This window comes from Chiroxiphia lanceolata, chromosome 11 (assembly GCF_009829145.1).
Source record: "Chiroxiphia lanceolata isolate bChiLan1 chromosome 11, bChiLan1.pri, whole genome shotgun sequence".
NCBI classification, from domain to species: Eukaryota; Metazoa; Chordata; class Aves; order Passeriformes; family Pipridae; genus Chiroxiphia; species Chiroxiphia lanceolata.
In genome coordinates, this window is record NC_045647.1 from 11,479,291 (window position 1) to 11,721,354 (window position 242,064).

A 242,064-nucleotide genomic window follows, 5' to 3' on the forward strand; every position below is an offset into this window, starting at 1 on the left:
AGAAAATGGCACAATTAAGATTGGGTGAGGCATCAGCCAGACTAAACTCCAGGCCACAGTTGCCCCCACTTCTTGGTGCCAGACTCCATCCCCAGGATGGGTGTTCTCCCCATGACTCAAGTCAGTGGAAAGATTAACACCAAATCCTTTGGTGGCTCAGAAATTCATCTCCATCACATGGAACGAGTGGGTGGCCACGAGACACCAAAGAGTCCCTTCCCTTTCTCCAGTACCCATGTAAAATTAAAATGGACAAGGAAGAAGCTGCTGTAAATAATGCATTCATGGTGCACTACACGGCTTCGGGAGCACGTATTCATTGTCTAGTCTTATTTAAAGAAACCCAGCCCTGCCTGAGTCATTAAAAATGTATCCTGGTTTCAGCTTCATCCCATATACACTCACCACTGTGAAGCAGGTGGCTCGGTGGCTGTTTTCATGCCTTCCCTCTCTCAGCTGGTCCTGGGCAGCCCCATGCTGTTATGAGTGAGGCCTTCAGGTCATATGAAAAATTCACGCGCTTGGCATCAGGCGTTTTCCATCCCCGTGCTCCCTGCTCCTCCTTCACACCTGGGCTCAAAGACCCTCTCTCTGCCACTGCCTCCCAGACCCCGGTAGCATTCTCTAAGCTAATAAAGGACTCTAACAAGAACTGCTAAGTCCCAGTCTGGCCACAGCATCAATCCCACCGCTTTTCCACCCCACTGCCTTCTCCCCACCTCCCTTTGGCCAGTCTTCATTTTCCACCACATGTTCCCCTTGCTCACACCCTGCATCTCCTCCCACCCACAGTCCAACTTGCTGGTGGGGTTCACCAGCTCTTGGCTGGGTGCTAACAGTTTGTGGGAGCCAAGCCCACAGTGAGGCATTTTCCCGCACAGCATCCTCCTGCCTTGCGGGAGACGACACCGAGGAGTCAGCCCGCTCAGCATCCACAGGTTGCAGCACCGTGTTTGCTTTTTGTTTTCATTGCAGGGATGCAGTGCCCAAAGTTGGCATCTTGCATAGCTCCAGGCAAGGACCAGAGGGAATTTAATTTACCCTTGGTGCCCTGGAAACAGTGGCTGGGGGTGAGGAGGAGGGGCTAGACCCAAAGGTGGGAGTGAGAAGAAGGTGAAGTTTCCCAATGTCTGGCTGATAATCACCACGTGCCGTTCAACAACCAGGTGGCCACAAGTCCAAACACCTCATTACAGGGCAGTGCTTCAAATACCTCAGCCTTTGCTGGGCCATGACTAAAGTGTCTAGACCCACTCTTACAAGGACAGAGGGGCACCCCAGGGTGCTCCCGCTCAACCAAAGGCAAAGCCACAAACCGTGCTCAGCCCATCTCTGCCTGTCAGAGGGAGCTCGTGGGTGACCACAAGCACATGTGTGACCACAGGAAAGCCTGGGGCAGAGGCATTATCCACAGCTTATAACATCCATCCCTGTTTGCTGCTCGCTGCCTCCTCCTGTCTGGGAAGCACTGGAGGCAAACCCCAGGGTGGGATAAAGCTGGCAGCATCACTCAGATATGTGGACACCCACCCGCATGCACACACAGCCCTGGCACCCTCCTGGATCCTTCACATCCCTCCCCGTGGAGCAGCTCCTCCAGAGGCACTGCAGGAAAACCTGGGAGATAACATGCCTGCGACATTAGCAATTAAGGAACATTAATTATAATAATAATAATTATCACAAAATAGCATTTTTATGGCACAATATTATGCTGAAAGATTTACAACATACTGAATCATGAAGTTCGCAATTAAAGTTATTTTAAGTTTCTAATTTCGCTTTAATTCTATTCCAATAAAAGATAGGATAAATATACCTTAAGAAAATCTGCAGAAACCATTACTTAAGGCAATTTCCCTATATAGGGATGTTATATTGCAGCACAGAGATCCCTTGAGGAGCATCACAAACCTCAGTGAGGAAGAAGTGTCCGACCCTGAGAAATACCAAGCTCCACAAGCCTTGTCTCAGGGCAGCAGGGCACTGCAGCTTGAAGGCACCAGTGGCCTCTTGGCTTGAGCTTCCCAGCCACAAGCTCTCCTGAAGTGGTTCTGTACCTCATGGTGTTTCATCGAGACAGGAGGAACTAGAGAGCCTGGAACTCACCAGGCAGCCACAGGAAGAGCTGAGCTGAGTTTATTCCTCACACTGCCAGAGGAGTCCTGGCATCACCACTACGTGCATAACGCTGGTGGGGTGGAGCGAGGATGTTTCTCTCCGGCTCTGACTTCAGTCTGTGCACCTGTAACAGTCTGTAGGAGAGAGGGGGGCAAATAAAGGACCCAAATCCCAGTCTTCCATGGGAAAATTATTATTGACTATTGTGGTTTTACAGAATCAAAACCCAACCTGCAATTGTTTTGATGAAAGTTCATCACTACAGTAAGAAAAGAAAAAAAGGGAGAGGAAAATTCTTTAGACATAGTCAAAGCTCTGTGTCTTAGAAGAGATATCACCATTGTGAAAGGATTTTTCAGTTCCATTTTGTGAATAAACCCCATAACATTAACAAAGCCAAAATCAGAATACAAAGCCTGATGCTTCCCACAGCACAGGAATTTTGAGTAACAATTGTATCATCCCAGTACCTGAGATACATTTTGGAACCTCAAGTTCTCTGCCCAAGCAAACAAGTCCAGACTTCACTTTGCTGGACTGTTACTGTAACGCTGCTGGGCTGGTGCTGGTTCAGCCATCCCAGCCTTGATGCCCCACTGCATTAGGAGACCTGGAGCCACCATCTGCTGGGCCGAGCGCCCCTCGCCTGAGAGCTGCGCCCTACTGTCACTGTCAACACCAAATGGCACAAGAGGGGGGAAGGGAAAAGGATCAGCTGTTGGTCTTGGGAAGCCATTTACCTCCAACACCATACCCATGTACCAGGTAGCCCTGTTTGTGCCCCAGAAAAAGCCACCATGGGGCGCAAGCAGCGGAAGGTCCATCACATCCACCCCTCAAGAGCCAGAATGCACCAGCCAGCACATCGCAGTCCCATGGTGGCCACACCCATTTGATTGCCAGAGTATGTGCCACATCCTTTTGCCCACAATGACACCCCCACTTGCTGCCTTTAAGGAGCCCCCTCCACCTGTGATCTAACACTGGGGCAACTCATCACACCAACGGAGCAGCCGCAGGGCAGGCTGGAGGACCCTCCACCCCCTTAGCTGTGCCCCATCCCAAAGCACTCAGCACAGCCGACTGCCTCTGAGCTCAGCCTGAGCCCCACTCCCGCGGGAGCTCCCCTGGGACTTAACTTCTTCATAATTAATTTAAGTGCCTCCGTGCTTCGCGCTGCCCACCAGCGCTTCCCGAGCACAGATTACTCACCTCGCTGCGGACGCAGGGAACATTACAAGCGGGTCCGGAAGACAAGAGGTCTTGGCTCCCTGACAGCCCATAACTGATGGCTGGTTTGGGAGGCAGCTGAAGCAATGCCAGTTCTCAGAAAAGCAGCAGGTCTGCCAGCGGGTGATCCCGGCACCCACGCTCCCAGATGGCTGGGAGGGAGACGGGAACTCCCCAAAAGCTGAGCAGGGGTAGTGGGGTGTGCGTTTGAGGGAAGGGTGAAGGCTTTAACAAGAAGAGGTGCCTATATTGCCAGCAAAGTCTTTAATTGATTCTGGGAGAGTGATTTCTAAATTATATCCTGATGTGTACACTGCAATCAATAAATGCATTAAAGAAAGGAGCCTGGGTTGAGCTGCTCCAGTCCATCCCCACAGCCTGTTCCCAGCTCAATGCCCTGCAGGGCTGCAGAGGAATCCCTGTGAGCAGCAGGGCTGGGAGCTGCAGCAGCTGGGGATGAGCCCCAAGGAGCATCCCTCTCCAAGCAGGTTCCCCTCACCTGGGAAGGACGCAGGCATCCTGAAATACTGACTTCTGCAAGGATTGGTGCCACAGTTTGGCATCAGACACAGCAATAAGCCTCCCTGTGCCACAGTGGGATGGTGCTTCCACTGCAGCCTTGAGCAGCTCCTCTTACCCTGCTGCTCCCCATCTCCTGGGTACTTCTAACAAACTGATTTGATCTGGAAAACCAAGAGTGAGGCAGAGTGGTCCTTTGCATAAGGACGTGCCAGAAATCCCGAAGAGCTTGGCTGCCTGCCTATTCTAGGATGACAGATTTAGGAAGGGGTTTACCATCTTTAGGAAAGGTTTAGTGATTTGGAGAATCTGCCTGGAAGTTCCTGCTCTCCCTGCGCACTCCCCTGGCACATCCCTGCTGCCCAAAGAGAGAGCTAGGAGCTAGGAAAACAAAGGCAAATACAAACACTTCAGCCTATTTATTAAAAAAGTTTACAAAATGATGAGTGAAAGACAGCTAATGATGCATCGTATGGTTTGTGCCAAGGAAAACGCTCTAAATTGAAGTCCTCAAATATGAAAAGAATCAACATTTAATAAGACAGTTAATGTATGTTATTTAAATGTCACTTCATTATTAAAAGTGTATATTTTTTGAGGTTTAATAACCATGTAATTGAGGCATCTTTTCTATAGTTAAACCTTGGCAAATATGTTTTTCATAATTAGCCAGTATTTATTTAACATGTAATAACCATCCCATTAAATTTAATGACTTCAATTAATAGGTACAAAGGGGCCTTTTTTAATGTCAATACGTATTCCTAAAGACAGTTCCCAACGTGGGGCCACAAGGAAGCTCAGCTACCTGGGGGGTGACTGAGGAGGGCAGGTGTCTGAGCCAATCCACAGGGCTCTGCTGGTGCCCCATTGCAGGAATGGGGATCCCTGGAGTGCTGCATGTCCCAGCCAGAGCTTGGGGGTCACAAAGAGGGTGATGCCAGCGGGCACCCCATGGGGACCCCAGCCCATCCTTGTTGGGCTCTTCCTCACCCCTCCAGCCCTACTGCCAGGTATGAGGAGTGAGGCCACAGGGCAAATTCTGTTGGGGCAGTGGGACAGCAGAGGCTCAGCCCAATGTGGCCACAGCTGAGCCTTGTAGCCCACATTAGAGAACAGCCTAGGGTAAATTAACTCCTTTAACAAACTATCCAGTACAGAGTTATTAACTGCCTCCTAATAAACTCTAGCACAACACTGTGCCTGCTGCAATCCCACCAGGCTCTGGGCTACGGAACTCCACTCTACTAGCAAGAAAACCCCCATCCTGCAAGTGTGCACCACCTCCAGTACCCCAGCACCTCCCTGGCCCCAGGCAGGGGCTTGGCTGCGACCTCCCAAGACCCCTGCACACAGGGGAACTCTCCGTTCTCCCTCAACCCTGGCAGGACCCCCACATGCCTCTTCTCCATCTTTCAGGCCCCTGCTTTCCCCATGAACCTCAACCCACATGCTGAGGGACTGGAATTTGTCTGATGGCAGAAGCACCTGAGGAATTGAGCAGCAAAGAGCACACATTTCCACATGTAGCAAACAGCGAAGCACACTCAGGAACACAGAGCCAACCACTCAGAAAGCAAATCGCTGCTTGTGGGAAGCAGCACACTAGAAACACATCACCTTTCTGCTCTGCCAAAGGTGCTAGAGCAGAAGAGTAATGGTAGCAAGTCCCAGGCAGGTGAGGTGCTCCCCCAGGGACCCCAAAATGCCAATGGCCAAGGCCAGCAGCCAGCACGACCCCTGGCTTGCAGCAGTGGGAACCCTAATGCTCCACAGTGCCACATGGTCACCTACCCTTCCCTGAGACCTCCTCATGTAGGGGCGTGATGCTGGCTGTAGGCACCAGGTCAGGTCACATCCTCTGGAGATGCAAACTGCTGAAATGATGCTGGAAGTGCTCACCACAGCCAGGGGACCATGGGGAGGCTGTTGGAAGCTCTGTCCCACTTTTCAAACTCTTGTGAGGAAGAACAAGGCTTAAAAGACAGTAAATCCCTGAAGGCAAAGGATGATAGGTTGAGTTATACCTCTGTCTGGGCTGACCTCTGTTCAGGATGACTTGGTTCACCCTAGAACAGAGACCCAACCGTAGCAGAGCCCACGTTCCCAAAAATACCCAGCACATGGGACTTTTCTTGCACTCCCACTTTCTCCCTGCCCCTTTCAGCCTTTTCCATTCAGACATGACAGAGGCTGCAGGGCAGCCACTATCTCACTGCCTCGGTGTCCCTGGCACCTCCTCCTTCAGCTAAAATCCTCTGAGACCACTTTGCAGGGAATGGCCAAAATGCACCAAGGCTTGAGCAGATTGGGGAAGCATATGTCTCCCTGCATTTCCCAGGGCACAGAGCGAGGTGCCAGCAGTGCTGCCAGCCTCTGCTGGGCAACACACCGGCTGCCTGCGCTTGCCTGCCCCACGTGTGGTGAAGTAGCAAGATTTAACAATGATCAGTGAATCCCAATTAATTGTGGTATCGGTATTTAAGGGACCCTATTGTGACAAGGCTGCCATGAGCTGGCTGCAGCCATCTGCTCCCCTGGCCCGGGGACCCTGATGCCTGTGGGGATGGATTGGTGATTTCTGGCACTGGGACTGTGCAGGAGGACTCCCATCCCGGTGCCCTCCCACCTGCAGCTCAGCTAGGGTAGCCTGGCTAGGATGGGGAGCAAAGTCGGTGGGGTTATTTAGTACCTCAAAACAGGCACAGGTTCCTGGTGGCAGTGCTGCCAACCTGCGAACAGCTGCCTGCACCGATGTGGCCATAAATTACCCACGGAGCCATCGGGGACCCGCACCGGAGGGCAGGCGGCAGCGGCGTGCAGCCCCGCACGGGAGCCCAGCACAGGCAATTAATCCTCGTTAGCAGCCTGACGGGGAGATGGGCTTGCTGGGCATGCGGCACGGGGCGGCTGTTCCTGCAGAGAGACTCTCTCCTGCATTTGTACCCCTCTTTCCCCAGTGCCCTCCACTGCGCGACTCCTCCTTTGCCTATCCCTCCCCTGCTCCCTCTCCTTCATCTCCTCTATTATCCTTGTTTCCTTCTGCCTCTCTCCGCTCTTTCTTCCCACCTGTCCTGCCAGCATTGCACTCCAAAGGTGCTCTGTGGTGCTGTCCCATCCCCAAAGCAAGGATGAGGCTGTTCCCTGTCTGCCCTGCTCAGCTCCCAGCAGGTGACCAAGAGCCCCAAGAATGAGCTGCTGGGACTTGGGCATTTCATGACCAACCTCCTGGCTTTCCAGGGAATAAGATAGAACCCAGATGTGCCAAACCACAAGGCCATCCCCAGAGCCCAAACCCGCACTACTCCACCCAAGCCCTCAGGGACACGAGGCTTACACAGCCCAGCCAGGACAGCCCAGCAATGCTGAGCAGGGACGTGTCATCCCCAGTGTGACATCCCTGAAGCGAGCAAATGCTGCTTCTCACACAGCAGATGGCAAATCCTACAGCAGGGAGGGGAAGAGGGGTGCCCATTAGCACCCCCAGCTATCGCCTTAACTCTGCATCTCCCTTTTCAGGGCTGGGAGCCAGCACCAAGCTCCCAGGCTCTCCCCTCCACCACCATCTTCTCCCCAGTTCTAGACATCCCCATAGATACCCTCCAGGACCAGGGACCAATCTCTGACTCCTGCTTCCAGCCCTCTGCACTCAGGTCCATCAGTCACTGCTCCAAGAGGAAGCACAGAGCTGCAGCCAAAAAGGACCCTTATTTGAAAGAAAATAATAATTCTAGAATAAATAAATAAATAACAAGCCCAAGCACAAGTCTGCTTTTAAATTCAAATGTGCAATATGGCCCAGAGCCTCAGAGCCAGAAGGAAACTACAGATTTGGGCAAGGAAACAGGGAATATTTCACTTTGGCTTAGTCCAAGCCATCATGATTTACCCAGCAGCGAGGGAGGTGGGGAGAGCCGCTCCCCGGGGGCTCTGCAGCTCCAGCAGTCACCCCCCTGCCCACCACTCCCAGGCTGCTGCCCCTGGACCTAAGTTTCTCCAGATTCTCATGTCCCATATCAGCTGCCCATCACATCCCACCAGCTCCACTTCAGGGTCACAGCTGTGCCAGGGTGAAGGGGCTCTCCCTGGGGCTCCTGTTGGATCCTCCAGCACCCATGGGCACCACATGTCCTGCTGGGACCCAGGACCTTCTAGCCCCAGCAGGGCACCAAGCAGGATCCAAAACCCAGCCCTGCATAGGGGGTCTCTGGGGTGACCAGCCAGCTGGGGCTGGGCACTTGCACTGGGCAGCAATGCCATGACCTCATCCCTCTACACCTACCTGGAAAGGAGGGCGTAGCCAGGTGGGGGTCAGTCTCTTCTCCCAAGCAACAAGTGACAGGACAAGAGGAAATGGCCTCAAGTTGCATCAGGGGAGGTTTAGACTGAATATTAGGGAAAATATCTTCACTGGAAGGGCTGTCAAGCATTGGAACAGGCTGCCCATGGAAGTGACGGAGTTGTCATCCCTGGATCTGTTCAAAAACCACATAAATGTGCATAGCAACATAGTTCAGTGGTGGGCTTGGCAGTGCTGAGTTAACAGTTGTACTCGATGATCTTATAGGTCTTTTCCAGCCTTAATGATTCTATGACCGTGGTCCTGTCCTGCCAGGGAGGCTCCTGCTGCTGTTGGGAGAGTCAGAGCCCCACCCTGTCCCGGGGCAAGGGACGTTCTCTTGAACACTTGGGCATCACCCAGCCAGTGGCGGGGGCTGCTTCCTGCCCCTCGGCACACTCGGTTAATGCTCAGAATCGCGGAGCCATAACCAGGATTCTTGCCCACTGTGAGTCACAAGTGCCACGAGTTTGGACCGGCTTCAGTCCAGGTCCCGCAGCCGGCACAGCCGGGCTGTTACCTGTCCCGCACTGGGGCTCGGCCGGGACCCTCAAGGAGATGCCCCTCGGTCAGCGCAGATCCGCGCCCAGAGCATCCCCGGGCGATCCCGGCCGAGCCGAGCGGAGCCGAGCCGAGCGGAGCGGCGGCAGCGCGGACCGACAGTGCCACCTGCTGCTGCTGCCGCTGCCGGGAGGGACGGACGGACGGACGGGCGGAGGGACGGACCGCGGCCCACGACGCGGGTCCAGCCCCATGGGCAGGCACTGGGCGCTCCGCACCCTCGGCAGCGCGGGACGATGGGGTCCGGCGCGGGATGCCCCGTGTGAGGGAGGTGACAGGAGGTGACAGCGAGCCCGGAGTGGGGGCGAAAGTCAGCATAAATCCCTAGACCTGTTTCCCACCGTCAGCAGGTGTCTGAACCCCAGCACCACACCCCAGCACCCTGCACCTACACCAAGTGCGAGAACAAGGTGGGAAGGGGCACGAGGGAAGGCTGCCTGGGGGAGCTGCAGGACCCTGTGTCCAAAGCCCAGACACTCCGCTGAAGATGCATTACCCAGACAGACACGAGCCACGCGCCTTCCCACAGCCACAACCCGAAAATAACTCTTTGTGTTCCACGCGGGGAGGCTGAGGGCAGCTGCTCCCAGTCCTGTTGGGACCAGGAATGCTGGTGGAACTGGGGATCAGAGCTCTCCTGAAAACAGCGGGTACCAAGTCAGCACAAGCCACCTTCCCCTAAAACCATGGGGACAACACGATACGGCATCACCCCCATGCAAAAAAGCAAAGAGGAGGTGAAGAGTCAGCTCCTGAAGGGTGTGAAGGCACAAGGGAGGTGTCAGGCACAGCATGTCGCCATGTCACCCCTTTTCCATGCACGGATTACAGGGCATTGAGGCCCTGACGCAGCGATCCAGCTGCAAAATGCTGTGACATCGCCACACCCCCGTGGCACACACACATTGTCCACAAGCATGGAGAGCAAGGTGGGGACTGACCACAGGGTGCGGGGAAATCTGCTTCACAAATTACCATTAGTACCAAATGTCCCTTCTTATCAAGACTGGACGGGTATTCAATTTTCTCTTCAAACGCCTGCCTTCTGAAATGGTAATAGAATTTCAAATCTAGGGGAAAAGGGAGGGGAAAAACTGAATATGCAAGGATTAACAATGAGAGAGAGAGACAAAGGAAGAAATTATACCAAAAAAATATAGTCAGAGCTTTTGCAGGAATTAATTAAATACAAATATAAAGAGAAAATTAAGTCTCATGCTTAGGAGGGGGGAGAAAAGCGATATTTTCTGAGTTTAATTAACCTTTTTTTGCCAAGAACAATGAAGAGGAAGGCGTAAGGGAGGGAAAGGAGAGCAAAGACTCCTAATTGTTTTGCCTTGCAGGAGATAATTATCGGAGCTGGCCAGGTCAAGGTCTGCCCACGCGGGTTTGGGGTGCATGGGTCTGGCTCACGCATGTGCTGGGATTGTGTGCACATAATAGCTCATTTATTGGCTCTAATTGGGAGGTAGATTGGGAGGAGCAAAGGCAGAGCTGGGGAGAGCCATGGTTCCCCAGATACCAGGGGGCTTGAGGAGGGGATGTCCCTTCCTGGTAGGACCATGGGGAGGGGAAGAACACTGAGCATCAGTGGGAGTTGGCTGGCAGGTCTGTGAGACGACCTCCATCCCCACTCTCCCAAATATCTTGTTTGCAGGTTTAGTATCTGTGGTGTTTAAAGGCATCAGTCACAGGGCAACAGCTTGGAGATTGAATGGCATTTTGGAGCAGCTGGATGCAAAATTAATGTTTTTTGTCACCACTGGCCCCTCCTGGGGAATGTGGGGGAGCCAGGCAGTGGTAGCAGGATGAAAAGTGACATGACAAGGAAAGGAAAAGTGATGCTGATGCTAACAGGAGTGCCTGCCTGCCTGCCAGGTCTGTGCCCTGGTGCCTCTGATTTGCTGCCCAAGTGGGAGCTGCTTGGTCACAGCCAAAAGAGGGGAAGGGACCTGGAAAAGCCAGACCTGGGGAGCAGGAGCTCTGGCAGCTTTTAGCAGCAGGTCAACATTGTGCCCAGCTGTAAGGAGCAGCGTTGCCTTTGGGCTACAGGAAGTGCCAGACACCCAGGCTCACACCTACAAGCCCCACAATAATATTTATGGCAACTCACATGACACCAGTGACCAGGAGTGATGGAAATGGGCCAGTCGATGCCCCACGGGCCACTCGAGCAAGGAGCGATGAACATCCTCCTCCTGTGGGTCCCAGTGCTGGGGTTGCTTGCTGGGAGCTGCTCCTGAAGGCAAGCAAGGAGCTTCGGGGCTGAGGTGATGCCTGCAAGATGCCTGGAGGTGCTGTCACAAACAGGGTGAGCGATGCCTTTCCCTACATCCTTTTGAGACCTTGGTGCCATGAGGTTTGGAACAGGACCTGTCTTCTTCTAACACCAGCTGGGTGAAGCAGAGACTTCCCAAGGACTTGTCACACATAACTTCGTTGGGCCACTACCCATGGAGGTGTCCTCTACCCCTGCACCACAAGCTGTCCCAGATCCATGCAAAGCCCCCTCCTCACCATGATCACACCACCACCCATCACATATGTGCTCGGGTGGGTGATAGAGAAGCCAGGTCTGCACTCCTGGATGAGGCTGGAGGAAGCAGAGCTGGCTTTCCAGGCAGGACCAGCTGCATTGAAGCCAGGTTTCCACTGGATCACAGAGGGTGAAATTCATCATTCCCAGGCAAGCAGCTCCTGAAAGGCAGAAGCTGAAGACATGGACCTCTGCACAGGTCTGACCCTGCCAGCACAGCATCACCCAGGAGGACGCACACACAGGCTCTGGATTATCTAGGAAGTGGGACGGGGTGATTAACAAGTTAAAATCAACACTGGTAAGCATTTATTTAACAAACATGACTCCTTATCTGTCCAGGAATAGATTGCAAAATTATTCAAGAGTCTTCAGCGTAAATTATTCTCAGTATAAAGATTGTTTAAATTGCAAGCTGGGAATATTACTGTGAAGTGTACAAGGTATGTGGTAAATTATGTAACCAATTTATGTAATTTATAAATTGAGTTACATAAATTAGCTACACCAGGTACAGCATGAATGTCAAATTGTATACTCAATTGTCACAATAATGGCTCAGCATCAGATTAGCTCGAGGATTAATCCAGACAGTACAAAGTCTGGATGTTACAAATAAATAAATATAAATATCAAACTGTATACTAACAGCTCAAACTAGAAAGTTATTAGCATTAATAAAGTGCAATCACTCAATTACTTGTCAGGGGAAGTAAAATGAGGCAGAGCCAGCAGGATCAGTTAGCTTTTCAGTTTGCACAGATGTCCCCACAGTCAGTGCCCTGCAGAGTGCTTTAGGGAGGGTAGAAAGTATCTAAATCTTTTCCAAAAGTCCATGTCTCACTCCTGGGGTAAGGAATATCTCCCTTAACAGTAAGGGGCTATAAAATCACTTATGACTTTAAATTAAGAAGTTTAGACTACAGGCACCATTGCACTACTTAATTCACTGTGCCCAGGGCCACAGAAAAGTCTATGGATTTGTTGTACAGCTCTGAGACTCACCTGCCTTTTCAGGACTTGAAGGACCCTTAGAAAACCAGAACCAAGGCTATTAGTTTTCCCCAAGTTAACATTCAAAGGTACATTTTCAACCACTCCTTTTCCATGACCACTTCTCCTCTACTCTCATAAACTACTCAGTCCCCAGGTTAAACATAGAGGGGACAACCCTGGGCCAGGCACAGCCTTCTTGGACATACAGACACCATGACAGGGAAGGTGCTTCTCCCAGTCCACAGATTTGATAAAGCTTGGAAACCTGGAAAGGGCTTTTGGAAGAATACGTGGGGATATGGAGCAACAAGAAGAAATATTACTTAAATTTATAAATCACTTAATCTAAAATCTACGGCTGGATGAAAGTGATCTAATTACTCTGAAACAGATGGAGCAAGGAGAGCGAGGAGCTCTCCCCAGGGAGCCTCACTCACAGGGTGGCCCTGTGGGTACAATGGGCAGGAGCAGGGCTGAGCCACATTTCATGCTTTTTGCTCCACTGTCCACATGCTTCCGAGTTTCAGAACTTTTCACCTTGTACTCCTCATTAAAATCCAATTTTCTTTCCAGTTGAGAATGGCAGAATTCTGCCCTCCTGGGAACAGCTGTAATTATGTTGTCATCTGCTTGCTTGAGAGTGCTGCAAGGTCTGTAGCAGTGTTAGAGCTCCCAGTCTCAGGGGTGATTGCAAAGCAACCTGGAGCACAATTCTCTGGAGTACAACTTAGTAAAACTTCCCTGTAATGGGTGTGCTTGGTTTTTCCAGAGACCTGAGTTTGGACCTCCCAAGCAACCCCATGAGGAAGCAACGGTTGGCAGTGACCAAGTTCACAGTCAGAAGAATGATACAGATCACCTTAAAGTTATGACCTGCACATTTTTCTATGCAATTCCTTGCAGTGTTGAATGCAGTTTTTCACTCAGCAGAAGAACCACACTTCGAAACATCTGCCCATCAGTCACAAAGGAAAAGCAAATGTACCTCTTTGTCCTGATGCCACCCTTGGACATTGTCACCTTGACACAAGATTCCTATAACCTATAGGAGATCTAACCACATCCATTGACTGAAAATAGCCTCAAAAATTATTTGAGTTTCGTATCAGCAATGAGCAATACAGGACCACCTGCAGCCTCCAAAGAGGACATCTGCTTTGTTTTTTGGAGAGCTGAAGAGCCAGACCCTGCTGTCTGAGGGTACTTCCAAGAAGATAATCAGCTTAGACTCTGAAGCATGAATTCTCTTCTTTGTCTGTTTGGCCACAGACTAAATGGCAACCCTTTCCTTCAGACAGTGGAGTTCATTTTTCCTGGCACAGGGGAGGTCAGGCCAACCAGCGGCTGGGTGGAACCGACAGCTGGCACTGAGGTTTCACAGCTGGATTTCATTAGGATGTTAGGGAAAGCAGCCATGAAGTATATTAAATATATTACTGTGGATATTCCATTTTGTAAACCGCCCTCCAGTTTGGGAATGTATACTCCAGGGAAGGCACTACACAAAAACAACCAGAATGTAGTTTTAAAATAAATGGATGAATATTTTCTCTTTTTGTAACCTCTTTAACTTAAAGACCCCACAGCACTGCACAAGCACCTGATCTAAGTTTGGAACAAGCCTAGTACACAGATAATTCCACTGTTCTCAGCTTACATTCTGTTTGGACACCCCTGTGTGCATTCCCACTGCAGAGCCCTGAGATGCAGTGGCAGAGCCTTGCTTGGGAGCAGGCACAAACCTCATGGCAAAAGGTGCTTTTGGACACCTGCAATGCACGTGGATGCCAGACTCAGCCCATGTGGTCACCACAGATGCATGTGATCCGCTTAATCCGGTAAATTCCAATCCAAGGAAGTTGGCAAGAACACTTCAGAAGGTAGGGAGTAGAAGGGAAAAGTCCCAACACAAAACCTACTTATTTTCCTTTGCAAAAGAAAAATAAGTAAGTAAGGATTAAAGGGACTATGAAGGCCGTTTCAGTGAGGAAGCCCATAAAGAACAATTTCTCTGCCTTTTGTAAGCTTTTATTTTGGCTGATATGATTTAAGCTAAATCCTGAACTGGCATTTCCCCTCCATCTCATTAAGAGCTGTGAAGCTTCGCTGCAGTCACCGGCCAGGCTTTTTCAGCAGTTGAAAGGCTACTGAAGGAAAAGTAAAGAATTAATTTTTAAAAAGCCATCCTCACACATGGCTTTATCAAATGGCAAAAATTCAAATCTCTCCCTTGGTTCAGCCGCTCAAAGGAAGAATGTAGGCAGCTCTGGCAGAGTTCCTGTTTACTTGTTTTATGATGGTTGTAACGAGAAACCCATTAAATTAATAGGCGTGCTTTATTTTTAATGTTATGTTTAGCTAATCCTGACTTACAGTGGTACTCCCCATTCATAGAAAATAAAAATCAAACTCCATGATGATGGACTCCATCACCAAGAAAATGTATATAGAGGGATGTTCAAGAGGTCACAGGGGGAAAAAATAACACCCTTCTCACTCCTCCCGAGGGAGTGTCACTCATGTCCTCTGCTGATGTCCATTTGAGAGAATAAATCAGGCAGTTCAAGGACTAAATAACACAAAACTGATCCAAAGCCATAAGGGAAAAAAAATTGCCAGAGAGACCCATTCCAACTCCACTAGCACCTCAGCACAAGGCACTGAAACATGGAGAGTATCTCCTGTCCTGCCCCCGTGAGAAATCAGCTCTTTGGATGGCTCAACAGTCAGAGGCTGAAAGCTGGTGATATCCTCCTTGCCTGTAAGGTCTAAATTACCCATTCACACATTTCAGACTACATACCCAGGTTAATGATGCAACTAGGTCAGAATGAGATGCCCACCCAGAGACTCCAGCAGAGCTGCTCATGCACAGACACACACACACAGGGCATGGCTGGAGTATCTGGGTGACTTACAACTCTTTCCTGATCTTAAACAGTGAAAATATATTTTTTAATTAATTCTTTAAAGAAAGCAGCAGGAAGTGTACAGCACTGACCTGCAGGCACCAGTTTGCCAAAAATGTTAACAGTAGATGGGTACAAAACCAACTTGCTCCGCAGCTGTCACCCCAATGTCAACTCTGTATTCAAAAAGGATTTTGAAACTAAAGCTTTAAGGGGTCCATAAAGAGGTGAGCAGATCCTAACTCTTCAAAAAGAGCCAAGTGAGCCTAAGGGCTTTGTTTGGACTCCTGCCAATTAGTAAACCTGCTCCAAAGATATAAGAGATTATTTCTAAACAAACTTTCTGAAAACAAAGGAGGAAGCAAAGTAGGAATCAAAATGAGATTCAAGGTCCTTATTGCCCCTTCTCCTATACACCCTGGGATAGCAGGCCTTCCATGCAATAGCTCCCACAGAGAATAATACAGGGCAGCAGGAACCAGACACAAGTGTCACCAACATCTCATAGCACACTGCACAAATGAAATGGCTGGATAAAGCACAAGCTATTTCACTGAGGGCAAGCAGGGAGAGCATCTAATTTAGGCCATTCACAAGGGGAAACCAGTTTCAGGAGCAGTTTGTTACATAGCCCTGAGGGAGCAGTTGATTTCAACTTGGAAACAAAAGTTTGTGTGCTGCTCTCCCTAGGAAGACAACAAAGAAAAGTTTCCTGCCATGCGCTGACCTCTATAAAAAGTCTGAAAGAGCACGTGTCACTAAATCCAAGACACACTTTTGACAGGGAGCCCTCCTGAGAGACCAGTGGCTGCTCCACTTGCTCCCTCCGGCTTTGCCCCAGGCTGCACAACTACCACTCTGCCAGCACAATTACACAGCAGAGTTGGAGATGGAGGGGCGGCATTACTGGCCTGAGCAGCCCCAGCACAAAGGTGATGCAGGCTAATCACTTCAGTCCACATCACCCTTCATCATCCCAAGGCATCAGCCCAGGAGAAGCAGGGAATTGAGGAGAATTCAACACATACCAAGAGCAGTTATAGGGCTGACAAGGCAGGTGAATCAGTTCAGGAATATCCATCTTCTACAAGAACAAAAAAATGTGAATGGGAGCAGGTGTAGGATTACACACTGCAGGACACTGAATGGCCCTTCAGGCTCCAAAAGAGTACTTGGTGCAACAGCCCACTGGGAGGGCATAAGACAAGGGAAGAAAAAGGTGGTCCTGAGACATGTACAAGACTGGCAATGAAGCATTTTAGGGAGTTAGGCATAAACAATTTATCGACAAGTTACAGACAAACACTTTTAACCAGTTTGGAAATAAAAAATAATAACAACTTGAAAAACAAATTGAAAAATTCTGCTTGGAAAAGGAGCACACAGCATGAGATCACAGGATTCAGCAGACTATAAAATAGGAAATGAGACTTACTCTTCTACCCCTACAGCTACACAAAACCCTCCTACATAGATTACAGACACACTTGGCAATTGCTTTTCTCCTCCCGCCTCTCCTGTTATGGACAAGGCAAAGCAGGTAGAAGCCTGAATGCAGAGAGGATATTAGATAAAGCATCTTGCAAAGTCAAGTGTGAAATATTAACAACAGGAGGCAACGGGTTGTGTTTTTATGCAAGATCACAAATTTGGTGCTTAGAGTGCCGGTGATGTTCCTGCACACTGGAATCTCAAAGTTGAATGTTTCATTAAAAAAGCTATTGAGGCCTACTGGAAAATTTGTATCAGTTATTTCCTGTATCTTCTCTAACTTGGCTGGTTTTGTTCTTTTCCCTTCCTGCAACACTAAGAAATTATGCATGAATAAAAAGGTTGTTCTTTCCATTCATCTGACAAGTTTTAAAACAATTCATACTCTTAAAGCAAGCACTCTGCAAGCTGCATTTTCACATGAAATTACCACAATTGTGCACACGGCATCCAAATCACCGGATGCATTTGTACACAGAATTACCCAGTTTGCAGAGAGAACTGCAATAACCGGGCAGGCAAAATGGACATGCACTGCTCAGCTGAATGGAGCACTGCACCTGAACTGCACCTGGTCTTGGGCAGGTTTAGTTGGTGAAACAGATATTCCTGGACACAAAAGAGCTCCTTTTTATCCAACACATGCAGCACAGACAGCAGCATGGCTGGCTGCCTCTACCCCACCTCAAACTTGCCTCTGGAGGAAACTGCCTCTAATTTCAGCTTCCACAATAGACTCGGACCTTGTTTATCCTGCTATCCTAGTTGCCCATTAATGCCGACTGTGACGGTAGCGGTGTGGTAAGGACATCTATTCAACACCCTACCCAAGCTCCAGGAATAATCATCTCTGCCATTCTGGAGCATAACTGACATCTGCTGTCACAATCTTGCATGGAAAAAAAAATTGCTCCCAGTATCCAGCAAGCAGTCGAGGAGAAACATAAGGAGGGGGAGCCTAGGAGAAGGTACAGGGCTTCTTCCCTCTTTGCAAGGGTCTCAGTACTATAGGAACAGCAAAGATGAGGGGGAAGAGAAAACACTCAAGAAGCTTTGTTACCTGCATATTTTTTACTTGGATAGCAGCTGGGACTCTGCAAACTGAACTTCATCTTCAGCAGTTTCCTACTGACTTCTCCACTCATCATATTTTCCCCCAGGCTCAGATATCTGTGCTGGTCATTAGGGCAACAGCAGCAACAAAATTTCTCCTGGGTACTAGGAAACACCAAAGGAAAGGGACTGCCTGAAAGGCAGATGGGATCACAGCCCCTATGGACAAGGTGTTTGTAGACATTCAGCACAGAGTAAACTAAAGCCAAACTCAACCTGGCAGGACAGAGGAATTTCTCATTTCAAGGCTGTGCAATGAACAACTGTCTGTCCTCAGAGGCTACCAGAGACAGAGTCAGGCAAGCCAGTGTTGAAGTGCAATGACAGGTCAGAGGTATATTTTCAGCTAATAATCAAGCAGTCCTTCATCTGGAGGTACTGGATAGCCTTAGAGTGCCATTTTGTCCTTGTTGGGCTGCAAACAACTGCAGTGCACCTGGCCAACATTAGCTGTAGCTGTTACATTTATGATTTTAAGGCTGATTTTTCCCCCCACTACCCTCTATCGAGCTCACTGTCTGAATGATCACATCTGTTTATGTTCCACAGACACCTGCATATCTTGAGATGACAGCAACTCCCTGAATGCTGTAATCAGTTATTTCTCAACAGAGGAATTGCCAATTTGGTAAATAAAGCTCATTATAAAAGAACATGAAAATGTATTACAGTTGCCTAACAGAGAAAATTGCCCAGTGCCGCCAAATAATCAGCCCTGGCATCATAGTCCCCCCCAATTTAGGGCAGTTGAAATAATGACATGCAAATTACTCATGCCAAGGCAATGCTGGATAGGGGCAAGAGGAAAATGAGAAGAGACAAAATAGGTATTTTTCTCTTCAGACCAACAATAATTTCAAACCTAGCCAGGGATAGACCTTGCTGCTCTAAATCTCTGCATGTAGAATCACAGGTTCTGTGGCTCTGTAGAACCTGGTTATCCAAAGCAGATCCACAAGCTGGCATGGCAGCAGCAGCAAAAGCCTACCCAGTCCTGCTAAAACAAATTTGAGGGCACTAAGAATCCTACTTTGGTTTGGAAAAACTTGCCCTTCCTTCCTTGGGGATGGCAAGTTTGACCTACACAATGATGAAAACCTGGAATTTTTGCAAGATCTGAGACTAACAGAGATGAGCCACGGGTAAGCAAACATCACTTCTGAGGAGGAAGAGGATTGTGGCATCAGCTTTCCACAAGGAAAAGCATTTTGTTGCCTTAATGAAGATGTAAAGCACTAAGTTGCTGTCTAAAGAAAAAAAGAGACAAAGCACAATATAACACAGAAAACAATTCTCAGCCCCCTTCATCCATTTTCATAAACACTGACATGACCTCCAAAAATCCATGTTCACATTCTTCAGAAACTGTCAGACACAGTCAGAAAGGACAGAGGCAGCTAATGCTGCCAGAGAAAAGGAATCAAGTTACCAAGCTAGACTTGCTCCCCTGGTTTGCTGACAGGCCTTTTGCAAACCTTGCCATACCTACCTCTAGGAGAATCAGATTCCAGATGTACCCAGCTTCCTCCATCCCTCACTCAGCAAGGAGAGGGCTCAACAGAGAGCACAAGCCTGAAAGGGACAGTGGTTTATGGCAGACAAAGCAGGAACTGCAAACAAGAGCTGGTGAACAGAAAGATAACTTGGGTTCTGCATCCAGCAGGCAAAGGTTTTTTCAGCATGATTCTCCAACACCAGTTCCCTCCAGCCAGGACTTTGCACTCTTCCAAATACTTTCAAATAGGCCAAAGTCATTCAGCCCGGGACCAAAATGAACAAGTTTTGTGATTTATAAACTGTGACTTGAAATATTTCTATTCCTCACACTTGTTTGAAATTTTTGTTGGCATGGGCAGTAGGCAGAAAACAGCAATTTACAAACTCATGGGACTAAAAGTATCTCACAGCACACAGCGACCATTAAACACTTTATTGTTTAGAAGGGAACCCTGGAAGGGAAGGAACACGCCTGCTGGTGTGACCAAAGGGAGCATGCTAGGAACAGTTAATCCTAACAAGCTAGTCAGGGTTACTTCCAAATACTTTGGACCCTTTTCCCCAGAGCAAACAGACAGGTAACAGCTCTTGAAACTCAGATGTAGGTCGGTGAAACCAAAATAGAACAGGGTGAACCAGGCTCATGGCAGGCAAGATCCCAAGCTACAGACTGTACTGGAAGCCCCTGGGGTCAACACGATTCTTTACATTGCAAAACAATAAAAAGAAATTATAGCATCCCCCTCTCCTGGGACTCTTCTCCCAACTCCAGGAATGTCCAGCGAGACTGATACATGCAGGCAATTAGAAGAGGAATCATGTCACTGTCTTGGATCATGAAGGGCAGAAGGCACCGGTTTTGGTCAGTGTCTGTCCAGAAGGATGCTGGGGCTTCCAAGGGCATCTGTGGTCCCTGTCCTCTGCTCTTTGGTGGCTGATGTTTATCCAGAATTAACTAACAGCTCCTGGAGAAAAAAGGAGACAAAAGAAAGAGGCAGCAAGCTAGTTATGCAGCTGTTGACATTGGAATGTTCCCCTCAGAAATGAAAGAGTAGCACTGGCAGGGTGAAAATCCTACAGAAAAATCATCAGGTTTCACCTGCTGTAAAATGCAAGACACTCAAGGGGAGAGGACTGTAGAAGCAAGAAAGCAGCTCATGATATCAAAGGCGAGACTGATTCTATGAACAAGAATATATGGTCAGTTGCAACGATTAGGATTGTAAAACCAGTGGCCAACAGCAGGAGAGAACAGCCACAGTTCCAGGTAAGCCTTGGAGCAGCTAGGTTGCAGGAGTAAATGTAGCTCCACACTCAGTCCTGCCCAGCAGGACACAGGAGCACTTTGATCAGCTGCCATCAAACATGCACACAGCACTCGCTCATTCTGGAATAGGATCAACATAAGAGTGAGGACTAGAGAGGGGAGAAGAAGAAAGATGAGGACTCAGACTGACCTAACTCCTGACAGGTCTGACAGTCTTTATCCTATTAAGACCCAAGACCTCCCAAAATTCAAAGCAAAATCATGTCTGCTTTGTCCCCACAGAAACCTCCTAAGTGATACCTCTTCAGATCCTGCAGGTATCTGCATACGAGCTGTGAACTTCTGAGGGGTAGAAAAAAGAGGAGGCTTTCAGTATTTTTAGGATGGAGATTGGAAAGCCTGCTGTGGACTCTTCCTGTTTTTATCTTATCACTTCCATAAAGTCAAAGAAGTAAAAGCAACAATGCCATCAGCAGTGGATGAGAACACACCCGACACCAGCTACAACACCTCCAAGGATCTGAGATATCCTCAGTTGGATCCTACTTCAAAACCTGGGTAATCAGCTCTCCCACACCAGCAATGGCATCGCTCTGTCAGCCAAGTCCTGCTACACAGAAACACAGAGGGGGAGCCCAGCAACATGCTGCTTTTTTCTCATGCTCTGGATATGTGCAGGTCTATTTGCAGAGCAGACACTACTGATCCATGCTTACAGGACCCAGCAAATGCCAACTAGAGAAAGGCAACTGATCGGTTCACTGCATATGGTCTCACCACCCATTTTCACTAGGGCTGTATTTGAGCTCAGTTCTACTCTCCAGATATTTGCCTTTCTGAGGAGAAAAGCTGCGCTTTCTTCAATGCAAATCAGAATGGAGAACATCATAAAATAATGGTGCTGGCACACTTGGCACTGTCTGTCAGAGGGTGAGCATGTCCTTTGGGTTACTTCTGCATAGTAGGCTGGTATTGACTGATACATGGCCAATGTAGACTGAATATGCTGGCCTTGCATCTCCAAAGACAGCTCCATCTCTGACAACAACGAACTGGAAAAGCTTCAAAGGACTCAAGAAAAAAGACAAAACTGTTTGCCACATTATTTAGACTAAGGTTAATCAGAAATCTGACAAATGAACCATCAATATTACTCCACTGACTCTAATTTCCCAGGTAATTTTTCTCATCACCAGTGGCTTAAAAGTCATGCACAGAGCAATACATTTTAAAAACTCCAGTAGCACTCACAGAAATTGTAACGAGTGAAGCAGTAACAACTCCCGATCAATTTTGCAATAAAGTAATTTGTTATATTCACACTGTAACACTTCAGTGAAGTATCCAGGAATGCTACATTTTGTGAAAAAACCCCCACTCCTGTGGTCGCTCTGTGGTTAACCCTTATGGAAGACAGCAAAACCTTTTTTTTTTAAAGTAATTTTAAAGAATATCATAGTTAGGCAATTTCGTGCTCAAAATCATAACTACACATTTCAACCTGGTCTAGTGGAAGGTGCCCCTGCCCGTGGCAGGGGGGTTGGAACTAGATGGTCTTTAGTGTCCCTTCCAATCCAAGCCATTTTATGATCCTTTGATATTTTGAATTTCAGAAGAAAATGCAAACAGCCAGCTTTTAACCTCAATCAATTCCTTCCAGCCTAACCTACCCACATACCAGGGATGCACTGAGCTGGAGGGTCACAAACATTCCTTGTGCAAAAACATCAGGGTCCATCTTGCTCTGGATGACTAAACTTCCTCAAAATCTTTTGCACAGTGAGCACTGGACCCAGAACTGATGGGCTGCCAAGCAGGCCAGACACCAATTTCCTGCAGTGCAGCTCTCACCAAGGGAAGCTTCCGTGAACAGAGGATGCAGGTAATGACACCGTCAATCAGCCCACACTGCTCCCAGCAGAGGCCTAAGACAATTATATCTAAGAGCAGCCTGTGGTGGATGGAGCAACTAATTAATGTCCTCTCCCTCATCAGGGACACAAACTGCTTGTGATGGTTATAGAGTTGGCAATTTTTGGGAGCTGAAGCGCTCCCAGTACACAACAGCCTGCGCAGAGGAACAACTTCCCCAGCCGTTTCAGACATTCCTGCTCAGATGCCAGTCCAGATCTGGCATCATCTGCCACACCAGTGCAGGCCTCTACCATCCCGAACCCTCTGACATGGCTAAGGTTGAACTTACCATGAAAGTGAGACCAGAGTTGGTCACTGTGAATCTGTTCTCCTCTGGATCCCCTGCAGCACGTGCCGTGCAGTATAGACCCCATTAACAGTGAACAGTTCTGGAAGTCTCCTGACAGCTCCTGCACTGTCACACACCCACTGCACACTGCACAGTGGAAGCTCTGCAGGCCCTGTGGTCTGTTAGCCCATCATGTCTACGCTAGTCAGAATACACACAGAATTGTTCCCAGGCCATCAGTTTATAAACCTATGGCTAACTACTTTACAGCACACAGTTCCGTGCCTCACACGCTGTGCAGCAGCATGGAAGGACACTTTAACACTAAACCCTCTCTTTGCTAAGCTAACTATTTATCCTCACATTTAAATTCCACCTAGCGTTGCAACCATGCCAGTATAGATTTGGCACTTCTTCATTTTCTTCCAACGTGGAACCCTCCCTGCAAGATGCTACCAGGTTAGTACAACACTTACCTTGAGCAGAAGGAGCCAGGAAAGGGAAGGAGAAACCTTACCTCTCCTCCGTGCCCTTATCAGTGCATATGCACCAGTCAAGTCGTATATGCAACATATTCAGGCAGTTTGCAATCACAAGCTCTTCTCAAATGGCAAGATACTTCCAACAAACGGAGTTGAGGCTCAGCCTGAAAAAGTTTGGTGACTCCTCACAAAATAACTGCCCCACAGCTGGCATTAGCTGGTCTCTGCTGCAGTCTTAGCAGAACAAGTCAGGAGATATCAGCCTTGGAGACTGCACTGCACACTCACTAACAAGAGGGGACAGTGCCCTTCTTGCATGAGGAGGGTAGGTTATTTTTAATGCCACTACCAATGCAGTGCAGACAGACACCAGGTTCCAGTCTTGACAGGCTCCAGACCAGCACCTCTACATGTGAATACAGTGTCCATATCAAGGTAAATTCCTCGGTAGCAGAAATAGGAATGGGAATCTGTTCAGTCCTGACAGCAAGTCCAGCTGGAGGGCATGCAGCACTTGTTTTCCTCCATGCCTCTCCCGGCAAACGGGACCTTGAGCCACTAACTCATGCTCTTCCACCACTGTGAGATTCTGCTTGGGAACTAACAGTGGCCAAAATCGCTGGCTGCTCAGCTGACAGAGCCTGCCACTTCACAGTCCCTGTGGGGAAGCCAGTAGCTTTCCAGTTCTCGTTCCAGTTGAGTGAGGAGAAAGGGCTGAGCTCTGCAAATAGATTTGCTCCACAGATCTCACCCCTGCCGAGAAGGGAGTCCAGTCAATGCCCAACACGGTCCTTGTCCTCTAACAGAGAGAAGTTTCAGCAAGATTTTCTAAGGCACAGCTCTCTCCTCTTTCTCCTGTTCCTTTTTTCCCAGTCTGCATCCCAGTGCAGAAGCTCAGGGCTGCCTGGAGAGTCCACAGCATCTTTTCTGCCTCCCCCAGTCACTGGCCAGCTCTGTGCCTCAGCTCTTGGTCTCACCGGAGGCTCACAGCCAGTGGAGGAATCTCCCTCTTGAAAGGCCAGACCCCGAAGAACTTCCTCCCTCAGTGTTTGCCAGAGACGCTGTCTGCCAAGCCTCAGCTGTGTTAAGACATATTTATTTAACCAGCCTTTAGTCTCACAGGGCAAATCCTGCAAGTTTCCTCCAGTATGTGCCTTACCTTTGTTCTAACATCCCTTTAAGCAGTTGCACCACGGCGCTCACACATATGGGCGCTGTATACCTATGAAGAAATCAGAAAGCAGATCCCCATGATAAATGACTCGGTGCATTTGAAGTGTCAGTGACAAAGTAGAAAATAATCTCCATAGTTCCTAGTTCTCTGCCGTGTGCAGGCAGCTCTCAACACCAGAATACCTGTTGGTGCACAGCAGATCTCAGCAGTGGGACTGCACAACTTTTTCATCTCAGTTAGTGTGGAAACAGGCACTAATGAAACACAAAAATCCTGACCTGTCCTAAGATGGGTGTTCAAGGCCTTTGTGCTGGATGAGGCATTTGTTGTGGGGCTATTAGCTCCCCAAACCGCTGCAAGGGACATTTGAGTCACTTCGGTTTGATGTATGCTGTAGGTATTTTTTGGTTATGTGCAATTTGTTCTGTTACACTCAGGGTATTGGCTATTTTGTGGAGCAGCTGAGCTGACTAATGGATCACAGCACTTCTGTGCCATATAGTTATTGCACAGAAAAGCCTCTCTGTCTCTCTCATCCTTCAGGAGTCCAACGGTTACTGTCCTTGGGACTGGAATAAGGAGGGGCAGGAGCATGCCTGGCAGCAACAAAAAGCATGAATTCAAAAAGCTATGAAGAGAGTTTTGTTTTCCCTCTTCCCTGTACTGGTGTTAATAGATTTGCAAAGCAGAGAAGTTCACCCAATGACTTCTTGGCTACTTCCCCAGATGGTGTCTTCAAAGCTGCCTTGACAACAGAAAAGACGCCTTTCAAAAAACTCACCAGACGCATTGTCAGAACACCCCGGAAAGTGCTTTCACGTGGAAGTCCTCTGGTCTACATACCCCAACAACAGAGTGCAAGGAACAGAAACAGTCTTTCTGGTTTCCTCCTCCCTTTTCTTCCACTCACAAGAGCCGACACTGTTTGCTTTGCCCTGCCTTGACACCTCCCCATAGCTCTGCATCACCCGAATACGAAGTTATTTACCAGCACAACTAATCTCCAGCTGTTCTGAGACTCACCTGTTTGTTCATGCATTATAACATTGATTTCCTCCAGACAATTGTTCTGATCATTGTTCTAACTCGCAGAGAGCTCCTGTCATTAGCCTTGCTTAACAGGAAATATTTTGCCACTGACTGAGCAGCTCTGCAGTTACAAGACCGCAGGAAAAATCATCCCGGCTGGGGGGCTGCATCTCCCTGCTGAGTCGGTAGCCCCAGACGTCACAGTGGGCTCAGTGCTTTTGATTTTGGACATGCACTAAAAAATACCGGGGCCAGGAGGAACAAACACGGCTCTACAAAGGGCCACTGCTGAAAGGATGGCTGTTAATTAATCCACATACAAAGCGAGGGCGGCCGTTTTTGTTCAATCAATATTAATTGCATTTAATCTCATGCTTACCATTAAGAAAAGCCACCAGGCCAGGCTGATGTTGCTACTGCTTGACATGTAGATTCCACCCACGTTTGGGAGGCAAGGCAGGAGGAGGAAAGTAATGGAAAGAAAGGAAATAACCCTTCCTCATCCCTTCTGCATCACTGCACAATTTCATCGGGTCTGTTCCATTATTTAAACAATTTTTGTTTTCCAATACATTACAGAAGAGCTCAAAGGATGAAAATCAGACATGGAGCATTTCACTACTAGTTATTCTTGCTCTCCTGGGTATCAGCTTGCAGCTTGGCTAACCTGCACAGCCTGGGCTATTGTGCTTCTGTATATATAACTGAAATACAGAAAATCGCTTATGTGAAGTGGTGTTTGCTTTTTAGTCCTGGGCTCATCCCAACAGACCTGCCAGTGCCCCTCAATATGACCTACAACTGCTGACTGCCACCTTCCATCAGCTCTGACGAAGCCTTTCTCCTCACCTCACTACTGAGCACAACCCCAGCACACGTCAAAGCATGCTGGTCTGTCTTTCTCTGACATCTTATAACACAAAGTAGCATTTGCTATTAAACAACCTCTGACCAAATCTGCCTTGTAAGACAGTATGTTTTTGAAGCCTGAACTTCCCAGGACCACTAGTACATCCACCAGTGATCTGGGGACTGTGCCACTATCTGCCCAGCCACCTGCTTGGGAAATGGGAACAATTCTCTTGCTTCTGCAGGAATCAAGCCTGGGGGCAGAGGGGCAGCTCTTGTAGCACTGGAAGCCCAAGGTGGCAGACTTCACAACTTCTGGCTTATTGCTTCTGCAAGTGCATTGCGTTTTTCCAAATCAGTATCAAGAACAATAATAATCAAGACCGGGCTCTGTCGGTGCCTTTCCCCTGTGGCAACACACAACACTTGCCCAAAGCCAGTGCTGCAGTTTATCATAGATTTTCCTTATCCCTTGACAAGCGTTAGTCCCATTGCCTCTCACCACATAAAATGGACATATCACAAGTGCCATGAAGGACTGGCTGAGTTTTAAGTGCTCTGAAATGGCTCCACTAGACTTGGTCAAGATTGCTTTAAAATCATTTCCCATTAGGACTGTGACCCTCTCTCTTTACAGCCAGCATAATGACTCTACCTCAGGGGAAGATAATTACATCCCACTATCTATACACATCAGGAAGTGTATGCTACAAACACTACCATGCCTTTCTGGAACAAGAGAGAGAAAGCAATGCAGGAGGAGAAAGGGGTAACACTGAATGCCCCTCCATCCTGCAACTGGAGTCACCCTGAGTGTTTTGCAAGCTCGTGAATTAGCCCCTGGGAGGGATAAAGGGATCCAGAAGGCACAGAGTGTTTCTAAAGCAGAACAATGACAACTTGTACAAATCCAGCTCTGGTCTTGTGAGGATTAAAATGAACTTCACCCAACTGTGAATATCCGTTTCCAGAGCCAAAAGGAATGGAAAACCACTTACTGATGCAACAGCATTTCATTATTTCCAACCCTAAGCCCAACGCTTCCAAAAATTAAGGACAGGCAACAGTAGTATTATTGCTGGGGGACAGTGGTTGCAGGAGTTTAACTGCTACACTGCCAAGCCATGCTCTGGGCACAACACAATGAAATGCCAGACACAAATACATGCAACTTCTCCGTACTGTCATTCCTGCTCTTGCTACCAGCCTCCAGGATAATCAGCGGGAAAATAAAAGGAAAAAAATAACCCCAGAAGCCAAGAGACTTTGGATTAAGTTGTATAAATGACCTGTTACCTCCTTACACGAGGAAGAAAGAAATGCAATAAATACCTGCAAAGCCATTTCAGTATCTTGGATTAAATGGATTACAGAAATGGAAAGTACATGATGCAAGATGTTATAAAACAAGATGCCAGGGAAGTGCAAGAATTTGAATCAGGCTGGCAAATGATCCCTGCAGACTATTGAGGAAAATTAATAGAGAGAAGGGGTAGAGAAAGGACATAGTAAGAAGACTGACTGATGAACACTGTTGTTAGGACATATAAATTCAAGATGTCAGACTTCCTCTTAAATCTACTTCAGTCCTGGAATAAAAATAGCAAATCCTATAGTGCTAAAAAGCACTGGAAGTAGAAAATGCCAAGCCTCATTTCAGGATAGGTTTCCCCTGTGCATCCCTCAAGATTGAAGTTTGTGACTTTAATTATTCCTGGAACATTGTGTATATAGGGATTCAATGCAGGGATTACTAGCGGGATCCTTGTTATAAGTGCCACTTCTCAAACAAATTACACTTCACTGGATGTCAGTTACATACACAAGAAAACAAATTAGATAAAGGCAGCAGGATGGCAAGATACAGGCCCGGTGCAAGGGAATTTCACAAGGTCACCCAGAAAAATAAAGGTGCTTTAGAGTATAAACTCCGAGAACATTTCTAATTCCACAGCACATTAAAGCTTCACGTGACCCAGACACAAAACATCTCCAATACACCAGTGACTCCACACAACCTGAGACCAAACCTAGCTGAGACATGGTTTGTTGTGAAGAAATGCCATCAGGGTGGGGGTGGAGGAAACAAGAGACAGGAGATAGAAGGAGCAACTCCAGTTGTCCTCCCAACTCCAAGGGATCATCGCATCCATTGACTGTTCACAGCCACACATAGACAGATGGCAGAAGCCAGGGAGAGAGGATGTAATTTTGTTTGGAAGCAAATACAGCAGCTCCTTGGCTGCAGGGCTTCTTCACAAGCTGATTCCAGCTTTACATACTGCATTTTGCCTTTCCAGATCTCATCCTGGAATGTATTACTAACCTGCACTAGTCTTAAAGAGCACGTCTTTAACTCCAGAAATTTTCATGAAGATAGAAACAAAGTAAAGTCCAGTCCTTGGGTAAAGTATAAAGAACTGTTGAAAATGCTTCACAACACCTCAGCTATGGCACTGTGCTCTGAGATGGGACCTCAGCAGTGGTTGTTAAACTCTCATCCTGCAGATTTTACCAGCTGCTTGCCAGTGTTACTAAACCCTCAGTTTTCCCATGCTACAGGAAGGTCACCACTGCCTGGAGGGCATGAGACAATTCTAGGCTCCGTTGTCAGTCACTTCCCAAATTCTTCCAGCAGCTGTAGATAAACCCTCATCTCAGTTTCCCTTTCTGTACCTAAGAGTAATACTACTTACCAACCACACAGAGGTATGATAATTATTCACCAGGAGAAGATGCTAAAGAAATGCAAAAATTCATTCTCATCCATTCCTCTGTACAATTTGCATTTAGGCTTCAGTGGAAATCTATTGCTTTATCTTGTCCCTTTCTGTCTTGCTTTAGCAGGCTCCTGCTCTGGATAAAGAGAATTCTTCTTCAGGTCAGCATATCATGTCCACATTTAAGGTATGGCTCACCCCTGTTTAGTCCAGCTTTATACATCAAGCACAGAGGCAGGCAGAGACTTCTCCAGATATCCTTTTTCTATGCCTAATTCTATTTTTGCTCAGTGATTCAGTGAAATTTTGCTCAGTGAAATTCCACGCAGAAGTATTATGAGCTTGACTGGCTTTATTTGTTTAACACTTCACATTTTCATTAAGCTGTTGCTACTCGGCAGCCAGTAATTTTATTTGTGTGATAGCTGTATTCATCTCGCCCGTATGGGTGTAGATGTCGCTCTCCTTTTCTTCTGGCTGAAGAGGCAAAAATCAGCAATGATAGAGCCAAGAGAAAACTGGAAATTCTCAGGTCTGTTTGCAGATAGATATGGGATATAACTTCTACCTGTTTTCGTGAAACACCTCCCAAAGACTACAGGCACCTACAAGTAAAACTAAAAAGAGAAAGAAAAAATTGTTTTGGGAGACTATCTCCACTGCCCAGGTAACAAGCCAGAAACTGAAATCTATTTCAGCAGAGTCAGCCCGTTTGACTCAGCACTGAACTCTTCTGCACCACAAGCTTATTGCTGACTGAGCATTTACAGTATTTGAGTATCAGATTTTAAAGAATTAATTATATGTCTAACTTTTCCAATCTTTGAGTATCTTGAAATATCTGGTCCCAGGAGCTGCAAGATCCGATTAGATCACAAGGAAAAGAAGTCTGGTTGGCTGGCCCCCACCAAGCCCCAATTAGACAATCCTGTATCAAGTTCAGGCAACCAGACAGAGAACTAACAGCCCTTTTGAAATGTTAATGACCTGAACCGAGACAGTCAAATGACTCAGCCGCACCTCTTGGATAGAGGTTTCAGAAGTCACCCAAGAAATCCCAAACATTTCACTGTGCCACTCCCCTTTTACAAGATCAAGGAGAATGGGAAGCACTGGGTAGGGAATCTGCAGTCTGGGTTGGAGAATGTTGGGTGCCCGCCGGGCACGACACACGGACCGGAACGGAGAGGCTGCGGACAGATTGGGAGGCCACGGAGACATTGGGTTATGTGATTAGATGGGGCTGCCCAACCACAGGCACACCCAGCAGCGCCTCTGTGAAGCTGCAAGCTCAGGTATCATCGAAGTCAGCCCCTCAGCAAGAGGGATCTGTTCTGAGCAGCTGCCCACCAGCGCCCAACACAGGCAGATAAGATGCTCTACAACCTGAAACGTGGATCTGAGCAAACAAAGGGAGAATGGTGAGCACTAGGAGACGCATCTTGATTTCTCAGTGTCTCCTCCTTCATAAATTCCAAATCCTTCTTTCAAGATTAAAAACCTTTACCAAGTGAAAAACAAGCTCAGCATTTCTCTAGCTCAGTCCTGTCCCTTTCCATCCTCAGAGGACGCACTGGTAGAATACCAGATGCTGGAATAAGACACAAAAGCCTTCTAAATAATTATCTCCTATCGCCTCCTCCGCAAATTTATAGTTCTGCATCTGTGTCAGGACAGAGTCCTGCTTCCATCTGTCTAAAACACATTCTTTACAGAGGACCTAAAGGTGGAATGTTTAATAGGAGCATTTGAAAACATATTAAGAGACTGGAAAAGAAAACGACAGTTTTTAAGTGTGCTGTTCACTTTTCTTGTGGATGCTGCTCAAGTAGAGGGAGAGCTTTTATATTTTTTTATAATATGACAAATGATGCTGGTCCCATGTCGTAATTTCCCTCACTGTGCAGCATGTCTGTTCATGATAGATACCAGTGCAGCTGCTTAGGTGTCCGTTTATCTGCTTGAAAAGTATTGTCTATTTGGAACCAACTCATCCTAAAACAGCAGCCCCAGAGGGTGAGAGAGAAAAAAAGGGAGGGGGGAAGAGACGAGGGAGCTCTGGACTGGGAACACATTCATGCTTCTCCTACAAAGGTTCTAGTAAAAAGCAAGCATCATATTTAGTTTCAGCTACATCCTCTCTTCCTCCCTCCTCGACCATTCTTTTCTACTGTCACTCAACAGCTCTTACACTCTCTTCCCACAAAGACCTTACCACTAACACACATTTCATTTCACATTTGCAACCTGTGGAAACAAAGCAAGCCCACAGCTGCCTCCTGCAAATCTGTGCCAGCACAGAGGAGCCTTCAGGTCCCAACCTGAACAATGTGCAGTTTAAGACAGGTAACATTTAAAATAAAAACAAAACACATAAAGGAAGGAAAAAGAGAGAGAGAAGGGAAGGGAGAAAGAGAAGGACAAAAAAAAAAAAAATCAAAGGGTATTTATATTTTGTGTTTAAAGCGACTTTAAGCAGGAACTTGCCAATTTTCTGTAACCAGGATTAGAACAGAACAAACTTAAATACTTCGTCCTTCTGCAAAGCCCTCTGAGCTGAATTTCACTCTACCAAAATGGCCAATATAGAAAGAAGCTCATAAATCCCTCTGACGTAAGTAACTTCACATTACTCTTGGGGAAACAGAGGCAGAGACAGATTCATTAATCCAAGTAAATGAATCTGTGAAGCAGTCTAAATTTCTGAATCCCCATAATGTCCCACACAAGAAACAGCACCCAGGGCCCAGCAATTTCCATGCCATGCTGCCTGGCGGAAGCAAAGCAAGAGACCTGAGCAGATGAGAATGTTTTCAGAAAGGAAAAGTACCTGCCCTAGCCATGTAGCAAAAACCATGTTTTACTACTATAAAATATCTCCCACCATTTCACTCATTGCATCTTTAATGCAGAAGACCGAGGTCACATCTGTAAGATGCTGCCTCAGAAACTTGCTGAGTAGCAGAGAGCTGCACAACCTGTCTGAACAGGTGGGTACATATTCCTGTGTTTCAGCACTGCCAGGGTTAGCCTGATGGTAATACTCAAGGCTAGCAAGGTTAGGGCTGGTTTGATATGTCATCATTATTCTGCAGCCTGGGCATATCCTGAGAGGATCTTGCTACAAGCTGGTACTCTGCCTCCAGCTTATCAAATACAACTTCCATCTGTGTGCAGGGAAAACCTGGGTCTTATACAGCTGTTTAGGTAGTTGGATGTACAAAAGAACTTTATAAGACATTTATGTTAAAGATTCGATAGAACCAGCACTGAATTGAAGACTTGATTTTTAAGATAAGGAACTGTTCATTAAAAAATCTGGGGTTTTGTGGGGTGGGGTTTTCTTTGTTTTGAAAATAATAAAATTCCACATGTAAGATGGTGTCAGTAGAGCTTAAATTGTGTAAGGTAGTTGTCATTACTGTGACTTAAAATTGAGACTTGCATTCAGGAAGCTCAATACTTATTGTCTCCCAAAATTTAATTTCACAGAAAGACTGGCTGCTTCCGGAAGGCAGAAGGCTAATCCCACCCTCTCTTTTCCACAGTCAGTTCCCAGCTACCTTCTCACAGGTAAATGGTCCCAAGTCAATCTGCTGACAGCTACCAAAGCACCATCCCAGATGATGCTGACCAAAGGCCTCCAAGCTCAGAATTATGCAAACCAAGCCTGCCCCCACCGATGCCAGCCTGGGAAGAAAACAGGTGTGCAAGCACACACACATACCCCCCAGCTCACCCAGCACGGGGAGGGGCAGGCTGGTCACTTGATTTGCAGGCAGCTTTTCCATTTGTGCCTCTTTACTTACTGCAGCATTTGAGCAGCCAACCTGCTCCCCTTTCATCTGCTCTGTGGTGGCCATTTCTCCAGAGCTGCCCATCATTTCCTTATCAGGCAGTAAAAATGTAGGATCACTAGAGACACAGCTCAGATTGCTGAGATTTCACTCTCTCAGCGGGTTGTAAATGCCCCTATAATGTTGGCTTTTTAAATCTTGTGTTATTATTACCCGCGGCTGCCATTCAGTCTGCAGAGAATAAAGCGCCCAGGCTTTCAGGACCCACACAATGGCTCTGTGCATTTGCCAGTGGTTGGACAAACAATACCTCTGTGTTTCAGCTTTATTGGAAACCTTTCTGTTGTGGGAGTCTGACTGCATGTGTCCCTCCGCTCAGGCGACGCAGAGGTGCGAGCGGGTGCCTACAAATTCATCGGTGATTTCAGGAGCACGTGCCTCGGCTACTGCCTTTAGAACCAACATGAAAGCGTGCAGGCAGCTGCATGTTGCTGTGAGCCTATGAAAGACAGAGATAGAGACCTGCAGAGCCAGTTGGCCTCCTCTATACATCAGCCAAGGAGTCTGAAGCTCCAACAGGGCCCCTCTGTGAATAATTACGTTCATCTCTGCGTAAACGGTGTTGCCGGCTCCGAGGGAAGTGTGATGATATATGACATAATTGTGAAAATGCCAAAGCAACACTACCCTGAATCACGTACTTACAGAAAATCTTGGCTTCCACTTGAAGCCTGAGATTGCCCTGTTTTAAAGAAAGGTTTTAAAAGCAGAACAACTGGAAAAGCACAAATGCGAATGCAAACAAAATTTGAAAAAAGCAGGGTTCTTCTAATTTGGGGGGACTGATTGTTTTGGTCAGTTCATTATTGCTTGCAGGGGATACTGCAGATGTGTGAACTCTTACAGAGCTGCAAATATCCCTTCACTCAAGAAAACAAGCCATGCTGCACACTCTTCACATATTGAAAACCCAAGAGAAAAGTCAGAAACTCCCCCAAAACCACAAGGTTGACTTGTAAAACTGTTTAGAAATGCATGGGGGTCATTTCATTTGTCTTCTGGTTTTAAGCAACTGAGTCACGTTCTCATACAACTGCTGTCTAGGCAGGAGGGTTAGATTATTTTACTTTATTCCTTCCGTTTTTATTTTTTCAGTAAAAACACAGAACTAAGATTCTCATGTACTTGTAAAACTTCAGGTACAACTCCACAAAACTAGGGCAATAGAAAACATGCCAGATATTTCAAGGCTTGGCAACAGTGAGCCTGCCTGTCTCTCTGTGGCAGGAGGAATGTCTGTCTGTCTAAGCCAATGTTTCTGAGTAAGAATGTCTCATCCCGATAGCCCGTGTACATATAAAACACCTATGCTGTCAGCATTCCAGGAAGAGACCTTGACATTTTGCAGAAAACCACAAGCCCCCCCCGTCTCCCCTGAATAGCAGCAGAAGGCAGAAAAACCTGGTAGATCTGAAAATGTAAGAATCAGGTGCTGCCTTCAGCAAGGATTAAAGTTAAAATGGAAGAGGCAGTGGAGAAATGAGCCCAGCCAAGTCACTGGAATTGGTGTGCCAAGAAACCGACTTCCAGGTTTCCCAGTCCCATGTCCACAGCTGGCCTGTCCCACTCCCTCTCCTGTGAGCCAAGAGAAGAGATACTTTGAAGGGGAGGAAATTGAGGCTCTGCTATCTTAAAAGGAACAAAAAGAAGGTGAATGGTTTCAGCAGATATTGTGTTATTGTTGTGATATTATGTGCCTAATGTACCTGGAGAGATAAACTGCAACCCACACTGAGCTCTAACCTTACAGCAACCAGGCTGGCACTGGCAGATGAGCTCTGCTCTCTGTGGACCGAGTAACGGGATTGTAATGCTCTCTTCCCAAAGAGTAATGAGGTGCCCAGAGAGCCTGCCCAGGTGTCAGAGAAATGGATGCTGACAGACCCTTTGCAGGCCAAAGACAGATTAAGAATAACACAATACCAGCATAACAGCACCTTATCAACAGCTTTGCGAGTGCTAAGAAGTGAAGCTGAGAGAAGGCTGTGACACCTGTCTGCATCACAGCCCTGCTATTACTGCCTCCCGACTTCCCGCACAATCCAAGTGTCCAAATGGCTTTGAAGCAAGGAACAGAAAGACAGGAAGGTGAATCCGAACTCCAATCAGATGTCTGAAGAGACGGTATGAATACCTTACATTTCAGTAACACTTCTCATCCATAACGAATCCGAGACATCCATTCAACCTCAACACTCCAAACCACAGAAGTAATATCTGCCCAGGTAGAGATGGGCAAACAAACACAAGTTAAATGACTGTTCAAGGTCGCCCAAGGACTACAAGAGACACACACGTCTAGCAAGTAGATTACTCTTCCCTTTTGAAAGGTACACAGACACACACACGCACGCACAGGGGATTGAAACTGCTTAGCCAGGTGTGGAGCCTGCTGTGATCAACACGGCTTCACTGAGCAGTGACTCCTCTCACTGCTGTTTCACCGGTGCTAAAATGTAAAAAAGCAAACCTTTATAACAAAATTCATTCAAACAGATGCAAATAGGGATGGGGATTTTGCATCTGGGCTAAGTTGCTACAATCTACACATCTTATTTGTTTGCTAGTTATTAAATTACCCACAAGCCATCAACAATTCATGTCTCTCTCTGAGAGGCAGAGATTAACTAGGAATTGCTATGCAGAAATGCTGCTCATCTCTCTCTCTAGCGAGATCAGCCTCATGATGAGTTGCGGACATTTGGGAACAAAGGTGAGCTTTCCTGCAATAAATGAGAGGCACAGAAAGATGGGAAAATGCTGCTACAGGGAGAAGAGGATTTGCAAGGCAAGAATCTATCAGGAATGGCTTCACACACACACGGCAAGCCACGGACTGAGATCAAACACACCCGTGTATCTGGAGCACAGGAAGCCCCGCTTCTGTCCAAGAACTAATGCAAATGAGATTTTTCAGTGAAAGACAATGAAGACAGTATGTAAATATTAATTTAACAATCTAGTTGACAAAGCCTCAGCTGATCTATAAATAGCTGGTTTATTAGCAGGTGATGCTGAAGGCAGCTATCCTGGCTCCATTTCCCACAATCCCCTGTGCCATCTTGTTTTTATTGACCCTGGAGACACAAGGACTCTTAACCGTATGCAGCTCGCTCCTCCACCACTACCTGCAGAGTAGCTACAAACACTTGACAACACAATACATATTTATCAAGGCCCTTACACAACAAGGATCCTGCAGCACTATGCACACAATGGCTCCCAGTGCTCAATTAAAGAGAGTAAATGGTTTAGAAAAATAGAAAATTCGTGCAGCCTTGCTTTTAAACAGGAGGAACTGGTCAACTCAGGTGCCATCAGGCATTTAGGGAATGACTGACATGGAGCCAGAGCAAAGCATTGCCTGTCTGCATTTACACTGTGCACTTGGCAAACTGAGAAGCCAGGATAGTCACCTTTAGTAACTCTAGGCCACCAAAGAAACATTTTGCCATGTCAAAACAAGATGTCGAAATCCTGATTTCTTTATGCAGTTTCATTTCATCAAGAATTATTATTTTATAGTACATAATAAATCTTACAACTCTTTCCCACCTCTTCAAGCCGCACACGCAGGAATCCCTTCTTTCACACAGGCATGAGACAGCTATTTAACAGCAGACAGCAACACCACCAGAGTTTAGGGCCAGCAAGCAAGAATATTGCCTCCTGGTAAAATTGCTGTGGCATTTGGAGCAACATACCAAAACCTTCCTGACTGCAGTATGGTCAGCATCCATGGAAACCACATGAATTATGTTTTAGGCTATTCATGTGGATTTATATATTCTCCAGAAGTATTTTAAAGCTTCAGTCTTCCTCTTGCTGCAAAGAACAGTGACAACCTACTTGACAAGTTGGGCTTGATTGAATTAGAGGCAGATTGAATTAGAGGAACAGAATAGACTTTGTTATCCCCCTTCCCACTTGCTTCAAGTTTCTAAAGAAACCTTCTGAACACAAGAAGTTACTATGTCTCTCCCAGCCATATGATAAGCAGAAATAAATAATTAAAACTACACAATCAACACTTTTTTTCCCATAAGGTCCATCATATTCTTACAGCTTGTACAGCGCAGGCTCCAGAGTTTTATCCTGACAGGGAACCCACTGTGCTGGGCACGGCACCAACCCCGGCAAAGGCAGAGCCTGCTCGTGACTGGGAAGCCTACGCTGCAGTCGGAGCGTGCATGGAGGCAAACTGGAGCTTTGCCAGCAAAGAGCCCTGGTACATACCCTGCCCCACTCTTGCACTCTCACTTCTCAATGCTGCCCACTTGATGAGGTGATAAGAGCTTCCAGAATGCAGACTTGTTCTGCCACAGCTCAGAAGGTACCTTCCAAACAATCACAGTGATCTGCACTAACAGCAGTAAGGTTCCCTATGGAGCCGGGTTTCGACAAAGGACTGCTCCTTCATTTGCTGTAGCAATAAACCTTAAAAATTTCTTTTTTTAAAGGCTTTAAACAAAAGAATTAAACTGATATTTATATGATTGCAATTCTGTGATGGTCTTGCAGTCTACTTTTAAGACCACCAGGGACCGTGGGAAGGAAACTTTTGTACTGAAGTTCACTTACTAACCTGTCTTTTGTGAGTGAACGTGCTTCTGTTTTCCAGTATTTACAGAAATTCTGCTTGACTTGGCAGAATAGAAACTTAAAACCACGCTCAGAAACCCTGCAGAATTTAGCAAGGGAAGTGATACATGTTTCCAAATTGATTACAAATAAAGAAATCAGTAATTCTCACTAATCAACTAGAAAAAAATAGTATAATAATAGATTTGCAATCATCTTCACTAAATTATTTACTCCAGTAAAACTGTCATAAATCTAATCACAATAGACACATGCAGCACCGAGGAAACACTGAAACATTTTACACAGTTCAGTAAATGTAAGAAGCTGCAACAAGGTGTCAAAACAGCGTTCCCAAGAGAAATTCACACACTTGCTGTCGCCTTTGCCTTTGATGTAAAGCTACAAGTAAACCTTCAGTGCCAAATGACTCAAAAGCAGCTTGTTCTGTTCCCCAAACCTCTGCATGCGCTATTTCCTGTAGCTCCAGCAAAGTTTCTGCTTCCTTTGGCTGCTCTCTCCTTTTCCTATCACCATATCCATTGCCCAAGATCCTTGATTTCGCAGCCCAGTCAGTTGTATTCCAGGAGCGCTTCCCAGCCAGAACCCAAAGAAATGTTTAACTAAGTTTGGCTCTCTCTGAAGTAAATTTTGAGCAACTAGAGCACAGATGAAATCCAACTTAACCAGAGTAATTCATTCTTCACGCTTGTTTAAGCATGGTCACTCACCGAGGACAGACTGGCAGCCTTCTCCATGGGCTGTGGATTCCACTGCACTGCCAGGAACTGTGTTGAGACAAGTCCACATCACATGTCAGTGGAGATGGACTGTACCCTTCAGCTCTGGGATGGAAAAATCAAACTGCTAGATAGGTTCTCTTCCTTGCCAGATATACTGATTTTTATCAACGGGAAAAGCCAATTAAAGTTGATAAAGACACATTCTCTGCTGATTTTTCCTTACTGCCCACTGCTCAGTGCTAGTATAATGGATAATGTTCTGCCTGTGGGTGTATTTTCTACGATCTGTCAGTTCTGACAGCATTTTGGCACCTGGATAACTCAAGATCTATACCGAGGGTCCAGGAATGCACCATTTCTCAGTAGCTGATGGGTACATTTTTCAGCTGGGCTTCCCTAATTAAAGGGCTGGAAAGAGATGGGATCAGATTGATAGGTTTTGCAGTCAGATGTTTTACGCTTAGTTTGATGAATTATAAATCACCTTTTGCAACTTCTGGAACACGTGAGAAGAACACGCAAGAGAAACTACAGCAATGTGTCCAAAGTATCACAATATAATTACTTATTTTCAAATTCCACTTCTGTCTCTATGGTAAGACCATTAAAGACATACTCAAGAAAAGCTATGTTCATTGAGGATAAAATAAAATATATATATATATATATATATAAAAACAAACTGAAGCTATGAAAATGAGACACCACTGCTCTGGAGGTACTCCCACATGGAAGTGTTTTGCCCCAGATAGGACACAAGATGCATCCCTCCTCCTTTGAACATCACCCTAGGCTGGGAATACCACACTGGCAGTGAGTGCCTCAGCTCAATTAGCCACCTCCTCTGCCAGACCAGCAGGAAGCTTTGCCTTGTCCTCAGCTGTCACAGCCTTGCCTCCAGGCTAGAGGAACCACTATCATATTTAATGCTTTGACTTGAATACCTGTAAAACTACAGGAAGACAATGTATTCTGTGTTGGTTTCATTGTCTCTGTCAGAGCCCCTTCCGTATATACAGTGAAATGCAACCCCAGAGAAGCCACTGGCAAGACCTTTTCAGAATAACCACTTTGCTCTGGTTTTAATGGGATCTTTAAGTCCTCTTGGGGGTGCGGGGAGAGCAGCAACTACAAAAAAACCACCCAAAATAGGATGTGAGAGCCCAATATCACAAAGTGAAAGTCCACAATTGTCTTGCTGTCAGTGTTGTTCAGACCAATGCAGACTTAAAGCTATAGAGAAAAAAGTCACAGAGTAACCATTTGGAATAGGGAAAAAACTGTTTGTAATTTAAAACATGAAACAGAAGAAATACAGTGCAGAGCAACCAGAATGTGAAAAGCACATCCAGGCACTGAGAGGTTAAAACAATTATTTGAACAGCTGGGAAAATTAAAATGGTAAAATAATAGCTACCCTTCAAAATTCTACAGATGCAAAGAGACTCTTCAATGAATAACTGATAAAGGGGAAAACACATTTTAAAAGAGAAACTGTTTCACACATGAAGGTCATACAAGTAACAGTTCCTCTTAAGAACCTGGATTTTCAGACTTGGCAAGAGATGAAGAGGTGGGGTTAACACAGCAGCCTTTTACCTCGAGGGACTGAGGGTCAAATCCTGAATACTCTAAGTTACACATGAAAGCAACTTTGGGCATATCCTTTCTACCGCCCTTCTGGAAACTGTTCCCTACCATAGCAAAAGCAAGGTCACACAGGATCATGCCAGAATTGTTGTAGCAGTTTGTTTGCTTTCCCAAGGAATTCTCCCAGCACTGACACCACAGCCTCAATGGCTGCAGGAACTGGTGCAATCAGAGCAGCCAGTCCCGGTGGTTTTACTACTCTGTTACCGAGGGCTCCCTCATACACACAACCTTGCTCTGGTGACAATGTGGTGATATGTAATTTTCTGGAGAAAAAAAGTCTGTAATGAGTGGCTTTATTATACGGGAAAGGTCTAACTGGAATAATAAAGCCAGTCAGGACTGCAGTGAGTAAGCCATGGTGTACACAATGCTGCTTATCAGGACTGGGTACACAGACATATCCAGGGGACCCACAACTCCAGCAGAGTCATCTCCAGGACAGGGAGGAGATGAAAGAGCACAGCCAGGGAAGATTTATCTGCCACTTGGCTCCAGCAATCCTTGTAGGCAATGGATCCTCTTCCTCTACTAGCTATTTTAAAACAAGAAGTAAAAAATTTTCAAAAAGTAGAGAAAAATTGACAACTGAATATGCAGCACTGCAGAGAAGAAATCAGCTGTAGAATGCCAGCTCTTGTTTCCATTCCTCACCCACTTCAAATGCACAACCTCTTCCACACAAATACTGCACAAACTGTTACAAGGACAGCAACTGAACATACCTCATCAGAGTCCAAAAACATGGATTCTTTGGCAAAAAAAGGCAGAATCAGAACAGAAGGCCAAATCCATCCACCCCAGCAGTCAATTCTTCTATCATTCACACATATTTCACCAGTCTGCAACTAGAAACTCTTAACTCCTCCTTTTTTCTTTAAGTCAGAAAAAGAAATTAGACAGCATAAACACTGAGATCCTCCTAACAGGAGGACTTTTCTCCAATCAAAAAGAATTTGGTTTTCTGGGATGATTAGAGCATTCCTGAAGAACTAAGATGTAGCCACCTTAAACTGTATGTTTCTTCTCTGTTCAGAGTAGAGCCTACTTCAACCTACTCCAGACACCGTCAATATACTGGCATTGGGTCCTCATGTGGGTGGGTGATGGGTTAGGCTGCTCACTAGTCAATGATACTAAAAGAAAACATGAAGAAGATGAGTCTGCAGCCTCCCCCATACTACTTGCTGCAACCATTTTGTACTCTTAGCTAATTAGACCAGGTTTGACCACTTAAAGGATCAGAGATGTCCAACATATTGCAGAAAGGAATAGTTCTTACCTTGTGCCCACGCCAAACCAAAGCAGCCTGTGCCACAGAAAGTAACACAGTTAACAGAAGGTTTTCAATAGAGATCTTGACCTTCTCAAGATCCCAAAGGACCCTGTGACACATTTTTACAAGAGTCAGGACCCTGGTATTCTGCCAAACTACATACATTTTGTCAAAACTAAAATTATGACTGCAGCTTTAATTCAATATGCTCTCCTTCACTTCCGATCCTTATCTGCTGGCAGGAGCTGTTGGACCAGTAAGCACCTGCCTTTTTTTTTGCCCTTTAGGTGACTACATCACTGTGCTGCCTGAACAGATGCCAGCAGCCAGAGCTGCACAGCAAAACCATTTAGGAAATTCACCGGCTGGGTACATAACTTGCCTTAGCAGAGCTGCTACTCATACTGAGAAACCTGCAGATCCATCTCTGGTACCTTTTCATGGCACTAGTTGTGGTAAGAACGTGGAATTGGGATATCCCACCTTATCCCCTCACCATACCAACTTGATGATCAGTCATCAGTCTTATACTTGCCCAAGGCAAACAGATCCTGCAAGGTTGACATACAGCTGGGTAATGTACGCTGGGATCCTTCAGGGCTAAAAAAAGTGCATAAATCTGACAGGATGAAAAAGAACCTGAAGCAGAAAAACAAGGTGTGAGGCTTACAAAGCACCCACACCTTTCTACCTTCCTTCCATGGAGTCTCTGAATCTTAGCCATCTTTTCTGCAGTCAAACAACCCTGTGCTAAGCAGCTTTCATGTTCAGTGAGTGCAAGGGGATGCAGAAGATTGCACTATGTCCTTATGAGCTTCCAGTGCTCAGAACCCAAAGATTTCTTTTGCTCCTCTGATCAGCCGTGTTCAGATGCATATTTAAAAATAAGACAGACACTGAACTCTGCCTTGCCCCTTGAGGGAACTGAAGCCTCCTCTTTCCAAACCGCCAGTTCAGTGCTGCAGGGAATAGGCAGCCTGGTGTCAGCTCCAATATAGGTTGTAAAATGAGAGGAATGCAAACCAAAGGGACAGAAGAGAGGAGAGGAGGGAGGGAGAGGCTGCAGAAACACTGGAAGGAAGCAGGTGAAAAAAATGAAGACAGAGGGGAAAAGAAAAATCTGAGCCCAGATTAGAAAGAGGTGAGTAAAAGAGATGAGAAGAGGAGCATGAGAGGGTAGCAAACCTGGGTAATAGCATATCTCTAGCTCGCTTGTTCACACTGCAAGAAAAATCCTACACATGGCCAGAACTGCTCGTGCTAGGTGGTGAGGAGGATATCATGCACTCACAGTGATAGCACTGAGCCACACAAAGTTTAAAATACATGTGAAATACCCACAGCTTGAGTTTTAATCACAGAACATCACAGAAAAGTACTTGAACAATTTACCCTTCCCTACAGCTCAAATATTTGCTATTCACTGTCCTGACTTAATGGGGACTCACCTCAGTGCTAGCAATGATCTGGAATTCAGCACACCACAACAAAAACAAAACAAAACACAGTGGGGAAAACTTGGCAGTGCTATACAGCACTCAATTCTGGTGCCAGTGGGACAAAATGGGGATTCCATAACCTTCACATTTCTAGATCCCGCACAAGAGGGTTGGCAAATTTCTAGTGTTTTTAAGCTTAAGAGAAGGATTCCAGAGAGTAAACCTCAGGGAAAGAGGTTTAAAAAAAAAAAAAAAAAAGATATAATCAAGTGCATACCTAGACATAAACTTGCAAATAAGAAATGCCAAGTCAGGAATCAGGAGGGCAGGTTCTTACAACTCTACAACATGCAATTCCAGAAGCTCATCAGAACTTCAGTGGTACTTGAGAAATCTGCACCAAGATCAAGAAACGCTTCCAACTGTTGATTCTGAGGCAATTATCAGGAAGAACATAAGCTTGCCTGGGGTAAAACACACAGTATGGTGTGAACATACAATCCTGCTGTCAGGATGGACCAGGTACCACAGCAAGTACAAACAAAAACTGATGAAGCCAAGGAAAATACCAACAGAGAAAGCAAAGCAAGAACAAAGATGGAGCAAGAACCAAGGATCACAAGGAAGAGCAGGCAGGACCCAGACGAACAATTACAACCTAGAGGCTTGTGGAGCAGTTCAGAGCCACTGAAGAAATTTCCTTGCATACCTGGCTGATGGGTCCAAACATCAGTTGGATCCAAGCCTGCTGGGGAGATTAACTGCAGACAGCTACAGATTAACACACAATCCTTATAACCTTTTATCCACAGGACAATGTACCAGACGTCTGTGTTAGAACACTCTTCTGAAAGGTAGATGCCTACTTCAGCCTTCAAGCACCACAACACTCCTGCTTTATGCTGTCCCTTAAGAAAAGCTTTTCATAGCAGCAATGAAAGCTTTTTGCACTGAACAGCTGGAACCAAAGTCAAAGCACAACCTGGCAGTTTTCTTGGCTGAACAGAGATGCCATTGAAGCTGAGCATCACAGGAAACAAGTCTGTATTGACAAAGATTTGAGACAGTGGTTCAAGAGATTAAGGGAGTCAGAATTGCAATTTACAGGATTTACAAGAAGAGTATTTTGAACCTTATCCTTCTGATACAGCTAGCCTCCAGGGATTATCTCCCTTACTTCTCTTCTTTTAATATTTTTTTTTCCATAACACCTATCAAAGCCACCATCTTCTCAGCAGGAGCAGCCAGGACTTGTTGTCAGGTCTCCCTAGATGCTCAGATTAGCTAGCTCTCTTCTCCATGTGCAAACTCGCAGATCCCACAACTTAGTGAAGCAAGGATTTGGACCTGGGGTTCAAGTTTTCCTGAAGGGATTTCTGTCATTATAACAGCTCTAGTTCCAGACACATCCATTGTGAACTACGTGGCAAGATATGATTCCTTCTAAATATTCCTTCCATATATTTCTTCACAACCCCCTTTTCTCTGTAGTACTGCAGCACTTCATTGACTCAACACAATCGACAAGAGAGCATGAAGGCATAGGCAGCTCTCAGATTGGAACAGCTGGTTTTCTTGATGGCATCATGTCCCAAAGAGAGGTAAGGAATCACAAGAAAAGAGACTGCTTATTCTCAACAGCAAACAACTCCAGACTGGAGAAGAAAGCCCAACCCTGCTGACTGTGAGAAAAAGGCAGCAGTGGGATTTTGAATATATTTCACACTCCTTGATGGATCATGCCTGAAGATTTTGTGGGAAAGCAGAGCTCAGAGGAAACCACGCTTCAAAGCCTATCACTGCACTCACGGGGCCTGTGAAAACTTCCTAAACACAAACCCCTGCTATACTGTCCAAAGCCCACCTGCACACCTGCTGACACAACCAGTTCCTCAATGGGCACATTCCACAACCACTACACCTCGCTTCCATCAGGCTTTGGAATAAGCTCCTGCCAGTCATGCCAAAGTGGGCTCAATAACAGATGGGCAAGGATGACCAGTGGGGACTGAGAAAAATGGTCAGTAGCCATTGATTCTGCACAACCAATGTCCGAACAAGGACCGCTGGACATCACAGCCACATCACAGACAGCAACCACACTGAGCTGACAGACCTCAGGCTGTTTCATTCACACACAGTTGTCTGTCACACGAGTCCATGGACATAGGAGCAAAGTTTCCTCTTCCCCCATCTCAAACACTGTCCTGCCTCAACACGCAGCAGCAAAAACAAGCTACCAAGGAGCTGACAAGCACCTGCTGATGATGAGCAGGAGAATGTCCTGAGGGCAGTGAGGATCAGCAGTTGCCCTGGTCCCCAGAGTTCAAGTTTTCCAAGCATGAAACATTTGTCTGAACAACACAGAAAGAGGTACAGGAAGCAAGACCACAGGCTACCTTAAATCCATGAGTTCTTTTCTTTTTCCAGGTTGCTCACACCTAATACTGTACCTTTTATCTCATCCTAAAATAAGAGAACAGGCATTAAAGGATCAAACTATAAACTTCTGAAAGCTTTCTGTAGCCCTCTCTTGCAACAAGGGGTTTGTTTCCCTTTCTCAAAAGCAAAGAAAGAAATCAATACTTGGACAGAGAAGGCATATTCCAAAGGACTATCCCTAAAAACCAGGCTGCTTTCTTCTCAGTTGCTGCAGTGCCCCCCTTGTTGAATCTCTCCAAGGAAGCTGATCACAGTGGTAAGCAGAAGTCAGCCTCTCAAACGTTCAGGCAAGCCAGAGGCTTCATGAGGAAACAGGTCATTTCATGAGCAGCAGAAATGAAGTCACTTGGATTCCTCCAGATTCACGTCTCCAAGTTCCTCTGTGCCCAAGCTCACGTCTAATAAAGAGTGAGTCAATATCATTCCCCCCTGCACGAGCACCGCTGGGGTTCCTTCCCTGCACCTTATTGCCTGCTTTCACAAGGTATACAGGAACTTATTACTTCAGAGCCTTTGTGCCTTCTGAGGAACATCACTGCAACTCACCAGCGAGTTCAGAGGGAGCAGAGAGTGGGACAGAAACCAAGCTCATGGATGCACAACATGGTTATGTGAGTCCCATCTCCTTAATCAGGGTAAAACTCCAGACAAGGATCGGGGGGAGCCTGATTCAGGGGAAGTGCTGGCATGAACCCAGAACAGTGTTACTCACAACACCTGGGCAGGCTCTGCCCTGCTCTCCAGGGTCTGCTCTGTATATGGCAAAGCTCCCAACCTACCAACATCTGTTCAGTTTTTACAAAGCAAGTCAGGGCCCTGTAAAGCAGCACAACATCTTTGTTGACATTTCAGTTCCTGGGAGAGAAGCTCTTCTTCAGCTTTGTGTCAGCCACCTTTGGCAGTGTCAGAAAATAGTGCACAGCCTGTTCTCTCAAGCAAAGCCGTTTGCCTGTGCAAAGGTTCCCAGCAAACAGAGAGGAGGCGGCAGCTGGAGAAAGGAGACCTGGGATCACTGCACACAATCTCACCTTTTATTATTTATCCACATTTACTGAACACAGCCTGGCTCTAATCCATCAGTGCAAGAAACCTTCTAATACACCTACCTGATTGGAGAGACTTTCCTGCATTTTATGGGGCTCTACTGCAGCAAATGTCAAGGTTCAGCAAAACAAGGAAGCGCTAGGAACTGTCTCACACAGCCTGGGCTCTCTCCTGCTCATCTCCCAGAGGGCATACATTTGATACTGGATTAAACAAGGAACTTAGAGCATTCTGTTGTTTCCAGCCCACATCATAGCTTTGTGTGCACATAAGCCCCCTCATCAGTCCCAGCAAGAACAAAGTATGACTTTCACATTTAATAGCTTCTAAAGTGCTCGTTCTTCTTCAACAAAGTGGCAGCCCATGTGTCTCAAGCTATTTGCTAAAGCTGGAAAGAGGGGAATTCATTAGAACATTACACCTGGTCTATCCTCAGCAATGAACCTGCTTCTGCTCCAGAGAGGTCAATCTGGAGTCTGCACACAAGATTTAAGGTTGGTTTTTGCAGAACATTAAGGTGATGACTGGTGCCCCCCAAGCTCTGCACAAAAATTTCTCTAGTGTCTTCCAGCTCTATCACAGAGCCTTTGTTATGTCAGCTCGAGGTACACACAGCTGGGAAGAATCCTACCTGGATCACAGCATTCAAAACATTTTTCAGTGCCTGCCTACTTTTACAAGATTTGAGATTTCCTGAGTATCAAAATACTCATGAACACATTTAGGCTTCATACTAAGAGACAAAATACAACCTTGATGTGCCACAGGAAGTTCAATAGTACTGACAACATCCTAGGGACCAGAAATACTATAGAGCTTGTTAAATGATGATAATCCTATGTAGGCTACCTTCAGAACTACTGAAGACAAAAGCTTTGAACAGCTCCTGCTGATATGGCCAGAGGGAAACTCTTGTGTTCAGAGTCACCAACTGGTGTACACCTGAATCCATGAGAAGACAGTGTCAGAGAGCCTGGAGGGTCATTGAAAGTATCCATAACTTCCCACCACACTGTATTTAGCTGCACCCAGTGCCCCGAAAGAAGGATACATTTTCTCCCGTCTTCCACCCATGAAAAAGAAAATAACAGAAGTGCTCAAACATGGAACTAAGATGGCACTGAGATGGATAAACAGTAATTCAGCCTCCTTTCCAACTCCTTTGGAGAGATCAACCAACCTCCATATCATATCTATAACCAGAAACTCTCCTATTCTGCCAAAGGACTTCTTTCATAAAGTTATCAAGTACATAACTGAACTTGCCCTGCTGCCTCACCCAGAAGATAAAAACCTCAATTCTTTCATATTTAGAAACTTTTGGATTTTTTTAAATCTTATGCCAATATTGTCCTCTAAATTGCACAGGTTTTCCTGAAGTTTATACTGCAAAGATGTGTTTATTTATATCTTTCTTCTGAACCTCTCTCTGATCCTGAAGAATGTCAATAATCACTCTGTCAACTATAGTTTCAACCCTTAATCCCAAGGTTTACAGTCCTATCAGCAAAGAGAGTCCTGTGTAAGTGTTTTTTAAACAGTAGCTGAGCAGGGACCCATCATATAGCTGGGCACTGCTTTCTGAGCCCCTACAGGCAGCCATACAGAACCCACAAATGAGTTCAGTCCTGTATCACTTATCTCTTTCCATGACAGGCAGGAGAGCACTGCATAGAAAAATCTCAACAACAGAAAAAATATGATGTTAATACAACATCTGAAAAAGAAATGTGTCCTAGACAGAAACTGAAGTGCTTAAGTAGCTGGGTCAGGGCACTGCACAGTACTAAAGAAGAGAATAAACTCAGAACAACTGCACGTCATGAGTAGGAAACATCCTTCAGAAAATAAGACAAAATGTCAAAGTTTCACAGCAGCTTGGTCTAAGTGCAAGAAAAACAAATGTTGCAGCTGTTATAAACTCCCTAAATTTTAAGCTTGCTTTTTGTCCAGTTATCTGATTTCCTGAGGATATATATTGTGAGTGAAACTTCAAACAAGCAGAAAGAAGATTTGAAGATCCAGGAGACCGTACAGCTGCAAGTAGCTGTAATGGCAAGGCACCATCTCAAACCTGGCAGAAGGACACTGCCCCTGCTAAAGGCTTACATGACCTCCTTTCAGTGTCCACAACACATAAGTCACCAGAATATTTGAAATTATCCTCACTGGCAAACTCAAAGAAGAAACCAGGGAAGAAGCAAATGAAGAAAAACATTTTCCATTTTCATATGAAACACTTAGATCGGGTCAGAATTGAAGTACACACTCTATAGAGAGGAAACTGGAATAATCACTGTGCATGCTTCAACCTGTTCAGGACTTAAAGAAAAAAAAAATCTCATGATCTTCTTTCACTAATGTTAAATCCGTCCTGAGAAGGGAACTAGCTATGTGAAAAGACACAGAAATGCTGCCAATGTAGCAGTGATTGTTCAGAGCTCCCAGTTCCCCAATAAAAGAACAGTGTAATAATGCTTTACTAACAGCCCAAACCAAGGAACCCTTAGCTTTCTGTTCCACAGCTCAGAGAAGTAACCCAACAGATGAGCTCCTCAGAAAAATGAACCCAGTCCTTGTGGGCAGTAAACATGGACTGAAACTGAATGGGAGGTAATGCAGGGGCAAACGGGCAGAGGTAATTGGAAATGACAGAAAGATGAGCAGGCAGAGGGCAAGCAGAGCACTTGAAGGACAGAGGCAGAAGAGCTGAAATTTTATAGCACACAGGTATTTGAGAAGTTAAATCAACAGCTTTCCAACATCATTATTTAAAAAATCGTTCCCTCCATAATATATGCAGAGAACCAGCTGCTTGCAAAACGACCTTTAAACCCTACCTACCATGCCTTATTAGACTAATTCAGAGCTGAAGGTTGGCTGATCCTGAAATCCATTTATACAGGACAAACAGGCATTCAACAGGGACAAAGAGCGAACACATTGTCAAAATAATTTTGTCTGCATTTCTGCGTGTACACTCAGGCTCAACACAGTACAGCAGAAACAGCTTCAGAAACAAGAAGACACACCAGACATTGGAGCACCACCCTAAATCAAAGCTTCACTATCTGCTTCCCTCACATTACAAAGGTAAAACACTTTAATTATAACAAGTGTTGGCTTCTGTGACTGCAGAGGTCTTTAAGAACCTTTCACCAGCTCTTAAAGGCCCCCAACAAAGGTCTCTAACCAGAAAACATGTCATAACCAAAAGAAAGTTTCTTACCAACAGAACAAAGTATAAGCAGCAGAGCTAACTCTAGCACTGTATTCAGGTCACTGTAACGCTGTCTTCAACATATCTTGTTCCTATATTTGAAGCACTGATGTCCAGAAAGGTTTCTTCCACTGGTTTGCGAAGGTCTAGCTAGGACTGAAAGCTTTAAATTGCTTTGGAAGCATCACAAGTATACCAGGAAATATCTTCAGACAAGGAGGCCTATTGGGCAAACAGTGTCACAGGGGGGTGAAGATCACAAACAATTACTGCAGGCAGGATGCAGAAAGAAACCTTCCCTCAAAGTTTGGATTTTGTGACAGATGAATTCTCTGCAGCCTTAGACAGGGAGGCTCTGTGCAGAGAACAAACACTAGCAAGCAGCATCAGGGCAACTTCTGCAACCATTCTCCTCCAGCACACCATAGCTCTGATTAGAAAAGGATTGGCTTCCCACTAATAGGGCTCACCCACTATTCACTTAATTCCCAAGTTCTCTTTGGCTCTGCAAAGAAGGGGCTAGTTAGGGCAGTCTTGCTTGCCCTGGGAGCAACTCTTCCACTGGATTGGGACCAGTGCCACCAGGATAACCCCTGCACAGGTTGCCTACACAGACACATTTTGCTGAGTGGTGAAGGCTTTAAATCCTACTAGTTCTCAAGTTATTCAGCCCCAAGACCTGCTACAAAAAACCCTGATGGATGGTGCGTGGAGACTGCAAACTGCACGTAGCAGGAAACCACCCTGTGCAGACTACGGCCAACAAGGAGCACAACAAATCTCTGGTTTCCCCAGTTTGTCATGAAGACTTTGGCATCACTGATACAATTTCCCAAGTTATAGCCGAGTTGTCAGAGGATGGATCTAACGTACACACGGAAGTTATGGAAGTCAGGGCTACTTTGGAACTTCCTGAGAGTCTGAAAGCATTTGACCACTGACCTTGTGCTTCTAACCAGCAGTTGCTATCGACAGCAATTTTTGTGGATCTGTTTCAATCTAAGTTCAGCAGCGAAACACATAGTTTAAAAATTGGAAATAAACTTCTTTGTGTCTAAGACTGCTTGGTCATCAGACTCCTGGAATTAATCTGAGTAAGAATTTCCACTTCCCACTTGCCAACACAGTGCTACAAATCTTTTGTGAAAAAATCTGGCATTAAAACAGCATGATGCATCACAACACTCTCTCACTATTTCCCATACTAGATAAGCCCAACCAAATACAGGCTCCAGTTCTCAGGAAAATGCTGCCGAATACACAGAGAGCACAGTACTAGAGAAACCTGTTTGATCCATGTGGGTCCAATTAAGCCTAAAGGGAAAAAATAATTTCTGAAAAGAGAGAAAAAAAAGAGTGACATTTTGATGCCCAAGTTCTGACGAGACTTTTCAGATACACCCACTCAAACACCACATCAGAGTATCAAGTCAGCTATGATGTCTCATTCCTGACCAGCTAGCTCTTATAGTATTTTTACTACAGGGGTTTTTTTAAACTGTTTTAAAACACTTTCAGGCAAACTAAGTCTTAAAACAAGAACTGTAGCAAGACCACATTTCAGAAGTAAAAAAATGCCAAATAATTCATTTTCAGAAATTGTAATGGCATACTGTCTTCTTTCCCTTTTTGAACAACGCTGCCCTCAAAACCATCTGTAAAACATATATTTAGATTAAATTTACCTGTAAGTACATCTGAGATGAGAATCATCAAGTGAGAAATTAGACCCAAAGGCAATTCTGCCTCAGTGTATCAATGTCAAAAAACCCAAACAATCAAAAACCAGAAAACCAAAAATAAATGCACATGGACTGGGCTTTGAACCATTAGACAACAGACTGTTTATGAGAAGAGAAATGTGGTCAAAAGTCCTCCTTCCAGATCAGGCAATGGATACAAGAGCTTGAGAGAAAAACATGATGCAGAGTATGGACTAAGGAAAGAGAAGCCTTGAAGCACAGCCAAGTGAGAACAGTTTTAAACTTATTTTTGCTCATTTTCTTTGAAAATGACAAACTTCAGGAGGTTTGGGCTTTATGTGGACTGCAAACAGCAGACAGAGAGAGGAATTTGTTCATGTGGGTTAATAAGTGCTGACAACACACTAGGCTGTGGGGAACATCAGAGCTTTGTGAAGTGCTGAAATACAGAACAAATAAAGAACTTATGCCTCCGGTTTCATAAATACCAGGTACAAGCAGCAGACATTTCCATTTTAAGTAGGCCAGCATTTTACTCTGGAACATGCCTCATATACTAAGATGGTGGTTTATGTCCTTTCAGGCAGCTCTATATTTTTAGTTTATCCACCAGTGAACTCTTGAGGATATGATGTGTTGTGTACAGACCCAAGACCCGCCAGAACCTAGAGCTGCTGCCTTGAAAAATCAAAACAATAACTGTTCCCATCCTTCATAATTAGAAGCAAAATATGGATCTTTTTCACCTCTGCAAATATCAGGTCAGGGTATGCCTGGGTGCAGTTAATCCACTGCTGCTCTCCTCTGTGTTAACGACTTAACAACAGCAGCTGCCTGCAGCTTGTGGCCTCTCCCCCGACTCCCTTGTGGGGACCATTTACTGAGTCATAAACCCCTCCAACAGTGTTATCACCACAGCATTTGCACAAATAAAGGTTGAAAGAGAAAGATTAAAAAAAAAAAAAAAGAAAGAAAAGAGAATTGCCTTTACAGAGAAGGCAAAAACCCCCCCCACTTTCAGAGATATGTTTGCTTTGAGCAAGGACCAACTGACAAAAGGCAGGCAGGGCAGGCTCATACCCAGCTGAGGATGGCTGGGTACAGCATCCTCTAGATAGGGAATACACAGATTTATCTGAAACTACAAACTGAAATCCAGAAAGCTCAAACAACCCTAAAGCCTTCCAAGTTAGGTATACTGCCATTTCAAGTAGCACTGTGTGAGAGCTCTCAATGAGACTTCAACAGCTAAGATCTACCTCTGCAGAGTTCCAAGAAGAAGAGAAATTCTGCCATTTCTCAAGTACAGATACAGGCCTTACCATACCTGGTCCAAATTTTCTTTCCCCAGCCACACACACTGACTGCTCCTCTCTGCCCCAATAAGTACCCAACCTATCTATAAAGTACTTTGTGATCCATCAGAATGGACACAACACTGTAACAAAAGCCTGATGATCCAGAATGATCTGATACCTGCAGTGCAGCCCATGGCATCCAATGCATCCCAAAGCTGTTTTTCTTAAGCAGAGAGAGATCCAGGTTGCAGAAATGAAAGCTCCCAGCAGACCATACTTCAGCAGGATCCAAAGTGCTTGAGCAAAACTGCTCCGTCAGGATAGGACACTGCAGGACCACCTAAGGCATCTTCTCAGTAATCAAGGTCCCTGTCCCGATTAGAGACAAACTTCCAGCAGAGTTGCAATGCTTTGCTGTGTGTGCCAAAAGGGAACTAGGCTCTTACAAGGATCACTTGGAAATGTAAGTGCAATAAATTGACCACATTCCTTTTTATTATAGTCAAGGGCAAAGCGGAATGCAGATAACTCAAGGTTATGTTAAAAGTGGCCCTCTGCTGGAATCCAGTCAATCAGTGTTTTGCAAGGGCTTGTTTGCACGTAGCAGAGTGATTCACAGCAAACGTGTATGAATTTTCCCTGCACTTCCATTACAAATTCAGAATGTTCACATACAGAGAAGTTGCTGTACCATAAACTCATTCACCAGTTTATTGCATTGTAATTTCCTTATGTAGACAAGCCCTAAAGCCTTGACAGAAGTAGGTTTACCTTTGTCTATTATGAATAGCAGATTTTTGAGAAGCTGGACACAGAATAGGGAGAAAGAGTGCAGAATTATGAATGGCTCCTAGCTCAATGTATACAGCTTCTATTGACAAGGGAATACACATGTCTGAGTACACAGCTCTTGATAGCTTGGTTTGGCCAGGAGCTAGAGCACAAAAAATTTCACCTTGGTCCTTCTGTGAAAGATAGGCACCTAGAGACAGTAAGGAAACACCTGAAAAGGGATACATGCTCTTCCCTAACAGACTTTTTTCTGCACACAGTTGAAGGAAGCAGGTTCTGTTTGAAATCTCAAATCATGTTAATATATGGTCACTGGAGGACTCATTTTCCAAGCGATAGCTGGTTGGAGATTCTCTGGTATAAGCACCAATTACATAACAAATTAACCAACTAAAATTCTGCGTAAATTCAGATTAGCCTATTGGTGTGAACAGAACACAAGGGAAGCAGAATGGGTCACAAATGCTCTGAAAAGCTTGCATGTGAGTGCATATTTGCATGGGGGAGGGAAGCAATTCACTAATAGGACTCAGACTTTTTAAAACAAAATCACTTGTTTTACCCTTCCATCTGAACTCAAACTAAGAAATTACGCAGATTTCCACTGCCCACTCCCCTTTTCCTTCCACACCCTCTTCTCACTGGCACAAGATAAAGCCTTGGGGAAACTGCAGCAGCAATTTTCAATTCTCATTATCTAACGGCAGCAGTAGCTCTTGGTGAAACTTGCGGTCAATAAACTACAGGCAATTTTAAAAGACACAATGGGAACTGCCCCTCCTACAGCTGTCCCATTATCCCAGCTTTTATTAGATTTAAAGCCAGCAATTTTTATGCTGTAGCTGAAGTTCTGCAGAGCCATGGAAACAGACCACCAGAAAAGATAAAACACTCCTAAATTAAACAGGAGATATCACAGTAACACACTCTGAAGTCAAGAGAGCTTCCACATAAGCGAAGCACAGGATACAGCAAGGAACCCAGCGCCTAAGGGGGCTGACGCTGCTGCGGTGAGCCTACAGCAACGGGACCAAAACTCCACACTCAGGATGGAATAAATGGAAAAGCCAGAGAGCAGGTTAGGCAGGGCAAGCTGAAAGCATACTAGCTACAAAGGCAGACAACCAGAGCAGGATCCTGCTCCCATAACTATGAAATCCCAGTACAGGCACCAACTTCGTAGTTCATACTCTGGATGTGCCTCCCAAGTGGCAGAGAGAAATACTCGTGGCTGGCAATTCAGCTGGCCCATTTCAGATGACCGTTTTAGAGCCAGATACACCATGCTCTAAAGGTGCCTATTGCCCTCTGTTGACTACAGAAGATGGTCCAATGGCCAGAAAAAAACCAAACCAGGTAACATTAGCTATAACCCTACCGTACACTATAATAAAGTAACCTGTTCCAGGAAGAGGGGCCGTACAGGAAATGAGTATAAAATAAATTTTAAAACTCATTAAATGATTACCTGATATATTTGTTCATGGGGGAGAAATAACTGAGGGTGGATCTCAGCTCCTGGCTCAGAGATGTGCACAGCAACAGGCAAAGGGAAACGGGTGCCCAAAGGAACACTCTCAAACCAACACAGTAAGGGGGAAGATGCAAAGAATTATTCTCATCCACTGTAACCTGTAATTTTCAGTCTAGAAATCTAGAGCTTGCTTTCTCTGAGTCTAATGTATACCATGCCCTGGAGACATTTTTACCAGCCATCAAAAGGAACTTGCAGAGCACCAGATGCTTCATTAGAGAATATTCACCAAGCCTTATAAAATCTTTAGTAAAAAGCAGCAGAACAAATCACCAGCATGCAAGTGAGCTGAAGTCACACATCCAGCTCTGATTACAACCTCCTCTACTGGAAAACAAATTGTGGTTTTGGGGTTTTTTTAAAAGTGTAAAAAAATACCCAAGAAATTAAGAGATTCTGGCCTTTCTTTCCCACATTCCTCCAACCTGAATTTCCTGAATGAGGAATGCGTGAGACAAAGCCATTTGGTAGAAGATGCTAATTTAAACTTAAGGAAAAATAACAGCTTAAAAAGGGGAAGGGAGGAGGGTTTTAATGCTATATGATAAAACACAACAGCTTGTGATCGCTACATATATCTCAGAAGTCAGTAAGAGCAGTGAAGAAAACTGTCAGGGCTTGAGCTGTCCTGGGACAAAAGGAAACCACAGAATACATACTGCCTTACACAAGTTTTATTTGAATTTGTACTTGCAGGACCCTCTGGTGCCTATATCTAGCTGAAAGGTTTAGTTACCTTTAGTCTCTCTCACCCATTCTTAAAACACAGCAAGATTTTCTGCTATGCTGTCATCATCCACAACAAATTAATGTCCTACACACTGCTCTGCTCCTTCCAGGTAGTTTCTAATAACAGCGGGGAAAAAATTCCTGAAGTTCACTGAAGACTCTGGGAACGAAGACAACCAGACAACCCCCAGTTTTTGGTTTCTAAAGAAAGCCTACCAGAAACTCCACCACCACACAATCCAAAAAAGATCCAAGTTAATAGGATCTTTCACTGCCCTCTGCTGTTACCAGTCATTTAGCTTCCAATTTACTCTTTAATAATGTCGGGCTGGGGCTCAGGGCTGGCAGCATCCCAGCCCCTCTCTCAGGCGAGTTGGAGCCGCAGCTTGCAAATATGCTGAAGTTTAATGCAATCTGTCTTCTTTGGTAATCACATTCCGCCCGCACTGCATGCAATAAAGATGTATTGGTAAATGCATTTGCTAAAGATATACTCCACTGAAAAGGCTACAAGCCTGATTTAGAGGAGGCAAGGAGGATAAGAGAGGCTGGCAATAGATGCACCAATGCTCCGCTCGCAGCAAGCGGGGGCACGGATTGTGCAGCGGCAGCACAGGCACCGCTTTACTTTAAAGCTGAGGAAGAAAAAGAAACCACATGTTTTGGGAGCTGGGGACTTTAAAGATATCAGAGAAAAGCCCTTTCCCTGGCAGCTTTAACCTTGCTGATTTGCAGACATACAAAGACCTTCTTTGTAAACAGGAAGGAAAAAAATTCCACTAGGACTAGCAACAACATTTGGTCTAATATATCCTGACAATTTTCCCATCTCCTTCTGTCGGGCTTCTTCTGGGAGCCGGCTGGCAGCTTGTTTCATGTTATACTTAAATCAGGCATACAGCTTCCCCTCACAATGCTAATGCGACAGAGAAAGACTGCTTCCATGAAATATCCACCTCTCTCCCACCCTTTGCTTTAGTAATCCCATGAGAGAATTTCTATTTTCTATTCAATTTTCTATTACCATCCTTTTCCCCAAATCCACCTTACTATAGTCTCAGCACCTTTTGGAGAATTTTCTACCCTTCAATAACAAAACCAAAACAGAAAAGCTTGCCCTTGAGGGACACCTGACCCACTGAATTCTCACGTGGGAAACAGCATCCTTCACACTTCACTTTTCCCAGGACCATGCCCTAGTTGCAATGTCCAAATACTTCACTTTCTTTTCCCCTTCACTTGTTTTAATAGCCAGAAATTTTTCCAAGGTACTGAGCAGCCACTGTCCTAAGGCATCAACAGAACCTACCAGGACTCTGCATCTAAGAAGGAAAAGCCATAAGGTTTCCTGGCCTTCTGCACAAGATGAACAGTTTTTAGGATTGTGCAGCTTTCCTAACATACAGCAGCTTTGCCCATAGAGAACCTTTCCTCGTGCAGCAACAAAAGGAAGCGAGACCTTCAACTGCAAAGTCCCGTAACGGGAGGATATTTAGAGCCTATTCAAAACATTCCAGACATTGGCAAAACGGATTTTCCAGCGTCCAAGAAGGTAAAACTTGGAAAAATCCTTGTGACTGACTTTGAAACCTGGGAGCATCAGTGCTACTGTTTTGGTGACAGCTCTGTACAACAGGACTCACCGTTCACAGGGAGTGAAGTTGGGACATACCACAGTGTGACTGGGAAATGTAGAACGAATGTGGGAAAATGGATCCCAAGGAGAATTTGTCTCCTATGAAGACTGTGATTTGACTAACAGATACCACAGCTCTCAAAAGCACTTCCCAGAAGAAAACACCATGCAAAACAAGCCAGCAAAGCCAGCCAGTACAACAGAGCAGCTTTTGTTACCTTCTGAGCTGCGCTAACACAGCGCTGATATTCCTTAGCCAGCTCTGAGCATTTGAGCACTTCATGTTTATTTTCTTGGTAGCACTTCAGGATTTCATACTGCAGGTTTGCACAGACAGGATCGGTGTTCTTCCTCCTGCAGGGAAAACAAGCACAGAAAGATGTGTGAAGAGGAGTTTTCAGTCACTTACTACCACTTTACCAGTAACACACATACTAATCTTGTGCTGGAGTCATGTAGTCCTAATAGAGAAACCAGTGGGAGCAGCTATCACCAAAGTGGGTCAAATGACCAACAGTTTTCCAGCTGAAAAATCCAAGGTACTTAGCAGAAACAAGAAACATGATCTTTAAGTTGATGTAGAAGGCCGCTTTACCCTTAGATAAAACATATCTCTCCTCTGCAGTCAGGAGGGGGAAAAAAAAAAATCAAATCCAAGAGTTTCAATGATTTTCCCAACTCACACTGGAAATTTCTGGCAAAACTCAGGAATCCTGGCTGGGCCTGTACTAGATCTGTAATGGTCTGACAAGGAACTGAACAGACTTGTTGAATAAGGTGCTTCAATTTATTGAATTCTCATCTATTTAAACACTTCAAAAAATCCAGCATAGTTGGAAGCAGAGCAATCCTCCCAGTGACTAGAAGAAAAAAAAGGGAATAACAGCAAGACCAGATATCTGTTTCTTTGTATTTCTGCAGCAATTAGTACATTTACTCTGTAAATGGCATTGACAGCTACCCAAGCACAATTAAGGATGATGTTCTTATACTCTAATGTGCATGTGTACATATGGCACATCATCAGCGACAGCACCAATAAAGGGGAAGGTCGTTGTAAAACAATACCAGCAACAATGGCACAAACACAGTAACAACAGTGACATCAGTTGCACAGACAGGCAGACAAAAATTGCAGGAATTTGCAGCACAATTGCCATGGTATGTTTTACCAAAGAATAAGAGAACATATGCTTAGGTGTAGCAATCCTCAGATGTCATCTCCTAAACCGTAAATCTGTTTAACTCCTTGCATTTTCTGCCCCAATGTGCTTAGAGGCCTGTGCCCAAATATCAAATGCACCTCTTCCTTCCAAAGCATTTGATGCTACAGGCAGGCATTAATGCCATGCTATGATGTATTCATTTCCACAGTAACTACAGGCACTCATTCACAGCGAGGCAGAGAGAAAACATGACCTGTTCCTGGGCATGTCACATTCTCTCAGGTGGAACAGATTTCTAAGAAACAGGAAATGTTAAACCAAAGTCTCCTAAAAGCTTTTAGAGAGTTCAGATATGAGTTTCCAAATCACGCACATCTGTGTAAGGTGCTCAGGAAAGCAAGTAGAAGGAGAAAAAGAAGAAAAACAACTCTGTCTTTTCTGTATCAGCAACCTGGTTGCTCTCTAAAAATAGTTTGGCTGAGACATACTCTAATTGATACTTCTTCAGTCTTCAGTCTGACTGCCAACATAGATGAACAGACTAGGAATTTATCAGTAACATTATGACAGCCACACTCTACAACACCGAGATTTGGATCAGAAACCACCAAAGATACTGTACAGACTTCTACCTCTTCAGTAATCTTACAGTTTTAAAAGAAACTTATTCCATGCATGGTCCCTAGAGGCTAGTGTGCATTTCTAATTTCTATGTTATATAGTAAATCACCTTTAAAGCCTCTGAAATCCATATTCTAAAAAAAAAAAAAAAAAAAAAATCTTCAAATTTTAGGATAGAAAAGAACCCAGAGAGAGCTTCAGAAACTCATAATGTTGGCATTTTGCTTTGTCACTAACTTTAATATCACTCTAATCAAATCAGTGAGTCTGTGGAAACGATACCAAACAATACCAGGTCAGGAAATACCACCAAATCCCTCAATTCATTGAAAAAGTTAAGACTTTTAAAATTAGGTTTTCTAAACTCGGCGATGTTAAACTGAAGGGCATTTTGCAATTTTCATACAGAGACCTGGAGGAGCAAAAAAGGTACAGCACACCACAAACCAGCCTGTATTCATCTGAACTGAACAACATGGTAATCAGAAATATCTAGAAATATGCTTGGGGTTGCCCTTGTCAGTAGGGAGAGATTTAGGAATTGTGCCTTGCTTTTGATCTGTTCCTTCACTGTCCCTCCTATGGCATCAGTCTTCACTGCCTAGAGTAAATATGAAGTTAGGACAGTACTGCAAAGTCCATGGGCCTCTTCTTTAGGAGACCCCTTGGTGCTCAGCCCACAGGGCTATTTACAAGCCACAGTGGTGAGTAAGAAGCCACAGAGTGTTGCTGCCTAAAGCTGCCAGAGGTAAGGGATCAATCAGCATGGACAGGCACTGCCCAGAGAGAATCTAAATCAGCATTCATACATATCACACTTCCCACAATGCAGGGAGGATTTACTTGCTACCACGTACCCAAAATCATAGCAAGAATATTCTCCTTTGTTTCTTAAAAATAAGACCTCAAACTGGGGTTATGCATCAATTGCACCAGCTTCTCAAAACAGGTGTAGAGAAAGTAATCAACCAATTGCGAAGTTGGTTAAGGTAATTATCAGTGCAAGTTACGGCAGAGTCTGGGAGTACACAAGTTACCCATGTCCAGCAGACTAGTTCTGGTACCCGTCTGGACTGGAAAGGGGTATCTGAACTGCTCTGGTAAACAGTTGCTTGAGGTGCTTTCCTCCTGGCACAGCAGTCACAACTCCTGCCCTGTCTGACTCACGGGGATGCCACCCTCCTGCTCACTTCAAGTCTCTTAACTTCAGGTTGGGACATTTCCACACAGGGGAAAGTGCAGCCCTATATACACACCCCAGTTGTACCTTACAGGTCTCTGTCTGGCTTTACTCGAAGATACCTGAAAGAAAAAAGAATTAAACCAGCAGTGTCCAACCAGCAATATCTCTGTTGAGTACAACGACAGACATATTGACTTCCAAAGGAGCTGGACCTTAGTCAGCTGTCTCCCTTCACCCTCAGCCCAATCTTTAGAAATTCTAAATTCATCTTCTGGACATTCCATCACACTGCTGTTGATATCTCATTGTTTGAGGGGTTTTATTATTTTTGAAAGAAAATGGTGAGGAAGAAATAAGGTTTGTACACAAGAAGAGCAGAAGACTTGTATGCTTTGACCTAGCATCTAAAGTGGGTCACAGTTTTAAGCATAATATGCCACCACCAAATGAGGTAGACAATTAGCTTCTGTCTAGAATAAAACAGGTTTGACTGCTACCACTACAACAGGTCCAAGAGGCTCATTGACACCAGCTAGAAAAAAGGCAAGAGAGAAAGGCTGGGGTGGGAGGGGCAATATCTGCAGACAGGAAAGTATGGGAGAAGAGCTCTGACAATACCATGGAAATAAATAAATGGAGGACATACAGAATATGAAAGATTAAACCAAAAAGACACACACTCATCTGTTTAAAGGAGGAGGAAAGGAGAAAGGATGACAGGTCAGAAAAAGGAAAAGATGACTCTAGAAATGAAACTCATTAGCAGTGCCTCCCCCATCACAGAGAGGAAAGAAACCTTTGCCTCGCCACAGTTCAGTGCTACATACACATGAAATCTATGAAATTCATAACTTCTTCTCCCCCTCCCATGGAGGGATTTAAATCAGGTCTTTGTCTGGAAAAGAAGAGAGAGGTTTCCTTAAAATTAAACAAAGGGCATCCTTCTCTCCGCTATCCCTCGAGGTAAGACAGAACGAGCACGATCTTGCTGCATTTTGACACCGAGAGTTACCAAATCCTCTCTATCACTGCGTATTCCCTTTACTTTATTTAATAAATGAAATCTCATCAACTTATCCTTCTTCTATTATCACTGCTGACATCAATCTGATAATATTGGCTTGGCGTGGAATCGTGCTATTATATGTCCTCTTGATATTTAATTTAAGAGAAACGTCTGCAGTGGGGTGAATATGTGAAGCAAGCTTTTTATTACTGGCAGCAGTAAGGACGCTGGGAGTGAATTAGACATTCATCTTAGTCAGGGCCAATCTAGTGGCTCAGAAGAGGTTTTCTTCTTAACCCTCTCCTAACTGTTCAACAGCGGCAGGTAACGGCTGCTTCAGTCAATAACTGCAGTCATTTGTCTTGGTAAATTCATTCCTACACAGATATAAACCCCATGAAGAAGTCCTAAGCATCTGGGAGGTTAAAGCAAGGTTCTTTGACAATTTCCATCATAAGCACTGTGCTAGTAGGAAAAGTGCTGGTCTAAATGTCCATCCATTAATCAAGAAGCAACACAGCTTCCAAAGACAAACACCCAAAGTCATTGCAAAAAGCGATTAAGGGCATATCATCAGGATACAGACCCACAGACAGAAGGTTTCAAACACAGCACAATGGCTACTAGTTAGTTGCTGCTGACAGGTTCTCTTTTGGGAAGAATTATGGACTCAGTATTGGAAAGCAAGAGAAAGCTGGAAGATGTCTATATATTTGCTGGTCCTTTCACCCAGCTGAAAAATCAGAGTAGCCAAGCAGAGATACAACCCTAATGCTTTAGGACTTGGGAGCTCTTTAGACTAGTGCAAAATCAGTAACTCCACAGTAACACACCGTCACTTGGCTCTACCGGGGAGAACAGCAATTCCAGATGGAGTCTAAGAGCAGGATCTTCTTTTTTACATTTTACTCTGGGAAACCATTTAAGCTGAGAAAAAACCTGAGATAGAGACTGATGGTATCTAAAACTAGACAGTTTGATACCTCTGCTCAGAAACTGAAAAACAAAGACATGCAGGGTCCCTCATATAAGCCAACCTAGTAGCTGGCTCCAGTACACAGCTGCAAGCAGCAACCTAAATGGGGCAGAAACCTGGAATTTCCTGTGGGCTATCAAATCCAAAGACTAGATTAGCTTTCTGCTGCATTATTTTACTAAGACCAGTGTCAGAGCTAACTTGAGCAAACCACATTAGTCACCACTGTTACTACAGTGCAGACAGGCCCAGAGATCAGCAATGAGGTACATGGGCAGCGCTGTGAGCAAAACCCAGGGCACACAGCAGCACTTTCTGCATGTTGGGAAGGAATCAGAGACGTGTCATATAGTTGGTTGGTACGTTTATACATCCAGGATCCATTACACACACTTCAGACTAAGCTCAGTGATGCTTTGGTCACATAAATGTGGTGTGCTGCCATGCTGCACTGTACATATATAAAACCCAATAAGTGGTTAACTGACCTGTAAAACTGCATCCTCCCTTGGGTAACAGTTGGCTCTGATGGCTTCTCTAACATGTCAGAAAAATAACTCCAGACAGTCACAATACACAGCGCATAGAAAGGTTTCATTCTCTCTCATTATTGCATCCTTGACATTTACAGCAGAAAATTAAACACAATTGAAGCATTTCATTCAGATATAACAAACTCATCACTACAGAACAAACAGCCAGGCAAGCTAACTTTCAGCATAGGCTGCAGGATGCTGCACTATCACAAAGCAAACACTGTGGCCTCACTACAACCTATGGGATTCCCTGATGCTGCATGTCAGTTTGATAACATGGTTTGAATGGAAGAGGAGAGAGTCATGTTGCAACTGTTTGGCAAGAGAAATAAGGATGGAAGAAGCTTAATAGATTATTCAAACGTCTACAAAAAAAATCAGTAATGTTTAAGCTACATAACCTAGCACAGTGTAAACAAACTGCATGTCTCATGAGGCTAAAGTAATGTGATCAGAAAGAAAATATTTCTGATCAGCCTCAAGTATTCGTAACACTGCTCATCAAGCTTTGCCACTGATCTGAGTGGAATAAAAGGCTCGTAGAAGTAACATACTGTCTAGAGCAAGAGGAGGCAGACCAAAAGAAAAGGTGAAACCTCATAACAATTTTCACAAGAATAGGACCACTACCTCCAAATTTCAACTGAAGCCATTGTATTCCTGTCTTTCTAAATCCTTCCCATATGCCTTGTCACACTGTCAGCATCACGGTCCTGCACACCTGCAGTATTTCCCCTCTCTCTCCCTCTTGACAGCTGCATTTCAAAAACAGGTCACCCGAATCTTTTCTTCTTTCCCTTGTTCATGGGAGTGCCTAATGAATGCATATTTTAAAGTACTGTGAGTTTCAGGGTGACTCTGTGATCCTACAAAATTTGTCACTCAAGTACTTCCCAATCTCCCTTCCTGTTTTGACAGCTTGTTTGAAGCTGCCACCCAATTCCCCACTGCAGTTCACACACTCACTGCACCCCTGTCCTTCCCAGGACAGATACCTCCTCCTTTCCTTCCAAACACAGATACACAGATGCTGTTCTGAAATCTTCTTCTGTGTAAGTAATTAGATTCTATCACTGAGAACAAAAGTTAACACAAATGTCCAAATCTCACGTGTCAGCCACTTGCTGTGTCACTGCATTCAGCAAAAACAGCCTGCCCTAACCACAAACAAAAAAACCCCAGAAAATCCAAACTCTAAAACATACAGATTGTCATGAAAATGACTAAAATCCAGCAGTTTTCTGTAACAACCTCCAATTTTGGAAATCAATGACAACTTCTCCATTTTGGTGATGAAATTGATGCAAAGAGATTGTGTGACCCATCCAGTGCTGGTTTCAGCTCTCCATCTTACTTACGCCAACGCACAACAAACTCTCCTCTCCTCACACACAAGTGGTCATTTCCCATTTGACCAATGGGTCATGCTACAAGAATTTGACTTATACTTCTTGTGTTTTGCCAAGTGCAGTTTCAAACAAATTTAACTGGCTTCCTTAGCACTCCAGGCACTGGGAGTGAGGTGGTGGGCTGTGGGGTCTCCAGGGGAGCAGAAGGGTAGCAACATGCAAAAAAACTGTACCAAACCACATAAAATTAAATGGTCCTTATCCTACTGAACCTGCAAATGCAATAACTAATCAACCCTATTAGCATTCTACATGGCAGATGGCAAGTGGTTTGGAATAATGAGAGACTTTTCCCCACAAGTGGGTAATTCCAATGTACATTTGGATGTAAATTCTTTACAGATTATGATGGTAGAATACTGAGTTATGAGAAACTGCCAGTTTGGAAGACGTAAGGAAAACTACTGCCTCTTCCTTCACTTGCCAAGAGATACAGAAGTTAACAGAACTGGATCTCCTGCCCACAGAGCCATGCACCATTTTTTTCTGAAGATGCCAAGCTCCTAAAAGTTGACTAGCAAAGATGAAGAACCTAAAGTTAGCAGCAAAACGGCCTCTGGAAGCCAAGCAGGAATGAGTCAGAATCTTCTTGCTGGAAGGAGTTCTCTGATTCAGAAAGGAAGCTGGCTCAGCTCCCACAAGGCAGAAAAGCAATATAGCAAGCAATAACTGAATCTGAAAACAACACACAGCCCAACAAGTGACCCGAACAGGGATTTTCTTTCTTCAGATAAAAAACATCATCTAAAAACTGGTTAAGATCTCAGGTTAGGAGGGGAAGGCCTGTAGCCTATAGAAGATATGTAGCACAGGCCCTAGGAATATATGGGTTGTGGCAGGGCTATAAGGTCTGGGAGTTAGCCGGGGAACTGTTGGTCTATTAAACTCCTCCCCAAAAAGTATTCTAAAGAAAGTAATTGAAGATGTGATATGTTGATTTCATATAACCACAAGACATAAGGGACAGCAGGTTCAGTAAATTTCTCCTATGTGAGATGATCTCGTAATGATGTCAGACTGCTAACAAAATGTTCTTTTTAAAAGAAAACCCTGACCACTCATTTGAACTGCAGTTACTTTTTTCAAAATGCCACTAAACACTGCATTAGGTTCCCACAGTTTACTCCATGCTACACAAAGGGCTACCAGTGATGGACAGAAATATGAGTCCATTAGTATATTCTGCACTGACAGAGTGGCATATCCTGCTAAAGACATCAAAACAACTTTTGAGAGGAGAATAAAGCTGCCAGTGCTAAAGTTCAGGTGGGATCTGAAGCTAAGCATTCACCTTATTAAAAAAAATCCCCTTGCTTCTACCCACATGCTCTAATCTTCAAAACCACAGTGCCCCTTTTTACCGTGCTGAGCAATTTGCTGAGCACTGACTCAGCAAAGATCCCCATTAAGCAGCTACTCATCCCTCAGAGAACATCAATAATGGTGCTTTCAAAAACACACACACGGACTCTTTATTTGCAGGGGGAAGTTGGAATTTTTTTGGTTTGTTTGTTTTTATATACTGTAATTTCAAGAAGTCCTCAGAAAATTGAAAGCATCCTTATAGAAAATAATTCAGATGACATGGTTTTAAGTTTGGAGATGAGCACATGAAACGTCTCAGGTGAAGTGAGCCCATGCCTTCAGAGGCTGCCTCATCGTGCTGTTGGTGGCATTCACAGGCAGCACAACACTGACTCATTCTCTCCGAAGAAATAATGTTCATCCCTGAACAAGGAGCTCCTGCCTTCCAAATGCCAGGTTTTTGGGTCAAATTAGTTACAGTTGTAGTTGGTATGGTATGTGTATGTCCCAGATGTGCAAGCAAGAGACACTTCCAGGACTAACAAGAAAAATAAAAAGTGGAGAAAGAATCAAACTCAGCAAGGTTCTGTCACAATAGGTTGAGTACTCCATAACCTATTTTATCAGAGTAACTTCATGAACTATCAAAATCACACCAAAGAAATAATAAAATCAAGTCATCAAAGCCTGATCCGATGGCAGAGATGTTTTTTCTCTCCCTTTATAAGAGAGAAAAGGACTTCAGTCTCTCATCAGCTCAACATCAAACACCACCAACTTCCTCTGTGCAGATGGATCACCATGATGGAAGGTGCCACAGTTGTTCTGCCAAAGTCCTTATTTCCTCAGAAGACAGAAATTCATAATTTCTGACCTACATAACAAACTATTTCCCCAAATTTTCCCCACTGGTACTTGCTTTTGGTGTCTTCTAACATCCTTCCATCTCTTCAGGAGGAGACTCTGACTCAACAGTAAGGACACAGTGTGTATAATCCAGAATCAGGAATACAATTACTGTTCAAAATAGCAACATTGCCCTTGAAATCAGTTGCTACTGAATTAATGACCAGATTGTTAGAGTGTTACCTCAACTTTGCCTTAGGCTGCTAATTAGCAAACAAGTCATTAATTCACTGGTAACAAGTGGTTTCTCAGGCATTATTGCTTCTGACATCTTTAATTCACCACTCTTCTTGGAAAGCTTCCCCAGACAACTTTATCCTCAGTTCTTTTCAAGTCAACCCCATGCCATTACCACCAGCACACTATACAACAACACACACACTGAAGACAGAGGGAGAAAAACACAACAGAAATAGGGTAAGTTGGGTCATTAATATTCATGATACCTTGCCCAACTAAAGCCAAGTGGAAGGGAGTCCAAAGGCACAAGAAGTTCTGGATTTTGGTGTGGGTCTTTCATTACATGTAAATACACAATAAAATACCATGAAAACTGGAGAAACCTTGCTTCCAGCATGGTACACATTGGAATATGCAATTCCCAATCTGAGGGCAGAGATCTGCTTTTATTTTCACTGCATTCTCCACGATAAAGAACTCCGAGTCGAAATATTTCATGTCCTCTGATGCACGAAGTATGTCTGAGGTTTGTTTTAACAGCTGCACAAATATCCATGCTTTTGAAAACAATCTGAATTTGGCCTGCCAACAAACCCTGATCTAAGGGCTTTATAAAAGCAACATTACTACAGAAAACAAGTGCTTTCCATGTAAAAATCGATAGCAAGAGAAACATCCTTAACAGACTACATGGAGTCTTTGGCACCTCTTCCTTTGCTATTCCAGTCTTTACTATTCAGGTCTTATTCTATAAATGCCCAAGTTCTACCAACATACCGTTGAAAAAATGCTCCTGCAGTTTTGAAGAGACACCAGTTTTTCAGCGCTAACAGAACTGCAATTTCAGTTCACTGGACTCATTTATTAGTCATGTCTCATCATGCATGAGAAGAAAGACAATACTGTGAACACTAGATTAGAACATCATTTTACTAACTGGGCAAAATGAAAATCTTATTTAGAAGCAGAATCTTAGTAACTGAACTTCAGAAAAAAGATTTAACAGCTTGAATAAAGTATACAATCTAATAAATTCTCAAAATTTAAAATTTGGCTCAAAAAAGAATAATCTGGTCCAACTGGAACATTCACCCAAATCCATTGCACACATTCAACTTCTATTACCACATATCATATTCCTAAACCAGCAGGAGAATATACCTTGCTAGGAAATCAATGCACTCATGTAATCAGATGCTTAACAATAGGCCTTCGAGAATTCACAAGGAAAATGTTTACATGCTAAGGTAACGAGTGAAAAACTTTGTGAAGCAGAACTGAAAACGATCAGAAACTTTTTCTTCCAGTAAAATGCACACCATGTAAAATGAGACAAAGTTTAAATTCACCCATATACTTTTACGCTCTTTTGAAGTACCTTTGAGGAAACTCACGCATTATAATCTCTTGCAGCAATATTCCAATTTCCTACTAAGAGCAACTTTATAAAAGTGAGAAACAGAAAAGCTTTTACTAATAACTCATCTCTTTGTTTAAAGATTATGGAACAGACTCAGTGCAGACAGAAGAAGGAACAGGACAAACCAAGCACTAAGGGGAGAACAGGACTGGGATGGAGCCAAATAATTTTGGTGAAGGTAACATCATTGCAGGGCACAAAAGCACTGTCTTGAGATAAGGCTGTGGATGAGCTTCCAGCAATAATCAATCTCTCATTTCCTAAAACTCTTAAATCCCTATTGCAAAGGCTCTGAATTTCAACACTAAATTAATCATTTATTTAATCTAATGGTAGGAGAAATCCCAGAGCAATTTTGTTTGAAAACTATGTCTTTACCCTTCTCCTTGGGCTTTACAATTGTCCATATAACTCCTGAGCACAGTCTTTTGTTGAAATACCCAAGGTCTCATGATAGATTTCAAGATTAACAAACTCAAGTATCACCACATAACTATTTTATAAACTTTCCAGATCTACATAAACAAAAAGTTAGTTTCTCTAGGTCCCAGTTAGTGTTGCCATGCTAATTAAGAGCCATCAACCTCAAAATCTTGTGCAATTCAATAAAACCTTCATTTCCATGAGTACTGAAAGCAAGCCATAAATTCCCCACTCCCAGCAGATGATGCATCTATGAACTTTCTTCCCCTACCCTCACTGAGTCTGTGTGGTTTCTACTCCACAGTTTAGCCCAGGAGGATACTTACTACTTACTGGTTTCTCTAACATAATCACCTTAAATACTCATGTCCATTAAGTTTAAAGATCTTAGGACCATCAAATGAAACTCTTAGATAGTAAGTCCCATATGGAGTAAATCTCTTTGGCAGTTCCTCCATTGGAAAGCTGCCTTGGATTCAAGGCTGATCTCCATCAAGATAAGATACCAACATTCTTTATGCAGTCCTCTCAGCACAACATGCAAAGCAACACAGCCATCAGCAAGCAGCTTCAGAAACACTTCTGCAAACTATAAGGAGATCTCAGAGGGAAACTCAGCTTCAGAACAATTTTATCTTTTAACAGCTTCCTAATCCCCTCACCCCATTCCTGCAGCTTTACCTTTCAGAAACACACCCCCACCCAGGCCAATTCTTGCATCCAAAATTAACAACTACAAAAATAATAATAAAAAAAAAGTGATAAGACAACCTTCACAAAGGAAAAGAAATAATATTTTTTTTTTAAGAAAACAGCATTCTGGGGGTAAATCTGAAGTGCTGCACTAAGCCATAACCTCTTTACTGATGGTTTTTTCCTTTCCCTTAACAGATTCAGGGACTGTAATAACATTTAATCCTCAGAAGCTAATCTAAATGTAACACTCAGAAGAAGACAAAGGCAACGCAACAGAAAAAAAATTTGGCCACTGCCTTTTGGGAGTGCTGCTTTATCCCTGGAGCGAGCGCATTAATAGAGCTTGGAATGAAATGCCATTTTATTCTCTGTAGCAGGGAGGGGATTAGCAAGTTGTCTTCTCTAAACCCAGTCTGAGTCATGGCTCTATGAACACTGAGAAAAGGATGTGGAACGAAGGGAAGGGCAGGGAGCACTGGCTTTTTATTTACACGTTGCTTCCTTTGTGGGTGGTTACTGATGTGCACAGTTTGCTAAACAGGGAAAGAAGGGAGAAAAAAGTTCTAGGTCCCCTGACTTTAATTCTGCTGGTTAACAAAAGAGAAAAATAATAATGCACCAATTATAACAACATCATTGAGACAACATGTCCGTGGCAACTGTCCAATTCATCACAGCATGTAAGCAACAAGGGCAAGTTGCTTAAGGTGCTGAAAGCTGTGCTCAGTGGTATCTTGTTGCTAGGATCTCCTTCCTGGGAGAAAAAAACAGGTTGGGCAGAGCCCAGAACAAAGGAGAAGGAGATACTGTGGTAGGAGAAATGTGGAGACGGGAGTAGCCTGGGTTCAGGTGAAGAGATGAGGAACAAGGTCCATTGCACAAGTCAGGCCACACAGGCACCAAGTCTTGAAGTGGAAACCAAGAGCTAATGACTGTGTCAGTGACTTAATATGAAGCTCAGCACTAAGTACTTCACTTCTGTTTCTATAGAAAGGGAGATAGGAAGGTTTACTCACCTACCTCACAGGCATGCTGTGAAGGGTCACTGGCAGAAAGCTTGTACAATATTCCTAAATCCTGCAATGCTTGACAATCACTAAGGAGAGGACATGGTCCTTGGAACACGTGACCACTTGTGCAGAGTTGTAAGTGTTGATAAAAGAATTACAAAAGTCACTAAATGCCAAGAAAATACTGGGGATTTGTTTCAGATGTTTCTTCTCTTTGCTTCGACATGGACTCTGAAAAACAGGGCACTCTCTGTGGAAACAGTCCCAGCCCTATTTCCCTCCTCCTTCATCAGCTCCACTGACACACAATAGCAGAAGAGAACAAATACAGGGTAGATTGGTCTCACAAGGCACAAATGCCAGGTCTTCACAGTGGAACAGGGATAATACAAGCTAGGGAAGAGACACTGTGCGAAGGAGATGGACTCTCCTCTGCAGATGGAGAAAGTGCCACTCCTGATTTCCTTTCTTTAAGAAGCTGTCGTAGTCCAGTACTAGAAACAGGCAGACCTGTACTTCATTCATACTCTGGCTATATTCCTGTTCATGTAATTTTGCTGGAGTGTCAGTTTATTCCTGCCAACCAAACTACTAGATCTGCATAAATCAGTCTAACCTATCTTAACACCTACTGTGCTTGTATGTCTACTACAAAAGCACAAAACAGGATGAGCAAAACTTCCACTGAAATCACAGGATCTTGTCATTTATTACCATAAACAGGCTGCAGAAAGACTTGAATGTACGGTGCCAAACAAGAGAACCTCACAACACACAGACTGCAAGTCCTACCAAATGAGCATGGATGGCAATGTAGGAAGGAAGCTTCCCTGACCCTGACCCTGTCCCTTATCATGACCCCCACGTGAGGTACACATCCTGAAAAGGGTCACTGCATGCTGCTCTAAGAGACACACACACTGCAGGCTGATGGGGTAAAGCAATGATGATTCTTCCTGCATGTACAGTTATCAAAGGGCATTATCAATCCCAGATCGTGCACTCCAATGCCCAGCTCAGCGCAATCCTGGCTACTGCTGGCAACTTCTGCTGTAAACAAATAGAATGTATGATGTTCACCTTCACCCTCAGTTTCACTGCTGCCACACAGTTTGTCCCTTCAAGACACCCCAACCACATTTTCTTTTCACAAAAAATTCACATTAGGGTAGATGCCTCTTTTTGCTCAAAGAAGAAGCCCAAGGAATCTGCCCCTTTCTGATGAATCAAGTTCATATTGCCATCAAATAGAAGAGCATTGTACAGTAAGGCCAGAAGCCAGGGACTGTCAAATGATAAAGGCTCAAAGAAAAGGGGAAGAAACCCCTAAGAGACCATAAACACATTCTCTGAATCTTAAAAGAATTCATTAGCATTTGTGCTGGTCTCAGCTACTAACCCTAATGAGAAATGGCTGCATTCCTGAGTTTGCTACATTACCAGTCTTCATCTCCACAAGAAACAGAAAAGACCAAATGAAACCAAAACATCATGAACCCAACTTAAGACTACTATAAAAAATAGGTTAGTTACAGTCTGTAATAGTAAGTAAAGAACATAATCCCAGGTCTCAGTTGCTTCCTTTACCAAGTCACAAAGATAAATCCCCACTACACATACTTCCAACAATTGATCACACATCTGAAGAAGCAAGTCCAAGAAAAGATCGAACTGATCAAAGGTTGTCAGAATTTTCTGTGCTATGAATTTTCTAAATTTTATTTAAAAAGAGAATTTAGAATTCTACTATGGAAAACAGCATGGAAATGCAGGCAATGTGTTAGCTGCCTTGTTTTGGCTTCTTTAGCAACTTATTGCTTGACTGTCCAAACAAAAATGTGAAATTACAACAGGTTATGTGATGCTTTGGCTGCCAAACATAATTTTAAATAAAGACAGCACAATATAGTGCACATCTCACTAACATATTCATCACTACTATATTATCTATTTATGCAATTAAGTATTGTACAGTCTGGATTGGACCCAACCGGACTACATATGCTGCTGCTCCAGTTTACTGCATGTTGGCCAACTGTTTACCCAACTGAGATCTGAGTGCTGCTCTTCACAGGGTAATTGCTTTAGTCTCATTAATATTAAAGAATTATAGAAAATATTTTTTCTTGGACAGCTGTTATATAGCTTATTGTTCCACATGCACTGACAGTACTGGCAAATACAAAAACGGAATTTAACACTAAATATGCTCATGGCAAAAAGACAACATTAAAGGTCCACTAATTGTGCCAAGGCCAATAGAAAAGGCCAGAAAAATCACTGCACACGTTCTAAGAAAGCACTAATGATAATTACAACTCTAGTTTGATTGAAATTTCCAGGGCTGATTTAGACTGTTTATGCTTTCTTCCCTGGACAGTGAAAGCTTTAGAAGTGGTGTCATTCTTCCTACTCCCACACATCTGCCCAATGGGGTAACGTGTAGGTTAAATCCACCGGGTCAAAGTTTAAACAGATTAGACATGTTCCATTGCCATTCTGAAAACCCTATTGAATATTCCTATTTAATATTCATTTTCAAAGTCCATTTCTTGCCCCTAATTCTTCCTTGCAAGATCTAATAACTTCATACTAAACTCTGTCGAGCTTGGCACAGAAAGAGAAGATGGTAGCTTATACTTCCTCAGCCCTCTAAATACATGACAGGAGGTAACTTCACACTCTGTTTATGGGAATATCCAGAGGTTACACACAAAGCATTATGAAATGCAATTGGAACTGCTGAAAAGAACAAAAATGGCTCCTCACTTTATCCACTCCTCTGCCTTGGCAGCTGCCTCCTGGTACTGCTCGGATGTCAGCTTGTAGATCTCCGCATTCTGAAACAAAGAATAGAATGTTCAGCTCTAAAAATTAAAGGCATCTCAGATCTTATCCCGTCACAAAGTTATCTTCTATAATTAATAATGACTTCCAACAACAAACAGCATATTCAGTTCAAAGAACACAAAAAAAAAATGCTTAAGAGTCGATTTTATTTTCAGCAAAATGCATCACAGCCACAACACATCCATTCCAAGCTTCAACTTTGTGAAAGGAAAGAGAGGGAAAAGGTCACAACCAACCAACCAGCACCTTTGGTTATTCCATGCAACCACAAAAACAAGGTGTTTCCAGCACCGAGTTATTTTGTGTTCGGTAGTGTTTTGTTCTCTTCTTTCATTAATTGCTGTGAAGGATCTTGTAAGTTACTGACATGCAAGTATCAAAATTGGCTGCTAGCACTGGAAAATCCATTTTACATTTCAGTGCTTCTACTTACATTACTTATTCTTTAAAAGAAAATTATGCAGCCTGTTTCCCTTTTAACAACACAGGGAGGCGTATCAGGTATCAGTTAAGGCGCTGCCAAACAGAGTCTTGAGTGTCTTGCTGCAGGGCTTAAGAGGTTTGCATTAAATTCTCCTGAACTTGCACAGAAAGAGTTTTAGCTCACAACTCCTCAGTCGGAGGATGAATTCCTCCCCTTGGCTGCACTTAGGAGCCTCCCAAGCATGAACAGCAGGAGGGAATGGCTGCACACCTCCACTGACTGCACTACAAGGTCTTGTGTCACTAAACGATTGGCAAAGCTGCTTTAAGCAAAGCCTCTGGACTCCATAGGCAATTGCCTCACTCAAAGCTCATCTGCAAGGCTCTCGGTCTGAAAAGGCAGAGCAGAAAATATGCAATAATCAATCAAAAAACCTGACAAAATGGTATTGAAAGCAAGGACAGCTATTCATTTAGGGCCAGTTCTAGCTGCTACCTCGTCTCTCCCCAAATTTGGTCATTTTATATAGAATACTATTCTTGCCCTTCTTCATTTATTTTCCCATAAATGCAGCTGTGGTCCTGTGCATGATGAGACGACACATACTGTTCAGTGGCTGGAAAAAGGAAAGGACAGATATAATTCAAGTTCTATTAGTGGTTCTGCCACTTGTGCAATCTTGGGCAAGTCACCATTTTCCATCTGCAAGTGAGGGATAACAGCTGCCTGTATCTCTGAAGTTGTGTGAAGCTCAGCTAATTGGAAGGTTTATACAGGTTTTCAGAGCTTGGGCTTCAAGGTGCTATATTTAAGCTCTTTATCTCTGGTGCCTGAATTTATGTCATATACCAAAAAAAACCACAGAACAGATTTTGCTCTTCCAAACTTTGACCTAGGAAACAAATTTAAACTGAGAAATAACGGACGACTAACCACTTCAAAATGCATTTTGCCAGTAAATTATCATTAATGTTTTTGTTTACTTGTTACATAATGGTTAAATTTCTACACTATTAAATCCATTTTTCTCTTTCCTATATTGAAAAGTTCAGCTTTTAGTGATGCCTTTTTCTCTGGCCTGTAAACAGACCTCATGACTTTCAGCTCCCTGCTGTTACTCATTCACACATGAAACCACAAGACCTGTGCTTCATTAATTAAATTTGCCATTAAAAATTAAATAATGTGAATAAGTAGATGTAAGCGTTATCTCCACTGGGCTTCATAGGTCTCACCGTTTCTCCAATTACTACCCAAGCAATTTTCATATTTCATACTATCTGATTTCTCAAAGGGATTGGATCTGAAAGATCAAAATGAGAGAAACTAGGAAAAAGAGAAAGAAAGGTAGCAAAATTAAACATTTTTCAGCAATAGGAAGTAGCCCCCGTCAGATACTATTAGCCTGCAGCACTCTGCAGTGAAACAGCAGCAGGAGAGGAAAACAGGAACAAATATGTTGTATGTGAGACCCAGCATGAGGTTGTGTTTAACCCACCTAAAGAAAGGAAAAATAGCCAACAGAATCATTTGCTGGTTGTACTGTCAATTAAAGTGGTTGTGATACAACCTTGCCTAGTTTATTAGAGAGAGTTCAACTGCCCAGCATTGCAGTCAAGCTCATCTTCAACAACATCAACTACAAACACAGACAAAAATAGCCAGGAAAGAAACCCATGGTTTAGTTCTGGATCCTAAAGCTGCTAAAAGCAGGAAAGTGAGAGTCTGAATGGAGAGGCAAGAACCTCAGTGAGGGAAAGGAGGAAAGGCTTGGCATCAAAGCAATCACAAGGCACATGGCACCATGCAAAGATTGAGGAGGGGCACAGAAAACCTTCAACCTGCAGCTAAAGCTGCTGCGTTTAAAAAATGAAAAGGAAAACATCTCTGCATGTGGTTCAACTGGGCCTCTTGCCTTTGGATTACACCTCTCTGCCACCTTCTTTCCCTCCCTCTCGTCAAAAACCTAAAAACCAATGAAATAGTATTTCCAATGCTATAAATCAGCACCTTTAAATTCTTCCCCAAGTAATAAAAACAGGGGTTTACTATTTAAATCTGAGTTTGTTCAACAAGCAGGCTTTAATTAAACAGGTTTTCCTTGGTCTTTAGGCCCTTTCCTACCTTAGGAAAGCCAATTCCCTTTTGTCCTAAACACTAAACGAGCAAAAAAAGGGCTAACTGGGCAAGAGAAGGGACTATCAGCATGGGCACAGTCACAGCAGCATTGTGATTTGGGGTTTCTACTTACAGAGGATAATTTTCCAAGTATCCTCATCTATACGACTTCGGAGGCAAGATCTGCTTCATTGTCACGATTTTACCTAAAACACTATGGCAGGAGACAAGGTTCCAGTGGCCTACAACAATCTAGGCCTTTATAATGAGGTTGCAAACGAGAAACCAAGCCAGGAACCACCTGAGCAGTTCCCCAGACTTCAGCAGAGCTGCCCCCATACAAGGGCTATTCAGCAGGATCAAGGTGTGGTATTTGCACTTGAAACAAAGTCTGAGCTGCCCGTAGTCTTAGTGAAGTCCTTTATCTTCATAAAACGATATTCAGTGGCACAGTAAAAGAGAGAACATTCCACACAAAATTACAAGACATCAATGCTGCTTTTAATTTACTTTCACAATATTTGATGCTTGAGATAAAATGGCAACTCACAAAGAAAAAGTTGAACATGAGACCTCAACTATTATTAAATAAAGCTCCTGGCAGTCTTAGTTGCAGAAATAAGTTTAAAAACATGACCAAAGGACACCATAAGGGCTCAAATAACAAAAGACACAGAAAGAATGAATGAACCACCTAAAATGTTTCACTTCTCTCAATAAAGCTGAGCCTTAGGGGAGTCAACTTCAGAACATCACAGCTTTGTCATATGGGGAGAGAGCTCTCCAGAGAGGACAAACAAACTAAACAAAGAAATGTTAGTTTGAAAGATTTTTCCCTGCTATTAAATGATGGTTCGTAGCAAATAATAAAAACACCAAGAAGTTATAAAAATACATAACTAGAGCCTAAAGTGCAACAGAACCATTTATCATTACCCTACTGCTTTTCTACAACAGATTTGCTGCTATAGCCTTGCTCTCCGCTCTTCCCAAAACACCCCTGCGCTAAAAATTCCCCTTCCAAAGGGAATCAATTTTAAAACTCAGAGCTAAATTTGGAGTAATTTTAATTCAGCATTCCTCCTTGGCTGCAAACATGCAGAGAAACCTCAACACTCACTACTACACCCTCGCTACACTGCCCAGGCCCTTTCCAGAACATATAGCAAAGAAACTAAGAAAACAATATAGCAGAAGACTGAGTTCTCAGGGTTATTTCAGGAGGGGAAGTAATTGAAGCATAAAGAAAAAACCCTGCCAGCTCATTCTCACATTGACATTAAACCACATTCCTTACAACTTCAGTGAAACACACACTACTTGCAGTAACATGTAAAGCAGAAAACCAAGAAACTCATGCATGAGGAACTAGAAATTAATCAGGTTTTAGGTGAAATTCTTTGTGAACATCAAGCAGCAGCATTAAAAACTTGACACTGGGACAAAGATTTCTCCATCAGGTTCAGTCTGGGTCAACAGATCAGAAGGTGTCTGGATTAAAAAACAACAAAACTCAACCACCATCACCACAGCTATCTTGAGATATTTTGACACCTCAGAGTATAGAAGCTTGTCAGTGGTCACAGTGTTTAAAGATACAAAGAGGATTAACAGCTGTTGAAATGCTGCCAGCCTAGATGAATGCCAGTGATAGCTCTGATGAATCGGAGCAGGGCAGTGGAGGCCTTGACAAATGCTGCAGACGACAGCCGGGGGATTAGATGGTACAATCTGCCTCACACCTGACAGACGTGTTGCTTCGATCCCCTCTCCTGACATCCACGCTCGCCAGCTTCCAGCAAACCTCCCTCTGCAAGCCCCACTGGAGCCAAAAGCAGCACGAGAGGCAGTGCTGTGAGTGGGAGAATCCACGGCATGCCCCACAAGGAGGAAACACCACAAGTTTGGGAAAGAGGTAACAAAGGCAGAGATTACTTCTCATGTATCAAATGTCAGCTGGGAGACATTCAAATTCCTGCTTCCAGCTGCTTCTGAAGCCAGAAATAAGACCTCATGCCATCCTGATAAAGCAGCACAACTGTCGCCTGCCCACACAAGCCTGGGGACGGGGAACACGCATGTGCCCTGGATGCAGCTGCTGCCACGAGGAACAGGGGGAAGCTACAGAGAAACATTGGTCAGTGACGGCCTCGGGAACTGCCTTTGTCCCCAGCAGTGCCCAAGGGAAACAGAGGTACACCGGGTTCCCCACACCTCACCGGGTCGCTGGTTTGCACACGCCATAAATCAGGCTGTTCGTTCTCATCACTCACAAGTCTCATGCAAATGGCTCCTAACACGTTTGAAAAATTACCCCATCCACCTGCATCCCTCCCGCAGGTACAGAGGCAGATGAGCTGAACCGATCTGTTCACTGGACGACCCTTTGGATCTGTTAAAATCAACCCACACAATCAATCACTGCTATCAACTTTGGTCCAAAACAGGGAGTTTGGGAATTTCACAACACACTGCAGGAAACAATCTCTTCACCTCCTGAGCTCGCTCCTCTGGAGTTCCTGCTCAGCCCATTTGTTGGTATCAGCCAGCATTTAGCTCAAAGAGATGGTTCACATTCCCTCCCTCCTATCAAGTGCACATACACATAGAAGCCAATTAACAAGGAAGAGAAACATGCACATAAAGCATACTACAAGAGCATAGAAGTTAAGGGTTAAACTGCTGTTTGAAATTTCATATGCCTTTTTTCTCAAAAGATAACAGAGGAAAAGATGCAAGCAACTACAAATAGCTTGCTGATACAGAAAAAAATAAGATTTTTTTTCAGCCAAAGCCAACTTCTAAACACAGCTCTGTTGTTTGCTGTTCATGTGTGGGTTCATCTACTCCTCCTGCAGAGACCAATAATGAAATGAGAGCATTGAATTTGTGTCATTCTATTCTTTCCTTCGGCAATAAGCTGTGAGATCATAAATTTTGGATTAAGATTCAGAAAAAGCATAAAGAGAACAGTGTCCACAGTAACAACACAGGCAAGTTAAACTAGTCATGGGCAGAAGTACATTCCTCTTTGAACAGATCTTCTCATGACTGCAATATTATCCTGAGTTGAAAGTAAAATATTAATTCTGTAGCATATCTAGAAAGCTCCTCAAAGATAAAATCCCACTGAATACCACTCTCCATAAAGCTTGAGGAAGGCAGAGCTGAGGAGAAGGACCATGGCTGAGTTTATCCTGCAGGTAACAAACTAGGCACAAAAAGGTTAAGCTAAAGCCTCTAAAGCACACAGTGACTCAAACAAAGCTACGCATCCCAGGACTTCCCAGAACCAGATCCCACACCGAGATGTTCCAACTAGATGAAAAAGGGGTTTACAGACCCAGACTGATATCCCACACCAGAGTCAGACTGTCTTAATGAAGGTACCCCGGGAAGAGCCCAATTAAAACAGGTACCCCACAGCAAGATGGTATTTGGGACTTTTCCCAAAAGCTTCATGTGCCTCACTGGAAACATGCAGAAAAGCCTCGTGTTATCTTCAAGTCAGAAAATAGCCAGCAAAAAAGAAATTATTTCTACAGAAGCATTTAAAAGGGGAAGAAAGAGAAAAAAGAAAAACCATTTATAGGAGGTTGCTTTAAAGCACACCGTTCTGAAAGACTACAAATAAAGCATTAGTAATTCTTTAAACACAAACTCTAGAAAGTAAAAGCACCTTCAAAGAGAAAGGCCATAAAATGCCAGCAGGCAATTTGGGCTTTCTGACAAGGACAGCAACAGCATCGTGAAAGGCCCAGATTAATGCCAAAACTGTTGTAGGAGAGTATCACCCCGCTCTGCTCCTAGCTGGAAGTTTAAGATAGGAGAGAGAAATCTAAGGTGAGGAATTCACAGTAAATGCCCAAATCAATTATACCTGACAAGTGCAGGTAAACAGGCTTCCTAGGCATTGATTAAACATCAAGAGTTTTCAGCATCTGCTTCAGAGAAGCCCCACACCTGGTTGACCTGCACGGATTACGTGGTGCCCGTGGCATTAAGGGCATGGCACCACCTGCTAAACCCCTGTGCCCGTGCTGGGCAGCTGCACAACTAGTCCTGCACTGATACCTGGGCCCTACCAGCAGATCCACCACACAACCAGGACAAACTCTGAGATCACAGGACACTGCTTCTAACAACTGGCCACTGTCCAAGAGAGAGCAATGGGAGCGCAGAGAATCAACGCTAAGGGAAGGGAGGGAACAGAGAAAGAAGGGAATTGCCGGAATATCACGAGTGCTAAGCAATGCAGCTGAAAGTTTCACTCAAAGGATGACCAGCACTTCCAAGGGGAAAAAACCACCAAACAAAACTGGCAGCCATCAAGTACTTGTCATACATTAAAAAAGATACTAAGTACATTCCCCTGTCAGGCCTGTCACAGCAGCTTATTTTGGGAAGGGAGAAACATTATAGCTAAGGTTTGATGCCGTCATGCCAAAGCTGGTATTTGACAGAGCCTCCAACAAAACTCCCACCACCTCGGACAAGCATGCTGCAGCTAAAACCCGGTTTTCTCTGCTGAGAATATCCCTAAGTCCCATTTATAAACTGCAGCAGCTGGCCCAGTTAACAGTTCCTGTCTCAATTAAAAAAAAAAAAAAAAGTTAAATTAATGATCCCATCCTTTCACATAACAGGTAGCTAAGGAATGCAATACACTGGATTCCCAGAGGAAGACAGAACAGGAGGGAGCCAAGGCAGCAGCATGTGTAAGAGGACTGGAGAACACTGAAGAAAATGCATCACACGTCCATATACTTGCATGGGTAAAGGAACTGCAAGGAAGAGAGTCGCTGTAAGAAACAAACAAAAAACCACTGAAAACCAGAAGTAAGCCAAAGCCTGGAAGTTCCACCCCCTCCCGGAGTTTTTCCTCTACTCCCTACTACAAATTATTCTCCATGTGCAGTTTCCAGTAAATCAAGCTTTGTGAAATAACCCCGACATGTGCAGGGCTGAGAACCAGCCAACAAGCAATGATGAGATGTCCCTGGAATGATTAAGGAAAACGCAGACATCTCTCAGGTTACAAGGAAGCCTGTTGTACTCTCCCCTTGGTGCATATGCAATGCTGCAAGCGCTGTTCTGAAACCTCTGATATTCAAAGGCTCATTTGGTTGACAAGGAGCCTGTGGATTCGTGGACAGATTGTCACACAAACTGTCAGGTTTTTAGAGAGACTATCAGACCTTTCTTTGCCTACGTTATGGAGCACATCAAAGACACAGAAGATGAACCAGACGCAGACTGCACAGATCTGACAGAATGGTGGGTGTACATATTCAGAATACTGTACTGCTGGGGGGGGGAGGCTTAATGTGAATAATCAGGGGCTGAAAGTTCCAGAAATGTGACAGTTTTTGGCAGCGATTCCCATCTTTGCATTTATTTATCGAAGGGAGAAAAACTGCCATACTAGAGGCAAGCTTGGAAGAGGAAGAAAAATTGTACCAGCAGCAATTTATTTTGCCACTATACTTTTTCTTTATTATTATTACTCCCAGAGCATTTTCTGAAGATATTTGTATTTTCAGTCAAAGTTCTCTCACTATGCTTGCAGGCTCTCTTCTCATTTTCTCCTGTAGGAGAGGCTGGTTTAATGATTACAGCCAAAAAGACCACTAGGACTTCACAGGTCACTGTACACAGTTAATGACACAGACAAATCCGTACTTTCAGAAGTGCCTGCTGGCTCAGGGCTCTGTCTGGAGATGCTCAGGAGCTCATTATTCAAAACTTCAAGCTTAAGTTATGGGTAATCAGCACATCTGAAGAAATACACCATACCCGGACAACCAAAAAGTGAAAAAACAAAAGCTATTACAGAAAATACTAACCTTAAGCATTAAGGTTTCACTTCTAAAATGGGGACATTGTTCACTTATCTTCCAGTGAGGTAGAAACCTTAGTTAATGAATACCTGGAAAAAGTTCCTAGCTCCACAGATGAAAAATAGTATTACAAAGGATAACTTTATATAATTCCTCTTTATTAGTAATACTTGGACAAACATTATAAAGCAATGCTATATTTATTTTACAGGTGGCAAAAAAAAAAAGTTATTAGGCTATTTCTACCAAGAAGTATTGATTATTACTTAAAAAGGAAAATAAAATGCAAAATGAAACATTGATAACAAGAAAAAGAAAGTGAATTAATACAGATTCCTTTGGCCTGCCTTTACAATACCAACATCACATAACCTCCAGCTCTCCCTGCAAGGCATCAGTTATTCCCCAGAAAGGAACACTCGTATCTTTTTATATTTATTTTGCTATTTAAAAGATTGAAATTCTCCCCACAGTAAACGGAAAATAAATATAATGCTTATCCTAAGATAAAAAAAACCAAGGAGGACAAAGGAGAAAGGATGGTAAAAGGGATAAGAAAGAAATCAGAAAATATTTGCAAACAATTTCCTTTCCATCATTTGACAGTCTCATTCTCTCTGCTTTTAGTGATCTTCTTTTTCACATGTTTTTAAATGGAGCTATTTTGCCTCCTCTGAAGAGGACAGTGCATTGAAGAGACATTTCTGTAGCTGGCAAAGAGCTTGTGAACTCTCTAGAGAAGCCCAGAAAGGCCGCAGAGGAATAATCAGGTGGAGAGGCATTTTCGCAGCAGAGTTATTGAGCTGTAAATATTAACATGAAAATCAAACACCCCAAGAGAGCAGGGGCAGCCACACGATTGCTTCATTCCCATACTCTGACAAAGACCACTGCTTTGGTCACAACCCTGGGGCATGATGTCACCCATGGCCTTCGACAGCTTTTGGCCACCACCAGCTCAGTATCATACTTTCTTTACAAAATCCAGGCAGAGGAAAAAGAACAAGGCATGTCTCACTTTTAACCCATTGAAGAATAATAGGAATAATTACTTATTAACATTAACCCTGAAAAATCTCATAATGCCTTGCTGCCAAGGAACATAAATGGAAGAATGTCACATGCATGGTGTACCATACACTCTTAGATACAAGCTAAATCTACTCTCAAAATTTAAATTCTAAGCACAGTCTCTGACAGTAAGGAGTATTACATGCAAGCAACAAGAGACACTGACCTTAGCACTAAATAAGAAAAATAAAACTAGGCTTAAAGTTCCAGAAGAAACACTTTGGCATGAGCATCCTAATTATCTGGAGTTTGTTACTACAGCCGATAAACTCTGTAACAAGAAAATTCTTAGGAAACAGCATTACAGTGGATTTTCTCAGGCTTGTGGAAATATTACCAGTATTTCACCCATATCCACTGGATAAGACCAAACAAAAAATCCAAGTCCTTCAACCGGGGACAGCTTGAGCTTAGACAACAGGAACACAAAGAAGAGACAGAACTACGCTTTTGCTGGGGAACCAGAGGAGAGAATAAAACCAAGCACTACAAACACTGCAGACCAGGAGCCAATTCCTCTCTCCACAAAACAAATGAACAAACTTAAAACCCAGCACTGTCCTGTTTTCAGCCAGCAAGGACAAACACTGTGTTCTTCGCCAGGACATCCCGTGCCTATTACAGAAATCAACAGCTAGGACACTGTTATGGGGGATTTTTATTGTTCTTCCTGTGACAAACCCTTGTATCTAACTGGAAGAAGAGTTATCTCAGTGCCACATGAATGAGGGATCAGCCATCAGGCAGTAATGGCTTTTTGCTGCTGCGAACGGAAGCTGCATCTCAAAAAAATTACCTAAAGGTGAAAGGTCTCATATACTACATTTAATTCCCTGAAGAGTCAAAGGAAATTTTGTGGTATACATAATTATTGTGCAAAATTAAGTTAAAAAATGCATATATGCCTGCCTGGGCAGACACACAATACAGCATTTTTACACACCCATCCAAGTCATCTTCTCTGATCAAGAACCACAGTCCAGCCAGCTCAAAGCTTGCTGCATGTCAGGGCAAATTAGATGATTTGTGTAGAGTGTCCAGTACATCATGAGACATCTCTAGGGGAAAAAAAAATTCCACAACCCAAGCACTCCTCAGTTGACCCAGGCGGGCAAGCTCACAGCAACCTTGCAGCTTGAAATTACGTAAGACAAAATTTGGCTTCTGTTCAGAACAATGGGGAGGGAGAAGGAAGGAGAAGGAATTAAGCCTTTTTCCTCATTAGAAGACTTGAAATGCAATAATTGGGAAGGAGAAGAAAAGCTAGCTCTTCTCGTAAAATAACCTAGTTATTACAAGTCTTCTCAGACCAGAGGCTTACACTTTTATCTCAGCTCCCGTGTTTCCTTCTCTTGCTCCTCTGTGGCCTCTTGGGACCTGCACAGATTCAGTGGACTCTCCTGGCACTCACTGTCACTGCCCTCTGTGCAGGGCAGCATCTTTTATCTGATGGCCATTCCACTGGTCAACACCCACCAGGGCAACCTGCTCTCCACATTTGCAAAGGTTCAACTCCCAGGCAGTTCCAGTGCATATGAGATGTATCTTTACTATTTTTATTAGCAACAAAACAAAATTTAGTCATTATTTCGTATTTTTTTTTACAATGGGGTTGGAATGCAAACGGATGAGCTAGGAAATCTTCATTTGAGTCAAGGTGTTTAATGGTAAACTGCAACTGGGATCATTTCAATGTATGGGCAAACCACCAGCTAAACCCAAAACCAACCAAACAAAAACCCCACCCCTCGTCATCCCAGAATCAGGAGATTCTGCAGCAGGCAAAGCAAATACCATTTGCAGTGGCTGAAGACCTCATGGCGAGCCTGATGGTACACATCTATTTAAAAACATTAAACATGTTATTTACAAGCTTCTTCTGAGTCACCCTGGTCTCTTGGGAATGTGCATTATATGTTCAAGAAATTGGAGTAGCTCTTTTATTTGTGTTTCTTTAAAATGACTGGCAGATGGGGAAAAACCTTCAGAGAAGTGGCCCCAGGCTGTCATGAAACATGTATTTAACACACCCACAGTAAACTACTAAACACACTTCAGAAGGTACAGCCTCTGTAAATATGGAGTAGTTCCTTTTTAAAGTCTGATCTCTGGACTACTTAATTCAGCACAAATGCGAGATGTTCTGTGGAGTCTGCCCAATTTAAAGAGTAATTATTAGCTATATTTTCCATTAACATGATGACAGTAAATTCTATAAGGGTAGAGCCATAATTTTAAGGACATTTTCAAAACATTGGTTTTACTTTTAAGTCACAATAGTAATGCCTTTTTCCTGCCACATGTGGAAGAACCACTGTGGGTTGAAATAGAAATCTCAGATTCCTCAAAGTCAGGGTCTTACACAAGTGGATTCCACACACACAGGAAAGTTTGGTCTACCTGAAACAATTTCCAAGACTAAGTCTAAATCCGGAATATCCCAAGAGAAGCACAAGCTTCAATCATCCAAATCCCAGCAGACATACAGACTCCAGCCTAAGGTCTGGAACATATTTAATCAATTCACTCTGCTAACTCTCTACAGTTTCATAAAATAGCCAATACTGCAATAACAGGGCCAGAAATTAATTGTACACTGGTTGGTGAATTACAGGGAAATAACAGGCAGCGCAGGGTGATGTAGTTGCTGTTGAGGTGCAACTGCACCACAGCAAAAACAGATGAGAGACAGACAGTGCATGTGTGTGCACACATGAGTACTTGTGTGTGTGTGTGCATGTGAGTGCTGCTTTCCATCAGAAAAGTAGTACTGATTCTATTGGTGACAGTGCTATCTATATATACACACATTTATAAATACCAATTCTGCTTATAAACAAGCATGTAAACAGCACAAAGAGGGAGGAAACAGAAATTTAAACTGTTAGGCAATAAGAAAGTGAATGAAATGAAGGGAAAATTGGGTTGGATAAAAAATGGCAAGGGAAGGTATCAAATATTAGATAATGAGGAAAGCTCTCAGAAGTGAGACAAAAGCACCTCTTGTTTTGCTCTTTTTGGACTAGACTTGACAAATACTCCGGTGTTCAGTTCTAACAAAGAGACAAGATCACATTCGAGGTCTTTTTGTTCTGCCTTTAACAAGTCTTCATAGTGATACACTGATGAGACCAGATACCAGATTGTTATCTAAATTCAGCTGCTAAATTCAGTGTTAAGACACTAAGTTCAAACCACACATTGCCACATTTATTTCACAAGTCGAGCCTGAGGATGGATTCCTCCAAGATGAAGCAGCCCATAAGCATCATTCTCTCCCTCTGCAAAGGTACTCTAAATGCCAGGGAAACAAAATCACCGTACGGCTCTGACAGTTCACCCTTCAGCACACAGACTGCAAACGCATCTCTGCACTAATCGTGCAGGCTGAAGAGGCAGCAAACACTTAACTGCTGTTTGCATAGAGGCTGCTTGTAATTTGATGTAATGTACTGTACATCAGTCAACACATACTGAAGAGAGAACAAACACACTGCAGAGAAGGTAGAGAGGCAGTGCCGACATCGAACACATTTTAGTTACCCTATTATGGATGTTCTTTGAGTTCATCGAATCAACAATCAATTTATCTGATCTCTAAAAGCTGCTGTACTGAGGTGTATTAACTACTAAACTTCACCCAGGCATTAAATGGCTGAATTGAGCACGGGTACTGGAAGTCAGTTTGTGTGTTGGCCAACGGCAACAAGGAACGAACCTCTCCCTGCAGACGGTGAGACGGCAGAGGAGCATCAGCCTCCTCGAGACACCGTTCAGCCGCAACGGATACCCGCGGAAAGCAGAAATCAGGGATGCTGTCCTCCCTCCTCCACCCCCAGCATGACATTTAATGTCTGAGAATAACTGAAAAGAGGAAGAAGATGGGGGGTTGGAACCAGTTCAGATGACAATTTCAGGTTCGTTCCCTTTTCATTTTGTTCCCGTTCACAAATTTAACACACACACAGGACAGGATCTTCCGTTCTCTAAATATCAAAGGCTGTGCCCTGAGAGACTGATAGAGCCACTGCCACCTGAAAGGCAGTGTCCATACAGCCCTAGACAGGTAGCCTGAGTGACTGGGAAGCGATCTGGTTGATTAGGATGGATCTTATCACCCTATTTCAGAAAACTACACTGGGAATTATTCTTCTTGTGTTCACAAGATTAAATCAACAGTTTGATGAACTGAGTACTTTGCTGTACTGCTCCACTGGCCTGAAAGGCAAACTGATTTTTTGGATCATAGCTGTAGGTTCACAGAAAGCACTGGTGGGTTTGTGAGAGGAAGGGTTTGCAGAAGGGGCAGGAGATGAGAACTGAACAAAATAGATAAGAAAAAAAATTGAAATTTTAAAGAATATTGTAAGGTTCAATTATGGTGAGGGGTATAAGAAATTCTTCTGAAAGAGAAACACATTTTTTTAGACCAGAACTTCATTTCACACTAGTTCCTCCAAGTACACAGAGCACTGGCTAGAGCAATAAGCTGGTGGCTGGCAAGACAGTGACTGGAGGCAAACAAAGTAGCCCTTACACACACAGCAATAGCTCACATGCAGCCCCAAGACATTACAGGTCATTTTATTGAGGAAGCAAATGGTGTCAGTGACACCTGCCAGGACACATCAACTCATTTAGAAAAGGGCACTGAATCTTTAACTCCCCCACTGAGAGGGCAGAGGGTTCAATTGAAGACAACACCTCAACATAACTTGCTTTTTCAAAGGTAGGTGGGTGCTTCCCAGGTCTCATGGGTACAGACAAGCCTGGGATCCCAACTCAAGGAAAGCATTCCTCATCCCCTTCAACAGAAATCCCCTGACACCTTTTCCAGGTGACATCAGTTTACGCAACCCTCCAGAGCCTGCTTCAAGCTGATGATGAAGACCCAACATGAACATATTGCTCTGGAAGGTTTTTCTTTTTCCCCTCCAGGTTTCTATCACTTTTTTCTGCAGAATTTTTTATTGAGACAAGTTACTAGCCAAAAAATACAGAAATGACAGTGGACTTGCATGTAGGGGTGACCTTGGTGCACCAGAAGTGGGAGACAGTTCCAAGAAGAAGGATCAAGGCCAAGAAGAATAACAAACAAAAGTTTTCCTCCCATTCTTTACACATCCTAAATGCTTTACAAACATGAATTAAACGATAAGTACAAGGGCAAAAAGAGATTAATTCAAACAAACCAAACTCGGTGAATGCCACGCACGAAACTACAAGATTTGTGAAGCTAAGCAGAGAAAAAGGTACAGTCAACCTTATTAATAAAAAAAAAAAAGGTATGTATTCAATACATTCCTTTCCCACTTGCACAAATGCTCTACAACTTATGAATACCTCTTGTGCTGCTTACTGCTCTGAAAAACTACAAGCAGAAAAACGTTGCATGTTAATGCACCCACTGCTCACAGTAGTCCACAGCCACATAATAAAAGATAACGTGGGAGCCAGAGCTTAGGAAAATCCAAACAAAGAAGAGGCATCATCTATAGCAAGGAGTTTCACTTCATCTTCTGAGATTACCTTCAGCCTTTCTCTGCTGTTTTACACTTCTCCAAAGAGCTGTCTGTGTTTTTGCTGTACTGTAGCACTGCCCTGGGCTTTTGTCAGGTTAAACCCAGCAAGAGGCCAAATAGCACAAAGAGTCAAATAAATATTTACTTGGGAGAAAGTATACAACTAATATGCTAAGTGAAATCTCCTGGCATCTGAAGGGTTCCAGGAGAGACTCCATTTCTCTCTTATCATACTTTTCAAAGGTTGTTTCTACCACTTGGAAAAAGCAGGACAAAGCACACACAGAATCCTTAATAAAAATCCCAGTTCAGAGCAGTACATATATTAACTATTTACAACAAGCTCCCTCCATCTCCCTCCCTGCTTCTCAGTAACAAATAAATGCATGAAAGAACATCAGTTTAATCTTCTCAAATTGAGTGTTTCTAAGGTTTTCCTTACAGATTATCAGGTCTAACTCTCATCCTTTCTACCCAGAGAAACACTACAGTACAAAAACTTCCTTCAAAACAGTTGAGAGAAGACCCACATTTTGTGAAACAATTTAAATTACATGGATGAGATGTAAAATTACTGTAAGAAGCCAGAGTTAGAAGATTAACCATTTATAACAAATTACCCAGGTCTCATTACTGGATTACTTATTGGAGATTAGACAGTCACATTGGAAACGCAGGTGTGGAATGGAATGTGTACCACCAGCTCCAAACCCTGCAATTACACACAGTCACATAAGCAGGCAGTTCAAAGGAGCTATTCCCTCTAATTTTTCTGATTACCAAAATATTTCAGGCACTCCAAAACAAAAACACACAAGCGACCCAAGGGACTGAAACACACAGCTACAACAAGTTATCAGAGTTAAAGGGAGGAAGACCAGGGGCATTACCAGTGTAACGATCCTCTGCAAGGAATTTGTTCAATAAAATTTGATTTTTAAAAAAGTCAAAAAGCATGCACTGCACTGCAGGCAGAAAAAAGCCTACCATCCATTCCCACACACAGTCCCCGACAAACTGAAGGGTGCAGTGGGAAGAATACTCCCAACAATGAATCCCAGCATTGGTTTCATCCCAGTACAGCTATGTCATGCATTCAAGCCTGCACTCAGAACAGCTGAATGCTGCCAGTAGCAGCAGTGCATGGCATTTGCTCAACACAAGTCAGAAGTGCAAATCAAGTGTCAGGCACTACAAAGAAACAGAGAACCAAACAGTGTTTCTGACACAACTGCCATATTACACTCGGGGACCACCCACATCCCGAGCACTGTGCACGCAGTCCTGGTTCACAGCTCTCAGAGAGGATTAAATAGGTGTGGAAAAGTTCCAAAGATGATCAGCCAGGATGATCAAAGTATGTGGGGCAAGTACCCCATAACCTTGCTCTGATCTCAGAACCACAGAAAGAATCAGGTTGGAAAGGACCACAATAGGTCATCTGGTCCCACCTCCCTGCTCAAGCAGGGTCATCCCAGAGCATATTGCACAGGATTGCATCCAGACAATTCTGGAATATCTCCAGTTAGGGAGACTCCACAACCTCTCTGGGCAATCCAGCGATCTTACAGTTGTCCTTGGACATTCACATTTGGGCACAGTCAGGACCAGCATAACGAACTCGATGGATCTTTAGCGTGACAGCACCCGTTGTCTCGCTTCTTCCAGTGCTTTAGTAGAAGATGTAGGGAAAACCCCAAAAGCTGAAACACTGAAATGATTTTTTCATACGTGCCTTTTCCTCTGAAAATTTTAATAAGACTGTCTGGAGAAACTGAGTTTCTCAAGATCTATTTGAAATAAGGTAGACCCACAGTTCATCTCATGCAAAACTAAAGGCAAAGCCTTTTTAGCATTTTTATAGCTTTACTGTTTCACAACACTTTGCCCTCCCATTATAAGCTATTCCATCATATAGATGGAATAACTGAGATAGATGGACTAAATAATTGTTTCAAACTCCCAAAAGAGAAATGGCTATTAGAAAATGAGCAGGTTTTTCCTTCCAATTGTGTGCTCTGTCCAGTAGATTACTGTACTCTTTCAGAGATTACAAAATAAAAGGATAATGTATTCACACAATCTGCTGCATTCAAGGGAACTACTGAGTTCAGTTCTGGTCAATACATCTCAAAGACAGAGCTGCAAGGGGGAAAGTGCCAAAAGACAACAAGTAGAATGAGAAACCTGGAAAAAATCATTCACACAAGCAGATGCTGAAAAGGTAAGGACTGCTCAACTTAATGGGAAGGTAAAAGAGGGAAGAGAAGTCTACAAACAGTGAGTAATTAGAATTCCTTTTATCTCTTTCAAATAAAGGATATTAAATGAGAAAAAAAAGTATTTGCAACTGGTAACAGAACTTATGAAGTATATAAGTTAACCTGTGGCCCACGCTGCCACACGATGTTGGAGGCACAGAGCTGAACAGGGCTTCAGGAACAATGCCTGAGTCGCACAGAAGAATGGATGGCACTAATCCAAGTTCCAGAGAATAAAAATACTGAATGAAAATAAAACTCTTGAGCAGGGCATGTGTCAGCCTCCAACTGACAACAGTTAGGAAGACTATTCTCAAAGCTACTCTCGCAGAAGTTTTCTTTGTGGTTTTGTTTTGGTGAGGGGTTTTTTTTTTGCTTCTTCCTTCAAAGCCTTTACAAACTGACCACTGTCAGAAGAAACAGGACAGTCTCCGTGTTTGATTCACTGCAGCAGCTCTTATGTTGTAAGGAGTATGTAACACAATTGCTCTTAGAATCCTACCGGGAAGGTACTTGGTTTTTAACATCAATAGCTCAAAACATTCTTCAAAAACAAATCTTTAAGTCTCTTACTGTTGAATTTTGTTATCATGCAGAAGTGGGGACAAAGCCAACATGGACACAGCAGGGGATGAGAGAGGGGAATTCCTGACAGCTTGATCCTCAGAAGGAGAAATTTCAGCTTGCTAACTCCACGCTGAGCCATCACATCCATTCACCCACAGCCAATAGTTCCAAACTACCAGCAACCACATTCCAAGTGACCATCCCCTCTTAAAACAGCCAACTTCTATTTCAGAGCTCTTTCCCACCTCATCCCCTTATTGACAGCTTTTTTCTAATATAGACACACATATACACAGATATATAAAAATATATCTAAGCCTGAGTTGGAAAGCTTTAGCACAGTGGAAGGAAAAATAAATAAATAAGTGTCAAGGTCTGCGTGTATTCAACAAATAAAAGCAGAATTATATAAAAGCAACAGCTAATAAAAAAGATTGTTCTGCACTGCATTTTCCATCTTTCCAGCCATTATAGGAATAAAATTATCCACAGAGAAGATCAAAAACCTTTTTCAAAACTAATACAATTAAGCTTTATTACACTGTTTCAAGTACATTTCTCTCCTCTCCCTTCTAGCCCCCACCACCTCCCACTCCAATCCAGACTAACGGTTGGAGGCATTCTTCTGTTTCATTACCAGCAAAACACTAGTGTTTAAGGGTCAGAAACTATCTAATGTTTCAAGAGAGGAAAGAAAAAACCTGTTCTTTTTATCTACTTGCTTTTGTACACATAACAACTAGAAGATAGCTCCTCTGCAGCTCTGCAGTTTGAATAGGACTGCGGGCAAGCCACCTTACTCCCCCCGAGAAGATCCTGCACTAGAATATCCCTCTCATTGTTTAAAAGGGTGTCCCTGTAGCAAGGGACATGGACTTGAAAACACAAACCACAACAAAAGATTTCAAAAAGAGGACAATGAAGCCCAGACACAAACTTCTCCCCACTCCACTGTCCATAAAGGACAGACACACACACACAGGTTTTTCCCGCAATTTCCGCTTCATGAAACCAGATCCGGAGAGAAGAATATAATAGGAGCACACAGCATGGGACCAAGAAATTGCAAAAATCCCCTTTGCGTATGAACATATGGACAACTGTGATAATTAGAACGATAGCTGCTAGATTGTTTGCAATTTCACTGAACAATCCCCATTATCTAGAAATAGAATTTAAAATCCGAATGCAACACTGAGTGGTAGTTTTAATAGTTTATTTTTAATGAACTGCGTGGATTAAAAGTGTTGCTAAACTGTATCATATGAAATTGCTCGTGGGCATGTTTTACCATCGATGGCTTAAAAAAAATGCTGCATGGACAATCACGGAGTAGCAGGGAATGAGAACAGGAATAGATATGCCAACAGTTTCCTACCATCTCTATAATCTGCAATTTTCCCATGTTCCATACTCACCATCATGCTACATGTTGGTAGTAAAGCTGATTGATTTCTCTATCTTTTTACAAGCTCCCTTTTTCAGAATTGTTTGCATTTCTTTTTAGTCACACAACACAACTACAAGTCGAATGTATGCAACTCCCTGTCAGGAGGTCTAATTGCTTCAAATTGGAGAAGATTATTCTCCACATTTATTAAAAAATAAAGACTACTTATAACATTATTTCATTTTGCCAGGAAGTGAAGAACACATTAGTTCATAAGGAACAGCATGGCTGCTCCTATTTTTATGGCATCAATTTTTAAAAACTCATCATGGTAAACAATTAAACAGAGAAGCAAATCCCACGTTTAGGGGAGAGATTCAAATCCCTAAATGGATTTTCAAAGGTCATTTCAGGCTTAAAAGATGCTTGACAGTGTCTCTTTAAATCACGTTCATTTCGAAGGCTTATCCAGCAAGAAGCAGGCAGTGCACTGCAGCACCATTCTTTGAACTGTGGGGCTCCCCAGAGAAAAATTAATATTACAACTTTAATTTGTATTTATAGCAAGATTTATATTGTGGTGTTATGGGTTTGGTTTTTTTTTAATTTAGGAAAGGATTTTTTAACAAAAGGAATAAAAACCAGGGCACTTGTTTTGCTTCAATTTAGCTTTCACCTAAACCCCATGGTGAAAAAGAAAACAGAGTTTGAACTACTAGAAATCTTCTTAAAAAAATCATCCAGTTAAAAAAAACCTTTATCTTTCAAATGCAAGTTGCTCAAAAGATTCATACAGCTTTTCCAGCACATATATAAGGGGTGGGGGGCAGACAAGACAGTGGGAGCTGAGATTTCCAGGTCTCAGCACAACCCTTCTTGGTTCTCTGCTCTTTGGATCCACACAGTTCCATGTCCTACCCCATCAGTGTGCAGAGGGCACAAATACAGACAATTTAAGCCTACCTTCCTCTCAATGCGGGCCAACTGCTCCTTATAGAAGGCCTCTTGTCGCTTCAACTCTGCCTCCCTGCCTTGCAGCTCCACAGCCTGGGAAGAACAACAAAAACAGCATCAGCAGAAGAAGAAATTAAAAATAAACAATGTGAGTGCAAGGAAAGCACGCAGGATGCAGACTGGAAAGAACTTTAAAAAAAAGAAAAAAAAATCACTGCTCAGGACTGGTGCAAGGCATCCCTCATGGTGGAACTACAAACCTTGAGTATTTGCAGCTCATTTTGGGTTATCCCCAGAAGTTTGAAATGCTCTTATTAGTATCATACTCAAACTCATAACCTTGATTTTACTACTTCTTATTAATTGGAAACATATGATTGTAACAAGGTGACACCTTCCTATTGCCTTTTTCAGAACTCCATCTTATCCATGTCTTTGTTTTTCTGTGAGTCATGACAGTCATTACTCCAGTGTTCTTCACCTTACCTTACAAAAATAAACTCAAATCCTCCACTTTATAAACTCTTGCCCCTTGGAGTGTCAGAAAGCTTCTATAGATTTAATACTTCCCCACAGCAGACATACATAGGACTACTCTGGTAATTAAGCACTCCTTTCACACACCCTCTGTGCATTCCCCATCAGCACCCTCAGAGTTCCTCTGGCTGGGTGCTGCAGACTCAGAGGGGAGATGGGTGTCAGAGAATTTCTCTTCCATCTTTCAAAGTACAAATGTGACACTCCAAAACAGCAAAGCTGGTATATAAGCTCTTGCTTCAGAATAACCTGGTCACCAACTAAAGAGTGCTCAATTTAAAAAGTCTGTGTGGGTACAGCAATAAACTGTAGCCCTCTGGTTCTTTACACCCAGCACCACTTCATTGCATTCCCACCCCAAAACTGCACTAGCATTAAGGAAACATGGCATTGATGGAATTGAATCAAAAACTTTTAAAGTTTAAAAATAACAAGCAGCAATAGCAAGATGAATAGCACTTGTTCTTCACTGCCCATCACACCCCAAAATCTCTGGGGCCACACAAGTCATCACCAGGCAGAAGACCTTTCAAAAACAGAATGAGTAGCCTGTTTAACATGGACATAAACCCTGCCAATCCATAACACCCCAGCAGCATTGCTCTTAATTTCTAATGATGGTACAACCACAGAAAATGCTGGTCCAATATGATTAAGCAGCTGGGACAGAAACATCCCTGTGGGCTTAGACCTGTCATTTTATGGCCAAAAGCCATTGCTAACGAGAAAAATTACATCTGAAAGCAAGTTACTGTGCATGTCCTTCTTTCTGCTCCCCTGCTGATGGAAATACAGTGGTATAATAGGGTTTAGAAGAGATTTTAATTTAGGCAATGAGGGTGGTTGATAAGCAAGCAAGAAAAGGAGTACATAAAATAGGAGGGCTGTAGTGGTGTGGTGTGTGTTTCTGTTTGTTTTTAAAGAAAAATAAATATTTTGGGTTCTGTGTTTGCCATCCCAGACCAGGGAAACACACAAGCAGTACAGATTCATGTCTATTTCCTCTTGCTCTCGAAGACATTCAATTAAAAGCAAAATCTCTAGCTTTGCTTTAACCAGAGCTGCTACATAACTTCTCACCTGCAAACCAGCTGGAACAGGATGGGGAGAGGGATGAGAATGAGGTGCCCCATACATGTAGCCTGACAAAAGAGATATCATAGCAACAATAGGGGCAGTGATGCGTAGTTTCTAAGTGCCAAAATTATGACCATTTTCTGGTAAGAGAACCGTAGCTGTCCCTCTCAACCAATATCCATCTTCTCCACAGAGAAGGACTAAGCAACTTAAAATAAAATGAAACAGATGTAGGAAGGTGGGGTGGTCTGGTGGGTGACCAAAGGACCCCGATTCTCCTGTGGATTTTCTGCATAACACCCATAAAATCAGATTACTAAGCCAGTGACTTCTATTTCCTCTAAGGAGAAAATAAATAAGGGAAAGAAAAAAGAATAAGACAGTACTGACCCCTCTGCATGATTCAGATGGAAGGTGCTTTTCATGTGAAGGAAGGAACAAAGAAAAAAAAAAATCAAATGATGAATTCTTAAAAACTCAAGAAAGCTTCCTTTCAATCTAAATAACTTCATTATGTGGTAGTGCTAGTCACTTTGGGATAACAGACTATTCTGGAAGCTCAAAACTGATATTGCAACAATACAGGTGGGCAAGAGGCTTCATTCTGTATCCACACACTCACTCATGTTTTCAACCCATGAGCTTGCCTGACCTTGTTCACCAAGAAATTCGGGATATTTATCCATATGACACCTCTGGAAGGAACACCACCCAAATACCTAATCTCTCGAGTAAGGTGCTGAACTACATGATGACAAAACCCATGGACTCTCAAGCAAACCTCACTGGAGCTGGCATGCCCCCAGTGAATAATTTCTCCATACCAATGCACCCTGCAGCAGACAGACATTCTGTGTGCCACTTCCCTTGGGTCTCACAAAATTGATGCCAAAGAACCAAATCTGGATCTCCCAACTGCAGACTACAAGGTTAGAATTCTGCCTATTCTTCCCCCTAAGTAATTTCTCCCATATTATCCTCCACTATGTTCTACTTGTCGCCCATAATGTGTGATGAACCAGCGGTTGCAGAGAAAACTTGTACTTGCAACACAAACATATTTTCGATGCCTTGCTTGTTTTCAAGAGCTGCTGATGTTTCAGTGCATTGAAGTACACTGAGCAATATTCCATTTGTGACAGATCTGCTTCAAAGTTGCTTTTTGTTTCCCTCTAGCCCCAGCTGTTATTACTAGAAACTTTAGTACACTTTACGATGGCTTTTGAAGTATGAACGGTACAGTCAGAGCATGTGTCATTTGAAATATTCACTGTTCCAAACTGGGTTAGGCAACCAGGGACATTCTGAATGAATATAGGATATTTATTAAGAGCTCCCCTAGTCCTGCTGCTTATTCCCTACCTAAAGTCAGAAGCCTGTGATGTCCCAGACAGAACTGTCTGCTATGGAGATGATTACAATTCCACAGGGGATTGAGATTGCAGGTGCCAAACAAAGCATTAGATACACTTTTCACAAAGAGGCCTTTAGAACTAAAGGAGGAAGGAGAAGGGAAGACATGCATGATAACACACTGGTTTGAAAATCAGATATCAGAAAGCTGCATTTCAACTTCCACACTGCAGAAACACCATCGGAGTTTGAACACATTAAGCAAGAGCTGACCAAAGCCCAGAGACAACATCTAAGCTGTGTAGAACACAGTAGGAGTGGGATGTCCAAGAAGTATGAACACAGAAACAAAAGAGAGAGAGGGAAAGAAGAATGTACTCAGCTATAAAACACAGAAATGCAGCCAAAACTTAAAAAAGTACCCTGGGACATATTTGCAATTGGCCACTGTTCTCTGTACAAAAGCAAGGTATAAGATATATTCAAGAAATGCTCAAAAAGCCCCTGTGATGGTGTCAGAAGTTACAAGCACTCTTACAAAGCATTCTTACAAAAGGACAGTGAAGGCATACTACTGACATGCTACTAGAGCTTCCATGGGCATGGATCCATGGACTGGTTGGAGGCTCTTTCAGATTCTTCCTCTGCTTTATCTTTATACCTTTTCCACAGCCCAAAGTTACGCAGGTTATCTCAGTGCTGCTTTGAACAGAGACAAAGAACCAGGGCAGAGTCACATGCAATTCTCTGCCTCCTTCTCTCCCTTTATCAAGTAATTCTTTTAGAAATAAACTGTGCAAGCACATTCTAAAGCTATGCATTACATACTGACTCAACTGAAGAATTCAAGCACTGGCCTGCTCGCTGACAAACAGGCCAAAAGAAATATTTTACAAGCCTCCTAATTGAGGTAATGAAATAATATTGGTTCATTCTCTATGAACAAAGCCAGACACTCTTAGCCTTGTTCTGAACTGACACCAACATGCCACAAATGAGACTGTGCAACCAATCTTCTAGACCTGGGCTTCACTCTAGCTACAGCCATTCCTAGATTAGCTTTGGCTTTGCCCTCCACAAAATATCACCAGATTTTTATTATTTTTAATAAAATAATAAAATAAATAAATAATAATAATAAAACTAGGAAGGAAATCTGTGGGGAAAAAAAAAGGCTTCTTGGCAGGGTCAGATGACAGTAGGGAATGTGGCACCCAGGAATAAAGTGCAGCAATAGCACAGCCCACAGCTGACTGCTACCATCAGGTTGTCTCTCTCCACAACACTGTCGGGATTCTGGGATTTGGGGAGAGGGCATGGAGAAGACTCTACTGGAGGACAAAAAAAAAAAAACAAAAAAAAAAAACACAACCAACCCTCTCTCCGCAAAGGGCAGCTCAAGCTAGAAGGAAAGATCCAAACCTCAACCTATAAAGAACTTCCTCAAAGGTAAGTCACAGAATTTGACAAGATTACTGCAAAAATATTTATCATCCTGGTAAAATGCTTCCACCACTCACAGACAAGCTAGTGAGAGGATGCCTAGACAATAAGTCAGAAGCAGAGAAATAAGCTACAAGGATAAAGGAAAGGTCCTTAAATCTATCAAATGCCTAGCTTCTACATCATCCTGGTTTTGCTGAGAGGAGTTATCAGCTTCCCCAAAAGGTACCCAGTAACATCCCTGCAGCAGCACAGCAGAGATGTTTTGGCTGGGCACCTCACCTTGCCCCACTTCACAACTGCAGCTTCTAATACCTCATGCTTTCCCAAGTCTCTTCCAGTCCTGGTAGCAGCCCAGGTGGCAGGGGAAAAACACAGATGTTATTAAAGATCTCAAGATGAGAAGAAGGAATTTACAGCAATTCACTGAAGAACAGAGCTAACTCCAAAATTAGCTAGCTGGCATGTTCCTGACCAAGTCTAAAGGGAATGGCAGAGCTGAAAGGGCAACACTGAAATAGTAAGAGGCAGTTTGTGCACTTCGTGCCTGAGACTAGAGCAGAACTTTACAGTGAAGCTTGTAACGGGCAAGTAACCATAGAGGAGCCTTGATTCAAGCTCCACTGGCACCAGCAGAAATATTACCATTACTGTGGAGCTGTCTGCAATTGTTACTCCAGACACACGAGGCCTACAAAATCACTGGTTTTTTGTCCTACCTCTCATTCTCTTGAAGGCAGGTGACTGGGTTTTGTTTTAGAATGCAGATGCAACCCAGTGCCTTAAAAAGCAGTACCGGTGTAACCCTCATTTCCTCCTGTTTCTGCTGCTCCCTTAGCCAACAACACACATCACCAGATCAAGTTCGGTTTCAGCAGCTGTAAGCTACACAAAAGGAGCCAGTGAAAATCTTTATGGAGGAAATAATATGCAATTTTCTAGCTGAACACCTTTTAAAATGTAATGACAGAAAATAAAATCCTGCATCTGTGCTCAGCAATAACAATCTGTACGCGTGCAGTAACAACATGACACTTGGAATAAGCAAGATCCAGACAAAAAAAAAAGAGAGCTTACCCAGGCGTCCAAATCCGCAGGCTTGGAATAAAGAGAGCGCAAAAGGGAAAGGAAGGGAAAGAGAAGAAAAAGAGAAATCAGTGATTTATGGAGGCCGCCTGCTGCTGTGCAATATAGCTTTTAGGATGACAAGTTTAGAAAAGTCCCTTAAAAATGACAAGCATCTTAGGCAATGCAGTGCTGTCCCCTGTTGGGAACCGTGCTGTTAAAACAAAACAAAAGCACACGCGCCCCCAAAACCAAAGCTAAGTCCCCACAGCCTACTTCAGGATCCCCATGTAGGGTGGGAGCTAAGCAAAGGCAGCTGGAAAATAGCCAGTTCCAAGGAGCCATACAAGGTGCTGTACAATGACAGAGATGTCGATATACACAACATGTAACATGGCAGTGCTCAGCAGACTCAAAAGGAGGTTGTCACCAACTGTGCTGCTTCCAATTATGTGCAAAAAAACAAGTATCCTTTCGCAAGTGCATTTTTAAATGCACAAGCTGACCTACATAGCAAGTCATCTTCTTCCATGGACAATTTCAAAGACTGCTTCCTAACAGAAAGCCAGCTGCTGATCAGATTTCCAATCAAATCCCCCTTCATAGGCAACTGAACACATCTTTAGTGCACAGTTCAAACCTCTGTCAAATCCGAGCTGCCTCCACCTGCTCCTTCTTTGTCCACAAGTCTACTTAATTGTAGAAACAAGCAGAAAAAGCAGGCTGCAGCATTGCCTCTTCTTTACTTATTACTACTTTTTACTTTCACAGTTAACCCAGCAGCAGCAAAGCAAGTACAAGATGATAAACATTTCACGCCCATAACCACCTCCTTCTGAAGCCAAGGCATTTATGAGGCAGGTACAGCTCTCATTTGCTGTCAAGGGCTGCAAGCCTTCTCTGCCTCTCAGGACTGCCTTCAATCAGAGCCCATTTGCTAAGCAGGAACTTCAGAAAGACTGGCCTTCTTTATTATGATTATTTATTTGAGGGGAGTTGACAGGGCACGAGGAACTTTCCTCTTGGTCATAGTTCAGTGCCAGAGGGAGCAGATGGTGGAGGGTAATATGTTTATGGAATCTGCCATCATTTTAATGGCACAGAGGAACTACTTCAGGAAACCGAGGGGTGATGTGTCATCAGCTATGGGTGTCATCCATCCTCATCCTTTGCAACAGTTCAGAGGGCTGGAACTCACCATCTACAGTTCAGCTGGGGGAAGCCAATTCCCCCCTTTCTGCAGACAGGTTTGATATAGCAGCAAGTCCATGGCCAAACAAACCAGTACACAACAGGTGTTCACTGGTAATCACTGAACAATCTTGACAAAAGCCTGATTTGAATAATATTTTTCTTCCTGATGATTTTTACAGTCAGGACAGATGTACTTAGTTTTGTTTTTACATTTTAGCAATTGCAAGCCTGTCCATCCTCAGCAGATGGACAGGAGGAACACAGCACTCTTTATGGTGCCTGTTATTATTTCAGCAGGTAGGTCATGCACACCACTAACTCTTTACTGGATGTACATCTGTCATCCCTGGGTGCCCAAGCCACGAACTGACATTCCTGGTGGACAAACACTTGCATGACAAAATGAACCCAAGGTACTAAGCGATACTGGATATTTGCTGAGAAGAGAGCAAGGAGAAGGAATCAGGTGCCCCATAAGATACAATGCACAGCTGCAGATTTGGGGTTTTAGAGGAATACAAAAGTGTTAATAACCACAGGGCATCTCTTCTGCAGGTACTGCCAAAGGCTTTAATTTTGTCAGCTTTCAGGAGGGGGGAAAATTATTACTCCAAGAATAGACAGATACACTCCACTGAATGAAAATAAGAAAATTAAAATGTGTACATGCAGTAGGACACATTGCTGCATTGGGAAAAAAATAACTACATTTGGAGAGAAGCACAGACTAAATAAAATACAGTAATAAAATAATACAAAAACGAAAACTCTAGAGGGTTCCTGGTTTAAGTTTTGCTACCTTCTAAGCATGTGCCAAGATCTCTTTGCAGACCTGAATTACCAGCTTTGACTGACAACAAAAGACACAGTTTGCTCACTAATATTTTTGAAGTTTAAGCAATCTGTTTAAGAAATGAGCAATATCTGGTTTCTTTGCTTCCTGACCAAGTGAGCTTCACTTCTAGTTCACAGATGGCAGCTTATGAGTTTTACAAGGGACACAAGTCATCTTTCAGCACCCTCGGTCAATACTTTTGAACTCTTCTGCTGAAAAAGAGAAGTCTTCCAGGTAACTCACTGGGTAGCACAGGAAGATGAATAAATACAGGACTTAATCACTTGAGGTCAAAATCGGATCAAGATATTTCTCTTAACTGTATCAGAGGCAAAAGGTTACTGAAAGAGGATCTCAGGCCAAACCAGCAACCCCATGTCCAAAGTATTCATACAAGGGGGAAAGATGACAGAGTCCACCCAGAGAAGACTCTGACTGAATATGGGAACTATGCAAGTAATGCATCTGTGCTTCCAAAAATTTCACATCTGAGTATTGATTACTCAGGCAGGGGATGTTTTCCCATATAGATATCAACAGTCCAACCTCCAATGGAATCAAGACTACAGCGCTAAATTAGTGTTTCACTCATATGGACAATTCTCAGCATCTTTTCCCAAACCTATACACAACATCAACCCTACACATCAGGCACAGCACTCAGGTCCGTCATAGTCTGGGCAAATGTAAGAATGGCAGTGAGAAATCAAAACAGTTCTGGGATTGGTGGGGATGGAGGAAGGGATCAGTAGGATAAAATAGCAGCCTTAGCAAGGGCAATGCCTTTGTAACCTGACTGGAACCAGCTTCCCCCTTATGTCCATTGCCTTGCCAAAGTCAGTAACTCTGTCATATAACTCATTTCATTGCAGCAGGACCGATGACTTGGGAATCCAGACTACCAGCTTGGTGGAGATCTTCTACTTAAGAACTCAAAACAGAGTATTTTTAGGGGCACTGCCAACTTTAGGAGTGGAAGATAGAGTGGGAGATGCAAGAAATGAGAGGCAGCAGGTGCCCAAAACCCAAGACAGCTGCTGGTGACAACTTTAGCACTCATGTCAGTATCTGAAGAGCTCTGCAGCACATATTCTAGCATCTTGATGACCAGACTTCATCACTGAATGAGCAAAGAGTCATTTCTTCTTAAAGCAATAATCCACTACTAAACTTGTCCACAATGATAGGAATTAAAGCATTTAAAGAATATCTAGACCTTCAGTATCCACTCCAGACCCTTAAACTCTTCTAGTTTAGTGAAAAAGTGAAGCAGTATCAATATTAAATGTAATGAGAATCTGAGATGTAACCAGCTGACAAGGGAGAGAAGCAGGAAGAGACACTGAACAGCAATCAATTTTGAGGAAAGGCTGTGATGAAATTGTTCAACTCTAATGTGTACAGAGCATACACAATTCTATAAACATGAAGATGGGAAGCAGCCAAAAAACCCTTTGCCCTTTTATGATTCAGGGACAACTGCACTCCTAATACTTATGGTACTGCTACAAATAGGTTTGCAATGCCGACAGTTGATGGTTTTCATTTAAAACAAAATAAAGAGAAAGCTATTTTATAAAATCCAAAGTAAACCATCTGCTTTCATTGCTTGCTTTAATACTTCAGCCCATTTCCACATTCTCCTTTTCCCATCACCACTTCTATACATGCATACATACAGTTTTCATTTTGTACGCTGCCAACAGACAAGGCATTCAATGTCTATAGAAATCTTGCAGAGCAGAGCCTCTCTAGAGATGTATGCTCAAGATGCTTATTTCTGATAGCAGGTGAGTCAATGACTCCCTTTAAATTTTTACCTCCTTGCTTAAATTCCTACTCTGCCTGTTAGACTTAAAAATCTCCAAGTCCCTGACCAATTTAGCACAAAAAAAACCCCCAAAACAACCAACCCTCAAGTGAGGGCATCATGAAATTCTGTATTAATTATGACTTCCTATCCCAGAACATATTTCAGACCCTACTGAGTCAAGGAGGTATTTCTCAGAAAGCTAGAAACAAAGGCCACTCAACTCTTCTTGGATTATTTCTAGCTCATAATCATTAATACAGACTCCCATTACGTTAGCCTAAGGGTGGCATATGGCTTTCTAGGGATAGGACAGACGGGGGAAAATAACAGTTATGCATGCCTACATCCCAATCCCATTGCTGTGCATGCATATGGGGACGGAGCTTTCTCTTGCCAGATTCTTAAATACCAAATATATTAGCTTCCGAGTCAAACATAGTATTTCAAACACAACCACTGCTTTGAAAAAAAGTCAAGATGACATGCATAATCAACCCACATGCCTTCAAGCAGTAAAAATGATGAATCCTGTGAGTTGGGAAGGAATTCCCTTTCCACATTTGCTCCCAGACATTACATGCAACTTTTACCTGCCTCTGACCAAAAGAGATATTTATAGGCACCAGCCAATGGACACAGGTTAGCACAGTACAGTGAATACAAATTTCCTGCCAGGAGATTAGAAATCTATTTTTTTAATTTAAAAAGATACCTCAAATACTATACAGTTTAAGAGAAATGCAGCTGACTTTGGATCTGCTTTTTAATACAGGTAAAGACTATCTTAATTATACAGCTGAGTAAGAAAATTCTTGAAAGCCTTCAGCCATGGTCATGCATCCTCTGTCTGTCTCTATGAATACCTCTGCAGGTGGAGAGTCAGGTGCACTTTCAAACATCATATTTTATGGTTTTACCCCCTTTGATAACCTTGTAAATTTTCCTGTTCTCCCTGTTCTTTCATCCCAGACATACACAAAACACACTTCACACAGCCTTACGGGGTTGGTATCGTTCCAAGGGCAGAATCCAAGCTACCAGTTGGCCAAGATGTATGTGGGAAAGACATATAGGAATCAACATTTAGTATAAATCACATGGATTCCAAAGCCATACTGAAAGGACCACAAAAAGCACGGGGGACTCAAGGTAAAATAAATGGTCCGTGCAAGTACACATACACAATCATGCTTGCATTAAGGTGTTACCCATGGAGTGAAAACACGTGGAAAGAATAATCAGAGACTTCCCAAGGAATTAAAAAACACAGAAATGAGAAACTTGACTACTACCTCCCTCATTTCTGTGATCACTTAAGACACACAGTCAGTCAACACCAAATTTCCCTACAACCAATTCTGAAACCTCAGCCTTTGCTTGCAGCATCCCCCATGTTCTAGGTTATGAAAAGGCTGCCAATTAAGTTGCGGTTTTGAGCTACAGACAAAATGTCCACTAGAGACTCTGATTCTTGCTTCCAAAGCACTTGCAAACCACTGTGTGTTTTAGGGAGAGAATATACTGGCTCTCAAATACATGCAAGCCTCAGCTCCTTTCAAGGCTGTGATCAGAGGAAATGCTGCAAGGTTGCATCTTTTAATGAAGTCTGAGTATATCATAACAAAATCATCTGCAAAAGGAGGAGTGTAGATGCAGCAACAACAAGGATTTCAGGCTATTGTAAAACTGCATTCTTCATTTTTACATTGCAATCTCCGGGGAATGATCGTATCAAGAGCAACTTGCAAATCTATGTCACTGCCAGCAAAATGTTGATTTCCGTTTGATAGGACAATTTGCAAAGAGCAGTTTTTATATTGTGGAAATGCTTAACGCTTGTAAGAACTACAAGAACTCAAAGCTGATTCAATGACCATTTACTGGGCAATGCAACACACTCTTGCTCAAGGCAGATGGCCTGGAAAAAAATCAGGAGTGGGTGGAGATCATTCTCTCTTTCTATGAAGGAGCAGTACCTGGTAGTCTTATCAACAAGGACCACAAACCAGGTCTTGCTGCTGTCGAGAAGAGGAAGGCATAGACTGGGTGCAGCAGGAAGAGTCAAGCAGTTTGAGGAACTTTCCTTAGGAAAAGAAAACAACATTTTGCTCTCAGTGAAGCTTCTGAAGCTCAAAAAAATGATGCCACATGCTAAGGAACCAGAGAAGTATTTACTGCTGGACTTTTTAATCAAAAGCAAGAAGCTTGAAATTTAGCTTTAAAATAGTGTATGCTCTAAATATAGCTCTCTCAGGTCATCTGACTGCTAAGACTCATGCTTCATGAGTCTGCAAATTGAAAGAGTCAATCCAGCACAGAGTATCACAGAAGCCCAAAGACAGATTGCTATATTTATGGTAGTAGATACTATTTACAAACATATCTCCACTCTGTTTGGTCTGTAATTATAGTTGGGGCATATACAATCATTTACTTTCTGTAGACTCCTTTGGTATGCCACACCTCCAAAGTCAATCAAAGTAATTTTAAGAACCTGTTGATTGATTTATTGATCAAATAAGTTTACCAGTGCAATAGACTGGAAATAACCAGACAGGCAAGTGATCTGATAAATATTCCTGGAGACTAGTTGCTATAGGCACTGAAAGTCAGCAGAAAAGAAACCCCTGAAGGTAGGTCCAGGCTTTTTTTAGAATCTCTATTAACTGTTGGCCCTAAAGCTTCATTCCTTATGCAGACTGGCTTGGTCAAGTGCACTCCCCAAACAAATATTTGAGATAACTCTGTAGAATCCAGTGTTAGCTATCAAATTCAACAGAAGCAATCAGTTAAAGTTCAGCTCCTATTGCCAGAAACAATGTGACAAGAAAGGGAGAGTGCAGGGTGTTATATGTGGTTTGAGTCAGGAAGCAAATACTTCCATCTGATCAAGGGCATGAGATGGAAGAAATGCATGAGGAGGATCATCATCCACAGGCAGCTTCCAGTGCTTGGGGCTGTTTTCTGGTGCTCCTGTGGTGAGACTTCACCAAAGCTTTCACCAAGCTCCAACTGCAAGAAGCAGATTATGCCCCTGGCCAGCACTGAAAACCATAAACTCATCTATCAAGCATTCACTGAGATGGCCTATTTTTTTTTTCCTGTGGATTTAATTGCGATTTAATGAGGCTTCCAATGAAACATGTTGGCAGCTTATCATAAAAATAAGCTGAACATAACTTGTACTCCTTTTACACTGTCCATTTAGTTGTGTGAAGAACTGTCATCCAATTCAAGCGAGTGGCAAATTAGGCTTCAACTCTGTTGCACAGGTGTGGTTTCCTAAGAGGCAGAGGACAGGTGCACTAACAAATCAGGAGGCAAAAGAAAAGCTTGTATTACTATTATCATTTGTACAATATTTTAGTAATCTTTTGGCACTGTGGTTTTGGAAAGTTTACATTTATCCCCAGAACAAAAGAATTAAATGTCCATGGATGTCAATAGCTTCTTCCACAAGAATAAAATTACAGCAGGAAAAACACAAGTTCAGGTTCAGACAGAATAAATTAGCCAGATCAAATTCACAACCTCTCATAACCTCTCAACATTTCTGAAAATAAATGCCTCACTTAGCAAAACAACCTTTGAAATAAACACCTTTAAATGCTTATTTATCTCATAACATTATCCTTGCTGCCTGTCATATATTATATATTGCATCCATATAAAAATCGAAAGAAAAATCCACTCAAAGAAACCGACGCTCCAGTGCTCCCTTTTCCATTTAAGGTTGGTTATACATGCACAGAGATCTTAAAACATTTTAAGGGATGAAGCTCTCCTTCTCATTAGTACCACCATCACGTTGTTCTGATCTGTGGTCATATAACCTTTTGCACCTTTTCACTCTATTGAATCAATCTCCCCTGGCAACTTCTGGTGTGGCACTCCGCTCCCCCTGCCTCCGGCTCTTCTTCCCTCACTAATTCTGTGTTCAGAACTGTGAAGCACAAAATTAGACGTTTCAAATTAAGCAAGGAGAGAGAATGAGAGAACCTTATTAAATCAACATTAGCATCAGAGTGTCTTTAAAAGAGAAACTCAATTGCAAAATATTACTTGTCTCTGTAAAGCTCTTTACATTGACAGAAATGAGACAGGCGGCCGCTGAGATCATGTTCTCCGTTCCCCACCGTCCTCCTCACGCCGGTCACAGTGCCCGAGCAGTAAGCACAGGATCCTTTTCAGACCACAACCCCCAAGGAAGCAAAGTCTACCCTGAACTCACAAGCACTGGAATTGCCAAGTAAAAAAGGACCAGATCTACTAGTACGATGTTGGGGAAGAAACACACAACAAATAGGACACTAACACACCAAAGCAGACTCCCTTCTCCTCCCAGGCTTTCCACAACACTGGTTGTTCTCTCAACTCACATTACAAGTTACCATAAATTCTTTCTTACAAGGCAAAGAGCCATTGCAAGCTTTAGTTTCCATTCTCAGTCTCCAAAAATCAGAATTACTGACATGATGGTGATGATCAGCATATTTTGTTCCAAAACACCTTAACTTCCAGAATGCAAACCTCCACTTACTGGCCTGATATCCTTAAACTCCTTTCCAAGATAAATCACTGGAGTATCATACCATTCCCACTTGCTGGATAATTAGATGTGTTGTTAAAGACAGAAATCATCTCTGAGCCTGCACAGTCTTTAAACATGACTGTCCCTTGGCATTTCTTGACTAAGAGTTGATTACTTGTACCTTGTGCCAACAGGAGTGTACACACCTTACACCGTTGTACAGCAGGCTCCAGACTTGTCTGTCGAGTGCTACCTAAACCAGGGAGTGTCTCAGCAGTATCCTGTAGGAAGGGTTTGCAATGTGTGCTGCTACAGAGTCCTACAGAAACAAATCCTACTGAAAGAGTTTAAGTACAAAAATACATATTTCAAAACTACTTCAATTAATTAAAATTAATGTTTAGAGTACCCATTCAGCTCGAGAATATTATCCTAAGGAAAAGTGACATGAAACTAAAGCTCAGTTGCTGATGACAAAACAAAGTTTTCAAAGCATTTTGGGGAAAACAGACACTACCCAAACAGAAATGGAGGTTGAAGCTTTTGATCTCTCTAGTCTTACCATGCAATGGAAACTTATGTATCAGCCAGACACTACTGAAAACTTTGCATTTTGCAGGCAGGTTTCTAAGTGCAGATTCTCCATATCAATAAATGGTATTTTGGGAAGCCAGGGGTGCTGGCAGCTCCAATACCTCTTCAGAGCTGTAACAAAAGTGACCACTTCCCCCCACATGCCTAAATGCCATTAACTGAACAAAGTAGTTCCTACACCAAAGTTAAGACAAAGTGCACCAGGGAAACAGGAGGAGGAAGATACAAATAATACCCCCAGGAACTAGCAACAAAAAGCTAACTTGATTGTTAGAGCGCTGTCTATTCAACACCCTTGTTTTATAAAATGAAATGCTTCATTTTCACCTCAAAGGGCAACAGCAGCAATACAAGACTGCTTGGAGCTTTCCAAAATGAAAGGGTCAGATGAAAACAAGCAATTTACCATTCAATTATAAAAGCTGAAAAATGGGGAAAACAGAAAAGCCGGAATGAATCAGTGAACTTGCTGTCCCGGGGTTGCTCTCGCTGCCTCTCCAGACTGGTAAAATGTCTTTACCAAAACATACCCAAGTGTCAACTAGATGCCTTTCTTCCAGGAAAAGACCACACTAAGCAAAAACTGGAAACATCTTTTTTCCTGTTCTCTGCTGCATCTAATTTTCTTCGAGCCTTTCCCTGGCAGTCTGACACAGAACTACAAGTGGCTCCCCGTTGCCTTCAAGTCACATCCCTTGCTTTTGTAGGGGTTATCACATCACACCTTTAATACAGTAGGACAGTAACTATAGTAATCAAAGTAATTAGTTTGCATTCACATGCCAAACACTTTCAGCTCTTTAATGTCTCCATTCTGAAAAATTTTCAGGAAACAATCAACTTGTACAAACCACACAAAGCGTAGAACTAAAAGAGCAAGCAGGGCAGACAATTTCTGTGCAACTTCCACCATCTAATTCTGTTTCTTATAAATCATAAGTCAGTTTGATAGCTTAGCATATACCAACCCCACAAGCAAACAATGAAATACATAGATATTTAAAGTCAATTATAACTGAAAACTGAGAAAAGCTTTAAAAGAAAAACAAATATTTGAAAATGGAAAAAAGGATAAAGAACTAAACTACCAGAGGGTTCTGAGGGATTTTATTTTTGTTTGCTAAAAATGCACCACACTATTCACCTTCAACAATCCCAGTGAATATCAACACATCATGACAACACTTTTTGAGATAACTACTATTCCAAGAAAACTGAAGCACAAGCAAGATGCAATAATTTGTCCTGATTCATGCAGAAAATACTAGACAGGATCAGGGCTGATAAGAGAGACCCAAACCACAGAAGAAACCAAGATTTTCATCATCCATGTATTTGAACAGATTACTGGAAGGAAAACAGTCACAGTGTACTGATGCTTGCCTGTTAATATCCTTCCAAGAGGGCACAATCAGAAAATTATCTCAAAAGATCTAAGTATAATGGAATGAATGGTTACACACATTTGAGATGAAGGGAAAGAGCTGGAGCAGCAAAAAAAGCAATCCCTATTTCATTCTGAAGTCTCTAAGGGACTCAGGAAGCAGCAGTGAATGGTGGAAAGCCATCCACCAAATCCAGGTAACTTATATTGCTTGCAGTGATTAACTCACCCCAAGTGTCAGCCTGCCACCTACTACTGTCAGATTGGAAAATCCACTGTAAGCACTGAGAGGATTCTGAAAAAGGGAACAGAAACACTGGAAAAGAAGGGGCAAGAAAGACACAAAACAAAGCAAAGAGTCACAGCAACCCTTTCTTTCAGTAGTAACTACTGGCTGCAGCACTTATCCCACTTCTGAGACATCAGTAAAATAAACCTGTCTCATCAGCACCCACTTTCAAGCAGCAAATCCAGAATTAATATTCACAGGCTTTGTGACTGACATAATTGCAATTTAAAGAGGGCAATTAATCATCAGCCACGCTGGCGGCTGACTTGCCAGGGTGGGATCCTTCCTCTCCACACCTGTCAACAAACTCACAGGAGGCAAAAGCATCCCATGCACACAGAGCCAGGAAGTGATGTTCTCCCTCTGACCCCCAGCCTCAGACTTTATAGTATATGCTATGGGGTTTGGTATTGTTTTTTCTCCCACACATGGCCCATCGGGATGATTGACCCACCCTTTCCTGCAGCAGCTCCCCCACAATGCCCAATCTTCCTTGCCACATGGATAAGGAATGCTTTCTCCATGTTGTGTCTCACTCATGTCAGCCAAGAGAACTGAGGAGGCAATGGAGCTCCATCACCTCCATCATGAAGCCCTTCTCATCTCCCATTTTTCTTTGTGACTTTGCATGAACTAATTTTTTTTTTTTAAGAGTAACATCTCATCCCATTCTTAAATGGAAACAAAGGTGAGAGTACAGCTCCAGAGAATCAGCTAACATAGGTAGATGATGGAAACATCAAACTTGCCAAGTGGGTTTTATAAGATGAGTCAAAAAACCACTAAGTCAGTGTTTACTTCTGTGCTCCTATGGGAAAGTTTTCAGACATATTGCAAACGAAACCAAAACCCCAAGCAACTTCTCTAGATATCTGTTCTGCCACTGTAAATTCTCTCTACGTGAGCACCCTTCGCTAGATGTGAAAGGTATTTCAACCAATAGCATTTAGAGAAAATTTGGAAATTTGTCAATGGTGTTCAGGTCCCCAGAAAGAATTAAGTTACTGTAGGGTGAATATATAACCCCTTGTAAGAGGTACAGTTCTTTCTGAGAGAAAGAAAGCCATCAAACTTACCACCATCTTATGCCAGTCTACTTATGTGGGAAGTACATAAACTACTATGGTGATAAATACCATAGAAAACAAGTATGAGATTGATGGGAAGACTTAGAGCTTAGCAAGCCGTGAGGTCTTCAAGTGACACACTTAAGACTATGTCCTTGGGCCAAAGAAAATATACGAGGTACTTCTAGGTCAAAGGAATCTTGCTCAAACAGGTGCCACTGCTGCCAGCCAAGCACAGTAGGGACTGAGGATACATGTTGTAACACAAGCTTTACAGTCCTCCCTTCCTCAGTCCTGCCAGTCAGCAAGCAAAAATTGCCTTCATCATAACAATACAGGAGAAGAATTCAATGCTTTCCTATGTGAAAAAAGTGCAATTTCAATCCTAAGAATTCAGTCAGGATAGAAGCTGGAGCACAATCACATATTGCATGTCTTGGTCAGAGTTCCAAACAAAGGTAGTTGACAGAAGCTCTCTTCCAGCAGACAACAAGAATAAATGACCTCATTTCCATCAGTTATAAGAAAATACACAAATTTTGCTTCCTCACACCATCCTCATTTCTGTGAGGTCCCTCTCAAGATTTGCTCTCTTTTTGACACATGCTCCAGGTGTTCTTCATCCACAAACTTCAGCGCATCATTGCAAGTTAAATGAGGTGTCTGTAACCTACTTCTCTCAGTTTTGTGAAACTAGAGAAGCGCAAAGCCCCCCTCAAGCTTTTTCTGCCTTCATTTTCAAAGGTTTTAGAAATATTTTATAAAGCATTCTATTCACAAACAGACCTTTACCTTTCAATGACACGGGTATTATGTTGCCCACATGCCCTCTGTTCTGACAGGGTTGACCTTGTCCTCTCCTTTAACAAAATCACTCCTTAACAAATGAGTGTGTGGTGTTAAAAAATAGCAGGTATTTCAGTCAAGTATGCATCTTCTCCCAGTGCAGGAGTAAATATAACAGAGATTCAGGGTATTTCCTCATAATGACTGGCTGGATCAATAATTTTTACTGGGCTCTTCTGCAACCCAAGAGGGTGTTTACCAAAAAGTCAGTAACAAAGCAGGGAGGGGGAGGAAAAGAAAAGATAAATACAAAGAATCTTCCTCATACACAAACAGGGCTCCTGGGCTCCTGCCCAGGATCACTGATGCTTCATTTCTTCCATTTCTTCAAAAGAAAAAGAAATACTTGTGCTTCCAGATTTTCCTAGCATCTCTATGCTTAATGCCTCCAATCAGCACTTGCTCACATCTTTATCTTCAAGCCCATACTATGAAGTTTTGATAAGCTTTTTCCTTCCCAACATCTCTCACTCCATACGGATAAAAGCCACTAATAGAAGACAGAGACCAAAATCCTTGCCTCTTCTATTGCCTACATTCAGCAATCAGCAACTGTCTGAGTATTGTGAGACCCAAAGCACTGCCGTGTATTACACACTTATCTCTGCAAAACCACACTGCACAAGTGACAACTTCCAGGCAGGGGGGAGGGGGAGTTGTGCAGCTTTGCGATAATTAAAGCATAGACAAGTGTCACTGCTGTAGATAATTATGCATTAGCAGTGAAATTACTTAATGGAATGAAATAAACTAAGCCAAATGCTTTGTTTTAAAGCAAATTTAGGGTCTGCGAAAGGTGTCCAACTGACAGCCCAGGGGAGCGAGAACGACAGTCCTCATCATTCATGAAAGCCACATAACCCCACAGCAGCCTGGCAGGCTTTCACCTCCACCCAGGAAAAGGGAAGCAAAGGAGAAGCTAACCAAAACTCCAGCCCCCCTGGTCAGTCAGGCTCTGATCCATCTGATCAGCACCCACACAGGGACCAGGTAGTCACCACGCAGAGAGGAACAACTGGCTGAGATAATTTCCTACATAAAGACACCAGCTCTGATGAAATGGATTAGTTCAACCCACAGGTCTTCCATAGCCCTTCCCCACAAGCAGCCATCAGAAAAAAAATTAACCTGTGTCAGCACAGACAACACTCCAACCACCAAGAGAAACAACAGGATAAGTAGGTACATGGTGCACAATGAAACCACCTCCTCCCACCAAGCCAACAAGGTCTTTCCCCATCCTCTCCTCTTGCCTCACCAATTGCTCACCTACACACACTCCCACCACTGCTCTTGTCTACATGGCTTCAACAGCATCATCCTGCTTGTTAAAACAAGGACTCTCAAGGTCAGTCAGAATTTATAAGGCAGCCATTTCATCTTTTGTGCTTCTCTGGCTACATTCCTTCCTAAAAGATGCTGAACAGGGGAGATTCTGCTGGGCCTGAAAGCCCTGCCAACACCAGGGCCAATTAGGAGTTTCAGGATGATGCATATTAAAGTTATTATGGGAGGCAGTTATGCAGCCAGAATAAATCTTAACTGAACCTTTAAGTGGTTTTTATAACTCTTGTTTCTCCTTCTTGAAAACAGATGAAAAGATACAAATCTCCTGCCTAAAAATCTGCAGGAATTCCAGTCAACCACCAACTTCACTCTCAAGAGAAGATTCTGCCCTCAAAGTAATGATTCATTTCATCCAAGGCCAGCTAGATCATCTTTATGTTTTAAACTCCAAATTACTCAAATCAGCCAGAAACTTAAAATATCAGTGAAGACTGACCTGAAATACTGCCTTTACAAAAGCACTGCAGATAAATTTCAAACTTCTGCTGAGAGAAACTCCTTTTTTTTTTTTTTTCAGTACAGGCCTTCTTAGTCTACGTAGTCTGATTGCAGACAGTCAAAGTAACACAGATATTATAGTCAACTTTTACAGAGCAGGTTTCATAGGCAGTCTAATTGGAAGGCTGAGGTGTAAGTCAAATCAGTGAATCCTAAAGAGGATCTGAGGAATGAAGGTAGTGGCTTCTGTTTTGATAGCAAGCACGAGATGTCACTAGGACAGCATCTGCCATCCTCTCCCACCATTTCCAAAACCAAACTTGCTCTCATCTGCAGTTATCTAACCCTCCCAGAAGCACTACGAGAAACCAACTACAGAGCTGAAGACCAAAGAGAAATCTGAAGTGGCTGAGAACACAACACATTTGTGGAGAAACCTGCACTGTCTTCAAAACAACCTTGTCCCCCCCTCTGCAGCCTGAACATGCAGCAACATCACAACTTGCCAGATCCCTGCATTGAGCATGAAAATGCCCCCAGAAGCATGGTCAGAAATGAAAGACAGAAAATGATCCAACGTACACCTCCAGTTTGTAAACTATGTCAACACATAGTGGCCTCACAACTCCAAACGATGACAGGACAATGGCAATGGTTTTAAACTGAAAGATGGCAAGTTTAGATTAGATATTAGGAGGAAATTCGGTACTCAGAGGGTGGTGACACACTGGCTCAGGTTGCCCAAAGCTGTGGCTGCCCCATCCCTGAAAGTGTTCAAATCCAGGTCGGCTGGAGCCCTGAGCAACCCGATCTCCTGAATGGCATTCCTGCCCATGGCAGAGGGCTTGGAACTAGATGATCTTTAAGGTCCCTTCCAACCCAAACCATTCTGTGATTCTACAATTTCTATAGAAATCAAAGAACTTCAAAAACTTAGGATAAACTAATCCTGAAAAATATTATGCTAACTCCTGGAGAACCCGGAGTCAGAATGAAAACAAATAAACAAAAACTTCGAGACATTTCATTGGTATGCAAGCAATTTGAGGGCTCAGCACTTCCCGGTCCACCCCTGGAAAGGAGCCTTCATGGGTGTCCCATCAGTGCCACCTTCAGGAAACACTCATGGCTGCTTTTCAAGAGCTCTCGACACTGCAGGAAAAAAGCATGAACTCAGAGAAGGCATCATCACTGGCATGCAACTGAGACGCACAGAAAAAACCTTTAGCTCCAAAATAAGAGTATGACAATGAGAATCATGTCCCAAAGAACCGTGGAGCAGAACACAGAGTCTGCAAGATCAATACACAGAGCAGCTGCTGCAACGAGCAGTGGTTTTGACCCCAAATAAGCTACATAATTCATCTCCCAGATTCTGCATGAGGTAGGTGATAGATTTTCCCCAGATCCTAAATTCAAAGGGATATTAATGAGGATATGCTGTTTATGGATTGTTTATCAGACTCCATTTGCACCATCGCCTTTTAAAGGCACACTTGAAATGCCAGCAAACTCCTTCCCTCAAAAATTATTTAAAAAAAAAATAGGCTATGAAAACTGCTATGAAAGAGGAAAGTTTCATAAGGATTCAGAGTCAGTAATGAAGTGAAAAACATATTGCACGGGTCAAAAAAGACATTCTAATATCATTTATTTATTTACACACACGCCCGCACAAGATGTACCTTAAGCCTCTGGACAGTATATTGACTTACCAGGGGATGACATGAATTATCAAGGAGGAAACTTAGCTCCAAATCAGTCTGCATCATAGTTCTTAAAATAGGCAGATGACTTGCTGAACTGCACAGTGAAGCCTAACCAAGCTCAACAGCAGCATCTGCTGGGCAATGAGCAGCTATAGGAAATTAGTTCAATTATATGATAGTTTACTACTTCTTCTTACAAAGATGTGGGTTTTTTACTGCAGTTTCAGAATGCCCAGCAAGACATATTTCTTGTGCAGAAAGCAGATGTAACTTCTAAACAGGTGTGCAAACAAGGTAAAATTTTGCCTGCGCTTGCACACAAACATTGTCAGAAAAATCTGTCATCTACCATTACCTGCTCACCAAGATACTTCACAGCAAAACACTGAAATTAAGGGGGATTAAAATTCCTCATATGCTGGAGCAAATTTCTTCTGTCTAACTGTTTCAATCCCATCTGAAGAACACCCATGGTACTCCTTGAGCTACTTCCTTTCCTAAGGGAACAGCCTTGCATTTGCAAGGCCTGAGGCAGCAAAGTATTTATCAACCACATTAGTCCCATCTACACAGAGGAGAATGGCAGCTAAGACCATTAGAGCTCCTTTCCCTCCAGGTGCCTCACCACATTCCCCATCAACCTCAGAAAATAAGCCTGCTAGGGCAGGATGACATTATTGGAGTAGGAGCACAGCTAATGGTCCCCACTTAATTTGGGCACAAACTGATACTCCATCCAGATTAAATATAATGAAAACTCTTATTTTTACCCCAGATACATGAAATTTGATTAACTACTTCTAAACTATTCTAAAGAAAAGAAAATGCAAGTGGTTGGCAACAGCTTCAAGATTGCATTTAGATGTTCAGCACTACTGGAACAAGGGCAGAGTGACCCAAGGAGTGGCTTCTGAACAACCATCAGATGGGAAAGGGCACCGATGTATCCCACTTCTGTTCCCAGCAAAAGAACAGTGTCAAATTCTTATTTGACCAGAGAACCATCTCTTTTTGCAGATTGCCGTTTAACAGGAAATCACAGGCAAGCAGGCTTTTAACAGAACTCTATGATAACCTTCAGTAGCACAAAGCTTAGAAAAATTACACTGCAAAATGCTGAGTCTTGAACAGGAAACAGCACAGTAGATGGGGGGACAACTTTTTAAATGACAGAAAACCATAGGCTGGACTGACATTCATTATCTTTAAAATTGTAGTTGGCTCTGCAGTTTAAAGCTCTCATACTTTTTCAAGTTTTGTACTTGGAACAAAATTCTTTTACCCTGAAAAATTGGGGAAAAGGGTTTAAGAGACATAGAAGCTTATTTTGAGTTGACATAAGCTATTGTTGTTATTGTTGTTGCTTTGGGGGAGGGTTTTTTGTTTGTTTGGGTTTTTTTTCAGGGTGCTGTTCTATTTTGTATGGTTTATTGATTTTGAGGGTTTGGTTGTTTTGGTTTGGGGTTTTTTTAACATACCTTTATTCCCAAAACCCCTTTTTCCACATCTAGCTGCTAAACTAGGAGAGCATATCATATGAAAATATAAAAAGGACTGCTCAGGTCCTCAGCTGGAAAGAGAACATCTTTTGTAAGGAGCCTTTTGTGTATTGGAAGTTTGGAAGCTGGGGGGTAGCCAAGAGTTTCAGCCTGACAGTGCCAATTACAGCTACAGCAAGATGAACCAAGGAATAAATCCATTCTGCTCAGAGGATGGAGAGAAGGGAAAAGAAGAGACATGAACCCATGTATTTGGGAAAAGAAAGGGGCTTGAAATCATCTGCTAGACAGGGAACCACTTTTTCCATAGCAAAAGCATTAGGCTGAAGATGCAGAGAATGTACATGGCAAGCTCTCAGTCCTAATTGGAAGAGCACTGGTTATTTAACAAATGTATCCTTAGTCTAATGTTCTATTCAAGAAAGTATTAAACTATAGAGCTTTTTTCTTTTGGACTGTAATTATACATAGCCCTGCTCTATCTGTCTGTTTGATCAATTTTTAGTCTTGACTCCTACTGCATCATCCTTCAAGTTTGCCCATTATCACAAAGTCTTCCAGGCTAATAAGGCTCTAAACCCCCAATGTAACACACAGACAGGAAAAAGAAATCCAGCTAACTCTAATTCCTTCCCTCCTTCATAAGCTTGCAGGTGTTCTATTTTCATAACTAAAAATCAAAGTCATCAGCTCATTTCCTTTCCCTTAGTACAGTCCCTTTCAAGAAGCTACTTTCCATCGTGTTTTACTCAGCACTCATAAATAATATAGATAATTGGAGATGGTCATAACAAACAAGCAGAGAAAGTATACAGATATAGCACAAAGGAAACAAAAATTCTGGTGTGCTATAAAAGCAGAAGGAATTCCTGGCAAATAGAAGCAGCTGCATCCAGGTCATTTTTTTAGTCAATGTAAGGCAATCACAGAGCCAGAAATAATACAGGGACAGACTGTAGACAAAGCTAAACAAGGGTGCTGGCAGCTCAGTTCCCTCTGCAGCAACACATTTCCTACATTCTCCCCGTGTGCAATGTGCAGCTATTTCTTTGCTGAAAATTTGCATTGGGAAGGAGGAATACCGGTCATAGTAAGATAAGATTTAAAACTGCTGAAACTCCAAAACATATAAGCAGCATGCAATTAGGAGGATATTGTGCTGACTGTAATAAGAAACTAAGAGTCCATCCAGTTCCCCAAGAGTTAACATCATGCACTTCTCATCAAAACCTCTTCCAAGAGGTTAAGCACACAATAGACTATCTAAAGCACAGCTAGGAAGGCTGCTTGAAATTCCACACATGTGCCTCAGCAATGTATTTCTATTAATGTCCAGTGTGTGTCAGCGTGAAGATAAGGTACCAACATCATGTCCAACCAGCCAGCTAGAGAATGGGACGCCGTGTAAAACATTGTCTGATGCTTAGAATCCCGGAGAACAGCAGCGTTTGCAATCTCACCCGCTGCACACGTGCCTGATAACACCACCAACGAGGAGAGGAGGCAGGAGCAAACCCTCCCGCAGCTTTGGGAAAGTGGAAAGATGGAGAGAGAAAGAGGGAAGCAAGCAAGAATTAGAATAAACATCATCAGCAAACAGAGGCAGGTTTGAGGATGCCCAACTGTTACAGAAGGTATAAGCAAATTGGAAAAAGCCTCGGAGAAATTTAATCTTCGCATCAGTTCGCTTTTAACTGCTCTTTAAGGTGAGAAATAAGGAAATAACATCAGTGCTTATTTTGATTACTCGGTTTCATCTACTAGTACAATCCAACAAAGCTTGGGACTTTGGAAGACATTGTATTTTTGAGGAAACATGATTTTGATTAGGACACACCCCCTCTGTTGGGCCTTCAGAAGCCCATGTGTTAAAACAGCTATTTTATTAATCCACCTGACAGCCTTTCTTGTTGAGACCCAAGAAGCTCCCTGAACTGTTTCTCTGTCACACTGCCACGCAGTGCAGATGCCTCTGTCCATCTCATGCAGCTTCTTTACCACCCTTTGGCCATAAGCAAGGATCACATCAAGACCCATGGTCAAGTTCCAAGAAAATGTGGCAGAAGCACCAAAGCCAGTTTTCATGGTATTTAGGGAATATGACAGAAGTGATAACCAGTGGCAGGTCACCTACCTCACATCCCCATCAGCTGACAGTGCAAGAGCAATCAAAGTGTTTCACTGAGGGCAAACTTATTTCCTAGCTATTATAGTGGCCTTTTAAATTCACAATCTTACTCTCTTTCAAAAAAAACAAACAAACAAACACCAGAACAACAAACAATCTTTCTAGTCAGAAACATCAAGGGAATTTTCAGTGATCAAGGATCACTGATTCAAGATTCAAACAATGTCATTTTTTAGATAGAATACAATGACTACTGTAAAGCTAGCACAAAATACTAAATTAAATATATGTATTATACTCAAAACACAGACAAGCAAATTCATAATCCAAAAATACAATTTAACCAAGTTGGTAGGAACTACCTTCTTCCAAAACTCTCAAATCTTTATACCTATGACAATTTCATACCACAAACCATATCCCATTTGACTAGTACTGGCTCATAGGAAAGGAAAGCCTACTGAAACATCCTGGTGCATTACCAAATCTCTGTTGCTTATACCCCACAAATTAGCTAGAAATTAGAGCAGAATTCTACTACTCCACAATAGTTCAGCAGTAAAACAAAAAGATGCAGTACCAGCTTTGTTGAACCATTCACAGAAAAATATCAACATATTATTTCCTGTTTCTTTATTAATTGAATATTTTGTAGTTATGGACAGAGGAAAAGGAAGGGTAACCTTATCTTACTTTTTAAGCAATGAAATAGCTTTACAGTAACCCTAAGTCAGAACAAAGGAATCTTGAACAAGTTTCTGTGGGGTATATGAACTCGGTAGACAAAAAAAAAAAAGTGTGAAATACAGGCACAGGAGAGTCAAAGACAAGACAGGGAAAGTAGGTAGCACCACAGACAACTTCAATTTGTTGCAGCTGTAGGATTTAAAAAGAGGCCAACCTTGTGATAAGGTCCCTTAGCCCAAGAGACTACAAAAACGAGAAGCTCAGACGACCATCAGCTGCTGAAATCTGCAAAAACTCTCCAAACACAAATTAACCTTCAGTCAGGAGATAAAAGACTAGCTGTAGAAATTGGAAGTTGTTAAAAAAACGCTATAAATGTCTGACAAATCATAGCAGCAGTAGCAGGAAAATATGCAGCACACACACAGCATCTTACCCGCAGTCAGATAACACCTTCGCCTTCCCTCAAGAGAAGAGGAGGTTTTCTTTTGGGTTGGCTGTGTTTTCACTTTCTGCCTTTATTGTAGTGCACATTCTCCAAAATTGCTTTAGTTAAATTTAGACCTCACTGATGCTCCAGAGATCAGAAGTTATTAGCTTGCTGGAGGTAGAAGACATGTAGATCCTCACCACGCCAAGCTTAAATTTAATGCAAACCTTTCCAAAGTCCACTATTTAATACTCAAAGATTATTTTCCATAGGGATCCCTTAAATGTTTAATGTTTTAATTGAAAAAAAAACGTAACTCTTTCACTGCAGAAATATACTCCCTTTTATAGTAGAGGGCAGCAGACAAAGATGAACCCAATTGTGGGGAAAAGGGGGATGTTCTGGCCCAAGACTAGATAATAACAGACCACTAACAAGTCTCCACACAACACACTTGTTACAGGAGAAAGTCTAGAAAAATATCTCAAGCTCTCGAGGCAAGAAGGAGAGGGATACAAAGGACAAAGACTGAAGCTATTTAAATCCCCTTGTCAATAGCTTGCAACATTTCATTATGGATCAAACCTAAAAATACATGTTTCCATTTGTATCAAAATATTTAAAAGGCAGCCTTACTCAATCAGAGAGAGCAATCAAAGACAACTTCCAGGCAAAGATCCTGCACCTCCTGCTAACCTAGTCAGGACCCCACCTGGTTCTGCAAGCACTGAGGGCAGGTCTGGGTGTTGGACACACAGCACACAAATGCTCTGCAAAGAGCCAAACTGCAGGGAACCACATTCATCCAGAGGTCCTGCCCCCAAAACTGGTGGTACTCACACTGCAGGTAGGAACGAAGGCTCTAATAACTAAATGCACCACTCATTTTCTAAGAAAACAAAAATTAATCTGAGAAAAAAAAAAGGTACATTTTCTTTGGCAAACAGATGTAGATACTTGTTGCTAATCACTGTAACATCAATGAAAATTGAACTTCGGAAAAAGATAACTTAATGGGCTTTTACTTCATTTTGCACTATTATTTAAAAACAAGCCTCCATACTTTTCAATTTAAATCAATGTTTTCTGTCTCACCCATAAAAAATTTCAATCAAGAAATATTTACAGAAATTAAAGAGCCAGCAAACGCTAAACCCCAATATGTGTTAGCAACATCTCCTCCCAGAACCAACCTATTTCCTATACATAGCTTTACAAATTCTGTGATTCTGTAACTTCACAAAGAGAAGGGTTCAGCTCAATGTGTGCTGCATTTCAGCTGCAGAGCCCCCGGGACCAAATAAACTGTCCCTGATATGAGCAGTTTCCAAACCATAATGCAAAGCTCACAGAGACAATACCTTTCATTACATCAACTCAAATAATCAGGGAGCTAAAAATGGCAAGTTTTGACAACAGTGGCCTGACCTCAAAAGCTGCAGTGTCACTTCACTGACGGCCCCACACTATCACAGCTCCAACAAACACCGTGCTACTGCTGGACCTCATCCGACCACTCCAGCTTGTCACAATGATAGGAGATTACACACAACAAAAACCCAGGTAATCTAGAGATGCTTACCTATGGCTAATTAGCCAGGATGAAGCTGATCCCCAGCTTATCACAAAGTAAATGAAAGCCTTAACAAACTAAATCACGTTCAGCACCGTTTCTAAAACCATCTTCAGTACCAGCTCAGCTGCATCTGCAGCTGACACTGATCAATAGTAGCAAATTCACAGGAAAAAAAACCTCAAGATCGGCTTGAAGGAAATATAAAGGAAATTTTCCACAAATGGGCCAACTGGATCATTCCTCCACCCCTACAGAATGAAAAAGAAAACACAACTCCACCTGATCACTCCCCAGCTAATACCAAAATTAACAAAATGACCAATTACAATCAGCTACTGGAGCAACCAGAAACAAACCCAAATCCTTGTATTTCCTCCATGCCTATATTCTGAGCCAGCACAGTCACAACAGTGCAATGCTGGAACCACAAGAAAGCAAAGGTTGCCATCCAGCAAGCCAGTGAGCAGGGCACGATCAGAAACATTGGGAATAGTAAGCCCTCCATCATGGACAGCTGGAGAAACTTTCCCAGTAATTTAGGAATCCTGTGCCCAGTCACACAGCAACCAGTGCCCGTCAGTCTGGTCTCATGGTGCAAAGTTTGTCCTACTGTCACCCCATTTCTGAATTCATTCTTTCAAAGTGAGAAGGAAGATGACGACTTTTGGTCAATAACTCTGACAAAGCCATTATCCTAGGGGTATTAAATGGGGAGATAAGAACTTCAGGGCTTTGCACAAATCATATTAGTTCAATTCTCAAATCCGGGTAATGCTTCTTTTCAAAGTATTAATTTCATTTATTCTATTTGCTCTCCCTCTGTCCTGATAACACAAGTGCACATGGCCCCTAAATGAGATCCTCCTATTTTATAACTTATAATCCTCCCTTTCTAGAGTAGTAATGAGATGTCTTCGCTTAATCGCGTTTATTTCCCCCCCCCAGCTTCTGCTTTTATCCATTCCCATTCCACATTGATTTGTCTCAAAGGTTTCAGTGAAAACCATCAGGCAGGGAGTCACTGGCTCCAAGAGGCTCCTGATGCATATGCTGCACAGCCTTCAGAGATTACAAAAGCAGAGAGGAGGAAAAAGAGCAGCTTTGCTTGCAAAGTTTCCTTTGTCAGTAAGAAGGAATAAAAAAAAAAATAGAAACGCAAAAGAACTGTGAAGTTAAGAGAAGACATTTTGATTAATTGGAATGGAAAAAGGGAAGACTTCTGGTATAGGGGAACGGTGAAATTATTCACAACATAGTGAAGCAGTTAAATAACTTGACTTGACAACTTTGCAAGTTCCTCATGCTAGAAACAGAAAAGGATTTAAAGATAGCTGTATTAATTCTTGGGTATTTCACATGAGACTTAAGGCACGTCACCAGCATTAGTTGAATACCCTGGGCCTTGCTCTGAAGTACCATACATATAATCCTTGTTGTGTAGTAAGTACCCACAGCATTAAATTATTCAGAGAGTCCAGTCAGCACCATGATCCTGCAGTGCTGTACAAACAAACAAAACATTTTATCTCTAATACAAATTGGGGAAGAGTTCTTCTGCAGCAGCTTAGAAGATTATTTCCATTTGAGCCAGCCCCCAGGGTTAATCAAAAAGCCATATTCAGTCAAAGAGGAAAGTAAATGCTGCACTATTACTTAAAGAGCTGGTTTGCCTCTTGAACTAAAGCTTTAAGGAGTTTTACTCAAAACCTAAGGCATCTAGAAGGTAAGTGCCTTGTTCAAAGTCATTAAAAGAAACAGAAAGACCAAGACAAAAATGTAGAACAGGACCCAGGTACTTAACCCTAAATCCCTCTTGAAACCAGTGCACCACTTCAAGGACTAAAAATGACCGAAACCGCACAAACCACAGTAAAATAACAATGAGTTTTAATCTGTACCCTGCCCCATAAACAACAGAGTAACTAACTGGCCCCAGAAGCTGTCAGCAAGTTCCTCATCAAAGGTTAATTCTAATCGACGCTCTCTTCAGCAATGTGCAATATATAAAAAGACTGAAGTGCTTCATAGCAATATTGCTAATAATAAAAGTCAGTGAGTGAAAATCATAAAGAACAGATTAAATGACAAGCAACGTTCAGCACAACCAAAATGAAATCATTTCAAAATACAGCTATCATACTTGGATTTATGGTCTACAAGTGGTAACATTAAAAGAAAATGTTCCAGTACTGCTGGAGACAACAGTACAAGAGAGGGCTGCTAATCGCCAAACTATTGATATGTTAAAGGCACAAGGCAGCTCAAGATCTTACTGCAAATATTAAAAAAAATAATAAAACAAAACTTTTTAATTATACACAGCATGATTCTCAATTTTTACTAAATTAAGTGCTGCTAGAAGCAAATTATTCCTTATTTCTTTCATGGGAGTTGCCTCATTTTTCTCTGGCTTCCATAGTAGGTCATAATAACAATAAAAACAAGTTTTTCCCTTATAAATGTAAGCAGATAATTTCCAGTGCCATCTGCACCTGGACTACCACTAGGTATTTTGAGTTCCAACACTATCTTCTACCTGAAAGAGAAGACTGACACAGAAGAGATGACAAGCAGCTCATACCCAGTATTTGCCCCATATGCTGGGGCTAAAAAACAGAAGAACAAGAAACACTCAAGCCCTGTTCCTAATAAAGGAAGGTAACAATACTGGAAGATAAAGGACAGATATGATATGAGTACAACTGAGTCAATACAGTAAGGTAGCCATGCCCAAAAGGAAATCATAGATGAGATAAAGCAAGTCTGATAGGGATCTCAATAATTTAAAGGTCTAGCCAAAACAGTTCCTGCTTAGAAGCTGACAGACAATAGTTTTGACCTCATCTTTGCAAGGACAGACCAGACAACTCCATTTTTTAAGGATCTTAAATTTATGACTGATCAAGAGATGGTTAAAGAGCAATGAAATTTAACAGTTTCTCATTCTTGCACCATGTTCTGGGCTAACACACACCATGGTAACTATTTATCACAAGGGGAGCCTGATCAGATTTTTGCAGAGCATCAAGTATGCAATATCTGGGTATGCAACACTGCAGAATTAAAAGCTAATTCAGATAACAGAACAGCTTTTTTATGAAAGCAGTCAGGTCCCAACTCACTTTAGAGGTGCCATCTTTACACTTCATAAATATCACTTGACTCTGTTACTCACATTTCTCCAGGATTACCCTGCACCCCACTGTGGAGGGCAGGGCTCTACTTTGAGCCTGGCCACATCTTCAGATTGGACAATAAATCCACCAGCTTCTTCCCCTTGCTCTTACAGAAGCCAGTTAATTACATTCATAGAGAGAATATTCTCCTTCTAATGGTCTGCAGTCACCTGCCTCAGACATCACTCCTCCAAAGCTCAGCAATGATGCAAGATCCCATGGTCAGGATAAAACCTGGATACAAGGTCAGGATACAAGAGGAAATTTCCTATGACACAGCTATTCACAAGCTTTATTCCTAGAGCAATACAGCTACACACTTGCTCTATTCTCATGCTCTCCACAAGCAGCTTCTAGGGATCACTATCAGGGATGGGCTATAGCTAGAAAGATCTTTTCTTTGAACTACTGTGACCATTTTTATATAAATTTTATTTATTCAGTCCCCAAACTACCCTTATATTACAGTCTTAAAATGCTTCACAGCCAAGCCACGTGCCTGGGTAAGCCATGCCTATTAGCATTCAACATATAGAAAAAACATGCTCATAGAAGCATTCTTCATCTAAATCAAGCACAGACTGATAAAGCTACAGATCAGTAGCACGGAAGAACAACAACAAAGACCATCACCACTTCACTCTGTCCTCTCCTAAACCATCCTTTCATTATGTATCAGGTAAGGTGAATTAGTCTAGTTCTCAACATCACAGTCTAAATGAACAGGCAGTTTGACCTCACACCCCAACTCCTCATACCACTGCAGGGTAGGAAAAAGGGGCAGTTCCACTAAGACTCTGCACTGTTTAGAGGCAGTACACCATTACCATAGTAATGCTAGCATTTATTAAAAAACAATATGAAATAGTATGATGTCAATATTAAGCACCAATGACAATCCAAATGTACTTCACTGTACTTCTGCCTCCAGCACTGCTATGACAACAAGCCAATGGGTCATCTCAGCAACATCAAGGTGCCTAACTAGTAGTAAAGGCTGCAGCAAGAAGTCTCCAAAAGTAAGTCTGCCTGCTGGGCAAGAACAAATTGGTTTGAGAGTAAGTGGTGAGCACAAAAAGGGTTTATGCTTCCTGGTCTCTAAAAATCAATCTTAGACCTTCTTCAAAATGTTACAATACTTGACAGTTTTATAACAGTTCTGTTACCAGCCCCATAAAAGACTCGAACAGAAGATGACATTATTGCTTTTTATTAATTTGTGCATATGCTCAATCATATTCTAGAAAAAACAGACCAAAGTCTCAGGATACATCAGGTCAGCAGAATGTGATGCTGTATATATCGAAACATTAACTTCATACACTTGAGAGTTCAAAAGAGTTCTCACTAGCTAGAGGCCATATCCACACACCACACTCCCTGCCACAGGTCAAGCTGTCCCCAGCACAGCCATTGCTTGTGCCTTCCCCTGCAAGTCTGGCCTTAGCAGCACTGCATGACACGCTGCAAACGGAGCCTGCAGCTACACTGTGAGCCAAACGTTAAGTGATGAGTGGGGGTGAGGAGTGTTTCAGCCTAAATCAAAGTTTCTAAGCTCATCACACAAGTGATATTAAATGAATCCCCCCAAGCAGAGGTATTTTAGCCTGTCCTGCACGGAAACATAGCGGGGGCCTTGTTACTCACCAGCTGGGCTGCTCTCTGCTTCTCCTCATTAACGCTGTTCCTTTCCCTGGCCTCACTGGCTGCTTCCCTTTCCCTTTTGGCCAGACGGAGCAACTCCTCTTGGACCAGAGCCTGTTCTTGCTCATACCTGTGTGAGCACCAAAGGCAGAGAGAAGGTGATCAAAGGACTTCTGGCAACAAGGTCATGGCTTAACATGGACTGTCCCTGCCCAGAGCCAAAACACAAATCCATAATCTATTTGGCACAAAGTCTGCTCACAATCCCTCTATTATCAGCAGGAATTCAAAAGCCTAACAAACTTTAAACATGACCTGAAACTCCAGTGATGTTAAACTTTGGCACCAACAGTAGACATAGCACCATGTGAACTTATACTTCAGTTACATTTAGATCTATTAAGTACTTCATTATGATCTGAAAACAGTGAGAACAGGAAGTAGTTAGCTAGACAAATACATGCTGCATTGGAAAAGATCAAGGGACATACAACAATGGACATTTCCTCTCATCCTGTCACTTGTTACCTGGGAGAAGAGAATGAACCTCACCTGGCTACAATCTCCTTTCAGGTAGGTGTAGAGAGCAATAAGGTCTCTCCAACCCTACTTTTCTCCAGGCTGAGCCCCCACAGCTCGTCCTCATCAGACTTGTGCTCCAGCCCCTTTTCCAGCTCTGTTGCCCTTCTCTGGACATACTCCAGCACCTCAATGTGTGTCTTGTCATGTAGGGCCCAAAACTGAATCCATGATTTAAGGTGTGGCCTCACCAGCGCTGAGTGCAGGGGACAATCACTGCCCTGGTCCTGCTGGTCACACTATTTCTGGTACAAGCCAGAATGCCAATGGCCTTCTTGGCCACCTGGGCACCCACTGGCTCGTGTTCAGCTGCTGTCAAACATACACTCATCATGCTCAGACTGAATAAACCACATATGTATACACATAGATATTCCAAAAGGAGCTAAACTATTGTCTTTTTCAAAACTTCACCTCACCTCCTGTACAGTTCCTGCTCTGCAGCAGAGTCACTTGACATTGGTGGATGGATTCCTATAAAGAAGACCAGAAATCTGTGACTACTACAGTACAAAACAATCCTTCATCACATCATAAATTATTTTAAGAGAATTTAATATTGTTCATCAATAGAAAAAAAAGTCAAGAAAAATTAAGCTTGATGGATAAGAGTTTGAATTTATGAAACAGAGACACCAACAGCATCATCTTCAAACAGGCACATGGAACAAGATGTGCTACAGAAACTTTTAGGTAAGGATGTTAACTCCTCAGACCCTGATATATACTGAAACACAAGCATGGTTTTAGTCCTACTTTCCATTTCCTTCCTCTAGTTCCATTAAGTCTTCCCCTTGACCTCCTGCTTTCCATGTAATTACAAGGGATCCCACAACTGGAGATGAAATAATCTGACAGAGTTCAGGCCGTCCATAAGGCTAATCTACATTCAGGAAAGATGTAGGCTTACAGCAAACAAATCCCTAACAGCAAAGGTCAGGTTCTCTAACTGCATGTTACTCTGGATGCCTTAAACAAAACCACCCTGCTAATATATATCCAGAAAGCATATTTGAGAACCAATAGAAATCAAATTGTTTTCTGACCTGTAAAGAAAGACAAATTCAGAAACCAAGTTCCCATCATCCACTTAACCAGCTGTACTTAGACTACCCTTCCCTATCAGTTTCTTTCCAAAGAATAAAAAGCAGCATTTCCCCCACCCATCCACAATACACTCCTGGTGCATGCAGCGCATCCAAAGAAGACAAGGTAGCTTACCAGGAATGAAAGATAAACTTCTGCCTTGCTTATTGCATGTTCATCTGAAATCCTAGAAGAGTTTACAACGTGATACAGGCCAATCAAAAAGCTCCTCTCATAATGAGATAGTACTGAAAAATACAGGCATACTCTGTAACACGCAGTGGCAGCACTACTGAGAGGTGTGTCCAAACAGCCAACTGACCCAACAGTACCTGCAGATTTGGGTTTCCCTTCTGCAGCCAGTGAAGATGGAGCTGTGCCATTGGATGCACGGGGAGATCTCTGGCTGTCCCTTTTACTCGGAGAAGATTCTTTCATTCGTGTCACTACATCTTCAGTGAGCTGAAACATATGTAGGTGGGTAAGATGTTAACCAGGTCAGCTGTTGGTGTACATTTCACCGTGAACACTTCCTCTTTTTTAGTTTCCAGGCTACTACAAAAGTATTGCATTTTTAAAGAATATACCCTATCAGCAAGTGATAAAACCTTCAATCTACTGCCTGACCCTAAAGACTTGACTAGACAATAACAACCTTCCACAAATACTATCAAAGGTGGAAAGAACACTAAACAAGTCAACCCTGTGCACAGGGACAAATTTACCAGAAATGGAAGGAAAGGAACTAAATAGGTTCTAAGTCCATCCATCTTTCTTTCTCCTCCCCCATGCTTGCTAACCCAGCTAAGCATGGCAGAAGAAGTGCAAACCATATGGTAGAGAATAGCTGCACAGCCCTCCCACTCACATAAGGCTGCAAACAATTTTGCAATCTCAACTTCATTCTCATTTACTGACTTGGGTTCAAACGCATGAAAAAGAAAGAAAAGTTGACTTGGAAGTTTTCTGGCAATTCAGAGGGCTTCTCACAGCACTGTTATGATTGACCCCTTCCTCCTCCCAAGTGCAAAGGTTCTGGCTCTAGAACACAATGAAATGGGGCTGCCTCCCTCACTAGGCTGGTCACAGTAGAAGACATTTTCAGCTATGCTACTGCTATCCACCTTAACAGCATTTTTAACATCTTCATTCTACATTGTTATCATGCCCAATGCCTGATTTTAAAGGCACAAATCCCTGCCTATATCGTATAAAGAAAAATCAGGCAAAACCAACTTTACCTCCATCAAACACTTTAACAAGGAAATTAGCACACTCTTAACTAACTTTAGTCAAGTGATTAGTCAAAACGGGATAAAAAATAAGTAGCCACAGCAAAACACATTCTGCCAGTTCATTTTGGGCAGATCTTAGGGGGAAAAACACATAAAAGCATCAAGAAACAACAGCAGTGAAAATTATGATAATATTAAAAAAAAACCAAACAAACACCCAACCAATCAAAGAAAAGTCTTAATGGGGAAAGAAAACATTCCTCAATGACAACACCACCGCTCTCCCGGGTTTGTTTCCACAACACACACGTCAATTTCCGATCAACATTCAAGAAGCAGCTTCCCGCTGTCCCTCCTAGAAACACCTCCCTATTCCCACAGTCTCCCATCTTCCTGCCTGTTCAGCCAGCGCTGCTCTGCCAAGACTCTTGGTACCATTACAAGGGTAGAGCTGTGTCCTCTCGGATGCCCTCAGAGCCGCGCAGCATCTTTAGCATCAAACTGCTTGCAAAGCACAAGGCAGGGGCAAAACGGGGTCACTGAGCTGCGAGAAGGCAAAGAGGGCTAAGAGCAAAGTTGGGAAGGGGAGGTGAAGGGCGGGGGTGTCCCCGCTCAACAACAGCCGTGCCCAGGCCCCCAGCCCTCTATCCCATCACTCTCCAGTCGGCCCATCATCTCTCCAACCCTCTACTCATCCAGTCTTCCAAGGTTTTCCTCGCCTCCTCCTTGCTGGTTTCCCCCGCTCGTCCCTCCCAGCCCTGCACCTGCTCCCTTGACCCCGCGGACGGACCCTCCCCATCCCACCTCCCTGCCCTCCATCACCCGGCCGGGTCGCCTCACCCTGATGCCCTGCAGCACCCGGACTTGGTCCCGCTCGTCCAGACCGAAGGTGACCCTCCTGCCGCCGTGGCTGCTCTCGCTGCCGCCCATGCCGCCCGGGGTCTCCTCTCCCCGTCGCACCCCCGCTCGCACCGGCTGCCAGGAGCGCCTCTGCCCCGGCGCCGCCTGCCAACATCCCCGCGCTCCATTGGCGGCGGCCGCGGGGTGGCCAATGGCGCGCCGCGGTGCTGGCGGCCACGCGCGGTGCACGCTGGGGGCTGTAGTCCGTGCCGGGGACGGGCGGCCCGCCCGGCGCAGGGGGAAGCGCAGGGAAGCAGCGCGCTCCCGGGGTCGCGGGGATTCCAGTTCCCATCCCGGTGTGCCCGCCCTCTGCACCGCCCTTGGAGTGAACACGGCATCAAACTGCCCCGTAAAACTTCTACTGCCACACGGTCAACTCGCGGGGTTTCTTTACTGGGTCCAAATCGTGGGAGGATGGGAACCAGACCACGTGTAGCCACATGGAAGATAAGCTTCGACCCTTCCTGGGTTATCTTCTGGCTCCATGACTGAGGAACCACGCAGATGTCATCCATCGGGGAGGGGTCACGGGCTGATGAGCCCCTGTAGATCTCCAAGGCAATTCCCCCTCGGAGGCACTGGAACAAGGCATCCCCCAACACAACCAGGGGAGGGTATCTCCCCTCACCACACCAGGAATCCCTCATCCACCTCCACACATGCCGTTTCTCTCCAAAGCCCTCGAGGGAGCTCACCACCACATCTTACCTCACGTTTCTCTGGTGAAAAAAACAAAATTACAGTCTAAAACCTCTCGTCAGTTTTACAGAGGCTGCTCTGGGGGCAGAATTCGCCTCTGCTCCTTTCAGCCACCCTGTTCCAGCAAGACCTACCGACTGTGCTGCTACCTGCTGTGACAGGCTCATGTGTGGGTCCTGCAGAGGTCAGGCCATTGCCAATAGTCCCTGTGGCCAGGCATGGCCAATCCCCAGCCTAAACCAAAGGAATGAGGAGATAATGTAACACACAAGCAGCTGGAACAAGAAATAACAGCTTTGGAGCACCTTTTTCAGACAAGCTTTCTGCGTTCCCAGAAATACAGACCAGTCAACAAAGCCTTGGTATCAACACACTACTTATCTACTCAGCACACTACTTATCTACTCCCCTAGTAGTGCATGGCAGCAGTTTTAACTGTTTAATGTTTATTCTTCACTGCAGTTTATGTAGCAACCATAGCTTTGCCTCAGCACAGGACTCTGGCCAGAGTCAAGGGAGTAGTTGGGACTCTACCCCCCCAGATATCCAGGCCTCTTCTAGAGCAGGTTCCTGGAAGCAGGGGATGTTTGTATTATTTGTGCAGCACCTTGTGTGCTGAGGACTCGGCCCATTGCTCGAGTTCTTGATTCAAGGACACCGTGTCAGCTGTTTGCACAACAGAAGCACCACACACAGCCAGTGAAGAGCAAAGGTCTGGCTAAAGCTCCCTCCCAGAACACACTCACCTGCCTCCTGTTCATTTCTCATCTGCCACCTGCTCACTCCACTTGATGGCACTCAGCTTCTGTACCGGAAAAGCAGTCATTCCTTATTCACCTCCTCTGTCCTCTAAGGGTTTCACAGACCTGCACCACTGCTCTTCCAGGCTGGTGAGTTTTTACCAGTAATACTCCTCCACAAGTCTTTTCACGACTTGTCACCCTGTCACCCTTCCTTAGGCCCTTTTCAGGTGTAACTCCAGCCAGGTGGCAAAGATCCAGGAGGGAGAGTAGGCAAAGGCAAACAAAACTGCACATCGCACCTGCAGCCATGCCTTCCAGCCATCTCCAAGAGCCCAAGGATGCCCAGCAGGGCCCATGAGCTGTGGGACCTGACATGGAAGCAGCTGTGATAATGGCAGAGGAGCTGTACTGTACAAACACTTTCCACCTGCCAGGAGCAGAGGATCCCATCCAAGTTAACTCCAGCAGTAGCACCTCCTAAGGCAGCTCTCCCCACAGCTTTCTCCGTGGAGCCTGGAAGGAGATCCAAAAGGTCTTATTGCACAAGGGCATGACCCAATCCCAAGGCAGAGATGAAGCTCACCTGGCCATCAAAGAGAACCTGAGGGGTACTGACCCCTGCCAGCACACGGAGCTGTTACTCAGCTGTCATGACACCACAGAATCACATTCTCCCAGCAGCCAGACAATGTCCTGACACACAGGGTTTATTTCAAAGCCCAGAATAAGAAATAAGCAAGAGTCATTTCCAACTTCCACATAAGGCTTTACCCAAGCAACAGAGAAAAATATCCTATAGCAAAGGCCCCAGTGCTAGACATGCCCAGAACAGCAACACCTAGTTACTGAGGAGTCAAAGGTTTCACTGACAGTTACTTAAATCTGGAGACCACTCTCTGCACAGTCATCACCTGGCCTAGTAATAGCCTTCCAAGAAGGAAAAATCCATCTCTGACAAAAGGACATCATGTTATTCCATTATTATCTGCAATATTTGTTCAGAATTTTTTTTTAAATCTGCAAGTTATTTTTTCTCCACAATATGTCTCATTTCAGAAATAAAGTATGACCAATTATGCCAAACTTAATTTTATTTTACAAACAAAAATATACATTTATTCTATATTTTCTCTCTTTTACCACCCCCCCCACACATAACACTCTTCTGCTCAGAACTTTGAAATGGCCCAAAGCATTATATACATAAATATACAACAGGGGGAAGGTCAGTCCATGACCTAGTGCAGAACTCCTCAGCAGCAGAATATGGGACACTCTAGAAATACTGAAGTCCTGCCAGCAAAGGACAGGATGGATGTGTAGACCACCAGCACAGGTGATCCTTCAGCACTGAATTCAGCTGGTAAAATGACAAATTCATAACCTGTTTTCATATCACATCGCCAAGGAGGGCAGATAAGTCCTCAGACAGGATGCTGAAAGTCAGCAAAAACTCCTTGGGATGAAAAAGCCATTGCTCCTTTGTTTCCCAACTGCTTTGAGACCTTCGTATCTCAGCTCTGTCCAAGGCCCACCAACTCCAGGGAAGCTTTACAGGTTTCCCCACCCTTTCTAAGGAACAGCAGCTTGGGATCAGTGTTGTAAAGCAGCAGTAGGAGCAGCAGCAGGACAATTCAGGCACCATGTCATCCATCCCTTTCAGAGCAAGCAGTCCAGCGTGGCTCAGGCCAACTGACAGCAGTGACAGAGGAGCCTGGAACACTTCTCTAACATGCCAAGGGCTGACTTGGCCAGTGTTTGTCCAGCCCTTACACACTCATTGCATGGAAGGGAAACGTGAAAGGCTGTGACCTATAGGAGACAACTCCACTCTCAGACACAGACAAATGGAAGCCTTTTTTCATCAAAAATGAAATAAAACAAAAAAGTGGTGAGGGGGAAGCATTGTTTGTTTTCAAGGTGCTAGTGCTACTTAGAGGCCTGCAGGCAAAGTCCACAGGCAGACAGAGAGGCTGCATTGCTCATTAACAAATAAGATAAGAAAAGGGCCTGCATAGTTTAGCAACCAATATGAGCTTCGTGTTCTTACCCATGTTTTCTTTCCCTATGGTGGGAACACCTGGTAGCAAATGCTTTCCACAACCTGCTCATGATCCAAACTAACACCTCCATGCTGCACCCTGCATGACAATTTCCCAGCAACTCTTACCTCAATATTCTTCAAGAACAGCAGTAAGTTGGGCAAGAGATTCACACGGTCCCCAGTATTTCAAATTCCCTCTTTCTACCACCTCTAGAGAAAAGTTGCTATTGCTTATAGCAGATCTCCACCTACCAAGAGGACTCAAGTAGGAAAGCACCTCCAAAACTAGAGAATACACATCTTCATCCTTGGAGAGCACAGCACACCCGAGAAACCAAACTGATGCAGCTTTCAGATGAACAGTCCCTGGATTGGAACACACGTCTTGAAACCGCATGCTCAGATGATAGTCCCTTTTCCAGCATGGAAGAGGTTAATAAGAAGTTCAAAACAGTCTTTAAATTAACTGCTTTCCACATGCATGTAAGTGTTTTCAACATATTGAGCCATAAACTTTCTCAGATCAGCAAAAATCTGGGGACCTGAACAGCAACATCAGAGGACACTCTCAAAGAAACACATCCATCTCCCACTTGTCTCCCACCATAGCACACCAGCCAGTTCGATTCTAGCACACCTAAGGTGTTTGAGAGTTCCTAGTCACTAAATACTGACAGCTCGGACTAATCATGGGCTTCTGCTCTGCCTCAAGCACCTGAACATCTCTGGAGCCTTCATCTGCAGAGTCAGCTTCCTCCTTCCTAGCAATCTCCAAGCCCCTGCCAGAGCCATGAAGCAGGGTACAAATGCACTTACGTCACAGATTTTATTCTTGAAACTCAGCCCTGACTCAATGTTGTTAATTAGATTTTCCTGTGAGCTCAAAAGCACAGCACTACAGCCTCCACAGACTGTTTCACAGCTCCTTCAGCTCAGCTAGACAGCAGCACTGTCTGTCCTTCTGTCTCCCTACTGTTCAGTCACTTCACATCCATGCTGTGAGCTACCAGCCTCCCCCAAATGCTCCCCAGGCACAGGGAACAGTTCATTCCTCTTCATGCTTCTTTTTGCCCACACACTCAGAACACTCCTTTCAACCACTAGCAACTTCAATTCACGATTTCCACCAGCATTAGCTGCAACCAGGGATGAGCCCCAGTGACCAGTTTCCCTCTTCAGACACTGCTATCATCACCTATGCTGTTGCATTATGGCAGGACACAGGCAGCCATGCTGCCTGAAAAAGCCCAGGAAGACCATCTTTGGTTTCAACCATCAAATTCTTTCTATATATGTACAATACAGCAGTCAAATCAACACCCTCATCCCTAAACAACATTCCCCTTATTGGCAGACAAGTGCTTTCAGCCACTGAAAAGGAAGAGGTGCCAGCCAGGGCTGTCTTCTGAATCATATTCACATCTGGAACACAGAGGATCAGGGAAGTTCAGTGTTTACAGGAATATGAACAAAACTGTTCTCAGGTAGCAAGAGAAAACGTTCTTTCCAAAAGGGTTTGGGCTGCCAACTTAGTTCCACAATAGGTTTTGGAAATCCTAAGGAAAAGAAGAAAGCCACGGCAGATAGCCAAGGACAGATTTCCAGTGGACAGCTGTGGTATCAGGGAGTTTGGAAGGAAAGGAATGAGACAATCATGTGAAGCAGGTGCCCTGCCTCAGGCATTGATGGCTTTCCAGCGGTCACTGTCTATGCTGTTGATGCTGCCCACGTGGTATGGCATGGAGGCCACGTCATCCAGGTAGGCTGTGGTGTCAATCTGAGTGCTCGAGTAGAATGCAGAATCCATTCCTTCCTTCTTGGCAACAGCATAAGGGTGGGGTAGGTGCACATCCACATCCTCAGGTTCATCCACCTGACATTTGTAGGAGAAAAGGATCTTCGGTTCAGACCTGGAGAGATTAAAGATTTAAAATGCATGTTTAAGCAATGTGGTATCAAAGCCACCTATCCTTAACTGAAACTCAGCAGCATTAAGAAATTTTGCATTCAGACCCTAAACACTCTTCACATGAGCTTTCAGCATAGAAATTTATGGCAGAGCAACTGCCATAGAGCACTGCTAAACAAAGCTTTGGATGAAGACCTAAGTGAAATAAAAATGGCAGAATCCTGACTCTACTGTGGAAAAAGTGTCCTCATCTTTGGGAGTTTTCAATTACTGAGGGCAAAAGCATTGAAACACTACTGGACTCAACAGCAGCTTGGCTACTGACACTAAAAGGAGTCAGAACAGGAGTCTACTTCAAGTTCCGTCTCTGCACATCAGGAAAATCAAAATACAAACACTTGTGGATCACCAGTTTCCACCTCTAACTCCAGACAGTGTTCCCTTCTAATTTCAAAAGGAAGCAGAGGTTCATTTTTAGATTTTAAAAGTACTTTACGTTCTCAGTTATTTCTAAAGCCTGCTGTTTTGTGCTTATGGACAAGCCTGCGCTAAACCACTCGGGTTTTCTGACCAAGGTGCATTTCCTGTGAGTGGCCACAAGGCGGCAACCCCGGCCCAGGAATCGCCCTTCCCAGGGCTTCTCACTGGTGATTCTCGGGCCCATCAGAGAGACCTTGCAGCCAGAGTTACCTGACCCCCAGATCCTTCCTACAAAACTATCCCAAACCCAACCGGAAGCCCATTTAACCTTCCAGGACTTAATCCGTCACTAACCATTCAGCTACCGACTTCAGCAGAAAAACTTCGTACTACAGGGGATGCCAGGGCTGAAGAAGTGATCCTCAGAAATCTTCAAGGGCAGAAATTAAAACTGCTTCTCCAACTGGCATTCTAGTTGCTGTCTTTATTGTACAGATGGAGAAAACTTGTGCAAAACAATTAAGTGACAGTATATACTCTCTAAACTCCTGTTCCTGGCTACTTACCCAAAGAAGCCTTTCAGGAATGCCACATAGATGAGAGGTGCAAAAAAGCTGAAGTAAAGGAACGTGGTAGCATCAACACAGCTGTCAACAGTAAAAGGGAACATGAAGGGATTTAGCATTCAAGCATAATACAGCTGGTTAACACCAGCCACATTCCCCTAGAATGATCCAATTTCCCTCTAGAGTGTCCAGAGAACATAAAAAGTCTTGTGTGAAACAAATTTAAACTGATGCAAAGTATCAGATATTGTCATCAGAATCTGTCACTGCTCCTAAACACTCAGAGGGAACCATGACAAACCCAAAGTCTGACAAGAGCAGTCTCAAGTGCTCCCAATTTTGACCTGCAGACATGACACTGACCCCTGCAGAACAAGACCCCAGGTATGAATAAGGGTGTCTCCATATTTCTAGCAGACTATTTCCTCCCTTATTACCTATTAAATGTGAGCCAATGGCCAGACATCAGTGGATATAAGCTATTACTGTCACTCACCACCTCGAAACCACTGCAGCACATGAAGCTTCACAACCTCTCTACTCTGAGTTTCCTGACCACTTAAGGGTTTTGGCACAAACAGAACCAACAGGTTTATTCCTTCTTAGGAACACAGCACAGCTTTGTTTTCTTGGGAGAGGCAGTGCAGAAGGACACTCAAAAGCAACACAAGATACAGGGATGCAGACCTCCTCCCCCAGCATACATACCACAGTCCTTCTATGATATCCACACAGAGCAGGGCACTGCCCAGGCCCTGCACCAGGTTCAGCAGTGCCAGGATGGTAGCATAAATATAAAAACTCTTCCGGGCTGTGGGAAAGACATGGACACAGATGAAGCTCAACCTCAAACACCAGCCCAATGCAAATCTGTTTGACGGAGATGCCAAACCCAACACAAGCATCTCACCACCTTGTCTCTTTAAGAAACTCCTGAAGAATTAAGGACTGTATTTCCCTGTCCTGTGCCAGCAGGATTGATGGTGGTTTAATGGACTAAACCACAGCCTCCTGCACATGTATACATCCATAAGATGGCTTTTGAAAACATACGGTTATTGGCAACACATGCAAAGATTAATTGGCAAGCATCTGGAACCAGTGTCAGTCACATAATTAAATGCAAGAAAAAACAAACATAAAACCCAGCTGAGTCAGAAACTGTGCCCTTCCAACATAAAACACTAATAAATTGCTCAGGAGACCCCAGCAGGAGCAGCAGGGCATTCTGGACACTAGGTAGATCAGGCCCAGAAACCTGTGCCTGTGCCATGTGACATACATACCCCCTCCCTCAGGGTACCCACACATAGATGCCAAGACTTGTAGAGAGAGAAGAGCTCAATGCAAACACCTACTAACAGCTCTGTTCAAAGACTGCAGATATTCTGCAACCATAACAAAAGGAAAAAAAAAAAAGAAGTATCATAATAAAGTAAAAGCCCGGATAAAGATTACTGAGTAGTTCCCATTAGCCTTTCCTTCCCAGGGAATGACCAGCATGCACACTTTATATCATGTATGCATTTCAAAGGAAGTTGTTATTAAGAAGTCCTTTCTTAGGTCTCTCAGAAGATTATATATTTACATTACACCTGTTTCATTAACTGAGCAGTAGGTCTTGTTTTCTTAATGTAATTGTTCAGCTACTGAAGCAGTAGTGTAATTGCTCTTACTCTGCTCTCCAAAAGGCACAACATACTATTTTTTCCAGGGATAAGTTATCGGTCCTTTGCTACGTTATCTGTACCCTGAGACAGTGGAATGCATCTGCAGCACAAACACATACAGGAACCTCTTACTCCCACCTATCCTTTATCCTGGCGCTGTCTCCATCTATACTATGGAAAACACTACAGTTACTTACAGGGCAAAGAAATCCGGTCTTTCAGAGGAGTTTTTGGAAGAATCACCACCAAGGAATAGACCTGTTGAGACAAAGAACTAACAGTTCCAAGGCTGTCTGGCAAGTGAACTCAGAATCTTTGCAGGGATGGTGTACGGTATCACACACTCCCTAGATGTCTTGGGGCAGAGGCACAAACCCCCCTGATATTTAACCCCATGCAGATGTGAAGGCCCCACAACTCACCCTCATCAGCACAAAACTGCTGGTCACTGACAAACAAGGGAGGGAAGAACATCTAAGCTGTAATTTAACTGCCCCAGCTTATAAGCACTCTCACTGCACCTTTATTGCCTCAGCTTTTCCTATCACATGAGAAGCATCAGTGCTGCGCTGCATGAGGCAGGAGGGGGAGCAGGGCATTACTGTACACAAATCGCCCTTCCTTGCTCCATTTAGAAAACACAAAGCAGCTGTCACAGTGCATAACACATTCCCAGTACCAGAAAGAAGAAACAGGAGCTGGCAAGCCAAAAGTGTCTCCCTCCATGGCCATAGATGTTGAAGTCTTCTGCCTGAGAGGTGGGCATCAGGGTACAGGATTTCCAGGGTGCCCTAGGAGAGAAGTGGCACCAAATGATTCTGTTACAGTATCTTCACTGAAATGCATGTCTGGACAAGGGACATTGTGTTTAAAGAAGTTCAGACGACAGCTGGCCTGCCCCCCAAGACCCAACCATTGCCCAGCTTAGATCAAGTTAAGCACACACAGAAGAGGAAGAAAACTGAAGACAAGAAGTGAGGGGGGGAATGGCAGGAATCTGCATCTGAAGGGAAACGGTATCAATGACATTCCAGGAGACTGAGTGGATGGGGGCTGCAAGCAGTTGTCCATCTGAAATAGGCTGGAGAGCTCCATTTCTATCTTGAGAGTAGACCCTTCTATTGAAATATCCAGAACACAGACAACTTGGGAAAGGATACTGTCTCACTCACCTCAATTTCTGAAAATGGTATGATAGAAGCTACCAGAAAGCTTTTCACTCAGAAAGTGAAAAGTGCTTGTAAGCACTACTGAACCCAGATATAGCTCGAACACTTGATATTTAATGAGGCTCTTCCAGCTTTATCATGTGTAATGATCAGCTCACGGCCTGCACAGGCAAGAGCCTCGTCACAGAACAAAGATCTGTGTGTTATTCTGGCGCTGCCTCGAGCACAGAGACACAGGGCTGACCATGCCAAAGGGAGGAGAATAAACCCAGACACAGATTGCATTGTTCAGAGACATGAAGACACGACTAATAGACTGAGCTAGCAAGCCAGCTGCTACTTTGAAGAGTAGCAAGAGCTCTCAGCTCTCAAAGAGTCAGCAGACAAGAGGCTACTGCAGTGCCCTTACCTGGCAAGCACACCTCAGGTTCCTCCATCTAGTTTTCATGGCCCTTGAGGGCAGATTCAGAACTTGTGGCTCAGATGTGGAAAACCTCACTCCTGTTCCAAGGGTCACTAAACAAGGCAATCCATGTAAACCTCATCTTATTTCTTCACCTTGGCTGAACTATTCATGCAGTAAAGAGGACAAGCAGATATCATCTGCTTATACATTGCCACAAGCATGCCATTTTCCTCCAAAACCTCATCCAGAGAGCAAAGCTGCCACTTCCAGATAGGAGTCACACACTTAACTGCTTACTCTTCAAGGAAAGTCCCCTCTTTGCAAAGACTAATCCTTCTGCTCCAACATACTCACCTGGGTGACAGAATATGCCAGAGACAGCACAGTAGTGATTGCCAGTACACGTTTCACACTTGACTTGCTCTCCAGGTGACCTGTAATTAAGGAGTACAGAAGTGACTCAGGATGTAACCCCAACACTGGTTAAAATCAGGGTTTTTTCAGAACCAATACTTGTATTTGCAGAGGCCTTCAAGGGAATGTTAAAGCTCACTTAACCCTGTTTGGAGAGTTGAGCCTTTTACAGACTAAATAATATTTATAAAACAAGAGATTTTAACTTGCTTTCTCTCCTGTCCACAATAACATAGAGAAAAGGACTAAGTCCTTCTGCTGGGGTTAGAAAAAAAAATTCAGGAATGACTACAGTATACACTGAGATATTGTAAAGCTTCTTCTCAGGAAAAGAGTTGATGGGAGTCTGAGTTAGAGAAACTCTGTACTGGAATATGCTGGAGCAGGTAATCTCCAGAAGTTCCTTAAAAGATGAAAAAGTTACTGCTCAGGTGTCCCACTGGCAGTAACCCACATTCCAATCCCTCTCCTCTACCTCTGATGCACAGGAAGAGGCATTTTTAGTTGCACAACTGAAAGAAGTAGAATTACAGATTGTAGGTACAGTTAAAGCATTTGAATGAAGCCAGGATGGAATCAAACCAACCAAGGATGCAATAGAGGGGATAGATAGGACCCCAAAGGAACCACCTTAACTAAAATGGGGTTGAAGTAAAGATCAGACTGTTGATCTTGGCATAAGACTTATTTACCTAAGCTATGCACTCCCTCAGCATATGCATGCAGGACAAACAAAGCACATATAAATCTTTCAATCACACAAGCCATAGATCTGTAAATATAATCAGGCTCTCAACCACTTCTAACTGTAACTCCCCACTCTGTCCTTTGTATTCTAAAGTTTCTTCACTTTATAAAATCAGCATCTCCATGAACTTACAGATGCAGCCTCTGTGAAAAGAAAAGGAATAGAAAACATTCAAGCACTCGAAAACCTCCTGACACGTACCAAAGGCAAGGCCTAGAATCACCACACTCAGCTCAATCGCCAGAAGGAAGAACCTTGTGATCTCCACAGGATCTGATGGATGACAGAAACCAGACAAACATGATTAGATGGAGCCAGGAACCATTCAGAAGTTAATACAGCAAAACTCCAAGGGATGGCAGCCTCTGAATGGAGCAGGTCACTTCCACAAGCCCTCCTCACGCTTTGTAGGGACACTGATCACATGCTTGTTGCAAGTCCTGTTCATGCCTGTGAAACAGAAACACTTGGGTGGGAGCAAGCAAGAGCACGTCAACAGAGAGAGGAAGTGGCCACAGTTTGCCCCAGCTGAGGATCTGTCACTTGTCTCAGATGTGTTTCTTTCTGCTGTGCTCCCAAGGAGCACAAACGCATGACGACCTCAGAAGGTCTTAAAGTAGCAAATATGCCTGGACAAACTCTGTATTCTTCCTCTTAAAAAGCTACTAATTCTTAAATCTAAAGCATATTCAATCCTATCCCTCCCTTTTCCACCTTGTTATTTGCAAGTCTCATGTTTTATTTGGTGAAACAAGACTAATAAAACAGCAGGTGAGGCAACTTTCCAGGGAGTCATGCAATAAATCAGTGTCAATCTAGAACAAGAATGCAGATTCTGGCTTGTTAATCCTTTCCTCTGAATGCTGAACAGTACTCTCTCTTGAAGATACATAATATTTTAAGAGGCATTTGATGAGACACTTCTAATCTCAGCAAATACACTGTGTGTGTATATATATGTGAGAACACACAATGGACAGGACAAACACATGTTTACAGGAAAAACTGACAGAGTATCTGTCTTGCTATATGACTTCCCAGCAAGGTGCAGTTATCAGCAGCACCAGAGCTGAAGAAAGCACTTGCCCACCTCTTCTTCATTATTCAAGTCCTGGACCTACATCTGTTTAATGGAGGTGAATGAAATGCTACAAACATCCAGCCACTCACCACAAGCAGCACTTCAAAATGCTTTGACAGATAACATTAAAGGGAAAAGTGAGAGAATGACAGTGACTCCAGAGAATAAAGCCAGATGACCTGTATTGTGCAGATGGCTCCTCTTTCTCTAACAGCTCAAGAACTGCAGAGCTTTATGGTTTAAGCACTATTTTCCTACAAGTCAAATGACTACAAAGTAAAAGCACATACAAAGCTATTTCCTGTTTGCTAAGGGTTCATCCTGTGCTCAGCATCTGCAAGGACATTCAGGTGTCACTGTCAAAAGGGAATTTAGTTTTATTTGCATTCAATACAAAAAAATTAAACATTTTCAAAGAGTCACTTGAATAATGTAAGAGTAACAAAGGCCAGGTCTTGCCTATTCACTAATGTATCTGAATATTTACCTCTTGCAAAGCAGAATCATTTCACCCCTGCAACAGGAAACTTTGGCTGCCACTATTTGTGCACCTATTTTAGGAAATCCATTGTTTTAGGTGCAGTTATTAGAACAGGATTCCATAGTACACATAGCTATGAATACTGCAAAAAAACACATTCTTCTTTGTATGCACATAAGAGGGAAGCCAAAGCAGACTGCTGTGATTAGAACAGTGCAAAGCAGAGCCTCTAAAGTCAGTGTGGCACCTACCTTGTCAGCAACTGTGGCAGCATCAGAGGCACTCACGGTCATGGAGACAACAGCACGGGCAATACCAACTAAAGCCACCACAAATACCTGCAAAAAAAAGATAACAAAAGTGAGCTCATGTCAAAAGGCACATATGTAGTAGTGACCAGAAACCCTTCTGGAATACCATTTGCAGGTCAGCTTTTGAACCTGATAATGTGTACTAAGAGAGACTACAGCTAATTTCCTGAAAAAGATTCCTGAGACTTGTTAGATACAGGAGTGCTGACTTAGAATTTAGGAAGGAACAAATTGCCTCAACTGTCAGACTAACCTCTGAATTGTTCTCACCCAGTCCTTAAAACCATATCTTTACAAACAGTCTTCCCACTCTTCATTCCACCGGGGCAGGGAAGATCAAATGGTTGGTATGTCTGACTAATTCAATCACATCAGATAACAGAAGCCACTCAACACCAGCTACCACACATCAGATCTGTGACCAAACTAAAACCTGCAGCTCTCTCACTCCACACTGACAATGCTCAGGAATGCAGAGGAAAGGTCACCTGCAGCCAATAGCTTAAAAACATCTTACCCTGCTGCACTGTGCAACAGAGATATCCAAGTCACCTCATATAACATTTAAGCACGACAGCTCAGCAAGGCTCATTTACCAACCCCTGTGCTGTCACAGTCATACTACGCAATTAAAAGCTCAGTTGGATACATCCACCCTCTGCTGTGCAGACTTATCCTCCAAAAAATCAGATTTTTCTAGATAAAATTCTCTGAGCCGCAGGTTGATCCTAACAATGCAGATATAAGACAGCTAAATCTATCAGGGAACCAAGAGTCCAAGCTGATTCCAAGGTGGCTAGAGAATGGAAATGACCAATAAGTTACCTACAGCTGAGTATCTCTGCCTTAATGGAAGAGGGGATGGAAAAGGCATGAAAGAAGAGCACAACAACAATCCCTCCTACAGTGGAAAACACTGTGACAAGAGACTGACAACAAAGAAGGATCCCTGAATATAATGGTGTTCTAGAGCAGCAACAACTCATTAGAGAGGAACACACCCTTTTTGTTTCCTCTTTAAGCAGGTAGAGACCCTTCCCAATCTGTTAACATTAATCACTGACTTCACAGGAAAGCATTCCTTCAGGACACGCCAAACAGCCAACCGAAAGGAAACCCTCACAGAACACACTTCCATCCTCATTTCCCAATAACATGCTCCAGAAGATCAAACTGAATGAAAGCACTTTCCTCTCACACTGTGTGCTGGGTTTGGCTGGGAGAAAGTGAATTGCCTTCCCAGTATCTGGTATGGGGACTGCGTTTTGGATTTGTGCTGGAGACTGTGTTGATAACACAGGGATGTTTTTGTTACTGTTGAGCAGCAATTACACAGAGTCTGCCTCTCAACCCACCCCACCAGCAAGTTGGCTGGGGGTGCACAAGAAGTTAAGAGAGGACAGCTGGGACAGGTGACCCCAACTGACCCAAGGGATATCCCACACCACATGGCATCATGTTCAGCACATAAAGTCAGGAAGAAGGAGGAAGGAAGGGATTTTCAGAGTCATGGTGTTTGTCTTTCCCAGTAACCACTACATGTGATGGACCCCAGCTTTCCTGGGAAGGCTGAACACCTGCCTGCCCATGGAAGGGGTGAATTAATGCTTTTTTTGCTTTCCCTGTGTACGTGGCATTTGCTTTACTTATTAAACTGTCTTTATTTCAACCCATGAAATTCCACTTCTCACTTCTACTCTTCTGATTCCCTCCCCTGTCCCACCAGAGGGGAGTGAGCAAGTGGCTGCCTGGGGCTGAGTTGCTGGCTGAGGTTAAAACACAACCAGCTGTTTCAGCACTTTGTTTCTCATTCATTTTGAAAAGGCAACAGTATTAAGTCAGTTCTCTTTTCTTCCCTTTGGTTTATCAAGAGTTTTACTTTTCAAAGCCTTTGGCACAAACTCCTACTGACCATGTGTATTACTGGAAACATGACAGAAGACTTAAATTCAGACTGGAAAGGCTGGTAATATTTTAAAAGGTTGAAACATTTGTGTGTGTACCTGGTTATCCAAAACTGTGCACAAGCCCAGTACCCATACTTCTGGCCTGAAAGAGCTAACAAGACTTCCCACCAAAGATTCAGTTGAGGCTACTAGCTCAGATTTGGTTTTGAGCTTCTTAGGTTTTGCCATGCCAGTCCCTGTACCCAGAGAAAGATGCCTCTATCTAACCCAATTCAAACACACATTCACTTCTACAATGTGCTAAAGTCACTGAGGAAGAGCAAGCACACTGAGCCAAGCCAGGATGACAAAAGGCACCTGTGATAAAGCTTCTGAATTGCATTTTTTAATACATTCAGTAGGTTCTCGTTGCATTTATGACTAAGCATAAGACACTGGATTCCAAGACATGAAAGCAACAAAGGAAGAAAAAAGGAAAGAAAAAATTAAGTCACCATGGGAGAACAAAATCCACTCCAATCCAGCAGATATGGTCCCACAATCTATTAAAAGCTGAATTCAAACAGCGAAAAAAAAAAATCTGTGTGTACTTCTTGTAGTAGACCTTCAACAAAAACAAGATTTTATCCTTGCAAGAGCTAGTCTAGGTTCTCTCCACTAGTTTGTGATATTGTTCATGAGTGGTAATAAAAAAAAACACTCATCAATTCAAAGGCACAGAATTGTACTCACTAGTATGTAGAATGTAGTGAAGATTGGGCTGGAAGTGACCCGGATTTTGGCCCTGGCAGAGGGCAGCTTCCAGAGAAGAAACATAAAGAAAAGCACATTGGGAACCAGGAGCAGAAGATCCCAGTAGCGGACTCTGCAAAAAGTAAATAAAATAGGTTTCTTCCTGTTCTTCAGCCTCTAGAAGGGAAGGCACCAGCCCCAGCTCCTTCTCATCCGAACTCCGAGAAAGAAAGCTCCTTCCCTTAGGCCAGGGTCAGACTGTATTCCCATTTCCTCCGACTCACCTGGACTTCCCAATGTCCTCATAGAGCAACAACAGGCACTTGTGTGGCACAGTGATGTTCGTGTCGTTGACCGCCTGCGTTGCCATCGGGGACAGAGTTGTCACATTATCCGGTGCTGTCACGGGGGAAGTCGAATGTGTGATGTTGTCAGACATGGAGAATCTCATCACAGACATCATGGACTGGAACATCCTGTCTTCCCTCTGGTCCAGTTCAAACACAGGCAAGACAACCACAGCAAAGACAAAAAGAAACATTAAATCAGTTGTGAGTCAGAGGTAAAAAAACACATCCTTGACATTAGGCCCCTGCACAACTGCTTCCTGCTTGGTACAGGAAATTATCATCATCTGGAAGACTATTACACAATAAAAAGGCCACCTGCCCTTACCCTGCACACAGCCATTAGGGTGGAAAGTACAAAACCACTGTCTTGTATCAGAGTAACAAGCACATTCAAATGGTGTAATGATACATTGGATTAAGTTTGTGATTCTTTGAGCTTTGGCAGATTCCTAGAAGAAATCAAGACTCAGAAGCAATACATGGCATCATCAGATGGAGACAGAAACCCTGCTTTACCAGGATAGTCATTATTGTTCTAGCTCCCAAGATCAAGAAGTTACAGTCAATTATTTGAATTCAACTACTACATAGAAAGGATGAAGGTCCTTACCAAAAACCTGTTGCTGTCACCAACCCTGCAGTCTGAGAGCAGGGAGAGCCTCTCATGCTTCTACCTAAAGGGACTGTACAGAGTCTTTATCTTTCAAACCCAACACTGGTAGAAGCCAAGATTCAGCATTTTTTTCCTAACCCTCTGCAAGACACCAGAACTACTCTGGTTTTGAGCAGAGCAGTTAAGGCTGGGAAAAGACAGCACCTGTTAGCATAAAGTTCTTCAGCTTCTTTACATCCACCAGTCTCAATTACATTGCCCTTCTCAGACACAATCAGCATTGTCATCAGCAGTTTACAAACCCAGATGCAGATGCAGCCCTACCTAAATGGGTTTCCTAAGCTCAGACCCTCAGGCAGCAGAGCACTATGGTTGGGATCAGAAGATTCTGATGTCAAGGTACTCTGTTCTTTTGCCTGCCCTACCTTCCACCTCTCCCTCCTCTCAGAAAGGTGACACAACAGAACTTCCTATTCCCCTGATAAAACATTTTTGCATGGCCTACCCAAGAGAATATTCACAACTTTTCCACCATCTGTCCATCCCCCAAGGCCCTGCACTGCTGTGACATTAACTGTCCCTCCAGAAGTTAAAGGGACACTCTGCTCTGCCATCCATAAAACTCCATGGGCTTCATGGCTTTGTTGGTGGCATTGGCAGAAATCACCCCAGCAGCAGTTCATCCCTCTATTGGTTCTACAATTGCCTTGGAAGCTTAGGTGGACTATGGCACACAACACTTTAGATTAGGAGTTAGTATATACTAGAGTTTTGGCCTGATTGACCTTACTAAGCCTGCTCCTGATTTAAGGTACCACCTGGTGCAAATCTCTCCTTTTCCCACCCTAAAGCAGCAATCCTCACTGTGAAGATACTTGAGTAGCTACCAGCTGAATATAAACACAGGGGCCAATCACCTCTCCTGGCAATCCCTAAGTGATCACAGACAACACAGATTCAAAAAAGATAAATCTCTGTCAGCCAACATCTTAGATGCACATTGCCAGGGACAGTACTCAAGCAGTCTGTGCTATAACTAATCCAGGACTTATCCCAAAAAAATTCTCCCTGTTTGACTTCAGCCCTGGTGAAAACTGACAGCCTCCATGACAGGGCTCAGAAGGTGTTTTCCCTTAGAGGTTCTGTGTGACTCACAAGTTGGAAGGAATCAGCAGAGCCCCGTGTCATCTGCTGAGCTTTGGGAGTTCAGTAGCACCTTCCCCACAAATTGCTCAAGATTGTCAGTCACGGGCTCTTATTTCTCTTCAGAGGCTGAGACTCTTCCCAGGTTTTCTAAGAGGCAAGGAGATCATACCACCCTCAGCCAACAAACCCTCCCTTCAATTCGTCCTTGCTGACAGAGACTCCCTGAGCTGGGATTTCCTTTCGTGACTGTGGTGTGCTCTGCTGCACGAGAGACATCACTGTAAATAAACACACAGACCTGGAAGGATCAGCTTTGCCTTTGGCAAATCCTGGGCCAAAAAATCCTAGTTCAAGTAGAGGTTCCAGTAAACAACCTTCACATTCCAGACTTATTTCTACAAGTGTCCTCTCTTCCCTCCAGCTTCTCACTCCTCTGAATTGACACTGCTGAGAAGGATTTTCTCTTCATAATTCTGCTCCATTCTCTTCCTCTGAAACACCACTATATCTCAGTAGCAGTGAGGGCAAAGAATTCCATCTAGTTGTCACACTGAAAAGAGCTCGAGTATAAAGCTGTAAGAAATTTATGTTAGAACAACTTCTTATGAAAAGAACAAACAGTCTGCATTATTTTCACTAGAAGCCACGACTATCACACCACAGCAGAGAGCTGCTGATAAAGAGAGGAGTTGGCCACACGTAACAGAAGTCCAGTCACGAGGTTTCACAGGGCAAAGAGGAATCAAGCTCACCTCTCAGCCAGGCTGCTCACTACAGCCTGGTACTTGTATTCTTCCTCCCCAGATGAAGTGTACACAAAGCAGAGCAACAGAACATCCAACATGATAAGACAGGGCAGCCAAGGTCATCAGCCAGACAGCACAGTGGTCATGCTTTTCTAATAGCTAGGGCCTACAGCAAAATGTGGAGAACTGGCCCATTCCTGGTCCAAATCACCAGAAAAAATCCCACAGCAACAGGACCAGGAGTGGATGGCAAGGATTCAGCTACGGTTCATCATGCCCAGCCACACTGCTCCTTACAGCACACTGTCCTTGCTCTGTCCAGTCCTAAACAAATCCAGCCAGCTAAGCATATCCAAGAGCTCTCTCACCACACCCTGTCCCCACAGAATTGTCACCCCCAGCCAGCCCAGCCCCTCAACGGGGGCAAAATCATCCAGAGCTGCACAAAAAGAAATCAGTGCTGCAGTTGTGGTCTCCCCTTTTCATCCAGCAGGCAGATCTATACACCAGAAAACAAAATAAAATGGTTTTCTACACTCCAGCCAAAGTCAGGCTGACTTGGCCAGGGCTGATCCCTCAGTTCAAGCCCTGGACAGGCTGCATTTAGACCAAGAACACCCTCATGGGCTGCAGTGACAGAGCACTAGGGAAGGATCCACTGCACCTTCAGGGAAATGTTATCTCACCAATGGATTTTGCTCCTTGATTCATGGCACCATAACAGTATCAGAGTATGGTGAAATTCAGAGCTTACATCGGTGGCAATTCTCTTGTGCTCTCAAAGCCCACCCACAAAAAGGTGAATTACCACACTGCCAGAGTTTCAGCTCAAAAAAAAAATTGAAACTCTTCTTCCTCTCTGCAAACAGTATCAGAAAGTCCTGTAAATACAGACCATGCCAGGGTTAAGATTGTCCTTTACAACACTCTATTTGTGCAATAAAAACGACACTGACCAGATCCCTGCTTAAACACAACTGTTACTTCAATAACGTAAAATGCTTTAAAAAAAAAACCCAAACACTAAAAATAAAAATAAAATAAAAGGGGGTTTTTTTTCTTCTCTTCTTGTTTTTATACGGCTCTCAACTCTCATTCTTGGTCACAACAGCTGCATTTTGCATCTCATCCTCAGAACTCACAGGAGAGGGATTTCCCCCCAGTGGCCCAGTATCTCTTTTTCTCCCAGTTTCATTCTCACATCCCGTTCTGAGCTAAGGTTAAAGAGAAAGCTACTGCAACACTAAAAACCGACCAAAGCAAAACACCAAAAGCAGAAGTACCAACAATAAGCCAAAAGGCTCACGCAGAGAACCCCGGTCCAGGGGGCGGATTTCAGAAACGCGCCTCCTGAGAATTCTTGTTGTTTTGGTTTTGATTCCCCTGGAAGGCGGGAGCCCAAGCAGCAAGAAAAGTAACAGCGCGCGGCCAGCTCGTTCCAGGCAGGCGGGGAAGCGCTGCCCGTTCCCCCGGGAAGCAGAGCCGGGGCACAGCCGCAGTCACATCGCACCCTCAGCCGGGCAGAGCTGCCCCGCGGCTCCTGCCGTAGGGCGGCACGGGGAGGCCCCGGGAGGGCCGCGGTCCTGGGATGAGGCGCCCCAGTGTCTGTCCCTCCCCGTTACCCCCCTCCCGCCGGCCCCGCTCCCCCAGCCCTGGCCCCGCCAGCCCCGCTCGTACCCGGCCGGCGCCGCCGCCCCGCTCAGCCCCGGGGCCCCGGCCCCGCCATCCGAGCCCCGGCCCTGCCGCTCCCCTCAGCCGGGGACCGTCGCTTAAGAGCGGCCCGAGCGCGGCGCGCAGGGACCGGGCGGAGACGCGACCGCCGAGACGGGGCTCGTCGGCCGAACCCGACGCGACAATTGAGAGACGATCCCCGAGAGCGCGCCAGGAGAGTCAATCAGAGGCCAAAGAGGCCGAGAGAAATAGAGACGAGAGCCAATGGGAAGAGGCGAGAGGCGGGACTAAGGGGCGCTTCCCGCCGCTCTTTAAAGGCGCCCCGTCCCTGCCCCCGGGTCCCCAGGTGACCGCGGGGTTGGAATCAGATCTGTACCGTGCAATCTCTGTTATCTACAGCCCGATCCCACCTCCCAGGCCAGCCCGCACAGCCCAACATCCCACCCAACGGTGAGTGCTACCACCGTCACACACTTCTGGGTGTGTGAAAACAAGATACACCCGCGCAGGAATTCTGCAGGTGCAAGTCAGGGGAGTTAATAATTCAGGGAGATCCGATAATGAGTCCCTGCAGAGGAGAATGATTAACAACCCGGGAGCTTGGCTTTTAAGGGAAGTTTAAAGCTGACTGAAGTAACTCGGCATGGCTGGGACAAAAACTGCTAAAGAAAAATACAATCAGTAATTAGCGGGAATTGAAGGTGCAAATACCGAGGAAACAGACGTTTAAATATTGTAAACAAGGAAGTAACTGTGATAAATGAGCCAAGATTTATAAAGGAAATTAAAGGAAATAACCAGCTAACCACCAGCACGTTATTCTCAGCAGTAACAGCTGTCTGACAGGGAACAGAGTTTCAGGGAGAATTATTGTTATCTGAGGACTGGAGGATACACTCTGGCATTGTTTTCTTCTACCAGTGGCTCACCTGTGGCTGCAGGGATTGCTTCTATAGGAAGCTGAAATTTGTTGTACAGAGCTTAAACCTTTTCAGAAGATCCCTACGTTGGTCAAGTTTGCATGCCCTGCTCTAGCCAACAGCACACACAGAGGGTTCCAGGCCCACTTCCACATACATCTTTCTCAGCTTAAATCTGCTTGATACCTCTTCTCAGATTAAATTTTCCAGCTACACCTCAGCAAACCTCATGGAAGGGATGTACTCAGAGACTGTGTTACCTGCCTCAGCCCTATTCCTCTGATTTTCCACTGAGTGGAAACAGGTTTTCGTGCTGGTGTCATGCCTTTGGAATGACATCTGGAGAAGCTAGTTCTTAGCTTGTCTCATCTCACAGTGTTGTTCAGGTTAATGATATGTTGCAATATTTTGACATGTTCTATTTATGGATCCAAGCTCAAAGGCTTCTGATCTCTGTGTTATAGAAGGGACACTTCTGTTTAAAGAGAGGTGGGGTGCTTCTGCTTAAAAAGTGCCTTGGTAACAGAGACAAGTGAAATCCATGTCTTCTCACTTGTAGCCTCAGGCACTAACTAATTGAAGTGTTACCTCCCACATAGCTGTGTCAGAAGGAGAGATTTTGCTTTCCAATCCACCTGCTTTTTCCATCTGATTCACTCTGAGGCTAGAGCCCAGCACTTGGGACACCAGATCCAAAAGCTTTTCTTGGACAGAAGACTGCTGGTGCCACTGCAAGGACCATGACACTTTAGCTCCTGCCTTCCTCACTGCTTATGTGAAACAGAGGAGGTGGGGGATCCACACTTATGATCCCTTTGTATTAACAAGCCTTGCCTTTCAGCCTCAACATGGTGTGTGCAAACATAACTCTACTCTTCCCACCGCCAAGGACTGTTCCACATCCTTTCAGTCTCTGCGTCATCTCCCCCGACCAGGGCATAAAGATGGCAGGACTGACTCCCTCTGTCCTTGCTGCGTCACTTGGTGTTGCCAGGCTGAAGCAGGACAAGGAGTGATACTCAGCAGCCTTGGTATAACCTTGAGGGCCCAAGGGAAGCTGGCACTGGGTGCTGTACCTGCTGCAGTCTGCTGACACCTGCTCTCACCTGACTGGCAGGCGTCAGAGGCGGAAGGTGCAGACATGGTTTCCAGGACAGCATTACACCCTCGTATCATCACCAAATTCCCCTCTTCTGGGACATTTTATCTCTCTTCAGTACTCTTTCAGCTTTTATTATATCAGTCTCCTGGACAGGATATTACTTCTCATCTAAAACTGCTCTTCTGTTCAGGTGCAGGGACAGATGTGCCTGTCTTGTTTCAGAGCTGCTCTACCAACCTATTGATTTCTAGTATTGGGCATAAATTTGCACCACAGGATACCATCTTGGCTGCACTCCTGTGTCTCTGCCCTTCTTTTTCAAGGGGAATTCAGTCCTCAGGGCTCCTCTTGTGCTGTAGGAAGCCACCAGTCTGCAAAATCCTAGTGGCTTCGTTGATATTCAGGAGTTTGGTGCTCAGCCGAGGTCACCCCCCTGAGCAGCCTGGGCCCTGTCTGCATCTCAGCCCTCTCACATGCCCCAGTGCATCGTCTCTAGTGCAGCAGAAGGAAGCCTGTCCCATGCATGGCAGCAGCCTGATTTTGGGGATGGTTTTATCTGCCCAAGCTCACTTCTTCTCAGAGAGACTGAGTGCCCCAGCTCAAGCACAGGACCACTTGTAGCTGGCACACAAAGAGAGCAGTGAAAACAAGGGCGTGGTGCGTGGTCTTCTGGGAAGGACAGCAGAATAGCTGTCTGTCCATCCAGCTGTTCAGTGCCTGGAGAGACAGTGGCACCCTGTGGTGACACCAGTTCATCACAGCGTGTCACCTGGGCCTTGTCAGGCGACACCTTACCCAGGCCCTGGGCTGCCTTCCCTCAAGCCGTGGAATCATAGAATTGTTAAGGCTGGAAAATTTTGGATATTTGGAAAAGATTCTTCACTGAAAGGGTGCTCAAGCATTGAACAGGCACCCCAAGGAGGTGGTGGAATCACTGTCCCTGAAAGTGTTCAAAAAATGTGTAGATATATTGCTTAGAGACATAGTTTAGTGGTGGACTTGGCAGGGATGGGTTAATGGTTGGACTCGATGATCACAGGGATCTTTTCCAACCTTCATGGTTCTGAAATTCTGTGACTTCTGAGATCATCAAGACCATGGTTGTCTTCAGTATCCTACAAGTGGGAGCATTTGGGGGGGTCTCTGTGCCTGTTCACTCTGAGCACCAGCCAACTCCCCGTCCCCGTCATGTGCCACAGAGAAGAGGCTGAGCCACCCTTTCCTATTTATATCATGATGCTCCTGCTTTGCTATATTAGTGCCAGTCTGAGTCATTCAGCTGGGCTTGTGAAGAGCCATCTCAGATTGTCAGCTGCCTCTTCAGTCACTTTTGCTTCTGGTGTCTCCTGTTTCATGGTCACTGTCCCACACTCAAGTGCAGCCAAGAGCAGAAATAGCCTGATACTAAATAGCGGTGAGAAACCCTTCAGAGAATGCAGGTCTCCAAAATCCAAACCACCTGCTGTTATGCAAGAGCCTGTGGAATGGAAGCATGTCACCTCCCTGCCAAACATCAGCCCGTTGTTTGTTTTGTCTTTCTAAATTCCTTTTCCAGTTTCTATGTGACAGGTGCTCTTCTTCAGTTGCTCTCCCAAATGGCATTGCTTGCTGCACAGAACAGCTGGGGAGACAGATGTGTGTTCTCCAGAATGGCTCCAATCAGCTCCTCTTGACTGTTATCACATACAGGCTCACACACCAAAAAGAGAAAAAAAAAAAGCCAGAACTTTCTTCTCACCTCTTACAGTTTTTGTGAGAATCAGAACAAAGGTGATTCAGCTGGGTCAGTGGCAAACCCGGTCAAGCCAGACTTGATTATAGCTGCTAAAGAGGCACACATGGGAACGGGAGTTCCCGGTGGGATCTCTCTTGTGACTCGTGTTCCCGGTAGGAGACCCCTCGAGCCCAGAGGCAAATGCCCAAATATTTGCCAGTTTGCCACTGCCGCTTGCCAGGTGCCCGAAACCCCTTGGTCAGGAGGGACCGGGGATGTCCCAGACTCCCTCCCGCTCCAGGCTCCCGCCCCGCATCATCCATATTCGCAAGGGGGCGGGGCCAACACATCCAGGCTATTCATTATTCATGAGGTTTCGCGCGCTTTTGACCACGTGGGTCGGTTTTCGCGCGGAGTGTGGCCGGGCAGGAAGCGGCGGAGATGGCGGTGAGCGACTGGGACTGGGACTGGGACTGGGACTGGGACTGGGACTGGGACTGGGACTGGGACTGGGACTGGGACTGGGGAGCCATGAAGTTGGGGTGCGAGCCCCAGGGTCCTCCCCGGGGAGACTTGGCGCTGCGGTCGTGCGGGGTCCAGTGAGGATTTCGGAGCGGGGGGGGGGTGTTGGGAGGATAATGGGGGTGCTCTCGGAGGCGGACACTCGAAACGCCGACAGAAGTTTCCCCCGTGGCCTGCGCCGGAGAGGAGAGCCAGGCCGGGACAGGATCGGACCCTTCCCCTCCACTCCGGCTGCGCTGGGTTCGGAGGATGGATTTACTCCCGCCCCCCCCCCCAGCCCCGCCATGTGTTTCCTTTGTCATTTGCGAGGAGGGTTAATTATTATTATAACTCACCGGTGATCCGCGCCCCCTTTCTGACCGCCGCCCCCCCTGAAAGCACTGATCCCCCCGCCGCCCCGGGCCCCCTGACCTCACCCCCTCCCTCCTGCTCTCGCAGGACTCCTCCGAGTCGCAGACGGCGGTGACCAGCCCCGTGCGGAGCTCCCGCCGCGGCGATGCCTTCACGTCCAGCCCCGGCCGGGACCTGCCCCCCTTCGAGGATGAGTCCGAAGGGCTCCTGGGTACCGGCGGTCTCCCCGAAGAGGAGGAGGAAGAAGGGGAAGAGCTCATCGGGGAAGGGATGGAAAGGTAAGGAAAGCGGTTGGAGCCAGCTTCTGCCGAGGGTTGTGTCCGTGGGTGGGGTGCTGGGCACTGTCAGTGCAGCCAGCGACGTGGAGGGGGGCTCTCAACCGTGGTGGGGTCCCTCTGTGTGCTCGTAGGTGGGGTAAGAGGGCTGAAGAGTTGCTGCACAGTGGGCAGAGGTCGGGGCATGTTGTGGTTTGAGTCCTGGGAGAACTGAGCAAAACTGGGAGCAAAGTGTCATCATGGTCCGGAGTGGGTAAACCAGGATCTCCCTGGATACATGATGTGCATCCAGCCCAGTTCTTTACTCTTGCAGGCATAAATTTTGATGCTTTTTTTACTGCCAGGCCTGTGGGCAAGCTGAGGAACTTTACAAAAGCTTGAATGCTGGCATTCCTAACCACGATTCTGGAGCCTTGGCATTTGTATCAGTGCTGCTGGAGCCCTTTGCTGCAGGGCATCATCCATTGTGAAGTGCCTTCCTGCTTACCACTTTTGTCTTGCTGCAGAACAACTGTCCTGACACCTGCCCAGCAGGAGCTAGAGAAGGGCTGGAGAAGGGCTTTCCTGGCCTGATTCCATGCTCCGTGTGTGTCCTAGGGACTACCGCCCCATCCCTGAGCTGGATGTGTACGAGGCAGAGGGCCTGGCCCTGGATGATGAGGACGTGGAGGAGCTGACTGCCAGCCAGCGGGAGGCTGCAGAGCGAGTGATGAGGCAGCGGGACCGGGAGCTGGAGCAGGGCATGGGCCGCATGAGGAGGGGGCTGCTCTACGGTAGGTGGAACGAGCTGTACCGGGTGGGCTGCTGATCCTCCTGTGGTTGACTGTTACCTGGTCTGGGTGGACTCTCACCCTCAGGTTTGCAGGGAGGTCTCTAGAGCTCTGATGTATTTGGGCTCCCTGTGAAATCACTGGCTGTGGGCTTGGCTGGATTCACCAGTGCACGATCCCTTTCATTTGGGCTTCCTAGGAACTCATTTGGTGTGTTCTGTGTTACCACTGAAACAAAGTCAGGATCCTGGGCCAATACCAAAGGGTTGGGATTCTACCAAGTGTGTGTTATAGGGTTTGTTGCTGGTGTTGTTCCTGTAGAGACTTTTGTGGGCTGAATGGGGGGGCCTTTGATGCACTTAGAAGCCTGTCTCTTGTGTTTCTGTTTCTGTCCATTCAGTGCAGTAATGGATGTGAATGTTTGCTGTTGCATACGAATCTAACTATTCACATTCCTAAAGTCTTTAGCTATGTTGTGGAAGATGTAGGAGCCGGAATAGAACTGGATTTAGGCTGGGCCCATGTTGTCTCTTGGTTTGTATCCCAGGCTCTGACCTATTTGCTTCCACAGCCCATGTAATCTGACTGTGACTAACCCAAAGAGTGGGAATGGGAATCCCAGCTCTTCAACAGTCTTTCCTCCCAACCCTTAGACAGTGATGATGAAGATGAAGACCGTCCCTCGCGGAAGAGGCGGCTGGCAGAACGGGCTGCTGAAGGCATGGAAGAAGAGGATGAGGACATGATTGAGAGCATTGAGAACCTGGAAGACATGAAAGGACATTCAGTGCGGGAGTGGGTTTCCATGGCAGCTCCCCGCCTTGAGATCTACCACCGCTTCAAGAACTTCCTGAAGACTCATGTGGATGACCATGGGCACAATGTCTTCAAGGAGAGGATCAGTGACATGTGCAAAGGTAGGGCTGGGTGATTAGAGACTCTCTGTCTCCTCTTTATGTGGGTCACAGTACTTTGTGGCAGTCCGATCCAGAGGTGGATTTTTTTTTCTGCCTGCCTTCTTTGTTCCAGTCATCGAGTCAGCATTTTAAGAAAGTCTCATGCTGATGGAAATAAATGAATAATGGAAACATGTCTACTATCTTCTTTGATTCTGGCTGACTAATTAGAAGGCCCCTGGCATCTGCTGCTCATTAATATTCATATTGTAGAAATACTAGTGAAAGAATATGTGGGGCAGCAGACAGTGGTCTGCAAGTTTGTGATCTGAAAGAGACAACAATTGCTTGCTGTCTGCGCCACTAACTTTCTCACACTGGAAAGTGGATTATCCAGCAAGGGGACACAAATAGAGCTTGTGACTTTGGAAACCGTGTCAGTGTTGCAGCCTTGTATTCTGACGAGGCACTGCCAGAAGCAGCAGTCATTAAGGCTGTCATTGATTAATTTTAAAAGCAGAAATTGTCACATCTAGTAACAGCTCATGTAACTGTACTTGTTGTATTTCTTCTTTATATTGAGCAGAAGCTTGAGCCATGGAACAGGATCAGTTTTATACAGCTAGGAAATAAAAGGCATTTGTCTCATCCCTTTCTATGAACATAAGACACAGGAGGTTTTTTGCCAGCCATTCAGCACACATAATGTCTCTCCTATTAGCTTTGGTTTCCTGGAGGTCTCTAAGAGAGTTGTGTGTCGGGCTGAGGCTTTTGAATCTCAAGAACATTGAGCCTGGGAAGTATCTGTGCAGAACTAGAGAGAAACAATCACAAGCTTGGTACTGATGAAGAATTTTTTAGAGAAATCAGTTTAAAAGAGTTTTCCACCCATTTTCAAATTGTTGACTTTGAAACATTTTTCAGGGAAGGTGCAGACATTGCAGCCTGCAGGATACAGGCTTGTCTGTTCTGGCTGTCCTTTGCAAACTCCTCGAGTGAGCAGGCTGAAATTGTAATTCACCTCATCTTTTTCTTAAGAGAACAGAGAGAGTCTGGTGGTGAACTATGAGGATCTGGCAGCCCAGGAACATGTTCTTGCCTACTTTCTGCCTGAAGCCCCAGCAGAAATGCTGAAGATCTTTGATGAGGCAGCCAAGGAAGTGGTGTTGGCCATGTACCCCAAATATGACCGTATTGCTCAGGAGATCCATGTCCGCATCTCCCACCTCCCTCTGGTGGAAGAGCTGCGGTCACTCAGGTAAGCAGCAGAATTACCAACAGTGGCTGTGGGGCCTGCAGCAGGCTTTGAGGGGCTTGAGAGGGCTCACCTGTGAGCTAAACCTCTGGGTAAATCTGACAGGATGACTGAAGTTATCACAGGAAAAAAGTCATATTAAGGATGAACTTCCAAGATAAAACACAAACATTGGTAGAAAACTCGTGCTTTGTAGCAAGAGTATTTCTGTAGGGTGTTTTGCCTTCTGTGCCCTGCATCCAGAGCATCAGTGTCCTCTCTTTCCTCAGGCAACTGCACCTGAATCAGTTGATCCGGACCAGCGGAGTGGTGACAAGTTGCACAGGGGTCCTGCCTCAGCTCAGCATGGTCAAATACAACTGCAGCAAGTGCCGCTTCATCCTGGGACCCTTTTTCCAGTCCCAGAACCAGGAGGTGAAACCTGGTTCCTGTCCAGAGTGTCAGTCTCTTGGCCCCTTTGAAATCAACATGGAAGAGGTAAGAGATGATGTGCTTGCCTGGATGGGCCTGGCTGCTTGTCCTGCTTCACTGCCTGTTCCTTCCAGCCCTGCCTTGGTTCCCACCCTTTTAACAGTTTGGTGTAGGGAGAGGGGTCTGCTGCTATATCCAGGGGTCTGTGAAGATAGCTCTTGTCTATTTGAGGTCTTGACCTGAATGTACTCAGTTTAGCAGCCAAAAGTAAGTTACTGTCACATTGTATTTGGATTGAATCTTTTGCCACAGTCATCTCTGTGGTACACAGTGATTTATCCATATTTTTAAAATGCAGACAGAGACTGCCCAGCTCTCCTCCTTCCTAAGTTAGGTCAGTGTGTCCTGAACTGTCAGCTTAGGAAACCAGAAGACAGCGGCAAAATCATTAATGTAGAGCTTCTGACTTTCATTCTTTGCTTTGACACCTTTAATCATCACCAGTGAAGCATTCTCCTCCCAGGAACTGGTCCAGTATTTGGGTGGACAAACACTGTGGAGACTGAAACATAATGGTGAGATGCGGCAAAGTGCTTTCCCATCCCCACTGTTTTCTGTTGTATCCTGGAATTGCTCCTCACAACCCCCATCCTCCCATACCTTTAGTTTTCTAACCAAAGTATAGTAAGCCTTTGAATGGATGTTCTCTGGTGAGGTGAAAAGCATCAGCTGTGCTGCTGGCTGCCAGACCTGCTGGGTAACTTCTGTTCTGTTCTGCAGACGGTCTATCAGAACTATCAGCGCATCAAGATCCAGGAGAGCCCTGGGAAGGTAGCTGCTGGCAGGCTGCCCCGCTCCAAGGATGCCATTCTCCTCGCTGATCTGGTGGACAGTTGCAGGCCAGGGGATGAGATTGTGAGTACATTGTTCAAGTGTTCAAGGGGTGAGCACAGAGCGTTTTTAAATTCTGACAGTGACATCACCGGAACATCTGTTGGGTTGTGGGGAGGGATTGTCCTTGAATGCATTTGGGCAGCCACTTATCTTAAAATGGAGAAGGGGCTGCGTTATATTGTGCAGGCACTGACACAGCATTTCCTGCTTCCCAGGAGCTCACAGGGATCTACCACAACAACTATGATGGCTCCTTGAACACTGCCAATGGGTTCCCAGTGTTTGCCACTGTGATCCTGGCCAACCACATTGCCAAGAAGGACAACAAGCTGGCTGTTGGAGAACTGACTGATGAAGACGTGAAAGTGATTGTGGGTCTGTCCAAGGACGAGCAAATTGGGGAGAAGGTGGGTCAGCTTCAGAGATCCCTTCTTTTCCTTTTGACAGCTTGCTGTGTCAGCTGGCCAAACAGTGGTTAAAGGAATCTTTAGAAATCCCAGTTCCCTCTGAATGGTCTTCTGTAGCTCTCAGACAGCTGTCGATGAGAGTCAGTTGTAGGATGGAACTAAATAAGAAAGTTTCTTTGTACTTTCGGAGGTCAAATTTTCTGTTTCTCCCCTTCCTTCTCTGAGCCTTCTACATCCCAACAGGACTGGAAGACAGGAGAGAGGCACTCACACTGCTTGTGTCTGATCAGTTTTCTCTCCCTGTATCTTGAAAGCAAAGCAGGGGAAGTATTCTGAGAGGCCAATGACTGCGTCTCCAATCCCCTTAAGAGACTGTTATTACTTACTTTAAGCTCTGGCAGAGATCTTAGCTTTGTTTCCTCTGTATGCTAAGGCCTGAACCCAATACTTGAAAGAACAAAGCTCCTGGATTGGTGCATGTTCAACCTTACTTGGGTCAGGTTTAAGCTCTGTAATGGGAGACTTTGTTCTGTTGCCTTAGATGTGCTGTTCTTATAGTAACAGCTGTTGCAGTGGGTGCAGAAGCTTCAGTTGAGCCAGGACTGTTTTGACATGAGTATTCTCCAGCACCTGGTTATTTTCAGAATACTCTTGAGAAAATAAGCCAGTTTTCCTTAATATCTGACCATGATGACAATTCATGTGTGGCACAGCCCATTCAACTACTATCATGTGCAGTGAGTAAGCCTCAGATCAAGGTCTCCAGCTTTACAGCAGCTGATAACAGCCACTGTGATGTGTGTTGTGTACAACAGGGTTGTGGAGGCAGTGGCAGCAGCTTCCAGCACCAGACTAAATAATCTGCCATGCCCCAACAGCACCATTTTTGTGAAGCTCCTTTAGGGGACACTGGGTGGATAGTTTCCTTTGAAAAAGCCCAACACCCTCGGTAATAAAATACTCTTTGGAGACAGCAGTACTTTAAGAGTAGCTTTAGATGTGGCACCTTGCTGATTTTCATGCAAGATTCTGCCCAGAATAGGAAACGGACAACTCATCTGGCTTTCCTTTCAGATTTTTGCCAGCATTGCTCCATCTATTTATGGACATGAAGATATCAAGAGGGGCTTGGCTTTGGCTCTCTTCGGTGGAGAGCCCAAAAATCCAGGTGAGTGTCACCTGTGTCACTTGAGCCACTCAGGGGAGGGCAGATGGATCTGAGTTTGTCTGTGGTGTTGCAATGAGAGTGATTACAGTTGTCTGAATGGCTTGGTGACAGACAAGGTAACAGACTGAGGGATATCTGCGATTGAAATGGCTGCTTTTATCACACTGAAAACTCTGTTGTGACAGTAGAAATGCTAGGACTGAAAATAGCTCCTGCTGCAAACTTGGACAAGTTTTTACCCCTCCTCTAGGAGGTCATGTTCGATGCCCCTTCAGAGGTTTGACCTTTTGGCACCCTGATCTGTTATAATCTTCCGAGAAGGATATATATTCAGCAGGGAGCAGCGTTAGAAAGCCTGTTTTACAAACGTGACCACCTGCAAAGCTGACTTTCTTTTTCCTTCGAGTTCCCTGTAAACTGGTTGTCCTACCTGCTGGTTGCCCTCCCACCTTTGTGAAGGGCAGGGTTGCTGTCAAGCCATGCACTCAGCTGCCAACATGGCTTTCCCATGACTTTTGTAGGTGGCAAACACAAAGTCCGTGGTGACATCAATGTGCTTCTGTGTGGAGATCCTGGTACTGCGAAATCCCAGTTTCTTAAATACATAGAGAAGGCATCGAGCAGAGCAATTTTCACCACTGGCCAGGGTGCTTCTGCTGTGGGCCTCACAGCCTATGTCCAGCGGCACCCGGTCAGCAAGGAGTGGACTTTGGAGGCAGGAGCCCTGGTGCTGGCTGACAGAGGTGTCTGCCTGATTGATGAATTCGACAAGGTGAGCCCAGCTTCCTCTCTCTGGGAGGGATTAGTTGTGAAGGCACCAGATATAACCTCTGCAGTGAGGACACAGCATAACTCCTGGGGACATCACCCAGCTGACCAAGGTTCCTGCAGTTTGCTCAGGCCCTTGCTGGTCCATAGTGCAGTTTGCTGCCTTTTCAGAGCATTGGGAGCTGATTCCCCTTGGTGTGTTGGGCAAAGGGGTGTAGACACAGATTCACTCTGAGTCACTCTTGCTTTCCTGTAGATGAATGATCAGGATAGGACCAGCATCCACGAAGCCATGGAACAGCAAAGCATTTCCATCTCCAAAGCAGGCATTGTCACATCCTTGCAAGCTCGCTGCACCGTTATTGCTGCTGCCAATCCCATAGGTAAGTGCTGAGAGTCTACAGGACCATCTCAGGCTTCCGGCATCAATCCACGGTCATGAGAACTGTGGCAGAGCTTCCCTTCCCTCTGTGTGATTCCTTCAGTCTGGAGCAGAGATCAAGTGAGCAGTAGAGTCTTGAGTAAAGTGCTGAAGGTCTGTACTTGCTCCAAAGCTTCAGCCTTGGTGCCCGTGTTTGACTTGGGTTGTCTCTGTGCTCCAGGTGGGCGATACGACCCGTCATTAACCTTCTCAGAGAACGTGGACCTGACAGAGCCCATCATCTCTCGATTCGATATCCTGTGCGTGGTGAGAGACACAGTGGACCCTGTGCAGGTACAGGCTGTGCTGTGAATCTGAGCTTGTGCTGGGCTTGCAGTGCTGCTGTTGGGATGCTCAGCTGCAGTTGCCCATTGAGGTTTTTCTGTCCAGTGAGTGTGTTCAGTGTCTATTAGTCTACTCCTCTCTTGTAGGATGAAATGCTTGCCCGGTTCGTTGTTGGCAGCCACGTCAAGCACCACCCGGGTAGCAAGGAGGCAGTGAATGGGGATGCTGATGAGGTCATTCTTCCCAACACATACGGGGTTGAACCCATTCCTCAAGAGATCCTGAGGAAATACATCATCTATGCCAAAGAGAAAGTCCACCCCAAACTCAACCAGATGGACCAGGACAAGGTGGCCAGGATGTACAGTGACCTCAGGAAGGAGTCCATGGTGAGAATACTGAGGAAAGGGGGGAAGAAACATGTATCTAGTCTGCAAATCAGCCTGAGACTGCTCCAGCATATGTTGGCACATTCTTGCCTTTCCCATCACAAAAGTCTGTGCCACTGTTTTGTGAGAGACAGGCAGATCCTGCAGTGTCTGCTGAACAGATGATTCTTCATCTAAATGCAGAGTCTCGCCTGTTGGTGATGTGTGGACTGATGGGCTGGACACATGTATAGTGCCTGCCATGGCAAAGTCCTCTTGTCACCCAGTCTGGCAGGCCCACAGGAGACATTTGCATTCACTCAAACCCATATGCTACTTTACAGGGAGCCATTATCTGTAGAAATGCCCTTCTCTTTTGTCTGTGGGATCTCTCAGGCTCATTTCATGCTCTTCAAGTGGAAGAGAGAAATTTGTTGAGGTCACAGGGAGATTTTTGGAGCTTGGGAAAACTATAGCTTTTCTTTTTTAATTGGCTTTTTGTTTCCTTAATTCCTCCAAAAAGTTGCTGGAGAAAACTGTTTTGCTGATCCTGGAAAGGCCCCAAACAGTGGCAAAGAGTGACCCCACAGCACCCCCTCGCACTGAATTCAGATGAACAGTCTGTGCCAGGCTCTGTGGCTGTGCCAGCAGGTGGCAGAGCCTCCTTAGCCTGAGTCCCTGTCAGAGGCCCAGAGCAGCTTCCTGCAGTGCGAAAGGAGTGGGATCCTGGGCCAGAAGCCACCTGTCTTGCCCTGTGTCTTGTATCCTCCAGTAAGATGTTGCCTCCTTCTCTCCGCCCTCAGGCGACCGGCAGCATCCCCATCACGGTGCGGCACATCGAGTCCATGATCCGCATGGCCGAGGCTCACGCCCGCATGCACCTGCGGGACTACGTGGTGGAGGACGATGTCAACATGGCCATCCGGGTGATGCTGGAGAGCTTCATCGACACGCAGAAGTTCAGCGTCATGCGGAGCATGCGCAAGGTGGGCACCGGCTGAGCCGAGCGCTGGAGCTGCGCCCCAGACCCCCAGGTTCAAGTGCAGCCTCCTTGCACTGCCCTGGCTGTGGGAAGAGGCTCTTCCATGCTCTGTCCCATAGAGCTGAGTCCGTGTAAATGGAGTACTGTGGGTCTGAAGTGTTAAGCTCCTTGCCTGACCATCCAGGAGCCACTCTGGCAGTCCCACTTGCACCACCTAAGCTGGGACCGAGGCCCCTTTGCAGCTACACACCTCACACTCACACAGTCACACAAGGTTTCCTTAGCAGCTCAACCCCAGGTTTCCCACAGCAAAGTCTCAGATGTCTGGATCCTTAAAATAATTTAATCATGGTGCAATAACAAAATAACAGCTCAAGTTGAGTGCCTCTGAGGGACCCCAAACAAGGCACTGTTCCATTACTGCTGGTTGTTAGACTCAGGTGGGGCAATGTTTTTGTTGGGCCTGAGAAGGAAGTGTACCCTGAGCCTCTGTATTGAAAGTACTGCCGTATATCTTCTTTTTTTACACCTTCCCTGATATTTTGGCACAGGGCTCCCACTGCTGCTGCCATTGGGTGATTGAGCTGAGCAGGCACTTCGTTTCTGCACATTTTAGTGGGGTTCTCAGGGGACATTTAGCCACGGGGCAGCACTCACTGTGGTTTAGTGTGCAGTCTGCCCTTTTCTCTGAGTAGCAGGGCCTGGCTTCGAACAGCTCTTGGCTGGCCACAGCCTGGCATTTATCCACTGTTGAGTGTCTGCCCTCTGTCTGGACGACTCGTGGCCTCTCTCTTTGGCCGCAAACAGCCAGCCAAGTGTGAGCGTCTGCTGGGGAGACCCAGGGCAGTCTGAGTTAAGGGAAGCTGCTCTGTGCTTTCCTCAGGACCAGCCCTCCCACGGCTGTGTCCCTGTGGGCAGCACACCTCCACAGCAGTGCACTTCTGGCCCCCAAGAGGCACCAGCGTGCCCCCAGAGATTTCAGATGGAAATAAGAGCAGTCAGCAGAGGAGTGTTGTGGCTGTCAGAGAGCTGCCACTGCAAGTGCAGGTGGCAGCTTGTCAAGGCTAAAGTCACTTGAGAAACACTAAGGGCACAGGTGACAGCAGTGTCATTTGGTTCCACTTGTGCTCTATGGGAGGAAGGGGTTGGTTGGTGTTGGGCATGGGGGACTGCAGTGCATCACTCTGTTCCTGATCCTCATGGCTGCTCACCTCATCCTTCCTCCCAGACATTCTCCCGCTACCTTTCATTCAAGAGAGACAACAATGAGCTGCTGCTGTTCATCCTGAAGCAGCTGGTTGCAGAGCAAGTGATGTACCAGAGAAACCGCTATGGAGCCCAGCAAGACACCATAGAGGTCCCAGAGAAGGACCTGGTGGACAAGGTATGGGCATATAACAAGCTGCCTCTGGGGTTGGTTCATGATCTCTCTCTGCAGCCTCAGAACCAGAGGTGCTCTCAGACTTGTAACTTCTTTTCCTGCATTGTGATACCAAAAAAGAAGACTGGTGTTGATCAATTTAACCCAGCATCCTCTCTTGTCTGGAAGCACCATATTCTTCCCCCTCTGTTCTCATATACCCTTGTAAAACTTTGGGGTTGCAGTGGTAAATCCTGCAGTATGGTGCTTTGCAGGCGAATGACAACTCAAGTTCCCTGGCATCTGCATTTGAAGAAGCAAAAAGCAGAAAAATCTCCGTATGAATTTTCCAATCCCTCCTGGGGCTCACTCACCTTCTCCTTAATGCATCCTTATCCTGGTCCAAAGACTGCACTCCTGACTCGGCCTTTCTGTGCAAAGTATTGACCTTGCTTGGCACTAAAGCAAGGACTGCTCCTGGATTGCTGCTTTTCTGCTCCTTGCATGGAATGTGCAGAGTACCTACTTCCAAAGCCACAGCTTGGTGCTGCTGGTGTGACCACCCCCAGTCAGGGATGTCTTGCAAAACTCTTACACTGGGTGAGGTACTGGGGGCACTTTTGGGTAGGAGTTACATTCTAGCTATAGTGGGAGTAAAAGGACGAGCTGAAAGCAGGCAGATGCTGAGCCAGCATCTTTTCTTTGCTCAGCTCAGCTCTGCCAGTGCTCCTTCCTCCTGACCTGCAGTCTCCCCTGCTACTGCAGTTCTGGTTCCTGCTGAGCAGAGCAGAGATTGCTGACTGTCAAATTTTATGCAGCCTTTGCTATGGAAAACCACATGGTTCTTATTTTTATTAAATAAACATTTACCTCTCCCCTCCCTCCTTCTCCTCCTCCCAGGCTCGTCAGATCAACATCCACAACCTCTCAGCCTTCTTTGACAGTGAAGTGTTCAAGATGAACAGGTTCAGCCGGGATGTGAAGCGGAAGCTGATTGTCCAGCAGTTTTGAGGCTGGCAGCAGAGTCTGCCACGTGCTTCTGTGAGATGAGACCTCTGTCTTCCAGCCCTCCACGAATGCTACAGAGATCCTGAGCTGGAGGGACTAGGCTGCACATTCTCTTGCTTGCTTTGTGCCTTATGGATTAAGGGAGTGCTGAGCTGCTGAAGACCTTGTAAATAGAACAGAATTAAGTAGTTAAATGCCCAGTCAAGTCTGTTTAGCAACTTGGTTCACTATTTTTCCTTGTAGCTAAGCACAGCAGGGAGAGAATTGCTGGCCGTACACATGGCATGTTTGCTGTTTGTTTGTCACTAGTTGTTACGGGCTCCTCTACAGGAGGGACTGAGAGGGAGCATTTGAAAAGCATTATCCACGCCCCTTGGATTACAAGCACCCTCAGGGATTCTCTGTTCCCATCTCTGGCGACTGTACAGCCTGATGGGTGATAATTGAGACTGCTTTCAACTCTCCATGAACCAGCCAGCCTCTCTGCTCCAGGCCCTTGTGCCTGACACTTGACATTTCCCCAGGTGCCCACATGGACTGATCTTGTGCTTGGTTTCTGCAGGGGAGGAGCGGGGAGGCAGAGGAAGATGAGAACTGAAACAAAGCATAACTATTTCTGATATTAGTGGTGATCTGTGTGGGCAGTGAAAACTCCTTCTATACCTGCTAGGGAATGTCCAGAAGCCCCAGCAAAGAGGCTTCCCTTGCCTGACTGGGTGTTATCTCTGTGCAGCTGTCACCAGATGTCAGTTTATGCTGGATCAAAGTGCTACCTTTGGCACCTAAACCACCCTCTCTCACACCCGTTTCTTAAGGATGAAGAACCCATAGTGCTGGTTTTGGGCATAGCAATGGAGGAGGAGCCCTGAGCTGCATGTTTTCAGGGAGGACAGGATAAGCTCAGTATTCTTATGCAATTTTCTTGCTGTATGTGTTTTAAATACATTTTTTTCAATACTTCTGTGTTTCCTCCTCTTTTGGGAACTCCTGCAGCCAAGGGGGAAAGCAAGAGCGTAAGCGAGCAACTTGGATGCTGGAACAGCTGTTCTGCAGTTTGTGGTATTGGGTTTGGATACAGACACATCCCATATTTGCACTTCAAGTTAGTAGGAACTGACACTACCCAGGAGACGGTTGCCCACAGGACAGTGTCATGAATGCTGCCTTTCCCACCAAAGGCCTGCCTACAGTCTCTTTTCCTGTCTTGCCTGCTTATGTCTGTATCCCAAGATACAGACAGTCCTATAACAGTATGTATTTCCCACCTCCCTTCTGTATGCACACTTGGGTTAGACAGCCTAGATCTCGTGTCTTGGCTGCCACTTGGATTCCAGTCTGGGCAAGGTGCAGCTGAGGTCTGCAGTGAATGTGCTTTGCCTGGCCAGAGCCACAGGACCGTAAGGCATCTCCAGCCTCCAGCCTGAGCTCGAGGGAATTTCTCAGCTGGCTACTGCAGTTCTGTGCTGGCCAAGCAGAGCTGCTGTCCCTGGCTGCTGACACTGACACCGTGGGGTTTGTCACTGTGATGTGCGTGCGTGCGTGTGTGTCCTCTCAGCCTGGTGGTTACTGGGAGCCAACAGTGCTTGAACCCTGCTGGGGGCTGAGCACATGACTCTCAGCCTGAAACTGGCTCGGTGTGTTGCCTTTTCTGTCTGCCAGCTCCCTCCTGTGTATTTGTTTAACTGTTTTGGCTGTTTTCTTCTCTTCCCACTGGGTCTGTGTCTACCAGGGCTTTCTGCGGGCAGCCCATAGAGACACTTGCCTGGCATTCCCTCCCTGCCTGGTTGAGCCTTTTGCCCCTGAATGTGTGCCTGGGTCAGGTCTGCACTGGGAATGGCTGAGCTACTGTGTGCCTGAAACTGCCTGGTGAGGTCCAATGTGGTTCCTCAGGGCTGGACACAGAGCTGTTAGCTCCTCACCTTCTAATGCCAGAGGCCATGGGCAGAGACATGGGGAGAGCAGCTGCCAGCAGCTGCACAATGTGCCCAGCTCCGTGGGAACCCACATATCTTACCAGGGAAGGTACTGGCCCTGAGAGAGCAAAACCAGTGATAATGAGGGATGAAACAACCTTGTCAAGCAAACTGGTGTGTTGCGATGAATGTTGGGTGTGGGAGAAGAAAGAGGCTTTCTGTCAGACTGTAGAAATACAAAATGCTTTGTAAACACTTGCAACCTTGTGAAGCCTCTGCTATGCCTGTAGTCACCCACAGAGTTAAATATGTGGGCAAATGTCACCACAAACCATGAGAGAATACACAGGAATGGAGCTGGACTCCTGATTTTCCTAACTCCTTGCCCTGCTGCTGGACAGGGCTGTTGAGAGGCACCGGTCAGGTTTGTCCTACAGCTTTCTCCTGCCTCCTGTGCTCTGGTCCCACCTCACTGGATACACACGGGGAGCAGTGGCAACAGAGAGATGCCAGTGTTGGAGGCACTTGTTTGTCATTTTGCTCACTCTGCCTCCCAAATCCTCACCACAAAGGCAGTTGTGCCCTCCCACCGTGTTGTGTTGCCAGCATCCAGCAGCGAAATGAATTCTTGCAGCTGCGCCCTTGCTAATGTTGGCATCAGCTGCTCAGTGGAGTGTTAATGCCAGTCTGAAGGCATGTTCCTCCTCTCACGGCCACTGAGCTTTTCAGGTCCCCTGGAGCAAGTTTTGGCTGTTCACAGCATCAGGTGTCTGGTCTGGACAGGGGTGCAGACAGGGGTGAAAACAGATGCTGCTCTGAGCAGGGACTGCCTTGCCAGGAGGCATGTTCCAGCTGAATGTAGCAAGGATTTTACTGCAGGGCTCTGGAGATCAGCAAGCCAAGCCACACTCATGAAGCGAGGAGTTGCTCCCCTGACAACCCTGAGTTTAGCCAAGTTTGAGCACTTGGCTTCCCGCTGCTGTGATTCAAACATTGCACAGTGCCTCTGACAGCCTGGGGCAAAGGCAAGAGTCTGGGGGAGGTGGGGTCTGTCCAAAGCAGGCTATGCCTGGGTTTGGATGGAAGATGATGAGGGTGCTCCTTGCAGAGCAGACAGGGCTTTGTGGAGCCAGGTGGTGTCCCTTCCTGTGGTCATTGTCCCCTTGGGACTATGGTTGTTGGCAAATGCTGGGTCAGGCTGGCTTCGGAGAGCATCTGGATTTGAATAGGGCATGATGGGCCTGATCCTGATCCAGTTTGATTTGAATATGCTGTGTGCACTGAGAAAGCAGCAGGGCTCTCTGCTGTTTGACCTTAACTCAGCATGGAGCAAATACACACACACACTCAAAACCAGCACATACATACCTGCTTGGGGTACATGAGCAGGTGCTGGCAGATACCACCTCACAGGTCAGGATGTATGATCTAGGGAAAAGGGGGAGATAAGCCCCTTCCTGCAAGCTCTTTCCTACCTACCAGCAGGGTTTAGATTCTTGATAGCTTCTGCTTTTACTGTGATCATAAACCAACACACTACATCTGGAAGTCCTGGGCTGTATCCAGTGTGCTAGCGGCTGTTTCTGAGTCTGCCTGTCAAATGGTAGATGCCCCTTGAATAGGGGAAGTTCTATATTCAGCAATGTGTGTTTTTCCTCAAATTAATGCCAAAGCCTCTTGGAAAAATTAGCATATGCAGCATTTCTGGAACAGCAGTGTTTCACTTTCTCCCATGCCAGACCTTGGCTGATACCGGCTCTGTCCAACTTCTCTGTGTTTACTAACGAGCTGCCTGGAAACTGATTCACAAGAACTTTCACAGTGTAACTGTGCTCAGGATGTAGCAGTTGTATTGGATAGTGTCACCTTCCTGTCCTAGAGCAGTCCAACCAACTGCAGTTCAGTCCGGAGGGCTGTTTCAGGTGCTTACAGCTCTGCCCTTGTTGACCTCAACTGACCTGAATACCTGAATTCCATCTTATGAAGACAGCATGGGAATATGTTTACAGAAGATATGTGTCTACAGATAGAGGTGAGTCACTGCAAACAGCTACCTCTCCTGCTGTGCTGCATGGAGGATGCACTCCGAACTTTTCAGTGTTTTTCTATCTCCTAAAATACTGTTCTACTTAACAAAGCAGAGCCAAAATTGGATCAGACTTCTGCTGTGTTTTGCATCTATTATACAGTTCTCGCTGCCATCACTGATTTAATGTCTCCATTATCATGGAGCACTGGTCTGCCAAGGACTCCAGCCATCCAGCATGCTTCTTGGCCACAACTAAACATCTGTGAGGAGCCTTGACAGACTGCTGAGCTCCGCATCTTTAAAGCAAAAGCACCTTGGAAGGGCTTGTGCTTCTTTCTGCTCATCTTAGAGGTCACTTCCCTCTAAAGGTGAGGCAAAGCTGTGGGGGGAAACCAGGGGCAGCGTCAAGTTTCTTCTTTGGCTGAGCCAGTGCTTAGGGAGATCTAAAAGTAACTGTCCTGTGTAAAAGATGCTGAGGAGCTTCAGTCCCATCAAAGCACATGGAAACACAAATGTGGGAATGCCAGTAGTCCCCGTGAGCTGGTGCGTGGCTCTCCTCAGAGCCAAGAGACACCAGCCCTCTTCAGATACAGGCTGCTCCCTCTGCTCTGAAAATACCTACCCACATTTCAGCTTAGCCAGCTATTAAAAAAAATAGGAGTTTTTCCGAAAATGACATTAGCCTTTTCACTTTAGCAAGGAAAGGTAGAAACCACCTCTGGGGTCTACCCAGTGAAGATACTTTGGTCATTAAGGGATAGAAACTCCCCTCCAATTTCTCAAGTTACTGTGCAAGGAGAGAGGCTTTTGTTTTCTGGGTGCTGAGGGTATTAACGGGCTGTAATTATCCAGACCAGGATCTCCTGAGTCTCTCTCCACACCCACAGCTTAGTGCTTTATTTAAGCTCAGCCTGGGGCCCCCTCTGAGCTTTGAGGTGGGAAGTATTGTTTTGTGACTTACTGTGCCTGGTCACACTCCCTCCTGCTTTGGGCTGTGATGTGTGGACTGCCTTCTTTACTTTTGTTGTCTTCTGTGGCTATGGAGCTGCCAAGTGGTCACTGGATGGTGTTTTACCATCAGCAGACCTTGACTAACCTACAGACTGATCACCCGTTTTGCTGTTGTTCTGGCTTCATTACCATGAGCTTCTCTGAGGATCTGGACTCCTGGTTGAATCTGGCTGCCATCTCTGAGCTGTTCTGTTCATCTGCCTTGGGTACTGGAGGGCCTGTCTTGCTGGCTGTGGTACTCAGCTCCCTGCTCCTCAAACCCAGCACAGTAAGGGCTTAGCAGTCACTTCTTTGGCCTCTGGTCATATCTGTAAAACAGGCAGAGCTAAGACCAAACCTTCTGTGCCTTGTCACTGATCTCTTGACTCTACTAGGCTTTAACCTGCTTATCCTTCTGCCCTAGTCAAAAGCTTCAGAAGTTCTGAGGCTTGCTGCCCTCATGACATCTCCATTTCTGCAGATTTTTCATCCCTTCCAGAAAGGCATTTGCTTAGTGTCTGAGTTGATGAGCTCAACACAGAGATAAAGGGGTTCCCTAAGCTGTGCTGTACAGAAGCCCAGATTAAATGATGTGAACAACCCCAGATATAGTCCTTTTGCCTTCCTGGCTGGGAGCGCAGAAGTGACCCCTTGTGCAAGCGGAGGGCTGCAACCATCCCCCTGTGTGCCAGCTCCAACAGAGCAATGTGACAGGGTTACCATTCCCCTCGAGTGAGGAGCCCTGTCCCCTGGACTATAAGGAAACCTGCATGAGCTCTCAGCTGCAGAGCTGTCTGCTTCCTTGCCCCAGGTGGCTCTGTTAAAGGTTATTCTGGCCCCTTAATCAAATTCAATACAGCTCTGTTTTGCTCTGCCCTCTAGGAATCCGCTGAGGTTTGCTGTCAGACTGGCTATTAATGCAGCAATCAGCTCTGCTTTGGTGAGAAGAGAAAACTAAACCTTCAGGGATGGGAGACAGCAGGGGCACGTGGAAACTGGAAAAGTAAAGCACAACTCATGCTTGTTCTTCTGCACTTTACAGCAGGGAATGGGAAACAAGCAGGGCTGGTAGCAGCACTGTGTCCCAGGTGGGCAGCATGCCCTCCCCTAAGGGGAGCAAGCTGATGCAGAGAGATAAAGAAAGACTCAAACTGATACAGAAAATCTTGCTTGGGCTCTAAATAGAGCAGAATCTGTTCCCTTCTAATTACAGCCTATCCTGGAAGGCATTAGCTGCTCCAGGTCACTCCTCTTGTAAGTGTTTATTATACATCTTCCCCAGCAGGATTTTGGATGAGAGCAGGAACTGTGTGTTTTGCCCAGAGAATGGCTGCATGCCTGGGCTGCGCAGGAATAGAGCGGGTACCCGCCCCTGCTTGGTACAGTCAAAATGTTTCACAGTGTCCCAGCATTAAAAAGGCTAAGTCAGCAAATAAGCTTATATAAAGCTTGTCGGAGGCTCTGAAGTAAATTCACATATTCTAGAACAAGGGAGAGGTTAAATCTTTCCTTGTGCCTGAGGAAGGAGGGGCTGGGCAGGATAAGGAGTTTTCAAGCTTTCCCCTTCTGGTGGGATGAGATGCCAAAAGGCAGCACAGCTTGATAGAAGATGGAGTTAAATTGCATGGTATGCCACAAGCCTGCTGTGTCACCCAGCCTCTGTCCCAAAGAGCCAGCAATTGAGGTAATGGGAACAGTCTGAGAATAGGTTTTTTCCTTCTGATCTAAGAATCGGCACAGATCACCTTCTGGTCCCCAGAAAAGTGTCAGGGAAGAAAGGTTAAACCCTTTTCCTGGTACTAGTGACATCTTACATTTCCTAACACTGCAAGAACTTAAACATCTGACTGTTTATTTGTTTTGCTTATTGTTTATTTTCTTGCTCTGCTGAGCAAGGGCAATAGATCACTTTCACCTTTGTAGGTGAATTTAATTTTGCTGTATTTAGAAGAATAAAACATCTCACCAGCATATTTCAAGTTAATGTGTTGCTGTTTTTTTTTAAAGTGGAGTTTCAAAATAAATTTCTGTTGAGACTAGACTTTGTGGTTAGTTTCTTTTTAATTGACAAGTCCTAGGCACCAAATTCTTTCCTTTAGCTATCACCTCATTCCTCTACCTCAGCAGTATTTGTTTGCAGGCATCTTGAAAGAAAATGTGACCCTTACACCGAAATTGGAAAGCTGGTTAAATTTCCTGAAGGCAAAAGCTGTTACAGTAACTCACAGGGGGAGATGGCAGAAGGATTTTCAGTTTTGCCAGCCTAAAATACATGCTTGCTTTCTGATTCTGCCTAACAGACGTAACTGTGAAATTGAACAATTTTGGGGAAGAACAGAAAAGCACAGATAATGGTAATACCGAGAAAAATTTCTGAACAGCTTTGATGCAGCTATAAAAAAGCATTTAGTGCAATTGTAAAGCCTCTTACCAGTGCTCTGAACATCATTGGAGAATATACACCAGGTAGGGAGGCTGGAGGAGATCAAATGAGAAATGACAAGCTTTTGACTATAAAGCTGTCAATGCCTCAGAAGAGAGCCAAGCCACTTGTACCTATTCCAGGGAGCATAAAATGGAGATGCAGGGGCTGTGCTGGGTTTAAGTTCATGCTGTTTTTAAAGAGAACTGGTGTTGCCCGTCTCTGCTGGCTGTTTTCTGCTCCGCTGGCAGCGCTGACCTGGCTGATCGATGTTGCCACTAATTTTATTTAATTTTCTTGCCTAAGATGTGTCTTCTCCTTTCATACTCCCCCTTTGTTGCTCAGTCTGAGATTGATGTATAACGTCAAAATAAATCCAGCGAGCACCACGAGCTTCTAAGATTTGGGAGCTGGATATGGCAGGGTCAGGAGATCTGAAAGGCTTTTAGTTACCCACTTGTAGTAAGCCACCTGCATGTGAAGACAGCCAAATTACCAGCAACAAAGTGAAAAATGACAAGAGCATTCATTAAATGCCATGCCTGGGCTAGAATCTGAGTGCACTGAAGTGTTTTTATCTCATCTAATGGGTAAGCGACAGCTCGGTAGTTCCTGCTGCATTTCCTGCTCGGTGGGGGCTGGGGGCTGCATTGATTCAGGGATAAAAAGGACTTTCAGAGCACTGGAAGGATGTGGTCTAAAAGAAGCCAAAAGCGAGTACTTTGGTTCAAGCCTGTTGGCTTTGCCTTGCTGAGCTGGGTGATGGGTGCAGCCAGTCTGTTACCTGCCCTTGTCACACTGGGGGGAGCTGCTGCTGGGGAGCAGATGATGAAAGGAGAGAGCTGGCAAAAAGAGGCCGGTAACTGCACAAAGGGGTGGCGTGTGCCAGAGCTGGTCTGGTAGAACTGTAAAGGTCAGTATGGATAGTACTGAGTACCCTCTGTTGGCTGTTTGATTCATTACAGAGTTCAGCAGGCTTTGGCACATGACACCTTTCGTTAGTTGTTGAAAACCAGCAAGTTCTTGTCAGAAAAAAATACCGTCAACGTTTCTTTCAGGAGATTCACTCTTCAACCAAAAATACATTTGATTTATTACAGGGGGAAAAAAAAAGACTGGAGTATTTTTAGTGAACGCTTCTCTGAGGAATAAGAATGTTTGAATTTAAAATCCTGATCACTTTCAGCCCTACATCCTGCTGTCTCAGGAACATGGTGTATGGGAGAGGTAGAGCACGAGGCACCTGGTACAAAGCACTGCAAGCACAAAGACATTTGGTGAGGCCGTGACAGTGTGGCTGTTTCCTAACTCAGAGCCTGCAATATTGGATTTTACCATCTCTTGCCCTCCTAGAGTATGTAATGAGAAAATTGTTTTGAAACCAAAGAAAAAGACTGCTGTTGAGGAAAGCTTGAAAACACAAGCCAAATGCCTAGTGGGAAGGGACAGATACATTTTTTGGTCCTTTGGAGCCTTGTGATGCTTGACTGGGTCTCTCAAATATTTGTCTGGGGATGAACCAAGAGCTGCACAGCTCTTCTGAGGGGCCACACTATGAGAGGGAAGTGGAATGGCTGCAGCCCATCCAGCTGGCAAGAGGGGTTGAAGCACAGGGAGCTGGCACATGTTCTGTCTCAAGTACTGTGGTATTACAGGACCTGTTGAGCCTTATTTCTTGGACACCTGTCTGACAAAGCCCTTGCTTGAGTCATTTGCAGTAATGTCGTGCCCTGAGGCCACTGAAGATGTGTTTAATTTGAAATTGAGTGTAATTGGAGCAGTTGGCCTTGTTGCTGCAATAATGATTTTCAGCAGGATATTCAGCATGTTCCTTTGCTGTGCTATCCACCAGCACCGCTCCAAGAGCCATAAACCCACAAACTGCTGCAATATACATTTATTTTTTTTTAGTAGACACAGCAGTTTGCACAGAAGGGCACCAAGAAGGGGGTATCAGTTGTATTAGTATCATAGTGACAGTCTGGGATATGGTGGTGACACACCATGGAATGGTTTTCCCAGCAGGTGCAGGAGCAGCTGTCCCTGCTAGGACAGAGACTCCAACACAGATCCAGCTCCAGATAACGGATGCAGCCCTACAAGTCCCAGGATACAGCAAGTGTCTGGGTCTTCTCTGTGGTGGCAGGAGAACTGACCCATGTCCTGCAGAAGGTGTGCTCTCTTGGAGGAGCTGTGGCATCAAGAGGAGGAATTACAGGGAGAAGTGAGCAGGCTGCACAGCACCAGAGATGAAGGAAGACAGGATCTTCTCTGAGACAATACAGCTCATGGGGGATCTTATCCATATATACAAATACCTGAAGGGAGAGCATAACAAAGACGGAGTCAGGCTTCTTCCAGTGGTGTCCAGTGAAAGGACCAGAGGCAATGGGCACAAACTGAAGCACTAGAGGCTCCCTGTGAACATCAAGAAACACCTTTTTACTGTAAGGGTGACTGAGCAGTGGCACTGGTTGCCCAAAGAAGTTGTGGAGTCTCAAAAGCCGTCTGGTCATGGTTCTGGGAAACTTGCTGTAGGTATCCTACCTGAGCAGGGGCTTGGACCAGATGGCCTCCAGAAGTGGGGAAATGAAGTTGCCCAGGGGGGAGAAGTTTTTCCAGGTGATGAAGTGAGGCAGGAGTTGAGGAGTGAAGGAGACACAGTGTCCCTCTGGGTCATGGGCAGTTGACGAGAGGTCAGCAGGCAGAGGTGAAGGGTCTCTGGTCTGGGGACCGTCCCTGCCGGACCTCGGTGTGCCGGCTGACAGGGAGCCGCCGTCCCGCGGGGCTCTGCCCCTGCCGCCGGCGGGGTCCGGCGCATCCCCCCTTCCCACCCCCGGGGCTGATCACCCGCGGCTGGCGCAAGCAGCCGCTCCGCCGGCGCTCGTTGTAGGCGCCCGGGGCGGCGTGCGGGGCCCGGCGGCCGGGGGGCGCCGGGCCGGGGGGGGGCGGTGGCTCCGCAGCCAGAAATTAGGAGCTAAAGCAAGAGCTGCGCTCCGCCTCTGCCCCGCCGCTCCGTCCGCGCACCAGGCGGGCAGCTCGGACCCCCCCGCACCGGTTCCCCCGCCCCCGGAGCGGCGGCGGCGGCGGGAGGAGGCGGTGCCGGGCGGCGGGATGCGGTGCGGGGCCGGGCGGCGGGCGGGCGCGGCGGCGAGGGGCAGAGCCCGGCGGGCGGCGGGGCGGCCCCGCTCCCCGTGAAGAGGCGGCGCGGCAGGGCAGCGGCCGCCGCCATGCAGCCCTTGCACCGGGCCCCGGCGTTGCTGCTGCTGCTGTTTCTGGCCGCCGGTGAGTGAGGCTGGCGGGGCTGGGGCGGGACCCCCCCGCGGCGGGCTGGGCAGAGGGTGGGTGTCGGTCCTTTCCGCGGGCACCGGAGCGCCCCGAGCACCGGGACCCCCAGCGGGGGGCGGGTCTGACCCCCCTCATCCTGGAGAACCGCGGTCCGCGGAGGGTCCAGTGCTTTGGGGCGCCGGGACCTCTGCAGCAGGCAGGTCTCCATCACCCACCCCCGCACAGGCACCGTTGACCCCGCGTACCGGGACTTGTGCGGATCCCCGTCCCCCACCCTGGAGCTCTCCCTGGGTACCGGGCGCTGCCCTCCACCCGAACATTAGAGCCCTCTGGAGCGGCCGGTCTCTGCCCCGGGACCTCCGGGGCTGACAGGGGACCCCTGCGCTCCCGGCATGGTGGGCTGGATGCACATGGGTTTCACCCCGCGGGGACGGGGGTTTTCCCGGGCTCTCCTGCCCCGGAGAGGGGGCACGCGGCGCTGGACCCTGCGGGGGCCCCGTGAGCACCGGCAGCGTTGGCGGAGCCGGGGGTGGGTGGTCGCGGCCCGGCCGGGGCAGCCCCGGCTGCGGCAGCACTGCCCCAGACCGCCCGCCCGGGTATCGATGGCTTCGTCTGGCGTCGTGGTGATTTTGCGAACTACCGCGAAACTGGTACAAAGGAACGGGGAACCGCAAATTGCTCCGCGTTTCCCCAAGAGCCTGCTCTTGAAATTTGGAGGAGAGGTAGGGTGCCAGGGAAAGGCAATTAAGTGCGCTAATAATTATACTCGGAATAGTTGTGAAGGCTCTGCTTCTATTTTTAAATAGTCTGGGGAAATTTCCCAACAAAGGGATCCCCTAAAGACCTGTGAGGCTGAGATTGCCCTTTTCCTCCCTGCACCATCCCTTTGTACAGAAATCTGGTTAGTGTGGAACAGGAGTTCTGAACGGGGACATTTAAAGTGTGGGGGAGCCTTTGTCTTGAGTCATTCTGGCAGGGAGGGAAGGGCTGAGTTACCAACCAGTCACTGTCTTCCAGCACGACCGAGCTGTGATACAGTGACATCCAGCCCCCTGGCACATCTCTCTTATTACCCCAATCTCCCGAAAATGTTCATGGGGGAATGTGTCATCTGTGGAGCCATTCTGTCCGTGAGCTGTGAGTCTCTGCTGTCTGGGACTCCCTAAAGAGAAGAGATAAAGCCTTTTAGGTTTGCAAACAATAGTGAGCTTAAAGAGCAAAATGGATCAGAAAACCTGTTGGGGTTTTGTGCCAATACTCAGTGGCACAGAAGCAATAAGTCTTTCCAGAGCTGAGCAGGGAGCCAATTTTGTGGCTTCCACCAGGCAGGTTGTCCACATTAAGGGAAAACCTCGGGCACAGCTGGCAAAGGTTCTTTAGCTGCATTTCAGCAGGAAACCCAAGTCTCCAAATTCAGCCAAACCTCTGCCTCCTCCACAGTGGAGGGCAAGATGCATGGGGGGGTGGGGGAACTGCCATATTCCCACCCTGCCCAGCTGCCAGCCCCATAGCCAGAAAGTTGCATTTGCTCTGCACAGGAAGGAGATGGACCTCGTGGTGGTTTTACACTGTGGCAGCCAAAAGGAACACCACTGGTACGGTTATACTGAGGGGAGGGTGTGTTTCCTGTTCTGCTGAGGCTGCTGGAAACTTTCTGGTATTGCTGTCCAGCTGGTGGTGATACAGAGGATTTGGGTCCTTGGCTTTCCCTCTGATCCTCTCTGCTGTCCTGGCAGGAATAGGAGTATGGGTGGGAGGCACGTGGCAGCTCTGAGGGACAGCTCAGTTCCTAGTCTAGTGAAACTGATAATCCTGGTGGGCTGTAGAGATACTGGAGGGCTGGACTCCGTTGGCCAGACTCCTCCAGGTGACTGGACTTCTACCTAGATGGGAGGTCAGAAGTGGAGATACAGATTACTGGGAATTTATATATTAAGGCCTGTTCTGGTTAGTAGCTTTGTTCAGTGGTTTAGGATGTGTTCCAGTCTGAAATAACTCGGTGCACTCTGGCTTTGCTTCTCCAGCGCTGCAGGACAGGAATTGTTAATCCCTGAAAAAGAGCTTCCCTCAATTGGGAGCCTCTGCAGACCTGCAGGATGTGCTGAAATGGGACATGTGCCTCATGAGGGTCCCATCAGACTGCTGAGCAGCACAAGTCTGCTGGCAGAGTGTGGAAACATCTCTCCAGGCTCTAGGGTATCTAAGCCCCTTTGGTTTTGCAAGTAGGAAAATTATGTGATTAAAAGCAGGGGGACAAGGAGGGAATTTGTCTCTTTCCTCTTTTTATCTCCCCAGGTGCTTGTCTTCATGTGGGCTATTTAAGGGGTGTTTTTTTCCCTTCTGCCTGCTTAGAAGATGCCTTGTTAGCATTGTGTGAACAAGCCAGAGATGAGGGAGTATAGATCAGGATGGATGAAAATTCCCTGTAGTCAGTTTTAGCTTGGCCTCCTCAGTGCCATAAGGAAATGTTCATTTAATTATAGGCATCAGGGGTAGAAATAACTACATTAAGTCCTCAAGGGGAAGCTGCTGGCGACGAGCTACAGATCAGAGCGCACAAAAGTTTTTCCACTCCCTCAGTGTGGGAAGAAGCTCTGGCATTTTGTGGGTACCTGAGTGAGCAGCAGCAGCTGCCCTGGCAGTCCTGCTGCAGGGCCAGGAGAGAGGGGCTGCAGGGAAGGTGCATCATGGCTCGCAGCTGGTGCTTGAGTGAACTTGCTTCTTGTTCTTGCTGGCTATTTGTCGAAACCAGGACACTGTTGAAACACGTAATCCCCAAAGAATGGAGAGGCTATTTGTCAGCCACATGAGCACAGCCCACACCGAGGCAAAGCAAACACGTGTGTTGATTTGTTCAGAGGGCCAGGGATGCTGGCAATGAAGATACACCCTGCTGGGGCTCAGATCAGCCCCTCACCGTCCCTGTGCCTGGTTAAGCCCTGTCCTGATTGCCAGAGTTTGGATGTACGTTCTTGTTCTGGTGATAATTTGTTACTGTTGGGCAGCCAGCTTTGCAGCCCGCCCTCTATATGCCAACTGCAACCACTCTCGACTGTTTCTGTCCTGCCTGATGTGTTGGGAAGGTAGTCAGGACCCATACATGTGCCCTGGGACCACCCAACCTTTGCATGAGCTTTTTTTGCCAGTGATGCGTGAGGTTGTTTGGAGAGTGGAGCCTCTTGGGGGAGAGTCTGCTATGCAGCGTGTGGCAGGGTGGTCGTCACTGCTCTGCTGCAGGGTCTGGAGTGGAGTGAACCATTTCGTGTTCAGTGTTGTGCCCAGTGAGTTTTAAAGGCCTTATGGGATGTAAAAGACTTCTATTATATTTCGACGGGCGACCGTGTCTCAAGGGAAGTCCCTCCTGCATCTGAGGTAGCGCTTGCTCTGCCTGAGCAGGGTGGCTTTGAAGATGAAGCAGCCACAAGCCTTTATTTGGTGTGCTAGAAATCAAACTGAGCACCATGGGGTACACAGTCCAGGCTGGGACAGAGCAAGAAGAGGAAGCACAGGGCTGGCAAGGCAGATGAAATGCTTTGGGCCTTTGAGAGGGCAAAGAAGTCTGTGGGCTGTGGTTTTTCTCTTAGATCAATGGCTTTCATCCTGTGGTCTGTTAACCCCTGGGGGCCTGTGGGCTTTTTGAAGAGACCTGTGAAAGGTAACTGAGGAAAGAAAATTGACTTCTGCTGTGTACAACTGTCTACCTGATGCTGTTTCCCCAGGGGCTGTGTCTCCCCTGGCCCCAAGCTGGCAGCTGCCATTGTCAATAGCGAGAATCGCGGAGAGGAGCAGACGTTGCAGCAGCAGAGGAGGGAGGTGTGAAGGCTACGAGACAATCTGGGGAGGGAGTGAAGGCAAACAGTCTGGGAGACTGAAACCAAGTGAGATTGTGACTCCCAGCATGAATGGTTGAGCAAAGGGGGAAGGACAGGCAGGCTTGTTGGAGTTGCCGTGACCTGCTTGCATGGAGTGTCTTGTGTGCAGACAGGTGGAGGTGTTTAGAGCAGTTGTGATGCTAGTGATTGTAAGGACAAGAGACTTGACTCACCTCAGTGCTGGGCTGAGGGTGCCTGTCACCCCTGGAAGGCAGACCCCTGCTGTACTTATGCTGGCAAAGGGCACACCTGCAATTTTCTGCAAAAGCAGGTGCATCTTCTGGCAGTGCTATGCCATTTCCCAGGATATACCTGGGCCCACGTGCTCTGGATGTTCTCTTCTGAAATGCCAAGGGAGCAGATGTTGGCAGTCCTTTGTGAGGTAGTAACCACTCAGTACGTGCAGACACGCACTCCCTGTAGCCGAGTGTTGGAGCTCTCTCATTATGCTTGCTGTAAAAAGCTGTAAAAGCTCAAAGATGCTGGCACAGCATCCCTTTGAAAAGCTGTCCCGTTGCAAGGGCTTCTTCAGTTGCGCCTCATCCCTCTTCTTGGTGCAGGTTGGTAAGTATGTGCTCCCTGCTGACCCGAGTGCTTTTCCCATTGCTTTCTAAAATGTACTGGAGCCATGGGAAGGTGGATAGTTTTAGAGGGATGCTCCGTAAGGGACCTGATTGCTGGCAGTACCGGAGGAGGATGGCAGTCTGATCTTGTTTTCTGAAGCCCTAATTGGAAATGATCTCAGAGATTAGGGACATGGCTGGATGTGTAAGTACTCTAGTGCAACATGGGAGAGCAGCAATAAGGCCATGTGGGAGCTAGGCTGGGAGAGGTCTTAGGTGGAGGTGTCCCAGAACAGGTATGGTCTGTAAGTCTGAATTAGCATGAAAGGGACTTGGTTTGATATATGGTCATCTTGTGTGCACGCTGTTGAGGGTTTGATGTGCAGAGACTTCAGGTGACTGTGTGGGAATCAGCTTGGACATCCCTCAGTCAAACGACATTTTCTTCTCTTCCTCCACTGGCCACGGTTGGGATCCTTTTTTGTTATTTAAATTGCTCTGTGTTTTGTTACGTTCTGGAAGTGGTTTGTGCCGTTGGCTGTTCTGCCCTGGGGCCTCTCTCCTCTCTGCCCTTGGGCCTTGCTCCCCGGCCTTTCCAGGCGTGGTGGTCTGGGGGAGGGAATATCCCTGGCAGATGCTTCCCTCATCTGGTCATTGTGTTTCTGTCCTAACTGATTATCAGTAAATGACCCGTTCCTGACCCAGCTCTCCTAGGAAATAACATTGTTGGGTAGCTCCTGGGTGTGGGGTGGGCTTGAAAGGAAGGTCAACGGTAGCAGGGCCAGATGGACATTGTTGCGGCTGCTGCATTGGCAACACCAAGATGCTCTGACCCCCCTCCCTGGTAGCCATTGTGCAACTGTGCTTGGGAGGAGTGTGCAGGCTCTGCTAGTTGGTGGTGAGAGACAGGTAAGTCTGAGTGTGCTCCAGGCAAATATTCTTCCCTTCAGCAGGCTGATCCTGCCTCTGTGGCACTGTGGTGTAGCCACAACACACATGAAGGAGAGGTAAAACCAACCTTCTGTTGGGTAAACTGAAGAATATTCCATAGATCAAGCCAATGTGATGACATCTTAAGGGATGGTTGTGTGTTCCTTGGAGAGAAATTGAAGTTTGCTTGTTATTAATTAAAAAGCAAGAAAATTTTGACATAGTCACAGCCAGGTTCCATTTCATCTCCCCAAATCCCTCCTCTCATTTCAGCTGGACACAGAAATTACTTATTTCCTCTTTCACTCCTAGTCCTATTCAATAGGCCAGTTGGGAGCTTTTAAACAGCTGCCCTGTCCAGTGGAGAGGTGGCTTGCTTTGTGGCAAAGGGATGAAGCAGTTCTTGGTCAGCTAATGTAGAAAATATTTTGGGATTCTTTTAGAATTGTTTAGAACTGTGAAACTGCTCTTATTCACAGCAGTTTGGGAGAGAGATGGCAGATAATTTTTTGTCAGGTATTTTCTTCTGCTGTTGAGCAAAACTCCCCCATCTCCTTGTCCTGTTTTCTTGAATCCTCTGCTGAGCTGAACAGAGCAAGCTTCTCCACTTTGAGCTGGAACTGTTTGCTGTGGGATCAGTGGGGTCAGCAACTCATTTCATTGATGTGTCCCCATGGCCAGCTTTTTTCCAGTGAACTTGGAAAAGTAACGTTACAGTTGGAATCGCCCCATTCTGCTCCTTATAGAGGTGAAGCACCTTTTGCAAGGCCGTTGTTACCTCCACGTGTCATCTTTGTGGGTACCAGCAGCAGGACAGCTCGCAGCCACCGCGGAGCTCCCGTGATGGTTTTGGTGCTCTCTGCCTTTGTTCCCTCTCCCCACTCCAGCTACCTCTCCCACTTTCTCTCGTTTCTCGCTCCTCCTCTGTCTGTTCTGGGGAGGGTTTTCCTCCTGTGCTCACAGCCCTGCTGTTTCCCTGAAGGCTGGCTGCCCTCTTTAGCATGCAGAGCCTCATCTCCTCCAGGTTACGCAGAGGTGCCGCAAAAATAGAAATGAGAGACAAACGCCCCATTGAAGCAGCTGGCAAACCCTGGCTCCGTTCCCTGCTCCCTCCCATCTACAGTTGCAGGGCTTTATTCGTTTGTGTTTTTTTTATTCCTGTCTCTTGATCTGCCTTTTAGAATACAAAATTGGGAGACTGACGGCTGATAGAAGTTGTCTAATCCCTGTTCCCCATCCAAGGAGGAAAATGGCCTGGCACCGAGGTCTTGGGCATTAGATTTCCTCTCTCAGCTGTGCTCCCCTGCCTCCCAGCTCAGCTTGTGCTTTGATTCTTTCTTTGCCTTGGACTTGACAGCTGTGTGGAGCTCCTTTATGAGACGCTTGGAAGAGAGGGGGAAGGTGCCAAATCTTGGGGCTGCTGTTTGGCACCTCAGCCCATTGAGTTTTTGCTGCTGGTGCAGATGGTATGAATGAAGTGGTGTCAGGATGCTGTCTGGAGAGGTACTGATTTTTACCCTGGTGTGATAGTGCTGTTAGCCCTGTGGCATTCGGGCTGGTGCTGGCATGGAGGGTTCCCCCAGGCCAGTCTCTGCATCCTGTGCCTGTGGATCAGGCCCCAAGGTCTTACTCGAGATACACCCCAGGAGAAACCTGGCTTGCTCAGGCTGTGCATGACTCATTCTTATCTTGGGCTGAGGAAAGCACAGCATCCCAGTAAACCAGATAATGCAGCTTAGGGGGTTTTAACTGGGTAAACACTTCAGAGTTAAAGGAGGGTAAACAAACTCCCAGCATCCAAGCTTCCTTCATGGATGGAAATAACTCTCTGGATGCCCAGGTTCACTTGCCATGAGATGTCTGTTGAGAAGTGGTGGGGTGGACTGTGGCTGAGTTCTGGAGGCAGCCCAAACATGGTGTAGCTGATGGAAAAAAAGACCTGAGCCAGCCTGGGAGCTGGCGCAGAGTTACATTTTGGGGCATTTTTCCTTGCTGCCTGGGAGACCCAGGATGTGTTTTGTAGTGTGGCTGGAAAGCTGAGGTGCCACATCAGCCATGTCTGCTAATGGGAACTGGGGGAAACTGAAGCACTGGGGTATATAAAGAGCTTACTTAGGATCCAGGCAGTCAGTTACAGTCACAAATATATCAAATATTCCGTGTGGTCTTGGACCACTTGGTGTCTCCCTGTCCTTCTGCTTTCCTTTGGTGGATAACTTTGAGAATAATGTTTCTTTTCTCCTTCTTGCTGCTCTCTGTCATGTTTGCTTAAGCTGTAAGCTCCTCAAGACAAGTTCTCTCTCTGGTGGGCTGCACGGGGCTCAGTGCTCTCTGTCAGTGATGCAGATGTCTTGTGTCAGCTGGGGAAGCCCAGCCTGGGCACTGTCATGTTGGAGCCTGCTGAGCACCACTGGATTGGCATGGGGGCTTGGCCAGGTCTCTCTGGATCCATGCTCATGCACAGGAGAAGTGTGAGCTCTTGTTTCCAGCTGTGGACTTCACTGTTCGTGCAGGGCTCGCAGGGAGCAGGCACATTCCCAGGGATGCCCTGAAGCATTTTGGTTGGCTCAGTGATGCTGCAGTAGCTTCCTTCCCCTTTGATACTCTGCTGTTCCCTTTTTTGTTGCCGTGCTGGCCTCAGCTGATCTTGACTTGGATCAATAGAGCAAAATAAACGAGATTGAGAAGTGCTGAAGCCTGACCCAAGTGCATATGGGAAAGGGTAACCAATATTGGATTTTGCTCAGTTCAGAGACTAGTGGAAGAAAGTGGAGAGTGTCAGAGCAGGCAGAAGACTTGAGAAATTCATTTCTGGATTTTAGTGTTCCCAGGACTGGTTTGGGAATCAGTCTGGCAGATGAGCAGCAATTCCCAAACTTTTTGTACCAACAGGCTAATGTTTTCAGCAAAAGCACCAGGGCCAACCCATCTGCCACTGCCCCACAGCATCTTAACACTTAACTTGATTTGAATTTGTCCTTCTGGGATGTGAAATTGTAGGACACAGTGGTGAGAAGCAACCTCGGGAGGTTGCCTAGTCTGTGCCCTTGCCTCAAGGCAGTTCAGCTCTGCTTAAATCATTTCAGGCCACGTGTATCCAGATCTGTGTGCAGCATCCAGGTGATGTCTCAGCACTGCTTTGTGAAAGCTCTCTATTTGTAATACTTCAGGACTCTGCAAGGATTTTCACATCTGCATTCCAGTGATATCTCAGAGCTGTTTCTAATACAGGAGTTTTGCCTCTTAAGACATTTCTAATGGGTGTTTTCCTATCTTGTATCAGAAATGTTTTGTGCTAGTTCTCAAGGGGATGACTTATCACTTTGTACTATTTCTTTTCATACTATTTCTGTTATTCCCATTCTCAAGATCACCTAGCTGTACCTACAGTCTGTGCCATGAGGATGTCTCTTCGCTTTGTGTCCTTGGCTAATTTCGTTATCATGTTCCTAATTTTTCTTCCAAGGTCACTTAGGAAAATGTGAAAGAACAGCAGATCCAAGGACAAACCTCGAGGAATTCCACTAATAGCCCCCCTCCAGCACAAGCCTCTGTCATTTTTTGTATAACCAATGCCATACAGTTTTCCTGCTGATTACTGTCTTTTCTTGCGTCTCTGGTAATTTCTGCGTGAGACACTCTATCAGATATTTGACTAAAGTCCAGATGGATTAGATCTGCTGCATTTCTGTTGTCTAGAAAATTGGTTATCAAAGAAAAATACCAAATTAGTCTTAATTTCATCTTATTCAATTAGTTCAGTTCAGTGACTAGTTCATTAAGAATTGAGAAACTGAGTATGAGCTGAGAAAGCGAGAAAATGTGTCCTTTTTTCTTCTAATCTATGAATAAAAATCAGCTGTGAGAGGATGAGATCTTCTAGTTTTGATATGCTGAAGAACAGAGGGCTGGGAAGCAAATTGTTCAGTTCACCCAAATTAGTTTGCTTGCTTAACAAAACTTTTTAAAATGTAAAACATGTTTTGGTAATTTTATTTTTTCCTTATGTCCCCATATTTATCATGGTATTTATCAGCTGAATAAAGCCAAGTTCCAGGTGCTGTTTTCTTGCATTTTGATTGAAGTTCAATATGCATGTGAATGTACCTTGACACAAATCACAATTAAAGTCTCATGTAGGAATCAAGAAGTGTCAGTCAAACCTTCTAATAGATAAAATGGAAATAACAAGGGTATAATGTTGAAAGAAAAGTGTAAAATGCAGCCTGCTTCCTTCCTTAGTGTTAAGTAGATGTTTGCTATTGTCACATTTTAATTCTTACCTCTGATGGTCAGCCCTTTCTTATGAAAACCAACACTGTGAATGCAAAATGAAGTTCAAGTTAATGACTTAAAAATAGATTTTCAGCTTCCTGATTTAAAATATGATTAATATTGGAGTTGTAAATAATGTTGGTTTGAATCAGTCCCCCTGCATAAAATATAGCTGTGGATCAGGACAGTCGGATAGGAAACTATCATTGTATTCTCAAGGCCAGGGTTTCATGGCTGAAGTGTAAGACATTCCCCCTCCTCTCCAGGATGGATGAATAACAGGGCACCCCATCCTTTCAGAGGCAAAAACACCTTGGAAAGGGTGAACCATCAGTGCCCTGTTGAAGAGATGGCCCCAGGCTAGATGGCTGCTTGCTGCTGAGACTCCTCCATGTGAATGCTCATCTGCATGGTTGTGGATGTTTCCCAAAATATCCTAATTTTCCCCATCAGCTGAGAGTACCCCATCTGAGGGGTAGCTTGGTTTGGCAGGAGCAGGCTGCAAGGGGAAGACAAGCCTAGTGAGTGTCAGTCCAAGCTCTGATGTGGTTTTACTGTCATTATACAGGGACCTTGTACCTCTGTCTTGCATCCTCGGAGGACCCAACTGCTGAGGGCCTCACGTCAACTTCCCTGCTGGAGTTTGCCATGATGTCCCACCTGGAGGCCATGAATTCCCATGAGCAAACCAGCCCGGAGACTGCAGAGCCAGATCTTGCCCCTGGCTCTCTGCATGCTGCCCCAGGGTCAGGCTTTGCCAGCGAGGAGAATGAGGAGTCCAAGATCTTGCAGCCCCCGCAGTACTTCTGGGAAGATGGGGGAGAGCTCAACGACTCCAGCCTGGACTTGGGACCGGCAACAGGTAGGTTATTTTTACCCCATACTTCCTCCCCACTCTGCAGGGGCTCTGGGGAGATGGAAGAATGCAGGGATCTGTCTTCCTGCTTTGGCACAACTCTTGCTAAGAGGGCCTGAGATTAAACGTCAGCTCTATTTTCTCACCTCAGTGCCTGATGTGTCCCCAGTGAACCCTGAGCAAGCACAGGCTTTAGAAACCAAGTTACAGTTGAGCCTTTATTCCTGAGCTGCTATGAGCTGGGGAAAGTATTGCCCTCCACCTAGTTTCCCATTGCTTCATGTCTTTCTCTCTCTCCCCCTTTTATGCTCTCTTCTCTCTCCTTTCTTTCTGTTGCTGTCTATTAAGCACAACTTTAGGATCTCAAGAGCCTGACTCAGAGATCAGGGCCATTTTAGGGTTTGAGTCAAAGCTGGGTTGCCTGGGTCAAATTCTGGATTCCTCAGTCTGTGACTTCAGTGTGGACTTGGCCAACAGAAGACAGTCTTGTTGTCTACCCTGTCCTGCTGCTTCCTGAGGAGTCATGACCAAAATGGGTTTCATTAGCATTTGAGCTTTCTTTCCTCTGTGGAGCGTTTTTTTGAGATCACTGAGCCCCTCAGTGGTCTCCCCCCAAGGCCCTCGTTGGCTTTGAGATACTCTCAAGAAGGATGGGGGGAAGGAGGAGGAGCATTGCAGGGTTTCCAGTAGCTTAGGAGATTATTTCACATGCTCCTGCTCTTAAGTGTCATGTGGGGCATGTATTAAGTGTTACCCAAAGGCCAGGATTCAGCCTTACCCCTCCTCCCTCAGCTGGTATTGCTGCCTTCCTCTCAGCAGGTCTGACTGAGGTCTGCAGTTAGAAAGCACAAGTCTCATAATATCTTCATTCCTACTTCTGTGACCTTAAAAAACACCTGTGCTCACACAGGGCTGAGGCTGCTGCAGAGCTACGGCTGGGGCTGCCCACTGGGGCACAGTGCACGCTATGGGGGCAAGGGCCATCCCAGCTTAGGTCTCCAAAGCCCTTTGCTCACTGACATTGCTGCTGAACTTATCTGGCCGTGCTGTTGCTGCCCTGTGGCTCCCTGGCCCCCGGGGTGCTTGCAGACCTGGCCGTGGGGCAGCTGTGCCTCCACGGGGATGCCGGGGGCGGATGGTGCCCGTTCCTGCCAGCGCGTCCCTGGGACAGGCTCTGGCTCAGCCGCTCTCACGCGGTGGCAGCGCTCAGCGGCGCTTTTATTGGTGTGCCAGCAGGCACCTGCGTGTACTCACAGATCTGGACGTGACTTGGAGAACAGCATGTGCTTGTGCATTGAGAGCGAGATGACTGGGTACCGAACCCAGCCTTGCCTCTTGCACGTGCCTCGCCCCATTTGCATGCAGAACACGCTCCTCTCTCCTTCCGTTCTTGCCTGCAGTACTTTCCTCCATGAACAGATGTGCTCTTTCAGCTGTCCTTTTGCATCCCCTGCCCTATCCGCTGCCCAGCTAACTGCTGCTGTGCTTCCAAGCACTGTTTCTTCCCCTAACCGTTGCTGTGTCCAGAGCTCATGTCTCAATGGCATTTTAGAACCTTGGTTAATAGAACATTTTGAATTATTCAAGAGCTGGGAGCACATTTCTACTTAAAATTTAATTAGAAACCTGCTGTGTGTCATTTTACAATAAAGGATATTGTAATAGCATCCCTAAATTGGGCAGCCTTCTCCTGTCATGCAAGGCCTCTGTATGAGAGAGGCACACAACCAATGAATCTTACATGCTGCATGTGTGACAGATGCCATGTGATACCTTGTGGAACTGTGTGATGACATCTGTTAGGTTATTTTCAATGTATAAATCCATTAAACAGTTTTCAACAGCTGCTGTTAAAGGAGAAAAAAAGTTTATGGTGTAAGTTTTCCTTATGTGAGATTTCTTTCTGTGTAGTGTAACCCAGCATAGTTGGTACTCTGTCCCAGGCACACATCGGAGATGTTGCATCAGTCAAGGCACGAAACAGCATTGTGGTACTACTAGAGAATGAAAATTCCTTGCTATGAAAGGAGACCTGTGCTGGCTTCTTTCCATGTTTGGTGTAAAGATATTGGGCCTGGAACTGCTGGTGGTCTTGCAGATAGGCCAGATCTCCTGCTATTTCAAAGCTGCATTAGTCATCTCTCCTTTTTTTATGTCCTTCTGAAGCCTATGTGGGGAGACTCCCCTGTCTTTGTGTGACTTTGAGGCTGCAAGAGCTAAAAAGTAATAACAATCTGCAGCTCTGCAGCTGCTGCTCTTTCTTTTTTTTTTTTTTTTAAGCGCACTCGAACATCCTTTAAAAATATTTCTGGAAAACATGTGGCATATAGGACCACCTGTTAGTCCATTAGAAAGTGAGAACAAACCCCTACTGGCAGAGCACAGCTCAGCCTGGGGCTCTGGTTCTCCTGAATAATGTGCTTTTGCAGATTTATGCTACGGAACAGTGAATCTATATTGACATCAGTGAGCACCAGCCTGTGGAAGGGCCCTGACATTTGTCTCATTCTCTCTGAGGGTGCACAGAAGTGTGCACTTGCATGTGTGCTACCCCATGCACAGCTGCTACCCAGTGGAGCCGCATGTGGAAGAGATGGATTAGGTCTGGTGGGAATGTGGATGCCATATCCTTATGGAAAGAAGCAGAGTGTGCCTTGTACTTTAGCCAGAAGGCGAGTCAGTGGAGCTGTGAACCTGTTACTTCTGCATCCTTTCAGGCTTGTGGGGAACCTGGAAGCTTCTTAGGTTGTAGTTTGGGTGTGGCTGCTTTGCTTCACCTTCGGTAGTAAATTGGCCTGAACCCCAGATCAGCTCTGAAGATAGAGTGAACCTGCAGGGACTCACATCTGGCCCTTCCTATCCTCCTTTCCTTTCTTCCCACCTTCCCCATTTATGTTGCCTGGAATCTTCTGGTCTATCATGTTTCCTGCTACCACACTGGGCAACAAATGCAAGATGTCATCTAGCTTTAGGGCTAGAAGATGGGAGTCATTAGGACTGTAGGTCTCTTTGAGTCCCTGGTTTTTAATGAAGGAGTTATCTGGTGGTGTATCCATCCCGGAATGCTCTCTGATTTGCACCTCTCGTTGTTCTCCTTCGTTTCAGTCAGAAAGCATCATCCCATATGTTCCCCTTCCAGTGAAGGCTCTAGGTTGAGGCAGGCTAATCATTAACTGCTGGGAAGTGTGAGCTTCTGAAAACTGATGCAAGGCCTGTGAGTCTCTAGTGGATGAGGTCACTTAGTCCCTCTCTTCCCCTGCCCAACAGCTGAGCCTCCAAGGACTGGAGTGCATCTTCCAGTGTGATGGTGGACTGGCATGAGGCTCACTTCATTACAGCCAGAGTCTGCTCTTTCAGCTCCAAGGTGCTTGAGGACCAAGGCATGACTGTGCTGGGAGGTATCAAATCTAGTCTTATAGATTGGTGATTCACTAGGATGGCATGTGGCGCTTTGGGGGGTGGGGGAGAAAATTGTAATCTTTTAATTATTCATAGTAATTAGCAGAAAGGAATCCCAGGAGAGCTAGGATGGGGAATAGCAGAACAGACAACTTAGGACTGTATTCAAAGAAAAGTAAGTTTTCTGACAAGCTAATGGAATCAAATACTTTCCATCTCCTCTGCTAGTGAGATTCACTTCCTTCCATGATGAATTACTTGCTTCTGGCCAGAGAGATCCCAGTATCTTTCAACCTTACTGAAATCTGCTGCTTCTTCATCCAGACTGACAGCAAATCTGTGGTTCTTAATACCATCTTCAACCCAAGCATTAATGAAATGAAGCACCTGGTAAAGACTGTCTACATAAGCAGCTTAGCGCTGAGCAGCCGCCTGCCGAGCTCAGCTCCTGGGATGCCTCTTGTTTATGCCCTGGTTTAGTGCACACTGACACATTGGGTGATCTGCCTTGGGACAAACCATCTCGGTCAAGACATTGCTGGCAAAGGCTGACCTGTGACAGGAGAGTTTCTCTGTGCATAGTGTTGTTCTGGTGCAGCTGTCCCTGACTGACTGTGTTTGGGTGAGGATGGTTTATTCCAACTTTATTCCAGTCCTGCGCTCAGCAGGAAAGAGGTATGAGGCTATTTGGGGAACAGCTGTAGCACTTGGTGCCCGGTGTCTGCCTCAAGCAAATTCCAACCATAATGAGACCTAACAACTTTGCTACCCTGGGTCTCTCTTTTGATTATGATCTCTTTTGTATGTGTGGACCTGGTGTCTTCGAGTCAGAGATAGTAACTTCTCCAAGCTCTTCTGGGAGATTAGTATATTAGCCCCAACTGGCTCAATTCCAGCACCAGTAATTGTATTTTGCCTCTTTGAAATCCCCCTGCTGTTTCAATCAGCTGGAGTATGACTTTTTGCAGTAAGTCTCGCTGCTTTATATTGCAAAAAGGGAAGCAGATACGGCCTCAGACCTGGCTGCAGTTTTAGCAGTCAGTAGAGTGCACCTTGTGCTTCCAAAAGTTGGCAGGTGCTTTGGTATGAATGGTGCTATGTGTTGTGGTGGGAGCCCAGGAATGTTCTTGTTTTTATTACAGTGCCCTCTAGTTATCAGTAATTCAATCACTGGTTAACATGTTTCAGTTTAATCCAATAAAGACCTTATGGTCAGGTTATGTGTACTAAAAACAATGAGGATCACCCTCTTCCTGAGCTGTCACAGTTGCTTTAAACTGTTAATAGCAAATACAGGGTAGGGAACCTTGTAGGACAGTAACTGAGACCTGCTCTTCTGAATGAAGGAGAAGCAGAAATGTAATGAATTAAATGTCTGGCTGGGGAATCATGCTTTGGCACAATGCCATGTCTTGGCCCATCTGGTGTCAGGGAAGTTTTGGTATTGATTTCAGAGGAAACAAGACATTACTTGAATGGCGGCTTTTGCAGAGGTTTGAAGCTCATGTTCACCTCTCCCAGGGAAAATCATCTCCTCGGGTGAAGAAAATGCATCTGTGTGACCCAGACCTAGGTCTGCTGGGAGATGCAAAGGTCAGGACTTGGAACACCAGGGGGGCTGTGCAAGATGGTTTCTTTAGAAAATAGCGCCTGAGGGTCTTTGTAAGAGAGCTTGGAAGGGAAAAGCTGGAGGATTGTGGGAGGCAGCTGGATACTGCAATATGAGTAATATCACCACTGATGGAAAGCATTAAGGAGCGTAGCTAATGATGTGGTGGCACAGAGGTGAGGTAGAGGTGTGGAATTTCATATGGGTGAACCAGACTCCCAAGGGGATGGTGTGACTGCGAAGCTCTGGGAGGGTGTGTGATTTGGAACTGTGGCTGCCTGCTTTAACTCATCTGATCCATCCCTTGCTAGACTGTTTGGCCAGAGGTGTTGGGATAGTTTCATGGCTCCAGCAGACAGTTCTCCTGAGCTGTGCCCCTTTGTGATCAGGCTGGCTCCATCGTGGCTTGGCCGCTCTTGTTTGTGGCTGGAAAGGGGTACGTGGTGTGTGCCACCTCTGTGTGTGGCCACAAGCTCCTTCTGTGCTCCAGCCTACTTCTGATCTTGATGGGAGACAGCAGACCCTGGCAGGGAAGGAGCTGATAGTGTGTGCAGTTACAACCTCCTCAGGCAACCGTGGGTTTGGCAGTGCTCTGCTGAAATTAGATGAGCTGATAAATGAACCAGGCAAATCTGGCACTGCATCCAGCTCCATAATACTTACCTCCTTTATCAGAAGACTCTGCCCCATTTCTGCAGCAGGAACCCAGATCACCTGTGTCTCTCTGGCCTCTCTGTTCCATGGCTGATGTTTCTCTCCACAAAAGCTGGTGGGAATGGGAATGGATAGCATTGCCCTAAGAAGGTGATAGTGTCTGTGGGTGCACTGCCATGTGCCCAGAGTGTGGGAGCAGGGTGTAGAAGGTCTGCTGAAGGTAGAGGAGAACCAGGTGGGCCAAGTGGGTTGTTCGAGAAGACCACTTAATGAAGGGGAACTGCTACCAGAATGCTGGAAGAGCTGCTAAAAATGAGAGATGCCCTTCGATTTCCCTTAGAGCTGGGGGGTAGAGCAATCCAGGGAAATGCTGAGAAGACTCTTCAAATGGGGAAGTTCTTAGCTCTGCATTGCACAGATGATGAGTGACAGAGGCCAGCTTGTCTGGAGGGAGCCTTGAGAAGAAGATGCTTGGGACCAGCTTAGGGGCTGGGATCATACCAAGGAGATGTACAGAGTGCAAAAATTCCTTCAAACTGTAGAAGAGGGATATAAACTAAAAGAAAATATGAGTGCCTTAAAGAGACCTGATCTTGACAAATTGGCAGATGCCCTTGTTTGTAAGAGAGTAGGAGCTGATTCCAGACAGGAACTAAATGTCTAGTTAAAAGTCTGGAAGGAAGGATTGACTCATCATCACTGGCATCTGTACGTGGCACCTGGGGATATGGTTTAGGGGTAATTACGGTGGTGCTGCGCTGATGGTTGGACTAGATCTTGAAGAGGGGTTCCAACCTTGATGATTCTGTGATCCTGCCTGAACCTGGGAAGTGATTGAACCCCTTTGGTAACTGTATTGTATGGAGAGCTCCTTATTTTAAGGAGCACAAACCAGCACCACTGACCAAAATGACTCAAGTGTCACTGTTCCCTGCATGAATCTGAGTAACAGCCCTCACAAGATTTGAGGGGAGTTCATTTTCTAATCAGTGGGGTCTTATGAACCAGACAGAAGAAAGATTCTCCAAGCTTAATATGCAGGGTAGTGGGGAAACTGATGACAAGTGGTAGTCTTAACACAGTAGCAAGTGTGAGGATTCCTATGTCTGCTTCTACTTTGTGGATTTGTTGTCCCAGAGAAGTAGCTCAGGTTTCAGTCTTTGGCTGCCTTGTAAGATGGAAGTCTGCTGGGAAAGAGTGGGGTAGGTTCTCCCTGGACTTTCATTGCCCAGGAGAGATGGCAGAGGCGTCAGTCCCTCTGGCATCTTTAGATCTTGTTGGTGGAAAGGCTGCGTGGTTGCACCGTGCAGGGCTTTCCCCCACGGGAGCTAACTAATCTGTGATAGAGCACTTTAAGGAAAGGTTGAATGTGTGACTTCAAAGGAGAGCTGACAGGCTGGGAGCATTTCTTGTTCCTGTGGGACAAACCTCATGCTGTTTTTCGTAGTTTGTTTTTTTGCTGTGCCCATCTGCCAGTTCGTGCTCTCCTCCAGGTGGGAAGAGGAACAGGGAAGAGAGGAGGTGCAGAGGAGTTGAGAATAGCTGAGAGTGTCTTTAGGCAAAGGGGATGGCAGATTGGATCACTGATCCTTGAAAATAACATCTCATCTGACAGGGCCTTGTTTTAAGGGGCGAAACCCTCACTTTTCACCCACAGCGTGTCAGGGCAGGCAGGGTTCTTGCTGGGGTTTTTGGTGCAAACCCTGAGTATCCCTGGAGCGGGAGGAGTAGCAGAACCCTGTGAGATGCACTAAACTTTTATCATCTGTCTGAAGAGTGTCCCAACCGAATGCCCTCAGTCCCGTGGTCCGTGGCTGTTCCTACTGTTACCCACCATCCATCTAGCAAGGCAGTGACTGTGTCTGCAGACACTGGCATGTGTACCTGTGGGTGTGGGCCTTTGGGAAGACCAGTGCCAGACAGTGGAGGAGAGATGGAGTTTTTCTGTCTGTGCTGCTGCTGATTGCTCTTAACAGCCTCCATGGCCTCTGGGGGAGCATCATCAGGAAGGCTGTTGGGTAGCAAAAATCTTTTAATCCTCAGGGTCCCTGGGTAGGGCCTCAGTCAGGACGATGCTCTCTAGTGAAACACAGCAGCAAAACGACCTGGCTTCTGCCTGCAATGTCAGTAAATCTCAGTGACTTTGCAGACAGAACTGGGAGACAGTCCCAACACCATGGCTCTGAAGGTCAGCAGCTGGATCATGCTCATCCATGGGCAACACCTGGAAGGAGCTGCTGACAGCATGTAGGGAATGAGCTGTGGGTTAGGGAAGTTGCTTGCCCAGCTAAACAGGAACATCTTTGCACCTCCTGTTTTGGGGCGGATGGAGCAGTGTGTTCTCCGCTCAGGACAGATGGGAAATAGCATGCAGGAGTAGCATGGGCAGTCCTGTTTCCCCAGGAATATCCAAGGCAATGAGTGTGTTTGATGACATGGCCCTCTCTGCCTGGGAGCTCACACTCGCTCTGGCAGCAGCAAGCGATGGATTCGAGTCAGGGATGCATGGAGTTTTTTTGTGCAGATCTCTGTAAGGCATCCAGACAGCTGCTGCCCACTGTGCTCAGTGAAGCATCTGCTTTGGCAGGCAGGAGAGGAGACAGGAGCCTTGGGGATTTCAGACAGTCACTTGCTTAATAACCATAGACAGGGCAGGGGGCTCATTTCTGACTGTGAAGGGATCGTCTTCCTTCCCTTTCTCTGAGAATGTGCTGTGCTTGTCTTGGGGAGAAAGGGAGTTAATTGGGATGCAAACTCCTGAAACAGAGCTCCGTGGGTATGGGCAGTTTCTCAAGAAAGATGAAGGCTGATTTATGCCTGCTGGATTTGTGCCTGCCACTTTGAGCTAAACATGTCTGATCTTACAGATACTTTTCTTATCCTGGGGTGGCCTTGCTGGCCTCCAGAAGAAACCCCTGCCTGCTCTGACCTTACATTTGTGACATACATCTTCCTTTTCAGCATCTACATTTGTCTAGCAACAAAAAATGCATTCATGGTTAGAGCCACAGAACAAACGGGCTGAAGCTGAAGGGAGGGGAGTTAGATTTGGTTGCTGTAGCAAAACAAAACTGTTCCTTATTGACGCGGGAGTCTCATAATGCAGATGTTTGGGGGATGACTTTTATGCTATGAAGTGCTGTACAAACTGAAATTCTGCGTTTCAAAGATGCCCAGGGTGGTTCAGATTTTGGTGGTATTACTTGGGTATGCCAGGGAGGAGGATTTGGTTTGCTGTGCTTTTGTTTCTCTTCTCTAGTATTTCTCATTTAGCTTGTGGCTAGTACCCTTATCTTTCTGAATCCCATCTGAAATTAATTTCTGGGTCCCAGCCTAATCCCAGCCCGAATCCTAACACTCATAACCTCAACTGAAAGATGCCAGGTGTCAAAACTTATTATTGTCTGTAAAAATGCCTCAGGACAGAAAGGAGTGGAGAGAATGGACATGCAAATTGTCGCTAGGAAATGTGGATTCACTGGGATGGGATGGGATGCTGGAGAAGTGCACTTATTAGATGGGATTGTTCTTTGCTGTGGCAGGCTACCTGTTCTTAGAGGGTCTCTGCCACTTGACCCAGTCTCTGGCTGGACACCTCTAATGGGGCCAGCTCTCTGCCTTTCAGAGTTCTTAGATGTGACATGAAGTATTTTGGATCTTTTCCTAGATTACAGCTTTCCTGCTGTGTCTCAGAAGACATTGCTGAAACGGAATGGGACACAGGTGGACAACTGGGAAACAGCCACTGTCCAGCCACCAGCAGAATTCGTTGAGCCTGACCTGCACACGCCTTTCTCCACGCTAGAGGAAGAGGAGGGGCTGCTCCCTATAGACCACTCAAGAGGAGGAGTGGAGAGCCTCCAGACCTCCGGGCCAGAAGTTATGTCTTCTGAACCAGTGGACCAAGAGGACTCCTTCTCCCTTCTGTTTTCCACAGCTTCCGCCAGGCCAGGTATTGTGACTGAGGCAGCCATAGGAGGGCAAGAAGAGGACTCTGTTTCTCCAGGCGTAGACCTTGGGAGCAGCATGGGACCAGGTCTTCTACCTGTGTCCTCTATTTTTTCTACTACTGTTGGTGCAAGATCTCCCACTCTTTCAGAAGAACTCGCTGAGGTGACAACTGGGGACACTTGGGCTGTTGGGGGAGCAGATTCAGAGCTTACTGTGAGTACCACAGGAGCAGAGCTTGCAGAGACCACGGTGGAAGCTGGTGTGGAAGAACATTCGGCCAGAGAGGAGGTCTCAGAGCCCACGGTGGGGTGGGAGATGCTGAAGCCCACGGTGTTGACTGAGATGGAGCAGACAGTAGAAATGCCTGTGGGGACACCCTCTCCTGCAAGCGGCTCCCCAGACACCCAGACTCGTTCAGGGAGTGAGCAGCATCCCACTTCTGTGTCTCCGTGGGACAGAGCTGATGAGCCTGTGCTGGATCCCATTTGGAATGACACTGAGTCAGCCACTGAGACTGTGGCAGCAGAGAGGAGCTTGTCACCGCAGGCTGGGGATGCCCGCGTGGCCGTGCTGCCAACAGAGCTGCCCTGGGACTCGGCACAGGTAGCACTGGGAGCAGGGAATGGGTGGGAGGTTGCAGTGGAGATACTTGGGTCCTTCCCTCTTGTGGGGGTGTTTAACCCCATCCTTAAGTCTGACTGGTGGAAGGAGTTTTGTCTGTTCACCCAGCCAGGTGAGTGAACTTTCAGGGAGGATTTTTTGCAGCACTTCTTAAGGGTATCCGTCATCCTTGGTGAAAACCCTGACCCCTCACGTCTTCCCAGCTACCCAAAATCCTACTTCCAATAAACAGAAGCAGAACACCTTCCCTCTGGAGCATGCACAGCAGAGAAAGCTCCTTGTTTCCTCAGCCTGCATTATTGGAAGTGTCAGGACAAAAATGGCCCCAAGGATTTCTGGAAAGGGAGTGAGAAGAAAGTGCTATTTTTGCTGCTGCTGCCTGCAGGGACCAGATGCAGAGCAGGTGGAGCAGAGTACAGTGACCTGTGAGGATGTTGTTCTGGGAGAGCCTGTGGGAGAGGAGGGGTGTGCTGAACTGTAATTCCTGAATCCAGCAAACTGGCAGCTGGTTAAAAGAAGATATGTAGCAGGAGATGACTGGTGAGAAAGTACCAAGCAAAGCTTTTAATTTTGCTTTCTGCCCTTTGGTACTCAGGAGCCTGAACAAGTGTCTTAGCCCCTCTGTGCATCCTATCCTGCCTGCAAAGTGCTGCCTTGTCTCACCAGTCTGTTTAAAGTCCGCAGAGGCTCCTGGTTAGGTTTTGTGTTAAGTGCTGATAAGGCTGCAGGCTAGAGAGCTTTCCACTGAGAACCTGAGTCCTCCTAGACAGAGGTGGAAAGTAAACTGGTCCGTGGCAAGGTGGTGTAGTGACTTTGTTCCAGTCACATCCTCTGAGAAGTGCTTCTCAAGGGGGTATGGCACCTTGCTTCTGTCCCTTGTGTACCCTGTGCTTTTAGTAGCATTCACTAACTGAACTCAGCTGTCTTTGTCTTGTCTCTTCAGGTGATCTGCAAAGACTGGAGCAACCTTGCGGGAAAAAATTACATCATCCTGAATATGTCGGATAACATTGACTGTGTAAGTCAGTCCAAAGAGATTTGATGGCACAGGGGGAATGGTGCTTAGAGAAGAAGAGGCAGGCCTAGCTCTTGATGTCTGCTTTCACTACAAAACATTTTAAAAGCACTAAATCTCAAGTTCCCTGTAGAGTCTGTGAAGAGAAGGAGAGGAGGACAGAAATATTTCTGTTCCCCAAAGAGTGGGCAGAGAGAAATGATTTTGCTCTAAGTCTAGCACATGTCTGTACCATATTGGATTTTTTACTAACTTCTGGCTTGTGGTCTGTGCCAGTCTGTACCTGGATTGTCATGAGACATGAGAGCTTTTAACATTGCACCTCTTACTGGTAGGAAATGTGGCAGGATTGAAGTGCAATTCTCCTTCCTTCGCTTCCTTTTCCTTCCAGCATATAGTAATGATCCTCTGATGGCTCAGAGGAATAGGGACTCCCATTTACAGTGTGCATGGTTAAGTACCAAACAGCTATCACTAAATCTTCCTTAAGGGCCTCCTCTCCCCACCCTCTTATCTTATGTGTTATCTGGGTCTGTTAACCAGCCATGCTCTGCTAATCTAATGCAGAGGTCCATCCATCCTCATAAAGCTGCAGTTAATTCATGAGCCCAGAGTCCCTTGTGGATCCCTGGTAAAAGAGCTTGTTCACTTCTGCTTGGCCTTTTATCAGGCACTTAAAAACCAGTTGTGCAAGGCCTGGGGTCAAGGTGTCTTTCATATTCTAAGAAATTATTATGAGCCTGGCAGCCTGAGACCAAAATGTTTAATTGAAGAACTGTGTTCTGGCCTTCTGTGTCTGCACTCTTGCTTTCTGAGGCTCCTGCTCTGGGCAGAGCCACCTGGTCTTGTTCCTGCACTGACCTATTGCTGCTACTGGTGAGTTGTTGGTTGGTTGGGTTTTATTTTTTTTTTAAGGTGAACTTTCTGGGAACATGGAAAATGGGGAAATGTCTATACACAGTAAAGCATGTTGAATGCTCTAAGAGTAGATGAAAAGTCACTCTTTTTCCTCCTGATTTAGACAAGCCATTTGGAAGGGTTTTAAGTATCTCTGCTACAGTTAACAACTGCAACGCAGAAAATCAGTCCTTGAAAACCACAGTCCTGCTGCCCTGTTTCTTCCATGTCCTAGTCCCCATCACTCTTTCTCCCATCTCTGTGGACTTTAAATGCTAGGTAATTTTGTAATACATAGTAACTTCCTTCCTGTGTTCATTTGCATTTGTGTTGTTTAAACCACTGTAAGGGTGAGAACTGAAAAGCAGATGTGCAGATGTCTCTTGATCAAATTATGTCTTTGCTGTTAAATCCTCAGTTCTGCCTTGCTGAAGGAAGACGGTGCCCTGGGATAGGCAGGGCTGAACTGTTTTTCTACTTGATTTCATGTTTCAAAACATATTTCCCAGTGAATGATTTGTGCTGTACTACCCCTTATTCAAAGGGACATTTGTCGACATACATATTTAACATGAGCATCACTTCGTTCCCTGCCTTCCATTACCACTTTGCGTGAGCGAAGCTGGAATCAAGCTCTTCTCCTTTCCACTGATGTTGATGCAGTTTGTTACCTACCCGTGGTAATTTACTCAGTTTGGGCACCTCACCTACAGTCTACCTGTCCCTTTTGTTTTCTGCTTTCTGTATCTGAGCCCTGCTGTGTTTGTGAGGAAGAGCGTGTGTGTTGCAAGCACTGTAATTTAAATTAGTGCGAATGGGGATTCCCCACATATTTCCTATGTTTTGGTGCCATGATCTGGTGTGGTACTGAGTCCCACTGAAAAGCCAAGAGACAAGTAGGGTGCTTAACCCCTTCCAGAGGGTTGGACCTTGAGCTTTAATATACTTCATAGCGCCAGGCTTTTACCTGCTGTAGGGATGATGTCTGTATTGTTGGGTTAAACTGGAAGGCCATTTGTCTTCCCAATGGGCTCTGGGCAAGGGAATCACTTCCGTCTCTTTCTGGGCACATCTCTCGCTCAACATACCTGGGAATTTTGCCCAAGTGAGGACTGCAGGATCTGACCCAACAGTGGTACCTGGCCGTGTACAGGGAGGTGATCTCTACCTAGGTGCATGTGCGTTCAGACTCCTTCACTGCTCCCTTCTCTCCACTGTGGAGAATTTGTCAGTACTCTACAGCCTCTGCTTTCTTCATCACCAGAGACATCTTGCTTCTGTCCTGCTCCTGGCCTTAGCTGCTCCTCCTTTCTCTGCATCCTCCAAAAGAGAGCCTCAGGCTGGCAGTGGGGCCGTGAGTGGGAGCCACAGTTCATGGTGCTGCATCGCAGTGCTGCTTCCTCTTGCCTCCCCATGCCAAAATCCATACCCTGATGAGAGTAGGCACTGGCAGGCCCTTGTGATTCAGGCCCCAGTCATCGATGTCTTTTCCAATTAGGCCATTTTTGGCACAGGCCTGTGCCTGCCCTGAGCGCTTCAAATTGCCATGGCAACAAGAGCTCTCCATTTTATTAATCATCTGTGTGGCCTTCAGGTTGGCATGGCAACTGGAGATAAGAATAGAAACACAGGAGTGAGAAAGCAGCAAAGGAGCCTGCTGAGGGATGGCTGGAGCATGTCAGGCTGAGCGGCACCCGCTGACCCAGCACTGGCTGTGGGGAAGAGCCTGATTCCTTCTTACCTTACACGATAACATTGCTTCAGAATCCCTGTGTGCCAGAGGAGCTGGGCTTGGTGTGGGACATATGGCAGCCACAGGAACCAAGGAGGAGGGTTGGTGCATCAGGAGATGTATGTAGATCCAGCCTGGGACACTGGGGATGTGCGGGGGCCTGTTGCACCAGGTTTAACACTGCTGGCTTTTGGGCACACCTGGTGTGGGGTCTTAGCCATATCAGCTTTGCAGTGCTACATCTGCCCTGTTCCCACCCTGTGCTCACCAAGATTCCTTTCCCATGGCAGGAGGAGTTTCGGTTGGAGAGGGGTCCCCAGCTGTTGGCACTGGTGGAGGATGCCTTCTCCAGACAGGCGGATGGACTGCAGGACCGCTGGCTGATCTCTCTGAGCAAACCCAACGAGAACGACAAGCACTTGCTAATGACACTGGCAGGGGAACAGGGTAAGTGCTGGGAGAAGGAGCCTTCTTGTGATGTGGGGGTGCATTTAAGGGTTCCCAAATGGATGTGCTCAGCCATGTTGGAATGAGCTTTTGCTTTCACTTTCAATCCCACCAATTACCAGTGTTCACTAGACCTGAAGAATGGAGGGGGACTGAGGATATAACTCTTTCTTCACATCTGCCTTCTGGCTTGCCCCTCACTGCTTGTACAAAACTCTGTATCTGCAATTTGCTCTCTCCCTGGATTGCCTTCACCTTAGCATCTGTCAGCTTTCTCCTGATGCTTATGTACTCCATGGGCAGGATGCAATGGCAGGGTGTGACATCCTGCTCTTGGTTCACTTCATAACCTATCAGTTCTTAAGTCTTGTCTGAATTCGGATAGTCCTGATGGTGTGTCCCCTGCATCCCCAAAGAAACAAAAGCTGACAGTGAACGTGGGACATTTTACCATCTCTTTATTCCCATTTTGGTATGGAGGTCCTTCTCCTGTACTGCTTCTGTTGCCTGCTTAGTGACAGAGGCCTTCAGTGTTGACATTATGGCCTATATGACCTATATGAACCTGCATCCATGACTTTTTGAGTGTTGCTGCTTGCTTCCAGAGCAGACACAGGTGTTGAGAGCTGCTGTGGCAGTCGGAAGGGTATCTAGGTGGCTTTGATATCAGTTTTCCCTGGATTTTTTTACTTATTTAGAGAATATTTGGACCCTTGTCTATGGTCCTTGAGTTCTTTCAGCCTCCTGACATAAAGCACCAATGAACAAAAATGTGTGTTCCCTTGCCTCCATCCTGTTAGGGATTTCAAACTGATGAATACATCTGACTGAGTAACTTGAGCTGAGAGCAGCACTGATCTCTTCCTCTGCTTTACAGGCGTTATCCCTACAAAAGATGTTCTCATGGCACTGGGGGATGTTAAGAGGAGCTTAGCTGAGGTAAGAACCTGTCTGCCTGCATCCATTTGTTAAGACTGGCTATACAATTAAAATAAGCAACTTGAAAACTGGGAGCATATCTCAGTCTAACCAAGTGCTGAACCCACAGCAGGCGAACAGATGAGTCAGACGCTTGGCAAACTCCCTTCTCCCCTCACTGGTAGTTGCCAGGCTATCAAATGTCTGCTCTCTTTAAGAGAGTAACTATGGGTTATTTTCTTCTGGCTTTTCTGTCTTTGTTGTGAAACTGCTTTTCACGCATTCATTTTGTTGGGATTCTTGGTGCCCTCCCTTCTATGCTATTGTCAGTGGCAATGTGGGTGCTGCAGAGTCCCTGATTTGGCCCTACTCACCCTACAGCTCTTTTTTATATACATTGGCTTCTCTTGACATGTTCACATGCCTTCTGCAATCCCAGGGTCTGCATTTCACTCCTTTAGACAACTGCCTACACAAGGGCAGGCAGAGGACCAGAGATGATGGATGCCAGATTCCTCTGCCAGCTGCCTCTAGCTCTCACATATTCCTTTCTAACCCTGGGCAGCTTGGAAGAGGATAGAGAAGAGGACAAATTAGTCCCATGATCTCTGGGTTTTCCCCCTTAGCCTTACAGGATATGTAGGCCTGATTCTTCTTGAGTTTTTTACACTACTGGGAGTAATTTTGCTGATTTTAGCAGCAGGGTTGGGCCACTGCCTTGTTGGCTGTCTGCTCTCAGTTTTTTCCCTGACCTAAGAAACTGGTGCAATCAGACAAAGCAAATTAAGTGCTCAGTGCTGTATTGATTGGCTTACACCAGAGAAAGTGCAAAAAGCCAACCCTGTAGAAATGTGTGACTAAAGTATCAGCACCTAGAACTGTCCAGAAAGATGGATTTGTCTTGGTGCAAGGTCTGACTTTGCAATTGTGGCCCAATGTTAACCTGAGTCCTACCAGAGCAGCCTCACCACGTGCCTCCAACTCTCCAGCTCTGTCAATAATGAAACACTGCTCACTGCACTGACCTTGTGCTGGCATGAGGTTGGAAGGAGGAGGGAGGATATTCTCTTACACCCATCATACTTAGTATTGATACATAACCTGTTTGAAATCTGCTAAGTCACTGGGACCGATGTGGGGCTGTTTGCTGACAGCCACAGGGGGCCCATTTCTAGGGCAGCTATTCCTAAGCTTTTAGGATCAGTGGGCAGCTGTCCACTTTCAAGACCTCAGAAAGACTGCTATGCCCTCTTAGGACCTGAGCTTTAATGGAAACCTATTTATTATGGTTACATTCTCTGCCAAGTAGTCACCAAAGCCTCAGTACCCATCAGTGGTCCGTGATTCTATGATCATAGTTCGTCTTGGGTGGTTTCTCCCATGAAAGCCTCCTTGTCATGCACATAGGTGTGGTCTTTGTGCAGGTGATCAAGATAAGATTGTGCCTACTGTCATTTGCTGAAGTGTCAGCTTTCATGAAAAATGGTGTTATATTTAGTTATGTGCCTTCTAGTCACATAAGACTAGACTTTCTGACTCTCCAACCCTGGCTTTTAGTTCTTCTGCCCACAGTGGTGGTCCTGTACTTGGACCCTGGAAGATCTGAACAGGATCCCACCTGACTGCAGGCCAGGATATTTAGTATACTGCTTTCTTCCTTCCAGATTGGTATCCAAAACTACTCAACCACCACAAGCTGCCAGTCGCACCCCAACCAGACACGCAGTGATTATGGGAAGCTCTTTGTGGTGCTGGTGATCATTGGCTCCATCTGTGCCATCATCATTGTGCTGGGGCTCATATACAACTGCTGGCAGAGACGCCTGCCCAAGATGAAGAACATGGTGAGCACTGGATGGGTGGAGAAGGTGGCTAGACTCTTAGCCATTGGGAAGGAGGGGATTGGAAAGTTAAGAGGGAGATTGTTCTCCCCTGTCCACTTATTGGACATAGCTGGATACACTGCTGGAGCAGCGAGGGCATCCATTCAGGCAAGAATGCAAACCTGTCTCTTGCTGTGCTTAGGACAGCTCATTTCCACTGCAAGGGCTGGGCTAGGAGCAAATTTACCTTTTCCCACTGACCCTGCAAAGTTCTCAGTGACCCTTATAGCCTGATCTGATTGTGCTTCTCAGCAGCTTCAAGACCTGTCCTCCTTTGTCTCCATTTGTGTTCCTCTCGTCCTTTCCAGTCGCACGGGGAGGAGCTGCGCTTTGTTGAGAACGGCTGCCATGACAACCCCACCTTGGATGTGGCCAGTGACAGCCAGTCAGAAATGCAGGAGAAGAAGCCAAGCGTGAACGGTGGGAACACCATCAATGGCCCTGACAGCTGGGATGTCCTGATCAATAAGCAGGCGAGCGAGGATGTTGATGTGTTTGAGGAAGACACACATCTTTAGAAAAAGAACGGGGGGAACCACCCTCTTAAATACACTTGTTTCTCTCCTATCTCGACTGATGAACCATGGGATCAGGTGGCTTCTCAGGAACTTCTTAAAATCTTGGAACAGGTCTTTGGGCAAATCTTCCCAGTAGAAGTCCTGAGCCTGCATCTGAGGCTTGGAGCCAGGAGGATCACTGAACAGAGGGAAGCGGGAGGGGTGGGTTTATAGGTCTCTGTGTGTGTGTTCCTATCAGTAGCACCAATGCTTTTATCACCTTTAAATGCACTTAAATGTAGCTCTCTTGTAGTGGCTGAGAATGGCTGGGCTTAAGAAGCAAGATGGTGAGGCTGTCGGCCACCAAAAGTCCAGATTTGGGGAGTAAATTCACTTTCCAGATCCTGACCTTGAGGTCATGTTCAGTCTGTGCAGGTGCAGTAACACCTGTGCATTCTGAATGGAGGGGAGCCAGGATTCAGTCGATGTCCTGGGCAGAGTTTGCATTCCACATGTGAAAACAGGTTTTGTAGTGCTCTAGCATTCAGCTGCTAATTAGATGAGAGCTGATGTTTACATTCAGGGGAAACATCCCCCCTGCTGTCATCTTATTTCACCCCTGGTACCACAAACAGCCCCACTCTCTTTTTCAGCTCCACAGCTCCAAGCTGAGTTTGCAAAGTTTGAGCACTTTACCCTTGCTTCACTGGTTACAGAGAATTCGGTGCCATGGTGCAGCATCTTAGCTGGAAATTTGCTTTAGGTTGGAGAGTTGCTCAAAAATGACATTTACATGCCTCTTTAACGAAACAGCCTGGGAAATCATCAGCAAAGTATCCCATGTCTAAATCTCAGTTTTAGACTGGCAGGCCTTTTCCACTCCAGTTCTATTTTTCAGGATAGTTTGGTTTCAGTTGGTCATTTTGAGGTAAAAATAAAGACTGTGTGAGACTTTATAAACAGTTGGAAAAGTTAAAACTCAGAAACAGGTAATTTTCTGGTCCTTTTGTTTCCATTTCAGCATCCTGCCCTGAGGGGAGGGTGGAAGTGTTTAATGTCCCACGGGTGTAAATCGGGGTAACATCTTTAAAATTATTTTATTTAAGCAAGTGTAAGCCAGATGAGATGGGAGTCGATCTAAGGGCTCCCCAATGAACGTTTCTCAGGCATGCCTCAGGCAACTTTGAGTCTCCAGCTCCCTGAAGACTCGTGATAAAAGGCATGTGAATATGCATAATTGTTCTCTGAGCCCTGCCTAAACCTAGACTCGAAAACATTTGTTTCTTCTGTCATTGAGGGACTGAGGGACTTGCTTTGGTCAGAGGCAGCAGTACTTCTCTCTGTTACGGTGATCTGCACGCTTGCTCACTGCGAGATGCAGTTTCACACTTGGTCTTTAAGGGAACCTTTGTACAGAAAGGCCCCAGATGTGCAGCCTGATGCCAAGCCTGTAAATCTATCACTGTATGTATAGGTATTTTTAGCATGTTCATCCCTGGTGTGTGTGCCTAAAGTCAAGGTGCAAGAGTCTGTTGTTTCAGTTTGCATAGCGCTTTGCATACAAACTGAATCACAGGTCACCTTGATGTAGGACCACGTTGATACCAGTCTATTGAGGAATCAAACCATTGGTTTCCTATCCAGATTCCAGTTTTCAGTGGTTTTAGCCTGCCTCCATATCTTTCCCTGTTGTGTAGAAGACAGTGGATCATCAGCTCCTTTTGTATCTTGGTAGGGTTGCAGAGATGCTCAGAGGAGTTCCTTCTGCCCCAGCAGTTGGTAGTGGGGGACAGTCCACGTACATGAACAGCCACATGTGGCCCTTCTTTGGCCACCCCTCACTTATGGCTCCTGCTGAGTTTGATGGGTCTGTGCAGTAACTGCACAGCTCCAGTGGCTGTGGTGATGGCACTTTGGGGCTCACAGGATGAAATGCAAGTTGTTGTTATGGTGAGTAAATTAAAGCATGGAGTTAAAATTTGAGTTTGTATAGCACTTAGCATAATGGGGGCTGGCATGCCCGTGGCCTTTAGGCAGCTTCACCGTGTAAATGTTTCTAAGTCCAATAATCCTCATTAAATATATTTTTAATGCCCAGTGGCTATTAAAAAGATAAAGCCACCCATTAGATGTGAATCAGTTCACCCACAAACCCCTTCCTTGGTGCATGTCACTGCCAGGAGCTGCTTTGCTGCCCTGTTTCCTCTCCACTATCCTAATTCAGAGAAGCAACAAGGCGGTGGTAAAGCAATGCTGCTGGCTGGGCTCAGCACTTCCTGATCTTGTGTAGAGTCTTCAAACTTTGAAGAAACCAAGGGGGTATGTGGGCCTCATGATGAGTTAACAAGTTCTCCTGATTTGCTCTTCTGGCTTCTTGTGGCCTGAAGGTTTTCCAGAGAGACTCTTCTCCATCTGGAGCATCCGGGTGATCTTGAGTGTCTAAGGGTGGCTGTCATGAGGCTAAGGACAATTTTCTGCTGTCTCTGACAGGGTGCACCTGGCTGTGTGATCCCAGTTTAGCTCCTGAAATCTACTGGTTGATAGCATTTCACTTTAGTCTGGTGATACTTTTTATCCCTTTACTGTTTGTTTTTTCTCTGTATCATTTTTTTGCACTAGGCTGATCTTTTCAAGTCGATTGCACTGTTGTCCCTCTCCTGCCAGCCTTGCAGAGACCGGTCATCTCCGGGGACCTGTGGGCTGGGGAGCGCTGTAAAGAGCTGGATAGCCCACTTAACTCTGTTCAGTGCTTGCATTTTCAGCTCTGCACAGGGAGGAAGAAAAACTTTGTCTTAGCATTTGTAACAGGAAGCTTTTCTATCACCTTAATGTAGTTAAACTTCTTTTTAACAAAAACTGTCAAAGCTGGACTTCTCAGAGTGGTGTGCCAGGCGACAGAGCAGATGCAGGAGACAAAGCAATTCCTGGAAAACTGTTTGCCACCGATTCGGACATCGCCATAGTTCCATCTGCCAAACGTTTGATCGCAGTGACACCTGGTGGCTGTTGGGAGTTGGAGACGAAAAATAATAACCCCCAAGAATTTCCCTCTTTTAGCTCTGGATATTTGTTTTCTGTGACTTGCCTAGGACAGTCACCTGCTTTATTCACGAGGGGCTGCGGGACTTGCCTATGAGCAGAGGGGCTCACACCAGGCGTGTCAGGGATGGTTTGTGTGAGGACGTCCCTGTCTGCAAAATAGTGAAATGGCACATTCTCTGAGTCACCAGTGTGGAGGACCTGAGTAGCAATACAGAGTCTCAACTCCATTTTCCTGCTTTGTCCTCCACTTGCCTTCTCTGCTCCTTGGGACCACAGCTAGAAAGCGGGAACTCTGGCTTGATGTGAAGATGGTTCTTCAGAAAGAGCATTGGGTACTGGTATGAGGAATGCAGCACCTTGGGGAAGGTCAGCGATGGCAGCGTCTGGAGGTACAGCCAAGATCAGAGGGTGTCTCTGTCTGTGGAATGGTGGCCAGATGTGGTCTGGGATGGCCAAGCTACAGATTACTCCAAGATGTTGCCCAGATGTCTGGAACAGCATCTGTAATGTGGAGTCTAACATGTTCCAGGACCCTGCATCCTGCACGATGCCTCGTGGTGGGTAGAGTGGAAAGAAACAATGAGAAGTGACCCAGTAACTGTGCTGTGGAGTATGTAATGCAGGTTCAGAATACAGTTCAAGATACCACCTTAAGGATCCCTCTGGCACAGAATACAGTGTGAAATGAAGGTACATTATCCTATGGATTATTGCAGCATGACCGTAGAGCATTGCAGCAGGGTCCCACTGCAGCCACTGCTGTCAGCAACTCATCTGTTCCCATCTGCCTTCGCAGCCATGCAGGAGCACATCTCTCCTTCACAGAGAGTTTGGGGCAGCTGGAACAGTCAGAGACAACAAGCTCCTTTGTCTGTGCTGGCTCATGAGAGTCTTGTGGGCTCATCTCAGCTGACAGCCAGGCTCCCAGCCATTCTTCTCAACACCTTCATTCCTGTTGGACCTAAACTGTCTGCAAGCCCTGGCCACTGCTTGGGATTGCTTAGAAACAGTCGTGTCTGGCCCTGGAAGTAACAGGGTTGTGGTTTTGTTTTCTTTGCAATAAAATGCACCTGCTGGGTGTCTGAACACTGACCTGAGTGCAGTGCTTTGCTTGGTTAGATCTGCTTGAATTCGCCTGTGTTGCATCTGGTAACTCACTGTCAGCCAAGGTCCCTCTGCTGGGATGGGGCTGATCAGCCTGGCCCCTCTTTCCCCACAGTGCACTACTTAATTCTCCCATCCCAGGTTTCTGTGGAAGCCCTGAGCTGTGCCAGGTGCCCAGGCAGTGGGAAAGTGGCTTCCCCCCTGGGGTGTCCTACCCAATACTCACAGGACCAGCCCAGGACACGTCTTTCCTGCTTGAATGGCTTAGCACGAGTCTCTAGAGCAGAGCCCCTGCATGTGTGCCCAGCCCTGTGCCATGTGTGTCCCACCCAGCTCCCCACCATCCCACACGTGCTCCAGAGCTGGACCCCACAGAGAATCACAAAATTGTTAGGGGTGGAAGGGACCTCTGGAGGTCATCTAGTCCAACCCCCCTGGCGAGGCAGGGTCACGTAGAGAAGGGGACACAGGAACACATCCGGGTGAGTTTGGAACATCTTTGGAGAGGGAGATTTCATGGTGTCCCTGGGCAGCTGTTCCAGTGCCACCCTCAATGTAAAGAAGTTCTTCCTCCTGATGAGGTAAAACTTCTTGGTTTTTAGTTTATGGCCATTGTTCCTCGTCATGTCGCTGGGCACCACCGAAAAGAGTCTGGCACCATCCTTTTGGCACCCACTTTTGGATTAATGAGATCCTCTCTCATTACAACTGCACGTGGTCCAGAGAGAGCCCTGCCGTGTTGTCCCAGACCACCTCGCATCCACGTTCTGGACCAGGTCCCCTCCTCGGCTGTGTCCCGGGTCAGCCCCCCTTCCCCAGAGCCCCGTTCCGCGCGTGTCCGGGGGCGGCCCGGGCTGCAGTTGTTCCTCCGTGCCGCGGGGGGCGCTGCGGGGCCCGCGCTGGGCCCGGCGGGCGGCGCCGCCGCTGTGTTTACATCGCCCGGCGCTCCCGCCCCGCCGCCGCTGCCCCTCGGCCCGGCCCGGCCCGGTCCCCGCGGCCGCTCCTCCGCCCTCCGCGTCAATGCGGCGCCGCCGCCCCGCCGCCTGTCCCGGCCATGGACACCAGCGACCTGTTCACCAGCTGCAAGAAGGGCGACGTGAGCCGCGTGCGGTGAGCGGGGCCGGGCCGGGGCCGGGCGGGCAGCGAGTCCCGGCGTCCCCCCCGTACCGACCGCCGGTCACCCGGGCTGCGGGGCCGGGCCTGCCGGGGCGGGCGGGCCTCGCCGGGACGGGTTTACCTGGAGCCCAACCAGGCCTCCCCGGCGGCTCTCGCAGGGGAGCCGTTTGTTTCTTTAGACGTCAGTGCACCTTGCACCCCGGGGAGCTGGGTGTGCACCGGGTCTTTGCCGGTGTGCTTCGGTTCGTGTGGGGTTTTTGCCAGGTGTCCGAGTGTCACTGCGTACCCGCGGGTGTGGATGTTGCTGCCAGTGGCGAATGTCCTTGCACAAGGCTCCTCTCTTCAGCTGCTGTTTCTCTACTCAAATGGTGTTTGGGTTGGTAGGAAGCTGGATCCCTGGGAAGGAATCGTCGTGGAAATGTTTAGACGCCTTGTGCTGTAGACTGTGGGAGAATCTCTGAGAAATACCAGGATGCCAAATTTCAGGTCAAGTCTTGCTCACCTCAAAGCAGCACAGCTCAGCTGCAGTGATTTTAGATCAGGAGGCATTGGCTTGTTGTCTGCAGGGTGAAGGGTTGTGGTCATGCAAAGGCCCAGGGTTTAAAACAGACTCTTCTCCTGCATCTCATGGTTTGAGTGTAAGACTTTCCTTCACCTTTTTATCCTGCTTGATTTTTGTAATCATGTTAGGTTGTAATCATGCAAGCAGTAAATTGCTTGCAGTTTACTGTAGAAGAAAGGGCCTGGAGGGTGGCCTTGCAGAGGTTTAAGATGACCAGTATAGAAGTGATAATGGAGAAATGGTTTGTCTGAGAATGCTGTCAAAGCCAGGGCAACACGTGGGACTGAGTAGAAAGGAGCTGAGTTCATTGGGATTTTGAATGTGGTCAGAGGAACCTGGAGTCTGAGACAGGAAAGATGAAGAGAGTGAAAGGGGGGACTGATGTGGTGGGTGATAAAAGAGCCCAAACTTGAGAATCTTTATGAAGGCTGAGTGGGACTTCTGCGTGTGGTTAGCAGAGGTGGTTGTTGCAGTTGTTGCGGACAGGCTCTAACAAGAGCCAGGCTGTATAGGAGATTTGTCTGCAAGGCAAAGCCTGGCTTCTAGATATGCCAGAGAGGGAGGGTTGGCAGCGTTTGATCTAGCCTGAATGTGCAGGACAAGGAAGTGGCAGGAATTCAGAGCAGTCTGGAGTGACACTGGTGCTGTTGCTTGTGTCCAGAAAAGCAGGATGGGAGTCCAGCTTTGGCCTTGTGGAATTGACCACTTATTTGTAAGCATCCAGGCTGTGAACACAGTTGGAGAAAGAGAAGGTACTGCTAAAGTGCTCAGGCTTCTTTTGTGATTACTGACCTGTTAGGGGTGGGTTTGATTCCATTCTTTCCCCATGTGCACCACTTAAGATTGAAGGGAGCTACCAGACCATGCTGCAGAACACCATTCTTTGGGTCGAAGGTTTGACTGATACCCCTTCAGCTGTAGGTGACAGCTCCCCAAATCCAGTGCAAGATCCTGTCATACCTTTGGAAGTTCCTGTATGAACTCAAAGTTACATTTTTGAAAGAGGAGAATGTGACTGACCAGCTGCAAGAAGTTGTGACTTTGCTCTCCCTTTTCTTCCAGATACCTTCTTGAACAGCGAGATGTGGAAATTAATGTCCGTGATAAATGGGACAGCACACCCCTGTGAGTGCTGCAGCCTGGAGCGCTGGCTGGGTGGGGTACAGGGCCTTCAGAGCTCCTTTGCTCTCTCAGCAGCAGCAGCCACGAGCACTGTTACAAAATGTCTCAGGTTCTGCTTTTCGGGAGCTTTGGCTACATAGTTCTGCTTCTCTTCTCTGCCAGTGCTGTGCTAAGTATGTCTTTATCTCCTCATCTGACTGATGCTTGCTGTAGTGATGCTCAGAAGGGTGGTTCATTTTGTGACCAAATTACCTAGGTTAAGCACTCTGTTCTTGGCTAGATTAGACTATTTCCTCATCAAAGTCTATGGCATTCTAGTATCTCTTTTCAGGTGAAGGCGTGGCTTGATGAAATGCAAAGTGACTGTGGGGTCACAGTGTGTCTGGCAAGGCTCTGAACATGCAGTAGGTAGTGAAGAATCCCTGTGCAGCTGCTGAGGAGCAGGGTGTGAGCTTTTTACCTCCCCACAACTCCAAAGTGCATTTAGACATCTGCAGTATATTTAGAGTACAGAATAACTTCCCAAAGTAAATGCAGACTAACATTTGGCTGCTGCAACGCACATTACAGAATTCTCCTAGTTTGTAGGACTGTTTGAGGTGCTTGTGAAAGAGAATCATGAAAGGCTCAGACTAGAAAAGAGAAAACAAAACTCATCCTAAGTAGGACTTAGAGGAGTGGATTTGGTGTACATCCAGTGAGTGCTGTTCCCTCCTCATCACAGTGTGCAGCAGTCAGACAGCAGAAGGAGCAAGGAGTGTTTTTGAGAATTCAGTAGAATTGCTGAGTGCCCGTGAAATGATCTCCATTAAAACGAGGATGGATTTGGCAGCTGGTGGTGCAGCAGAAGATGCAGGACCTAGATTGAGACCTTGAGATCTCCTTGCAGTGCCTAGGAGTGCTGAGAACAGATCCTGCTTAGTCTGTTGCTGGGATCAGACTCCTGTGCTATTCAGTAGCAACTCCTTATTCCTAAGAGGAGTCATCTTCTAAGCTTCTCAGGGATGCTCTCAGTGCTGTGGTGTGTGTACCTTGGTGTGCCTAGACACTGAATTTTGCTTCCTGCTGTATCTGATTTTCTTTCTCTTGTTGTTGTCAGGTATTACGCCTGCCTGTGTGGACATGAGGAGCTTGTACGCTATCTTCTAGCCAATGGTGAGCAAAAGTGTCCTGATTATGGGTGCAGTATCTTTATCCATATCGATCCATTGGGATTGAATATCCTTCTAGCTGTCCCTTGTGGAAACTTCTGTTACCGCAAACCATCTGATCAGCGATCTCAGGCTACCGTGGGAGTCCTGGACACACTTTCATGGTCCCTTTTGCCAGCGTTTGCTGCTTGAATTTGCTTCTTGAAATTCATTGAAATTTCTCGATTCGCTTGAAATCCTGAAAATGCACAGAAAGGGAAACTTTCTTATGGTGGCTCAAGGCAGCATGACTTTCTGAAATCACAGCTGGTGTTTTTTGAGGGTGCATTGCTGTTGGGAGAATGCTGATGTAAGGGTTATACTTCATATGAAGAATTGTCTTTGTAAAATTTTCTTGTACTGTTCTGATAGCCTGGCTTTGTAAGCAGGATTTAAAGGTGAAATGCAAGGGATTTTGCTAATCTCAGACACAGCAAGATGAATAATCCAGGCCAAGTGCCTGCCCATTTGGTTCCCAGCACCCAAATTCCCTTGAGTGTGATGATGTTCTGGCAGAGGATTCAGAGTGCAGAGTCAGATCTCAGAAGGTTTGTCTTTTTTACTGCATTCAAAGCATCTTAATCAACCACTTTTGTAATTCTAAAGTAGCAAAATGCAAATGCCCTCCAAATTTCTAGCAGAGTCTAACCTATAGAGGCATCTCCTGCCTTATACAAAGCAGAAATGCTTTTTAGGAGGAGCTGTTAACAGTCCAGTAAGTGATCATACTCTTTGTAAAGTAAGATTTGTCTTCCCAGAACACTGCTGGAGCCATGCTGAGAGGCTTAGTACCCAGGTCATTTTATGACAAATGAGTCATGACATCTTCAGAAAGGGATTTGGCTGTGGCACAACAGCTTTAGGTTGTACACATGTGAGGGAAGCTTAGTTTTTGTAAATATGCTCGGCAGCACAGGGGATCACAGTGAAACATGTCACCAGACAGAAGTCATACTCGTTTAGTGACCACTTGGGGACACTTGAGAAGGGTTTCACTGTGCCTGCTGGCACATACCTGTGGTGGTTTTGCAGGAGCGAAATGTGAGGCCAACACTTTTGATGGGGAGCGTTGTTTGTATGGAGCCCTGAGTGACACCATCCGACGTCTGCTGAAGGAGTACAAACAGATCACAGCAAAGTGCATGAGGAGAGACTACTATGATGTCTTCCTGCAGAGGTAAGCAGATGAGGCATGTGCAGAGCATTCCATCATCCTTCCGTAGCTGCTAACCTGGATATTTGAGCTCTCTGCTAAGGGCAGCTCTGAAAGGCAACTCTGTCTCATTCCTGAGCATGTAGAACTTCCTAAGGGATGTTCCTTTGTGCCATAAAGGGATGACTTCCAGGTATGTGTGCATATAAAATATAGCCTCCAGTGACTGAGGTACGGACTCCAGAGCCAAAGAAAACTGGTCTTTATAATTCAGAAGCACTAAGCTGTCATCTTTGACTGTCAAACCAAAATCAGATCACTAAAACCACATCAGCAATTTGGGATAATATGTCAACTGAAATTAAATTTCAGGCCTGAAGGTGCTATAGACTGCAAGCAGAGGTTTTCAATACTGATAACAGGTTTCTCATTTCTGAAATATAGAGCACTTCAAGAAGTCTGAAACTCACTCATAGTGACAGCATTTGGTTCTTTCTTTTTGTTCATTAAAATCTGTTAATTTTAAGATACTTCTGAAAGTTGCCTGTCATACACTGTAGTCTTAGTCTAGACCATGAGTAGCAGCCTAACTTGCTCAGGAGTAGAGGAATAGTGTCAATCTTTTCTTCTTGCTCTTTCTCTACCCTGATAGTTCTGATGTTATTGCACAGACTTGTTTTTTTTTTTTCCTTTTTATTTCCCATTGGACTGATGTAAAAAACCACACAAGGTTTCAACGTTTGTATCTTCGAAATTGGAGAGTTAGTAAGTCCTAGAAAGATCTGACAATCTTTCCATTACTACAGAGTCCCAATTTCTGAAGCTGTGGGGAAAGGGGGAAGGAAGGAAACTCATTTATCTGAGTAGAATCCGATTCTGCCTTTCAGGGAAGTAAAATTTTGCAGGATGATTTATTGCTGCATTGGTGACTCTGTGGCTCAGATGATGCAGAGTTGAGCTAAAATATGCTGGTTTCTGCTTCTCATTCCAAGCAGACCTTGTGTTAAAATTGAGGCAAAGGGCAACAGTAGGGGGGACAAAAAATAAGGCTTCTTTTTGGTTTTGGGCAAGATGCTAGTAGGAAGGATGCTCTAGTGGCAGGAGACTGAGATCAGCAATCAAGACTCTGCTCTGACATCATCTCGTTGTGTGACCCCACACCTTTCTGTGCACCAGCCCTGCTCTCTAGAAGAAGTATTATGCTTGATGTCCACCTGTTTCGACCTCTTGGGGATGTTTGTGAGGATATATATGCAAGGGGTGATTGGCATTAGGAAACACTGGTGATGGTTACTGTAAACTCTAGAAGAAGCAGTCTTGTTTTTATCCTTTTAAAGGAGGAGGGTATGGTCATGCAGTCATAAAGAATGCTTCACCTCTGATGTGGTAATTGCCTGCTTTTTATACCTGTTACATCCTTCCTTCTTCTGGGGGTGGGTGACATCAAGTCCTCTCCTATTTGCTGCATGGTTAGAGTATACACACTGATAGTGCCCAGAGAGCAGGAAAGTTGCACCTTACTTTGTAGTGGGGTAATTATTTTTGAAAGCGTGTCCTTCTGCAGAGCTTTTTTGTCATCTGACAATTTAAAAGCAGAATTAACTTTTAGAGATGTGTTTGGGGGCAACTAGTTCCACTTTAAAATCTGTTCCCTGCATTCAGGTGGTCCCCTAAGGCGGGAAGGTTTCTTTCTCCAGCCTTCTTGCACTAACAAAACTTCTTTAAGTTATCAAAGGGAGGGAGAGATCCCAGTCTAGTGTACGAAGTACCAGCCCCAGTGCTGACCTTCTCACTGGTCAGGGAGAGACTGCAATGCCCAGAGGTATTTGTTCATTTAGACCTAATTGTACCGTGTCCTCCACTAGCTTTGCTCCATTCTCTCCTGTCTCATTCTCTGTGTGTCCCTCACAGGTTGCTGGAGCAGGGTTACCAAAGCGACATTGTTTTCATTGTTCATGGCAAATCCTTCTGTGCCCATCGCTGCATCCTCAGCGCTCGCAGTGCCTACTTTGCAGAGATGTTTGAGACCAAGTGGAAGGGGAAAAATATGATAGTGTTGAAGCATCCACTGGTGAGCAGGATTGTTTTTCCAGTTCTTTCCTTTCTTTTACTGTTCCAACTACCTGAGAAAAGTGAGTAGGAAAGACAGTTTGAGGGTTAACTTCCACAGTGAGTAACTTCTGGAGCTCAGAATGACCCAAGTTGAAGAGAAGGGCTTTATGCACTAAAATAGCATCTTATGTAGATAACAAAAGGCTGCAGACTGCATACTTCCCCTTTGTTCCCTCTGTCACGTATCTTAATTGCAGTACCAGGTAGCTGTTACCATCTGCCAGCTGTGTCACGACCCCTTTGTGGGATGAGTTAGGTCTTTCTAATTCCTGGTGGACAGGTGGTCTGTGGTGAAAACATCACCTCCATAATTGGTACTAATTGAGTCCCTTTTGTTGTCTTTGCAGTAATAACTAAATAGGCCATAAGTACATTCCATCCATTAATCACCAATACCCCAGCACGTTTCTCTTGACTCTGGCTGTGCAAAACCTCTTCTTACAAACATGCTTCCAGTTTCTCTGGACATTGCTCTCCTTCCTCTTTGTGCAAGAACAAGTCTTTCCTTTCATACTAAGAAGGGGTGGAAATGTTTATGACCAGTGTAAAGCTGGATTTTACAGAGTCTGTATTGCAACCATGTCTTTGGAGCACCTCCATTAGTCGAGTCCCGTCCCCTGAGGCACTTGGGGGATTAGTATCAGTTGATACAGTAAAGAGCTGTGTAAGCCAGGTGGAGTGGCAGCATGAGGAGCAAGGAAATTGGGTGCAGTGTGTGAGTTGTTATTTAAGTGGGGTTTTTTTGACTGTTCAGGATCACGTTTCAAGCTTGTTATTAAGTTTATGGGAATTCTAACAGTAACTTTCTCATGGTTTTTTTTTTGTTTTTTTTTTTTTTTTAGATTAATCCAGCAGCCTTTGGTGCTCTTCTGCAGTATCTATACACAGGTAAATGATTTACCCTCTAGTGTATGTGTTCATGGCAGGAGGGCAGCTCTCTGTGCCCCTGCCATAGCACTGTTTGAGTGGCCCAGGCTGCACTTAGCACTAGTTTACACTTAGCTGTGTTAGAGTGCACCAGTCACCAACACATCCTCCCTGCTGGCAGAAGGGGAGAATGTGAGCAATCGCCTGCTCTTCCAAATTGTTTGTACCTTTTGCCAGTTGTTTTCCTACCAGTAACTATACAGTCAATTAAAAACAAAATCAGCTTAGGTTGATTGGTTGGATGGATTTGGAGAATGTATTTTTAACTTAAGGAAGGTAAAGCCAGGTTCCCACATAAAACATTTTCAGTCTGGCAGACCTGAGCAGTGTGTGCTGAACACTTTGACTACACTCTAGTTTTTTTTTTTTGAACAGAAGTTGATCCCAAACCTTCTCTGAAAATGCCCAGTGTTGTATTGTAGGTATGCTAAGTGCTGAACTATTCTCAGGCCAGGAGGGGGTGCCAGAAAGTAACACTTCCTGCAAGGTTCTCCTTCCCCGGTCCAGCGTGTTCAGAAATGTTCCTTGTAATGTTTTCAGTGATTGTAAAAGATTCTGGGAGGACAACTTGTGAGCCTAAAGTCTTTTCTTACCCAAAGCCAGGCAGCCAATGGTGGCAGTCATGCCTGCTGCTGTTGTGCTGCTATTTTTTTTCCTTTTCTGAAGGAATTAGACGTGTTTTGTATAGCCTGTTTGGTCTTTGGACTCTCTAATGAAGCTATTAGGATAGACCCTGGAAAGTGGGAATGTGAATTAAATGCCAGACTGTGATTGATAAGTGGGTAGTGGGGTACCAAGTCTTAGTATGTGGGAGTGAGTCTCAACTGCATGCTGAAAAGTGAGGAGTGTAACTGACAAATTTCTGTGCCATCAAGTCTTCAGACTGTAATTTTTTACCATTTTTATACCTAAGTCCATGGGTTAAAAGAGCTGACTGCATTCCTTCTTGACAGGTCGTCTTGATATCGATGTAGAATATGTCAATGATTGCAAGAGGTTAGCCAAGCAGTGTCGGCTGCAGGACCTCATCGATGATTTGGAGACCAAATGTAAAAAAGTCTATGAATTTGGTAAGCATTTTACTTGCTGTTGTCTCTGCTGTGCCTGTGTGCCCTTTCAGGGAGAAACAGGGAGGTGTGATGGTGGATGTTTCATGGTGTCCCTGGGGCTTCCAGAAGATGATTCTGTTGTGGAATTCCCATGTTTGCATGATAGTTTTCAGTCGTGGCCTCTCTGTAGAGCAGCTATAGTGGTTTCTGACACATGCATGTTTATCATTTGTATTGAGTGTTTTCATTATAGTGGTAGCAGGACTTTGCTGTGGTTGCTCTGCTTTTAGCAGAGAGCTTGTTTAAATCCCTAGGGTGATAAAATATGTACAGTTAAAAGTAATTTTCTGAGTTTATCTGACCTTTAACCAAAGTAAAATGTTTGATAATTGGCCCAAAACGGGTGCAGAGGGAGATATAACACTTCTTTTAAAAGCAGAGAAGTATTTCTGAAAGTGTGTGTGTATTAATAACGCATGGATGTGCCAAACCTCAAGTGATACAATCCTCTATTTAAGGACTTTTTGTTATCCAAATAGCTTGTGATCTAATCATGACATGAGCTTATTGCATGAAACCCAACACTTGGAATTTATCATCATCTCTTTAGCTCAAGCTAAGGGACACGTGAAGAGGAATCAAAACAGCACAAGTAGGGCAAAGTGGTGTTAGTCATAAAGTAAAAAAAAAATAATCAGGTAACAAAACCTTCAGGCTGAAAACATCTGATTATCATTCCATGCTCTGAGTTAAATCCTTTACTTCAGTCATGTTAATTTTGGTTTGAGAAGAGACTCCAGTCTGTGGCTTTAAAGTCAATAGCATCTTCTTCCCTGATCTAAGAGGTAAGGGTCTAACTATTCCATTTTTCCCTTTTGAATACCAGTTGTGATTATTCAGCCTCCTGAAGTTGCAGGGCTCAACTGATAGAGAGAATGCTTCTGGCTCCAGAAATTCCTCATCTGCAAATCACATGGAAGATGTGTATGTCTCCCCTTGGGCACATGCAGTTGTTTGGTGGTGGTGGGGTACAAGATCACTGAGGTGCAGCCATTCCCATGTAGACCAGGGTGCAAGTCCTTACAGAAGCTGTATCATAAGTCTTATTTCTGCCATGTAAACACAAATGTAAACATGGATCTGAAGAGATGAGAAATGGATTTCTTGGTTTCTCGCTACAAAAAGTGTAAGATATTGGTTTGTATTAAATAAGTGGTAGAAAAGGGGAGTGGTGAACGGATATAAAATAAAAGCTACTCAGACAATCAGGTAACAGAATTATCTTGTGGCACCTTTTGATGTCAGAGTAATTCAGTGAGATGCTGGAGATCTGTTTTTTCCTTTTTATCTCTTTTCCCAGGATCTAGCTGAGACACTGAAGGCGACCATTCCACCTTAATTCATCTAGTTAAAGTCTTATATTGTATTGTGGGAGGAAAATAAGGTGCTTAAATTTGTGAACTTCAGGAAAGCTGACTTCTTGGTGGGGTTTAAAAAGGAAAATGATGAAGTAAAGTTTCAGGTTAGTTGGAAGTTTCTGATACAAGCTGCACTTGGAAATGTAATGCAAATTTCCTGGATGGCATCAGACACATAATTTAATTTCTGTTTTCTTTGGGATGGGAACAGTTGCTCTTCATTTCTTAGGCCTGACAGAAGACATACTCAATGGGTGGTGTAAAGCACTGATGGAAATACTAAGCTTGATTTTTATTATGGCAGGTTGAATTCAAAGGAGTAGACAGAACTGCTGATAGGTGTGTTAAAAGTTTGTTTCTTATATCAGATCTCATATGGAAGCCAGGAAAACTTGATTCTGCAGAAATTAATGTATGTAAGACTTACAGGAGTTGAAAATTGAAGAGCTTAGATCACATCGTGTTTGGCACTTGACAAAGCATTACTTGGAGTGCATTAGAAACCTCTGCCTGCTCAAAGTGCTTCGTGTGGAATAGACATCTGATTCAGGTCTGCAGAGCGAGGCCATGTCTTGCATCTGTATTATGAAGTTGAAACGTGAAAACAACACTCAAGCCTCTGAAGCTCCACTGGATAATTGCAGTCTCTGCAATCTCATTATCTAGAGTTAATCAGTATTTCAAAAGCACTTAGTATCTTGGCATGCACAGACAGTTTAGGAAGAGGATGACCCAGTGCCTTCTGTTTCACCTGAGATATACTTGGGTGTGTGAATGCCTGTCTGTTTTCCTCCGCATGTGTATTGTGACTGTAATGAGAAAAAACTATTGCAGTGTTTGGAAGAGCTCAAACAGTTTGTCCAGATTAAGCCATAATCCTTTCTTTAGAAGCATATCTATTAGAAATTAAATGTTTTGCAGTTATTTCAGCAAGTTTTAGGGCAAAGAGGGTGAGAACAAGGTTTGTCATGCTTGCCTTTGTAGCAGAGACACCGGCTGTACAGAATCTGTGGTTATAGCTGATTGTGGCATTAGGAGGAGGATGTATCTGAGTGTGGCATCATTTTGAAGGGTTTGAGATGGGAGTTTGGTGTGGCTTTTGTGGCTGCACTGGCTCAATTTAAACAGAAGACTACAGAGAAGTATTGAGCAATAAAACCAAGGCAGCTCATGAAGTGGTAGATGATGTTCAGTGCTGTGCAGCCAGGCTAGATTGGGAAGAAAGAAAAAATCCTCCATTCTCAACTTCAGCCATAATTGGGTTGTTCCCTCGAGCTCCTTGCATTGTTTATGCTGCTGTTTTTAGAACCCCCTTCATTCCTCTTTCCTGCAACAAGGTCATGACCCCTACTGCTTGCTTGCAGCCAACAGCTTATTCCTATTTCACCACTTTGATTTTTGTTGTCTCTGTTAGGAAAGATTTGCGTGTGATACCAAATGTTGTTCCCTTGTATTTGAGAGATGCAGTGTCTGAATAGATTTACTTCTCAGACAAATCACTGTTCTTTTGTGTGTCGCTGTGAAAGGGCACAGATGCTCTGTGGATCCCAAGAGAACTCTTTGCCTTGACTACTGCTTAAAACTTGCTGGGTCCGTTAGCACTTAGAGAGCCTGACTGATCTGGTGACTGTTACAGTAAGCACTACAGAAATACAAATGACTCTCTCTGCCAAAAAGAATTTCTAATTTCACAGTGAGAAATTTGCTTCTCTCACGCTGGTCTGTAAGTGGACAGGGCTCTTTGAGAAAATGCACTCAGTCTGGTTTGTGTTGGTGCCAGGTCTCCTCTTGGCTTATTTACCTTGGAAGTCATCTATCTGAGGGTAGTGTTTCATGCTAATAGGGTAGCCTTTCTCCTTGCTGGTGAGCTTTGTGTGTAGCAATCCTGGTACCTGGCTATTTTGTCCTGGTAGATTATCCTTCTCTTTCCAGTAATCTCTCTGGGGTATGCAGCCTATTTCGAAGTACAGTGCTGGCATATCTGAAGGGTGCAGCAGTGCTGTGGAGGAGGGGGTGGAGAACTTCTTTTGTGGCACATTGTGGTCTTGTTTCACTCACGACCCGATGGAGTCATCTGATGGAGCTCATGTAATGCTGCGCAAAATGTCAGGAGAAATGAGGTCTCAAGGTGGCGTGATTCACCTGTGAGGGGTTTTAATGCCATGAATCATACCTGTCAGAAATTTTTCTGAATGCCTCATAGTTAACTCTGCATCTCTCTGGCTCCCAACAGCATCTCAAGCCTTCCTCACCACAACTTTGCATTTTCTGGTGGTACTCTGTGTTTTTTCACAAGTTTCTGTATGTACCAGGGACTCTTGAACATCGTATGTGTTCTAGTCCTCACCCCAAACCATGCTGACCTGGAAACAAACCTGAGCTGGGGAGCTGAGGGACAGAGGTGGCCAGAAAGAGGAAAGGCTGTGCTGGTGGTGGTATTGCAACACAACAGCAGGGTGTACTTTGAGCTGCTGTTTGTTTGAAGTTAAGATTGGCTTCTGTGAGCTCCACGGGAACTTTGGTCATAGCAAGGCCGCTGAAGTATGATCATATGTTTTGCTTTCCCTTTATTGGGCTGTTTTATTGAGTAGGCTGATAGGGCAAGACAGTAAGACACGCTAGGTCTGAAAAAGGCAAATGAAGTTGCTGTCTCTGAATGATTTGTTTGAGCTCTTTGGTGGTAGTGATGCTTATTTAATGTTTGCAGAGAACACAGGCACATGCAGCAGTCCGGGTGCTCTGGGAGTCTTTGTGCTTTGGGGATCCATGGATAGAGAGTAGAGGACAGACTTGTGCATGCAGAACTTATTGGCTAAACAGGAAGAAATCCCTTTGTTCCCTTCAGTGAAGTTGAAACAGCTGAAATAGGACCCATCAGAGCACGTGACAGAGCAGAGAGGCATGGAAGCAGAATAATTTTGACTAAGAACTCCCTGGCATGGGCTTCACCTTAGGTGACACTGTCAGCAGTAGGGGTGGTTGGCTGGGGAAGGCAGTGTATGAGTGGCTCCTATAGGGATGAGGGTATCCTGATCCACGGTCCTCAACTGTACTTGATGACATGGAGCAAGCTGGGCTTGAAATATGCCTGTGACAACTTTGTGTTTCCCACAGTTGATATTCCAGCATAAGGAATTAAGTGGAAGTTTGAGGAGAGACAACAATACGTGCATCCCCTTCTAGCCCTGCTCACCAGCTGCACTGAGGGGTGCTGAGTGTGTGCTTACGTAGAAGAACCGTGTGTGTTTTGCAGTAAAAGCCGCATGGCAATACTGATTTTCCTGGAGTGTCTCTTATCTAAACGGGAGAGAATGTTTATAGAGGAATTTAGGCATCTCTGCTCTCTTTTTTTTTTTTTGCTTCTTCCAGTCTCTTCCAAGCCAGGGACCTGTGTGAAAGTGCTGACGATTGAGCCCACAGGTAACTGCCGGCTGCAGGAAGATCTGGCTCTTCTGGCAGACTGCGCCCTGCCAGCCGAACTGCGGGTAGGGAGCACTTCTACTCCTTCTGCTCTCCATGGGGCTGGGATATCTGGGCACCTGTGTTCCGTGTGTTCCGTTGTGTTTTGCCATTTAGAGTTTAGTGCTTGCCTGTTTTCTTGTGCTCCAAGTGCTGAAAGGCTTTTATTGCTGGGAAATGCTGTAAAATTGTTTAATGGGGCTGTCAGTGCTGGTCCTTCCCCTTGGATTTTCCCCCCCGGCAGGGATCTTGTAAATAAAACCCTTTTCATGTGGTTGGTGGGGATTTCCCCAGTGACTGCAATGGGACAAGAGTTGACCCTCAGCTCTTCTCTGTGCCATCTTTCTTGAGAATTAGAAGTGTTTTAGCAGCAGGCATGGGTACCCAAAGGGACATGCAGGTGGAAGGTGGCTTGCTGGGGACTGACACCATGCAGTGGAGAGGTGCTTTCAAACCCTCAAAGTATTTCCAGCAGAAATGTGAGTCCCTCTGAAGAGAATTTAACTTGACTGGAAATAGATCTGCTTTTCCTGACTATGTCTTGACCCTTAGAAATAGCCCCCCAGGTTGATGATGACTGTGTTAAAATACCATCAGTTTTATTAATTAGGATCATATATATGGATCTTCTCTCCCAGTTGTGGAAGAATGGGGATAAGTATTAATGGTCTTTATTCTCCCTGCATCTGGTGTTTTCTGTAACATCGTCAGATTCATTTTGCTCTTATATATGCCCTTTTTCCCCCTCATTCTCATACCAACCACTATATTTAATAATGTGGACTCATTTTAGGTGGCTGCCATGCCCAGAGTTCGTATGACTGAGTGATATAGCACAGCTTATTGCCTTTCTTCTTTCTGTCCCCTGCCAAATAGACCTGCCTGGTGCAAGACAGCGCGTGTGTGTCGGTACATGGATAAGGTTTCTTACCTTAATAGACTAATATGTTTTGTACTGGCTTTTTTCAGACATATTTCTTTATAGAGGGAGTTTTTCTCCATCAGGTTTACGACTACCAGTACAGAAATCTTTCCTACATAGCCTGCCTCCTCCAAATAACCGTGCATTTGTTTGTGGCTTCCAATATTTTTTTTCTGTATGCTTGCAGGTTTTAAAGGGAGGTGATACTATAAGTAAGCCTCAGACTACATGCCCAGGAATTAAAAAAAGCATAAAGGACCCCAAACAGTGAGATTTACATAAATTTTTAAGTCACTTCACAAATAAAAAGAATACATCCTGTTTGATTGTTTCTTTCCAGACCTTAATGGCTGTTCTAGAGGGTTAGAAACATTTTCCTTTTTAATTCTTTCATGTAGAATAGGAGCTGGAAGGAAAATAGGAAACTTGCAATAATGTAATCATCTGACAGCAGTGTGAATTGTGAGCTGTGGTTTGCTTGCTGCGTTCATGGATCAGAATGAAAGCAAGCATTAGAGTTGTTATGGCTGTAGAAGTAAAGAGGACATGGGCACACATCTGATCACTAGAGAATTTGTGTGCCATGCACAAAGGTAGATGCTTTGTTTAACCCTGATAAATTCTATAAAATTCTAATTTTTCTCTCTTTTTTTGTGGTACTTTTTTTGTAGCTCTTCATCCTAATGCCATTTATATCTCATCCTAATGTTTCCAAATTGTTAAATTCTGTGAATTAGGCATGTTTTTTCTGGGACAGAGGCATTGCACATCCTTGTTCTTCCAGGGTTTGTTGCTATACAAGGAATAGCATACAAACTATGTAACTTAAAATGTCAGGGATAACTAAATAGTCACGTACAAACATTCATGTTCTCAAGAGAAACATCCATTATTTTTTTCCAGCCTATGCAGAACAAAATAGGTATTTGGCTTCTGGATAAAAGCCAGAATTTCCATAATTTGGCAAGAAACATTTGTAGCTGCTGCATGTCATGTAATGCCGTATTATATGAAATAGGGATTTGTACAGCTTTCTGTTTCAATATAAACAAATAATTTGCATGTAATGTCTTTGATACTTGAATGATGCAGGAAACTGTGCATCCCAGTTTCATAGTTCAGTAGTGTAAAACAATAATGAAAATTTGATATCCAATTACAGTTCATTATTATTTTCTAGGGTGAGAACTATCTATTCTTTGAAACCTTAAACATGTTTATAATTCTGGTAACTTGTTTCTCTTTCCTGTTTATGCTTGGAAGCCTTTTTTGTGTTTTTCAGTGTTTGCTTCTGCAAGTGTGTTTGTTGTCTCTGTTTTGTTTTTGCAAGTGTGGTTGTGGTCTTTGTTTTGTTTTAATGTAGCAATGGCCAGGATTTTTCTGACCACAACAGCTGCTTCCTCAGTTTGTTACCATAAAATTTAGTAGTGACAGAATTAAGTCAAATATCATGAAAAACCAGGCAGCTGTCAAAAACCATGTGGCTTCCCACTGTCTGCCTGCCTGGCTCTTCATCTCATGTCTGCCAGGTGACCTCTGAGTTAGAAACTCTAGGGCTTCCAGTATATGAGACTGTAGGCACATGGTTTTCTTGTGATTGTTTTTCAATTACCTTTTAACTGAGATCTTACGTTCCAAACCAAGATGAAATCAGACCTAAAAGGATCAGAGCTTGCCACGAAATAAATACTGCTCTTTATTTATATTGTCAGTTGGTGTGGCTGCCAAAAAGTGACCATTTTTCACTTTTGGGGTAAAACTAAGTCTTGCAATGCGTAGGAAGAACAGTTTGAAACAAGTAGATGGGATCCATTATGTCTGACTCTGCACCTGTGTACTGGGGTTGTCCATGGCATTTACTCCTGTGCTTTGCTTCGCCCATTTGGCAGAGGCAGATTAATGAACTATTTACAACATGCTTCCAGTTTAGTTTTTTTTTGTATCCGATCCACTTGCATCTGGTTATGAGCTGCTAATCTTCTCTTGGATCACTAACCCCTGTATTTTGTGTTGTAATTTATTTACAATTTTCTTGCTGAGATAATCTGGCCAAGGTACAAATTGCTGCCACTGATTTGTTTTGTATGTTTTTGCCTTCAGCAACATCTCTATTTAAGCTCTAATAGGAAATCTGTAGCGGTGAAGACCTGATCCTCCATATGTGATGGCTGGAAGATGCTGTGAATGTTCAAGCAGTCTTATGCTGTAGAGTGTTGAGAATTTTTCTGTGTGGTGATTGAGTTATGTGGAATGTGTTTACACTTCATAGGTTAGACTGTGTTGTGCTTCCTGGGCAGCATACTTGACTTTGGCAGCTGTGCTTTGCCTGGACAGAGGCATGTGAAGAAGGTTGTATGAATAGAGGTAGTGGGAGGAATAAGCCAATTTTCTGCAGGGAGATCCTGAAAGGGATATTGAATTCCTCAAGCATGACAAGGGAGGAGAGTAGAAGTAGTTGAGGCTTGAAAGGGAAGTAAAAGGGAAAATTCTGCAAAGCCACTTCATGCAGAATGGGAGAAACAAAGACACAAACCTACTTTTATAGTAGAATTGGACATGACTCTGTGAAACCTGAGCATCAGAGTGGGGACCAGGCAAGGCTAGAGGCAGAAAATTTAACCCAGAAGAGTTTGTAATAAGGGAGACAAACTCTGAGACAAATAAAACTCCAGTGTCCATTCCAGAGGGATAGATTCCTTTTAGATATTTACTTTTGAACAGTGAAAGGAGAGCAAAGAAGGGATGCACGTAGGAGATGAGGAGTTTGTCTCAATTCCTGTGCCACAGAGCGGCATCTTATCAAAGCCTGTTTATGGGTTTGCTTTACCTGTGATGTGCCTCCAGATTTGTAGCCTTCAAAGTCATGTCAGAATTTCTAGGAGAGGACATGGAAGCTGTCACACAGGGTGGGGATAGCAGCAAGGCAAACAGAGCAGGCAGTTGGATCATGATGCTGGTGTTTTTAATGCATTGCACAGAGTGAGACTGCAGGTCCCCAGACCATGGTTGGAACCAAGAACCAAAGCCTTGAAACATGAGACACAGATAACAATAAAATAGCAGCATGGAAGATCTACAGATGGGACAATCTGATCTCATCTTCAGTGCTGGAGGTGCCCTTTCTGTTATAGCTGTATGAAAAGCAGGTGATAGATCATGTGGGCAGCACTCCTTGAATTGCTGCATCTCTTCTGGAACAGGAGTTTCCCAGTGGAGCAGGACTCGAAGGAGAGAGGTGCTATGGAGAGCCAGCATTACTATGACAGCCATGTGCACGATTTGAATGTCACTGGGCTTATCCTTTGATTAGGAATCAGAAGCTGCCAAGTGTTGTTGTGGACAAAGGGCTTGGTAGATGGGTCCAGATTGCCATGTTCACTGGTGGTGTGAGTTTTTGCCAGCTTGATGCCTTGCCACATCCGAGAACCTATTTTGTGAGAAACCTCACTGCACGTGAGCTGAGCTTGGCTGAGAGCACCAAGTCAGTCTGTTGTTGCAGGCTGTGTCTTTGTTGCAGGCTGCTCGGGAGGGAGGAATCACCTGGCTCTTCAGTAAAACTGAAGGTCAGTTGCTTTCAGTCAGGATGGAGGCAGGCATGTTGGAAATGGTGCTTAGGTAGTCTGTGATTGTGAGACTGATCTTTATGGTCAGCCTGGGATTTTCTCAGGTGCAAACTTGGGTGTAGTTTTCCTGGATGAGACAGAGCAGGAATAAATTCCTCTGCCCAGATAGCTCAGGGGCGTGTGCTTGGAAAGGAAGAACCAGGGGAAACTTTTGTTTCCAGAGATTGTCTTGGTTACATGACTGTGAATATAAACTTTTTTTTTTGTTACAATTTAATTACTCTATATATAGGATAAGGTGAAAGTGAAAATATTTGGAAGTGTCACTTTAAAGTAACATAAGGCCAACAGATTCTTTTTTGTGTTTGTCTGCTGTCATGGTTGGCATGTGGGACTGGGTGGAGGTGTGTTGGTGTTAAAATAATTCACTAGAGTATTAATACTGCAACAACACTGTTTCTGGCTGCAAATCAAAGCAGAAATCTGAAATATGCTTTAGCAATGTTGGATTATTCAAGTGAGGCAGTAATTGTAGCCAAACCATTTCAAACTGGTGTATACATCAATGTAATCTATATGTTACTACATATACACAGTAAAAGGCTAGTCCTAAACCTCTTACATGCCCTGCTTGGCTATCTGCCTTGTTAAATGGCGCAGAAACACTTTCCAGAGGATCACGAGGTTTCCATGGATAACAGAGGCAGCTGTAACTTGTACCAGGAATACCTCTACCAGGAGTGCAAGTTCTCCAGTTCCTCACATTGAAATCTGTGTTCAGAGCATCTCTGGTGCTCTGCACTGTGCTGAAGGAATAGGTGAATGGTGGTTTCCTCCTTGAGTCCAAACTTGGGACCATGAGCGTGTTTAAGCATGAATGTTTTAGGCAGGGGTTTCTGGTTTTTCTTCCTAGGTTGGTTTTGGGGAGTTGCCGTTTGACAGCACCGACAACTTTAACAGCTGTCCTGATGTGTGTTTCCGGGTGGAAGATTACAACTTCTTGTGCCATAAGGTATGTGCTTCTGCTCTACTTCCTTCTCCTCCCCTTTTGCTGAGACTCTGATCTACCTGTGCCCCCCCTCATTTTATGCTGGATACACTCTGCAGGAGCAGCATTGCCTCATCAGTTGCAAAACCAAAAGCATTATTGCAGCTGGAAAACTACATTTAAAGCATTTAACCAAGCAGCAAACCTTGCCTTTCTTGCAGAGATGAGTAGATAAATTTATAGATTTGGCTACAGCGTTCACAGCTGAAAAATCTCCTGCTACTTGTGAGTTCAGTGTCTGGAGAGTGGAATTTTGATCTGCAGGTGAACAGCAGTAAGAATAGATTTTGAGATCCAACCTCCAACTCAAGGTCCTGCCCTAATGTCATGCTATTTTCAAATCTCTTAAGTTTGCAAATTGTGTTTTTTGTTCTGAGAGTAGGCATGTATAGAAATAAGATATGGAAAAATGTTGGAGATGTAGCTTCAAAATAAAGGGAAAATCAGAGTTACGGGGTCTGAACTTCTGAAATATCTTTCAGCTGCTCCAGTAGCCAGTTGGGAGTGCCCTTTGATTTGGTACACTGAGTTTTGGTTTTTCTTCCCTCTCCAGGCATTTTTCTGTGGTCGCAGTGATTATTTCAAAGCCCTCCTTGAAGACCATTTCAGTGAGAGTGAGGAGCTGCAGACACAGCCCAGCATCCCTGTGGTGACGCTCCACAACATCTCAGAAGACATCTTCATCCGGGTCCTCTACTACATCTACAGTGATGATACAGAGGTGAGACCAGCCATTGGTCCTTTCCTTCTGTGCTGGTTAGTGCTGAGATGTTTTCAGCAGTGTTTTTCTACAACATCTGGAGCAGGGTGTGTGTGGGGGGGGGTGTGGGGGTGGGGTGTCTTCTTAAATTCCGCTGACCTACTCTGCTACCTCACTTTTGTCTCAGGAACCAACATACTGGGACGTACTGTTAGCCAGGCAGGGGTTTAGTTCATGTGCGTGATGCTTATGAGCAAATCCCTATTCTTTTATCACATAATAAAAATCTGGAAATTAGGTTGCACGTTGTTCATTGACATGATAAATGCAGGGCGTTGCAGCTTTCCCTCTTTGGCTCTGTGGCAGGATAAGGGGAGCAGCTGCCAGTAGATGGCAGATTGAACACATTTGGAGATGTGCAAGGGCTGAGGGATTTTGCTTATTTACTCTTGGCATCATAGCCTACTTTTCCATTTGTAGCAAGTCATTATTTCCAGAGTTATTTATTGCTGGGGTAGGCAGAGGTTCCTCTGGGAGACCAACGCCTTGCTGTGCTCAGTATTGAAGGCAGTAACAAAATGGCCCTAACCCACCTAGTTTTCAGCCTACTGGAAGGTGCAGCAAGTAGCAGCATTTAATTAGTTTCCTGCTTTGGTTTTGTGGCAAATGCTTTCAGCAAGATCTTGCTACAAGATCTGAGAACACATTCTGGCATTAGGGCAACAATCAGAGACGCTGCTGCACCTGCCAGTGTCACTTCTCCCAAGCAGTGTTTGTGCTCTGGGGTAGGTGCCACATGCAGGGAGTGCACACAGCTGTGACCTTGTTTCTGCTGAGCTGTTCACCTCCAGGCAGTGGTAGGGAGAGATGTTTGTCAGGCAGCAAGGGCTGGATTGCCATTGGTATGCCAGAGAGCAGATCCTTCACTTGTCTGCACTCTTCCCTCAGCCACGTGCTTGAAGGGGCAGGCAGAGGGGGAAAGAAGCTGCTTGGGGTTGTGAACTTGTGACTGCACCGCAGCGTGACCCTGTTCCCTTGCACCTCTCCTGTCTGCTTGCCCTCCTCGTGATGACTCACAGGAAGGATGTTTCCAAACAGCTATTCCTTTCCGAGGGGTGCCTCAGCTGTCCTGTCTGGGCTGGAAGCTGGAGGACAGACCAACAACGAGTAGGAGTTGAAAGGATCTTGCTCATGTGGTTTCTGTGCAGAATGAAACCTTGGGTTTCAAACGGAGCAGCCAAGCTATGAGCCTCTGCAGACATTTCACCCCTCATGAGAAACTGCCAGGAAAAATGGTCAGGAAAACAGGAATATAGCTCAAGTTCCACACTTACATATGGAGTGTTCTCCCTGCCCTGCAATTCTCAAATCAAGTATCAGCATTCTCAATTGCATGTTTCTTTTTCCAAATGATTTATGGTGTCTCTCTGCCACGTAGTAGTGACAGTGTTTGCAGTTGTGGGGAAGAGTGTGTGCAGAGGACATAAAGGGTTCCAGGCACAAAGAGAAATTGCTGATCAGAATACTCGTGGGGGCTCAAGGGCAGCTTTTGCAGGAACGTTTGCCAGGTTTGTCCTTGATCAAGCAGTTGGGGGCTACAGCCATCAATACTGCTGACTCAAATGCCTCCAACTCCTGAGGTTCCTGGAGCTTATGAAGGGACAAAGCAGCACTTGATTAATAACCCCAAGAGCTTTGTTACCCCACTGTGCATACAGGCCTCGTGGTGTGCCTCTTGTACATCTTGCATTCTTCTGCACAGCTGCTGCAGGGTGTTACACAGCTGAGGCACTTGCTGTGAGCTCTCTCCAAACACGGGTGCAAACAGCTGTGGGGGAAGAAATAATCTGCTGTTTGTGGTTGTCAGAGTGAGCAACTGAGCAACCACATGTGTAGATGTGGACAGCAGTGTGTTTGCTGCTGGCTGGTTATCACGGCAGTGGCCCACGCTGCAGCCAGTTACCATTGCTCAATCCAGACCAGTGTGGTTTGGTCTCTAAGTGCGAGGGACCTCACCTCCTCCACGGCCAGGGCATGCTGCATCCTGCAGATCTGCTGTCAAAATGGATGTGGGGAGCTGTGCTCTTTGCAATTCACAGAAGCAGGAACAGAGAGGCTCTAGTTCCAGGTTAGTGACGCAGATGGCTGACTAAAATAGGATTTGCCCGGCCAGGGGGAAGAGACTGAGTGAAGCTGGAGGTGGTTTCTCCAGCATTATCTACAGCATTTTTATCCTCAGATCACTTGCAAGTATCCAAGAGGGAAATGGGAGGGTGGTTCTCTAGCTCAAGAACCTGAAAATGTTAAAGGCCATTCACAATAGTTCAAATTTGAGCATCTAATGCATGAATTTAATTCATTTTGAATTCCTGTTAAAGCTCCAATAGTATTTGATGTGTGAAATATGTTCCTTACCTGGCTGGGCCTGACTTACAGTTTATTTGCGGTACAATTTTTTGTCCTTGGGTGTACCCCTGTGCCAGGGAGGTTGTGCTGGCTGAGTTAGCAGAGCCAGTCTGAGCAAGGAACTTAAGAGAATTTTGCGTGTTTTTCACAAGATGTGAGTCCAGCAGTATAAAATGGGAGGAAAAACGTGGGGATAAGGTTCTCTGTCCTGCCAGTCTGTTCTGTTTGTCTCTTTGAAGTACGTCTGGTAAAAGCTATCTCCTTCCACTGCCACGCTGAGCATTTCTTAGGAGCCAGCTTTCAGGTGCACTGCAGTGTTTCAGCACTGCCCTGTGCTTAGCTACAGGGGTTATATGCAGCATGAGAAACTTCCTGCTGCATTTTGAACCCCTCTGTGGTAGGAGCAGGAGACTCAGCCTGAAAGATTGAGCTCCTGTCAACTTGTCCAGTAGTTAACACTAGTTAACTAGTCCAACTAGTTAACACTTGTCCAGTAATGGGCCAAACAACACTTTAGTTTGCCAGAGAGAAGTTGTGTCCGTAGAACCATTCTCCTTTTTTCATTACCAGCTGTCCCCAGAAAACGCCTATGACGTGCTGTGTGTGGCAGACATGTACCTGCTGCCTGGGCTCAAGCGCCTGTGTGGCAGGACCCTGGCCCAGATCCTCGATGAGGACAACATCATCAGCATCTGGAGGATCGCAAAGCTGTTCCAGCTGACCCGGCTGGAGGACCAGTGCACGGAGTACATGGCAAAGATCATTGAGAAGGTACCAAAACACTCCCTGTGGCACTGACCACATGTGCTCATAAATCTAACTGCACAGTGAGCCATAGAGACAACAGATTTTATGGTTGTACTTTGGTCTGTACTAAATGGTTGCCTGCTCTGGATTAATGTGTTTCCTGAAAATGTGCAGCAGTTAAGTAGCAAAGCACATGGTGAGTTAGAACAGAGGAGGAGTGTGGCAGTACCTGATGTCACCACAGTAAAGCCACATGCTGGTGGCTGTCTAGCACATCGCTATGGACTGTGGGGTGAAAAACCTGCCCAAAAAGTTCTGCAAGTACCAGGGGCAAGTGATTTTCACTGAACTGTCAGTCATTGTGCCCAGAGTGTTGACTGAATACACAAGCTTCAGCCTGGAGAACCCAATGGCGTGTGCAGGGAAGGTCTGTTCAGGAAATGTTTTTCGGTGTTTGCTGGAGGTAGTTCTTCCTGGCATAATGCTCTAGAAAGGAGAAATTGATGTGATCTGTAATCTCCAGGATGACAAACCAAATATTAGGGGTTTGCACAGGGGAAATTGGCTATTGAACAGCAAGAAGTAATGAATTTAACACTGAAGTTTTCTTTAGGGGGCTCCATTTAAGTGTTATCCTTAGTGATTATATAGCTTGAAGTTTCAGGACTTGTGGAGAAAGTGGCCATATGGATGGATAAACTAGAATCTATGGAGTGTTTTTAACCTGAGGCAGATCTTTATAAATGGCTCGTACAGTTTGCATGGGAATGTAACATTTTCACCTACAGCTTAAAAGGTGTGAAATTATTTTTGGCATGTGAAAACAGTGAAGGAAATGATTCTGGGGCTGTTACTTTGTTCAGTGCATAGCTTGCACTGAGGTTCTGGCTTCTGAAAAAGCTGCTGAACGTCCCAAGTAGTGGCTGGGGTAGGTCTTTACTTGTGTGTTCCCCTTGCATTCCCCATCTCTAGCTTGAGTGGGAGTCTTTGGACCCAGAACTGGCAATGTGCCTTCCTAAGGGTGTTGGCACAGACAGAGCCACCCCAGCTGTTCAGACATCAGCCCTTGCCAGCATCTTGTGGAGATGCACTGATGGCAGCAGGGAGAGATTTTGGCAGTGTGGTAGCAGAGCAGAGCTCAGCAACCTGCTGAGTTCAGTGGGCACAGTTCAGTAGCGCAGACAGACGGAAGCTGCCTCTCACCCTTCAGCTCACCACATGTTCCTGGGGAACCTGATGGAGAATCATTCATGGGTGACCCAATTCTGTCAGGGTGGGCACAGAGCAGAGCAGCTGCCTTGCTGGTGGTGGTGGGGCTGAGTCATTGTGGGAGGATAGTCAGCTATGGCTCCTAGTTCTGAACTGGGCACACGCACCCACTGGCTTGTCTGCTACAAGACTTCTCCCCAAAGTGTCTGGCAACATCTCCTGGTTCCTGCTGAGGACCTTTCTTGGGGAATATTGTGTATATTCACGTGCCCCAGTACCAAGGCTAGGGATGCTTAGTTAGAGAGTGTTACAGTGTGCTGTTGGAGGTGCAGATTGCTTACAGTTGTGACTGTTTATTGTTGGAGTATTGTTGGAGTATCCTTAGAATGGATGGCAAGATGCATCTCCAAGTGGTGTCTGGAGGAGATGTAGGAAGATTTGGGTCTCCATGTACCCTTAGCATTCCTTTTTTTTCTCTGGGATCCTTTAACAGTGGCTGAGACCATTATCCCAACCGTTTATATCTCTTTACCTGTCTTCTTGTCTTCCTAATGGTTCTTTTGTCCATCCTGTCCAGCTGGTGGAGTTGGAGGAGTTTGCGGCTGCTGTGAAGGAGAACGCGGAGGCTGTGGAGGAGCGGCAGGAGACTGACTCCATTCCTCTGGTCGATGACATCCGCTTCCACATCACCAGCAACGTGCAGACTTACAGTGCCATTGAGGAAGCCAACCAGAAACTTGAAGCTCTGGAAAACCTCCTGGCCAGTATAGGGCTTGAGTGCTGATGAGTGCAAGCCCTGCTTGTCATATGCAGCCTGCGTAGCCCTCACTGGGTTGGCTCAGAGTGCAAGAACATCCCAGTCTGAATGTTCCTCTTCTCATTCTTTGTCCTCCTTCCCATCCACTTTCAGGCATGATTTCTTTTTAATTTATTTATGTCTGGACATTTGCGTTTCTGGTTTTGTGTTTGGTTTTATTTTGGTTTTTGTTTCTCCTTTCAGAAGTAGCTCCCAGAGCTCATCCCAAATCGTAGCTGCTCCTTTTTAGAAAAAAGTGCAGACAGGAGACTGTGAGCTGTTGGGGGGTGGTGATGGAGCTGTTTTGGGGACTTCTGCTGCCTGGGGTTAGGACCCATCCTGCTCTGTTGCCCAACAACACACTTCTGAAACTGGCTCATGCCAGAATATTTGTTGAATTACCACCAGCAGAGGAAGAAAACTGGATTAAACTCTCCAAATAAGTATATGAGAAGGGAGGTCAGCACTGTCACTGTCAGCATTTTAAGACTGGCAGAGGTGGATAGTGCTTCCCCAGCAGGGACACAGGGGTACTTGGCTATGTAGAAAGCACTGTCTTCACCTGCTATTTTAGTTCTTAGATGAAAAAACCCTAACAAAACAAAACAAAATAATTTCCAAGTCTTCCCTAGCATTTCATTGCTTTGAAGTACTCAGAAAAAAAAGCTTTACTTTCTGAACAGGCATCTTTGGGAATACAGTAGAGACGAGAGTCCTTCCATTCTTAGAAAGCAGTAGCTTTCAATGCACAAAAGAAGGGAGAGCAGCCCTTTTCTTCCTAACAGAGGAAGGAAACACCTTCTTCTCAGAAACAGCACTTTTCCCTTTCTTTTTGTCCATTGTGGTAGAGCAAAGCTGACTTGCTGGTGAGTCAGGGAAGAAAGGGCACTGGAAATCCTTTTTAAAAGGAAAAGGGGTCTTTTGGGGCCTCACAGGGCTGCTGTCCCACTCATCAGCCTTCTAGCTTTGCTCAACCTTGAGCTTTGTAGCTTCATTGTTCTCCAGGAAATTCACTGTTTGTACTAACGAATGTTTTTGAATCTGTGTTCTGCAGTAGGTCGTGTTATCTCGTGTTGTCTCCCTGGATTCCTAATGAGGGTAATGATGTTCTTTCTCCTTAGCACTAATCAGCAGGCAGTACCCCTGCATAAAGCTTGTCTTGCCAAATAGGCTGCCCTCGGAGCTGTCGTCTCTGGAATGGTGTGTCACGAGGGTCTCCAAGGCTGGGTGTGCTTTGCCGTGCTGTGCGCTGGGAGGGAGAGGAGGCACTGAGTGAAGCATGTAGGGAATCTTGCAGGGGCACTGGGCTGCCATTACCACTGCATATTGTCAGTTCGGTCACTTTGTGAGGCAAGATTTTGAAATAATCTGTGTCAGGTGCGCTTTTATTGTGTGATGTGGGAACTGGACATGGATCCCTTGCAGCTTCAGGATGTTCCTTTCTGTAATGGTGGTGGCAGCTGCCTGTACATGGCCTGCATTGAAGCTGTTGGCAAGGCTGTGGGCAGGCTCTGGGCACCACCTGCTCTAGGCAGAGTGGGTTCAGTTGCAGTGAGGATGAAACACTGGGCTTTGGCCACTGTACTTGGGGGAAGCTGGACTTCGGCAAAATCATGTGACAGGATTGAGTTGCACTTAACAGAAGCTGGGGACAGAGCTGGGGCGGGGGGAGCAGGGATGAGATTCATTGACATAACTGAACCCCAGATGCTTGTGCACTTTGTCATCTGAGTTTAACTGCTATCTCTTGCAGATCAAGTCTCAAGTTCAAGCAGGGCGTGCTTCAATTCTGTTTCAAAATGCTTGTGAGGAAGTGCAAGGAACTGTTGTGGTTTGTTTTCTGCTGCCATATTAGTGTGAGGGAAGAGATGTGTCCCTGCAGGAGTATGTTGCTGTGTGGAAGCAGGAAGCAGCAGGAGTGTGCTGGTGACGTGGAGAGAGCTGTACATTTGCTGTGTGATCTATGGAATGTACCTACACGTCCATCTCTAAGCTCAGTGTGGCTTTGACAGGACCCCTAAAGAGCCCAGCCCAACTTGTACTGATAAAAGCATTTCCATGAACTTGAGGAGGGGAAGGGCTATTAGGAAAGCTTTACTTTGAAGTCCCATATATTTTAGAAAAGAAGGGTGAAAGCAGAACTGCTTGTTTTCATGCTGTCAGGCTTATGAAAGCCTGATACAGAAACAGCTTAACCCAGCTGGTTCAGTTCCCCTGCGTTTCTCCTCCCTACATGGCTGAAGATGACACTGAACATAAGCAGGATGTTTAGTTTATCACATCCCTTCTACTCCTCCAGCATAAATTCCACATCTGACAACTTAGTAGTCGGCTTTCCACAGCAGTGGCTCTGACATCCCTGCACAAGGCTTGCACGGAGCCACCAGAGAACAGAACATGGCCTTTGCCTTCTGCTTGTACTGAGCGAGATGCAGAAGCAGGATTACCAAAGAATGTGCTAATGCTTTTCTCTGCAGATGCCTCAGCTGCTAAAGCAAATGGACACTGGCAATGGGCAAAGCAGGAGGGAGGCAGAGGAGTGGCAGCAGTGCTGGGAAGCGTTTTCCATATGGCTGCTCTTGAATAATTCCATTCCTGCGTCCTTAAGCGTGGAGAAAGTGAGGCTGCAGTTGTACATGTGGGAGGAAAGGTCAGTGTGGCCTTTTGATCTGCCTCCCCAGCAGTGCAAGTCCACGTGGGCTTCCAAGCAAATGCCTCATCTGTCTGCGTGCACTTAGTGGTCACATCTGTGAGGTCTGTCAGATTGTCCAATTACTCGGGATCCTTTAACCCCCCCATCCCTTTTGGCAAAATAGGGCTATCCAAAAGCATGCATAAGCAGATGGTCAGCATGCAGGCAAGCTCTCTAATTAAGATGAGCCAGGACAAACTTAGATTTGAATTCACTTTATTCTTGCTGCAAATGATTTTATCACAAAATAAAAACCTTCTGATTTTTCTTCTGTTGCCAGCGTCCTTTTTGTGTTTTGTTGCCTCTGTCCTTTTTATTTACTTCTAGCCACTTGCTGAGATAAAAAGATTGTAAAATTTATCAGAGCAACATTATATTTAAGAAGAAACGTGTAAGCATGTGTGCAGCAATAAAATAGTCTATTTCACTATATCTGTTGTGGCTGTGGCCTCTTTGTTACCAACTGACAATGTCAGCGTGGCTTTATTTTCAAAAGGACTCTGGGGGCTCCTTTATTTTTTCTTACCCAGGCCAAGGGCTGGCTCTGCACTGCCTGGCTTCCAAGCAGTGAGGAAAGTGTGACTGTGCTCTCCTCTCCTGGTGACCTGTTTGTACAGTCCTGACAGAACAGGTGAGTAAAGCACCGACTTGTTTTTACTGGCTGCTTTTTCCCAGGATTATTCCATTTCTTTAGTAGCACTGTGGCACAGGCTTGGTCAGTGTGGTGGGAGTGTGTCAGGGAGTTGATGTTTGCCTTGGAAAGTTGCTCTGGGCAGCCCTGGACAGGTAAGTTGTTCCTCCCTTTCTTCTTGTCATCCTGTGCCCCTGTCATTGCTGACTGGTCATTAAATCCAAGGATGGAGATTTCTCAGCCTTTGTGTTTAACTACTCTGACTTGTTCAGTGCACTCCTGGAGTGTGAAGCATGTGTTTTCTCCAAAATCTTGAGGCTGCTGGAGTGCCTGGGCAGTCCTTTCTCTCTGAGGACACAGGCATTGTTTTCTCTTCTGCTTTCTTGTATGCCTGGGTGGCTACAATCCTTTTGGTAAAGGCAGTAGCTGAGCTGTCTGTGCAACCTCTGATGACTTCAGAGCACGACTGGCGTTCAGGGAATGAGCATCCATCTTGTCTCTGTTGTTCTGGGTAGGAACACGCAATTTTCATGGGGGGGGAAGGTACTAATAACATCTGAATGACTAATGCTGTCGAAGGGAGGATTTAGTAAAGTTCAAGGTTTAATCAGGTTTTTGGGACTCAACAAGAGTGCACAAAAGGAGCATCATCATGCTGTGAGAGCCTGGAGTAAGTGATGAGCCTCTCCAAGAGGCTTGAGCTGTTCATGTTGTACAGTCATGGTCAAACTGGAGATGGCACCTTCCAGCGTAACAGCTCTCAGTCGGTGTGCATTGTCAGGCTCATCTGCTCAGGGTGACACTGTTTTTCTCTCTGGCTGTGGGCAGCCTGGTGAGGCCCATCACAGCCTGGGGAGCTGGATTGCATCTGTGCTCAGCTCCCAGAGATGAATGGACCTGGCTGGCAATGGGAAACCACGGTTTGGCTTGGTTCTCTTCTCACAGGGTTTGGGGTGTGCAGGCAGAGCAGGTTTTTGTTTTACCTTCTAAGCTGAAACAGATTTGACATAACAAATTGGTTAAGATAATAGAGGCCGCACTAGCACATCATTTATCAGAGTCAGGGCCTGTTTTGAATAAGAGTGCTGGCTCTGCTGGGGTTGCTGCTTGCCTTGAGGAAGTGCTGAGGGAGAAGGGCAAAGAACTCTTTTTCTACGTTGCAAATGGTTTCTAGAGTTTTCAGGCTGGAAATCGGAGGTGGATTATTGGAAATAACCAAGGTGAGGGCTGCAGAGAGACAGACTATTAATTAGGGGACAGCAGCCACATTTGGGTGCAGCTGTGGACATGCAGATCCTTAAGCCAAAGTCAAGCTACAACTTCAAGCTTATGCGTGATCAGCATCTGGGGAAGGGGGCCAGTGAGCACATGCCCTTTGCTTTTCCTGGTTGTGGTTACCTTTGTAAGCCTGCAACTGCAGGGCAAGGTTTGAAAGGCGTTTCAGTAGACTAAAGAAAGCCTTGGAAGAGGATCAGTACCATGCAAATAACTAACTCTGGTCCCAAGGGTCTGGCTGCTCGATTCCCAAAATAAGCTCTCAGAAAGGAGTGTGAGAGCTTTCCTCTCCCTCTTCCTGTTACCAGCAGAGCAAGCTCGAGGGGAAAGAGAGCAGGATTGGAAAGTGAGATCTGCTCGCTCCTGATGGCAGTGCTTTGCCAGTGGGTCTGTTTTGCTCCCTGCTGTTTGCTGGCTGTTGCTTTGGCACTGAGGGTTAGGAAAGGAGTATGAAGGGAGTGCTCTGGTGTGGCCAGATGCATCTATTCAGGGGCTCCAGGTAGGGTGGGGTTGATACAAAGTAACTTGCTGTAGCTTCCCCACGGAGGAAATTGAGCCAGGTCTGTGTTGCACTGGAGTGCCATTAAAACCCCAGTAAGAAAAAATGCCTCCCTCCCCTTTATTCTTTTATCTTATCACTTGGTTGTGAGCCAGGGTCATCCCAGTACCATTTGTACAAGGCTGCGACAGAGATGAACTGTGCGAGGGAGGCTGTGCAGAGACCTGCTCTGAAGGGAAGGCAAGTGAGTGTGCTAGTTACTGCTCCTGGAGATAGGCTTTAGGAGATGAAGGCTGATCTTTCATATCAAGGCTAAGATGACATTCTATCTCTCCCTTCTGCTCAGAAAATTTTATTCTAACATATTCTTGGCACAGCATAGCAGAACCACCAATATTTCTATAAGTTTTATTAAGCTTGCTTCCATAACGGGAGCCAGCAATCTGCTCTCCAGAACTCCTTCCACCCCCCTTCTCCCTGGATCTGAAACTGAAAATTATCCAGGAGTTTCACAAAAGAAGTTTGTTGGTGGCAAGTTCAATCTCCTTCCCTTTTCCAAAGGCTCTCTTTGAGAAGCTGACAATGCTTCAGACAAGTTGTTTTCTGCTGTGTTGCTTCTCTGGTCTGAGTGCCAGTTGGGCACAGCATCTTCAAAGCTGTCCAAGTTGCTGGCTCTGGCCACACTGCTCCTGGGGTGACTACTCCTGGCCTACCTGGAGACAGGGGAGATGGTATTTCTAGCTTCCTGATTTTATGTGACCTTTTCCAGTCAGGCTGCAGTTAAACAACAGCCCTCCGGGTCTGAAAGCATGCAGGGGGCAAGCATTTCTCTTGCTCTGCCAGGCACAGCGCTCGCAGTGCTGGCTGTGGTAACAGGACACATCAGGCTCCCGTGCAAAGTCCAGTATTTACTGGGAATCCAGGACTTGCCAGTCACACCAGTGCCCCTGGGCTGGGTTGTTTTGGCATAGAGCAGCTGTAGCATGGGATGTCCTTACGCTTGGCATGGGAAGAGAGGACTTGGTGTTAAAAGTGCACGGGGTGAGCCCTGGAAGCTTTTGATGTGGCAAAGAACAAGGGCTGCCCTGTGCTGTGGGCAAGCAGCTCGCTGTTGTCATTGCATTAACTAACACAGGGAAGGTACCACTTGTCCTTTGCCCCTGAGCTGCCATTCTTGTCTCTGCATGTTTTCTTAGGAGACAACTGTTTTCTAGGCTTGACATCTTGCCCTCCCCTCAGCTCCCCCCCAGGCCAAGCAGCTTTCTTTGCCAACTTTCCCTTGGATAGACAACAGCACGTATCATGCAATCTATCCAAACTCTTAATTAATCTCTCAGGAATTGTTTTTTATCTGAATTCCTGGAATGTTTCCATATGCTGAAGAGTTTCCTCTGGAGGGAAGGGAAATTTATCCTGTGCCACTCCCTCCAGAGGAGTGGTGACCACTGGAAGGCTGGTTGTTTGGCTTGTGCCTGTTGGGAGATGTGGGCTCTGCAGTGTTTGCTCGCAGTTGTGACTGTGTTTAAAAAAGCAGCTGCTTGGAGAGCAGCAGGAAGGTGAGCAGTTGCTCCACATCAGCAGCTTCTCCATTGGATGGAGAAAGAGAGCATCCCAGACGGATAAGCTGGGAGAGCACTACCCTCTCTCTGTGTGCAAAGGAGACTTGTGCTCATATGTGGAGAGAAGAGCAAATGACTGATCAAAAAAAAGCCCCACTTCTGAGAGCCTGGAGTGAGCAGGAGTAGTGTCTGCAGGCAGTCAGGCTGCCGGCACAGTGTGCCAGAGCGGTGGTCTCTGGTGGTGCAGTGGCACCTGCACAACCCCATCAGCTCCATCTCCCTTTTCCGAAGCTGGGCAGGGACAGTGGCAGCCAGAGAGGTGAGTCCCTGCTCACCCCCACCATCAGCTCTGGAGTGGATCACAGCCCTGCTTCTCCCTCCTCTGATGCTTAACTATTTGCAAACGCAACTGAAGCACTGCAGGTTACATGCTGAGCAGACCTTCTAATTGAAATTCCTCACTACTCACTGGAGCTGCAGCAGTTGGTTATTCTCAGTGCCTGAGCCTGGCCAGGGTGATGGGCTGTGCGGTCCCAAAGGTCTGACAGGGGCAGGGTCCCTGCTGCAATGTGACTGAGTGTGACACCTCTTGTGCCATGCCCTGATGGTGAAGCAGGCTATCTGTTCCAGGGTGGCTGGAAAGGACTCTTAAGGAGCTCTCCCCTCTACTATGGCACTGCTTTGGCTCCTGCTTTACCATCCATTGGCTGATCCCCACTTTGCACCAACCCCCAGAGCCAGCCTTGGATAACACAAGACCAAGCACAGGCCAGGGGAAGAGAAAAAGGCAAAAGCTTCAGGGTTCCTGCAGACTTGCAGGATCAAACTGGAAGCACAGGTTAAAAACAGAAAAGCCACCAATGGCTGTGACAGCTCACTGGGCACCAGACGGTGACAGCAGGAGAAATGCATTGCCAAAACAGCTCCTCTGTGCTGGTGCTGCTCCCAGACTCACGAAGGACTGTCGCCTCCTTCCTGTGCTTGGTCCCTGTCCCAGCACCATGATGTGCACCCTCCAGTGACCCTGGAAACTATGATGGGCTTAATAAACCACCAAAATACCAGGAGAAAGAGCTGTGGACTTGCCAGTATTAAAGCAAATCTTGTTACTAATGATGTTCCTTACTAGCATGGTGTGCCCACTGGCTCGGCAAAAAGCCCCAGCTCTGCTCTCTGTGTTGATGTGCATCAAAGTCCTCAGCCAGAGCTTCTGACCCAGTGAGCTGGGGTGTAATCAGACACACAGTCTGCACAGGGCCACACAAAGAGAAAATTATTCTCTTGATTTGGTCATTCGAGGCACAAGGAGGATGAAATGACTTGCTGAAGGTTGCAGTTTAGGTCTGGTGCCACTAATGACTCTGGCCAGGGGGCTGACACATGGATGCACTGTCTTGTCTGTCCCCTGCTGCAGCAGTCATCGGGGAGGGCAAGTGGCTGGGGAGCCCTTACAAACCAGTGGCTTGTCCTGAAGTCTGTGCAGGGAGGAGAGCAGGAGGGGACCCTGTGACTGCTCTGTGCTCCAGCCCCACTCTCTGAGCAGGGGGGACATTTCTGCAGCCCTGGGTCTGGATGGACAAGGGGCTCTTGGAGCACCTGGGCACTGCCTGGGAGCTGAGAGCATCAAGCCCTGCTCCCCAGCCCCGTCTTCAGTCGCAGCTGGGGGCAAGAGGTAGGATTTAAACAAGAGCTGCTCCTGGCCACGGTACAGATGCTTCCTGTTGGAATTGGTTTTAGTTCAGGACCATCATCATATTTTAATGGGCTTGTAAAAGCATGAGAACCAGGTCTTGAAGCAGGCTAGTTTGCCTGTTACTGCATATCCTCCACCCGCTCCGCACTGTTGTTTCGTCTGGGTTGTGGGAAGCACTTGGGAATGATCGTGGAGTTTTTTTCCCTATTTCTTTTTTCAAGTTAGTACTTCAGCTAAAAAAGGAAGAAGTGAAAGCTTTGACTCTGAGGAATGTGGAGCTGGCTTTCCTTGGGATTATCCAGACAGAGAGCCCTGCTTGGTCCAAGTAAG

The 242,064-nt window shown here is 45.4% G+C and overlaps 5 protein-coding genes across 10 annotated transcripts; 3 read left to right on the forward strand and 2 right to left on the reverse strand.

Annotated features, from left to right (window-relative positions):
• Nucleotides 1-19,730: 19,730 nt before the first annotated feature.
• On the reverse strand, nucleotides 19,731-129,390 carry CHCHD6 (coiled-coil-helix-coiled-coil-helix domain containing 6). 5 transcript variants are annotated; one of them, XM_032698823.1, is made up of 10 exons: nucleotides 129,217-129,390; nucleotides 127,474-127,603; nucleotides 126,475-126,529; nucleotides 125,480-125,606; nucleotides 98,302-98,322; nucleotides 92,824-92,907; nucleotides 72,587-72,657; nucleotides 57,199-57,334; nucleotides 24,424-24,486; nucleotides 19,731-20,277 (listed from the first exon to the last, which is right to left on the reverse strand). In XM_032698823.1, exons 1-9 carry the CDS (start codon nucleotides 129,304-129,306, stop codon nucleotides 24,442-24,444), a joined length of 759 nt encoding a protein of 252 aa, XP_032554714.1. In that variant the 5' UTR covers nucleotides 129,307-129,390; the 3' UTR covers nucleotides 19,731-20,277; nucleotides 24,424-24,441. The 5 variants fall into 5 exon arrangements, with proteins under 5 accessions (XP_032554714.1, XP_032554717.1, XP_032554715.1 ...); XM_032698826.1 differs by lacking the exon at nucleotides 98,302-98,322; XM_032698824.1 differs by lacking the exon at nucleotides 24,424-24,486.
• A 2,017-nt stretch (nucleotides 129,391-131,407) lies between these two features.
• On the reverse strand, nucleotides 131,408-149,150 carry TPRA1 (transmembrane protein adipocyte associated 1). The gene is given in 12 exon segments (XM_032699109.1): nucleotides 131,408-134,672; nucleotides 135,658-135,738; nucleotides 136,366-136,468; nucleotides 137,525-137,585; nucleotides 138,007-138,078; nucleotides 138,080-138,118; nucleotides 139,257-139,336; nucleotides 140,266-140,337; nucleotides 141,874-141,964; nucleotides 144,577-144,709; nucleotides 144,861-145,063; nucleotides 149,109-149,150. Coding segments are annotated over 11 exon segments (1,158 nt in total). The 5' UTR covers nucleotides 145,052-145,063; nucleotides 149,109-149,150; the 3' UTR covers nucleotides 131,408-134,437.
• A 4,057-nt stretch (nucleotides 149,151-153,207) lies between these two features.
• Nucleotides 153,208-165,936, forward strand: MCM2 (minichromosome maintenance complex component 2). Its single transcript, XM_032699478.1, has 16 exons — nucleotides 153,208-153,285; nucleotides 153,799-153,989; nucleotides 154,584-154,759; nucleotides 155,410-155,673; nucleotides 156,691-156,910; nucleotides 157,177-157,384; nucleotides 158,099-158,233; nucleotides 158,428-158,619; nucleotides 159,694-159,787; nucleotides 160,309-160,559; nucleotides 160,812-160,938; nucleotides 161,158-161,270; nucleotides 161,408-161,650; nucleotides 162,433-162,615; nucleotides 163,840-163,995; nucleotides 164,872-165,936. Exons 1-16 carry the CDS (start codon nucleotides 153,280-153,282, stop codon nucleotides 164,980-164,982), a joined length of 2,670 nt encoding a protein of 889 aa, XP_032555369.1. The 5' UTR covers nucleotides 153,208-153,279; the 3' UTR covers nucleotides 164,983-165,936.
• A 9,579-nt stretch (nucleotides 165,937-175,515) lies between these two features.
• PODXL2 (podocalyxin like 2) lies at nucleotides 175,516-207,874 on the forward strand. 2 transcript variants are annotated; one of them, XM_032699278.1, is made up of 8 exons: nucleotides 175,516-175,618; nucleotides 185,830-186,123; nucleotides 195,447-196,333; nucleotides 197,295-197,369; nucleotides 200,286-200,442; nucleotides 201,320-201,381; nucleotides 203,025-203,204; nucleotides 203,552-207,874. In XM_032699278.1, exons 1-8 carry the CDS (start codon nucleotides 175,564-175,566, stop codon nucleotides 203,759-203,761), a joined length of 1,920 nt encoding a protein of 639 aa, XP_032555169.1. In that variant the 5' UTR covers nucleotides 175,516-175,563; the 3' UTR covers nucleotides 203,762-207,874. The 2 variants fall into 2 exon arrangements, with proteins under 2 accessions (XP_032555169.1, XP_032555167.1); XM_032699276.1 differs by lacking the exon at nucleotides 175,516-175,618 and adding an exon at nucleotides 179,895-180,057.
• Nucleotides 207,875-208,863: 989 nt separating this feature from the next.
• On the forward strand, nucleotides 208,864-236,509 carry ABTB1 (ankyrin repeat and BTB domain containing 1). The gene is made up of 12 exons (XM_032698989.1): nucleotides 208,864-208,996; nucleotides 210,627-210,689; nucleotides 211,786-211,841; nucleotides 212,909-213,053; nucleotides 214,941-215,100; nucleotides 215,984-216,029; nucleotides 217,022-217,138; nucleotides 221,905-222,020; nucleotides 227,393-227,491; nucleotides 228,081-228,248; nucleotides 231,204-231,404; nucleotides 233,167-236,509. The coding sequence occupies exons 1-12, from the start codon at nucleotides 208,941-208,943 to the stop codon at nucleotides 233,371-233,373; spliced, it is 1,434 nt and encodes a 477-aa protein (XP_032554880.1). The 5' UTR covers nucleotides 208,864-208,940; the 3' UTR covers nucleotides 233,374-236,509.
• Nucleotides 236,510-242,064: the final 5,555 nt, after the last annotated feature.

Excerpts from the sequence above, each read along its gene's own strand:
- CHCHD6 (XM_032698823.1), bottom strand. The coding sequence starts at position 129,306 with ATGGGCGGCAGCGAGAGCAGCCACGGCGGCAGGAGGGTCACCTTCGGT. Across the intron at positions 92,908-98,301 it reads CTGCGGATTTGGACGCCTGG|GCTGTGGAGCTGCAAGGCAG; the intron begins GTAAGCTCTCTT and ends TGTTCTTCCCAG. Across the intron at positions 72,658-92,823 it reads TGGCCCGCATTGAGAGGAAG|AATGCGGAGATCTACAAGCT; the intron begins GTAGGCTTAAAT and ends TCTTTGTTTCAG.
- MCM2 (XM_032699478.1), top strand. Across the intron at positions 153,990-154,583 it reads ATCGGGGAAGGGATGGAAAG|GGACTACCGCCCCATCCCTG; the intron begins GTAAGGAAAGCG and ends TGTGTGTCCTAG. Across the intron at positions 163,996-164,871 it reads AGAAGGACCTGGTGGACAAG|GCTCGTCAGATCAACATCCA; the intron begins GTATGGGCATAT and ends TCCTCCTCCCAG.
- PODXL2 (XM_032699276.1), top strand. The coding sequence starts at position 179,940 with ATGCTTGCTGTAAAAAGCTGTAAAAGCTCAAAGATGCTGGCACAGCAT. Across the intron at positions 196,334-197,294 it reads TGCCCTGGGACTCGGCACAG|GTGATCTGCAAAGACTGGAG; the intron begins GTAGCACTGGGA and ends TTGTCTCTTCAG. Across the intron at positions 200,443-201,319 it reads GACACTGGCAGGGGAACAGG|GCGTTATCCCTACAAAAGAT; the intron begins GTAAGTGCTGGG and ends TCTGCTTTACAG.
- ABTB1 (XM_032698989.1), top strand. The coding sequence starts at position 208,941 with ATGGACACCAGCGACCTGTTCACCAGCTGCAAGAAGGGCGACGTGAGC. Across the intron at positions 211,842-212,908 it reads ACGCTATCTTCTAGCCAATG|GAGCGAAATGTGAGGCCAAC; the intron begins GTGAGCAAAAGT and ends GTGGTTTTGCAG. Across the intron at positions 231,405-233,166 it reads TGGCAAAGATCATTGAGAAG|CTGGTGGAGTTGGAGGAGTT; the intron begins GTACCAAAACAC and ends CATCCTGTCCAG.